This window comes from Zootoca vivipara, chromosome 7 (genome assembly GCF_963506605.1).
Source record: "Zootoca vivipara chromosome 7, rZooViv1.1, whole genome shotgun sequence".
NCBI lineage: Eukaryota > Metazoa > Chordata > Lepidosauria > Squamata > Lacertidae > Zootoca > Zootoca vivipara.
Window position 1 is genome coordinate 50,431,499 of NC_083282.1, and position 223,531 is coordinate 50,655,029.

At 43.1% G+C, this 223,531-nt stretch overlaps 11 protein-coding genes and 1 long non-coding RNA gene across 27 annotated transcripts; 6 read left to right on the forward strand and 6 right to left on the reverse strand.

The window, feature by feature from the left end:
• Window positions 1–11,983: 11,983 nt before the first annotated feature.
• On the reverse strand, window positions 11,984–17,966 carry SRSF3 (serine and arginine rich splicing factor 3). Its single transcript, XM_035123491.2, has 6 exons — window positions 17,771–17,966; window positions 16,857–17,064; window positions 16,023–16,157; window positions 13,947–13,985; window positions 13,070–13,156; window positions 11,984–12,846 (listed from the first exon to the last, which is right to left on the reverse strand). The coding sequence occupies exons 2-6, from the start codon at window positions 17,060–17,062 to the stop codon at window positions 12,819–12,821; spliced, it is 495 nt and encodes a 164-aa protein (XP_034979382.1). The 5' UTR covers window positions 17,063–17,064; window positions 17,771–17,966; the 3' UTR covers window positions 11,984–12,818.
• Window positions 17,967–24,918: 6,952 nt separating this feature from the next.
• On the forward strand, window positions 24,919–27,914 carry LOC118089101 (parathyroid hormone 4-like). Its single transcript, XM_035123516.2, has 2 exons — window positions 24,919–25,007; window positions 27,219–27,914. Exons 1-2 carry the CDS (start codon window positions 24,919–24,921, stop codon window positions 27,607–27,609), a joined length of 480 nt encoding a protein of 159 aa, XP_034979407.1. The 3' UTR covers window positions 27,610–27,914.
• A 3,736-nt stretch (window positions 27,915–31,650) lies between these two features.
• On the forward strand, window positions 31,651–52,964 carry STK38 (serine/threonine kinase 38). Its single transcript, XM_035122006.2, has 14 exons — window positions 31,651–31,840; window positions 34,060–34,195; window positions 36,356–36,407; window positions 36,758–36,880; window positions 38,830–38,913; window positions 41,208–41,331; window positions 42,165–42,319; window positions 43,343–43,445; window positions 44,189–44,250; window positions 45,209–45,326; window positions 45,569–45,692; window positions 46,886–46,981; window positions 47,173–47,267; window positions 48,069–52,964. The coding sequence occupies exons 2-14, from the start codon at window positions 34,065–34,067 to the stop codon at window positions 48,197–48,199; spliced, it is 1,398 nt and encodes a 465-aa protein (XP_034977897.1). The 5' UTR covers window positions 31,651–31,840; window positions 34,060–34,064; the 3' UTR covers window positions 48,200–52,964.
• A 1,204-nt stretch (window positions 52,965–54,168) lies between these two features.
• KCTD20 (potassium channel tetramerization domain containing 20) lies at window positions 54,169–70,772 on the reverse strand. Of its 4 annotated transcripts, none has more exons than XM_060277025.1 (8): window positions 69,448–70,772; window positions 63,862–65,235; window positions 62,335–62,605; window positions 60,987–61,089; window positions 59,829–59,949; window positions 59,256–59,453; window positions 57,947–58,057; window positions 54,169–56,568 (listed from the first exon to the last, which is right to left on the reverse strand). In XM_060277025.1, exons 2-8 carry the CDS (start codon window positions 64,094–64,096, stop codon window positions 56,276–56,278), a joined length of 1,332 nt encoding a protein of 443 aa, XP_060133008.1. In that variant the 5' UTR covers window positions 64,097–65,235; window positions 69,448–70,772; the 3' UTR covers window positions 54,169–56,275. The 4 variants fall into 4 exon arrangements, with proteins under 4 accessions (XP_060133008.1, XP_060133010.1, XP_034977895.1 ...); XM_060277027.1 differs by having other exon boundaries at window positions 63,862–64,064; window positions 64,904–70,772; XM_035122004.2 differs by having other exon boundaries at window positions 63,862–64,064; window positions 69,448–70,771.
• A 1,856-nt stretch (window positions 70,773–72,628) lies between these two features.
• ETV7 (ETS variant transcription factor 7) lies at window positions 72,629–85,920 on the forward strand. 2 transcript variants are annotated; one of them, XR_004693040.2, is made up of 9 exons: window positions 72,629–73,378; window positions 76,210–76,333; window positions 77,596–77,760; window positions 78,306–78,428; window positions 79,395–79,628; window positions 80,507–80,649; window positions 81,647–81,747; window positions 82,181–84,219; window positions 85,268–85,920. XR_004693040.2 is itself a non-coding variant. In XM_035122578.2 (8 exons), the coding sequence occupies exons 1-8, from the start codon at window positions 73,373–73,375 to the stop codon at window positions 82,296–82,298; spliced, it is 1,014 nt and encodes a 337-aa protein (XP_034978469.1). In that variant the 5' UTR covers window positions 72,629–73,372; the 3' UTR covers window positions 82,299–85,920. The 2 variants fall into 2 exon arrangements, 1 of the variants encoding a protein (XP_034978469.1); XM_035122578.2 differs by having other exon boundaries at window positions 82,181–85,920.
• NFYA (nuclear transcription factor Y subunit alpha) lies at window positions 83,317–103,157 on the reverse strand. 9 transcript variants are annotated; one of them, XM_035122574.2, is made up of 10 exons: window positions 103,016–103,157; window positions 98,987–99,105; window positions 97,920–98,003; window positions 95,435–95,581; window positions 93,992–94,123; window positions 93,723–93,828; window positions 91,987–92,153; window positions 91,564–91,737; window positions 90,434–90,538; window positions 83,317–87,823 (listed from the first exon to the last, which is right to left on the reverse strand). In XM_035122574.2, exons 2-10 carry the CDS (start codon window positions 99,059–99,061, stop codon window positions 87,812–87,814), a joined length of 1,002 nt encoding a protein of 333 aa, XP_034978465.1. In that variant the 5' UTR covers window positions 99,062–99,105; window positions 103,016–103,157; the 3' UTR covers window positions 83,317–87,811. The 9 variants fall into 9 exon arrangements, with proteins under 9 accessions (XP_034978465.1, XP_034978463.1, XP_034978464.1 ...); XM_035122572.2 differs by having other exon boundaries at window positions 83,317–89,159; window positions 97,923–98,003; window positions 103,016–103,156; XM_035122573.2 differs by having other exon boundaries at window positions 83,317–89,159; window positions 91,987–92,135; window positions 103,016–103,156.
• A 50-nt stretch (window positions 103,158–103,207) lies between these two features.
• OARD1 (O-acyl-ADP-ribose deacylase 1) lies at window positions 103,208–111,120 on the forward strand. 2 transcript variants are annotated; one of them, XM_035124076.2, is made up of 5 exons: window positions 103,208–103,951; window positions 107,519–107,663; window positions 108,039–108,097; window positions 109,392–109,504; window positions 110,994–111,120. In XM_035124076.2, exons 1-5 carry the CDS (start codon window positions 103,931–103,933, stop codon window positions 111,094–111,096), a joined length of 441 nt encoding a protein of 146 aa, XP_034979967.1. In that variant the 5' UTR covers window positions 103,208–103,930; the 3' UTR covers window positions 111,097–111,120. The 2 variants fall into 2 exon arrangements, with proteins under 2 accessions (XP_034979967.1, XP_060133013.1); XM_060277030.1 differs by lacking the exon at window positions 103,208–103,951 and adding an exon at window positions 107,161–107,416.
• On the reverse strand, window positions 110,195–123,897 carry APOBEC2 (apolipoprotein B mRNA editing enzyme catalytic subunit 2). The gene is made up of 3 exons (XM_035122689.2): window positions 123,526–123,897; window positions 115,442–115,989; window positions 110,195–113,911 (listed from the first exon to the last, which is right to left on the reverse strand). Exons 1-2 carry the CDS (start codon window positions 123,678–123,680, stop codon window positions 115,449–115,451), a joined length of 696 nt encoding a protein of 231 aa, XP_034978580.1. The 5' UTR covers window positions 123,681–123,897; the 3' UTR covers window positions 110,195–113,911; window positions 115,442–115,448.
• A 10,898-nt stretch (window positions 123,898–134,795) lies between these two features.
• TSPO2 (translocator protein 2) lies at window positions 134,796–141,535 on the reverse strand. Its single transcript, XM_035122687.2, has 4 exons — window positions 141,254–141,535; window positions 139,490–139,712; window positions 138,209–138,347; window positions 134,796–136,519 (listed from the first exon to the last, which is right to left on the reverse strand). The coding sequence occupies exons 2-4, from the start codon at window positions 139,660–139,662 to the stop codon at window positions 136,340–136,342; spliced, it is 492 nt and encodes a 163-aa protein (XP_034978578.1). The 5' UTR covers window positions 139,663–139,712; window positions 141,254–141,535; the 3' UTR covers window positions 134,796–136,339.
• A 10,975-nt stretch (window positions 141,536–152,510) lies between these two features.
• BAK1 (BCL2 antagonist/killer 1) lies at window positions 152,511–186,666 on the reverse strand. 3 transcript variants are annotated; one of them, XR_009557914.1, is made up of 7 exons: window positions 186,527–186,666; window positions 175,824–175,938; window positions 159,858–159,993; window positions 159,617–159,760; window positions 156,288–156,468; window positions 154,507–154,899; window positions 152,511–154,476 (listed from the first exon to the last, which is right to left on the reverse strand). XR_009557914.1 is itself a non-coding variant. In XM_035122954.2 (6 exons), the coding sequence occupies exons 2-6, from the start codon at window positions 175,903–175,905 to the stop codon at window positions 154,795–154,797; spliced, it is 648 nt and encodes a 215-aa protein (XP_034978845.1). In that variant the 5' UTR covers window positions 175,906–175,938; window positions 186,527–186,666; the 3' UTR covers window positions 152,511–154,794. The 3 variants fall into 3 exon arrangements, 2 of the variants coding, with proteins under 2 accessions (XP_034978845.1, XP_060133014.1); XM_035122954.2 differs by having other exon boundaries at window positions 152,511–154,899; XM_060277031.1 differs by lacking the exons at window positions 152,511–154,476; window positions 154,507–154,899; window positions 156,288–156,468 and adding an exon at window positions 156,477–158,545.
• On the forward strand, window positions 182,426–182,943 carry LOC132592441 (uncharacterized). The gene is made up of 2 exons (XR_009557915.1): window positions 182,426–182,523; window positions 182,883–182,943. It is a non-coding gene; the product is annotated as an uncharacterized LOC132592441 (long non-coding RNA).
• Window positions 186,667–189,854: 3,188 nt separating the features above from the next.
• Window positions 189,855–202,922, forward strand: LOC118088836 (uncharacterized). The gene is made up of 6 exons (XM_060277519.1): window positions 189,855–190,641; window positions 192,002–192,114; window positions 193,738–193,835; window positions 197,601–197,722; window positions 201,273–201,369; window positions 202,804–202,922. The coding sequence occupies exons 1-6, from the start codon at window positions 190,166–190,168 to the stop codon at window positions 202,813–202,815; spliced, it is 918 nt and encodes a 305-aa protein (XP_060133502.1). The 5' UTR covers window positions 189,855–190,165; the 3' UTR covers window positions 202,816–202,922.
• The last annotated feature ends 20,609 nt before the right edge of the window (window positions 202,923–223,531 follow it).

The following is a 223,531-nucleotide window of genomic DNA, read 5'->3' on the forward strand; positions in this document are numbered from 1 at the left end:
CTCACTGAAGTCACCAAGACGCAGTGATGAGATAAATGTGTACTTCCTGCTCATGAAATTAGTCTCAGGAAATTACCACTCCTTACGAAATGGTATTGACTTGGGAAAGTAGCAGTAAAACTGTGTCTTTAGACAGGATTTACCAGCTGGTTCCAGATTTGATCTGGATATCATTCAACCAGTTAAAATCATGTGTCAATTGCCAACAGTGTGATCCATCCACAGGAAGCCAGCAACTATTTTGTGGGTCTTAACCTGCCATATATGAGTTTCACTAGCTGAAAACCCTCTTTATTTTGAAGGTTTCACTACCCCGACCTGAAATGCCCAAGAGAGTATCCTGTATCTTTTTCCGAAGAGGGAGAGAAAGGCTTCCTGCTAGCGAATCTAATGTTTCACACCTAGTCTGCCAAATCCATGCATAATGTGATACTGTCAACAGTGGAGCTTGGGCTCTTAAGGCTGCAAATCCTATGCACATTTATCTATGTTCCAGCCCCATTGTGCTCTGTGGGGCTTACCTCCAAGTAAACACGCAGAGGATTGTGGCACAATTCTCTGGTGGAATTTGTTATCTCTACTGACAAGCATCTTTTCTGAAAGCAAGGAAACGTGAACACCCTTAATGGAACTCATGCTTCAGCAAGAGCCTAAATGAACCTAGTGTTCGGCTGAATGGTGCTTACATCCGAGGGAAAAATGTTTCCCAGTCAGCCCTTTGAAGTGCCTCTATTAAGTGATTTTATACTAATAGGATTTTCCCATGAAAGAAAGACAAGAATGACAAAGCAATGAATGCTTGATTAACTCTGCCCCTCTAACTAATTTGGATCATGTTAATTGACTCCCTCCCTGCTTGGCCATATTCAGCCATTGTCTGCTCCATTTATGAAGGCAGCTTGATGAGACCCAAAATGCAGCAGTGTGTAAACAGAATTCTGCCAAACATTCTCCGATGAGACATTCTCCGAAGCAAGTTTTCTTGGCTCCTGGTGACATTGCTGGACCCAGGCAGTCTGCTTTATGCATCCGCTGAATTGCTCATTTCATTCTGACCTCCCCCTCTTTCTCCCCATTCATTTTCACCCAAACTTGTTTCTGGGCTCATTCACAGTCATTAACGTAATTGCTCCGGGAACTTTTTCTTCTTCTTCTTCTTCTTCTCCCTGTTTGTGGCTGGCAGAGATTTTTGGCTCGCAGAAAAGAAATTTCATTGTTCCTGCATTCAAAAGACAGCAGGGACTACCTGGGCTTTTCTTTCAACATTTTTTCTTTCTTTTTTTGTTGAGTCACCCCAATTGCTGAAGTTTAATCACAGCTAAGCATATTGGCTGCACCTGTTCCATTCACAGCTGAATGCTGGGCGCCAGAGGCTGCGGCCACGTGGCTGGGGGGTTCCCTTTCTCCCTCCACATCACCAGCAAGTGGCAAGCTTGTGAAAACCGACCACAAGCTAGGTGACCACAAAATTACAGCCACAGTTGCTGAATGACTCCTAGGCTGCAATCCTGTCCTCACCCGGGAGTAAGTCCCCTTGAACTCAGTAGTGCTTACTTCTGATTAGACATGTATAGGCTTGTAAACTGCAGCTTGTTTCAGCTGCCACATCAAGCCAGAAAATCCCATGAGAACTGCCATAAATCACACAACAAACACTTTTACGGTGCACAAATTACTGTTTTAAAATCTTGTATGGAAAAACAAGGTAGAAACAGGTCCCCGAAAAATTAAAATGAAAGGCAACCTGACTCATGAAGAATCTGAGAACAAGGAGCACCAAAACCAGCAATTTTAAAATTAATGTAATTGTAATAATGACAAACTATAAACCAATTCCAGAAGATGCTGCTTCCCCATCAGGGTTACAGTCTTTCAACCATTGCAAATGGAGTTGGACTTTCAGGTTTCTCTTCATCACTTAGCCTTAGCCAAGGGGCAATTTTGTATTCACGTAATGAATCCTGCTAGCAGAAGCCTGTGCAGGACTTCCACTAGGGCAATGAGTCCCCCCCTTCCCCTGTCCCTGTCCCCCAAATCAGTGTGTGGAAGTAGAAGAGGGGGAATTGTTCCTTCTGGGAAGCTGAAATGCTCGCACTGACAAAACTACTACCATAGCAAAGGAAAGGTAAAAGGTAATGGACCCCTGGATGATTAAGTCCTGTAAAAGGCGACCATGGGGTGCGGTGCTCATCTTGCTTCAGGCCAAGGGAGCCACCCTTTACCTTCCCGCCTCAGTGGAACCTATTTATCTACTTGTACTGGTGTGCTTTCAAACTGCTAGGTTGACAGAAGCTGGGACAGAGCAATGGGAGCTCACTCCGTCACACGGATTTGAACTGCCAACCTTCCGATCAGCAAGCCCAAGAGGCTCAGTGATTTAGACCACCGTGCTACCATAGCACTTTGTTGACAGGGGCTCTATGCCTTAATACAGGGATGGCCCTCCAGATGTTGGATTCCCAACTCCCATAAATCCTAACCAACATGGCCAATAGTTAGGGATGCTGGGAGTTTTGGTTCAGCAACATCAGGAGGGCTATGGCCAGTCATGCAGATATTAAAAGGCGCAGAGAAAAAGCTGACCATCCTTGAAGCTCAAATTAAATGTGTGTGTGTGTGTGTTTGATTATGACTTACCGGCTGTGTTAATCTAAACCTTTGGAGGTATCAGGTTTAAATGAAATGCATGCAATAGGAGCACATCAGTGTAGCATACACCCCAGCACCCAGTAAGCCGCTGTGACCAGATTGCAGAGCTCTTCATGGGTAAAAACCACTCACATCTGTTCCAATTTGGACACCACGTTAGCAGTAGTTTCAGATATACTTTCCAATTTGTATGAGGATCGGATCCTTAAAGTATTTAGGGCAATCACCTGCACACTCAGTCCTCACCCATCAGAGGGCAGCTGGCCAAGCACGTAAGAAATGCGTGTGCCAATGGGCTATGGTACCTTCAGTGGGTGAATAGTTCTACCAGAAAACCGTTGAATAAGATTGTTGTAAGATTGTTGAAATGGCCCTGTCTGAATTCACCATACTGTACTGGATAATTTCTGGCTAGTCGCCAATTTTTCTTGGGGGCAAGTATGCAATGGTGTCTCCCTGCCAAAGGTTTGTGGAGGATCAAGATAAATTTCAATCTGATTTCTGGCCTGGCTTTGGTACTGAAATGGATTTGGTGGTTCCCAACTTTTTTTGCCCTCAAACCACTTTAATATTGCTTGACTGACTACTTAATGATTTTTTCTGCCTGATGTAGCAATTATAATGTGCTGTGCTAGATGCTATATGATTTTTAATTTTAATTTTACCAACACTGCATAGACCACCTGAATGAAGCTCACAGGTTACTGCTGTTTGGTTACTGCTCTAGACAAACCACACTAGGAACTAGACCCAGGGAGTTTGTCCCTAGTGGTCTGCTGGACCTGTCAAGAGCTTTCAGTATTATCCACCACAATATGATTCTCATGGACCTGCCTGGGATAGACTCTGCTTGCTTGCAGTGGTTCCAGTCCTTAATTGAAACACACAGTTCTGAAAGATGGTGCTGAGGACAACTGCTCATTTTTTTTCTTCCATGCTGTTTAACATCTATATGGAACTTATCAAGATCTGAAGATTTAGAGTTCACTGCCATCAGTTTGCAGCTGCTGCTCAGCTCACATTTCTTCTTTCCATCTTAATCAAGGAAAAGCCACGGAGATTCTGAATCACTGCCTGGAATCAGCAATGTTGAGCAAGGGTTAACAAAGCGAATGGGGGTTAAGAAACTAAAGATTAATCCAGACAAGTCGGAAGTGTTCCTGTTGATAAAATAACCAATCTTGGATGAAGGAGCACTCTCCTTAAAGTTCACAGATTCCGCATGCTCCTAGATGCTTTGGTGGCCGATGTATCCATGAACAAATTTGCCTAGCTGAATCTGGTGCTCCAGCTATGTTCCAGCTACATGGGGCTACCACTGAAAAATGTTCAAAAACTTGTACACAACGTTGCTGTGAGACTTCAGATTGGAGCCTGTTATCAGGAGCATGCCGTGCCTTTGTTTTTACCTTCACTGTAGTTTGATTCCAGGTCCGGTTCTAAACACTGATCATCTACAGCAGGCATCCCCAAACTTCGGCCCTCCAGATGTTTTGGACTACAATTCCCATCATCCCTGACCTCTGGTCCTGTTAGCTAGGGATCATGGGAGTTGTAGGCCAAAACATCTGGAGTGCCGCAGTTTGGGGATGCCTGATCTACAGCAGTGTTTTCCAACCAGAGGCCATATTGCCCTCTGCCCCCGCCGGGATATTTCAAGGGGGGGTGGCCACAGGTGAAAATCACATAAAGGGGGGGCACAGCACAAGGTTAGGAAACCACAGAAGGAAGTGAGAAGTGAAGGGGGAGAAATCTTTTTTTTCAATAATAATAATAATCAAATATCCTGATTGGTTGGCTATCCACTTGGCCAATCACAAGCGGGTAAGGGGGTGGGCCCTGGCACTCCTTTTTGCCATGTGTGTTTTCCTGGAGCAGTCCTGGTTTCTTTCTGGTGGGAGAGGGCAATTGCTGAGGCTCCTGTTTTGACTAGTAGAGCCAGCAATCTAGAACCCCCAGGTCAGGTAAGTGCGGTGGTGGGGTGGCAATGGGCAGGGCTTGGAGAGCTGGAGCTGCTTGTTGCTGCTGCCAGTGCTGGGCCCAGTGGCAGCCAGGGCCTGACTCCGCAAGGTGCAGGGTGCAATCTACCCCAGCGCCGAGCAGAGCAGGGTTGTCTGGTGCTGCTGACTTGCATCTAGTAAATAACTAAGAAAGCTGCACTGAGTTCAGTGGGCCTCACTCCCAGGGCTCCTTCAGATGGCAAGATCTTTTTGCACCAGTTCAGTGAAGACCACTTGCTTTCTAAATTTCTCCCATATACCATATACGGAACTCCCTGTGCACCTTTTGGACTGTATCTATAAGTTTCCCCCTCTGTGTCAAATAAGTGTTCTTTAGGAGGTTCTGGACTCTCCTTCCTTGGAGGTTTCTGAGCAGAGATTGGATGGCCATCTGTCATGGATATTTTAGTTGAGTTTCCTACATTGCAGGGGGTTGGACTAGATGACCCTTGGAGGTCCCTTCCAGCTCCATGATTCTATGTTTTTATGCTTCAGCAATATTTCATTATGTTCCTGTCATTTTGTGTAATTGTATTTTGTATAAATTATAAGAAATATAAATAAAGCACACTCTATTTACAAACAAAATATTTAAATAGCTACCTTTCTACTGGTAGGGCGGGGGCGGGGCGGGGCGGGAATGGCGTAGCCAGGATTTGGGGGGGGCAGAACTTCAAATTTGTATTGATGTTTACTTATTGGGGGGGAGTTGCCCCCTTGCCTACACCCATTGGGGGGCACAGGTAGGAAACAGGGTCGGAAGGGGGCCACGGTCAGAAAAAGTTTGGGAAACACAGATCTACAGAGCCCTGAACAGCTTAGGATCTGGTTATGTGCCGAGCTGCCTCCTGCCATACAAACTTGATCTACTAACTGAGCTCCATGTCTTGCTGATAGCAAGGGGCTCGGCCAAAGAGGACAGAAGAGAGAGGGACAGAGGGAAGAAAAATAATAATCTTGCCAAGGCAAACATCAACTCACAAAAACTGAAACATCTATTACTATGCACAGTCATATGCATAGTAAGTTGCCAACCACTCCATCCCTCTGTGCTTGGCTTCCAAAGTCAGAGAAAAGGAACCGATTAAGGCCTTCCAATATAAAGTTCCAAAATGCAAGACACTAAAGTTAGGATAGAAAAATCTCATTCTGCAGTTTGTAAGTCTTAAGTTGGGAGTGCAGGAGGGGTTATGCAGACTTAATTAAATTGCTCTGGGTACAAAACGTGTTGCTGCAAGGACTAATCTTCCCCATTCTCTCCTTTTTCCATCCAAGCTGAAGAACTTGAAAGCTTGCTCAGTGAGGAAAATGGCTTAAGGAAAAAGCCACGTCTCTATCTTTAAAGAAAAAAAAAATCCCTCTATCTCTGGACCACTGGCCTAGTTTAACCAATCCAGAACAGCTGTTCTGTGATGTTTCAAGCACCTCTCAAATACACAGGACGGAATTCCCCCCTTTGATGGGTGTATCAAATGTAAATAAGAAATCTCTCCGAGTTCACACCTCTTATTTTTGTACCTTCTTGGGTTGTTGTAAAGTATTAATGGCTCAGCTTCCTTGGTGGGGAACCTGTCTCTCTCCAGATGTTGCCAGACTCCAGCTTCCACCAGTCCCAGCAAGGATGATGGGAGTTACAGTTCAACATCTGGAGGGCCCAAAGTTCCCTGCCCATGTGGAACGCCATGCCCCAAAGCGTTCAAAGATGGCCCATTGTACCTACAATGGGTAGATCAAATTAAAAGATACTCTTGCCCCTCCTCTGAGTATTTGGATAAAAACTGAGATGATGTCATCCTTTCTGCCTATCCAGGTATCTGCTATTGAATATCATGGGTGATCCTTCCCCTTTAAGAGTTCTGTCTAGAGCCGGTTACTTTGGGAGCAATGTGTTTTGTTTTTTTAAATAGTACCCAAATTCTTCACTGTGTTTTGTTTTGTTTTAATCTGAATGTATATCCCAAGGAATTATCCCATGTGTGCTATAGCTCTTTGCACTACATGCTTTAACCAAGTGCAGGAAACGGTAAAACAGGCTGAATTTGCCCAGTGATAATTGGAGATTTAACAGGTAATTGCACCATCTCTAAAGGAAAAATAACACCCAGTTCTTGGGAATTCCTCTCTCACTTATGAATGAAGGATTTAGAGGTGGTGAAATTAGCAAACTGGAGTACTGCAGCTGACTATGCCTAGGGGATGCTGGACATTTTCCATAAACGGACCAACCTGACTACCTATCAGAGGTATATTTATTTTATAAATATGTGTCTGCATTGGTTAGTTGCAGCTGTTCCTAGGAGACCAGGTTACATAGAGGCATTTAATCCCAGCTGTTGTTTGCTGATCACCACAAACATGAAGAAACTACCACAGATGTGTCTTACGTGACCAGAACAAGCCTGCAATTTTCCTTCTCTGTTAACTCTAACTTCCAGGATCATGTTATGCCTAAGGCAGTGTCAGCAGCAAAGCTTATATGTAAGAATGTAGCTGTTTTAGATTGTCTTTAGTCTGAAGTTAATGGAAAAACTATGCTGTCTGCTTCCTATGATGCACCCAGACTCCCCAGGTGGCAGAAAGGAAATTTCGTGTCTAAATTAGGAACTGTGGCACATTAATAGATCTGCAAGCGAGTGAACAGTAACTGAATGGCTGTCCGAGACACGCAACATCTTTCAGCACCTACGAGGGACCCAACAGGGTCCACTACTATATTGATGCCTGGTTAAAGCGGGCACTATTCCAAACAGCTGTTTCTGGAAGCCAATCATCGTTGTAAATCCCCACAGTAATTAAAAAAGCAATCTTCACTGCCATTTTAATTTGCCACAAAGCCCTGCACCAATGCTATGTGCAAGGTAGAACCGCCGTTCAAGTTCAATGTTGAACTGCCATTCAAGTTCATAATCTTGCACCCCACCCCCACCAAATATAAACAGGCATGTCAGCCTCTCTCCCATGATTTCATGCCATGTTAAGGATTTCAAGGAGCAGGTAGTATGAATATAGCACACAGACTCGATGCCTTTTGAAGGTGTTTTAATCGTAATGAATTAAACCAAAAATTAACTTGCAACTATCCATATCCCATATACCCTATTTAAATGAAACAAGGTGCTCACCAAGATTTTGTCTTTTTAAGTCAGCAACTGCAGTTTTCAGGCTTCTAGGAGTGCTCCTAGGTGCTTTGAAATAAGTGAAAATCAGGATATACCATACGTTTCTTAAATAACTCAACAGGGAGCTGTGAAGATGTGGGTGGAGTATCACTTCCAGTTTTGTCCAGGCACCTGCGATGCTCCTCAGACGGCCATCTCCCATCTCCAATGACAGCCAGGTGTTCCAGTTCAGAATGCCAGGACTCTTAACTTTCTTTTGCAGTCATAAATATGACCATTACCTTGCTAGAATATGTGTGGGAAGTGTTTAAGCCCAAATGATTTTGGAGTAGCAACACCACCACAGATAAAGAGTTCTTTTGTCAAAATTATGAAGAATGTGTTAATATTTGAGGTTAGTTAAAACTAGCAGCTGTTAGCATTACAACTGGATGCCTCAAGCAACTACTCCTAACAATTGTCTGTTACTGTATCTAAGATGATGGCAGCTACTATATTATATTGCATTAGAACAGGGTCCCCAAACTAAGGCCCGGGGGCCAGATGCGGCCCAATTGCTTTCTAAATCCGGCCCCCGGGCGGTCCAGGAATCAGCATGTTTTTACATGAGTAGAATGTGTCCTTTTATTTAAAATGCATTTCTGGGTTATTTGTGGGGCCTGCCTGGTGTTTTTACATGAGCAGAATGTGTCCTTTTATTTAAAATGCATCTCTGGGTTATTTGTGGGGCATAGGAATTTGTTCATATTTTTTTTCAAAATATAGTCCGGCCCCCGCACAAGGTCTGAGGGACAGTGGACCGGCCCCCTGCTGAAAAAGTTTGCTCACCCCTGGGTCCCAACAGCAAAGTTGCAGTAACTAGGCAGACATGCAATTTCATTTGCCGAGTGCCTCCAGCAGTGCCTGGATAAGGAGATAAAAATTCTTAAAAGGACATCACTAGATGGCCTTAAAAGAGGTTTCTCAACATATTTGACTCACCTCTGTCATAGATGAATCATTTCTTCTTGTCACAAGGGGCTTAATCTTGGGAGATTTCTGGTCTGCGACCATAATAAATCCATTCATTCATTCAATCTTGGGAGTATTCCTTCTCTATTCAGCACTAAAGCACAGCTACCAGTAGTTAAAAAAAAAAGTATCCTGCTAACAACTGTCCACTTCAGACTGCATTCAGCATAGAAAGTATCCTGTTTGTAACAGGAGACTGCTTTTTATGCTGTGGGTAAAATCAGGGCAGTCTCGAGCAGTTCGGCCGCCCTGGCGCTGAGGGGCGGAGATTGCTCCGGCGCCCCTGCAGGGCGCAGCATGGTTTCCACGCGGCTTTGCCGTGCGGCGCCCTGGCTCGCCGCGCCACCGGGGGTCTACCTAGAGCCGGTCCTGGGTAAAATACACTGTGCCACTCCACCCCTACATGAGAGCTGACTGGGTTCCACAAATTATCACTTTAGCTTGCTAGCCAAATCTCATTTTTTCCTTGATTCCTCTACAATGTATCTAGAGGAAAAGGAGTTGTTATCTTGTTTCACTTGTACTGAAGACATGGATAAGGCAGAAGAAATGCCTGTTTTTTCATATTCAAACCACAAGCACAAGCAAGCAACTCCAAAATTTCTTGGGATTCTTCTAGGTAGAAGGCAAGGGACACTTACATAGGTTTCCCACATCCAATGCCAAGTGTATCCCGCACAACTATAAACAAGCTTATACTGTATCCTTATCTTACCAAAATATTAACACTGAAAACAAATACATTAAGTCATGCTTTTATTTAACAGATTTTAATATTGCATATAGTTCACATGTGCTTATTGTCTTTCCTGGCAATCTGATGAAAGATTCTGGTATTGAAAGTGTGTAAATGCATACCCAACAAAAGCTGATCTAATTAAATATATTAGTGTTATGGTCCCAGTTCCTGTCCACCTAGCAGTTCAAAAGCACATCTAAGTGCAAGTAGATAAATAGGGACCGCTCTGGCGGGAAGGTAAACGGCATTTCCGTGCGCTGCTCTGGATTGCCAGAAGCAGCTTTGTCATGCTGGCCATATGACCCGGAAGCTGTCTGCGGACAAACGCCGGCTCCCTCGGCCTATAGAGCAAGCTGAGCGCCGCAACCCCAGAGTCGGACATGACTGGACCTGATGGTCAGGGGCCCCTTTACCTTTACCGATTTGATACTAGGCCACAAAGAATTAGTTGACTAGGTTCAATTAGCATGTAGCATATAAAAGAATGTAACTCCACTGTGGTTTATCAGAAGCCACAGGAAGCAGAATTGTTCCATGCAAGGTCCAGGACTTCTTAGGAACTAGAGCCTTAGAAACTCAAAAGCCTTTTTCTTAAGGCCTATCTCCCCTTCACACAAATTCCTGAATCTACTTACACTGCCCTCTAGGATTTCTTATCTTCATTGCAACCTACTATTATCTCCTTCCCAGTGATTCTTCCTTCCCACAGTATGACATTTTAATCCCATTCTCACAAAAAGTGTGATATTGTTGACACTTTGTTCTGTGATCATTTGGAATGTTTGCCACCAGAATCTCAACCGCCATTGGAGGCTTGAGTTGTAAAGTGCAGTACAGATGCAGTAAAGTGCAGATGGTCGTTTGTTCAGTCAATATTCATCCAGTCACATGGTTTATGGTCTTCTTGCTCTTGATTGTAGTGAATCAATGATTATCAAGCATGAAGGGAACCAAGGGAAACAGCACTGGAAGCTCTGTTGAGTGTCCAGTCAGCTTATAGGTTCCTGCTTGTGTAACACGACTCTTACCTGCAACCACATATCCTCCCCAAATCCACCTCCCACCCCCGTGTTGGAAGAACCTCAGTAGAGACTCATGGGGTACTGGTGAGGGAAGAGTTCCATTCTCAAGTGTATATCCTTAGTTCTGCACTGAATACAACCCTCCATATTTACACACCAAGGTTATTTCTCTGATGAATTAGTGAATTTGAGATCTCAGATTTTGCCATTTAAACTTTACAGTACTACCTTGTTCTCTCTAACAAAAACCATTAACTGTTCTGGAAACCTATCTACAAAGAAAATGTAATTTGACCAATGTCAAGAGAAACAGGCTACCTAATTATGCAGATTCTGCCTGCATTCTGTCAGATGACCAGAAATTGGTCCCCTTACTGGCTAAAGGTTTTAGTGCATTTGTGGATGAACTCAATAATCAATTCACCCTGAAGCTAGAACTTCAGATAGCAATATTCAAGTTGTGCCTACAGGTCTGTCAATTTTTTGAATATGCATATATTACTTTGCAATCACAGCTAAAAAAAATCAAATAACCTTAAAAACCATGTCATTAGCTTCCTACTCACAGTATTAACTCAGTATCAAAACTCACCATTTTTAGATGTCCAATATAGCAATTTAATTTTCAAAAAAAATTATTCCCACTAAATGCATTCCACCTCACGTTACACCTAAAAGGAGGTTTAAAGTGCCAGCCTATGTACCTAATCACCAGTAAAGCTTTTTATAATGGGTTTTCTGTTTAAGCACATTGCTTGTAATAAATCACATCATTATGAAGTTAACATCATTGTCTCCTCCACATATGTAAGAGTAAGGCAAGCCAGAAATATCTAAAAGGTATGGATGACCATGTAATTTTCGTTAAAAGGCTAGATAATGAAATTAAACCAAATGTTTTCAAGTAGTATGGATTTAATCTAAAATTCACAAGACCAATTATTTTCTGGGCACAAGACCAATGGATAAACGTTGCATGCAACATTTGTTTTAATGCAGAGCATTTAAAGCTTTGTCGGCATTACAAAGCTTAATTTTTATGCTTAACTTGAATCCCTGCATAGCAAGTTCACTTTTGGTATACAAGTTTGAGTGCTTCATTACTAAAATGAATGCTCATTGGAGTGTAGCATGCTAAGTCAATCATTATTGTAACTTGTTGTGAATGTGTTGTAGTAAGTAGCCATCTTTTAGCATATAGATGATGACCGAGACCATTGCCTCTAGGTATTTGAAGAGGTATCTTAAAAGGAGCTATGTGTGGTCTGTTACTTATGTATGAGCGTTCTCTGAATAGCTCTTTATCCAAACATTAACACAGTGAAATTTGATTATGGCTTCAAATTGTTCACAATAACAGATTTGAATTAAACTGTACACAAGTCCATCTGAATGTTATATTTGCATGAAAGTATGTCAAAATACGAAAGTTAAATACTTAGAACGATTTGTAACCAAAATTTTAATCCAAAGATCTCAAAGAGTTTACAGTGACATGACAACTTATGCACAATAAGAAAATTTCGCATCTACAATGTACCCTTATGCACCCAAATCCTTTAAGCTAGTCATCTGTTCTTTTGGTCTGCTCTATAATGAACAGATTAGGCAGTTCATATTTCAGCAGCAAGTACTGATCCACACAAAGATACAAAACTTAATCTACACTTTTACATGGTAGAAGGTAGTTCTGACTAAACTGGTATAAATCAGAACTTTTAAAACAGTATCAAAAACATATAGCTCCTACAAGGCTTTCATAACCCTTTTGCTTACTATTGGTTTTATCCTGTCCATTAACCCTGCTCTCACCCTGCATAGATTGCCCATTTGTGATTGTAGCAAATGCTCAGGATTAAAAGGTCATGTGTGTCGTGTACTTCCTTTCAAGTTTAGATCCTGCAGATATTCCAGAACACAATTATTTATATGAAGAACATTTGCCACTTGCATGGCTTTTGAGGTTTTATTTGGCAAGTCTATGCAAGGTTATTAGCTAAACATTAATGCAAATCAAAGTTATGCTTAAGGGTACACTGTAAAGCAACAAGTTATTACAATTCATATGACCTGCTCAGAACCATATACAGATTCACAACTGTTACATTTGTCACCTGTTACAAGAGACAAGAAAAACAAAATTTGACAGCTAAAACATTTTAAAAATGCACCAAGCTTATGAAGTCTTAAAAGAAAACAATGTTCTGTACATACTCCTTTCACATACTCCTTTCTTCAGATCTAATAGGACTTCCTGTACACTGCTGTTCCTGAAGTTCTATTTCCTGTCATTTGACCTGGAACGGCTAGATAGAATATACATCGAGATTCTCAGTCAAACAATGGAAGTAGTTCAGTATCATTATTTAAACACTGCCTTGAGTTCATACATCTGAAATTTCAACTAGACAAATACACATATTATAAGGCTTTTAATTAGTGCACTAGTGAAAATGACATTTCTCTAGTAAATATGCTACAGAATTAAATGTCTGTATTCAAACATTAAGGTTACGGAAGGGTTCTTACCTACGAGATCTGGAAAATGAACGGGAAGGCTTGTGATTTCTCTCCCTTGACAGTGATCTCTCTCTCCTTCTATCTCTAGAAAGGGACCTATAAAAGGAACAATCAGGATTTCAAGAGAATATATTTTTCATGCAATTCTTGAAAAACAGCATACTCAAATCTCTCTCCTTGAATAACCTTTTTCTTGTAGCTTTTACTTTCTATTTGAGTACTACATGGTACCAGTGCATTAACTAGTACAGTGCTTGTAAACATGCTTGAAAGTCTTAGTTTATGAAGCACTTTTTAGAATATGTAATTCATCATTGATACTGGATTCAAAACAAAATGTATCTTAGTTTATCATAGCATTTGATGCCAGAAAAAACTTTTAAAATTGTTTAAAGCTGAATTCAAACCATACTTTTAATAAACACATTTGGCATGCATTTTAACACAGCACACTGACAACTGTCCTAGCCAAGTACACTTTCAAAGAAGTCGGAGATTTATGGCACTTCAAGTACATAATTGAAACTGTCCTTTGGGCTATGAAATGTCCCACCTGTTTAAGGGGGTGGGGAGTCCCTTATTCTATAAGCACTATCTAGACCAGGGGTCAGCAAACTTTTTCAGCAGGGGGCCGGGTCCACTGTCCCTCAGACCTTGTGGGGGGCTGGACTATACTTTTTTGGGGGGGGATGAAGCAATTCCTATGCCCCCCAAATAACCCAGAGGTGCATTTTAAATAAAAGGACACATTCTACTCATGTAAAAACACGCTGATTCTTGACCATCTACAGGACAATTTAGACTGCAATTGGGCCGGATCCAGCCCCCTGGCCTCAGTTTGCCTACTCATGATCCAGACAACCCAAAAGCAGCACCAATAGTTTACCTGCTGCGGCTACGGGAGAAGCTTCTCCTTCGTGGAGATCTACAATCAAAAATAGAAAAGTGAGTATTTTCATCAATTCAACATTAGTGGGGCGAGGCAATTCCCAACTTGTCAAGTCACTGTTGGGCCCAGTGAGCGTGCCAAATAACATGGCACTCATCGTCCAGAAAAATGGAAAGATTCAGGCATTAAAAACTCAGTGTGATCAGCACGCTTCCAACCATGAGTTTGCTTTAACTAACACCATGTCATAAGCAAACCTGTCCAATGCAGCACTTCCATCTGAACTAAATCCACTGCCTAGAACACTATACTCATGTCCCACAAGTAGTCCCAAAATTGGTATAAACCAGTATTTTGGAACCCATGCAAGGTAAAAGTCCGCAACAGGACACAAGGTACCAAGTGAAAGACTAATGCACACTGTGACAAAGCCATTAAACACCATTAGAACTGCATATTTGTGAATGTAAAAATTAAAACTGTCATAGTGTGTTTAGTCTAAAGAACCTTAGTTTGCCCAGTTTATCCCAAAAGTAATTGTTTTAAGTTCCGAAAACTGTTAGTAAAACAGTTTAAAGGTGAAAGGAGTTGGCAGATCTTTGCAAGGAAGAACTAAGTTAGCAATTAAATGTAGTTTGCCATCTCGCATGCAAATATACTGCAGTTTAGTTTCTTATATTAAGTTTCCTTAACACCCTTAAAAGTTTTATTCAAGCAACATATGTATGTTACCACGAAATTATGCACAGCCAGCCTTTGATTGAGAAAAAGTAATTACTTATAAGCCGCTTACTCCTTATTTTTACCAGCAGTAAACTGTATAAGCAGGAAAAACTTACTAGTTTTTGGTTTCAACAAGCTAGAAATGGTGAGGTGAGGCTGCCGGACTGACTGCCAAGAAGAATTTGCTGAAAAGGTTTTGCCAGATGTTGCGTTGTATTTAGTTGGTTGGCGAAGGGGGTGTTGTGGATTTTTCCTGCTTTTTTGTTAGCCGAAGGCTGCTGCTGTAGTTGTTGTGAAGACATTTGGTAAATAAACAGCTGAGCTGATTGGCCGGGAATGTGTGGGCGGTCGAGGTGGCTGCTGCCGATTTGGTTAAGGTTGGAGAGAAGGCTGAGAGAAAACAGCATGCTCGGGAACCAAAGGGCGGTGCAACCTGACGACTGGCCATGCCTGGGTCATGTGAAACGACACCAGCCAAGCTGAATGGGGCGCGCTGGTCACATGACGCTGAAAGGGCTAGTTGACTGGCTAATGCAGACTCAGAGGGTGGTGAGAAGAGACATGATGGTGACTCTGTAACGGGTTCATTTTTATTAATAGATGGACCAAAAAAAGCATAAAAAAATGAAAAACAAGCCATCAGTACAACCATCTATTAGCTAACAAATACTCCTATTGTGTTCTACAGTGAAAGGGAACAGATTTCACTCTCTTATCTTGTATGGACTTTATTTACCTGAAACAGGCTAAAATCAGCCATTGCAGAAATAAAGACCTTAAGTATGACTAATAAACACCCAACCAATCTGTCAGGGTCAGAGAATGCATTACTTGTAAAAACCTGCTTTATTTTGAAATTTATTCCTGCATAACTCAAAAGTTGGTTATACTTCAATAGATTTACTATTGTCAGATTTAGCTAAGCAACTGTTCATTGCTTCAGCATTTTAAAAACAGTTGCCTGCCTGGCATCATTGTGCTAAAGTGGAAAAATCTCGAGTGGGTGAAAAAGCCAAGCTGTTGTATGCAATGTTTACAACAATGGTGTAAAGAAAAGAAAGAAAAAAAAACCAAGTTGGAGTACTGGGAAGAAAAAGAAAGTGACTAGAAGATGAACAGACTTCAGAAGGAAAGATGATAATCCGTGTTAGAGGGCACTATCAACTGGTATAGACACCTAAGGATAAAAGTCAGTGTTCAACACAATGTATCCCTCTAACACACACATGTTCAATGCTTTAAAATTCTGTGTCTGGCTAGGTATAGACAAACAAGTTTTTATAAAAAAGTCTATTATGCCAAATGGTAATACTGCCAACATTACTATACAAGTTCTTTGCTCCTAAATACCTGCGGCGAGGTGGAGGGCTTCTCCTGCGATAGTCATCTCGAGGACGTCTACCCCATGAGGGAGGGGGTCCACGGTTCCGACTACGTTTTTCACCATTGGAGAGTTCCACCCTGACACGACACCCACAAAGTGTTCTAAGAGAAAAAGGGAAGAGTCGTTATATCTAACAGCCCAATTAAACTAAGCCAGACACTTCAACTAGTACCCCTGTATTTCCCTAGTTATTTATTCTTCAACACAAAAACCATACAAAATCAGTCTAACTTTGTTTTGCTTAACTGAAAATTAGACTGGGGACCAGTATTTCACTCCTAAGAAGTAGCCAGCACTTAAAATTGTTTTGATCATATAGAACGCATATTCAGCTACAGGCTTCTTATAGATGTCAAAATAAAAATGTTTTTAAATCAACCATTAAGAGCCTGCAATGTTGAGCGTATTTCCATTTAAAAAATAATAATTAAATGTTTGAAACAGGGCACTCAGAATCGCAAGAGCTCACAACCAGTTTCCAAAACGTGTAGCTGTGCAAAATCTAGCAGCTCAGGAATAATATGCAACATGTTTAAACTGTACTCAAAATAAACTTTTCTTGCACAATCAAATGGTTTACATTTCACACAAATCTAACAGACTGTTAGTATGAATTACTCCCCAGCCCCCAACAGAAAATCAGTTCTATTTCTCTTAGATCTCCAGGTACAGAAGCCAGGCTATTTGTGACCAAGAAAATAATAAATCTAATGACAATTTCTTTTCAATCAAAGCAGCATATTACATTAATAGATCAGAGTATACACACAAGCTCAACCCAAATGTAAGTGAATCTTTACCTCCCATCTAGTTCTCTGACTGCATCAGCAGCATCACGTGGGTCTTCAAATTCAACAAAAGCAAAACCAGGGGGATTCCTAGCAACCCACACACTGCGTAGTGGTCCATAGTAGCCAAAAGCTCGTTCCAATTCAGTTTTGTTGCCATTGTTCCCAAGGTTACCTACATAAACCTTGCAGTCCAGTGGACACGAATCACGATGCATCTCTGAAAAATATGCAAAGAAAAACTGGTTTGCCTTCTGCTCATAATATTTATTAAATAGTGAGGGAACCTTTTGGATAAAAAGATATTTATAACAGGCTCACGATTTTGAAAATACAGTGCGGATGACTTGACTTACAACGCGGAACTTAGAAATATAATCCATTGTTCCAAAGTACTAATAATCTTATGTTGAAGACCCATACTCCATGCCCTTGAAACACATGAGTGAAGTCAAAATTAAGAGATCGCGATATAAGAAAGGAGTTGTCGATCCTTTCCCCCATTTGAGGGCGTCCAGGGGTTGACAACTCGTCTTGGAAGGGCGTGTTGTGTTCAGATCCCCAAAGCAGGCCTCTTTCAAGGGATCCTGTGGTGATTTGAACTGGGCCTCAGGCTCGCTCACGAGGAGACGAAAGGGGCTTCTTACGCCTTGGGTAACTGGCGCGCCTACTACTGAGCGGTTTCCCGCCCATAACGGCGGCCTCCGGTCCTCACAATTCTCCCTCAATTCGACTCGAGCCTGCGCATATAAAACCCACCACGCCGCCCCTCACACTCAAGCAGTCCGCCTCCCTTTTCATCTCCTCCCCGGGACCAACATCCCGGCGGGAGACCTGACGTTAATTCAACCACACAAAATGGCGGCGGCTCTTTGTCCGCTGCCGCAACCGCGAGGCCTTCCATCCCGACCAAGCCCCTCCCTCACCGGCTGCCGGGCCAGGAGTGTGACGGACTCTCGCGAGTAACCGCTACACGGTTTTATGATATATATTTTTTGTCCGGTCGCCTCCGCCGTCTTCCTCGCTTCTCGCCCCTCAGCAACCAAGCTTGATCGCTGCGTCGCCCGTTTTCCCGCCAAGACTCGATTCCGCCGCCGCTCCCACTTCGTCGCACTGGACAAAATGGCGGAAGGCGGCTACACACCCCGAGTTTATATACGTCCTGCCCATCTAGCACGTGATCTGGATTCTCACCAATCACACGTCGCTTCTCCGGTGATCGACGGTTCTTTGCACCCTACCCCCTTTCTCAGAGAGACTGCTCCGCCTCAAGGAGCAGATCCTTCCTGACGCTTCTTGTTCGCTTAGTAGTGCCTTGCTCCTATTGCCCAGTAGGCCGGGCCAGTGTCACCGTGGCAACCAGAGAATAGGTGGGGCGCGGGGGGGGGGACAAGAATGGATGGGGCGCGGCGGACAGTGCCTTACGGAGGCTTAGGAAGAGGCCGGGCTTATGGTGGAAACGTGTGGGGCAGGAGGTGTCCCGGTATTTTCCTAAAAGCCGGTGGGGTTTCGCTCAACTGCTCTATGTCCACTTCGATGCAACCGCTTTTCAAATTTCCCGGATGAGCTCAAAGGGTTTCCCTCTTTTAGAGGCGCGGCATTTCTCGCTTCAGCTTTAGCCTGAACCCGCACTGGATTGGGGGGACGGGGACCCACATCGCCATTAATCCTTAAAAGGGAATTTAAGGCGGCCGCAGTTCTGATTCTTTTCTCCTAACGATTTACAAAGTGGGGCTTGTTTCCGAAGAGCTATGTTTTCCCTTTGCAGAGGAATGTTGCCCATCCCAGGTGCTGTACGAAAGGGGCTATAATTTTGCCAACTGTGCTGTGACTTTGTTCCTAGAGGGGTTGGTAGATAGGGACCCCCGTTCCCACACCTGATCTGGCTTCAGCTGGCCTCGGAATAGGAAGGACAAGGAATCTGATGCTGTCAGAGAGAGTGGTACCTCCATTCTGTGTTCGGTTAGATGGGATGCAGGCCTCTAAAGGCAAGTGTGGGATGGTTATTGCCCCTGCTGTGACAGATGAGGCAGACCGTTGGCTGGCAAGTTGTGCAGAGAGGTGATGAGAGCAAAGTGTTTTGGGATGCTACTTGCCAACTCCTAGGGGCCGAGGTCCCTTTGCCCCCCCCCCAGAGAATATTTCGGGGGGCACCACCCTAAACAAAGTTGATGGCCGTTGCCATTCAAATAGTGTGGGTGTGCCCCATCATGTGATTATGTGGGGAAGGGCTTACCTAGGTCCCCAAATATTTTATTCAAGTTGGCACCCCTGTAATCTGACAGTTTTTGGCCAGGTATGCAAAAGATGAGTGAGGCCATTTTTCCTTAGTGCGGGTCAAAATCCCATCACCTGCTTCCCAACCCTGAGTCCTGTGTATGGCACCATTATGGGATAGTCCTAGCAATTTGTGATAGTGTGTACCGTAGCTGTGGTTCCCCTTTTCATGTGTCCTCCTAATCCCTCTCGGTTGCTTGGCAGAAAGAAAAAAATATTCCCTGAGCATCTTAAACAGGGTCCTTTCTGCAGGCTTATTGCCATGTGGTGAAAGAAATATCCTCTTTTCATTTGAGTGCTCTGTTGTGTGACCTCTCCTTCCTCCTCTTTGGGACTTATACTTCTAAAAGTACACTTTTGTGAATCCTTACATTTGGAAGATTGCATCGTATGTGTGACCCTATCGGTCTGCCACCTAGTGGCAAGCAAAGAAACCTGTTTGCTTTTCTGGAGATAAAAGCCGGTTTCTTACCTGTTTCCCCAGAGTTTTCTATCTGAATAATCCATAGCTCCTCTGCTATTTAGTCACCCACACAGGACTGCTTTATGTTGTAGAGTGGTCTGAAGTTATTCTAGGTTAAAACCCCAGGAGGCCACAAGGCCTATAAAGATATCATGGATATGGAGGCAACTAGTTCCCCCCGTCCCCGCCCCCCGCATGAATGGTATGTAAAAAGCTGGACATGTCATGTGCTCTTAATATAATTTTATGAGTTAGGTGGGGTAGGTTGTATGCCTGACCTTCCTTCTAATTCCTGGAATAGCCAGGTTAGCTTCCTGGTGAGGTAATGGCCCTCTAAGTATGTGCCATTAGGTAACAAAGGAAGTGGTTCTGTGCCAGATAACAAATAGTGGGTTGGTCCCCACTCGACTCACTGGTAGTTAGAAAGACAAAAGCAAGAATTGAGAGTTGTGGTGTAAGCTAGAAGCTGGAAGACAGAGCTATGCCTGATTTCTGTCTCAAGCTCAGGTGGTGTATACTGTATGTGTAAATAAACCATTGATCCTAAAGACACCATAGTCTCTGCTGTTCCTCATTCCAAGGAAACTGAAACTTGGGTAAGCACCTGGTCATTGAAATGTACATCAAATGCAAAACATTTTGGCAGAGAAAGGGAGGCATTTTATTTATTTGAAAGAAAAGCATCAACAATTTAGAGATACATACAATTTCAAAAATAAGAAAACATTGATTACGTATATTATATCAAACCACAATATCCTGCTACAAGTTCCCTTACATTGCCAGAAGCCAAAGCTCATGTTCTTTGAAACAAAATAAAAAATAAAAAATTCCTTCCAGTAGCACCTTAGAGACCAGGCATCCCCAAACTGTGGCCCTCCAGATGTTTTGGCCTACAAGTCCCATGATCCCTAGCTAACAGGACCAGTGGTCAGGGATGAGGGGAATTGTAGTCCAAAACATCTGGAGGGCCGAAGTTTGGGGGTGCCTGTTAGAGACCAACTAAGTTTGTCATTGGTATGAGCTTTCGTACCAATGACAAAGTTAGTTGGTCTCTAAGGTGCTACTGGAAGGATTTTTTTTATTTTTTTTTGACTATGTTAGACCAGCATGGCTACCTACCTGTAACTAGAACTCATGTCCTTTGGTAACTATTTAATAAAGTTGACTTGCATAGCATAGAAATTCTCTAATTATTTTGATATGCCAACACATAATGGGCCAGTTTCTCCATCAAAGCCACACAAGTTCCAGAGCTGCTGCCGCCGGTCAAACTTCAAGTTTGCTTTCAAAATCCTCCACAGCTTTTCTGTGGTGAATTTAGCCACACTTAATATAATCACATCTTTATGGAGTCTTCAAATAGAAAAATGGAGGGCAGGTTTAGGATTTAGAATGGATTTTTTGTTCTGCAATATGATCCACTTCATTAGACACTTTTATCCAATCCTGGGATATTCTTGAACTCAGTACTGGAAGCCAGCTTGTAACTATCTGGTAACTATTGTTCAGTGAAGGCCAGCACAGTTTGAAGCTTCCATAACTGTGGGAGTTAAAAATGCTGCTGGATGCAACACCCATTCTCTAAAAGTAGAGCTGCTGAAATATTTCCTATGATGCAACTTCCCAAGGGTAGTGGAATTGAGTAGCCATGGCAGCACACTTTGTCTATGATAGAATGCTTTAAGTTGTCATTCAATGAGCATCTTTCAATTTCTCTGGCTGACATTCACTTGCTCAGACAAATGGAATCATAGTTCTTATGATAATGGTAGTTGCCCCTCAATTACATAAAGATCAGATGTTTTAGACTTGGCTATGGCTAGTGCTTATTAGCCTGGAAACACGTAACTAGGAAGCGCTGCTGTGACAGAAACATCATTTATGTTAACTTTTTGGGTGTCCTGGAAACTAAAAAGAGATCACAAGATTTTAGCAACCAATTTAGCAACCTCTATTTAAATCTTTAATTGGTTACAAGTTTTGACCTTTTCAATAAATGGCTCTTACGCCAGGAACAGAGTTGTTACAAAGCTAGAAGCCTGTAGTGATTAGCTGATGAACACAATGACTCAAAATAAACAATTCTAGCCGCAGATGGTACAAGGCAGAACCAGTTAGGTCTGTACATTGCTACTACTTTTTGTTATTGACATCATGAAAACAATCCTACATTTAACTGTAGCTGCAATGAGGCACAAACAGCTATACCAATATGACTGCATAGAAAAGATATATGACATTCAGTGGTGTCCATGTGCTAGCAAAATGGGCTTTCACTCATGCATTCCTGCCCTCTCACCCTCACCTTTCAGCTCCTGCACACTCCCAGAATCTGTGTTGGACACTTTGGGAATCATTTGAGTAGATGGGCAGTGGGCAGGCACAGAGGAAATCCTGTTGTGTCAGCAGAAGTCCAGGTTGTGAGGTACTGGCTCTGTTCAGGCTTGCTTAGCTGCTGGTATTATATTATTTGCTCTGCATTTCTATTGTCTTATTTTATTTGTGCCGTAATTCTTGAAAGGTGCCTTGGAAATCCAAATCTGAGAGGCAATACTGCAAGTGGCTGTTGATGGTGTCCACTCTCTGCTGACTGGCCAAAATGGAAGTGAACTTGCCCCAGCTGCAGGTGGCTGTGCGATGCATATGCTGTTGCCTTCACCACTGGACTATAGAGGCAGGAAGCAGCCAGCAGAGGAGGGACAGGCCTCAGATACACCCAGAGAAACTCACCTTTACCATAGAGAAGAGACTGACGTGGGTCTAAAAGCTTCAGAAGCATGAACTTGCTCTGAAAGGGTACTGTACTGGGAAAAGAAGCAGACTCATTTACCTGGCAGTGGAGTGGAGGTTGGGGCAAGGGGACAGGAACCAAGGGAAAATAGAGCTGTGATTTATTTATCTGTGAAGAGAACCCTGTGATGGGAGGAATGCAGAACTTCCTTGGCAAGGAATAAAGATCTCACCAATAGTTCTTGGTGAAAGAGGGGTTTGGGGAACTAGACCAGGCACCCCCAAACTTGGCCCTCCATGTTTTTTGGGACTACAACTCCCATCATCCCTAGCTAACAGGACCAATGGTCAGGGATGATGGGAATTGTAGTCCCAAAACATCTGGAGGGCCGAGTTTGGGGGCCCCTGCACTTGACAAACCACTATAAAGAAGGAAAACTGAGAGTGTCAAATAAACGATAGATGAAGGCAACAGAATTCTTTTTTTATGTGCAAGGCTGAAAGGCACATATGTAAGATCAGTACTGATAAAATAAAATAAAATCCTTCCAGTAGCACCTTAGAGACCAACTAAGTTTGTCATAGGTATGAGCTTTCGTGTGCATGCACACTTCTTCAGATACACTTCTGTTTCAGTGTATCTGAAAGAAGGGTGTATGCACACGAAAGCTCATACCTATGACAAACTTAGTTGGTCTCTAAGGTGCTACTGGAAGGAATTTTTTTGTTTTGACTACATCAGACCAACACGGCTACCTACCTGTAATCGGTTCTGATGTTCAGAATAGCAGGTTCCTGCCTTATATCAAAGCTGAAAGAAGAACAGGCCTGCCGAGATAACACCGCTGGGATAGTATTCAGGTGAGCCCTCGCAGCCCTGCATCTTCTGACTCTAGCTATGCCCCATCTCCACACATTTCTGATCTGTGGATGGGAAGCGACATCTGCTTATGCAGCATCTGAGGAAAGTATTGTATGTATAATAGCAAGGCCCCATCCTGTTGCACCACCGTGATGTCCTGAGTCAGGTTGCAAGTTACTGTTGGTGACACTGGAGACTTTGCTGGGAGGAGCCTAAGTATTTGTTTGCCTTTGAGGCCACCATGGTTCAACCAAGACTGATAAACATTACCAACCTTAAATTTGGGGTGGGCTGTGTGAAGCATGTCTTTAATTTCTACTGAGCAGGAAGTTTTATTTATGCTTCTCCATTTTTAGTTGTATACATATATTAATATCCCACTTCATATTTCCAGGCTGAGCCCAGACACTGAAGGCATATTGTGACCATGCGCAATTGTAAATCCTGGTCCAATTCAAAATCTGACAATAACATGTCAAGAAGAGGAAGATTCCTCCTTGCCTTGTTCATATGCTCAGTTCTTCACTTCTCCGGCTGCCTTCTAGAAAAATCAAGCTGATTCTTACCTTAAACATGTGGTGCTGATTCAGAAATTATATCAAAAGTTATCCAGCAAAAAATGGTTGGAATAAGTCCCCCAGTGATAAAGAGTTTCACATTCTTCAGCCTTGCTATTGATCCCAACCTCCATAGCATGATTTTACGATCCTATGAAAATGACAGGATGAGAGATATTTCAAAAGCAGGAGGTCCTGGTGCCTTAATCACTAGCCAAATAGTAAACTTTATTGTCCAAGGTTGATTATCTCTGGGAGAAGCACATCTTTCATTTATACAAGGAGGAAAAGATCTTAGTCATAGAATATGATGCGCAGCTCACACCTATTGTTAAGTGTAGCCACAGAGCAACTATAAAAGAAGCTAGGAAGGCGCACACTGTCATTGCAGGAGGAGGTTCACTAGAGATCTGCTAGCAACAAGTAAGACTCCACAAATCAACTTTACCATACTCCAATACAAGGAGAAATAGTAAGTACTCTACATTACACTGCTATTTTTAACCTGTTGGGCTTAAAACTCTATATACACTTACCAGAATATAAGCCCCATTGAACTTATTTCTGAGTAGACATGTATAGGGTTGCACTGTTAAATATTTTCTTACAACTAATATTTAATGAAGATATTGCCTGTTCTATGTAGCTATACAAATATATCCCAAATATATTATTGACAAAATCTGTCAATAGGCGATTATAGTACTGGAAAAATTGAACCAATGGCTTGTGCCATTCAGGATGTATTTTGTGTACAGTATTCACATATTTCTTGAAAACCAGTTCTGGTTCAGATCAGAATATTTGTTTTGTTCGCCCCAAAAGCAAACAATTTTATATACATATTATGCTATTGATTTTCATAGGCAATACTAACCTGAGTGAAGATTGCAGTAATATATTTATGACAGGAATATTTGGAATATATATTTAAAAGATGGTTTTCTATTGTTCAAATTTTGTATCCTAATATACAAATTATTTGGTTTTTGTTGTCATAGTAAATATGAAAAGGCAAAGAATAATATTTCTTTAAAAATTATATATTTCAGGCCAATACTTCCTATCTGCCACTATGATTTAATTTTACTATCGATTATTTAAGTGGAATATGTTATAGTTGCAAGTTGCATTTCAATGTCCATCTTATTTCTTCTTGTTTAACAGTTTACAAGACAGAAGATGCTTTTGTCCCAAAGATATCTACAGATGGTGACATTTTTGTCCATTTTTTTTCTTGTTTGGTTTGCAACATGTCAAGAAACAAAAACGTAAGAATATTTTTTAGTTAAATTTTTGATAAGCTTTATTTTAATATGATGGGTTTTTTTTTGTTTTTTTTTACTGTGTTGACTTTTGGATGTAAAACGTTAACATTGCAGTAATGCTTTACAATATGTATTTTTCTGAAGGAGATCACCGTGCAAACAAATGTTTAGCATCATTTGTAATTTTTAAAATGATTTTTCTTTAAAATGTGATAAATTTGAAAGATACTTTTAAAAACAAGTATCCTGTACTGAAAGTCACAAGATAGCTCAGGGAAAGGGCAAAGTCTTCCTGTTGTTAGAGCTTTCCAAGATGGTTTCAAAAACCATAAAGAGATATTCTGTTCATTCCTAGATAGTGATGATAAGGGCGAGAAAGCTACCTCTTTTAACATGTCAAAGCACAAATCCATAGCAAAATCAGAAACAATGAAGACAGCTACAAACTGTATGTTATTCACATGTCTGTCCTGTTCACATATATTAGCCTGGTTTAGATATAATGGGAAACCAGTTGCTCACCACATGAGTGAGCCCACATGAACCTCAGGCTCACATGGTCTGCTGGTCATAAGGTTAGTACCTCTTTCTACAATCTCTTCAGCCTGGGCATAAAGAGGAACTGCGGCTTGTTTAAAAATGGAAGCTTCCAATCTCCTTGTGGCCACGGGAGAGAGATGCATAGAAACTCGAGACTCGTACTCTTTCATGGAGTAGGAAATCATGGTTTCCCATTATGTCGGAAACAGGCCAAAGTATGTGGAAGTCTTGGCATGAAAATGGGTGCATGGATCAGGAAATATGACTCCCCCCCCTTTTTTACCTCCCTGCACTCCATCAGTCCAGGCACTTTTCTCCTAGCCGAGTTTATGGAGCAGGGAGTACACCACAACTTTATTGCAAAGGTGGAGCACAATGAACAAATGAACAAATGTGACTGCCATCATCATGTCTAGCATAGGACACAGGAGCATATTTATAATGAATCAAGCCATTGGTCCATCCAGCGAAGCATTCTCTATATACTGACTGGCAGCCCTAACCACTCTCCAAGGTTTTAGGCAGGAGAGGTGAGGTAGTGGGGAGGTCAGCATGGTACAAATGCACTGGCAGAGCCAATCAGAGGCATTTGGTGGTGTGTTTGCACCGCACTGACCTCTATGCCACTCTACCCCTCAAACACAGATGTTGGAAGGTCAGGTGCCACCCTCATCCATGCTGTCCACAACTGGATAGGAGTCTTTCCCAGTCCTACCTGCAGATGCTGTTTAACCTTGAATGTTTTGCCTGCAAATCATGTGCTCTACCACTGACTTATGATCCTTTCCCAAGTATGGCCCTCAGTGGGCTCTCTTTGGTCAGTGGTACTATAATGAACAGACAAGTTCTGTGAATAACAACTAGCTATGCCACCTTAGTTTTATCCTGCAAAAAAGTCACTGGATAGAAACTATAATGCAATAACCTGAAACAGCCATGTGAACAGTGACAATGCTGATATGCTTGTACAGTAATCTGTCTTTTCATATATTAGTTTAAAGTTGGTTGTGCACCTATCAGTGATTAACCTTTACTGAATTTTAGGTTTCCCAGTTTGAAACAACTCCAAGTTGTTCAACACTGAAAAGCCATCTAATATTTGCTAGAGGGTAGCCATGAAAAGATTTCTTAGCAAGGGACAGGAAAGTAAGAAACATCCGTGCAAATTCAGACTGGAAAACATTCAGATTCCATTGAATTCAGTGGAACATATTCCAAAACAAGCATGCATAGAATTGTAGCCTTACAGTCCAATCCTATATATGCCTACTTAGAAGTAAGCCCTACTGAGTTCAATGGAACTTATTCTGAGATAGTGTTTATAGGATTCCAGCCCTAAAGAATTTAGAATAAAGGCAGATGAGGAGCTGTGGGACAATGACTTGCATGGCTTTGGGGACTGTCAACTTTGCATTGATCAGTCCAATTCTACAAAGAAAATAAGAAATGCAGATGTCAAACGTCTGAAGTGGTCAGCACTGGTTCAGACCCAGGAATACCATACACTAATTTTGCAAGCAGTTAGATGGCACCAGATAGTTCAACAAGGTTGGACACAATCCCTTTGTGATCTTGGTTTCCTCATCTTTAACTAATATATTTGAAATGTTTTCTTGCTTTGTTGTGAATGTGTTTCTGCTTCTCAAGCACAGTACTGGCTTTTTCACATTTCAGTAAGAGAGGAGTGGCAGAATTCCAGTTCTTGCATAATAAAGGAAATCTCCGTGAAGAGTTAAACCGACTGATTTGGCTCCACCAAGCCATGGGAGGAGTGCACACAGCCGTGGGCAGGGACATCCCGCAAGCACACATTGTATGGACCTCACCAAAGAACCAAGACCTCTCCGATCTCTCTGATGGAACTGGCAGAGAAGAGTCTCTAGAAATGATGAAGCAACTGCTGCTGGGATTGCTGGAGAAGGAAGAGCCTTTTGCTGTCCTCAGGAAAACAAATGTGTTGCAATATCTAAAGAATGTAAAAGGTAATCAGGACCTGCAAGATCTTTCTGACATATTTCAAGGTGGAGATCAAGATGGCAAAAGAAATCCCAGCACCCAGACATAGATTTTCTGACTGAACCTATTGCAGTCCATCTGCTACTTGAGATATATACACTGAGGGAGATCAAAAGAAAAGGTGATTAACAAAGAAAATGTGCATTTGTGCCATTTACTACTCCTTCGCATTGTTGAAAGGCAGCTTCACTAAGGGCCAGAACATTCCCCCCTTATTCCGATTATTATACAGGAATGTGCAGGGCTTAAAAGTTTCCTTTCTAGATAGCACAAATATTTTATAACTCTTAGCAATATTGCCATGGGCTATATATTATTATTGCTACTTCACTCCTTTGCATTTGTTGAACAATATTATTGAGGTATCTGTGTATTTGTGCATGCAGGTTCTGCTGGGGTATGTGGAAAGTATTCACTCTTTGTCCCTTATACGCATTTCTTGCTTCCACCCAGGGGCGTAGCCAGGATCAAAATTAGGGGGGGCAAGGGGCAAGGGGCGGGGCCAAGGCACGGGAGGGGAGGGGCCACAGTGGGGCAAGGAAAGCCATGGTCGTTCAGGGGCGAGGGGGCGCCAGGATCAGCCCGAAATCGGGCTGCTCCGACCCCCTCCTCCACCTCTGCGACCGGCAGGGGTGAGGGGGCGCCAGGATCAGCCTGAAATCAGGCTGCTCCGACCCCCTCCTTCCCCTCCTCAACCGGCAGGGGCGAGGGGGCGCCAGGATCACCCCAAAATCGGGCTGCTCTGACCCCCTCCCCCCCTCGAACGGCAGGGGTGAGGGGGCGCCAGAGGGGGCGCAAAGTGTTTGGCTGGCTTTCCCTCTACCCGCCCCACAGCCAGCAAGGGAGAAGGGAGACGTCCCTTCTAGCTGGCTGGCTGTGGGGCGGGTGGAGGGAAAGCCCCAGAGCTGCGCAAATATACATATTTTTAAATGTAAAAACATTCTGCTGCAACTCTGAAGATGTGGATAGATCTTTATTTCGGCTATAAGCCCACAGAAATAAACATAAAAATACTGAAGTTGTGGAATTGGAAGCAACTGGTTGCAAGTAACTGGTTAGCTGCGTGAACAAAATATTTTAGATACTACATACCTCTGGAAGAAGTATGCTGAGGGTTCCCACTTTCCAGAGGGATGAAAAGGTTTTGTCAGAAGAGGTTCAAAGTCTATTGGACTCAGTCCGGAGGGCCTCAGACTCTTAATCTCAGGGTCATGGGTTCAAGCCCCACATTGGGCAAAATATTCCTGCATTGCAGGGGGTTAGATTAGATGACCCTCGCGGTCTCTTTCAACTCTACAATTCTATGATAGATAAGAGGTGCAGATTGCATTAAAAGTGGGTTAAATACAGCTCCCTGAGGAGTCTCTAGTCTAAACACAACCCTGCATCCAGGTTTCTCCTAATCCTAGGAAAGTGGGTAATTATAGGGGTCAACTTTCACTTAAAGAGACAGTGCTGTTAAGTCACTCTACCTGAATACAATACAGAAACCATATTACACAGATGGTGAATGTAACAATTTAAAATGGGCTCATACTGATGCACAATATGAAGCTCTGTTGTACACCACTGACATTCAGTGTATAATCAACGATTGGCCATGAGCAGGTCGCAGACTGGTTAGATTTTGGTTGTCTAAGCACCAGATACTAAACCACCTTGCAGATTTTGTTTGGGGGGACTCTGCCTGAGCGTCTTATTACTTAATGTGGGACAAGTTTGTTTTTTCTAGCTTGCTTGTTTTTTTCTTTTGCAAATACATTTGTATTTTATATCTCAATTTTCCCCTGGAAAATCTCTGACGGCTATCATAAGTAGAGGCTGGATCTGGCCTTCACATCCCATTTTTGTCATGAGCAAGGAGACTGGTTTCTTAGTTTCTAATGCCATATTTCAGATCTAAACTAGTTTGGGGAAACATATACAAAATTCTGAATGCAAAATTCTAAATACAATTATTAGCAAATAAGCCCCGTTGAACACAGTGTGACTTATTCCCAAGTCAAAAAGTGCAGGGCTGAGATGTTATACAAAGCCACCTTTGTACATTCCAAAGGAGTAATAAATGGCAAGAACACATTTTGCCCTTCATATTTAATAATAATATGTTAAACAATATGTACAAATGCTAAAATACATATGTAGTATTGCTATAGCTTTGTTAATCGGTTCACTGAAAACATTCAAGGTTTCAGTTACTTTAAATATAACGCTTAAGCTGTATTAATCCTTTGATAATGATGAAATGTTGATAGATCATATTTTACAGTGATCCATTTTAAACAAACTGTCCATCCTCAGTGTTATGGAACACATTAAGATATATGTTTTTTGCATGGAATTTATCAAAATGGTGTATATCATTAATGCTGGAAATCTAAATAAAATAAAGCAAGATTATATTTTGCTAATAGCTTACGCATTTTTGAAGAAAATGGAAAAGTTTTTAAATGCCATTAAAATGAAAAAACACTGGATAGCTATGTTGGCAGCAACAGGGACTTCCACAGCTATGTACAATTTGCTGTCACTGTTCATCTGAGTTATAATATCAACCTGTAAGTGGATTTAAAAGTAGAATTGGAATTTTCATCTGAGGCTATATACAGTACATATTAGCAGCTTAAAACACAGCAAATTTGTTCTCCGCATTCCCCTTCAAGTCACATTTACACATTTACACCCAAGAAGCGGCAGGGGTGTCTTCACGCTATGCATATTACAGTACCTGTTTGGTTTCCCATGCCTTCAGCTTCCTGCAACTGCTATTCTTGAAGCCTCAAATACACACCTCAGCTGAACCATAAAGTGATGGTTGCTTGTTTCAAAATTTAGTCTTTAGAGCATCAACTTCCTCAATTCATGGATATTAACGAGTAGGGACCAGAGGTTCTTCATAGGGTTAGTAGACACAGAGTAGGGCTTATGATATGTATCAAGTCTTCTATTACAGTAGTTGCATAAATCCATTGTCTAGAGTTCTTCCCTCAAGTGCCTGTCTCAGAAGATAGATCATCAGGACAAAAAGAGAGCTGAAGTAAACTATTGCCCTTTGTTCTTCTGGAAATGGGTTTTAAAGAACTGCATGTTTTTTAAAAATTCAACAGAGGTGGCCAAGCTAGCCTCTTGCAGGAAAAACCAAGTCTTTGGGCACTTTACGTACAGTTTTGTTTTGGCATAGGCGTCTGACAAAGTAGGCTAAAGTCCACAAGAGTGCATGCCGGATAAACCTGGCATATGGCGTTTTTACAGTGCCACAATACAAGCAATTAAAGCAAACGTTTTTGGTGCGATCTGATAAAACTAGTGAGCATCACTATTTCCCCATTTGTGCAGTTCCAATGTCTGGAAAAGCAGAGAAAAGCCAAATGCAAGAACTGTACTGTGCAATGATCAGGAACAAGGCAGGTTCCTGTCTCTTGAAAAGACAGCATAAGAACTCTCGGATCTTTTGAAATTACTGTAATACTGTACAATCTTTATGTGGATTTGGGATTGTGGAAAAACACCCTGAGGAACCAACGAGCCTTCCTGACTTGCTTTCCATATATGAAAGCGTCGATTCATCCCTAACTGGGAGCTCTGTGGGTGGAGTGTCCTTGAACAGATATTTTCCTTCTAAATAAACGTGCGTGAGCCCAGGCTCGACGGTGACAGTCCAGAACACCCGCGCAGTGCGATTCTAAGCGCGGAATCCAAAGTACTTCTGAGCAAAACTGTTAAAAAACCGCAACCCTCCCCTTAACTTGGGAGCAAACGCCCTCGTGCCGCGTTGACTTCCGCGTAAGCAAGCGGAGGGCGAGTCGGAGGAGGAGGCCGCTTTGCGCCGCCCGGGAAACAGTTGCCAACTTCCTCATACGCCGAAGGAGCAGCTCGCAGCAGCCACGAACTTCGCGGCCCGCTCGCCGAGGCGCTAGAGCGGCAGGCGGCGCATGCGCAGCGCCGGAGGCTAGGCAAAAGTGCGGCGGCCCCGCCTCCTCGGGCTGCGGGCGGGGAACGGGTCCATCAGGCGAGCCTCGCCCCTTGAAGAGGGCGGCGCCGCGGCCGGGAGAGAGAAAGAGCTCTTCTGCGCATGCGGGCTGTGCCAGAGTTTCCAGTCGGCGCTTGTCCGGTCGCGGGCTCCAGCTTTCCTTTGGGGTTGGGGGGGACTGAGCGGGGAGCAAGGGGCGGGGCTCGGCCTCTGGGAACTGTTTCTCCCAGTCTCTCTGCGGTGTTTGTCGGCTGGGAAGGCATTGGACGGCGGGGGCTCCTCGGCGCCGCTCCCAGAAGGGGGTCTGGTGGTAAGCGTCTCTTCCTCCGGTTTTTGCTCTTAATCTCCCCCCAAAAAAAGTTATTTCCCCCCCCCCCTCAGGCTGAGCTGCCTCCCAGGGCGCCATCCTGTCCCGCCCCCTCTTGCCAGGTAGGTACTTTTGTACGTAGCATCCACAGAGGGGAGGGGAGACGCCTCAAGTTGCCCCGTCCTCCTCCTCCTCCTCCTCCTCCTCCTCCTCCTCCTCCTCCTCCTCCTCCTTCCTCCTCTTGAGTCTCCTGCCTCCCCCCCCCAAAAAAACCATCTTCTTCTTGACCACATAGATTCCTGCCTGCTAGGTTTTTAGCGTGACGCCTGACTCTGCCTTTCCTTCCTCTGTTTACACCTGCTCGCCTCTTCCCCCTCGCAAACTTCTGTGGAAAATGGACCTCGTGCTCGTTTTTCCTTCTTCATCTTCTCCTTGTCGTTTCTGCTGGCGAGTGAGGCTTTTGCTGACTTACTTGAGGAGAGGGAATTGCTCCCGGGTAAATGTGACTAGGAGTGTAGCAGCTCCTTATAGTTAAGTCTCCTGGGATTCTAGTCATTGTATAAGCCCTACATGTAAAAAGCACATTTCTTGCCCCTTCCTGCCCCCCAAGCGCTGGGAACTGTATTTTGTTAAGGGTACTGGGAATTTGCAGCTTTAGGAGGGGTAAGTTGCTGTTGCCAGGATTCTTTGGGGGGAAATGTGCGTTGAATGCATAGGGGAAGACTTCGCTTTGAATTCTAGTAGGCCCCACCTGTGTTGTACATTTAAAGCTGTACCGTGCCACTTAAAAACATCCGTGGATCTCCCCCAAAAGCATTCTGGCAATTGTGGTTTGTTAAGCATGGTCAGAGTTGTTAGAATACCCCTATTCCCTGCACAAAGCTACAATTCCCAGAGATCCTGAGAACTGTAGCTCCTTGAGAGGAACAGGGGTCTTCCTAACAACCCTTAACACCCATAACAAATTTTGTGGGAAGCCAGGGCTGTGTCATGCGGCATGATCCTGTAACTGGCATGATAGGCTAGGTACACTGCAGATGGGCCATAGTGACACTCTGGTCCTTGGGGATGATGATAATTTTTTAAATGGGAAATTTCAACTGGCAAAAAGGAGTTGCAGTTGCCTAGTATCACGAAGAGAGATAATTTATATTATGTACAGCTTTTCTTGGAAGGGAGTGCACCATAAAATGATTGCATTCAAAGAGCCATGCGAGCAAAATACTCACTTTAATTAGTTTAAAGAATTATTTTATATAACCTTTGGTTAGTTTGGTGAGAAGTTCTGATGAAATTGGGAAGGTTTTAAAAGCAGTTGCAATTGTTAACAACTAAAGCAAGCGTGCAAGAGCTAATTGGTTCTAGGTCAGCTAGTTACACTGTGAAGAAAATAGGAACAGAAACTTTTGTTTCTCCTGTCATACAAGGAAAAATACTGCTTGGAGGTAAGCCCCATTGAAATCACTGGGACTTATCTCCAAGTAAATTTGAGCTGAAAATTCCTGATTAGAATCTTAGTTGGAAGGATTAAAAACCATCTAGTCCACTTCTACTTAGGTATATTATCAGCTACTGTAGTTATCTGTGATAACTAGGTGGCAATCCATTTTGTGCTTAGAAACCTCCAACAGTTCTTTGCCTTGTGTTGCAGCCTGTTCCACTGTCCAGCAGTTCATATGGTCAGGACAATCCTTCTTTCCAAAGTGTAATCAATATTCCCTTTCCCTGACTCTACAGCAACAGAAACAAATTTGCTCAGTCTTTGTGGACAGCCCTGCAGATATTGTCTCTTACTCAATAGAAGCAAGTTCCAAGGAAATAAATGTGGCTTGTGCTGTGTTTGTAAATACTTTTACATGGAAATACGTACTATGATTGGTTTAAGACATGTTGGTAGAATTTTAATTGACGAGATGAAAGTAATAAGAGACTTAACATTTTTAATGCAACCTGAAAATGTCATTCAGAGACATAATAGTTATCATATTTCTTTCCTCCTTGTTCATAAATTATGTAGAAAAACAGGAAGTCTGACTTGTACAATTATTTTGCAACATTGTGGCATTTTACATTTGTAGCTTCCAGTTTGGGCATATTGTGTTTTGCAAAGCTTTTGTTCATTTTAAAACTGGCTCCTTTATTTAAATTTAAGCCATCATGTAGTGTAGTTTTCTTGCTTCAAGGTTTAGGATCACATATATTTTCTAATTTTTCTCTTCCAGGAACCATGGCGATGACTGGCCCAGCACCTTGTTCATCTATGAGCAACCACACCAAGGAGCGAGTTACAATGACAAAGGTGACATTAGAAAACTTCTACAGTAATCTGATTGCGCAGCATGAGGAACGAGAAATGAGGTAAATATCCCAGCTGCATGAAAACGGAAGTAATGCTATTTTCCTTATACTGTATCAAGATTTAAGAAACAATGGATGCCACAAATACACTGATCATCTTATCCTGCTAGAAGTTTTGATAACACTTTTAAGTCCTCAAAAAGCCTTTAATAAAATACTTCAGATCATATATTTCAGTGCCCATGCTATCCTCTTGTTGTGCATTTCAAGAAAGGCATATGTTGCAGATGCTTGATGAAAACTAGTAGCAGCATTTTCCTGGACTGAAAGTTGTTTTTCTCTCTCTAGTGTTAGGTTTTATTTTTATTTCAGTGTGTCCAGTATAAACAGTTTTTATTGCGAAATGCGCTTGGCTCTACTGTGTACTATAATCAAAAGCAGCCTCTCAAAACACATTTTACTCCCTCCTGGATTTCATTCCCTTCTAAGTATTGTATTTTATATTTATCTGTAAAATATATTAACTACTTCCTGCTACAAGTAGTGGTCAAATGTGCTCAGTAATATATATATATTAATATATATATATATATTAATGCATAAAAACATTGTTCCAATTTAGCTTTCCCTTATTTGAAATATTTAACAAACACCCCTCTCTTCATTCTGTTGAATGCCAGTTGGAACATAGGTCCTTGAAGGTGAAGCCACCGCTGAAAAACGCACCTCTCTAGTGGTTACCCGTTTCCCTTCACTTGGTGGGGAAACTACACCAGCGTCTCTCTAGATGTTGTAGTTGAAAGCTTATTAGCTTATCAATGAGAAGATCAGTTATAGAAATAGTTTTTCACTGCTGCCAGTCTTTTCCTATGACATCCAGCCATGTGAAATCTTTGTTAGGATATGCTGCCAGTTCACATGGAATAACATTCCTGCATTGCAGTGGGTTGTACTAGATGACCCTTGGGTTCCCTTCCAACTCTACAATTCTATAGTTCTAACCGTGAGGTACATTTGATTGTGTGTGCTTGACTGGTACCCTGGAACAGTGTTTCCTTTCCCCCACCCCGGATTCTATTGGGGGACCACTTCAGGTTTGCTGATGATCTTGAGGGGGGGGGGGGTGCTTCATGTTTTCCCCCTCTGTTGTATAATTTGTAATGTGCTGTGCTAGATGCTGTCTTTTTATTGGTTTTTTATTTCTTGTATTTTTTTGTATTACAATTTGCATTCTATGGAATTCAAATTATAATACAGTAAAATATAATAAAAGAAGCAGCAATACAATACAGTTTAAAATCAACATACAGTAATAATTTAACGTGGACATGCTGAAGACCACCTGCATGAAGCTCACAGGAACCCTTGCCTCAGAATTCTATTGTAAGGAGTTTCAGTTCTTTTGAAATACATTGTCTTTGAGCAATTTCCTTGAAAGGCCTTACTAAAATGCATCAGATCTACTCCCTTCTATATCCTCCTTAAATTTATCCAGCTTTTTATTTGCACATACAGAATAACTAAAGGTTTATTAAGCTGACAGGTTGGTTGGAATTGAAGAGACTGATCATTTTCATAGAAATGGAAGTAGTTTATAGTCTAAGAAGCTCTCTATAGTGTTTAAAATGTCATTTTATATGTTTAATGAAATTCCTATGCTTATTTTCTTCTATAATTCTGTGAGGTTAATGCAGAAATGAAGTCTTTCCCACTTTTTACGTTCTACTGCTCCACCCAGTGACAAATGCAGTTGTGTTGTGCACTATGGATTGGGTATTAGATTGGCTGCGATGATGTGGCCTCTGTTTTTGCCAGCTATCTCCTGTGAGCCCTTTCCCACCACAGACGCACCTTGACCTGGCAGTAAGGTATTTGATGGTTGATCTAAATCAGGTCTTGATACCTTCCAGAAGTTGCTCACCCTGCAATCAGTTTGTACGTCCTTTTTATTATAAATGATTAAACTCTGCTCTTGTTTTGTGCCCCTTTTCTTTACAAAAGACTTAATTTGTATGATGCAAATGCACGATAAGAGCAAATTTCCTGTTCATTTTGCAGAAGTTGAAGCAGAAGCAGGGTGTTTATCTTGATTGCTGTGTGCATTAAGAAATGAAGCCTTGGAATTCAGTGTTCCAATTCCTGGCAGCTCTATTCTGTGCTGAAGTTGTATGCATGAACTTATGGAGACCTCATTCAAAAACTTTATTCTTTTTTTTCCAGACAGAAGAAGCTAGAAAAGGTTATGGAAGAAGAAGGCTTAAAAGATGAAGAGGTATTACATATGCTGAAACTGGCTTTCTTGGTGCTTGTTTCCCATCACCCCTAAATTATTACTATTATTATAAATGATTTAAAGTTATTACCTGCCCTTCATGCTAAGGTCACAGGACGGATTACAACAATTTAAAATACAACATTAAAAATAGTTTAGAAACATACAATTTTGGAATGCAGCCACAAAAAGAAGGGAGAGTCCTAAAAATATGCACCTTAGGTGTCAAAGACCAGAGTAAAGATAACAAGCTTTTGCTGTGAATGATTCTGGTTTAGCTGTTGATTTTTTTATTTTTTTAAAAAATAAGAAATGACATTAACCTTTCCCCTCCATTTTTGAACAACTAGAAAAGAATGAGAAGATCAGCACACGCCCGAAAGGAAACAGAGTTTCTGCGTCTAAAAAGAACAAGACTTGGGTTGGAAGACTTTGAATCTTTAAAAGTAATAGGCCGAGGAGCATTTGGAGAGGTAAGAGTTCAAAATGAAAGACTAATAATAATAAATTATTTATACCCCGCCCATCTGGCTGGGCTTCCCCAGCCACTCTGGGCAGCTTCCAACAAAATATTAAGATACAGTAATCCATCAAACATTAAAACCTTCCCTAAACAGGGATGCCTTCAGATGTCTTCTAAAAGTCTGGTAGTTGTTGTTCTCTTTGACACCTGGTGGGAGGGTGTTCCACAGGGCGGGTACCACTATCGAGAAGGCCCTGGTTCCCTGTAACTTGGCTTCTTGCAGCGAGGGGACCACCAGAAGGCCCTCGGCGCTGGACCTCAGTGTCTGGGTAGAACGATGGGGGTGGAGACGCTCCTTCAGATATACTGGACCGGGGCCGTTTAGGGCTTTAAAGGTCAGCACCAACACTTTGAATTGTGCTTGGAAACGTACTGGGAGCTAATGCAGGTCTTTCAAGACTGGTGTTATGTGGTCTCGGCGGCTGCTCCCAGTCACCAGTCTAGCTGCTGCATTCTGGATTAGTTGTAGTTTCTGGGTCACCTTCAAAGGTAGCCCCACATAGAGCGCATTGCAATAGTCCAAGCGAGAGATAACCAGAGCATGCACCACTCTGGCGACGCAGTCCACAGACAGATAGGGTCTCAGCCTGCGTACCAGATGAAACTGGTAAGCAGCAGCCCTGGACACAGAATTGACCTACGCCTCCATGGACAGTTGCGAATCCAAAGTGACTCCCAGTCCGTGCACCTGGTCCTTCAGGGGCACAGTTACCCCATTCAGGACCTCCACACCCACTTGCCTCCTGTGCCCCCAAAATAGTACTTCTGTCTTGTCAGGATTCAACCTCAATCTGTTAGCCACCATCCATCCTCCAACCGCCTCCAGACACTCACAAAGGACCTTCACTGGTTCTGATTTAAAAGAGAGGTAGAGGTGGGTATAATCCGCATATAGTATAGACAGCCAATGTCTGACCCTCCAACACCACCAAACAGCTGTGGGTTCCTCTTATCACCCAGTTATTAAATGCAAATACACAGAGTTTGCTTTCAGGGCAAGTATCCCATCAATAAAAGTAGTTTCTACACTTCGGAAAAAGATGTTAGTAATTTGAAAATCTTCTTAAGGTAATGGACAATTGGAAATAGTTGATTTGTTAACATTGAACACAGTTGGCCAAATGAAGTGTAGTTATTTACAGAATTCAGGTAATGAATTCAGCAGTATCTTACTGGCTTTCCTGAACATCATCTAATGGCTAACAGTATAATGTTGTTGTTTTCCAAACTTAACTGTCTTAATATCCTGTGTCTACACCTTTTCTAAGTTGCTCTATTCCACTGTAGTGCTATAGTAATAATAATCTGCTTTATTTATACCCATTATCCCAATATTTTGGGTGTACCCTAGGCCTGTCTCAGTTATATGTATTCACCGTATCTCTTATTGTAATTTATTATGAAGGGTAGCATTGTCATGAATGTTAGCCAGGAAGGAAAAATAATAATTGACTCAATGCCAGATAGTGTTATGCTCCATAGCAGTTGAAAACTAGATAGACTACACTGGTAGGTACAGAAGGCTCAATATATTGTCCAGTCATCCCCAAAACAGAGCACTTTCCTCCCCTAATTCTCCTTTCTGTAACTGTTTGTCTTAAAGAGCCAGCCTGGTGTAGTGGTTAAGAGTGGTAGACTCGTAATCTGGGGAACTGGGTCCTTGTCTTCACTCCACCCAGCTGTTGGGTGACCTTGGGCTAGTCACACTTCTTTGAAGTCTCTCAGCCCCACTCACCTCACAGAGTGTTTGTTGTGGGGGAGGAAGGGAAAGGAGAATGTTAGCTGCTTTGAGATTCCTTCGGGTAGTGATAAAGTGGGGTATCAAATCCAAACTCCTCTTCTTAAACAAAATGGCTGAAAGGGGTTTTAATATGTGCATTGTTTTTGCACAACTTCTAGGTGCGGCTTGTTCAGAAGAAAGATACAGGGCATGTGTACGCAATGAAAATACTACGGAAAGCAGATATGCTTGAAAAAGAGCAGGTAAATACTGATTCCTAATGAGAGTGCGCAGATGTCAAAAGTAAGGATGTGCAAGCAATGTGGAGTTCTTCTTTTCTGCTGGAACCATTAGACTCATGATGGGATATCTTAAATTATCATTTTGTGGGAAAATTTGGAATGCATGGAAGGCAGAAGAGAACCTTCCGGGAAAAAGAAACTCTGTAATCACCAAATGGAATGTGATAACTTTGATTTTAAGTTTTTCCAGCTTGTGGATGAGATGTTTTTGAACCTGTAGTTCCAACTCTCCATCTTTATCTAAATTTAATTGAGCATTTAGTATTTATTAGGCAAAAACTGCAGTTGTATGCACAGTTATTAAAGAGTAAGTCTCTTTGAAATTAATGGGGGTTGTTCATAGAAAGCCTCCACGGGATCATGGTGTAAGTCTTGTGTTAGAATTTTGAGCATCAAAAGTTGAATACATGTGTCCTGATCAATTTTCATGTGTGTTCAGGTATGAATATGATGCTATAGAAGGAAAATGAAATTCAGAATTCTTCCCTTAACCATTTCAGCCTTTGACTTAAATTCCACTTGCATGTGTCCCAGTGAAGTGCACTTTTGTCTGTATCCCATGTCTGAATTAATTTTGATGAAGGCAACATGGAGGTTGTCAGAAGGCACTTACCTATTTAGAGGCTTCAGCTGCAAATTAAGAAACCTTTTGCTTGCGCTGATGGATACAGTGTTTTCACACTAGCAATATTTAATTATTTTAGGATTTATAATCATTCTCTCCTTCTAAAATGGAGATACGAAGACAGTTTATAAAATATAAAAACCCACAACTCATTTCAAATGGCATGGCTAAGCATGAACAAGAAAGTAGGTGGGAACTTGGATGAAAAATCATAGCTGCTCTGCTCCTCCCTTGTCCTGCTGCTGCCACACTACCCAGAGCCAATTCTTAATTTGAATTCGCATCGCTAAGGGTTTGTCTCACTCCACAAACCGTGAGTGGTAAGCCAAGAACAAACATGGGCTGAAGCTCATTTGTCTGGAAACTGTGGGCCTGGGTTTGGACATAGCCGTAAGCCAAGCTATGGCTTAGCTCTGAATAGCACAGCAGCAGGACCAGGAGAGAAGCAAAGGGGTCATGATCTTTCCTCTAAATACTCACACACTCCCTCGTTCACACTTAGCCATAATTTGACATACTGTAACTTACAAACCAGGCCAATGCCAGTATCAGTAAAAATGCAAAAAACACCTAAACTGAAAACAAGGGCTTGCTAGAAAAGTTTTCAAACAGGAAACTAGCAGAACAGGATATAAACCTAATCTTTCTGGGCAGAGAGTTAATATACCGGGTGCCATGACACAAAAAGCATTCTTGTATAGTGGGTGGTATAGGCAATAAAAGGATGCATACAAGGGCTTTGCAAGATATCGGAGGGCAGAGAGACTAATGGGAAGAAAAAGTGCTTTTAGACAACTTGTCCTTAGCTATTGTGGGCTTTAACCTAGATACTCAGAAACAGACCAACCATCAGTGCAGCTGATAATAGCAAAGGGGTAACATGTTTCTGAAAGGTAAAGGTAAAGAGACCCCTGACCGTTAGGTCCAGTCACGGACAACTCTGGAGTTGCAGCGCTCATCTCACTTTACTGGCCACAGCTTCCGGGTCATGTGGCCAGCATGACTAAGCCGCTTTTGATGAAACCAGAGCAGCGCACGGAAATGCTGTTTACCTTCCCACTGGAGCGGTACCTATTTATCTACTCGCACTTTGACGTGCTTTTGAACTGCTAGGTTGGCAGGAGCAGGGACTGAGCATCAGGAGCTCACCCCGTTGCGGGGATTCGAACCACTGACCTTCTGATTGGCAAGCCCTAGGCTCTGTGGTTTAGACCACAGCGCCAGCCAGGTCCCTTTTCTGAAATGTAGTGATGGTCAAATCTTTAGCAGCCGCATCCTGCATTAACTGAAAGTTCTGAACATTTTTCAAGGGCAGCCCCAGCTGAGCCCTCTTAACTAAGTGGCTGCTGGTGGTAAGGGGAGGGATTTGCTCATTTTAAAATTTCATTTCCTGTTCCCAGTTGGGATGGGTTTACAGCCCATTGCCTGTACCTTGACTCACTTGACTGGGCAGCACCTGTGCTTCTGGCATGCACCATTCTGCAATCTGAAATGTAACTAATATTAAAAATTAGTTGCCATATGGGGACCTCTTGGGTTATGAGCAACATTTGCAAATATTGTGTAAATATTTCTTTAATTGCAACTTGCTTCTTTTTTTCTTTTTCTTTTTAAATGTATCCATCTCCAGGTTGGCCACATTCGAGCAGAACGTGACATTCTAGTGGAGGCAGACAGTTTGTGGGTTGTCAAAATGTTCTATAGTTTCCAGGATAAGCTGAACCTCTACTTAATTATGGAGTTTCTGCCTGGAGGTAACTATTTTGAACATCTGGGTCATCTCATACTGCTTGATATTATTGTGAATGCTGACTACATGACAAGTTATATGCCCCATTTTGAAATGCACTAATCACTGATTAGCATGTATTGAACAATTCACAATCTAAAGTGATGTACCCACAGTCTATAGTGAAACTATAGGAAAGGCAGTTTTGAGCATGTGAAATCCACTGATAGTGAAGGAGTTCCACTCCAGGTTGACTTTTGCTCTTTATTGTTTATTGGTCAGGGTGTTCATGTGAGTTTTTGAGGGAGAATATTACTGTTTTAACCAAATGACCTACCCACTTTACTGCTCAATAACTTTTCAGAGCTATATCCAGACTTTCATTTTTACTTGTTATTGACAGAAATAAGTTGAGGCTGACTCATGCAGGAATTTGATAAAATTGTGTTTATTTATGTGGAAATTAGAAACATGAACTTGTTAGAAGGAAACTTGGTGAAATTGAGGGCATATTCAAAAGGCCACTCTGCTATTTTAGGCTGCTATATTTATGATGGAATGGGCATCTACTTTTGGCTAATTCAGAATCCTTTACCAGCAGTTGCAAGGAGTAAAGCATGCAGATTTTCCAGGACATAATGTAATTCTGTCTATGATGCTATTTCCTTGCCTGTGTAGGAAAGAAAATAGACTAAGTAGCTATTTAAGAAGTAAATGAAATAGCTCTGAGGAAAAAGAGACTTGGAATAGAAGATGGTGTATCTTGGAATTTAGGCCAAGCTAAAAGGACAACCAGATATGGCATTACAAAGAAACTGAATACAACTTATCTTCATTTCCTGTTCTCTGTACATGCAGGTGATATGATGACATTATTGATGAAAAAAGATACCCTAACAGAAGAAGAAACTCAGTTTTATATAGCAGAGACTGTGCTGGCTATAGATTCAATTCACCAGCTGGGTTTCATTCATCGTGATATCAAGCCAGATAATCTCCTGTTAGACAGTAAGGTATGAATATTTACTGTAAGTTGTTTCAGGGACTATTAAAAATATTTATTATTATTAATTTATGAATCCCCTTTTACAGACGTCTTAAGGTGATTTTCAATCATACAATTAAAAATGGGGTTGAACTAGATGACCCTTGGGGTCTCTTCCAACTCTACAGTTCTATGATTCTATAATAAAGATAGGTTTGAAAACAATATAAATAAACACACAAGGCAGAGATCTCATATTTTATTACTGCTGTGTTAATTTACTTTGGAAACCCCAAGGACAGAAATGGGAGACTAGTGTTAAATAGCTTAGATGCATAAAATGACCTGCTCAGAGACCTTGTTGCCACAGTAATGTGTGGTATGTCATGCATGAGCCAGAAGAAGGTACCTCTATTAAATCCAAAACCCAGGAGACCTCAATAGCATGTGTTTCCCATACCACCAGCCAGACTAGAGAAATAAATTATGGAGTTCTAGTTAGGATTCCTGGCATTCATGCTTTGGGTGTTGAAGAAGAGTCATGACATTTTATTTTGGTTGTTTTTGTTGTTGTCCGCCTGCTTCTTGTACATATTCTCAAAATTTCTTAAGTGAATAGTTCCATTCATGCACAGCATGTATCACCAAGCTCTCTTGGCCACAATTACCCAAGGCTCTGAATGAGTTGGTCAGATAGTCATTTTATCTTGCTAGAAACCTGCTCTTAAAATCAAGGCCAGTTCAGGCTTTAAAGACCATGGTCAAACATTCAGTACCTGAACTCCTTAGATCTAGTTACAGGTACAGTAGGTAGCCGTGTTGGTCTGCCGTAGTCGAAACAAAATAAAAAAAATTCCTTCCAGTAGCACCTTGGAGACTAAGTTTGTGGTCCATGGGGTCACGAAGAGTCAGACACGACTAAACAACAAGAAGTTGCTACTGGAAGGATTTTTTAAATTATAAAATGTTATATAAAATTTGTTAAATAAAAAAAATTAAAAATGAGGTTGCCTTGTATCTCCTTATTTTTTGCTTGTTTCTTGACATGTAGGGCCATGTGAAACTATCCGACTTTGGTCTCTGCACTGGACTTAAGAAAGCACACAGAACAGAGTTCTATAGAAATTTGAGCCACAACCTTCCTAGTGACTTCAGTAAGTTGTGTTGTACCTAAAACTTCTTTTGAGCTTGTTGCTTGGCAGAAGTATTGATAGCCTTGCAGTCTTAAGACAGGAATCAAAATGATAAATGGGACAAAGAGGGGAGAAGAAAACAAGCAAGCTTGATAATCGGTTCTTAAAATTACACGGAGTTCTTATAATGACGAGCTTGAGTATAAACAGTTGCAGGGGAGCCAAATGGCACTGGCAATCTCAGCGGACTTGATGAAATGACTCTGTAGGCTCATCTCTCCCTCTGCTGCAGCTTGATGGAATGACTGCTGCTAAATGATATCTGAGGGAGGCCTCAAAATACTGCTTTTGCAGAAATGCAAAGCAAGATAGATACCGGTATCTACTGAAGATTTTAAATGTAGCCACCAAAGAATAAATTGTCTGTAACTAGAAGGAATAATACACATCCACTTTAATAAATATGGAGCCAATTTGGAAATGTATGCAAATGAATGCTGAACTTTCATCTTGCTGTCGGTCACATATAACTTTTATTTATTTTTACTGTGCTATTCTAGCTCTCTTTCACATACTCACCCTCTCATGTACACATGCACATTTCTGGGTTGTATGGGGTGGGGAGAGGGAGCATAGTGGGATTCAGGGGAATATGTTAAAAGTAGGGAGCTATTGTACAAAAAAGTAAACCTCATCAACACTTCATTGAAACAGAGCCATTAAACGCAAAGCTAATAATATTACTACCTGTCTTCTATCTTTAGCTTTTCAGAACATGAACTCCAAAAGGAAAGCAGAAACTTGGAAAAGAAACAGGCGGCAGCTGGTAGGTATTGCTCTGTCTAGAGATTCTTCCCTCTGTGTAGAGATCATGTCATACTTTGTGTTTAAGACCTTGAAGATCCTGCTGAGAAATCAGTATGTAATGCATACTTGTTTTGTCTCCGCCACTTGTTCTCATCTAGGGAAATAGAACCATAGAGTTGGAAGGGATCTCAAATGTAACCAAAGGCTTAGATCAGGGGTAGGGAAACTTTTTGGCTCCACCAGCCTGATCTTTATCAGGATTTGTTTTGCAGGCCAGATTTGACAGGTGGGATTGCCCAACTGTCAGTCACATGTCATCACTATGGCACACGATTGGTAGGCAAGTTGTGTCTCCCTCCTGTCGAAATTACTTGTGCAGGGTTCCCAAGTGATGTTGGAGGGTTAAACAGGCAGTTGCAGGGAGGCTTAAAAGCCACATGACTGCTTTATACTCCAGATGTCAGGGGTTCAAAGGGGGAGTATGGGGAGGCTTGCAAAGAGTAGCACTGCTTCCTCCAACTTGAGCAAGGTGCACTTGGTTGGGAGCACTCCTTGCTTCATAAAAAGAACAATTGAGAGCTCGATTTAAGCTCCTTTGAAGCCCCACCCTTACTCGCCTCACAACTGACATTTTAATATAATTTTGACTTTCCCAAAACAGCCTGGCAGGCGAAATGGGGAGACCTGGGTGGGGGAAGGGACACGTTTGGCCTGCAGGTCAGAGGTTCCCCATCGTTGGTTTAGATTGCTCAAATCATAATTTCATGGCAGCAAAGGAGGCATAGTAGGGCTTTGTTTATGGCCGGAGTATCACATTGCCCTCCAGCATCCTGAAGTAGAGACACAAATTTGTTTGCAGACTTGTTCATTAATAATGACTGCAGAAGTCATTGTTCCACACATTTTTTTCTGGATATTCCCTGTGCTCATTGATAAGATACAACAGAAAATGTGTAACAGATGATGTTTGATTACAGGCCTTCTCTACAGTGGGAACTCCAGATTATATTGCTCCAGAAGTCTTTATGCAGACAGGCTACAATAAGCTTTGTGACTGGTGGTCACTTGGGGTCATCATGTATGAGATGCTAATCGGTAAGAAAGAACTATTCATGTATCTAAGAATAAAAAATATGATATTGTGGATCATTGCCCCTCACCTAGCTTCTGAATAGTATGTTATATATAATACTGCTTTTCTTCTGCTTGGCTACTTTTATCTGGATTTTTATATGCAATTGTGGTGCTTGACCTTAAAATAAATTTTAGAGGGTAGAAGATGATAGCTGCATGTGGACTTCATTAATCACTAATCAGAACTTTCATAACTTTCTCAGGTTACCCTCCTTTCTGTTCAGAGACTCCTCAAGAAACTTACAAGAAGGTGATGAATTGGAAAGAGACCCTAATATTCCCTCCAGAAGTTCCAATCTCTGAGAGAGCCAAGGATCTTATTCTAAGGTACCAGATCATTATCTGCTGTCATCAGATACAAGATTTCTCAACTTTGTCTGCAAGTTTGGGCTACCACTTTGTGATCTTATACAAAAATAAGTTAGGCTTCCATATTTTAAAAATTATGTAGGTAGCGCACTATCATTCAGGAGTATTACTTTTAAAAGTTGCTTAGGCAAAGCATCTCTGCTCTCTCCTTATTTCATATTGCTTCTTACTTTATTCCTTTTCATAAGCACTTGCAACAGTTGTCTGCCCCAGAGAGCACATAACTTGGGCAAATGCTTTAGCCTAGGTACCCACAAGGAACCCCTCATCAACTGCAGCACCATTGCTACTTCATGGTGGGTTTTCAGGAATGTGGGAACCTCTCCTGTGCTGCCTCCAGCTTCTTTGGCCAGCATAAAGCGACAAATTTATTCCCTTATGTATTGTGTATGTTGCAGAAGAGGATGGTCATTCTCCCTTATGTTGAACCTCCAGCAAATGTCAGGATAGAGCGAGAGAGAATTGTGCGGCTTCTAAACTTCATTGAATCCCAGTTTTAGAGGCAACTTTCCCCTAGTTTCTAATGTTCTGTGCACTGGAAAATATTAAGTGGATGTCTGAACTCTGTGTTGCACAGAAATTCAGGAGAGAGTATTACTGCTTGATATGCCTGGAAGCCGAAGCACATTAAACAGAACAGAAAAAAAGAAACAAAACATTGAAATTATTGCAATTTATTACATTGTGAGATATTGAAACATTGGGAAACATGTATCATAACAAGTGGCATTAAGCAGTCCATATCTCACTGGAAGAGACACGGAATTGTAGTGGTGTGATTAATATGGCATAAAAATGTTCTGGAGCCTCACAACTTCAGTAATGCACAGAGGGCTTAGGAAGGGGAACATGATCCTTATGACCAGATGCCTAGAGGAAAATCAGAGTTATGCAGCTGTTGCACTGCTCCCAGTGTTTTGGGGGACGGGGAAATACTGTGAAGTGGCTTTAAAAACAACGCTCATTAACCCCACACAGATACTAAGGTTTTTTTCTTACAGTATATGGAGACCTGCTCTAGAGACTTCCATTGAAAAAGAATTCCATTTACTTTGAATTGTATTTGTTTTACTGTCAACTGTTCCCTTTCCCACTTAGTAGTTTGTTTCCCCGCTTTTTGAATATTCTATGCTGCCTTTTTTTGTCTGCAGATTTTGCTGTGAATGGGAACACCGAATTGGTGCACCAGGTGTTGAAGAAATCAAAACAAACCCCTTTTTCGAAGCCGTTGACTGGGAGCATATCAGGTACAATGTTTTATTTCTTCTAGGACAACTTAAAGAAAAACTTCTTTAATTTTTTCTAATTCAGTTGCTTAGTGTGCAGTAATTCCCTATGAGCAAGGCAAAGTTTGAACTTCAGAAGCACCTCTGACATAGATTTTGATTTTTCGTACTTACTTGCATTATAAACTCTAATTGAGAATGATTCTTAATAGGGAGAGACCAGCGGCAATATCCATAGAAATCAAAAGTATTGACGATACTTCAAACTTTGATGAATTTCCAGAATCTGATATCCTTAAACCAGCAGGTAAATATTTCCACTTTGGTTTTTATTTCTTTTTTATGTAGAGTTTTAGCTTTAATCTCTCTTTCAAAAGTAGGTATTTCATATAAAATAGTTCATAGTCTACTGCAGGCTCAGTTTTGCATATCCTCATGCTCTCACTTCCATTATGTTTGAGCTTGACCTGCTGAAAGGGTTTTCAGGAAAGGGCTTTGTCTAATTTTAGAAGAACAGTCCAAAATCCAATATAGCCAGGTAAGCCATCACAGTTAACTGCATGTATTCATGGTTAACTCTGTGTTACATTGTGGCCAAAGTGTCTAGTGACCTAATTTTGGGCTTTTTTCTGCTTCTGGTATTGTTAAATCAATTTTCCCCTCTTTATTGATAGTTTTGAAGCATTCTCTGGTAATACAAATCTGGAAAAAACTTACAAAAGTGACATGAAAGTCTCACAGGTTTGTTTTAACCCTGAGCAAAATATTTTAATGAATAAAATTGTCCTTGAGAGGAAGCTTCTCAAAGTAAGTTCTTTCCCTAACTTACTCTGCCACTTTAGCATATGCTAGACATGATGTTCAGGGCTTTCAGTAGCATGGGGAATGATGGCTTGGCTGCAGAGTGCAGAATAGATTTGTAGAGGCTACTCTAAGGTGTCTTTACATTTGGCTGACTGTAATTCTAACTGAAACATTTGCACTTTTGGAATAAACTGAAGGAGTCCAGGGTTTTCCTAAAATGTTCTTAATGCAAAGTTGTATCCTGTTAAACTCCTTAGTTATTATTAATAACTTAATACCTCTATATTCTTTTTTTTAAAATCAGTGACCACAAGCAACCATCCAGAGACAGACTACAAGAACAAAGACTGGGTCTTTATAAATTATACCTACAAGCGATTTGAAGGCCTGACAGCTCGAGGGGCAATACCTTCATACATGAAAGCAGGAAAGTAGTGACTCACAACAAAACTATTCCTGAACCTTCATTCTTTCCTGTCAGCACAAGTTTTTTTTCTCCTATGCTTCATAAACTTTATCTGAGGCCTGTGAACTCTAGAGAAGAGTGCAAAATAACATCATTATGCACAGTGTTTACATTTATGCATTGAAAACTTCCACAAATGGCACTTGTGAGCCTGCCTTTGCAGATTTTATTGCAGAAATAGGTTATTCTGGCTTTAGTTAAAATTCCTAAGACTGTTACTTCAAGGAGGAGAGTGCAAGCTTTTATTTACATTGCAGAGTATAACATAATTGTGGTTGGGGTTTTTTGTATCTTCTGTTTTACAAGCGCTGTGCAAAGGTACAGCACAATTCTAAGGGCTAAGGTATTGTACAGGAAACAGAGCAATAACTAGTATGAAGTAGACCAAATTCTCAGAAGCTTATCCTATAGGAGGGCAAAACCTGTATTGCCTTAATTGTCACAAGTGTGTTGTATACTTAGTTCAAAAGCCTTTTGGATAGCAATTTTTTCAACCCAACAATGGCCTCAAAAGCTGCTGCACTTTACTGTTGGTACTTAAATAGTAATCCTAAAGTATTGAGCTTTTCCCCCCTTCTAAACTTCAGATTTGGGGAACGTTACGCTTTTTTATAAGCATTGTCAAGAGAGGTAAAGATGATTCCTTGTGAGATTTATGTAACTGCATTCTACTTAGTAGTAAGAGAGAAATCACTGTTAATAGCGTTATTAGGATACCATAGTTAATACTGTGAAAGGAGCTCTGCCTTTTTCAGATTCTTTCCCTACTTCTCACCCTTAAGACTTTGGCATAATATACGTTGGAGTTTATCTTTCTGAAGCTTGGACACAGAGAGCCCTGAAGTGCCTTTTGGGATAACCTAGGAGTGCTCTACAGGAAGTAATGGGATCACAGTGACTGGTTGTTCAAAGCATCTACATGGTGCAGTCCACTACTTGGGCTGTTGCCATTAGGTGGCACTGACCTTCTGAGTGTTCTTCAGATTCTCAAGGTGGACCCCTGCCCCCCCCCCAGGCCCTGCATGATACATGAGACTCTCATCATTTGGTGTATCTCATGTAGTTCACCATATTGTTCAGATAACTATCTTTGAAATCATTTGTTGAAGACAATGGTAAGCTCCAGACTGAGGGTGGGGGCAGATAACGGTACAGGAGGAGACCTAGTGCATCTGGAGCCAAAATGAAGACAGGAAAGCCCAGAGGAGGAGACTTAAACATGATGGCTTGGGATGGTCCTTGTACATCAGGATGTGTTACCAGGCGATTTAGTAAAAACATTAAGCTTTCCTTTAGTAAGGTGCTCTGATGCCCCAAGTAGGCTGAAAGAAGTTGAAGTCCTTTGTTCTTGTACAAAGGTAGAGATCAGGATTCAGTTGTAATTTAGGAGGTAGTCGTCAAAGATTATTGTTGTCTCTACCTTTAGAAGATCTGATGAAGCCTGCAATATTTCAATAACAGATGTCTTAGTCATTTTCACTGACTGTGCATAGTTATGCAGTGGTTCAATTGTCCTCTGATGGTTCATCTCTCCTTATCAGATCGGAGTTTTAGCAAATTAATTGGAGGGATTAATGTGCTAAAACATTAAAAACTGTTTTAATAGTGGTTGTTCTCCAATCTGCACTCTTACACATGCCCCTCACCGGTAGGCAGTCTTACATCCTGGTTTGGAACCCCCCCCCCCAAAAAAAATCATACCATGAGTGTTTCCTATCTTTCTTAGTACTCCTATAAATCCTGGTCCTTAACTAGTTTTCTAGATGTGGCAATGCACAGAAGCTTCAGTGAGAAGGTCACTAAGGAAATATTTTGCATTTAGGCTTTATCCACAAAATGTATCTAGAGAGAGGCTATAGCAGGCATCCCCAAACTGCGGCCCTCCAGACGTTTTGGTCTATAACTCCCATGATCCCTAGCTAAGAGAACCAGTGGTCAGGGATTATGGGAATTGTAGTCCAAAACATCTGGAGGGCCGAAGTTTGGGGATGCCTGGGCTATAGGGAAGTAACCCTTATTCCTGCTTTAATATATCCTCTGTGCCTAGTTTGTAATTATTACTGTGCTCCAATGACGTGTCCCACACATGGTGGGGCTAGAGTTTTGCTTACTTGTTAGATAATGATGGGTTTAAAGTTAAATTTCTGGTGCTTGCTGAATGTTGAAAATATGTAGCATACATAACTGGTGCTTTAAAAGCCTTTTTAAAAAAAAAAAAAGCTGTAGAAGGTCTCAGGATAACCTGATTGCCTAGAGAGCTGCCCAGCCAATAACTTGCACAAAAGGGAAGAAAACAAGATTCTCACATGCCTCTTTGATGTTTCCTTTTGCATTATGACCATTTGGCAAAGCATCTCTGTGCCACAGTGTGACAGATGAGTGCAAGCATTGTGTGTCTGTGAGTAAACTGAATTGCAGTACGAGGTGTAATTTTCTGTCTTCTACTGCTGGGAATTTTTGAAAGATTTACTTTGTGTATTGTAGTGAGAATGAATATAGCATATTGTTATAACTGAGGTCGAATCCTTGTTCCTGTAGTCTCTGCAGCAGCCAAGAGCATAGTTGCCAGAGGTCACCCAGTGTGCTTAATTAACACTGCCAGTGCAGTGAATGAAGGCTCCCCACAAATAAGGACATTATGCATCAACAAGTTTATGGAAATGAGAATTAATCATTTGGGAACTTGGGACATCAGTCTGTGAACCATTTTCTTTTGGGGGGGGTAGGTAAAATCAATACTGCCCTCTCATAGCAACATTATAACTTGGATTCCTATGGGTTTTTTTTAAACAACAACACTAAAACAGGAGTATTAACTGAAAAGATCATATCTTGGCTGTTGCAAATAATGTTGGCTTCCTTTTAACAATTTTTTTAGAGAGCTTCCACATGAACTCTGTCACTGCAGTAAATGTCCTCTTTAATCATTTAAGTATTCTGTTGGCACTAATTTAGAGAATTAAGGTTCTCATTTAACCAAGATCTGAAACCTGTATTTAAATCCTGGTTAAACAGGAATCCCAATAAGCCTTAATGACCATTGTAAGTGTCAATGCTTAATGCCAATGCTTAACCACAATTAATGTGGCAGGGAGTGCACAATCCACAGGTGGCTGCCAATCTCTTATCACCCTGCAGCAGCCCATAGTAAATTCTAGAGAAACTGTTGCCTTTCCAGGGTGGCACATTTCTTCTTCGAAAGCAGTTTTAGATCTAAAAGCTAAACAATTACACAGCTTACTCATAATGCAAGTTGGTATCATTTTTTTTCTGTTTCCTGCTCTACTGAGGTATTTAGTAACACTGATGTCTCTGGCACAACAAAAAGCTGCAAAATACTGCATTTTTGGCGTGTCTGGGTACAGGAGAGAATTCCTGGCTGAGACTTAAGATGACCAATGCTGCCAGTTGTGTGTGATTATTAGCAGAGTATTGCACTTAGGTACCGCTTAACCAATGTGCCTGGGTTCCGCCTTATGGCAGATGAAAATTGATTTTGTATCTGCATACAGCTGTAACTACTTGCAGTGTAAAATTTCATATACTTTGTACATGATTCTGGGGTTTTGTGTGAAGACCAATTTTTATGGAAGTGTCTTTGCATTCTGAGCTGTTTAAAATACTTCCTCAATAAATGTAGTTTTGCTAATGTTTTGTGAGTTATTTGAATTGAAAAGCTTATTGTTCGCAACAGATGACACTGAGGTAATCAAAGGGGGTGCCTATGTATTTGCTAAGTGTGTTGATTAGGTGCAATTAGAGTGAATAATGAGCAATAGACATGTTCACTTATTAATCCAGTCGCTGAATTCCACACACACACACCCCAACATCTTGATTGAAAGTTCAAAAAGTACATAATTATATGTACACTAAACATGGTGAGACGTAAGTAAAAGAGAGAAACAGCACCCGTGTAAAAGTGAAAATAAAGGGAGGAGGGGGAATCCAATTCCAGTTGCTGAATTTAAGTTTTGGAAATAGCATAACTTAGGCAAGGGAGGCAGGATAGAAAGGGATACAGAGCACTGGACGATTACTAGGAGGGAAGAAAGTGCCGTAGAAACCCTTTTTGTTACACTTGAGAGCACTTATGAGCATCCTCCTCCTCAACCGTGCATTTTGCAAACTTCTGTTCTAACATGAAATATCTAAATCACGTGTGTTAATAGTTAGTGGTGGCACCAGGTGTTTCCTGTTACACGGGATGTGGCCATATACATTCTTTATACCATGTGTACACACAGGTGGGGGCTAGGGCCAGTACAGGTAGGGTGCACAGTTCTTTAGCATCAAGGAAATGCAACGAAAATGATTTTCCAGACCATGTTCAAGTTGACTAGAAAAACAACCACCAAAGAGATGACACAGGATTAGAAACACAACACAGCAGATAAAAGGCAACTCTTTGAAAACTAAGACACAGGACGTAAAGGAAAAGTATTTAAATTTTTTTATTTAAAAGTATGAGAATGTAAACACTGAATATCGAACAAAATAAAATAAAATAAGAGAAACTTGTCTTTGTGCCTTTTTAATTACAGGTAACGGAAGAGGAAGTATATCACCCCAGAATAGAAATATCCCATTAGTCCAGTATTCCTAGTTGGACAATGCTATATAATACTTGATTTTTTTTTATTTTGCATCAGATATAAACACGTTGTTTCTTTGGGAAAGCAACCTATTATTTGTGAAAAGCGTTTAGTGGCTTACATTGGCTCTCTGAATGTTTAGTTATAATTTGGAGTAAGTGTAATCTTGCAAGTCAGGGTTGACTTCGTTTGCAAGGGGCATTCAAGTTTATTGGGGTTGCCTCACTTTTGAAGTTCTTTGTTTTTGGAATCCTAAGGGTTGCCTCTCATTTTCTGTGCAGTTGTCTTTGCTTTTGCCTATACTAGTGTGTCTGCTGCAGCAAATGTAAAATGTGAAGGGCAGCTATATGCTCCTTGAACATGCAGCAGACGTGGTCATGTTATAGCCATTGTGGACTCAGCATGCATCCCTGAATGTCTAGAAACATGTACAGTATCTGACTTTCAGCACGTTCTTTTGGAAACAGCAATGTAGCTGCAGCAAGCATGGCTACTGTATGTAATTTTGTAATGTTCCCGCAAGGGGACAAAGAGAATAAAGATTACGGTATCTTATCATATGGAATTGTAATCTTCTAAGCAGCTACTCTGAAAATTCCCAGGTTAGAGATTTTATCAAAAATTCTCACCGCCCTCACATGTAAGTAGTTTCTGCAAAGGACAAGCACATCAAACCAGCTGTAAAAGTGGTTCAATTTTCTATTCACCAATAATTTTCATGTTGGAGTTACTTTCAATGTTGACACCCACCTATAAATCACCCTATATTTTTCTAATTAAATATTTCTAAAAAGACCACCTTGCCTTGTGGACAGCACAAGTAGTGTGGTTTGTATGTTTTTGAAAAAAGTTGCTGTAGGCACTTTCGTGAGAGGTTGAATGGCTGTTTAAATAAAATAACTAGATCAGAAATGTTAAAAGCTTCATTGATACAGTTCTAAGGCTGCAACACTATGCACACTTTCCAGAAAGCCCCTTTGAACATAACGGGGCTTACTTTTGAGTAAGCATGTACAGTATAAGATTGTGCTACAAGTCTGCTTTAACATCTTCAACAGTAACAATAGCAGAGTCCATTAATCTTGCTTGGTAAAAAAAAACCCAAACAGTTTAATTGAAAATTAAAAAGACCATTTGTTACATAAATTAGTGACCTTGGGTGATTCTCCCTTCACAGGAAGTATAAACTCGATTTATTCTGACTCTGGAACTATTTCCACTATCTGGCAATATCTATTCACTTAATTCCTCTAAGCAAATCCCAGGTAGATGGCAGTCAGCTACACATTTGTTCTTTTGAGACTCTTAAGATAGAGATATTTGGTGCATTGGTTTTTTTAAAAAAGTATATAATTGCAGGTGCTGATAGTTGCAAAGTCCTCTACATGTTAATTCAGACCAGGATTAGACACAACCTGTTCTAAAATCACACTTAAGTTGCTGAAAATTCAGGACTTCAAGTGTGTATTTGCTTTCTTCTGCAGTAAGATTCTTCAAAAGTAAGATTGTGTCAAAAGTTTTTTCTCTACTTTGCAGAGGATGGGCTAAGCTTTTGAAGCACCTTAATGTAATGGGCAGGTATAACTACAGTGCATAACTCACATAATAGCCAATTCCCATTCTAACTACCGGCATGTTTCCCTGAGCTAACCCATCAAAATCTCCCTGTACACTGAAAGCTAACATACTGGTGAGAAGTGCTAGCTTTCTTCATGTTAGGAACTTTTAACCTTGGGGCATATTTTATTATAAAATCTTAAATCCCACCAAACTTTTTAAAAAAACATTACAAGGTTGGTAATGATCCGAACATCCTGGCACCGAAGAGCAACATCCCCTCTGCCCCTCCCATCAGCAATCCTAAATCACAATTTCTATTGCAGCCATTAAAGCTAAACATCATCCAAAATCAAGACAGGCATTTCCGCTACACACATTGTGAAGTAGTACGGCCCCTGCAGCACTAACACCTTGTGCTGTTGAACATTTGAAGAGGTTCAATACAGTATTATATTTCATGCAGGTGGCAGCAAGATGAGAGTTCTGGAACAGATCCAAGTAAGTAACACAAAATAGAGAAGATTGGCAGGGCTATGCTGATAAAACATCGTAATGTTTATGCAATACATCTGTACTGTGCAAAGCACTCTGCACTTGGCTTTGTTGCCGAATCCAGGAGGATTCAGCACTCACCATAACCTTAAAAATTATTCCTACTAATTTACGAGAGTCATAATAGAGAGCAAGTTACAGGTATAACATGTAGAAACACTTCTTCATTTGTATGGCTGAATATAAAGAACTTTAACCCTTTTTCAGAAGACTTGCAGCACAATCCTATGCAAGTTTAGTTGAAAGAAAAGTCCCGCAGTTTTCAATAGGATTTACTCCTTGGTAAACTTGCCTAAAATCACAACTTTTATGGGATTCACTAATGCAATAACTTGTGTCTGGATCTGTTAGGGTTTTTTTTTTAAAGTATTAGGATGGCAGAGCAACTGTGCCTTGAGTTGAAAACGCAACATTTTGTAGTGGAGACTGGTACAGTGGTGCCTCGCTTAACGAATGCCCTGCTTAACGAAATTTCCGCTTAACGAAAGGATTTTTCGAGCGGAGGTTGCCTCGCTAGACGAATTCATTTTATGAAAAATTCGTCTAGCGAATCGCGGTTTCCCATAGGAATGCATTGAAATTCAATTAATGCGTTCCTATGGGCAAAAAAAAATTCAAAAAAATTCAATGCATTCCTATGGGATTCGCTAGATGAATTTTTCGTTATAAGAAAAGACCCGTGGAACGAATTAAATTCGTCTAGCGAGGCACCACTGTATTTGGTTTCTTGAAAACTGATGACTCAGAGTGAACTTGTTTGGTATGCCTCTGAATCAGTTTTCAATCTCTTCCCAGCAGGTCCTGGAGATTAAGAAGCAATTTAAGGAGTTGGTGGGACAGCTACTGAAAAGGAAACTTAAAAAGCAACAACACTGGACTGCATAGGCTATCCGTTGTGTAGCTGCAGCCAACTGTCGGGAAGCATAGTTATTTATTCTTACTGATAATTGTCCCATGACGGTGAAGTCATTATTGCTATAGAGCTTGGCCTATTTGTAACAAAGCGATGGCTGCTAAGCATTAACACAGAACTGTATGTATATTTACACCGTATTTATTCCAATTCAATAAGAACATTTTATTTCTGTTCTTTGACAGGCTGAGATGTAAACGTTCTCATTGGAGAATACTTGGGAAGCCTCAGCAAATGATGTAATAACACTAGTCCTTTCTACTTATGTAGACTGTATTTAGAGAACAGAGCAATTATGGTAATGCAATAGCTTTTAAGAGATCCAGTTGTATGAAAACTAGCAGCAGGCTGATCTGGATGTTCAGTCCTGAGCCAGCCAGTCAATCAACCAAATCCATTTGAGAAAACACTGCACTTTAGCTACATTATTCTGGAAGCTCATTAGGATCCATTTGAGAAAATGGTGCATTGAGTCTGTCAAGTTCATCCACCTGGGGTGGGTGATGTAGCATAACGTCCTGGTCTTCCGCCACATCTTCCCCCACTGCCACGAGGTTTGTTAGAGATTTGCTTCTAACGCACTGGAAGTCAACATGGCGACTCTTTCCCTCTTCCTTTTCCCATGACATCTGGATGAATGGGCGTTGCACATAATTATAGATAACTTCCGAGCGCCCTCCAGGCCTCCTCTTCACTTTCTCTTTACAGGTGGGGTAACCTGAAACAATTAATTTGGCATTGTTAACCATCTCAGCTCAGCCCCAGCCCCAAGGAAGAGAACCCCCAGGGTTCAGACTAGGACTGTGCTGTTGAAACTGTATACAGGTGACACTCAGAAAATTAGAATATCGTCAAAAAGTGCATTTATTTCAGTAATGCAACTTAAAAAGTGAAACCAATATATGAGATAGATGCATGACATGCAAAGCAAGATATGTCAAGCCTTTATTTGTTGTAATTATTTGTCATTAGGCGGGTCAATTATAAATAGAATGTAATTAATGAAATGTAATAGCAATGTTTATTTTTGTTTACTTTTGTATTATTGTAACTATTTGTTTTATTACTGTGGAATTTCCAAAAGAAAGCATTTGTAAAAATGAAAAATAATAAGTTGCATTACTGAAATGAATGCACTTTTTGACGATATTCTAATTTTCCGAGTTTCACCTGTAGGCTGTATACACAACAGTTTAAAGTGGATTCAAGGCCTCCCATGGGCGCATGTTTTCCATGCCACCCACATGGCATTGTTCTCCTCATCCAAATGGCAGATTGCCCTGATCTGTGTGACAATGCAGTAAGCAAGGGGGGTGGGGTAGGAATACAGTATAAAACTGACTGTTTCCCAATTGTGGACAAACTGACGCACATTGTGTCAGTGTTGTTCTTGTTGTTGTGTGTGTGGCGATGTTTTGCTGGGTGTCATCTATCAACACACCCCCTGGGTGCGACACATACACACACTTAAAAAAAAAGTAACCTGCCTTGTGCAAGTACACATACCTGAAAATGTGTATCTCAGAAATACAATAAAAATTGGCAGTGCACACAGATGAACAAATACTGTGTACGCTATTTGTGCAGTATGGACTTCAGGTTTCCGGAACTCAAGGAGGGTGAAGTAGTACGGTACTAACTGTGAAGGGGGGACAACAAAACATTGTACATCCTCCCCCTAGAGTGGATGGGAAACACTGAGGCAGAGTTCAACTGAAAGCACTCATGTGGGTGAACAAACTTCCCCAAAGCATACATGGAAAAATAGGATCTGAACAACCCATGTGTGCATTAACACTGGTGTGTACACAGCCTTTAGCCCAGGGGTGACTGCCAAATAGCATCTCCAAATGAAACACAGCTAACCCCAGGGCTCTTGCCAGCAGCATCCGATACAGGCAACATTTAGGGCTCCCTCTGCAAAAAAACCCTTAGTCATGAAATTGGTGACCCAAAATCGAAGGGTTGCAGAGCAGCAAAGTTAGTACATGGGTGACTGAGCTGTCTGTTAGTAGACCCAGTAAATGCAGAGTTGCTACAGGAAACTTCTAGCTTCTTTTGAAAAGCTTTTGCTATTCAGAAAGGGCTGTACTTGCCTTCAATGCCAATTCGGATGTTTTTCAGGCCACGTTCTTTCAAAACCGTTTTCGCTACATCCCGATTCTCAATGTACTTGAAGAATCTGTAGAGCTTAGAACTATATAGAACTACAACAAAGAAAATGGTATTTTAAAAAATCTGACAGCTGGAGCAATGGCTAGTTTGACAGGTTATCAGGTTTTTTTTAAAAAAAAAAATTAGTAGAGCACTGGGAGGATGGTTAAAACCTTTGACACTAGCAATTTCACATGTGCTGGGATGTTCACTGGTTCTAAAGTGTTTTTTGCCATTTTTTAATCAACATTTTGTGTAAAACCACTTAGAAGTTGATTTAATTTTTAACAGTATAAGAATCTTGTTAAATAAATATCACAATAATAAATAATAATAATGCTGAAGAAGAAGAGGAGGAGGAGGAGGAGGAGGAGGAGGAGGAGGAGGAGGAGGAGGAGGAGGAGGAGGAGGAGGAGGAGGAGGAAATAATCTGTGATATTGAGCACCATTTGCTAGAAAGGCAGGATACACATTTCTCAAATAATATTGGGGTGCATCCTGACTTCACCTTCCACACATGGAACGTATCCTTCTGCCCATGGAGGGAAGATGGCAGGTCCGCCTCCCACACCAAGCGTATGTTTGGAAGGCACAAGGGGAATTGGTAAAAGTTGCCTTTCCCACCTCAGTCCAATTTAATACATAATAATAAATAAATATTCTGCAAACCATTAAGAATAGCAATGCAAAAATTTGCTTCAGAAAGAACTGCTTCCCCCCCCCCCCCAATGGCAAATTTACTGTTAAGGGTGAGGGTGTGATGAGTTAAGATGTTTGGATCCTGTGCAACATATGAACAAAAACTACAGATTTACTACATGTATAGATTACTAGGTTGGTAGGCATTCAGCCTATAATTTTACATCTAGCCATAGTTCTTAAACACCGTAATCAACTGGACTTTTATGTGTATAGCCAGACACTGAAATGCAAGCATTTTGGGGAATAAGCCTCTGCACAAGGCAAAAATAAAATAAAAAATCCTATCCATTTCTTATTCATTTAACAATTTTATATGATCCTTATAACATTTTTAAAATGTTATATAAGAATTAAATGTATAGAGTATACAGTTTGGATTTTTTTGGTTGGTACAAGTGACCCCCATTGTAACTCTTATCTTCTTTTTTCAGCCTTTGCTAAGACGACACACACAATGTGTACCATGTGGTGGCATAAGTTGGTTTTTGAAATAACTTTCTAGAAATTGTTATTATTTATATTAAATAAATTAAAATTAAGATCCCTTACTTTGTGAGTATTCTTCTCCTATTGGAGGTGGGTAGTCTTCATCCCAGTCCACTATGTCTTCATCCGTTAGCACCACAATGTGACACTCGCGTTCTCCCTTCTTGGCATTGCCCACCATTATAGGCACGATCAGCTCTTCCAGATAGCAGTCAAACTGCTTGTGAGCCCCATCATTGGACAGCTCATGCAATAATGCACCTAACAGGAAATAAGTCACATGTGAGCCCTTTGCATACACCTGGAAGGATGTTAAGAGGAGCGCTGCTGCATCAGGCAAATGGTCCACCGAGCCCAGCATCCTGTTCTCACTGTGGCCAACCAGGGGCCTCTTCTGGAAAACCCGCAAGGACAAGATCACTCTCCCTGCCTGCGGTTTCTAGCAACTGGTATTCAGAAGCATTAATGCCTCCGAGCGCGGAGGCAAAGCATAGCCATCATGGCTAGTAGCCATTGATAGCTTCTTTTAAAGCTCCCTACGTCTCAAATGCCACCCTGACTAGCAGGGTCTGGAGCGGAATGGCCCCGACATGTGCAGCATTTACCTGCCACTCCTTCGAGTTTGGCCGCACTTACTTAAGTCTTGACATTTGATTGTGTTGAAATCAAAGTTGATGCAAAGGTAGTCACATGTGTCTCTGAGATCCGGAATAGAAATCCCATCGGGACAGTTAATGGTTCCAGTTTTGTAATAATCCTGAAAGGAAAGCACAGCTGTGTTCATTATTGCTCTTGTTTATTCCACTTGTATCCTGTTCCTTCTTTCCAAAAGCATGGAGGGATGCACCCAGGGCACCAGGCAGCCTCCCATATCTGGTTATTGACTAGGGAGTTTGACTCATGGAATCGTAAAGATGGAAGGGATCGTGAGGGTCATCTAGTCCAACCCCCTGCAATGCAGGAATCTTTTTGTCCAACATGGGACTTGAACCCACGGCCCTGAGATTAAGAGTCCCATGCTCTACCAACTGAGCTATCCCATTTCTCTGATCTAACACTGAAAATAGATTAATGCACCTTTTAAATCACTGTGTTTTTTTTTAAAGCTCAACATTATGAATTAGCATCATATTCTATCATTACACCAGAGCTGGCACCAAGGGTTGGCCTACTTGGGTCCATGCCCAGAGCCCCATATCCCATCAGAGGATCCACTGATGAGAGTCCCCTGGATCCGCTCCTTCCCTTCGCCATTGCAATCTGCTTATTTACCTGCCTCTCACTCTGGCCTTCGAGCGGATCATCGAGCAAATGAAAAGGTGGAGAGGAGGAGGAGGTGCAGGAGCCGCTGCCTCTTTGCTCATTGGCTGCCTGGCAAATGAGCAGGTAAGAGCAATGACAGTGAGGTGGCAGAGGAGCAGCAACAGCTGCCCATAATGGCTGTGAGGCAGTAGACTCACTGAGGGAGGGGGCCACCACTGGGGGTGTCTTGTCCAAGGACATCCCCAGACCTGGAGCCAGCACTGTGTACATATACCATGAACAAAAAACATTACTAGTTATATAACTTAGATGGAACAAAGCAGAAAGTGTTATTCCCAGTAATACACATTTATCAGTGATAGGCGCTGTCTTAGAAGTGAGAAGTAGGAAGGAAACGAGAAAGAAACAGATCTATAAATAAAGCAGAAGATACATGAAAAGCTCAAAGTTCCTTTGAATGTGAAGGCAGGTATAGGAACTTTGCAAACTGGAGGAAGAACCCTACTTCTGCAGCTCTGGGGGCTTCCTCACCAGCACAGTCCGGAACACCGTGGAGCTGATTCCATCCGCAATCTCATATTCACCCTTCTCGTTCGGCCGAGTGAAGTTATATTCTCGTCCTGGTCCAAACATTCTGAAATGATAATCCATACATGGGTTTAAAATGGCTGTCCCCAAATGCCAGCTGGTGTACTGAAGTAAACAGAGCACACTGAGACTATCTAAATAAAGAGTTATCTAAATCATGGCAAGTGTTTCTTTGAGAATGCAGTAATTATTAAGCCAATTTATTAAGAAGATGGGACGGCATTTTACACAGCTGAGAAAATGGCATGCAGTTCTCAAAAGTTCAGATGTCATAATCTGTGAATGAACTGTGTGCCCACATAATTCCATCTTGCTCCTGCCTTCATGCATCTGACTTCGACACTTATATCCTTAATTCCTAAACCAGGAAATTAGGGTTTACAGGCTGCCTTCAAACCAGGATACAATCAGGATCTGATCACTGGACATGAATTAAAATAATCTAAAAATGTGCTATGAGATAATCTAAATATGTGCTATGTGAAGAGACTATGTCTCTTCATTCACAAAAAGCAGCCACGGGGAGGCTGCGGGTGAGTGGGAAGGAATCCAGATCAGGATGTTGTTATGGGGGGATGGGAGAGCTAATGTCCCACACCAGTGTCTTGCTGAAAATTGCCCCTACAAGCTCTGTGAAAAATAAAACTAAATTGGGACAGGCACCAGTAACTGGGGGCAGAGGAGAGAGAGCTAGAAAAGGTCTCTTTGTGGCTGCTTTTTGTAAATAAAATGAAAATGTATAAAAGCCTCTTGTGGTCTGACTGTAAGACAAGGATCGGGAATCTGTGGTCTTCCAGATATTGCTAGACTACAACTCCCATGGTCCTTTAGCATTTGCCAGGCTGGCTGGGGCAGGCAGAAGTTGTAGTTCAACAACTTCTGGAGAGCTAAAGGTTCCCTATCCTTGCCCTAAGATTGCTCATATCTAGACCGGTGAGTGGCATTCACCACATAATCTTTGGGGTGTCTCATAAGGTCAACGTACCATGAACATCTCCAGTGGAACCTTCATTCTGGTCCTTCACGGTAAACCCGTTTAGTTGGGAGTTATCTGATTTCACTGGAATGCATTAACAAGTTAAATGCAAATAATCTCATGAAGTGGAACACCTTCAAATTCCAATGGGAATGATGAGGACAGAATTCTAATGCTAGGTGGTCTTCCAAAATTACAAAGCATCCTCCTAACCCTATTCAGACTGCAAAGCACACCCTCTCAGCAGCAGTAGCGATACACTTTGTTTCCGTTTAAGTAGTCTGCAAGGTTTAAAAAGGTCATGAAGACACTTACCTTCCTAACATAGTATCAGGATGAGCTGTGAAAATCTGGGGATTTACGACAAATCTAGTGCCATCGACGACAAGAGTCACTTTCTCTGGTGCTTGGACTTGCGTACTGTTGCTCAAGATGCTACAACCGCTCCCAAACTGCTCTTGGCTAGTAGTGTAATACTCAAGGTTTCTTTTACTCCCCACTTGGAAGAAAATGCCTTTGGTGTCTTCAAGAGTGTTAGAACACTGAGGACTTGCTGGGTAGGAAGCATATCTGAACTCTGCATGATCTAAGCACAGCAGATGAAAGCCGCAATTGAGCTAAATGCATTAGATTACAAAAAAGCAACCTGTAACAAAAGTTTAATAACCAAATAGGTGACAATACAATGCTAAGAGAACATGTACCGTTGACTTAGTAGATTACTAAAACACCCTGACACATCTGTAAACAGCAGTCCATGACATACAAATCAGCCATGTAAACACAATCTGATCATGCACATACAGGTATTGGTATGTTCAAGTTAGCACACTCACATTGATTTTAGCAACCACACTCTCCTTGATGATATTTCAATCTATTCTTCCTTCCACCTGTTTTCTGTCCCATTCCCCCTTAGTCAGCATCCATGGCCAGTAAGCGCAGTCTTTATGGGGCTTGTACTTTTTTTAATGTGCAGGGTGAGAGCGTTCCCCCCCCTCCAACTTCTGCAAACCTTAATGTTCCCCCAAACCTTGGGGTCCCTCTAAGCCTGCTGATACCTGCCCCTTGGGCATGGGTGCTGCTGTTTTGGCTACTACTACTACTACTAATAATAATAATAATAATTTATTTATACCCCGCCCATCTGGCCGGGTCTCCCCAGCCACTCTGGGCGGCTTCCAACCGAAGAATAAAACACAATAATCTATTAAACGTTAAAAGCCTCCCTGAACAGGGCTGCCTTCAGATGTCTTCTAAAAGTCTGGTAGTTGTTTTCCTCTTTGACATCTGTTGGGAGGGCGTTCCACAGGGCAGGCGCCACCACCGAGAAGGCCCTCTGCCTAGTTCCCTGCAACTTGGCTTCTCGCAACGAGGGAACCGCCAGAAGGCCCTCGGTGCTGGACCTCAGTGTCCGGGCAGAATGATGGACATTCACAGTTCTTTTTAAAATTTCAAACACCATCTATGTGGGAAAGAGGCTGATCATGGCGAGGGAAGGGTTGGCTTAAAAAAATAAATAAATCCCTCCATCCCATGCAGTGATCCCTATGAAAATTCCATTTCCTCCCTATGCGACAGAGTAACAGCTTGGGTGGTGGTGATTTTAATTAGGGCTGTGGCATGAGAGGAAAGAGCTTCACCCTTTCATGTGTCGTGCTCCAGATCCTAATTCGGTTTCCTCTCCAAAGCTGCTATTTAAAGCAAATAAACAATAACAGCAACAAGATAATGATGCAATGCTCAAAAAATTCATTAAGTATCATGTCCAGTTGATCTGAAAAAGATCAACAAGGCTGGGCTGCGCATTGCACATTCTAAAGCAAACACTCTTGGCTTTACCATGATTTCTGCATAGTGGAGACATGGTCACGGTTTGCCCACACTGTTTCTGGCTGCTTTCTCCTAGATCATGGATTGTAGAAGTCATGTTTTCGGCCAGCTGACAAGGTTCTTGATTGCTTGATCGTTCCATTCCAGTGGCACGATTAATACTCATTTGAGGCATCCGTAATTCAAAGTGACTGCCCATCTGGAGAAAAGTCCTGTAAGGAAGAAATGGTAATGAGGGTTGCATCTGGAAGAAAGCTCTCTACCTGATGTGGCCTAAGGGAAGTGGCCCACACCTATATCCCATCAGCCCCGGCCAGCAGGGCCAATATTCAGGAATGATGGGAGTTGCAGTTCAGTAACATCTTAAGAGCACCAGATTCCCCATCCCTGCTATAAAGTTTACTGAGCTTGCAATCCCTAGTGCCACCAAATTCAGTAGGACTCACTTTTCAGTATACATTTGTAGAATAGGGCTGGTTTGTTAAGGGCTGCTAGGAATTCTATGAGGGGGTAAACTAAAGTGCCCAGACCTCTGAGAGAAAGAATGCGCTTCGAATGTGCTTTAAAGTTATAATGTGTACAGAAAAACCAACAACAGTGTTCCTCTGTCCAATTTTAATATAGGAAACAGCTGTTACCACATGGCTTGGTGCTGGGGGGCAGGGGGAATATCCTAAGGCTTGCTGTGTTAACTGCCAACATGGACCACAATATTACATGAACAATATTTAACACCACTCTGGAAGTCTAATGAAATACCCAATGGCTTTTCCTAGTCTGCATCTAGCGGTTTAATGTTAGCAAGACTTAATCACACAGTTGACATATTATTCAGTTTCTGTATAGATAACCTTAAAACTGTGCCCTAGAAACATAATTTGCACCAAGAGGCAGAGGGGGACTTGAGGTCACCCTCTGAATGCCACTGTGGTCCCCCCCCTTTTAACACAGAGTTACTCACTACGTGGCATATAAAAAGTCTGTGGGCTGCAATGGTTTTTCTTCTTTATCCCTGCATCTCTCACGCCTACAGTCACCCCCTTATCCTTACTTGACATCTGCAGCATCACAGCCAGGGCGGGCTGAAACCAGTAGCAGGAGGAGCTATTTTCGGTCAATGAGCACCAAGCCTTCAGTAGTCAGTGGTGTGTGTGTATGTGTGTGTAAGGAGGACTCAGCTGAGCGTAAGAAATTGTGCCTTTGGAGATGGGGATTGTGAGTGAGAGAAATAGATCAGTGGAGAATGGGTCATTCATTGTAAGCACACAGAATTATGCAAAACAGCATGTTTGCATTAAACAAGACCTCCTTTGACTTCTTGTTTTCCCAGGAAGGTTTGTAGTAACTGAGGCTGTGCTCCATTTACTTGGCATCCAGTGAGTTCTGGGAAGCAAGAGTACATATGTCACAATCCCTTATCTACTTTGTTGTTTCTTGAGAAACACTGTATTTCCCCTCAAACCAACTTTGATCCAAACTGAGAGAAAGAACAATGTAGCTGTCATTGGCAGTATTCCCCAAAGCCTTCCCTCCCATATTTCTTAACAGGGTGAAATAGCACAAACATATATTGTTCAATTCCAAAAGTTTGCCAATGAAGAAACTACAAATTATTAGATCCTTTAGAAACGATGACAACAACAATGCTAATTATGTATATATTTCATTTTTTTTATCTCACTTTTCCTCCAAGGAACTCAGGGCAGCAATAGATGCCCTCCCCTTTTATTCACACAACAACCCTGTGATGCCAGTTAGACAAGAGGCTGCAGACACATCACTGGCTTAGAATGGACCTAAGTTGTTCTTTTTCTCAATTCAGAATGAAGCTGGCTTAGGGGGAAACACATCAAAATACAGTATTTAATAAGAAATGACAGGACAGATACAGAATGGATATGGGTTGTGCCTAACACCATGTTGAAACTGCTTCCCAAATCAGCAGTGAGAGCACACTGGATGCAGAGTAAACAAGAGTGTGTACACAGCCTGAGAGAGCATGATATGTCTAAGGCAGGCATCCCCAAACTGCGGCCCTCCAGATGTTTTGGCCTAAAACTCCCATGATCCCTAGCTAACAGGACCAGTGGTTAGGGATGATGGGGATTGTAGTCCAAAACATCTGGAGGGCCGAGGTTTGGGGATGCCTGGTCTAAGGTCATGCACAGAGCAGGTGAATGGCAAGATCTGAACCTGGATCCAGGATTCTGCATCAACATGTGCAGGAATTTCTGATCAAGACCCAATATTCCTTCCCAGCACAGTCCCTTGTACCCCATCCCTCCAAAAACACAGGAAACAACAGCTGCACTGGGGAGGAGAATTCTGCAGCTTGCACACTGCTCTTGATCCTTGCTATTCTAAGCCGAGATAGCCGATCCTTGCTTTCTAGTATTACTTTTGCACTTACATCTCAAAGTGTTTCTAGTCTTGTCCTGTCATTTCTTTTCCCCTTCCACGATTACCTTGCATGCCTTAATCCCACCTTTCTATGCCCAGGCTTATTATTATTAAAAAAACATTTAACTTTTGTCCCCCTTCTTAATTTACGTAGTTTATCCTTCACAGAGCTATAATCCCCAGCCTCTTTAACAAACTACGGCCCCCAGGAACCTCTGTGCACTGGGTGCGATTTAAATGTATCGTGTGGATCAGTCTATCTGCCATCCATTTCCTCTCTTCCATTCTCTTTCTGTACTTTTCTCTCGCCTCCACCTTCATTCTCTATCCAGTTCCAGCTGCTAAGCATGAGAGAGCCAGAGTAGCATAGCGGCTTGAGTGTCGGACGGGAACCTGGGAGACCAGGGTTCAAATCCCCACTCGACCATGAAGTTCATTGGGTGACCTTGGGACAGTCAACGCCTCTCAACCTAACCTACCTCGCAGGGTTGTTGTGGGGAGGAAGGGGAGAACCTTGTGCGTCACTTTGAGCTCCTTGGAGAAGATGGTGGGATACATGCAATAAAATCATAAGTGTGCGCTTGCAACTGCGCATGTGGGGAGTAGCCACTGCTCCAACCAAAAGGCTAGGGTGTCGTGAGAGAAACTTTGTACGGATAGCTGACTCTTCTTTTACATCTGCACATGCTCTTGTAATCTACTTGGGTTTGGATCCGATTCCAGAGATTGTGTGAACAGTCCCACCCTCTTTCACTCACTGCAGCTCCCTATCCCCTCCCCCCCACTGGCAATTATTTCAAAAGATAATGTGAAAGGTTATCCGGCCCTAAAAATGCCATAATAAACTTAGAAATAAACTACAGCACGGAAGATGTCACCAATTCAGTTACTGTGCGGTGCAAAGCTCATAAACAGCTCGATGCAAAGCAACCCAGCTAGATGGGCGGGGTATAAATAATAAAACAACAACAATCAACATAAATTTTAGATGAAACTATGTGGTTATACTACCCACTCAAGCAGCTAAAATCCTAACAAAACCAGGCAAATCCACCCTAGAACCAGCAGAAGCCAAGAGAAGAACTAGACACAACCAACTGAAATGACTCCATTTGTTTATTTGATGCATACGCCCTCTTTTCCCCAAGGAGTTCAGGGCAGAAAATACATGGTCATGTTTTCAATGTGACTCATGCCCTGTTTCCCCATGTTTTTCCTTGCAACAATCCTAAGAAGGTAGTTTACACCAAAAGCTAGGCCCAAGGTCACCCGGAACTTCATGGCAGAATTGGAGATTTGAACCTCGGTTTCCTGTGACCCAGCTAGTTCAACACCTCAATCACTTTCCACAATACAGTATACGGTAATTTAAATTTCCATAAGTATAGGTATATGTATAAGTATAGGTAATGTGGGGCGGGGATAAAATAGTTCTGTTCTGTTGTTAAAAAGACATTCTAGAAATACACTAGAAAGAAAATAAACGAAAATGTGTCCTGATGGAGATGCAGGATAGAACCAAGATGAGCAGTTCAAGCACATCTTCATCCGAGGTCCATCTCTGAGCCATCTTGCCATCTGGGGTAAAACTGGTGACTGTGCAAGATAGGGCCTTTCCAGCAATTGCTCCCAGGCTCCAGAATTCCTATCTCTGGGGAAATTGTTTGGCTCTGTGGCTGCTTCCAGATGACGTGTTTAGCTGCCACTAGAGGGCGCTGTGTTGCAACCTCTTCTGCCTTCTATTTCCCAGCTTCCCGGGATGTCCACTGGAGGGAGCACTTTTTTGTACAGAAATCCAGGTTTCTACCTGTCCTAGGTGTGTCATCTGGTCAATGTAAGTGGATGGTTACACCCCTACATGTGACTCTGATGTTGTGGGCAAAGTTGAGGGCGATCGGGCAAGCGGTTGTGAAGAAAGGTGTGGAATAACAAACACCGACCTTCTACATTTATATATATATATAGATTTGGAATCAACATGATGCAATTGTAAGAATCCCTGGGATTCCTCGTACGTACCTCAAAAACACATTTAAAAATAAAATAGAATTAAAATAGAAATGTAATTGAAATTAGTAAGATTTTAGAACACAGAAATAAAGAAAATAATCAAACCATTAATTCTAGCATGCAGGGGGCCACCTAAATTATATAATTCGGTATTTGAACAATTGGTATTAGTAGCTGTACAGTGGTATCTCTAGTTACGGACACAATCCGTTCCTTGGTGCTGTTCAGACCCCGAAAAGTCCGTAACTAGAGCGGCGCTTCTGCGCATGCCTGAAAGTGCGCTTCTGCGCATGCACGAAGCGCACAGAACGCTTCTGCGCATGCGCACGGGGGTGAAACCTGGAAGTAAACACTTCCGGGTTTGCCGCGTTCTTAACATGAAAAAACACAACCTGAAGCGGCAGTAACCCGAGGTATGACTGTATTATAAATTGGTATTGTTATAATGAGGCTATTATTGGAATGTAATTGAAAACTAATAAAAATTATTATATATTTAAAAAATAGAAATAAATAATTAAAGGTGCAGCACACAAAACAACCGGAACAGCTATCCTATTTTTTTCCCCATGGGACAGGAATCAGGATAAACAATGTTGGGATTTCTACCTATGGGGACTGCAAAAAAAAAAAAACCTCCACAAAACACCACACTGTAAGCTGTTTATGGATTGTAGAAGACCTATTAACAGATTTCCGTAATGTTTTAACAAAGGATTGTGAGAAACTGTACACAATGCTTGCTGCCGGTTTTACGTTGATCTCTGGCAGCTATCCAGAGGCCTGCACTAAACATGGAGCAGGGACTTTGTTCCAGCACAAAATAAAACAGGATGCTTTCTATATGCCAAAGCAAACAATTTTGGCTTTACAGGGGAACCTTTTATAACTACACACACTGAACTTTTCCAGTTCTTAAAAATGCCAGTTTTGGGACTTAACCACAATTCTTATTTTCACACATCTTAATTATATACAGTAATCTGCATTTAAGACACCAGAAACCTCACACATTTGCTTGTTTTTTCTTTTCATTTTTTAACAAATCTTCTAAGCTTTGGCTATAATCACAAAAGCTCTGAACAATTGAAACACTGATCTAAACAGTATCAAATTCTATTATCGGAATCAGGTTCCCATAGGGACAGATACATTTTGAGAGCAAATTAAATATCGTCTACTTACCTAGATGTCAGAAAACGGTCCCAACTGGTCAAAATCAGGTCAAAATCTTGAAATCTACATTTAATAAAGAACGTGGACAAAACCAAGCAGAATAGCTGACAGTTAAAATTGTTTGTGCTCTTGCAATCGAATTCTCCACCCCCTATCTAAGCCCAGATGGTGAGTCATATACATATTTCACATTAAGAGTCCCTGCAGCCCAGCACATACAGAAAACAAGAGATGGCATGCCTATAGCCGGAGCCTGGAGTTTGCTCAGATGCAAGGAAATAAATAATATGGACATTCCTGGAATGTCTTAAAAACATGTATCAGAGCAAGTCGGTTTTGCGCTCTACTCGAGAACCTATTCGTTGCTGTATTTAACCCCTTCTTGACTCAACATTGTTAAGTTTTAAATATCTTATTTAACCAAGAGAAAATGTTGTTGTTGTTGTTGGTAAATAAATAAATTCATATGCCACCCTCTCTAACTGTAGATCTCATGGCAGTTCACAGCATAAAATTACAATATAAAAAATATAAAATGCACAATAGAAATAAAAACCGAAAGAAACCAATAACCCCCTCTTTCGCAACATATTTACAGTACTGTAAAAGGGCACTGGATGTCAATCAGCCAAAGGCCTGGTTAAAGAGGAATGTTTTTCCCTGGTGTCTCAAGGTATATAATGAAGGTGCCCAGAGAGCTTCCCTGGGGAGAGCATTCCAAACAAGGGAGCCACTGCAAAAAAAGGCCTGTTCTCATGTTGCCACCCTCTTGTGGAGGAGGCACATGAAGAAGGGCCTCAGAGGGTGGTCTCATGGTCCATGTAGCTTCATATGGAGAGAGGAGGTCCTTGAGGTATCCAAACGGAATCAACAACTCACATTCTCAAAAGGGAAGAATCACAGGAATAATCAACATACACATGTAAAGATGTATACAGTAGGTACACATTGAAAAAGTGAGCAAAAAAATGATGCGATTGTTCACCAACTTGAGGGTCATTTTCCATAATAATTACATATCCTGAAATACTTTCCATGCACAAGATCACAAGAATCCCAATCTAATTATCTAATCACATGGGGCAAATTCCCATGCCTCTCTTTCACTGGGCTGGTTCAGACATAACACAACATTTAGCACTGCATAAATAAGCCTAGGTAAGTCTTAGGGCTCAAATGCATCCCCTTCATGCTCTGGCTATGAGGAGATGAGAAGCTTTCACTTGCATTTTAGAAGAACCATAACTTGCCATGTCATCTAAACCTAGACAAACAGTGGTTAATTACAGTGTACTGTATAACCATTGTCGGTAGAACAAGCAGTTTCCAACCATTGTTCATGAAGCCAATACACTATGTTAATCTTGTTGGTTTACGGTTTGGATGACATGCTATATTCCAGTTAATCTAAACCAGGGGTCCCCAAACTACGGCCCCCGGGCCGGATGCGGCCCAATCGGCCTTCCAATCCGGCCCGCGACGACTCCCGCCGCCCGCTGCCGCCGCCCGCTCTCACGGCGCGCGGCGCAGCGACGATCTAAAAAATCGGCAAAAAATCGCCGAAAATCCTTTGTGCGCATGCGTATGGGCCTCTCCCGACCCGGAAGAGGTCATTTCTGGTGCACTTCCGGGTCGGGGGAGGCCCATACGCATGCGCACAAGCGTTTTTTGGCGATTTTTTCCCGCCCATGTGCGTGTGCGCATGCGCACAGGCGCGCACTCCCCCGCCCTCCGGCCCGCTGCGCGCGCACTCCCCTGCCCTCCGGCCCACCGTGCGGTCGGCGCGGCGGGCACCGGCCCGCCGCGCAGAAAGTCTGGGGACCCCTGATCTAAACCATAGGCATTCACCTGCCCAACATAGCTGCCAAGTTATCCCTTTTTTTAAGGGATTTTCCCTTATGCTGAATAGGCTTCCTCGCGAGAAAAGGGAAAACCTGGCAGCTATGCTGCCCAAAGGTACTTTCGAGGTGCTGGCAAATGACAGGCAGAAGGGATATCCATAAGGGCTTCCTACTACACATTCATGTGGGGAAAGAGAGGTGTGCATTCATTATTTCTAGTGAAATTTGTGCCATGGGGAAATTTGTGTTACAAATTGAGTTACATGTGCTTTTAGACTGCTTAAATCAATTAAAAGGGTAACTAATCCACAAATTGCTATAATTCCATACCAGTTGCTGGAAACTACAGGAGGGGAGAGCGCTCTCGCACTCGGGTCCTGCTTGTGGGCTTTCCAAGGGTACCTGGCTGGGCATGGTGAGAACTAGATCAGGCACCCCCAAACTGCGGCTCTCCAGATGTTTTGGCCTACAACTCCCATGATCCCTAGCTAAGAGGACCAGTGGTCAGGGATGATGGGAATTGTAGTCCAAAACATCTGGAGGGCCGAAGTTTGGGGATGTCTGAACTAGGTGGACCCCCCTGGCCTGATCCAGCAGGGTCTTATGTTTGCTCATAATCAAGCCATATTAAGCTAAATGGGGCTTACTCCTAGGGAAATAGGCAAAGATTGCTGCCTACATATTTACCTCAGATTAAGCCCCTTTGAACTCAATGTATTTAACTTTTTAGTGTAACTGAGGAGTTGGAAACAGCTGACTTCTAAGACATGGTCACAACCAGGGATTAAGAGTTACACAAATCTGGCTGTTAAAGATTGCCTTGTGTACTTACCTGAGTTTTGAAATTAACATTTTAAATCTTCCCTAGTAGGTACAGCGCTCTCCTTTAGGTTTCATAGGATCAAAGAATCGTAGAGTTAGATATCCCCCCTCAAAATAATATTCATGACAGTTTGGGGTATATATTGTGAAAACCTGGGGACCATTTTCATAGAACCCTAGAGTTGGAAGGTACAGTCAAGTGCTGGCTTGACATATAAGCTAAACAAGCTATAGTTTAGAGTGGGGCCCCCAAAAAAAATTAAAGGAAAAAAAACTGGATGTAGATTTCCAAAATATAAGATAAAAAACAAATAAAATAAAACCTACCTTCAGCAACAGTGTTGTGTAGGCTCCTATGATGTAAGTAATGGGACCCACCTGCTCCCTAAAATATCACTGTTTGCTCATTTCTATATATATATATATATATATAGGGTGCCTACATTCTGCATAGACTGGTTGCATGGTAACATGTGTCAATGGCTTTAGATACCTATTAGGTCCATAAATTACCATATACCATATATTCAACACAAAAAACAGCGGCAATTTGTTGTTGACAAAGGACAGCTGGACATATAAAGGGCCCCATTCCCTTCAGTAGTTTAGGGCCTCATCAAACCTAAATCCGGCCCTGAAGGTACCCCAAGAGTTATTTAGTCCAACCCCCTACAATGCAGGAATCTCAACTAAGGCATCCAAGACCGATGGCCACCCAACTTCTGGTTATACTGTACAGGTTTCGTCCATTGCACAGTGAAACTGATTGATCTGCCTTCTCCAACTAACAACATCGTGGCAGAAGCTCTGCTGAGTTTGGGGGGGGGGTGCATAAGCGTTAATCCGTCCCTCGGAACGCTATGCTATGTTAGCCTTTAAGGCGCCACGGGACTTTTCCTTCCAGGAAAGCAATGCTCCTAACTGTTTGTCCTTAAGCGCACTTCTTTTAGAAACCCGGCTGCTCCCTGCCAGCCTCTTCCTCGCCGCTCACTGGGCAAAACGAGGCGGGACCAGCTGGCGCACCAGCGGCTGTGGGTGCTCTGCGGACTGAACTCCAGCAACCTTCGGATCCGGCTTCTTTCGTTTTCGTTTCCCGGAAGGGTAGTGCAGTAATCGGAGACCGCGTTCTCCTGCTTTTGCTTGCCAGGGAGGGAGGGAGAGAGAGAGGGAGAGGGTGGCTAGGATCGGGGGGGGGGGCCAGAAGACTTGCTTTGCACCCAGAGCGCCCCAGCCCCCAGAGCAGCGGCTGCACCTTCCACTTCCCACCTGTAATGCAGGTAAGAGATGCTGGGAGCCTGTGGGACACCCGCTCTACACTCATCGGACCACCTGTCTGTCTCACCGGACCCCCTGTACCTCCCCACCCCCATTTTCAGTCCTCTGCGCCCAGTCTCCCGCGCCAACTCCGTTTTCTTTCTCTCCTCTCCCTCTTAACACGCATCCCAAGTTCATCGCACACGTGGTCCCCATCCCTCTTCGCGTCCCGAGCGTCAGGTTGTACCTGAGACCCTCCCACTTTCCAAGTTCCTCGTGGACAGTTCCAGCTCCCCAAGTCCTCAGATAAAGTTTTCTGAGTTGTTTCTGTTAATTTGCTTATTTCAGGCTGGAGAAACTCTGGAATTCCCCCACCCCTCCCTTCCCAGTTCATTTCACAAGAGGGAAGGAAAATAAGCTAACGTTCTAGAAGGAGAAGCATTTTGGAGGAGAAAACTGGAGGGCCAGGGAGGGGTATAATTAAATTTTAAAAAGCAAAAATGTATGTTGAAACTTAAACAATTTCTTTTTTTCCTTGGCTGAGCCGCTAAAGCTTTTCGATTGTTTTCACAAGTGACAAAGACAATTTTGGGCTGGAATACACTGTATGTCATTTGTGAATGTTGTGACTAGGCTGGAAGAGGAAGAGACCATTTTTTAAACCCAGCATTTATTTTTAGGCAGTGAAGGTTGTACATTTGAATTTCATATACTGTATAGGGAAAGCAAAGAGAAACTCGAGATTGTTCTTGAGGATGTATTGCCAGAGATGGAGAAATAAAGTGTTAGCTGGACAGTCTGATTAATATTATGTAGCAGGGGGGGGGGAGTGTTTGTTTTTGGTTAATCATTGCTGTTGCCATGCCTGCACAATGATTAATTTAGACCATTATTTAATTCATCCTCTACTTTTCTCTATTTGTAAAAATGGGTGGGCATCTTTCAGTTTTATTTTCACTACGTGTTTGAATCTGAAACACTTTTTAAACTGTTGTGTAAAGAGTGCCTTAAGTGTTTTGTGGCACCTTCAAGACTTATCACATGTATTCTGTTTTTTAAACGCCAAATTAGATGGATAATAGACTTCAGTTCACAAAAGCTTGTTCAATAATCAATGTATAAACAATACATAATAAGGTGCTGCTGTTTTTTTGGGGGGGGGAGAGAGAAGGAAGATAACAACCAATTAATACAACTTTTTGCTAATTAAAACAGCTAACAAGCCAGTCTATGTGTGTTCAGGCCATTTTTAAAGACACATAGACTTGTCTATTTACTTTGGAACAGACTTCTTAGTGTCAGTGAGAATACACAAGTATTTGAGGATTTGAGACTTAAGTTTCAAATACTGATATAGTAAAGACTTCATAAATCCATAGAGACATAGGTTAATTAGCAGAAATATGGCTTAAAAGTAGCTATAGCATCTGACATATCAGCCTCAGGTTAGCTTTTAGGTAAAGGTAAAGGGGCCCCCTGACCATCAGGTCCAGTCGTGGACGACTCTGGGGTTGCGGCGCTCATCTCGCTCTATAGGCTGAGGGAGCCGGCGTTTGTCTGCAGACAGCTTCCAGGTCATGTGGCCAGCATGACAAAGCTGCTTCTGGCGAACCAGAGCACCGCACGGAAACGCTGTTTACCTTCCCGCCAGAGCGGTCCCTATTTATCTACTTGCACTTTGATGTGCTTTCGAACTGCTAGGTGGGCAGGAGCTGGGACCGAGCAACGGGAGCTCACCCCATTTCAGGGATTCAAACCGCCGACCTTCTGATCAGCAAGCCCTAGACTCTGTGGTTTAACCCACAGCGCCACCTGAGTCCCTCAGTGCCACCTGGGTCCCTTTTACTAGCCTTACCAGATTGCAGCTTTACAATTCTATATGTCTAGTTACAGGTAGGTAGCCGTGTTACAGGTAGGTACAGGTAGGTAGTTACAGGTAGGTAGCCGTCTGACGTAGTTGAAACAAAATAAAAAAATTCCTTCCAGCAGCACCTTAAAGACCAACTAAGTTTTTATTTTGGTATGAGCTTTCGTGTGCATGCAGATTTGCACAAAACTGGGTTTAAAAAACTGTGTGCCATGTGATATGAGAATGGCGGCAGATTATAATACTATGACCATTGCTATTCATAAAGCTCTGCTATCCATTTTTATCTCACCCTCCCTCTGAGGGGATCAAGGTAGTATTTGTGGGGTTATCTCATTTTATCTGCACAACAAATCAAGGATGTGGAGTAGGCTTGGAGACAGTAAGCAGCTCAAGATCACCCAGTGAGCTGCATGGCTTAAGTCAGAGGTTGGCAATGTGCGGCCCATGGGCCAGATGCGGCCCACAAAGACTGTTTTACCAGCTCATGAGCCGCCCCTGAACTGAGCCACCCGCTCGGCAAGTCCCCCATGCGCTGTGCTAAACCAGCGCAGCATGGTGTGGGGACTTGCTGAGCGGTGCCGGAAATCGCATCTGCGTATGCCCAGATGCCAGAAATCGCTTCTGTGCAGGCACAATTTTTGGCGTCTGAGCATGCACAGAAGTGATTTCCGGCGCTGCAGACATGCGCAGGTGTGATTTCTGGTGTTGCGCTGCGCTGCGCCGGCCCGGCCAATGGATGATCTCCGTGGGAGTGATCTGGCCCATGGCTGGTAAGCCGTGCCAACCCCTGGCTCAAGTGCATGGCCCTGTCCATCATCCAACAAATGTCCTTCTACACTGCTCTCATCGTCAAGCTGCCATCGAAACAGGTTCAACTTGCTTCTGTATAGCACAGAGTGATATAAATCTTGCAGCGGGGCATGACTCAAACATAGGGAATCCAGTTTGTTCTCCCGATCTTCGGTATGTTTCTCCTTTCTAAAGGGTGAAGTGGCAACTAGTTCTTCAGGTCCCGTGGCAACATCTGCTTTGCCCCTGCAATTCCAGCCCACATCTGTTCCATCCTTACTCTACGAGGGACAAATCTGCACATTACCAGGCTGCCTCAGTGAGTAGAAGGGTCATGATGTAAGGGACCAGTGATCAATACAATTTTTTTTAAAAAAAAAGCAAGACCTGCAACAAAATGTTGCAGTGTGAGGTGCTTCTGTTTGGATACTCCATTTCTTTACCTCTCTCACCCGCTCTTCTGTCCCCCCATAACAGACAGACCACATTCATTGGCCAATGAGTGTGATCTCCTTTTGGGGGGAAGGGCACCCCGCACAGGATTTCCCCTGCAAAGTTTGTACTTCTGCAAATCTTGAGTTCCCCCAAGCCTCCTGATACAGTATCTCCCTTTTACAGATGGATAGTTTCATTTTTGGCTGCATAAGCAATGACACTCGCTTCTGATCATCACTTCTCATATGTACAAATATTTTTATGGAGCAGACCTGGGTCAGGTGATGCACTGGTCAAGCACACCTACTGCCTGCCACATTATTAAAGCACTCCTAGTGTAAATGAAGACAGATATAAGATTTTAAGAGTGGAGGGGTTGGTCTGAAAGCATTCTCAACATATTCTGTGCAAAGGCAACTTTTCTTCTGCTGGAGTGAAAAAAAAACAGTTCTGGAATTTTGCAGCTTTTCAATTTGAAGCAGGAAAAAGTTGGGGGCGGGGGGAGTGAGGAGTAGATGGACAAGAATGATGGCTGAACCAGCATTCAGTGGCTTCAAACCCAGCTTTTCTTTATACACGACATCTGTCTTCTTCACCTATTAAGGCAAAATGATCTTAAGAATATCTTGTGATGTAAATGAGAGAGAAAGCAGAAGGGGAGCTATGGTTAAATGGGATATACACTCTAACCAACGTTTCATTCAATTTTAGAGATCCAGGAAATAGAAAGCCTATTTAAGTGCATGTCTGAAGCCAGCCTGGCTCAGGGTTGTGTATTTTGATTCCAGGCATGGCCAAACTTGGCCCTCCAGATGTTTTGGGACTACAGTTCCCATCATCCCTGGCCACTGGTCCTGTTAGCTAGGGATGATGGGAGTTGTAGTCCCAAAAACATCTGGAGCGCCAAGTTTGGCCATGCCTGCTTGTACTATGAGAATGCAGAATTGATTATTTGATGCACAATTCAGCATTATAAGGACCTCACCCTTAGTTTTCTAAAAAGCTATTTCCTAGTCCACATGGCTGTGAATATAGACATGAAAATGTATAAGAACTACGTGGGAAAATCTCAGAAGCTGGTTGGTGGGGGGGAGGGGAGCATTGCCTTGTTATTTTAATGTAAATATCAGTCTCCTTTGGTTGCAGGAATCCAGCCCTCTCTGTGGAGCAAAGATGATGTGAGTCACTGGCTGAGATGGGCTGAAAAAGAATATTCACTCAGGGAAACAGAGGAAAGCAAGTTTGAAATGAACGGGAAAGCTCTGTGTATTCTCACCAAGGAAGATTTCAGATTGCGGGCTCCTAACTCAGGTTAGAGATGTTTCCCCTAATAACTCAAGGGAAATGAAGGAATTCTTACAGGGAAAGAGAATTAGAAAGACTTGGCTGTAGGTATAACACTAAAGGGAACATGTGGAAATAATGTGCAAAGCCTCTGCACTCAAAAGATGACAACATCAAAGGGCAGGAGTAAAATCATTTTGAGTAGGTCAAATATTTTGTTGAGTTTAACGGTGGGTCTCAGTTTCTCAGGTACTCAGAAACTGGGCTGTCTCGCAAAGCAAGATGGAATTTCCTGACTGACAAGGGTGTCTTTTGAGTCACCAAAAGTGGACTCTCCTTCCTTGGAGGATTTTAAGCAGGTTGGATGGTCATCTGTCAGGGATGCTTAGTTGAGATTCCTGCATTGCAGGGGGTTGGACTAGATGACCCTTGGGGTCCCTTCCAACTCTACGATTCTATGAAAATGGTGCTTAGGTTTTCACAACATATACCCCCAAACTGTCATTAATGTTATTTTGGGGGGGGGATATACATAGCGTGGGATTGATCTTTCTCTATTTATTTTCCCACAGGAGATGTTTTGTATGAATTGCTCCAATACATTAAGACAAAGAGGCGAGCCCTTATTTCTAGCCCTTTCTTTAACTCTGCCCTTCGGGATGCAGAACACACACGGGCCCAGAGTGCTCCAGAAGGTGAGTGCTATGGAGTTGTGGATTCATCTTGGTAAATTACCCTTGGCTGGTACTCCAGCAGCCATGGATTTAAATCTTGGAGTCTCACATACTAGGAGGCAGAAACTAGACTCTAAAGGTAGGAGGGGACAAGGCTTAAGAGAACCTGATCAGCAAAGTGAAGGTTCAAGTACAACCCCTGCTAAAAGGTAAAGGGACCCCTGACCATTAGGTCCAGTCATGACCGACTGGGGTTGCGGCGCTCATCTCGCTCTATTGGCCGAGGGAGCCAGCATACCGCTTCCAGGTCATGTGGCCAGCATGATAAAGCTGCTTCTGGCGAACCAGAGCAGCGCACGGAAATGCCGTTTACCTTCCCGCTTGGAGCGGTACCTATTTATCTACTTGCACTTTGACGTGCTTTCGAACTGCTAGGTTGGCAGGAGCTGGGACCGAGCAACGGGAGCTCACCCCGTCACAGGGATTAAAACCGCCGATCTTCTGATCAGCAAGCCCTAGGCTCTGTGGTTTAACCCACAGCACCACCTGCATCCCTACAACCCCTGATAGCTCCAGTTAAAATGGTCTGAGCCAGTGGGACACAGCACAAAAGGAAAAGGAGATGGGGAGGAAGGAGGAAAACCAGAAAACTTAGACACCAGTTCTTAAGAGTTCAAAAGCTTAACTCTCTAACCATAGGACTGATAGCCTGGCAGGGAGTTCCACAGAAGGGTTCAAGCAATGCCAGGATATTGGATCCAAATAAAATAAACTGCTTCCTTCAGTTTTCTTCTCTTCTGAGATAATATTTGGGATTCTTCCCATATGTGCCAAAGTCCATGCTAAATACATAGTGCTAGGAAAGAAATTTAGCCAGTTAGTCTGTCATAGTTGCTTTGGGTCCTGGGCTTACTTCCTGTTATAAGTTCATTTCATAGTATTCAAGTGACTGAGAATATACTGAGAATACACCTGGTCTCCTCACAGGTGTGAGATGCAAGTTAGATGGTCTTTCAGCTGATGGCCATTCACACCCAACAGAAAGGTTGATCATCCCTACAAGTCATCCAAGCCATGCAGAGCCGAATAGATCTCCCACCAAGATCTTCTACAGCCCTGGGTGCATCAGTCTCTCTGATCATAATTTGGGGATCAATTACAGAGGAGATATTATTTGCTCGTTTCCTGGGACACCAGCTCCAGTCAGTGGTAAAATTGCAGGTAAGCATGAATTTTCTGTGTTCCTTAGCTCTGTTGTAATAAATCAGATTATATTTGTAATTTCTGTGGAACCTTTTCTACAAACTCAAAGCGCTTTATTTGATTTATTTTTAAAATTATAGAGTCTGTTTCAAACAAAATGTTTCCCAAAGAGGTTTACAAAAATATACGCAAATAAAACACAAGACAGTTTTGAAATATGGGGAGTAGGCAGCACTTTCAAAGGGAAATATGGGAGGGGTATTCAAGGAAGAATAGGCTGGTGGAAGGGAAGGCTTCATCCTCTTCCCTTGTCCTGTTTTCAAGCTCACTGTGAATATCTCCTCAGGGCCAGGCTCTCAAACTGGAAGGCTAAGCAAAGGGAAACACAGCCAGGCGACATTTTCAGAGGATAATTAGTGGGAGAGGTCAAGCACACATCCTACCGGCTTTCTGTTTCTCTGCTATAGCTGAAGAAGTGTGCATCCACATGAAAGCTCATACCAATAACAAACTTAGTTGGTCTCTAAGGTGCTACTGGAAGGAATTTTTTTTATTTTGTTTCCCCTATAAAAGCTTTCTTTGCTCCTGGATTACCTCAGCAAACACTGCTATGGGAACCTGTGTTTTGCTGAGGTAACATTTAGTTCCTCTCTTAGCTGCAGGCCACACGGGGTAAATGCTGAACTTTTCACCTTCTGAAAGGAAGAGAGGTCTGCTGTCGGGCACAAAATTGCAGTGTGGTAGCCCTGCTCTTCCTCACATCGTTGGTCACTTATTTGTGGTAGCTTGAAAATGCACCCTCTCCTAAATGAGTATACAGAATTGCCCAGTAAAGATGCTAACTTGTGTCATCCTAGCTGATTGAACCACAACCCTCTTTTTCTGCAATACTACAGACTGCAGGTTACTTTGGGATTACGTCTACCAGCTCCTCTGTGACAGCCGATACGAAGCATTTATCAAATGGGAAGATAAAGAGGCCAAGATATTTCGTGTTGTTGACCCCAATGGACTAGCCAGGCTCTGGGGTAATCACAAGGTACCCAGTAAGCTTCTCATGTGGAATTACGTAGATGCAGATTTTTATTTTAATCAAAGTTGTTTGGGCCGTCCCTAGTCCTGGTGAAATAACTGAACAGAAGGGATACTTCCAGGTTTAAAAACCCAACTAATAAAAATAATGCACAGTATAAATGTTATTATTGAAGCTGCCTTTAGGGTGCATTGTGTGAGCAGGCATATGGAGATATCAGATCTGCTGGTTGGTAAGAGCTCCTAGCTGACAGATCCATACCCAAGTACCGGTAAGTACCCCTAGAGTACTTACTCATGATGGGATCCCTTGATTTAGGTACAGTGATCAGGCCATTTTTTTTACTGGAAAAGTTGGAAGATTGTCATAGATTTAAAAAGTGGGTAAATTTATTTTACCCTGCCTTGGCGTTTCCACATTGCCATCAACAGCTATTATTCTTGAAATAAAGTCCACTGTCTAAAGATCTCAGCAGGTGTCCTGTTCAAGCAATAAACATAGTTTACCAGTTTATTTTATTCTAAATTCTTAGCTACAATCTAAGAGGGATTGCAAGAGGGAGCTTGGTGGGAGAGCACTAAAATTCTAACCGCAATCTGTTTTAACTCTTGCTAAAAGGACACTCAGGTTGCAGGAATGGGAAAGAGCTGCTCCTGATATGATGATGAGCCACAGCCAATTGGAATAGACATCACTGGGCTAAATGTACTACTGATGTACACTAAGGCAGCTGGTTTTTTTTTAAAAAAAATCTTATTAACTCACACTTTCAAATGAAGTTGCTCGAACCATTCGCTGCTCAACTCTGTTTAAAACAGTATCCGTTGCAATTTGTTAAGTTTGGAATTGAGCGTTCAAGCATCTAGTCCAGTGACCACTGAAGTACGATTCGGCAGGAAGATCCTATGGTGCTTTTTAGCTAACCGAGCCTCAACCATTCCTATTGCAGTCAAAGGAAACTGACTGCCAGGTGAATGAAGCCCATGATCTTTTGAATTTACAGAACCGTAGGAACATGACGTATGAGAAAATGTCAAGAGCTTTGAGACATTACTATAAACTCAACATCATCAAAAAGGAACCTGGGCAGAAACTCTTGTTCCGGTAAGAAAATAAGAGTTCAACCTGTAAAGTGAGCTCACTGGGGAGTTACTGCGAGAGAACTGCACGTTAGCAGTTCACCCAAAGGACCTTCACCCAAAGGATTAGCCCCTTAGTCAGCATGAAAAAATCAGCTATGGGCCCAGACCTACAGTGTGCTTCCAATCCAAACTGGGGACCCATACTTGTTTTGTGCAGTTTTCAGAAGACTGCTGGTGTTGGTCCTTAAACTGGATTGGAAGCATGTTCTGGATCTGGTCCCTAACCACTGATTTTTCTACAAAATAGCCAAGTTAAGCTCGTTTCCTAGGACACTTGAATGTGTCGTTTGGCCCAATGACTGTACCTTAAAGAGTGGGGTTGGAAGTGGGCCTGAGAACCAAATGGGAATATGGATTAGCTCAAAGTGTGCATGTTTGTTTCTTTAAAATTCCAGATTCCTGAAAACTCCTGGAGAGAGAAAACCTGACAAGTCTAGCGTATTTGAGCAGCTGGACAATGAAGAGCAGGAAGGAGAGGACTGGAAAGAAGATGTGCTGGAAATCTCACCATAGAACATTTGCCAAGCCACAGAAGTACTCAGAGGCTGCGTTGTGCAATGGAAAAGCTTTAAATGACTGGATGATGTGAAATAATGTTTCCAATCAGTTTTTAATCTGCTGCTGAACTGTAAGCAAATTCTGTGCTTATATAGCAGTCAGCATTTCTGTTTGAAAATGGCAGTGCTCAGAATCACATATCTATAGCCACTGCCCAGCTTGTTGCTGGGTGATTTGTAAGCCACTTTTTCACAGACCAGCCTCTTAAGATCTATAGATCCGTAACCCCATAATTCTGTTATTTTTTTGATAGTGTGTGTGTGTGTGAATGCACTCTCTAAGTTCCAAGTTCAAGTTTATTACAGCCATAGGCCCATATCTACGTAACAATACAGCATTCATCATACAACTAACAAAAGACTTCGATGAGTTTAAAGAAGCAAACAAATTAATTAAAATTAAGATTAATTCAATTAAAACAACCAAATTCAATAAAATCCAAATCATCCAAACCATAATTCAGCTTCTACCAAATAAAATTGTAAATGCACAGCACAGTTCTAGGTTCTTTTAATAAGTGTTAATATTGGTAGACCATCAATAATCATAGAGAAGTCAGTTTTCCTTTTTATAGAACAAGACTTTAGTCAGAAATCTAGCGACCATAAGGGATCTGGACGGGTCCTCATCATTCAATAGGTATACCAATTGGGTTTCCTGGGTTTCATCCGATATGTATTATAATATATATATTATTTCACAAATTGTTTTCTTCTTTAGCTTTGACATTGCTATTCCAATTTTCTGTTTGCTTTTTTACAAATGGGAAGTGGAGTCCGAGAGATAAAATAAAGGTACTCTTTTAGCATAAGCACAACTTTCCTCCCAGCCGCACAAGTATAGAACACCATCCTTCCATTACTGTGCTATGGTAGGAAGAATCAAGTCAGTCTCCCAGACACATTAATAGCAAACGCTGAGCCTTTTGCTTGCAATTCTTTTTCTTTGAAGTGCTTTCTTTTTGAAAGAAAGAGCGAGAGAAAGAAAAAGCTGCTTTTCTCTTATGACTATCAAACATTTAATTTCCAAACTAGGTGGCTTTCATTTCAGTTGCTGATAATAACTATATTGAACTCCGATCTGGCTCTGGTTGCATGCTACTATTCCTGCAAAACAATTGATGACCCTGGATAAGAATGCACATTCATGGCTGCATTGAAAGATGCATGCAGCCAGTTCAGTAAGGTCTAGACGAGCTCTGCAGTGTGGATGCAGGTGCTTACCTGAAGCAGTGATGGCATTAATTTTAGCCTCTGGACCTATTGGTCTTGCAGCCCTGCCTCCTCTTGTATATTGCTTCATTTTCTTCAAATTCTGGCAAGGCCTTCCTGCTCATTCTGCCCAGCTGGGTCCTGAACATACACCTCAAAGGAACTGATCTGAATGTACATTACTTCCATGCATGCGATCTCGCTTCTCTCTTTGATTTATTCAGGTGAAGGGAGTGGCACCCCAAACCCCCCACACGAAGGGGGGGCAGCGACCCAAAGTCTAGGCAAAATTCTAGGGAGGAGTAGGATCCTAATACGGCTAACTACTCCACACTGGTTATGTGGGGGTGACTGTACCCTTGTTAGTTACATTAGTGGCTTGCGTCCAGTGCAAAATAAATGAAATGTGACACAGTGGTTGGGGCAACTCAAGTCAGATGGAAGTGTACAAATAGTATGTTGTTATTATTATTACTAGGGAAGAAGGGAGCCCAGAAAGAGCTGCTGATTTCTTATTTTGTTTTGCCCTGTGTAGGACTTTAGGAAGATGCCACAGATCTAGTGCTACCACTCTTCTAATGTTTGTTTTGGGATTAATACCTCAGACCGCAGAACCTCACATGCTGCAGCAGGATCTCTGCATACCTATTAAGCAGAATGGCATGGTATGTTAAATAGAGGGTGGAGAATGGGAATGAAGCTTAAAAGGGAACCAGAATCTGGATGGATTTGAAAAGTGCAGGGCTGGGTTTAGAGATGAAAGCTCATTTTGGATTTGAATTCTAGTGATTCTTATCTGAATTAAATACAGCCTTGTGCTAAAGTGTGCACTTAAAGAGCTCTGTTGCAGCAGAAGAATTGTTGCACTGATACCTAATGAGGATATTATCTTTTGTGTTTTCAAAACATGGCACTATAAAATAAAACGAACAGGAAGCATGAATCAAAAGATTTGTTGAGAGTGTGAATAACACATTTTAAGCATGCAAGCTGATTCACCATTCATAGATAGTGGAATTTTGTTGTGGCAATGTTCCAGTTTTACAGATGGGAATCTGAAGCTGAAAGGCAAGGACTTATGAGAGCTAATGAGCAAAAACTCCTGAGTCCCAAGTTTGACTCAGTGGACTGCACTAGCTTGCTCAACAATGAAGTAGAGTTAACAGCAAATAAAAAAATACATTGCTATATGCACTTTCATAATCAGTTGTTGTTCAATCACCATACCAAACTGCACTTGGTACCTCTAGTTACAGACACTTCAGGTTACAGACTCCACTAACCCAGAAATAGTACCTCAGGTTAAGAACTTTGCTTTAGGATAATAACAGAAACGAATTAAGTTCTCAACCAGAGGTACCACTGTAATTACTATTACCGGTATTTACTACTGTTATGCAGCAAAGCATTTGAAGCTGCTGTCTACTTGACAATGATGGGGAACACACAGGAAACAATAGAGGGGTAAACCTTGTCAACATTGAATGCTTCTGCATGTGTCAACTTGCACATCACATAGTCCTTAAAACAGATGACCTGTTTCCACAGCAGAGGCATTCTATACAGTTACACACACTATAAGACTACAGAATTATGTGGACTCTTCAGAAATGAGAGTTTATCCAATTAAAAGATATTACCTTGGATTTTCACTTTAACTGATGTAACTATGACTTCTCATACATTTATTTCTTCTGCCAACTATTCCCTCAGGAACAGTTAAAGGGGATGGAAGATAAGGAAATAGAAGTCCAACAGAGCAAAACCACAAAGTTTGTGTGGCACCAAGCTGCAAGAGAGGCAAGCTCTTGGACAATCTTTCAAACTCCGAATTCCAAAAATGTCTCTTGTAAACCTTTTTTATTCTATAATCTATATTCCATTATAGTTTGTGAAATTGCAAACCACATGAATGAGAGGTCACGCCACAATATTTTATAAAATGGATATACACCCATATATCAGACCCTAGTTGTTATACGTCACAGTAGTTTAAGTACATGATTAGATGACAAATTCATCTACTAGGCTCTTGCATTAGATAGTTCTCCATACCTGTTTTATATATCCTATCCATCAATGCTAGGCTTTAATATATTTGTGTGTTATAAACGAGGAGGGATAGGTATCAGAACAGCTACTGATGGATCAGAAAATAAAACAAAGCAGCAGGAATTCGTCACCCTGATTCAACTTGTGCCTCAAGCTGACACCTAATGCCTGAGACCGATGCGATGTAGCTCTTTCTGAATTGTTCCACTCCAGGCTACTGGTGTGGGCTTTAAAATTTTAATGCTTCTCTCTACACCCCAAATCCCTTTGCTCATGAGGAAACAAACTTCAGTTTCCCAGCATGCTATTTTGAAGAGAGAGAAAAGGAGGTGCAATCAGATGGTACACGCCCACAATGCAAGCCAGTTGCTCCTATAACTTTGCTGGAATCCATTAGCTGCAGTCAAAGTCTTATGCTCAATGCAAACTATCGCATGTAAAAAACAAATGAGTGATTACAAATAATGATAAATAGTAATCAGACTCGAAGTCAACAGCATATTTTATAAACATTTTATTGGCTGAATAGTGTACACAGTACTTACAGTTGTATCTATTAAAGACAAAATACACTTCAAAATGCAGCATAAAAAATTATAAACTTTTGAACTATGTACAAACTTTGCCTTACAGTTTCACAAATATCAATACTCCAGTCCCCATTCACAACCCAAGAAATTGATTTTTTTTTACATGCAAAATATTTGAAGATGTTTAGCCTTGGGGGTTTCTACGCCAACCCTTAAGTATCAAACCGCTTTAAATGGGCTCAATGTTCCAGTGTTTTATAGGTCAATAGAAGAATTTACATTTTTTTTCAAACCCACTCCAGCTTTATCCCTTAAGTCTACCCCCAATTAAGTATTTCATCATAGCCTGATTTTAAATTTCCAATTAAGAGTTTGCACTTGGCATTACTTCTGCTTTTAGTTTATTATCCAGGAACAGAACATTTTATTAACAAATATTTTGAAATAAGTTTGACCTACACACATGAAGTCTAAGCCATTGGTATAAGAGATCCTATCAGGACATTTTACACCATTACAGAAAAACCTAACTATAGACCAAAAATTAAAAAGGTGTCTGCACCATCTACATATAGGTATCAAAGAGCATTTTTTGTTTTTGTTTTTAGGTTGAAAAAGGTATCAATGGCTTGGTCTTTTAAAGATGCAAATGTCATATTATGATTTTACACAAAGAATTAGGAGAACCTTGATTCCCTTAACATCCCAGTCTGCAGTGATAAAACTGATAACTGAAAAGGGAAACACATGGAGAAACATCTTTAATTCAGACTATACAGTATTTCCTCCTCACCATGTCTATCAGTATCTCAGAACGTACCAATGCTTTATATTTACAACTGAAAAACAGTATTAAAAAAAGTATTCACTGTTCCTTCACTAAGACTGGATATTTTATTGTAAAACCAGTGAAAATAAACCCTAGATGACATGGAAATAGCCTGTTGAAGAAAACCACAATGGTAATCAAAGGCACCCAGGATGCTGGCAAATGCAGAGAAGCAAACAAAAAGGCTACTGGAGATTAAAAACAAAAAGGTTTAGAAACATGCAACCTGCACAAAGGCTTAAAAGGGTAAGTGCAGTTGATACAAAAAAAGCGCACACATTTGCTTACAATAACTTATGTTAGAGCACTGGGAACACCATGTACAGCATGGTGATAAATAGCTTAAACTCTGCTCCACATCTCACTTTACGTTGTTTTCACCAAACTCATTCTAGCGTTTGACATCACACTTGCGTATCAGTTGTCTTAACATTTCATTGGCTGGAATTAAGTTAGCCAATCTGAAAGCTGCACTGTTCTACTCCACCGGATAAGCAATCTCTGCTGATTTACTAGTACCAATTATTTTCTCTCAATTCCACTCTCCTGAATTATTATCTTTTTATGTCATGAAAAAGGGGCCTTGTGAAGGTGCCCATATCCAAGCTATTTCAAATCAAGTGAAGAATGATTTCTACTTTTTTTAACTAGGGCGAGCCACCTCCAAACATCATGACACCTGTTCAGATGCCATGAGATCCCTCTTAAAAACTTAACAGTCAACTTCCAGGCACCTTCTTTTTTTATGCAGCCCCTCAGTCTTGCTACTGTAGTTCGTCTCCCATCTTTCAGAGACGAGCCTCCTCCAATCCTCCTTCACTCTCAATCTCGGTAAGCAATGCAGGCTTAATCATAAGCCTGTGAATATAAAAGAACATAACATAGTTCTAGCTGGACCTCATGGCATTGCCCAAAGTAAGTAGCAATAAGGGAAGAAAATAAATCTTGGGAGAAGTGAAAAAGGTAGCAGGTGATGCTTGGCAGAAAGAAACTCCATTTCTTGTTTTGTCACTTCTCGTAATGATTAACAATCCAATAATGATAAACATAATGATAAACAATCAAAAGGAGGAAAAAGTCCCTCAGAACAGAAAACGAAGGTTACAGAATTAAGTGCCATTTTACAGAGATTATTAAATAAAAAGCTTGAGAGGACTGTTCATGTTAATTCTCATGGACAATGCAATCTGAGCTGCAGGAGGATGTTAACAACATAGGGTTTGGTTAGGGCAAAGTATCTCTCACATCCTGACTAATGCTCACAACACCGTATTTAGTGCTCTGATATTGGAGAAACAACTGCACCAACGACAGCGGCAGTATGCGCATTTCATAAGATGTGCATTTCTCAGCCTGCAGGAATAGCATGTCAGTGAACTTTAACTGACACACATTACTAGTTCTGACACCGAGATCTATCCCCACCCCCACCCCCTTCCCCCTACTACCAGTGATTGTTCCCTGGGCCACTATACAATTTCTCTGCTATCCACTGGAACATGCATGCATTACCCCAAGTCTTCTAACTTCCCAATACTTTGTGATAATGGATTAATTCTCTCACAAATAGTTGGCGACAGTTTACGTAGGACAGTATGCTGAGGAAAAACTTTCAGTGTCGTGTCAAGAGTTCTATTACAGAAAATGCTTCTGCAGTGGAAAGATGCGTTACAAAATCTGAGGTTGTGGGGAGCAGAGGGGACCAAGAAGGCTACATTGAGGGAAAAAATGCACGACAGCTCTGGCTGCTTCAAATATTATCATTCCTGTGTGGTTCAAGAGCCATGGTTTCCAAATGGTGTAACTAGCCCTATTTCAACCTGCTAGTTATTGCTGAGGCAGTGGCAGTTTCAAGCTGTGCCACACTTATTGTCAAGGATGTTAAAGCTCTGTTGATTCTGACTTTTCAACTCCCTGGTCTGAACTGGGTGGGTCCATAGGTGTCTCCATGTGCTGAGTCCACTGCAGTTAAAAGTCTAAGACAAACCACTCACTGAGAGTGTGGCATTTGTTCTTAAAACGAGAACAGGCTGTGCATATGGCAAATTTTCCCATTCAGAAGTTTGTTTGATAGGTAGGATAGGGAACAGTTCCAGAGACACAAGATATTAGTCCAGACGCTCTGTTCTGTAGCTGGCTGTTAGGATACTCTAATCATCTGTGTCATTGCTTCTTCGTTTGCCTGGCTAGGATCCTATACAGATGAGGAGGGGGGAAAGAACAGTTTTGTAACCTGCAGCCTCTTCATAATAGCATTTAAATACAAACAACAGCAGCCTGCCCTTTAAGGTAGACACCCAACTGTTTAGTGCTGTGGCTATAGCACTGAACTAGATGTGGAGGAAAGTATGGGTTTATTTGTGTTATTTCTTTACCCGCTCTTCACCATAAGGTGAAGGTGGGTTACAGCAACTTAATCATGCAATTAAAACAAGTAAAACAGTTTAGGTTAAAAGGCCTCTTTCAAGTCATCATTCTCTGCACTTATGAGGGTGTCAGAACTACCAAAGGAGTCTCTTTGAAAGAAGAAGTACCTAGTAAGAGTTTTGTGCTAGTTTATATTTTGAAACATGTCAGTCAGACAGCTCCTAATATACGTTGGCCTATCTGAAGCAAAAGGAATCAGAATATTTCAAATCAACCATGATGCAGCCCATGTAGCTAATAAGCAGCAGTCAGACTGCTTCCCCACCTACCGTGAAAAGTAAAAGCAATTCTATAAAACAAACCAGATTAGCTTGTCATCTTTAAAACTGGGGTTGAATCTTATCAGCGACAGCTTCAAGCCACAGTTTTGTGGGTCACAAGCTTGTCTGTATGATTATGCAACTAGTATTGTACAAGAGCATTATTAAGTTATTTTAAAGAGTATATTAGAAATTAAGAGTATTTTGTGTGTGCCAGATTAAGTGGTATGCACCAGTGCCCACAGTTATATGTCCCAGAAAGTATAGCCTCCAAAACTTGAAATGCTGAACCATCCCAGATCAATTCTAGTCTTTACCATAAGAGGAGTATTTTCTAAAGTGGATCACATCTCCACAGAGGGCAAAATCCAACATTGCATGAACTGATTTCCATTTGTTCAGCAGGCCTTCACCACCCTCTCTTCTCTCTACAAAATCTGTTTGATGGTCCCACAGATCTCTAGAGCAGACTGTGAAGGTGTACAGAGGGGATGAGAGGGCAGCAAAGCCCTGCTTACTGCATGAACAGAAGTCTGTTCTGCTTTTGCATGGGCAGCATTGAATACCCCCCAAAGTTACTTGTAACTTAACAGGGTTGGGAGATCTCATTGAAAGCCTCAGTGGGAACCAGGAAGAACCACAAGCACTTTGAAACTAGGTCTGCAAGCTTAGCAAAGTTATTAGAGATGTTACACAGAGGTTTACTTGGAACTGGCTGCAAATAAATTGGGAGCATATGTATCCAAACTCTGGTTAAAACAAAGAGGAAAGTTTTGCTCACCTGCATGTGGTGGGGGCTATCCTTTTCTTTCGGTGAAAAAAACCGTCCACCTTCCCCCCGCTTCCTTGCCATAGCATGACGGTGTCGGGACTCATGCAGGTATTTCTGCACAGAAAATCACAAAGTTGTAAGGATGTAAGTGATCCCATATGTGCATGTGTGTGACTAGATCATCCACTTTGTATCACAAGCAGAAAGCAGGCGCAAAATGCAAAAGAACCAGTCCAAATCTATAACATGGAAATGCAGTGAGACACAAAAGCCCCAATCCAGCTCATTGAAAGTAATAGAACTTTAGTTGTTGCTAACCTGTTCTGTTAGTTTCAGCTGGATTTTGCCACAACAAAGATTTGATGACTTGAGGTCAAAGAGCAGACAATGCCCCGCCTATTCTTTGCCCCCAAATGAAACCAAGAGGGGAAATAATTTATCTTAGTTTTAAAATAGTCCTGGTTGTGGCAGCCAGTGCCATGCCCCAATGCCTCAAGTTGATGGGGCTATCAGAAGAAGAAGAAGAAGAAGAAGAAGAGTTTGGATTTGATATCCCGCTTTATCACTACCCGAAGGAGTCTCAAAGCGGCTAACAATCTCCTTTCCCCTCCTCCCCCACAACAGACACCCTGTGAGGGGGGGGGGGGACTGAGAGACTTCAGAGAAGTGACTAGCCCAAGGTCACCCAGCAGCTGCATGTGAAGGAGCGGAGACGCGAACCCGGTTCCCCAGATTACGAGTCTACCACTCTTAACCACTACACCATACTAGCTCTCATCAGGGAACCATCAGCTGCAGCAAGTGTAAAGTTGTTCTCCAAATTGACTAGATGTAGTCCTCCTTAATAGCCCTTTAAATCGTGAGCTGCCAAACATTTTCCAAATCAATAATTTATACTATGCCTAAATGAACCCAGGTCTAATTCTGCTTCAGTGCTATAAGGAAGAAAGCTTCTGGTGGCCAAGTCCAGAAAGCATGTTCTTTGAGCCCAGTATGATTAAAATATTTAAAGTCTACTGTAACTAAGCAGAGGAAAAGGAGAGGAATATCTATACAGTAATAGAAACATAGGCAATTTTAAGGGCACAAAGTAAACGTTAATCTCTCTGCCTCTTATGAACGTTAGATCATAGCCTTACCCTCCTCTCTTTTGGAATTTTCCCTTCGGCTTCCAGCTTAGCTCTTGCTTGCCTCCTCTTCAAAATCCGATGGTACTGTTTCGCATTCACATACAACGGCTCCTCTTCAAGCATCTCAGCTCCAGGCAAAGGTATTCTCTGGATGGCTGGCACTGATCCAGCCCCAGGTACCATCTGCATCAAGGGAAGGGAAGAGATTAGTTAAAATGAATGCACCTCTCCGCACCATATTCAATTCAATGTAGTCCTGAATATACATTACAGAAAGCAAAAGATCAAATATAACTTCCTAAAATATATAAACCCCTGCTCCCATTATGAGCAAAGTAAAAGGCTGCCAAGTGGAATAAGTAATTTTTTCTACAGATTCAGTGCATTAAATTCAGCAAAGAAATGGGGTAATTAGAAAAAGGCAATACGCACCATGACCATTCCCCCTGAATTAACCACATTTCCAGCAACAGGCAGCGTCACAGTTACAGTTCCTTGTCCACTGCTGGTTGTGTTGGTGTTGGCGCCAGTCTGAACTATTTGTGCTCCAGCCAAACTGGCTGCTGGGATGGTGATCATGCCTGTAACTGGGACTGTAACTTTAAGGAACAAAAACAGAAACATACACAAACACAAAGATGAAGGGAACATAATTAGTCCCACTTCAGATTTTATTCACTTTGCCCTGAAATTTACCTGTGGATTTGAAAAAATAATGAGATTTTTTCAGAGATATTAAAGATTAATCCACATCTAAGCAAAGCATGTGCTCCTCATACAGCACAAAAATTGAGACTTCTGCCTTTGCCCCCCCCCAATAAGTGTGTGTGTGTGTGAAGAATGAGATGGAGTATGAAGGGTTTAACTTCCCCTTGGTAAATAACTGAACTATCATCACCACTGCAAGAGGCAGCAGCGTCTAGATTGGATGGCTTTAAAAGGCGATTGCATGCTCATTCATGAAGGATAGGCATATACGGTAAGGACTATCAGCCGTAACTGAGAAATAGGACTTTTCTACACAGCTGCAAATAAAACATTTCAAATGTGTTGTAAAATGCAATATACAAATATGACACTAGATGGCAAAAGTGAGCTATGCAAAATTCAATGTATTTTTCAAAATAAATAAATAAAAATAAAAAGCATTTTCACAGTGTTTTTTGTATGTGTGTAGAATCCACCATGATTCTCTAAGTTTAGCAATAGCACCTCACTGACTAATGCAACCAACAAGAAGAAATGATTCCTGCCTTCACACCCTGCTTCTGGCACAGATCATTAAGATTAGTTGACAATGCACATGAAATGAAGTGAAACTAGGATCATTCACATTCAGTTTGCACTGTCATTTATTTCTGGACTGTAACTGAAAATCCACATGATTCTGAATTTGAAGACTCAAATGTTTAGGGTCTTTCAGGGTTTTTTTTAAAAAAATATTTTGATGCTGTAAGACTGTATAAGTAACTTATATAAGTAGTAAATTATTTCATACTATTGAATATTACTTTCATCACAGAATGTCTGCTACTTTGATAGTTTTTAATTTTATTTTTCAGTGTGTGAAGTATACACAATGCTGCCCAAAGAGTACATCTAAGTTCCTTAACTTATCCTTGCTGTAACTAGTTGTATTACCTAAAGTGGTTTTTTTTAAGAAAACTCTTTCATCTGTGTCATCAAATTCTGTGAAAAAGAGGTCTATTGTTGTGTAAGTGTAAATTTATAAGGAGAAGCATATGAGGTTGCATATTTGTGCTCAGGCACACACTTTTTAATACAATCCCTGGGCTCTTCCTGGAATCTCTGAATGATCAATTTTCATTCAGGGAAAAAAAACTATTTTGGTATTTCAGGAGACTGGGACTTTTGAGTTTCATTTCAGAAACCACACAATAGACACCATAGGGTAAACATCCCACACTCCTTCGTAATTGCATACTCCTTCCTGAGTATACAAATGTTGTAACTATGAACATAGAATTGTATGTTCTTGGCACCATGATCCTAACAAGACAGGGTTAAAAACGTTAATCAATTTTAATGGCATCACCTTGGTGCCTAAAGGCTATAAAAAAGCAAACAGTATGTATCTTGCTCTGGCAACCGTCCATTTTTTTTTTAAAGAAAGTGACATAGTATACTGTGGCATGTAGAATTCCTACCTTGTTGAAGAATTGTTCCATCAGCATTAACGGGTTGATAGACAATTGTCTGTCCCTCTGCCGTCTGGGCTACTTGTTGTCCCTGAACTGCAATTTGTGGCTGTGTCTGCAAATTAAAAACATCCCATGAGATGAAACACTAAGCAATGCAAAACTACAATGCCTTGGGACTTCCTAACTTCACGTTGCAATTCAGCTGTGCCAAGATCAGCATTCTTGTTCTTTTTATTTCCCTCAGTGCCCCCTGCAACCTTCCTCTTTTATGTTACCTGTGTCTGGCCAGCAGTAACTGCTGTCTGTGGCTGCTGGATGATGATTTGCTGAGTCTGGCCCTGCTGACCCTGAACTTGCACTGCTTGACCACCCTGAATCTGAATCTGACCAGGCTGGACCAACTGAATCTGTGAAAGGAAGAATCAGCAGGACAGAATAATCAGATATATCTCATAAATCTAAACTTAATATTGACAGTATATATTAGGTTAAGACAATCAAAACATGTAAAACCAAATCCGGTACTGCTACCTTTAAAATGGAGGCAGAAATTACCTCTACTCAATGGTAAAGCAAAGATGGGAGATTCGTCTGTGCTACTTACTATATCCCATCAGGACTTTAACAATGGGACTATTAAACAGCAAAGCTAGAACAATACTTTAAAATCCTAGGAGCCACTTATCACATTTCAATTATTAACAACAAAATCTTTCCCTTTCAGTCCTAAGCAAACAAGACCATGCATATGATACAAGACAGTTTTGTAGATAAAGCAACCAGCTTGAAAGAAAAGTGGCAACTTCTTTGTCTTCCTCTAATATAGAACTGAAAAACTGGGACCCTAGTGGTGGGAACAACCCAAAGAAAATCTACAGCTGAATCAAGAGAGGAAGGCTTAAAAAACAAAACAAAAACCTTCCATTCTCCTAGGAGTGAAACTCTACAAGGGCAAGTAGCTGCGGTTCTCTCCACTAATACTTTCTTAGGCTATTGCTGTCTTTGCTGTTAGACCATAAACTGGGTTATTTAGTTTCCAGGCAGGTGGAAAATCTTTTACATATACTTGAAAAGTTTTTCTTCTCTATAATTCAGTTTTCACATTCATTTTTAACATAGGAAGGTTCTACCAGTAAAGGTCCTTCCCATCATTTCAGCACGACAAGACAAATATTTCTTCTGAATGCACCTCTACATGGCAAGAAACTAAAATTTATGAAATCCATTAATTTCTGCAAAGCAAGGTACACTGGAGATGTTACTATGAAGGGCTGCAATTCAGGAGCAATGTTCACAATGCAAAACCTGCTAAAAATTGCTGTGACCTTACACAAATACTACTGTATGAAACACAGCTAAAATTATGTTAAGGAGTGAAGGTCTCTTCCAAAGCCAATTTCCTGTAATATATTTCTATTATATATCATATTTTTGTAGGAAGTATTTCTTCATACAACACATAATTCCCATATTGTATTTGCCCCCAGGTGGTTCTTAAAAGGAATTAAACTAATGCATCAAGAATACCAATAGCTGCTAGCTAAGACAATGAAGAATAGAGCCTGTGTGATCAGCAGCATCATATATCTGATCACCAGATGATGAGGTCAAACAGCAAGTGATGACTGCTCTCGTTAAAGTGCTTAGTGAGTTTCCTTGTGGTATCCAGCAAGCCACTGCTGGCTTTTATTACAGCTCATAGATTTGGGCATACTGACCTGCTGAAGTCCTTGTGATCCTGAAACTGGAACTTGCATAATGGTCTGACCTTGACTCCCAGGTACAGCCTGTACCATGATTGGCTGACCGGTTGATGTGATCAGCTGGCCTCCACTCACTTGTACCATCAGTGGCTGGCCCTGGACCTAAAGAAATGGACAATTTCTATGAAATAGAAGTCCAATAAGCCTCTTGCATCATGCATGATCATCTACCGTTCAAGCATAGTGCAGAAGGCCCCAAACACAGCAGTAATGAAGTTTCGTTCATGCATCACCTCAGGCTCAAACTACCAGCACTGATGACTTTAAAATGTTTGGTTCAAGGAATTTCTCAAATGCACAATTACATCAAATCTAAGAGAAAGAAATAATTCACCACCAATGGCTATGCTGATAAAAAATAAAGCAAATGGCCTATATAGCCAGAGACCTGAAACTCTGTAAGGAACTCAAGTTTGCATATCTCACTAACTCATTAAACAATATCATATCCCTCAGCACATCAAATGTATTGTAGCACAAGGCAGCCTTTGTCAACCTGGTGTTCAACGGATGCTGTAGACTACAACTCCCACCAGCCCAATGATGCGAGTTGTAGGTCAAAACAGCTTGAAGGCACCACATTTATGAAAGCTGACATTAGCTTTCACAGGCCGGATCTCACTTCACTGTTTTTGGCAGTAGCTCCACATTGTTTGTAACATGTAGTTCTGCCCTCAGACATTTTGGAAAAATGGAAGACCAAGAGTGTTTTAACCTCTGCCCCTGTCTTATGTAGCAGTTTGCAACATGAAGCAACCAGAGCTCTGGGGAGAGACAAACACTACCTAATCACTGAGGTATCCAGGCAACTCACATAGTGTAAATAATTATTAATAAACTGGATATGATATGATTTCTAAGTAATATTTTATATAATTTAATATAAATGAACCCCAAGAGGTTTAAATAAAATATCCAGAGCAAAATATTACTACTTACCGTAAAAATAAATAACTAGATCGCTTAATAAACCTATCAACAGAACAGGGCAGTAAACTTTAGAATCCAGGGGAAGCCTGCATAAAAGTGTGTTTTCAATAAGTATGTAAAAAGAACTACTGGTACTTTCCAGCTCATGGACTGCAGGTGGGTAGATGTCTCAACCAGAAGACCAGCCTTTTAGATGTCATAAGGTGGCATTCCTCTGATTGTGTTATAACCAGGAAGATCTTAACAAACTGATCATGGGTATGTAAAGGGGGAGGAGATCTGCTAGGCATCCTGGTCCAAGGTTGTTTGAGGTTGTATATACCAAAAGCAATACATGAACTCAGTAGTGAATAGGCAAACAGTTCCAAGTAGTCCCTTGAAATTATGAGAACGGAGTATGACACATATAGTAGTCTTAATTTGTCTTTAGGAGCTTTGATTACTACGTGTGCTACGGTACCTTGAAACCTCAATTGTTAGCTTGTGCTGTGAGGGAAAAGCCATGGACCATTATCCTGACATAAGAAATATTATTACAAATGAATGGGCTTTGGACTATAGTTCATGTAGAGTTACATTTCATTTAGGAAATGAAAGAGTAGTCGAAAACAGAAGAAAAGAAAGCTAAAGTGAGATGTATTTTGACAAACATATCTGCTGTAGAAATCAACAAAAGTCAACTCTACCTTTCTCAAATTCTACGGTCTTAGAATGACAGGTTGGAGAGCAGAAGAGAAACAAAATATATAATCCAGGCGAAGTCAAGCAAATGCAAGCAAGCCATTTTAATTAGTTCACCACTCAGAATAATAAATTACTGAATTCTAATTCAAATGCTCTAACAAGCAAAAAAACCCAAGTCAATTCAAGCCAAATTAGAAACAAACAATACTGTACCATTCAAGAAAAGAAATAAAAACATCCACAGCTATCCTGGCATATTTAACCAAATGAGATGATGTTCACAATGACATTAATAGTTTCACAGAGCACAAACCAGGGTTTGAAATATACCTCCAATGGATGTCAATTGTTTTTGTTTCATATTTTTTTAAAAATCTAGTTTACAGATTTTCTGATTAGAACAGAAACGATCCATTATCTATACTGGTCAGGCAAGATTTTTTTATTTTTTATTTTAAAAAGTGTGTCTTCTTCAAACAACGGGGTGGGTGAGAGGAATCTGTCACTCGCTCAACATGTATAATTTCATCTGGATTTTCCTTCCCAAAGAGAGGCTATAAGAAAGGGTTACTCATCTCTGTATTTGTGAAGTAGAAGTTTCATGGATCTGGATTTGCTGCATGCATTTTTATCTGCAAGGTCAGTTCCAACCATGTTAACTTTCATGTTATCTACAGTTAGCATAAGCCATAACCGGTTACAGAGCAAGTAAACTGCCACTATTTTTCTGTTCCTATTTCAAGCCCCAGTGCCAACACAGCATCAAACATGAGGTGATGGGGCGATTCATGCAGTGCTCACACAAACACAACAGATAGGACACCACTACCTGGAGGGTCTGGACTTGCTGGCCTGAGGCAGATGCCACCTGGGCCTCAGTCTGCAACTGGACAGCAGTGACACCGCCCTGCTGCTGGGAACAGGAACAGGAAGAGCTTAAAACTTTGCAGGAGGAAAGGAAGAGTTCAAGACAAGAAACAGCCTTACTGTAGGGAGAAGGACAAGGAGTCCTGTGAAGGGGAGCTATCTGGTTCACCTCCAGTGTTTGGACCGAGACACAGGCTGAAAAAAGAACAACACTGTACTGCTGCTGCCCCCAGGATAAATATAAAAGCTCTTCAAAGTTCCTTATAATGAGCTGCAGGTTTCATGAGGAGCTCAAAAATAAAAAAAATAGCCCACCGAAGGTCTTTATACTCTCAAGAATAATTCTGAATACTTTCTTGCCACATGGAGCCTAAATCAGTGCAGCCTTAACACTGTGGTGTCAGGACTTTTCTCAGAAAAAAGCACATACACATAAGAAAATGGTAGCAAGGTAAGACAAAGGGAAATAAAAGAGTCTACTATATTTTCCAATTCATACTAAAACAGCACCTATTCCCTTAACTACATATTGCTACACTGTTTTTTATAGCTTAGAGTTGGGTTGAAGGACATCTTAATACAGTACTACACAAACAGGATCGTAACATCTTTACAAAAATGACCAAAACACCTACCTACTACGAAAAAATAAAAGTCACCAAAGATTTCATTGAGTGATGCTGCTGTCACTTAAGACTGCATAAGTCACTAACTATTCATTTTCCCGTAGACTATAACAAAATTTCATAAAAGTAACAGCTTACACACTGTTGGAGCAAACTAGAAGAACTTTGGGGACTGGATGGGAACAATCTGGAAAAATACAAGTTTGAAAGACAAAATGTCCTGCAATTATTTATTGTGCTGCATATTCTTAATATTTAAAACAGGTATGGAGTTTTGGAAAAACACACACACCTCTGAATAAAGTAATAATTAGCAGTGAAGAATCTATTCTTGTTGGCCTCTAAAGCAAAATTTAAGAACCAAATGCATGAGTTAGCCACCCCAAGTAAATTTACACACCTGTTGCTGAATTTGTCCAGCCTGCACCACAATCTGTTCTGTTGAACTATTGCTGTTTGCTGTGTACTGCTCCATTGTTTTTGTAGTGCCAATCCTCTATTCAGTCCTCAATTGGAAACCTAAAAAGCAGAGAAGATTTCAAACAATGATCAAGATCTGAATACACTTATGATAACTACAAATGTGTTAGGATACCTGAGCAGAGTCCTCCTTTCCTTCAAATAATTCCATTATTAAATAAACTTCAGCACAATACATTTGAGATAACTCTTGTGCAGCCAATACAAATAGTGAATGTGGCTATGGAAGGGCATTTCAGAAAGACAAGCTTTCATCTTTCTTAAATGGTTAAGTTTCATTTTTGTTTTCTATACAGTTTGGCTTAAAGTTTTCACTTAAAAGCACCTTAGGCACAAAAGATTTTAGATTCTGCATACCCAGATTGTTGCCTGGACATTTCATATAATCTGCATACTACAAGATCCTGTCATTCTGTATTTTTGTGCTGTTTGTGTATATTAGATACTCTGTTCTTCTTTTATGCTGCTTTTGAGATAATCTGTATGTATTGTGTATCCCTAATTATTAGGATTGTATTTATATACAGTGGGACCTCAGTTTACAAACACAATTGATTCTGGAAGTCTGTACTTAACCTGAAGCGTACTTAACCTGAAGCGAACTTTCCCATTGAAAGTAATGGAAAGTGGATTAATCCGTTCCAGACGGGTCCGCCGAGTATGTACTTAAACTGAAAATACTCAAACCGAGGCGTACTTAAACCGAGGTATGACTGTAATTAATTTGATGTTTATGCTCTACAGATACTGTATTATGCTACATTTGTGTTGTATGTTGCAAACAATCCTGTGGTCTTCTGATGAAGGGTGGCACAATTTTTTAAAAAGACAAATAAACAAATTTAATTGATTTACAAGGCTCTTTACAACTTGGAACAAGGATACCTTAAGAACCCCAACACGTTATATTCCTGAGCAGTCACTGAGGTCTTTGAGAGATTCACTGTTAATGCCTTTCCCACTAACAGTTCAGATACACATCTTTATCTACCAAGAGCTGTGTTTTCAATAGGTTGAACCAATTCTGTGGTGCTTCCTCCCAGATGGGATCAGACAGGACCCCTCCCTATTGAACACCTGGTGTTTGGTTAATACGTTTTCTGTAGGCAATTTGAGTTTTCTGATCTTATAGTACACTGTGTAGAAACTGCAGTATTAAGCAGCATTTACAATTTAAAACACCAAACACTGTTTCCATGGCCTTAACCCAACAACCTCCTATCCAACAATTTCCCATCTGAAAATTCAGATAGAGCCACCATCAGACCAGGCAACAAACTGCATTCTAAACTATTTCAAAGTAATAAGGTTTATAACACACTCTGTAATTTTCTCTCCAAAATGCCCTGTTGCAAATATTTAAAATGCTTGCAACAAGAATAAATTGCACCCAAGCTGATGTGACAGAGAATTCAAAGTGATGTTTCAGGCAATAGGGATCGGGGTGGGGATGGAATGCATGCTCTCCTAGCCCTGTTCCATCCAGTGCTACTCAACTCTGGAAGCTGCACCACCAGCAGTGCTTTTCTGTCCTACAGGTAACATCACAATCACAAGACTACATAGCAGAAATCTATGCTGCAGCTCTTCCCAAAATTGGGGCGAGACTGATCTGGGAAGGAGTCTATTGCAGATTCTGCTCATGTGTTGTGGGTCTCCTGAAGATACATTAGCAGTGGGTAAAGAGTACCCTTCAGGGGGTTCCATGCTGCACAACCAATGTCAGAATGGACTTACTGCTTCTGCTTCTATGGTAACCTGGAAGCAACTCCAACTATGGAGTCTCCTTCCCTGACTTCCATGCCATGCTGAATATCTGCATGCTGATCTACCTACTTCTTCTTTTCCCCTCAGCATTACTGCTGTCTGGAACCCAAGCAGGGCTAGGAGAAAACCACTGTCAAAGGCAGGCAATCAAACCCAGCTGTTAACCTACTGGAAACTGAAAGCTGGAGATAAATTTACTTTAAGCTTAAGCTCACACTCACCAATTGGGAGCAGATACCTAGACTGAGCAACCTCCAGCAGAGCCAAGCTGCAAAGTAAACTGTGAACAAGCAACAGCAGGATCAGAAAGGTGTGATAGTATTATTTGGGTGGCACTTCAGTTTTTCTGAAGTGTTCACATCACCTCAGGATTAATCTTGGAGTTGGCTAAGGAAGCAATCCAAACACCTGTATAGCAGGCTTAAGGCAGCAGCCTAGCCTCTGCCGCATCCACAGCCCTACTGCTCATGCTGGTGAGCCACCTAGTTCAGCCCTGCCCCTGTTTGATGTATTTCCACAATTTCCAGCAGTAGCTTTGGCCTGTCAACTGTTTGGGTGGGTGCACTGACGTACTCCCTTGCTGAAAACAGAGCTCCTTGGAGGGACACTTCCACCTCATCCAGATGATCTCCAGCATAGCTGATAATGAGCAAGGGTGCCCTGCCCATGCATTCATTTGGACAAAATTTGGAGAGCAGGACCCCAAAAGATGGCATATATTTTAAACCATGTAACTAAGTTGATACAATACAGGCATCCCCAAACTGCGGCCCTCCAGATGTTTTAGCCTACAACTCCCATGATCCCTAGCTAACAGGACCAGTGGTCGGGGAAGATGGGAATTGTAGTCCAAAACATCTGGAGGGCCGAAGTTTGGGGATGCCTGATACAATATATATGCCAACTGTCTTTCAGCTGAGAGGTCAAAGAAGGGGCCTTAGATGTTGCTGTTACTGCCAAGTCTTCACCTCTTTCTTTGTTTCCAGCAGAAGAATGTTGCAGATTTCTAACCTTATGAAGATAGATTGGCAACTACCTACTGCAACAACTCAGGGTGGATTACATTTTAAATTTCAATCCTTGCATTCTCTAAAAGATCAACACAAAGCTCAATAAACATGGCCACCAAGAAAAGCTTGATAACATTACTGCACTAAATCTTGAAAACAAAAAAGCAAGAAAAATATAAGGTGGTAATGTTCCATGTAGGCATAAGAAACTCCATAGATTTATACTAGATTTCATTTTTACATCATTCATAGGATAATGAAATCATTACCATAAAACCCAATGGAAAAATAATTGAACTGCAAACATGAAATTCAGGCGGATGACAGAACACTCCATTGTAATGCAAACATGTCAGCTAAGATGAAGTTTAATGCAGAAGTTTTGTTTTTTTGCTGTAGGAAGGACATCACAAAACCACCTCACCTCATCAAATTCACAAAAAAGAGACTAAATTTCTAATATGAGAGAAGAATACATGCTATAAAAAGATACTGAAATCTAGCATGACAAATAAGGGAGAGATGCCTGCCTTTGTGTAGCGAAAGGCCCTATCACTTGCAGTACTGGGTCTCAGCGGAGAGGACTTTTTTATGACAAAGGCCAGAGCTGGGCCCCAAAACAGGCAGGAAGGGTTCGCAAGGGACCCTGAGCCCTTTGGTCTTAGGTTGCCGTGATCAGCGTCCAAGCTAAACTGACCTCGTTGGGCAGTGGTAGGCAGCCACACGCAGGGTGACGAGTCCCACACTGGGTACAGCCGTGTCAGCTTGGAGGGAGAACCGGAGGCCGCTTTCCCCCTTCCAGGAAAGCCACCCCCCATAACGCGACTTCCCCTGGGTTCCCCACACTTTCCTCCTCAGCAACCTCACCCCCAACCCAGCGAGGGCCACAAAAGGGCATCCCAGAGGTTTCTCCGGCGGCCCCGGGAGCACCGCGCCAAGGGCGGAACGGCACGGACTATCCCTCCTCGTCGTCTCCCCATTGGGGTGACCCTCCCGGCTACCCCATCCCGCCTCAGCGCACGATCCGGGCGCCCAACGGGCCACGTCCACTCGCTGCCCCAGCGCTCGCCCAGCCTTAGCCCGCGCGCGGCCTTCTGACTGGCCACTCGGCCCCGCCAATCCCGGCTCTTGGGCCGGCGCTCGGGGGCTCCATATTGGCTGCTCGCACTCACCGTGCCTTGCTCCCCCGGTTCGGGTCCCGCTCTGATTGGCTCCGCCACCGGTCCCCGAAACCCAATCAGCGCCTCCACTCAGCCGCCGCGCAAAATGGCGCCCAACCCCCGACGCTCAACAAAGAGAAGACGAGGGTGGCCTCCGCGCAGGCGCCGCAAGAAGAGCTCCTCCCGCCGAAGCTTGCGCTGCTTTGAAACTGCGCGCACGCGCTGTTGGAACAGTCGTGCGCTCCCTCGTTAAGTCGCCTCGTTGCCTTCTACTTTTAGAAAGCTTCTTTACGCATGTGCAGGGCAGGATAATTTGTGTCTGTGTTTCCTATGGTAATTTGTGCTCTGAGGCGGCACCATAGAGTTCTCTGCCTAGAAAGGCATACGTGTAGGTAGCTGCCATTTTGTATCTTGCGTTTACGGGAAACGGGGGGGGGGCTTCCCCTCCGCCGGCCAAAACAGAGTGGAGAGCGACGTTACACGTTTGCCCTTACACGTTGTCGGTGGCGGACAGCGCCGCTTTTCCTCGGGGGTGTTAGTAGCTTCAGCTTTTGAAACAGGCGAAGGCGCCTTCCGTTGTGGAGACGCCTAATAGCTCAGCAGCCGTTAGGGCAGGTAGTGGGAACGGGTGTCAAGGGGGCGTTCCCCGCTTTTATTTCTCATTTACCTCAGAAGGCTGTAGGCAGAATAATTATACCGAAACTCTTGGGAGGCTATCTGTAACGTGTTAAAAAGAGCCCCCTAAAGTAAAGCCGGGGGGGGGCTTATTTGATAACACACACACACACCCGCCACAGGGTTTTCCGTGCCTGGATTCGTATTTATTGGGGCTGCTGTTGCCTGTCATTCCAGTTCGTTTTTCCCATAGGAATTTCCATTTATTCCCAGTCTTTACACCTGAAGAAATCCTGGAAAGCCCTCGATGCTATGGCTGCAAAAGGAGAGCGAGTGCGTAGTGGAGTCTTTTCCCCTCCATCTTATAATTCAGCAATTCTGTCTTGCTGGTGTTGGTGTTTAGTTCTCGTAGCAGGAAAGCGGGGCGTCTTAATTGTAATTTTGTGCAATCCTATAGTTGTGATGTAAGGGGGCGAAAGTTTAGGTATTTGGTTTTGATGGTCTATTAAGCAAATGTATTCTCAAGACTCACAATTTGCTTGGTACGCTAAACCTGATAATGAGTCCAGTACTGTACTGGACTCGGTTGTTTCCCTTAACACAGCCTTGCATCGAAAGCGCCGCGAAAAGGTTCACTGGTGCAATATTGGAGCCGTAAAGTTTTGGATCCTGTCTGACTGTGACTGCCACCTAATGGGCTCGTCAGGAAACTGTTCACTCAATTGGCAGTTTTAAATTTAATATAAATAGGCATGTGTTGAACAAGTCCTGTAGTAGTCATTACTGTTGTCTTTCATAGGTGGTGATGAAAGAATTCTATTCATTTTCTTGTAAGCTTTAGGTTACAGTACAGTAAATGATAGAATACGTTCAGATCGACACACACACCTATTCACAATCTGACAGTTGATTATTATTTTGGAAATGGTTCTCTGTCAGTCAGTCATGTTCACCTGTTCTATCCTTGTTGATCCTACACCAAATGCCTTTAATAGAATAAAACACCAAGTATAAAATGGCTGGCATTTTTGCAAGTTAGTTTAAAAATGCTACTAATTCTCATGATGTTTCCCTCTAGCTCTCTCCTCTTAAAAAAACAAAGCAAAACAAAAAGCTTGCCTGATAGCCATGTTTGTTTTCAGTCATTTGGCTGAAATTTTCCATTTGGCCTTGCTGCAAATATATCTGCCAGGTTTTCATAATCCACATTTTATAATGTAGTAAACTTAGAAGATTCAGACTCTTTGGGATAGGTATTCGAGTTTTGAATCAGTGGGATCCTAGCTTCCAACTGTGCTTTGGGCGTTTTCCATTTTGGCCTGTATAAGAAATTAATTCTCCCTGATTGTCAGACTTTGATAGCACTCAAAAGAAAGCTGTCCAATTCATGTTCTTTTCTGAGGCTGCAATTTTAAGCAAATCCCTTTGAGAACAGAGTGGCTTCTGTGTAAACATAATGAAGGTCCGTCTCATAGACATGCATCTTAGTATGAACAGAAGTTCATGCTTCTTTTGTTGTGAGTTTAGCTTTGTCATTCTTGTAGCTTCCTGTGTGCAGTAGGTCATTAGTTGGAAATTGTCTGAGACTCCCAGCAGGAAATACTGTGTGTGGTGATTTTAAAAAGCTTTCATACTGTTTGTGATGAATGTTGACATTGGTTATAGAGTGGAACCTCGGTTTACGCCTATCTCCGTTTACGAAAACCTCCATTTACGAACGCCACGGACCCGGAAGTGTTTACATCCGGGTTGCGTGGCGTCGGATGAGCAGACGTGATCTGCGCAGCTCACACATGCGCAGAAGCGATCTGTTCTGCGCATGCGTGCGCAGAAGTGCTCTATCCGTCTTTCGCGCATGCGCAGAAGCGTGCCTTCGGCGAGCGAATGCCTCCGCGGAACGGATTGCATTTGCAAAGTGAGGTACCACTGTATTGCAGACATCAGGCAGCCAGAGGAAGACTGGCTATTGCTTGCTAGTCCTGAAGTTCTTGTACTGATTTTGTGTTAGGTAGTACTGTTTCTAAATGGAATCACATAGTTAAAACAATTAGTGGCTCAGGGGCGTACCCAGGATCAAAACTAGGGGGAGCAAGTCGTTCAGGGGCGGGGCCAAGGCACGGGAGGGGAGGGGCCACAAAGTGGGAACGTGGGCGGGGCTACGGGATAGAAGTTTCATCCTGGGCACCGCCCCAGGGGAGAGAGCGCGTGTGCGGCCAGGGGAGTCACAATAGGGGGGCCCCGGGCTCCACTTTGTGGGGGGCAGCGCGGCGCCCCCTCGCCACCTCCACTGACGGCTGCCCCGCCTGAGTAGGAGAAGGAGAGAGGGAGGGCTGGCCGAGCAACCGAGAAGCTGCGTGCTCGAGTTTCCTCCGCTTCCCACAGACTCGGCGGGGGCGCGAGCTGAGGTCCGCCCTCCTTTTCCTCCATCCCTCCCCGGGGGCAAGGCCTGGCTCTGCGGCTTAGAGCCCCTCCGCCTCCTGCTGTGAAGCCCCCTCCCCTTTCTTATCAACACTTTACCATAAAGTTCCAGGATTGGTTAAAGATTGTGCTGCAAACAGATTTCAGAATTCTTTAGTCCTAGCACATGCCTAAGTATAATGAAGACAAGAATGCATTGATGTGGATACTGGCAGCACAACACAATGCATGTTTACTTGGAAGTAAGTTCCACTGCCTTAATGGGGGATTTACTCCTAGGTGAATGTGCATCGTTCTGAGATGGTAATATTTGGAAATTCATCAAAACAAGCCTTAATTATTGTGTTGGGACTTACTTGGAGTAAAAATGCACAGGATCAAAGGAAGGTGTCAGTGACTTAGATCAGCGTTTCTCAACCGCTGTTCCGCGGCACACTAGTGTGCCGCGAGACGCTGGCTGGTGTGCCGCCATGTGCGGCGACGAGAAGGGCGATTTGCAGCTCGGCCAGGCGGCAAGCCACGTCCCGGTACACATGGCTGTTGCGAAAGTTGCCGTCCAGGGCGCTCTGCACGTCCGCCTCCCCCCAGATCTCCAGCAGAGCCCGAGTCTCCAGGTCCGACCACAGGATCAATGGCAGGCAGGCGGGGGCCAGCCGCCCGCCTGCCTCGCCGCAGCCCCTCCTCCTGCTGCTCCCCCTCTCAGCGTCCCCGGCAAGGCGGCAGTTGCGGCGGCCGAGATCCCATCCCTTCTCTCGCCGGCGGCGCCTCACGCGCCCCGCTCTCCACTTCTAGTCCACCAACCGAAACTTTCCACACGCAACGAACGGGGCCGGCGGCGGCGGCGGCCTGACGGGCCTGGCTTTCCTCAGCCTCGTCTGCGGCTGTCGCTCCCTCGCCTCAGGCGGTGGGAGCTCGGTGGTGGTGGCGGCAGCGGAGGAGGCTGCGCTTCGAGGCCCATCGCCTTGCGGAGGCCGGAGGCCGCGGGGCTCGGGGAAGAAGCGGCGGCTGCCGAGAAGAAGGCGGGCGCCGAGGCCGAGCAGCACCGGCGCGGCCTCTTTCCCCTTTCCGCTCGCTCCCCGGCGGGCTCAAGCCGGCCCGGCGTCAGCAGCGCGCATTGCGCTCCAGCTGCCCCCTCCCCTTCGTGTGCGCGCACACTCACATCCATCCACACACACGCCAGTCGCCCAGGTTCACACACAAAGCAGCGAGGGTGTCTGTCGCACAACTTGGTGATGGTGGGAAGAGGGGGGCAGGAAGGCGAGAACAAAATAGGCAACGGTCTCCTCCCGAGGAAAAGGCGTCGCGTACCTATAGGGCGGCACAGAGTTGGTGTGCCTCGTGATTTTTTTCATGGAACAAGTGTGCCGTGGCCCAAAAAAGGTTGAGAAACACTGACTTAGATGGTGGCACTCTTTGTGATACTGAATGTTGCCTGGTGTTCTGACTCAAATGCCTTCTTTTTTTCTTTTTTTCTATCCTCAGATCATGTACATAAAGGGAGACCTTTTTATGTGTCCTGGAACAGACTCCCTTGCTCACTGCATCAGTGAGGATTGTCACATGAGTGCTGGCATAGCTGCCATTTTTAAGAAGAAGTTTGGTGGTGTTCAAGAGCTCTTGAACCAGAGTAAGTAGTAAAGGAAAATTAATGCCTTATGTATAAAAAATAGAACCTAGGTTCTTAATACAGTCGTACCTTGGAAGTTGAATGGAATCCATTCTGGAAGTCCGTTCAACCTCCAAAACGTTCAGAAACCAAAGCGCAGCTTCTGATTGGCTGCAGGAAGCCAAATCAAATTATATATTGCCTACTTTTTATGCCCTTTATGAATAAATGTGTTGAGGTGTGTGTGTTTGTATGTATGTATGTATGTATGTATGTATGTATGTATGTATATGTATGCAAGCACACATTGGGGAGTAGGGTGCCAAACTGGGTCTTTGACCTAGGTGAAAAAAATCCTAGTTTTGGCTCTGATAAAGATGTTCTAATTTGTTTTAGAAAAGAAGACTGGAGATGTGGCTGTTCTGCAGAGAGACAATCGATATGTGTACTATCTGGTAAGAGCAGGGCACATGATAGGAGTTTGGGTACACAAACTGATTTTAGCAGAGAGATATCTGTCTGTATTAGTATTTTTGCTTCTTCATTTGTGAGCGAAAGATAAAAACACCCTTATCTTAAAGATAATCTTGCTGTGATGCAACTTCAGCAACAGCTTTCACTTACATAGGCCTTTCATTAAAAGTTCAAGTGCAAACTGTTGCAGAAATTGAAGTTGTTTGAGTGGTATGTTATTTAGTAAATTTCAGAATAGTCTGTACCATCCAATATTCAGATGATCACAAACAATACCTTTGCTTGAAATCTTATTTGAAAACACACAGTGACTCAAGAAGTGGATGTATTCACATTCCTATTATATCTGTCTGGAGCTAAGTTGGGAACTGTGTTAAATGCAATTTAGCATGGTATATTTCTTCCCTTTTAATATATCTCTTTACATATTTACATAGACAATTAGATATCTTCTCTTTTTGCTGTTATACTATGCTCCATTAAGAAGTTCCTGGCTGTGTGAAATTTGTTTGTTTATTCAGTTGAATCATATTCTCCAAAAACACTCAGGAGCTGAAATATTTGCTTCCTTGTTTGTAAATTGCATTTGTAATTTGAAGTATGTCTGCCTTTTTCTGTCACATTCTTTCAAAACAGCTATTTACAAATACGTATCAGCAGGAGTAGTATGGTTAAAATTTTGTAACAAAAAAAAGTGTTTTCAAAATATAACTTTGCAGGAGCCTTTAAAAATAAATAAAACAAACATAAATAAGAATATTTACCTGCAGAATCTCAGTGTTTTTAACATCACAGGGACCAGGTTTTAATTTGTGTGTGGCAGCTATAATGCCATTTACACGTCCCACTGACACTGGTGCAAATTGCAAGTACTTAGTCTTGGGACTGCAACTGAAGGCCCAGATTTTAGCAAATTTTAACATGTCTCAGTTTGCTAGTCCAAGTAGCCAAATTAATGATCTAGATTCATGTGATCTATCTTTGGTTAGTATCAACAGTATTGGCTAAAAGTACCTAATATGTAAAAGAATTTAATATAATGCCTCAGCAACACAATCCTTTAAGTATCTACTTAGAATTATATCCCACTGACATCACTAGTCTCAGGTTGTACAAGATTTCAGCCTAAGACTGCAATCCTAAATATGCTTACTAGACAGTGGGTCCTATTGAATTCAATGCAACTTATTCTGAGAAGGCATGTGTAACATGGGATGTAAAGATGCCTAATCAAAAGTATGGCTAGTCTGCATTTAACCTTGCACTTGCTTTCAGATTACAAAGAACAAATACTTTCATAAACCTACCTATGGCAATTTACAGAAGAGTCTGGAAGCTATGAAACTCCACTGCATGAATAATGGCGTAACTTGTATTTCTATGCCCAAGTAAGCAAATTTGATACTGGAAAATTACCGCCACATATTTGGGAATATTCATATGATACATATATCTTAAATAGTAATTTTTTTATTATTTTTGGAAAATTTCAAATGCTTTAAAATGTATTTTTGACTGTGGAACTGAAATGCATGATGAAAAGCAAATTTCCATAGTAAGTCCCAAAGACCTAGGAAACAGATAGGTCTAGTTATTCCTAACTTTTAGACATGGAAAGAATTTTGTCCTGTATAAAAGGTAGCTACTTGAAACATCTAAATAAAACTATTAGGGGGTTGCTAGAATTCATTATTCTATATATATTTACAGATGGCATATGTGTGAAAGAGATGACATTTTCTACTTCGTTTAAGTTTACAGTCTAGAAATTATGGAGGAGAAAATGAAGATATTTGAGGCCAATGTATAACACTGTGTTTTGGAGCAGATTTATGCTTTTTGAGAAAACTCTGCTCGGACCACCTCTGAGGTGATAAAAATATTGTGGAAAACAAAAGCAATTGTCAGAACTAAAGCCTGGAGTATTATATAGATGATATGCTGAGAAATCTAGACATTAGTAATATTTAGATGATCCAATAATATGTCTGTTTTAGCTTGCTAACTTTCTTGCATTTGAGTACATACTTTGCTGGAGTTTTGAGGGCAACTAGTTATTTATTTTATTTTTTGTTGCATGTGTAAATGGATGTACATCTTGTTCTGATGTTTCATTCAAATCTTGATTTGGTTATTGTTCAGCGGACTTTGTGTTCTCTTTGCATGCCTGTTCCCTCCCTCTCTTTTTAGTTTATGCTGACGTCTAATCTGGATGTAAGTACTTCCAGTCCTGCCAATCTAGCAGTTCGAAAGTACGTCAAAGTGCAAGTAGATAAATAGGTACCGCTACAGCGGGAAGGTAAACGGTGTTTCCGTGTGCTGCTCTGGTTCGCCAGAAGCGGCTTTGTCATGCTGGCCACATGACCTGGAAGCTGTACGCCGGCTCCCTCCACCAATAACACGAGATGAGCGCCGCAACCCCAGAGTCGGTCATGACTAGACCTAATGGTCAGGGGTCCCTTTACCTTTATCTTACTTCCAATTCAGATTTGGTTTGCAGTAATCATAATTTGCCTGATATGGATGTTATGGCATACAATCATTACAGTAAAGCAGGAAGCAAGAGGAAGTCAAAATATGCAGAAAGAGGAGGAAATGCAACTGCACATAGCATAGCCCATTCATGATGCCTTGACCATTATTTCTTCATGACCTCAGAACTGGGCACCAATTCATGACTGACAGACCTGGTGTATTCATTTTGTGATGCTATTTGTATGTGAGACTAGTAATAATTCTAACTGGCTTTGCTTGGGAGAAATTACGAGTATTATGATTAAACTTGATGCTACAGAATAGCAATTTTTAGGATATTTCTCAAGGGTGAATTGGCAAGAATGAATGTGTGGAAATACTTGGGCATTCTTTATCTTCCAGGATTGGGTGTGGACTTGACCGCCTGGATTGGAATAAAGTTTCAACCATGCTTGAAGAAGTATTTGAGGATACAGATGTTAGCATTACAGTTTATTCTCTGTAATTATTAGGGCAGTTTCTCTGTTAATACTGTTGTGACTGATTTGGAAGACGATGATGGTATGATCTTGTTTCAGTTTTCTTTACTCTTGCAGACATTTCTCACCATTACTAGTGTCCAAGTATGGACAGTGTTTTGTAGAAATTTACAATTGGATGTATCTAGCCAGCAGATGAGTGTGCTTTACTCAGCAGACAAACTTACAAATTAAAAACAAAGAAAAATAAAGGATTTGCATAGCTGTGTTTTGGTTAGTGTAGCACTTTCTGCTATGCAATCATGTGTTTCAGAATAATGTGAAAACTATGGGACCTCAATGGTTAACTGTTGCAGGTCTTATATGCTCTGTTTAAAGTACTGTAATTAGATTTTCCTATTCTGTGTAAATAAAATACCTTTTCCAAGAGAGTGAACTGTTTAATTTTTGAAGTAGTGTTGTATCTCTTTGTGCACATGCAAGGTCTGATATGTACATCTACTTCAGGGCCGGATTTAGGTTTGATGAGGCCCTAAGTTACTGAAGGTAATGGGGCTCTTTATATGCCCAGCTGTCCTTTGTCAACAACAAATTGTTGCTGGTTTTTGTGTTGAATATATGCTATATGGTAATTTATGGACCTAATAGATATCTAAAGCCATTTGCACATAACAAAATATGTATTTTATCAAAGTAATTGTTGAACTGAAATACAATTAAGAAGTTTATCTTATATTTTGGAAATGTACACCCATGGTGGGTTTTTTTCCTTTAAATTTTTTGGGGGGCCCAAGAGAGTGGGGCCCTAAGCTATAGCTTATTTAGCTTATACGTAAATCCAGCACTGATCTACTTCTGTTGTTGAAATTATTGGGGTATCCTGCATATGTATGAGGTCTGTGTGTATTGGCATACTGTACATGTGGAATTCTGGATCAGTTCCATTTAGTCCATTTGTTTCATAAACCAGATATTGCTGAGCAGCAAAGGAACACATCAATATTAAATAACATGATTAAGCAACTATTAAAAATACCTCTTATATATCTGACATGGGATTTTTCTAAGCCTTGCCCAAAACTACTTCTGCAGCTCTTGTTCTTGCCATACATGGTCAGAGCTTTCAAGGTTGCTTCTTGCAGAAAAATGAAAGCTCCTATAACATACAGTAATACCTCGGGTTACGAACGCGATCCGTTCCGGATCGCAGTTCGTAACCCGAATAGTTCGCAAACCGAGCGCTATGGGCGCCGCCATTTTGCGCATGCGCAAAGCGCGCATTCGCGCGCGCACGGCTTATGCGCGCGCGCGGCGAAAACACTTCCGGGTTTGCGCAGGTCGTAACCCGAACTGTTCGCAAACCGAGGTGGTCGTAACCCGAGGTACGACTGTATATTAAAATAAGCGTTTCCCTTAGATCTTTATGTGCAATAAATATAAGAAGATAGGTATTATCCAATTAGCATATTTCATTAAATTAACTGAATAGTGTGTCCCTGAAAGGATATAGGTACCAAAAAGAAATTGTGCAAAAATAAAGAAAGGCTCTGGGAGCAAATTTTTCATTTCCCCATATGTTTAATGTGGAGAATCTGTCACTACTGTGGTCCTTCTGTTGAAATCATCAATATCCCTTTTATGCGATCTTCACATATTTGTATCACAGAGCATTTTGCAGTACATTGATCTTGGAAGGGAACTTGTAAATCTTTATTAATTGCTTTATTAACTAAGATGTCTATGCCAGTGTTCCCGAACTATTTTTCTCATGGACCACATGAAAATCTCAGAGGGTCTTGGTGAGCCACTTAATATTTTTTCTGCCTGTTGTAGCACACTGTGCTAGATGCAGTATGCTTTTTAATTGTATTTTTACTGACACATCATGGACCATCTGAATGAAGCTTGCAGAGCACTGGTTCCACAGTTTGGGAACCCCTGGTCTATGCTATTACACATATCTCATCATATTGTAATACATTCTGTGATCTAGAGAACCCCTTTAGGCAGATGCAAAGGATTATGTAGGTCTACCAGAATTTTGGCACAGGATTATGTAGGTCTACCAGAATTTCTCCTATGAGCTGTTCCTTGCTTTGCTTCAGAGGTACACCAGCTGTTTCCCCAAACTGGAGCTGGTATGGAAGAATGACCATGCTGAAAAGAAGGATTAAAGCTGCCACACATGTTTCTGGATTGGGACCATTGTTTCTTACCTTTTGGGCGGCAATCCTATATCACTTTACTTGAAAGTAAATTCCATTGAATGTAATGGGATTTTCTGCTGGGTAGACATGTAAGGAAGCTGACTGTTCAAACAAGTGAATCTGCAGAGCGTATAGCAAGATTTGGGCATAATTCTAAGTGAATTCTAAATGAATTGTCAGATAGTGGTTGAATAGCAGGACCTACGTATACTTACGGTATTTTATGTTCTCTTAAAGAAGTTCTGAAATGATAAAAGAGCACCACATTTGCTAAACTTATTTAATTTGCATTATTGTTTTGGTAAGCTCTTTGGTGTGGTTTGACTTGTTTGTCAAAAGTTTTCAGTGATGAAAAAGCTTTGCACTGCAGATTGTTAACTTCATTCCATATCATTATGCTTTTTCTTCCCATGTGAGCAGCAGCACTGCAGGTTTATGTATTTCAAACAACCAAATGCCTACATGCAGCATAATAAATGTATTTTTAGTCAGCAAGGCGACATGTCAACCAGAGACTTGTGGTGTTGTTTTTCTTTTTCAAAGCAGCTCTGGAGGACCGAAGGGGGAGTCCCAGATGTCAAAGTATATCATGTTTGTCTCTCCATAGGGTTGGCAGACTTCACACATGCTGGCCCTGGGGAGAGAAAGGGAGACTTGAGTTGCTTTTCTCAAATGTATGGGGCTTTATTGCTCAAAATAACCAATGCCTCACCAGTTTGTTCCTCTTGCATAATGGACAAAATGATATAAAATAGCTCTCCTTTAGCTTGGGGTTGGGTGTTTGCCGGATGTTTTTCTTCACCCCTTGCCAAGTTCCTAGAATAAATTCTATGTGGCACATCTTGCATTTTAGAATAAGGTTTTGTCTTAGAATGAGGTGCCTAAGATTCCTGTTGACATTTTATATGGAAGCTGGTATAGGACTTTGATTGTATACTGATGAGGTTCCAGATGAGGTTTGATGTAATGTCATGTGTCTGTTTTATTAGCATTTGTTTTCCATAATATTTTAATCTGTTTCCTTTTTTCAATGCCTGTTTTAAATAAATGGGATTCAAAGTAATGAATCTGAACAGCAGGGAAAATGTCTTTTGAAGTATGCCTCTAGAACTTGTTTGTTGTATATTTGATGTATAATATAATAAGATTACCTGTTCCGACAGAGCAGCAGATACAGCCCAGGGGATGGGGCCATAGCTTAATGGTAGAGCACATGGTTTGCATGCAGCAGGTCCCAGGGCTCCTCTGAAAAACCTATTTATTGAGCATTCATTCTGATTTGATGGCACAAAGCTAACATGGAGCTTAGGCTATGTTTGTTCTCTTTTGTACATTAGATCTGCTTTGCTTCTGGGGTGGTTATACGACAGTGAGCATTCATCCTGAACTGCTTATAGGTGTTTATATATCTTCCCATTGCTCATTCATTCATCCAAGATTTTTCAGTGCATTTCCAACCGCAAAAAGTCTTTTTTATGTGCATTTGTCACATTTGGGTGACACAGTGTATTAATCCACTTTAATTGCACAAACCTAAATTTTCAGTATGTGCTTGAATCCCTTCTGCAAAATAGTGATGGTCTGGAGGCATGCCCAGTTATAATTCCTGGCATTTCTAGGTAGAGTTGGGAAAGGCTCTTATTTGAAATCTTGGAGAGCCACCACTGCAAGTCATTGTAGGCCAAGGTCCTCTGGGCCTCCATATATTGTTAGATTCCAGTTCCCATAAGCTCGGGGTGTTGGCTAGGCTGGCTGGTGTTGGGAGTGCAACAACACCTGGAGAGTCACGGGTTGATATGGTTTGAATAGGTCTAAGCCAACTTTCTGTTCAGATGCTACACTGAGGACACCTGCAAACCTGCTGCCATGTGGCAGGACAGTTGGTCTTCCACATATGCACAGGAGCTGCGTAGGGCCTCTGCCATACAGAAATGGTTTTGATAGGCATCTAGACCTCTCATGTAGCTTATGAAATGGACTTCAGTATGGCTCTTCTGAAATGGGGAAAATTTAAAAAATGTATCCAGCTCTTTGCTTTATCTTATTAACATTGGAGAGAACAAAATGTATTTTTTTCATGAGTTAGATGGTCTGAGAAACTACTCTAAAAAGGAGAAAGCTTTTCGAAATTAGTTTTCAGAATTCATTACGATACTATACTTACTTGAACCTCAGTGCAAAACTTCAGCAAGCTTTTCTTCATAATATAGGAAGTTCTCTTGAATGTCCTCCCAGGGTGTAAATGCCTTAGGTTCCTCACCTTCCTCCTGCTCTACAAAATTCTTCCATACATACTCAAAGTCTTGAGGCTTCATGATTCTCATTTTACAGCCAGCTGCCTTCATTTTCTTCAGAGCAGCTTGGATGTCAGGCTCTTCCCACATGAAGAGACGGCCCGTTATGATGGAGAGCTTCAGGTTCTTGTTCTTCTTCAGTGCCTTAGTTATCTGCTCAGCGCAGCCGACACAGGGGCTAGAAGAGACGTACCAGGTAACGTTGTAGCGTAGGCCAGATTCACATGTGGGCAAGATGGTATTGAAGAAGGCATCTTCAGCATGGGCTGCTGCATGTTCATCCTCCAGATAGCCCCGTAAGGTTTTTGACTCCTTGCCTTGAATCTCTATGATGTAGCACAGGAAGGTCTTGTTCCGGCCTGAACTGTATTCTACATTCTTGAACTGGAAATTGAAAAAGAAGGCTGGAAGCCGTTCCCTGTATAAAAGAGTGAAAGAAAGCCTCAGTGTTACACACCTAATAACACACAACCTCCTTAATCCATTGATTTCAGTGTTATTGGTGGTGTTAAGGTAATTTTGTAACCATGCTATTCCCTTCTAAGGCCTGAGACATAGAAGAATTGGGCAGTGACTAGATTTCCTGAAGATATTTAATTCCATGTTCAAGTAATTTGGAGGTGTATGGTAGAAGTTGGTGAAAAAGCTTTGGTATAACCACAAGGGAGTTGCTATTGGAATTGGGGAAAAGTTGGCAGAAATAAGTCGTCAGATGTTTCCAGCTTAGAGGGCGGGTTGTTTTTGCATCAGCTGTTTTTCAAGTAATCTGTTGCTGATATACCCAAGCTACCATAATTTCTCCTTTTGTGGTTTTAAAATTATTTGAAAGTAAGTATCTACAAACTAATGGTGATATATTCACCTGCCTGCTCTATGTTTCTATATTCATTTAAATCTACTGGTTGTTAAGATTTTTCGTTTCTTCCTTTACTTTTCTAGCTCCTTTCTTGTATCCAAGATGCCTCATCTTGAATTACTCTTGGTGTAATGCACGCACGTTAGCACTTAATCCCAGATTTCTACCTCTAAGAAAGAACCTTCTCTGACCTTTCTGCAGCAAGCTTAAGTTCAGACTCTGCTTGACTCATAGATGGGTCAAGATTTGGGATCTTCCATGATAGTTGCACTCTTCATTGCCTTGTAGAAGCTAGTCATTCTATTGTGTGGGATTCAGCTAGCAAGTCCCGCTAGCAGAAGCCAGCACGGGCTCCTGCTAGCACAACAGGGCTTCCTCCCCTCTTCTCCACCCGCATGTCCCCTTTGAGTGTGTGAGAGAACCCTCTGAACAGTGCATGGGAAGCAAAGAGGAGAATGTTCTGTCTGACAAGCTGGAAAGCTTGCACTGACAGAACTCTTGCCATAGCACTACATTGAATTTCTCCCACTGAAGTAGGAGAAGCATATCCAACCAGCTCTCTGTATATCCATTCTTCTGTGTGGGGCTTCAGCATTTCACTTTGCTCTTTTAACAGAGTATTAAGTTATATGATCTAACTACGTGCATCCATTTCTCTCTCTCAAAGCCCCATCTTGTAAAACTGGGCTCCACTGTATTTCCTACCAGGTGAATTCATCTTCATATTTCTGTCTACCGTGTTTCTCCTAAAATAAGACGGTCCTCAAAAATAAGCCATGTCAGGCTTTTCATTAGTAGAATAAATATAAGACATCCCCCGAAAATAAGGCGGGGGGGGGAGCAGGTCTGGCAAGGAAAGGAAGGCATTTAAGCGCCTTTGGAAGAGCCGGCAAGAGGCAACAGCGCGCTTGCTGGCGATCTTCTTTTCATGCCACTCGCAGTGGCCGTCTCCAGCGCCGCCGCTGTGCTTTGGGCCTTGGCGCGTGCCCACAGCCACCTCCGTAGCCCCTGGGATTACCGTCGCTGCAGCCGCGCTCCTGGGCGCTCTCGGCACTTCCCCCGCGGCCGCCTCACTGTGTTTTGCGGGGGTGGGAGCCGCTTTGGGGAGCGCAGCGCAGCGCGAAGAGCCTGGTGAGAGGCAGCTGCGGCTGCAGGTGAAGCCCGGGATCTGCGTGGGCGACTGGGGACGAGCGCCCTGAGCGCTGCGGCGGTGGCGAAGAGGCGCCCGATCAGCTGAGAAGTGGGCTGATCGGGCGCCTCTTCGCTACCGCCGCAGCGCTCAGGGCGCTCGTCCCCAGTCGCCCACGCAGATCGCGGGCTTCACCTGCAGCTGCAGCTGCCTCTCACCAGGCTCTTCGCGCTGCGCTGCGCTCCCCAAAGCGGCTCCCGTGCAGCCGCCTCTTGCCGGTTCCTCCGCCGCCGCTTCTCTCACAGCCGCCTCTGCGGCTGCTTCCTGCTCCCCGGCTCTCAACGGGTCCCGTGCGGTGCGCTGCTGCCGGCTCTCAACGGGTTGGGGCTCGGCGCAGCATGCTGTTGCCAGCTCCCGCTCGAAAAAAATAAGACATCCCCCGAAAATAAGCCGTGGTGTTTTTTTGGAGGAAAAATAAATATAAGACGTGTCTTATTTTAGGAGAAACACGGTATGTACCAGATGTAAGAGGCTCTTGGCCTTCAGAGGCTCAAACTAAATCAATTTCTCTTTAAAGTGCCATAGTTTGGTTTGTTAGTTTACAACATCTTTTCTGGAATTGCTCAGGTTCACTGGCTTCAAAGGAAGGATAATTGAACATGCAAAATGAATGGCAAATTTTTAGGTAGCATTAGGGTATACTAGACGTTGCAAGCTGATACAGTCGGCTGCAACTCTTATCATCCCTGATCACTACTCATGATGGCTGGGAGTGATTAAAGTTGTAGTCCACAATATTGGAGAGTGCTAGATTGGCTACCCCCTAGACTTTCTAGGATTTTAAGTGCCCGGTACACCCATGAAAACTGTTTGCTCGTTGTGGATGCCAGTATAGCTGCACTGTTTGACATAGTGCTTATGTCTATAGTGTCTGCTATGTTCTGCTTAATTGCAAATAAGTGGAGAGTGCATATTCCAGTGTGTGTGTATTCTAAACTCGGTGCTGGAAAATACCTGAAACAGATCTTGCCTCAAGGCTTTGAAGCCTCTGTCCTTAGCACTCACAAATTGTAGCAGATTGCTTGTGCCCCCTGCAGCTCTGAAATGCTTAGTTATTCATCACTGAAAGGGCAAGGGGAAAAGAAACCACATGTCCCATAAATCAGCCACAGACGTGCACGTCTGTGACATAGTTGCCTTTCAAGCTATCTTGTGTGCTGTTCAACTTGCCCCTAACAATAGCTGTTCTCTTCTAATCTAACAGCGATTCAGAATGCTCAAGGGACTTCTACAACACATTAAAATTCATAGTTCATTGAGGCTAGAAGGGACATAATAGCTGTGTGACTGACTTACTTCCCCAATTTGTTGCGTGAGGTTAATTATTTCTTTATTGCACATTTCTGTTCATTTAAAGAGGACTGAGCATATTATATATGTGAGTGTTGGGAAATACATATATCCATGTTTTACCAGTGAAGAAAATGAGCTATATAAATCTTACTGCCTTGGATGACTCCTTGAAACTAGAAGCTAGACATTTGGATATTTAGAGCTCTGTTGTAAACGTAGTTAGATCCCCTCTGTGTTACCTTGTCCCCTTACAGGAGTACTTTTAAAGTTATTCCCATGCAAGGAATACTTGTGGAAAATATTGGAACTGAAATTCCAAGTTGATTTATGAGGTAGTGCTGGTGAATTTATTTTCCTTAAGATACCTCCTTAAAAAAATCTCATTGCTTTGCGGTTCTAATATTCAAATGTTGTGTATTCCTTCTAAATAGTGAGTCTGGAAGCACTCTCTTAGATTATGGTGATGTGCAACAACCCACTGTTTCTTGTCTATCAGGCCCCATTATTTTGTTTATATACCAGTAGTTTTCTAGCTTAACTCCATTTGTCAAATTGTCTAGGAAACTAGGAATGTATGAGCCAGTATGATGTAAGAGTGTCAGATTATGACTTGGGGAGATCTAGGTTCAAATCATTACTGTACTCGCTGTGAAGCGCACAATTTATTAGCTTAACCTTTTTCATAGGCTTGTTGTAAGAACAAAGTTCTGTGTGTATGGAACTGATCGAACACTATGAAGAGCCAAACAACATGCTGCTTGCTGTCTTGAGGGACTTTGGAGCCACAGTATCAGGTATCCTCATGATCATGACAGCAGTCTGCCATTGCCAAAGAGAAGGGAGCAGGATTTGCACTTTGTGTTATTCCATCCTTTGGTCTGAAGCTATTTGTCTGATGGTTTAATTTCCACTGCAGAAGGATGCAGTGCAAATTAATGTATCTGTAGGAGTCTCATGAAATGTACATGGCAGCTTTAGGAAGAGTTAGAACACTATAGAAAGGGATAGGAGGATATTCTTAATTATAAAGATTGGTCAGATTCTCAGTGCAGGTTCCACAGCTGCTACACCTGTTGGGGACAGCATCAAAAAAACCCTGGCAAGACACTGTGAAGCTTTTCTAATCTACAAATGGCAATTGAAATGCTTGAACTACCATGGGATAATTAGGCAGAAATGCTGCTATGTTTGGTGTTTTTAATCCCCTCATTAGCTAGATATCTGGCTTCATCAGGCTGAAGCTTATAAATAAATAGAAAATTTGGTCTGAGATTCCTCTTTGCAGCTGCAGGGGTTATGTTGTTTTAGAGCACAAGATATTTAAAGAATAATAATTCTGAAGAAAAATGCCCTGCTTGTTTGGCTGCAGATATTCAAAGCTTTGATGAGACCACTGAATCATAGTGTATCCTCTTATATTTGGTGCATGCAGAGTAAGCATGTGCTTGGGTACCAGCAAAGAAGGGGCACAAAAAAACAGATTTTATTTTTGAAGAATTTGACATTTGACTTTTTTTAAAAAAAAGGTAGGCATCATGGGAAAAATCAGACATTTATTAGACTTTCCTGCATCCACTCCACACTCTTCCCCCATTTTTCTGTTTTATTATTTATTCTTTATCACCACCTAAACCAGGGGGCATAACAAAGATCTAAATAATGCAAGGAAATAAGATCCCATCATATGTTGCAATAAATCTGTTTTATTTTTGATATTTTTTGAGTTCTATGTATTTGATTATTATTTTTCTTACAGACACACACACACATGGGTGGGGAGATATGGTTTAGTGTTCTTACGTTGAAATACATAAAACCCAGCCAGATGGGTGGGGTATAAATAATAAATTATTATTATTATACATATGGGGGGCACTAATTTTTTCAGTGCATAGGGTCTCTAACAGTTTTAATCCAGCCCTGCTTGTATTGACCAACCTTACCCATGGAAAGCCATTAATTGAACTTAGAACTGGTTTCAAATTTCAGCTCACTATGAACTCCTTTGATCTTAGGCAGATAATACCTTTTTACCTTCTGCTTCTCATTTGACAGAGATGAGAAGAACTTTGGAAGTACCAATTGCAGTTCATATGATTATGTATCCGGTGTATGTTTTCTCTGCGAGCCTGTTTTGTTTCAAATCAATATTTAGTTCATTTTTAAAAAAAAACAGTTGAAATTGAGCCTACTAAAGCCTAAAAACCAGCAACAAGAAATTCTTTGGAAAGAATGCTTAAATATTGTAATACTAAGTGGCAGTACTGTATCAATATCTGAGCCTGTGAACACAAATGTCTCTCTGAAACACTGGGCATGCTGGATCTATATAAGATACTAGTTTAAATTATACTGGCAGAATGCCTCACCTCATGCAAAGGCATGAATTCTACCTAGCAAAAGCATTACAATAAGTTACAAACAATGAGCATCTTCAGAGCAGAATATGAAGGTTTTAGTATTCGGCTTAATGGCTTTGTATACATGACCTTGCTCCAGTGAACTCCTACTGCTAGTGTTCGAACTGAAGTCGTGTATATGTGATGTTGGCACAATCCACATCCAACCTGTAGCTTCCTGAGGAATGCTGCTGTTTGATGTCTTCATTCAAACCAGCTTCCATCTGTCAATTTTAGAAATGTAAGCCACATTACCTTGGTTAAACTGAGATCTTTACATTTTAGACAGCCGTTATGCATGTGCAGATGACAGCACCTGAGCAGCTTCATGAATAGGGTTGGGTGGGTTGCAGGCATGGGGAAGCCAAGCAGGCAGTGGGCATCAGGTGAAGACATCCCTGCCCATCTCTGGTATGTACATCAATGAGCAAGTGCAATTTGAAACACAGCAGGGCAAAGCAGCCTTGCTGCCTTTTAAGCCACTAATGTATAAATTGCCAGAGTTCCTTGTTGTTTAGTCAAGACCTACTACCTGATCCTTTTAATTGAAGATACCACTTAATGCTGAATAGGCGTCTAACTGGTTTGCATAAAAATCAGATCAGTTGTTCAAGTATTAAAATATAAGCATTCAAAATTAAAATACACAATAAAACAATATAATTAAAACATTAAAATAAAAACATCCATAATTGAAATGCACAATGAAACAAGCCCATATGGCATAGCTGCCAAGTTATCCCTTTTTTTAAGGGATTTTCCCTTATGCTGAATAGGCTTTCTCGCGAGAAAAGGGAAAACTTGGCAGCTATGCCATATGGTCGCGAGGTCAAAGGAATGCCTCTGTAAACAGGTGTGTCTTTAATATATGCACCATGATCATTTATGGCACAATCCAGTGCATGTCTGCTCAGAAGTTACCGTAGCTCCAATGGGACTGCCAGGTAAGAGTGTAAAGTAGGATTACAGCCTGGGACACCTAATCCCAAATAATTCAGCAATTAGTGGTGTCAAAAGTTTATATTTACAGTTTCTCTTGCTGCTATTTCTGGTAGAGACCAAGGAATGAATAGCATTTAGTCCTTAAACCATAGCTCCACCCAGAAGTGGCTTAACTCCATAGAATAGAATGAGATGATAATACAGTACTCATCAAGAGAGTATAAGTGTATGAAACTCGCAACCAGGAGCCACCTAGACTCTGGATGATAACAAAGCATTGTCTTCTTGGGGATTAGCACCTTGCCCTATTCATCTGCATTTACGTAGTTGGGTGGGCCTCATTCTTTTTCTCTACAACACCAGTACAGAGCATAGCGAAAAACAGTGTTGCGAACTCAAATAGCCAGCTAAGCTATGATTACTGCAAATTCAGATCCTTGCTTTAAAGTTTATGACCACTTTTGATTTGTTTCGGGAACTGAATATCGGGGCATAGAGATCATGGTAAGAGGATAAAGGTGTATAATATTGATGAATTCCTCACTACATATTGTAGTTGAAGTCTTAAGTATCACACTTACATGGTACTGTGATAAATATTATTAATGCTTAAAGACAGCGGCTCAAAAGATTTTTCTAGATGAATCAATCTCTATGATTAAAGATTTTCTGATTGCATTATATGCCTGCTGTGTTGTATAAAAACCCGTTAGATCTCTCAGATGACTTAGCGTTCACCTCTGGTCTTTTCAAACAATTTGATTTTATCTGCCTAGATACGAACCAAAAATTGCAGCTATAACTCTCCGTTTCAGAGTTGGAATAGATGCAAAGTCCCTCTAGTCCTACTCAGAAAGTTTCCTCTTTTTTCATTTTAATGAGGCTGCATATGTGGAAAAGGTTAACCAAATGCATGACATTCTTGCTGGCTCGTGGGAGGCTACACAGCCAGCAACCTCTTGCAATATGATTAAGCCCACAGGTGAGCATTTTCCCCACTGAGGGAGAATAACAGTTTCAGTGCCATAAATGATAATCATAAAATAAATACTTGCTGTGAGTTCATCCTGTTTGAATAACATTGCACCACAAAGCTTAGAAATAATATGGGTCCTCGTTCAGAGCAGTAAAACCTTGAACCTGAGGCACACCCTTTTTTAAAAAACAACAACAAAACCCTGCAAACATTGCGGTGGCCAACTTCTGCAAAAAAATCTTCTCTTTGTCTTCTGTGTTTTTGCTGCCATTGAGTATGGGATAAAACAGACCTCTTACCCTGTTACAATTTCGAAGGGTGGCAGCTCCTCCAGCTCCGGTGGCTTTTCGGCCTCCTCTGCATTCTCTGCGTTCTCTGCATTCTCTGCATTTTCAGCCTTTTCAGCCTTTTCACCGTTCTGGGAGGCTTGCGGCTGCTCCTGCTTCTCAGCCATCCTGTTGCAATGGATGTCCAAAGGCTACAGCAGGGGCCAAGAGCTGTGCTCAGGCTTCAGATGCAGAAATGTGACAGGAGGTGGTGGTGGGGAGAGCTGGAAGTTCCAGCCCTAGACAGTTGTCAGGAGCTATATATGGAATGGCAGTAATGACAGGGTTGGGTGCAGGCTAGGATGACTCCAGCACTCCTCGGATGTCACCTCTTCACTTTCACTCTGGCTGTGGCCTATCCCTTGCCTCCCTTTTATATTTAACTATGAAGTGACGAGTTCAGTGTGGGCGGATGATGGATGGAAAATCCTGGATGCAGAAGTAACCTATTTATCCCCAGCCATGACGGAAAACTGGCTTCAAGCAAGGCTGGCCACTGACCAATGTCCCTGGACAGTACGCCCTCCTCCTGTCCTCGAGGGACCACCCTTCCAGACTAGACGAAGGAGGAAGGCACAATGCCATTGTTAGCATTTTTAAAAAATGCACCAGTTGTTGAGCCAAAGGTTGATGAGGCCTTTTGTTGAAACCTTTACATACATATGAAAATTGTATCCTTTAAAACAGTGTTTCCCAACCTTGTGCCTCCAGCTGTTTTGGGACTACAATTCCCATCATTCCTGACCACTGGTTTTGCTAGCTAGGGATGATGGGAATTGTAGTCTCAAAACATCTGGAGGCACAAGGTTGGGAAACACTGCTTTAAAATGCCTGTTTCCATAGGGCAGGGATGCGTTATTGGGCTACAACTCCCATTAGCCCAAGGCAGCATGGCCAGTAGTGAGGAATGATGGGAGACGTGACCCTACAGATGCTGTTGGTCTATAAGTTAGCTACCTCTGCCCTAGGGAATATACTGAAAAACAGACTGAAAGTTGTTTGGAATCAGCACCACACACTGAAAGTATGTTGGGGGAGATATTCTGCTAGCGCAAAATAATCTGAAAGATTGAAGTTGTTCTTGAACCTGAGAGTAAACCCATTGTACAGGGTCTGCCTTTTGTTGATTCCAATACACTGGAATATGATAGCATTAGTTAATAAGGAATATATAGGAGAAGTATTATGTCTTTTAGGTGGCTGCTTTTTCTTCTCCACAGTCAGTCTATCTGGAGATGTTTTGCTCAGGTGGAATTGCAGTGAGGGGACTAGGAGCAATACTGCCGTGGTGCAATTTGATATTTAAAAAAATGAATGCAGATTGGGGCAAAGGGAAATGATACTGATGATGATGAGTTGAGAATAGGAGCTTGCTTGAGGCAGGTAATAAGCAGCTGGTTTTGAACAAGTATAAAAATGGCTAATTTTTTTGAACCCAGTGGATTTGGGTCCGGATCAGGAGGAAGTGAAGTGAAATGTGCAGATTTTGCCTATTGGAGCTCAGTAAGCTGTATATGCATTCGGGGGGGGGGAGGAATATAGCTTGCCTACAAGCTAGTTTGACCTGCAAAAGTTTGGGATGTCTTCATTGCTCTGCCCTGAGCTATCCAAAACTTCCTGAGGATGGAGATTGCATTGAATACCTTTCATGTAGGACTTAGACTATAAAGATTGAAAAATTCCAATGTACATTTTTATATTAACGCATTAATAATGCAAGAAAGTATTTGAAATAAGTGCATGCTGGATTTTATTTAACAGTTAACTGTATCTGTTTTGCTCTCTTACATTTTTATTTCTCCCTACTCCCCAGTATATTTTGTTGGGAACCACATAGCAGCTCCCCAGTGCCCAAAACCCTTTTGAACTCTCCAGTGTTTGACTAATGTGCTTCAACAAATCAAGTTTTCCTGCACAGTATACAGTAAGTGTTTGAGAATATGTATTCCTCACATTCACAATTCACAATTTATGAACATAGTATGAAAAGTGGAGCTATGAACAGGGAGCAGCCTTGCAGTAGCAGAAAGCATTTCTGCTCTTGCAAGGCTAGGCATTCTGTCTTCACTGATCTGCCCCTATCTACTGCAGCCACTTCTCTCCCTGCTCCAAGCTGCTCCTGCGAGGTGGGGGACCCTCCAGAACAATATGTATCATGATGCAGAGTGTTGCAGAAGATCGGAGGATTAGTGAAAATTGGGTGCATGCACAGAAGTGCTTTCTACTTGCACAAACAGCCAAAGGCACTATTGGACATATGATATAGAACCCAGCATCTTTAGTGATTTTTGTTGCTTTAAAGAGTTGAGCTGCTTCTTTAAGAACAACAAAATTCCATTAATACCTGCGGTATATGAGATTTCCTCCCATTCCTTTTAACTGTTTTTAAAAAGACCACTTACATAGAAGCTTACACACTTACACACCTATTGGTCTGTGGCATAACCAGCAGTGATTTCATTGGGCCTCTGGTAGCAAGCAGACGTTGTACACATGACAACTGCCTCTTGGACTGGGTTTTATTATAAAAATGAGACAGAGACAACAGGGGCTATAAGGCAAGCTATGATCAGTTTTTTCAATGGTATGGAATACTTTCCATAGGAAGCGGGTTGTTTTTCTCCCCTCCCTGGTTACTATGCACCCCAGACCAATCACTGTCACCTTTGACATTTTAGGGAGGAATTGTGGGGATGGGAATCCTGAGCTGATGAGTGATAACTCTTCCATACCCCTTCTCGTGTCCCTCTGACCCACTTTATTTTTGGAAGCTCTTGACTGCTGGATTAATCGGGGTCCCATCATTCTTGCCGCTTTAACTTTCACTGGAGCCAGCCAAGTTGCACGAATCAATGCTGAGCTTTAATCTAATCTTTGGAATGTGGTGCTGGGATTGTGGCTCCATCTCTTTCCCAGCTGCTGCTGAACTCCTTCTAGGGCAGTGCTCTCCCTCCGTGCAGGCAGACACCGCACAGGCTGTGTGCAGACCTGAGGGAAGACAACAGAGATTGAGCAGTGCACAGAGAACACAGTGGTGGTATGCTTTGAATTTGGTGTAGCAAAGAAAGCCTCATTGTGTTTGGTTCATTTATTTGAGTATGGTGCGCATCGGTGACGAACTGAAAAAAACTGCAAAATACAAGGATGCCTCTGCAGAACCTTTATCATTCCATGAAGGCAGTCCAGGCAATGGGCATATGGCATGTAGTTAACAGGAGGCTATGCTATGGACATGTTTCAAACTGGATTCATCCTCATGGAGATTTTACTTCATAAACACGAACACAACACTATAGATCAGAGCATTGGAGGAATCTCTAAAGTTATTTAGTTCAACCCCCTACAGGGAATCCACTACTACTGTATCCCTGAAATGTTGCCCTGTAGCCTTTGCTCAGAAACCTCTAATGAATGAGGCATTGCATTGTTAATCCAACTAATTTACATTTCAATGCTATTAAAGAAAACAAACGAACAGATTTTTTAAAAGTCTCTATCCATTTCTGAAACAACGATTTTTTAAATAAATTTAAGCCTTATGTTTCAATATTTACCAGTAGTTGCTTATCCTGACAAAATACTGCTTTACTTTACTGTATTATACAAAGGTTGTGTCCGCACTCCCATTTGCGGTGCAATCACTGCGTTTCCAGTGCTGGGTTTGTAATCCGTGTTCACATGAAGTTCTCCAAATGCACATGTATCCTGTAAAATGCTGCTGTTTGATGCATTGTCAGCTTCTCACAGATTGGAGTCCTTGAGCCAGGCATGTCAAACCTGCGGCCCTCCAGATGTTTTGGACTACAATTCCCATCTTCCCCAACCACTGGTCCTGCTAGCTAGGGATCATGGGAGTTGTAGGCCAAAACATCTGGAGGGCCGCAGGTTTGACATGCCTGCCGGGCGGGCGACATTGCTGCCTCCTCCGTGTGTTCAGAAACAGAAACTAATCTGACCAGTGCTCTTTTTTTCTGGGGGGTACGCAGGGGTATGCATACTCCTAAACATTTTGTGAGTCCAAGTTTGGCCTCATTGAGGGGCAGTATTTCAATATGAGTAGGAAAATGAGAGTACCCCTAAACATTTTTTAAAGGAAAAAAGCCCTGAGTCTGACACTACTGAAGTAGAGCTGGTGTAACAATTGTAATGCACTGTGCTAGATGCTGTATGTTTTAAAATTGTGTTTGTACTGTATTGCTTCTTTCATGTATTGTATTGTATTGTATTGTATTGTATTGTATTGCAATTTGCATTCCACAGGATTCAGATTGTAACAGAGTAAAATGCAACTTGGGAAATAAAAAGCAATACAGATACAATTGGAGGTTGATATGAATATTGAATGCAGACATGCTGCAGACCACCTGAATGAAGCTCAGTTTGGGAACCCCTGCTGTACAACCTGTTGATCGCAGTTTGCAATTAATCTTAACTGTGTCTGCTGTAGATAAGGCTACTTTAAAAATCACTGTCTTATTAGTGTCATGCAGCAGTCCAAACTCTCCCCAGCTCTGCCCGCTGGCAGGGTGTCTAAAAACCACAAGTACTAGTCTAATATTCTCCGATGGTCTGTTTATAAAAGTTGCCCTTTTGTCAATGTGTGTGTTTATATCCTCTGCTCAGCTGGGTCTACCCCCAGGATATTTTCTAATTATAAAGGTGCCTATAGAGGACAGCGCCTTGCAATCCAGGCTCAGGAAATATTTATTTGGCCAGAAGCAAAGATGAAATAAGACACTGTCTGTATTGGACAGGGTTGGGATGTGCTCTTTAGAATAAAAAGGACAGCTTGTTATCAAAACAAAACGGATCCCTGGATACGTTGTTAGGCAGTGATTCCTCTGCTTACCTCTTGTAACTACTGCAAGACAAATAAACAATAAACAAGCACAGTTAGTAGCAACCAGAGGGTGTCTTCCTTTCCAGCAGCCCACCCACCCAGTCTGCTTATTTTCCAGTGATTTCAGGGACAGATTGTCATGCTTTTATACCTCTGTAGAGATTTGCAACATGCTATAGGACTATATCCAGGACTACCCTGTTTCTCATATTTTAAGACATACCCATAAAATAAGCCATAGCAGGATTTTTAAGCATTCAAGGAATATAAGCCATACCCTGAAAATAAGACATAGTGATAGGCGCAGCAGCAATGCCGGCCACGGCAGGAGGAGGAGGAAAAAAATAAGACATCCCTTGAAAATAAGCCATAGTGTGTTTTTTTGAGGAAAAAATAAATATAAGACATGTCTTATAATATGAGAAACACGGTACAACAATACAGAGAAGCTATCAGGAGAGCAATGCTGGCACTCTTGTCTCAGGTTGACTTGGATTGTCTTAATTTGTAGGCATCAGTTAATTTTTCTGTGGCACATCAAAGCTACCGCTTATAGGCACCCTTGTTAAGATACTCAGAAGGCAAACAAAAGTGTTAATCTAGTGGAATCTACCACTATGTATATTCTTCAACAACCTGATGAGTAGGTATTATTTTACAGAGCAGGGAAACACACACACAACCTGTTAGCCCTTCAAAGAGCTTAGAGAGCCATGACATTGACATTCGCTTATGCTAGTCCATGAAAAATAAGACTGGGAAATAGCAGTTTAAGGAATGCTGCCATTCATCATTCTTTCCATTTCTGCTTGACCTTAGACCACTGTAGCCAAAGGACATTGAATATTGCAAATAAAAGGAGCCCCATGGGGTGTTGTATATCTAAGATGTAACCACCCTGAGATCTATGGGTATAGGGTGGTATATAAATTTAATAAACAACAACAATAATTTTAAACCATTTATATATAAAACTGCATTGGGTAAGTGCACAAATGTGATTTCAACTGTGTGTCTGAGCATCAGGGCCTTGAGATAAGCTATGACTCCAAGCAAATTCTATTCCAGATGTTAGAGCCATGCTCCTCACCCTCCTGGTTCTCCTCACCCTCCTAGTTCTATATAACAATTGTTATTATTGCCTTGTGTCAGGTGAGGAAGCATTGGAGCTTAATGGCAGAGCATATGCTTAGCATTCTAAATATTCTACCAGGTACAATCCCTGAATCTCCAAGTAGGACTGAGAAAGGTCTTTCTTGAAAAAGCTTGGAGAGCTACTGAAAGTCAGTGTAGACAGTATTAAGACATTCTCTTTCTAAATAATAATAATAATAATAAGGCGGCTCAGTGGAATTTCCATTTTGGCATAGTTGTACAGAAATTTATAAATAAGTAAATCTGCTATCTTACAACCATCTCCATAAGCTCTGTGGAAGCCTTCTTGGTTAAAAGGAGGGGGTGTAGAATGCTTAAAAATAAGTAAATGAAACAATTTATTTTACATATATGACAATGATTTGACTCTGTGTAAGATTACATGGTTCTTAAGCAGGAAACCCAAGTGAAGAACTGAAAAAGCTTGAAATAGCATGAAACTGCCTTTAATTTGGGAACAAAGCCAGTTGGATTGTTCAGTCACAAACTCATGTATGCTTGACAGCTTATTAGAACTCTTCAAATTTCAACAAATAAAATGCAGGTCCTTAACATAAGGAGAGCATGCAGCTTCATATACACCCGATACATTATTGAGTGGATCGGGAATTGCATGGGATGACACTGGTGTTGAGGCTGTTTTCATGTAAAAGTATCTTGGCAGGTGATAAACGTGGATGTGGTCTTTCAATAAGATCAGCCAAAGCATTAACTTAGCATGGAGTACATTATCTCCCTGAAGGCTGGGGGAATTGGAAAGATGTCTTTGTTTGTGATGGCGCCAGTGGTATATGAATATCTCAGTTGTATGCCAGCATCAGAAGACTTGTCTAGCTCGACAGAAACAAACTTAATACAGTGCTCATAAGCTTGCATGTAACACAATGTTAAATGATACAGATAATTTATTACCTGTTTCAAAATGCCTCTGATTCTGAATACCAATTGCCGAGGAACCATAGCTGGAGAGTAATTGTGTGCACATCTCCTGATTTTAGGCTTCCCAGAGGCACCACCTGGTTGACCACTCTGGAAAAGAGGATGCTGGACTAGATGAGACTTTGATCTGATCCAGCAGGACTCTTCTTTATGTTGTGTATTTTTAAAATGTCTCCCCTGTTCCCCACTCCAACTATGGTGGTAACTCAGCACAGCTAACAACATAGAAGATCATCAAGGCAATATTAAAAGCAACAAGAGATTCTTATTTCAGCCTCCTAAAAAGACCTGAAGTAGACATGAAGCCACAGGCAGCCGCGCTGTAACCAAAAATACTCTGATCCTTGTGCCTGTAGTACTGAAGTACAGGCCCTGGAGTTACCTGAAGCAGAATTTTGGAAATTGAGTGGAGTATATAGCAGGGCAGGTGCTTAGGATCTGCAGGACTCAAGTGGTTTAGGGCAGGCATAGGGAAACTCCGCCCTCCAGATGTTTTGGAACTACAGCTCCCATCATCCCTGCCCACTGGTCCTGCTAGCTAGGGATGGTGGGAGTTGTAGTCCCAAAACATCTGGAGGGCCTATGCCTGGTTTAGGGCTTTAAAGGTGAGAACTAGCAAGCTGAGTTAAGGCCAGAACAGGTGATCAAGGCAGATTGAATGGGACTGCAGTTATATGCTCTGTCCATCCCATTCCCAGGCATTAGCTTGGCCAGCAGCATTTTGAACCAATTTACATTTCTGAACACTTTTCAAAGGCAGCCCTGTGTAATGTTCATTGCACTAGTCCAGTTTTGATGTTCTTGGTGCATGAATAACCATGGCGAAGTCCATCTAGAAATAGTGCTGGATCAAGAAACCCTCTGAAGCTGTGAACTTCCAGCATAAGGGAGCGTTCAACCCCATCCAGCACAGTCTGTACCTCAAGCCCTGGACTAACTGATCTACCAGCAAATAGTACTTCTGTGATCTGGATTAAGTTTCACTTTATTCCCCATATCCATTACCTTACTGCCGTTCAGCATTGCTTCAAGATTACCATTCCCTCCCTAGAATCTGTAAAAATGAGAGAGATACAGTACTTGATTATGGTTATAGCTATCTATTCATGATACAGGTCAGAGTGGTGTTTGAATGCTGATGTTGCAAACTAAATTTGTTTCATATAATTTACCCCTTAAATTCTTACCAACAGATAAGAAAAACTCCAAAATCTGTATTAGGGCAATGCCTTATTACACAGGTCAACAAGAACATAAATAGTGTGCAACCATGCATGTTCTCCAGAACTCTTCTGTAGGCTAAATGGTAATCAGAGTGGGGCCAGAGCAGGGTAACACATCTTGTCTGGCACCAAACCCATGGAGTTTGCATCTGGTCAGAGACTTCTGATGCAGGGGCAGCCCACCCATGAGGCAAGGTGAGATGACTGCCTCAGGTGGCAGGATCCACAGGGGCAGCAGATCCAGCCTCCAAGGAATGCATTGCCTGTTGTTGTTGTTGTTGTTGTTGTTGTTGTTGTTGTTGTTGTTGTTGTTGTTGTTGTTGTTGTTGTTGGAGCAACAGCTGCAGCACACTTCTTGGAGGCCAGATCTGCTGACAGCACCACCACATACACCCCCACATCTACAGTGACCTCTTGGCAAATAGGAGGCACTGGTCGTCTCCTCTCACCCTTGTCCCCCATGCAGATCATTATTCCTCACTTGATCCTTCCCTGGTGGTGGGGTTGGACACCATTTTGTGGTTCTCCTCAGGTGCCAATATGTCCTGGGCCAGCACTTAAGATGGAATTGGAGAGGGTGGAACAGGGAGTCGAATGAAGCTTCTTTTAGGTGTCATGTTCCAAACAAATATTGGTACAACCTTATATCTATATAGCACCTAAAAAGAGTCACATTTGAATGTCTGCTACCTCCCCTACATTTGGCTTTAGAACTGTGACCAGAGGCAGACCCCAGGCCTTAACACCAGCCAAAATAGTTTTTCCCCCCCTTCCCCTGCTGCTCTGCTTACCATCCAGCTTGATGAAAGGTTATGGAGCACTTAAAAACTTGCACGCTGTTTTGTGATGCTTTGGCTAGCCTAATAAAGGTACTGTATTGCCCTGATAAGGATTCTGTAGCAGAAGCAACATAGCATTTGTGTGCCTTATCTTATATCAGAAAAGTAATCACTAGGTGGCGCTCTGGCTCTCTAAATAATCATTGTGCACCAGGACTGGGCAGATTACATGAAGTAGGTATTTTCCCCTTCCCAAGTAAAATGTAAATTTACATATTTGTGTCACCTTTGCCAAACTATAACTGTAAGCACTGTGTTGTCAGTCATTCTTGGGAAAGATTTCAAACCCAAATGTTTTATTTAATTTACAATATTTATGACCTGCGCAAGGCAGTATACAGACTAAATTCAAATTATCAGGTGCTCAGAACAGATGGGGTGGTTCAGCTTGTGAATTTGTCTGAGGTAGCTGGGTGGCCACTCTTGAAGATGGACCATTGTTGGATCGTTAGTCTGACCCAATAGTGGCAATGCTTTTATTCTTATGGTAGAGTGTGTTGCAATGTGAGCTTCTGAGATAGGATGCATGGAAGGTGAGATCTTGCTATTTTGGCAGATCTTCTTTAGCAATGTGTTTCTATTATTTTGATAAAGTTAAATCACATACACCTTTGTCGATTGTTTGATTCTCTTAAAGAATGAGTGCAAAGTTCACGATGCTCTGTCATTCTCTGAGCCATCATGCTCTCTAGTTGACTCACACCTTTGTTTAAAAACAAACTTGGACGGATGGCCATGAATCACCACCGAAAAGCTAAAGAAAACAGGCTCACTTCACCAAGCACGTATCCTGCTGCACAAAACTGTTTACATAATTTGCATCCAGTTCAAACTGGGCTGGAAATGTTCCCAGTCAGAGGCATAATTAGTGTCCCTTGCACCCCTGGCAAGGAACTGTATTCTCCCCCCCCAAAAAAAAAATCTGAGAAGCAGGAGAGGTAGCCTGGACATCAGGAGGGATGTGCCTCCTTGGGGCTGGATGGGGCACCCACACTGCTCTCTATCAGGAAGCTGCTCTGAGGACCCCTTTCTGTTCCTTCCAACAGCAGCAGCAGCTTTTCCTGCTAGAGATCTTGGCAGATTCCTCCTGTGGGCAAAGCAGGGGCTGGAGTGCTGAGCCAGGGTGTGTGTACTCTCAAGGTGTCGTGGGAGGACTCGTGCCCAATAAGTGATGGGGGGGCAGGCCAGTGACCCTGGCGGGATCCTGTTTCACCAACCCCCTATTTCCTCTGTTCTTGAGTGTCAAGAAGGGAAACACGGAGTTGGCCTTTGACCATCAGTCATGATTTCATGACTGGGACCCAGGTGGCGCTGTGGTTAAACCACTGAGCCTAGGGCTTGCTGATCAGAAGGTCGGCGGTTCGAATCCCTATGACGGGGTGAGCTCCCGTTGCTCGGTCCCAGCTCCTGCCAACCTAGCAGTTCTAAAGCATGTCAAAATGCAAGTAAGTAAATAGGAACCGCTACAGCGGGAAGGTAAACGGCGTTTCCATGTGCTGCTCTGGTTTGCCAGAAGCGGCTTTGTCATGCTGGCCACATGACCTGGAAGCTGTACGCCGGCTCCCTTGGCCAATAATGCAAGATGAGCGCGCAACCCCAGAGTCGGTCACGACTGGACCTAATGGTCAGGGGTCCCTTTACCTTTTACATGATTTCATAGCAATATTAATAGTATTGTAATATAAAATGCAGATCATTGCACTGATTACAAAAACCTACTTACTTCTAGATTCTGGAATAAGGCAGGTTTTTTAAAATTAGGACTCCAGAATCCTGTCTCTCCCAGAAGCTTTCCAGAGCACTATTCAAGATCCCATGGAGGAGTCTCCATCGCAGAGCTGATGCATTGAACTTGCCAGTCAATGTAATTCCTGTGATCACTTGTGAAACAGTGTCAGAGAAGAGCTGTCGCTCTGTGGTTGTGCACACGAGAAGGTCCATGGTTCAATCCACAGAATCTCCAGGTAGGTCTGAAACTGTGGAGAGCTGCTAAATCAACATCTATGAGTGCTGATCTAGATGGATCAGTGGTCTGACTAGGTATGAGGCAAATTCGTATGTTCTTATCCCACATGGTGACCCTCAAAAGGCATTTCATGGCAGTTTCCAGTTTAAAACACAAACTCTATATGTGGGTGGGTGAAGGAGTTGATGTTTATGCATTGACCTCCAGACGTCCTAAAAACCAGCCTGCCTGCTCTGCTTAAAGACTGTGTTGCCCATTAGGGAAAAAATCCAAAAGCCACAGTAGGGCAATACCTTTATTAGGACAAAGCAAAATTCACAAAGTCATGAGCAAGCTTATGTTCCCCAGAAAGGGGTTTTTTTTTCAGCCGGAACTTGCCGGAACTCAGTTCCGGCACCTCTCAGGTGGGCGTCATTGCCATTATAAGGGAACAAAGGAGGCATTCATGGTCAGTTCTGCACCTCTTCTACCGTAGAAAAATACACTGCCCATAAATACTTAATCAGGATGGGTCTTCAACAAAACAATGCAAAGGGGAGAAAAAGCAGAATATGATGTCAAAGCCCCAAAGTCTGCAGTTTGTAGCAGTGTTAAGAGGGTATTGGGCAAACTTCATTAGGTAAGCCTCTGCTGGATGCTAAACAGATTTCAGGTTGCACCAAGGGCTAGTGGGAGAAAGAAGCAATAATAGCAGCTCCCCACTTAACCCCCCCCAAACTTATTAAATCTATTTCCAAAGGGCTGGCCATGTTAATCTCAAGCAGCAAAAGCAAATGTACTATAACTTTTGGGGACTCAAACCCATTTCCAGCAATTGCTCGGTTCTGTCCCCAGCACCAAAACTGAATTCCTTTACTTTAAACAAATGAAAACACTGCTTGTGAAATACCTCATCATGGTCTATTCATGTGTAACCATCTGCCCATGTAATAACTGACTTGTAAAAACAGAGCAAACCTTCCTGTCGGGTAAAAATAATGCCTCTTCTATTCCCAGCATCTGAGCCTTTTCATACATTCACCCAGCTATGCCACTGAGTATCCACCTAACAGAGTGCCTGAGGCTATTCCCAACAACAACAGTGTTTAAACACCCACACTTTACATGTTTAGGTGTATAAAGACTTGCACCTCAGTCCTATACACACTTTCCTGGGTGTAGCCCTACTCAACTCAATAAGCTTACTCGCAAATAGACATATGTAGGATTGCACTGCTTGCTTATATGCCATTGGAATGAAGCCAACAAAAAAAATGCAGGTCCTTGCCCCAATGTGCTTACAATCTAAATTATGGCACTTGGGGAAAAGAATGAAGAGGGGAGGAAATGGGAGAGGGAAAGTTAATGTATGCACCTAAAAAGCAAGAATGTGTGAAGCAACCCTCATTAGCACAACACATATAGGGGTATTCAACTCTTAATGAGTCTAGTGCGCCTCCAGATTTTTTCTGAAGTAGTCTTCTAACTACAATTCAGTGAAACAAAACAAAGCTAATGCAAAGTTTTAAGAAAGGCTTATCTATATAAATGTTACCTGACAACATCGTCTCACTAGGATACTAAGGCTTCAATCCATTCGTTTAAGACTTCTCTGAGTAAACATGTATAAAATAGTGCCTTGAATGAGGATGGGAACTGTGGTTTTCGAACTCAGAATGTATAACAGTCTTATTAATATGTGCCATTGCATTTCGTAAAGGATTCCCCATCTCCCAACCCTTAAATGCTAAATGCTTTTGTGCCAGTTAAATTAACTTCCTTCCATAGTACTGGATGTCAGGGTCAAAGGGTTTCGCCAAATATGTCCATTTTCCCAGTTCTTTCCTTATTCTTTCTTCTTTCCCGTTTCAGGATTGTCTTTCCAGATACGGTAGGTAAGAGAAGCAGCTAAGGTCAGCCAGGCAAGGTAAGGCAGCATCAGCAGTGTTGCTGTTTTGTTAATAGGGTACCAGGAATACATAGTGCCCAGCACTAACCCATAAAGACCCACAATATCGATCAGGGCCTGGAAAAGAGAAATAGCAGTGTTTAAATGATTGACACACTGGAAAGAATGCAAAAACCACAATCTCTTCTTTTACCATAGGGGTGAGAATGATCCTATACAAAGCAAGTGGCTGAGCACTCCAGGACTGCCCTATCTGCTCCCATATGGGGTGGTTCAGCTTGTGAACCACTCTCAGGCTTTTCACGCCAGAGCTTTTTGTCAGTGGAAGCATTGCTCCATTGGCAACTGGAACAAGTTGCTGGTCCCCTCATTTCCCTGCCTCTCTTGCAAAGATCTTTGCTCTTTGCACAATGTTCTTCTGCAGGAATCGGGACTAGTGGTAGTTATGGTACGGGGTGGAGCCAGCTCATAGTGGTGGAGCAAGGTTTTCCCAGGTGTCAACTATAGAATCCTTTCACCAGATACTATGCTTTTGTGCCAGTACACAGCAGAGCATAGGATGGGGCTGGGTGGGCCATATTCCCTTTAGCAGAGCAGGATAAGAATTATTACCCTTATTACCAAATTTTCCAGGTTGTAATGTCACTTCCATCTGTGCTTAGAAATGTTGGCATTCTTCCTCAGTTCCCTAGAGGCTGGAATTTAGCCATCTGAACACTCCAGGCTCTCCTTTTCTTCATCCCTAATGCAGCGTCAAGTGTCTAAATGTGCTAATGCCGAACAACTCCTATCATACATATTCTCTTATTAACACGTCGGCATTTTACAGTTTAATAAGGCACATATGAATAATGAGCGCACTGAAGCCCTGGCCTTTGCTCGCTGATTAGGTCAAGGTGTGGTGCTGAGAGCTGCTTATCTCAAGACACACCGTTCTCAACTGAAAAATATGGATCACCCCGATCATAACGGTGCTAGCTTCACACCCTTCTCGAGGCAGCCAGCTGCTTTAATTTAGAAGGCAGTAAACAGAACTGCAAGGGGCTGATATCATTGGCGGGAGCCAGCTGCAAAGTGGATACAAGCCATGCAAGCCTTTTGCCCCAGTTCATCAAATTCTCCTTGCTCTTGTAACTAAATGCCAGCTACAAACATTAAGGAGGACCTCGCTTGAAGACTCATGTATTGTGTGCCCAGGGAACTTTAATTGCCACTAAAACACATTAATGTATCTGCCTGCTTTGTTCTGTAGCAGGTTGTTTTGCCCTCTTTTTCTGCTTTACCCTTTGGGAACATGGGCAGAAAATCAAGGGCTTGGGGCCAGAGAGAGCAAAGAACAAAGCTGTAAAGGAAGTAGTTTCAGTTTGTTTGTTACATTTATATCCTGTTTTTCCTACAGGGAACTTTGCCCCTATTTTCTCTCCACAACAACCCTGTGAGGTAGCTTAAGATGAGAGCTTATGACTGGCCCAAGTTCACCCAGTGAGCTTCATGGCAGAGTGGGTCTCTCCACAGTTCTGTTCCAGCATTTGAAGCCCAGTGTCCCACTGGCTCAACAACTGAAAGCCTCAATCTGGACCTTCTTAGTTTTGACATTTCTAGCAGAAACTCAGTATATTTCCAGGCCCAGAAATAGTGTGTGCGTTTAAATAAACATGCCTGCTAGAGGATTTTTTTAAAAGAGTCTGCACATTCCACTGAACAATTGTAGCCCAGCAGTTTCCTAGTCAGCCTCACTGGAGGTCCCAAAAAGGTAACTGCAATACAGGCAACATAATGGTACAGCAAATGATCGGGAGACATTACCAGCTTTAGCTTGTGAGCTCCAAAGAATATAGGAGTCCATGCCCAGTTCAGTGCAAGCTGAGCTCCATAGAGGCCCAGTGGGACAACTGCTCTACTGTTGAAGCCATCAAGGTCCTTCCACACCAAATATGAAGCATACCTGCAGAAAAGGAAACCAGACAATGCTTTGCTTTTGAATGCCACATTATCAGTTTTGCTTCAATAGGATTACTACTTTGAGCAACCCTTCCTGTGTAAGCCTTAACACCAGCAAAATACAGCTTAGATGATGGCTTAGTACCTTTGAAGCTTTTTCAGTAGAAATCTCAAAGATCTATGGTGCCGCTGCACTAGCACTTAGCTTATAAATATAGCTAGAATTTTACTACAGAAAGCCTGCAACTTACATGGGGGTTACGTTCTGGGGATCGTGCCTAAAGTCAAAATTTTGTATACAGTAGTCAAAACCCATTGGGTTCAATGGCGGGTGGGATTGCCGATGTCATTTCCCCAGGGACCCAGCCCCCTTTCCACCCCTTTTTAGTTTTTTGCTACATGTGTAAAGCTAAATGTGCACAATACAAATGTGTGTAAGTTGTGGGCTTACTCTATTTCCCAGAGCTAGTTTAATGTTGCATCATTTTTGGTTATCACTACCAATCTAGCAGGAGTTCTGAGACCTCAAGGAATCTGCATTAAAGAAGTAGTGCAAGAACGGTCTGATATATTAAGTGCAATTCTACATCTGTCTACTCAGAAGTAAGGCCCACTGAGTTCAATGGTACTTTGGACTGTCTCTTAAGAAAGTGTGTTTAGGATTGCAACCTAAGAGTCACAACTTCTGTCCTCCTGGATGGAGACAGTAGACTGGAACATCCTCATAAAAGGCAGCATCCTGACACTACTTCATCCATTGCAGGGGACTCTAGGGTAGCCATTCCCAACATGAAATGCAAGAAGGGAGATGGAAGCAAGGAGCCATTGGGTCAAGATTAATTGCAACAGGTAGCACCCAACTAAAACCCATTGAAATGAATGTACCTGAGTTAGTTGTGTCTATTCCATGGATCTATTTTGAGTGTGACTAACTGGATAAAACCCATCCCGAAGAGGAAAGCAGCCAACTAGTTGCTACAAAGGCTACCATGGGAGCAGCAGAGGAAAATGGAATTGCTGTCAGTCTGATCCCATGTATTTTTTCTTGGACCTAAGTTCCACTGAATTCAGTTGGGCTTGGTTTCTAGCATGTGCTTAGGACTGGAGCCTTGAGTGAAGATGAAGGGGCTGCCAAGGAAGCCTTACCCCATGCTTGTATACAGTGTAGTCCAAGCAACTGGGAACATTTTATTGGGTGGCCGCCACGACGGTTTCTTCAGATCTTCAAACCACGTGGGCACTTCCTTCCGAGTGAAGAACCAGCCCAGGAATCCACCAAGATGGGGCAAGGCTGTGAAGCCAAGAGCGTGGACCCACATCCTCAGCCAGACAGTTCTAGCAAATACGGATTGCCCCTGTGCCTTTGAAACTGAAAATTGGTAATTGTACACCATTAATTATTTTCACATTGGAAGGTACTTACTCTCAAGATGTGTTTCCTTCTGTAGGTTAAAGCAGATAAAGCAAAGATATTTTTTCTTTGGTTGGTTAAAATGGACAGATGCAGATGCTCCTTTTTCAGTGATATTTCCTTCGAGGATGCTGTTATTAGCATTTTAAAGTTAGAGTAAGCCATTTTACTATATCAAGAATGCTGTTAAGGCCATGGCAATCTAATTTGGCAAATTTATCTCTCCTTGGCAGTCAGCTGCTGTTCTTCAGGTAGGCCACTTATGACCCATTAGAAGCTTCATGTTCAGAACTAGCATATATGTCTTGCGTATGGGATACTGGAGACAAAGAATAGGGGATGCTCATCATCTGCTGTAGGAGACAAGACGATGTAGTAGATACAGTGAGAGGGGAAAGTGTGACTACAGCATCCCTGCCAGACAGCCACTCAAGCTTTATTTAAGGCAAAGCAATTCTCATGCTTTATTTTTTCATTTGGCAAACCCTTACCTACATAATTACACTTCACAACTGTGTACCAGACAGCAGATTATCTAGTAAGCAGTTGGGGATAATGATCAGAAAACAGATCTAGTGTGCTTCCCCATTCCCTGAAGTATGTCTCATTCATTTCAAGTAGTTTTAGGATTATAACTAAAGACTTTTTAGTCCCATTGAGAGCCTGGTGTTAAATTAGAGTTTGCTGTGGAACAGATTTCTTATCAAACAGAAAATTCTGATACTGTTTGCCTTTATAGGAGATCAGGAAAAAATTATTTCACAGGCCCTGCAGCCTGAATGCTCTGTTAAAGATGGAATAGGTGGAATAAACAAGTTGTTTTTGATCGCTTCATTTAATTCCATTGGGGATTTCCCCTAGGCAAGATGTTTTTTTCTTGACTGAAGTATTTCCTCTTTTCAGTTTTGTTTTGTTTTTAAATTACTTCCAGCTCCACAGACAACAGGAATCTTGATTCCCGTTCTGAAGTTCTAATATGCATTCATATTCTCAATCTGTTACACTATGATGAACAGATGAAGAGAATAGGTAACACTGTAGGGAGGATCATTGTACATTTCTAGAATTGTTATTTTTTAAAAAAAAAACTTTCAGCAACAGCAAGAGAGCCCTGCTGCTGCAGCCTGGGAAAACGCTTTGCACATAAGGCATACAAGCTTTCGCGGACTAGAGTCGCGCAGGAAAACTCTCCCGCCACACAATCCAAGGGCGTTCGGTTGGTCACGCTTCAGGGTGACACAGGGGTCTTTGTTGTTAACGTTTCTAGAAAGACGGAGAGGTGGCTTGGCTTGACCTTCCGCCTCGGCGCAGCCCAGCGTGGCTTAATTGGCTGCATGCTGTGTGTGTTGTGGAGAGAGCCATTGCTCCCGTTTTGCTTCTTTGAGAAGCATTCCGTTGTCCAAGCGGAAGGAACGTTCCGTTTAGCAAAAGAACGCGACCACCCTGGCAAAATTGCGCGGCTCGGGCTCCCCCCACGCGCCGCCTTTTGTTTCCCTTACCTTCCCGGAGCGGAACTTCCCCGTCTTGCCAGGGCGGACGAGAGGAGCGAGCCAATGGGCTTCAGTCTCTCTCGAGCTCTGGCTGTGCCCAAACAGCGGGAGATGAGAGAGAGAGCCGGGGCGAGGCGCCGCGTTTGCGAAGAGCTTGTGTGGGTCGGGTTACACAACAGGGACTGCGGCGTGCAAGTACGATAAGGAGAGGAGGAGATCTCTCTCGCTCGGTTTGTGTAACAGGCTGCAGAGGGCGGGGTAGTACAGCAGCGCCCCTTCTCCAAGGCCAGTCACCCGTCAGAGTTGGGCTGAACGGCTTGCGGAGCCAGGCCAGGCTGAGGAAGCGCGTTGGCATCTGACGAGCTGCTTCTCCTTTTAAAAAATATCGCATCTGCCATAATCAACTCGTCGAAGGGCTTTGGGCTGGCCACGGCTCGGTCCTCACCCACCCACTTCCACACCCAGAATATGGTGGTGATAGTAGTGTCCTACCTTACAGGGTTGTTGTAAAACCTTGGTTAAGGAGATTCTTAAGAAGAGGGTGAGGTGGTGAGCCAGCTCCCAGGCTGTACACCAGGAATAGAGAACCTCAGGCTCCATTATAACCCCCCTGGCCTCTCCCCAGACCATCTCCTGCACCACACACCTCACCAGCCCTTCTTTGCACCCTCGGTTTTTGACTGACTGGAATATGTCCTCGAACTCTGATAATGCTTATTGCTCATCTAGATGGAGGATAGAACCTAGCGTCCTGTACAACGGTAACATTTACATTGTTGCTCTGCTCACATTTGCCTCTGGCCCTTCCCACCAGTGGCATGTGGAAGGTTTCACTGGAGGAAATGCGACCCTCGGGTTCCCCACCCTCCTGCTGTACACCAAAGAGAGCTGCTAGCCTAACCTTGTACCACTGTAAACTGCCTCCACTCATCTCTCATCCCTCTGGGTTAGCTGCTGGGCATTCGGTGGTCCTCAAAGGGCCAAATTCTTGTTGCAAAGCTTACCAGCCCAAGATAATGTCTACAAATCTCTTTGAATGCTCTGGTCTTCCCCAGTTCCCTTCAAACTCCATGCACCCCTTCCCATGCATTTGAAACAGGCCTTTTGAGTATTGAAACCCTTGGTGCATAAGCATCTGAGCTGTTGGGTTTGCTGTTTAATTACTGATGCTCTTTGCTGTGCAACCTTCATTAACCATATGCACTTGGGAGCACCTCTCTGCCAAAGTTAGCATAAGCCACTTGAATAAATAACAGCAACATTACAGATGCATGCTAAATGCAAATAAAAGCTAGACATCCATTTCCATTAGCGGCTTGCCTGCAACACACAGAGCATTAAAGACTCATTCGCTTTGGCTATGGATAGTTATCTAATTTTTTATGCCTTGAAACAAGGCTGATGTGTCCAGATGGAATTTAATATTATTGCTGTTGCACATAATTAGTGTTATGTTTTATTGCACTCGAATGGTGCTATAGAATTTTTTTTTGGTGGGAGACATTTGTGCTAAGGAGCAGATGTGAGCTGGTGTGATTGTGCAGAGCTTTCTGTAAGTGCCGTTAACTTTCTGCATGCAGCTGTCCCTTCAAAGTAGCAAGTGAAATGCATTAATCCAAGAATGGGCATCTGGATGTCAGTACAATGTCTGTTGCGGCAAAGAGCTTGAGCAAGCAAACTGTATAACTAAGAAGTATTGCTACAATCTGCGAGATCAGCTTTGGGCAGGACACCTTCAACAAGCCTCCTCCTTGAGTCTTATCTTCTCGCTGTCATTATTGCCACCTGCTGTAAGAGATAGTGTGCCGTTCTGCTGAGTGTTTTAGGTATGGGAACTGGAAGCTGGAATTAGATGTGGACGAGCATTTGCTTCAACAACACAGGGAACAGAGATATTTTATGTTCTTCAGCATAGATAGTCACTGACCATGGACTATTTATCCCAAAGCAGTTTTCTTCATAGGGCCTTTGGGAATAGCTCACTGGTGTTTTTAACTTCTTCTTGAGACGGAAGAGCAAAGGCTCTTGAGATCTTTGCAGTGGAGTACTTAACATTTTTCCTTGTTTGACAAAAAGCAAGGAAGAACTGATGTGAAGATTGGATGACAAATAACAGTTCTACTACATCCAAAATTTGTCTGCGGTTTTGGCCTAGGGGAAATCTGGAGCCCCAAGTACTACTTAGACCAGCTATTGACCCAGACATTAATTACATGTGTTTTTATTGAATGTATTTACTCCAAGAGATCAGGGAAGGTGAAAATAAAAGGCAGATAGAACCAACACAGAAGGAATGTAGGACAACATTGCTGGTTCAGTCCCGATTCTCCTTGCAAGGTACTGTGTCCCAAGTGTGTTGGTGGGAATCTGCATTTGTTATGGCTATTCTTGTGTCGTGTCGTAGGAAGGAGCACATGTGATCCATTGTTTGGTATAGATGGTTCTCCAAGTACTGAGGATGAATTTGAAAAACAACAACAGGGATACCTGATATTTGCATATTCTTCTGTGAACCCACCTGAAGTTATCTGCTTGGGTAGACCAGTCTCAACCAGATCCCCACATGCTCCAGTCACGAAAATTTGCCCCAGAGCCAAGATTGCAGTGTCTGTGACAGCAGACACTTTCATAATGGAATTACTTTGGTAATGGAAATCACACTGTAGGGCTGTAATCTTAATGCTTCTTTCTGCCTGACTGTTAAGACAGTGTGCAACTGGGTATCTGGGGAAGCAGTTGCTACTGTAAAAGGTAAAAGTAAAGGGACCCCTGACCATTAGGTCCAGTTGCGGATGACTCTGGGGTTGCAGCGCTCATCTCGCTCTATAGGCCAAGGGAGCCAGCGTTTGTCCGCAGACAGCTTCCAGGTCATGTGGCCAGCATGACTATGCCACTTCTGGCAAACCAGAGCAGCACACAGAAACGCTGTTTACCTTCCTGCCGGAGCGGTACCTATTTATCTACTTGCACTTGACATGCTTTCGAACTGCTAGGTTGGCAGGAGCTTGGGACTGATCAACGGGAGCTCACCCCGTCGGGGGATTTGAACCGCCAACCTTCTGATTGGCAAGCCCTAGGCTCTGTGGTTTAGACCGCAGCGCCACCCGCGTCACTAGTTGCTACTGTATTAAATGCAAACTGGAAAGAGCAAACTGTGAAGTTAATGAGAAACCCAGTTTATTTACTAAGGCTATAGGAGAATGTTGTGATGAAGGAAGGATGCACTCCTTTTTGTTAGCCCGTTTCGGTTGTCAGATAAGTGTTTGCTATATATGTGCATCATTGGTGTTATTTGGATATACAGTGGTACCTCGACTTACGAATGATTCGACTTGCGAATGTTTCGAGTTACGAACAGAGTTCCGTCCGCCATTTTGGATGCGGTTTAGATAGGGTTTTTTCGACTTATGAATTTTTAGATAGGATTTTTTCGACTTACGAATTTTTTTAAAAATTCCCCATTGGCTTTGACTTACGATTTTTTCGACTTATGAAGGTCCATTCGGAGCAGATTAAATTCATAAGTCGAGGTACCCCTGTAATAGATAATGGCAACCTGGTCCCCATGCCATTAGATAAATCTGATTCTCAGTATGCAAACTGGGCCAGACCCAAAGGGAACAGGCTGCATCTACAATAGTACAAGGTGTGCTGATCTCCAGTTCTAAAGAGGCGCACATTTCCAGGATCTAAGTTTGGCTTTGCAAGACAAAGGTTTCAAAGACCTCCAGAACAAAATGATCTCCTTGTGCCATGGGTCATGTAGCAAGCACAGCAGGAGTTGGACTTTCAGCCTGTCATAAAATATATCCATATCTCAGGGGTACCTGATTAGAGCTGATTTAAGTATGATGCTGATTTAAGTATGATGCTGGACAGCAGTAAATCACAAGCACCAGGGCACTGTGCCACCTTCCTTGCATATACAAGAAGGATGAAGACCTTGTGGCCCTCCAGACATTATTGAACTCCATCTCCCTTCAACCCAGCACCAACAGTGGTCAGGGACAATGGAAGAAGGAGTGCAACAACATTGAGAGGGCTCCACCTTCCCAATTCCAAGGGGAAACAGGAAGATGACATGGGGGTGCTGAGACCAGAGGCTGGTTGAGGCGGGTACTTCTGCTTCAAAGGATATGACTACTCTGGATGGGGAAGCAGGTCTCCCTTAGTTACTATGTCATATTAGGGCAAAAACATACTATATACTGAGATCAGGGGCTGCCACTGTGTAGAAATACCCTCAGACACTGGGGCATATAGGATTAGAAAAGTCTGAGGCACATTTTTTCTATCCTGAGCTCACTGGCTTCCCCCATCCTGTTTTGTTTTTTGTTTTGGTTATGAATGTATTGGTAATTTTGGTACCTATTTCTATTTTTAAAAAATCTCAAAGCAGCCAATAGAACATTACAATATATCAAAATAAAACATGGCTATGAAAGACAAGTACTGTACATGCCTTCCCCTTGGGTCTCTTTCTCCCCCAGGACAGCTGCTTGTAAAGAATGTCCTGGGGGATTAGGTGAAAGAGGCTCATATTAAATTGGTGTTAGGCCCATTATGGAGTTATTAGGCAGAAGTGAAGTCTGCTTCAGGACTTACATTCCTTCACTCGAATGCTACCTTTATTTAAAGGACCAAATGTGAAAACTTGATTAGGTCTTAACCTTGGCTGTTGTGGAGTTGATAACTACAATTGAGAAGTTCAGTTAACTACCGTTATAAAGCTCTCTCTTTTTGTGGGGAGGGGATTGTTAGACAGCAGCTGCCCTTTTTATGAGGGCCATTTATCTTTTGTTAAGTTTAACCTTCCACTAAACAAAGAGGGAGAGAGAATCCTGCAGGAGCAAGTGCAGCTGGTAGCATTCTTGGTGTGTATCTTTTTATGGGCGTCTGCTGAACCTGCTATGAGACAGGAAAGTTAAGAATAGACTATGATCTCACTTAAGTTACAGTAGCACATTGCTCCTCATCTGCCAATGTTAATGCATGCTCAGTAGAGATGGACCTGGGGGTTACCAGTGCACTCTTGTTTCTCTGTGGGTTAACCTGGTTCCTCAAGTGAAGCGGGCATCCTTGGTATCCACAGCGTTAGAATTGTTGAAATAACCATTATTGTCCCATTTCACTGGGATGCTTGTGAGAGCCTCTTGCAGACACCACCTTATCAGGAGGTCCATTCCACCCAGTGTAGGAATCAGGCCTTTGGTGTTCTACCAAATCCAAATCCAAATCCAAACTCTTCTACCCTTTGACAATCCCTTCCCCTGAATGTTAGGCAGGTGCCATATCTTCTCCCTTGCCAGCACCTGCGAAAGACCTTCCTCTTTCAACAAGCCTTCTAAGTTGAGCTCTTTCCTAGTCTGCTTCTGTACTGGAATTGTTTTTTTTTTTAAGGAGGGGAATAAATTGAACAAACAAATAAACAAACAAAACCTCTGTAGGCAGAATGAAAGGGCTTTCATGCGACGAAAGGGCCAGGACATGAGTGACAGCTGTTCCTCTGGCACTGCTTGGCTGCAGTTGCATCTCATTGGCATGCCAGGGAGCCAGGAACACTTAGAAGGGAGAGATAGTCAAGGGCAATATGCAAAGTGATGTGAGCGGACTCCTGCGCATGCAGCAGCACTTCCTTGCCCCACCAAAACTGCACAAAACCTGCTCCACAGGGCTGGGCGCCCCTCTGGAGCAGAATGGGGGTGGGCACAGGTGATTCAGGGCAAAGCCAGCTAAAACAACAAATGCATCAGAATAAGGGAGGCAACAGTGCCAGGACCTGTTCGGCCAGCAGGTGGTAACCATGACGACTGGATATGGGGTTAAATGAATGTACAATTTTCTGTTTGGATGCATTTTGTTACCTTTTACTAGAAAGGTTTGACCCCTCGAAAGCAACATGATGTGTGGCAAACCTAGTGGGCCAATGGTCAATTTCACTTGCTCCTATATGTCTCTTTGTTCAGATTCCAGCTCTGCCCGGGGCTGCCGTGTTTGGACCTCTTTCATTCAGCCTCAGTTCTTCCTTCATAGAATCGGAAAAGCAACAACCTGCTTTGTAAGGTCAGTGAGATATGGTCATGCTATCTAGCTATCCTCAGCCATTCAGGATAAGGCAGGTGGTATATTAAAATATAGGGTTGCACTGAGGTCTAAACCACTGAGCCTCTTGGGCTTGCTGATCAGAAGGTCAGCAGTTCAAATCCTGCAACAGGGTGATCTTCCATTGCTCTGTCCCAGGTCAAAGGACACCAGTGCAAGTAGATAAATAGGTACCACTGCAGCGGGAAGGTAAACGGCATTTCCATGAGCTCTGGTTTCTGTCACAGTGTTCCGTTGCACCAGAAGCGGTTTAGCCATGCTGGCCACATGAGCCAGAAAGCTGTCTGTGGACAAATGCTGGCTCCCTCGGCCTGAAAGCAAGATGAGCACCACACCCCATAGTCGCCTTTGACTGGACTTAACTGTCCAGTTGGACAGTTGGTGAGGATGGAGCAGGCAGGGAAAAGTGTCAAGGGTGCCGAACAATAGATGCCCACAACTGCAGAGGGAGAGGCAATGAAGGTCTTTACATCCAGTTGGATGGCTAGTTGATGTCTGGAATGACATGGAGATGCATTTTTGGGGGGTTCCAGAATCCTCCATGAGCTCTTTGAGCAGCTGCAGCTGCTGTTAGAGGCAAAGAGCATTAGTGGGAATGACTGGCACAAGCTGGCATCCAGACTTGGCATCTGTGGCATGGAAATCAGGTGACTTTTAGTTTTAGGACCCATTTCAGTGATGTTATTTGATATTGTTGTGCTTGTTATTATTATAGCTTGTGTATTTTTATCCAGACTATAAGCCACCTTGGATATTTTACAGGAAGGTGGGGTATAAATTGTGTCAGTAACTTACCTACCTTGGAATGGCAGTAGATTCCACATGCACACAAAAATAGCTGGGTAATGCAGAACAATAGTGCCTTGCCAGGACCTGTTGGTCCAGTGTGCAAGAAAAACATACAAATATTAGTTTGAAATTGACCAGCCCTTGTGTTTTTATCACATTTGGATAGACTGTTCACAAGGATGGCCATGGCAGCTTCCAGTCAAAACTCCTACAAATGCAATCCTATGTATATCTACTCAGAACTACCCTGTTTCTCCTATTTTAAGATGTAGTCATAAAATAAGCCATAGAAGGATTTTTAAGCATTCAAGGAATATAAGCCATACCCCGAAAATAAGACACAGTGATAGGCACAGCAGCAATGCCAGCCGCTGCAGGAGGAGGAAAAAAATAAGACACCCCCTGAAAATAAGCCATAGTGTGCTTTTTTGAGGAAAAATAAATATAAGACAGTGTCTTATTTTCGGAGAAACACGGTATGTCTCATTAATTTCAATGGAGCTTACTCCCAGGCAAGTGTGCTTAGAATTAATCGTAACCTAAACCTGCCTTTTTTGCCTGGGATTTTGTCAGCAAGTAGGCAATGCTGCTTTTATGGCTATTTAAGACTGTCTTTATTCATTGCTTTTAGCTTCCAATTTCCTTTGATCGTCTTTGTTTATCAGATTGACAGCGTGGGAAATGCAGGAGGTGAGGTGAAGCTCCGTGCTTCCGTCTTTCATCCTACACTGCAGGTAATGTTCTTAATACCCAGGTTGTTTCCTGACAGCCTATTTATTTTGCATTCATCCTTATTTGTTTGCAGAGAGGTCATATGATATCACATCAAACAACTGTTATCTTACTTATTCCAGTGCCCTTTTTCCTGTCACTTTATCTACTCTAAGGAGCCTGATTTTTTGTGAGGTGGAGAGCTATGCAGAGTGAAGAATCCACTTCCACTGCATAATAAGCCAAGCCTTGGCTTGGTGTGAACAGCAGGGTCTTGGAAAAGAGATCACACTCTTATTGCTGCTGTGCCACACTGAGCTAAGCCATACTGTACTTGACTTAGAATGTTGTCCAAACCCTCTCACAAACCATAAACTGTAAACTATAGGGGAAACCTTGGTTATAGCTTGCAGTTAAGTCTGGAGAAAGCTAAACCGCATATTAGGCCAAACTGAGCAATAGCAAAGCTATCAGGGAGGAGAAAAACACCTACGATCGTGTTCATAATTTTCATTTAGCGTTTGTGCACTAGGCCATTGCATCACATCTGCTGTGACTCAGATGTCCGCAAGATGGCTTCTATAAACTGTACAACTTCATGCGGTACGTGGGATGGCACAGCTTTGGAAGCATAAATCCACTTTTTAAAATACATAAAATATCAAAACAAAGCCACTTCCTAAATAGCTCTCCACAGCAACAAACAAAAACAGAAACACATTAGGGAAGCACCTTGTATTTCGAGCTCATGTCCATACACTTAAATAACATAAACTTAAAACCATCTGTATTTCCATATAACTTTTATTTTGACATATATATTACAGAAACTACCATTTAACATTTACTTAGTGCCACTAGTGTGCCAGGCACTTCACAATTCAGAAGTACATAGAAGGCATAGCTTTCCAGTAAAACAACCCAGTGCATTCCCCATGAATACCCCATGCAACAAATGCTTGAGTGCTCATTTGGGGAGTGTGATAAGAGGCACCTTCGCTGTATCTCCAAAGGCAGTAGCACCACTATGCTCCCATAGAGGGGTCAGATCTTGATGGAGGTAGAAAGGCACAATTGTTTTTTGCTTAGTGCATGATGTGATACACACAAGAAACCTTATATACCCAGATCCAATGGAAGTGGCCCCCTTTCTTGGCCTTTTGAGACCGGAACAACAATCCCTGCTAGATGTCTGTGTTGTATTAAACACCACAGAGGGATATCTTTCCAAATCCCAAAGCTGTTTATACAGCAGGAGATGTTGCTGAAGACTGATTTCCTCCAATAAACACACTCAATTCAGGATCTGCATTTAGAGCTGCAATTCTCCAAACTCCTGGCCATGCACACGCACACCACATTGCCATTAAGCAATGTGATTTGAAGAGGACAGCCCCTTTCCCTACTTGTATTTATTTCCCCGGAAGAAGTTCTTTCTTCTTCCTCCAGCGATTCACATGTCCAGCAGTGATTCACTTTTCGAGCGACTGCCTTGCAGGTAAGGAGGCAAGATAATGAAAAGCAATTCTGCTGGATGCACTGATATCCTGGGTACCTCTGGATTATTAGCTTCATTCCCTTTGAATCCCTGAGGGCAAGGGGGTTGTTAAAGCTGGGTGTGATGCACGGAAAATAATAAGCAGCTTCTTAAATAGAATACAGAACAAAGGGAGGAGATTCATAGCTACATTATGGCTTCAAGTATGTATGTAAAAACCTAACTGTCATCCCCAAAGATTTCCTCAGTGGCTCATGTAGTTTAGACTGCTGAGCAGTCTACTTGGAGAAGCATTGCATTTACCTATTTCATGGCTATAAACCAGGCACCCCCAAACTTCGGCCCTCCAGATGTTTTGGACTACTATTCCCATCTTCCCTGACCACTGGTCCTGTTAGCTAGGCATCATGGGAGTTGTAGGCCAAAACATCTGGAGGGCCGCAGTTTGGGGATGCCTGCCACAAGAGTCACCAGGAGTGTTTCCTATGCTCTAGAGGGGCAACCAATTCTATGGCACAGATGGAGACTTTAAGCTGGAAACCCTTGAAGAAATGAGTTGGACAGAGCATTAGTTAAAGCCTTTAATATATAGTGGTGGTGGGGAGGAAATTCATTGCTAGGTACGAGACAGTCAAATGCTACTGACCAGCCCCCAGAAACTCTGTTCGTTTAGGACCTAAGAGGCACCTGCTGCATCAGAGCAGTGGCCCATTTAGTCAGTGGCTCAAACAGATGCCTCTGGGAAGCTGCAGCAGCACGCATCCCTCATGTGGTTCCCTGGTTGTCTACTGTCCCTGAAACTGGAGGTAGAACTTATCCATTGATAGCCTTATTCTTCATGAATTTGTCTAATCCTCTTTTGAAGCCACACATTCTTCAAATGCTTAAACAGCATTTCTCAAACCAAGATGCTGGTGAAGCCCGAGCTCTGCCTCTACCCAGAACTCTATGCTCTGAAATTTAAAATGCTTTAACCAGCATAAATTAGGCAAACTTACACGAATACTGATTTTGCAGAATTTAGACTGCACTCCAAATCCCATTTACTGGGGAGTGAGACCCACTGAATTCAATAGGATTTACTTCAGAGTAGGCATGGTTAATATTGTCCTGTTAGTCTGGTTTTTCCTAATCATGGAGTGAAAAAGCTATGGAGGTCACTGGTGCCCCACTGCTAGTCAATAGGTATCTTGGTTAGCCACCTCTGAGATTTCAGCAGCATTGGCCATCATTTCAGATGTATCTTCACAGTCAAAAGAGCTTAGATTCTTGCTTATTTTGTAGAAGAATCAGTGCTGAGATTCTCAAGAAATTAAATTCTGCATCCAGTACCCTAGCCTGTGTTTCTGCAGCTTCGTCGTTTACATACGCCATACCTGCATTCACTGAAATGTCATATATATATATATATATATATATATATATATATATATATATATGAGAGTTACTTATACAACAGTTGCTAGCCTGGTCCCAAATGACAGAAGATATGACATGACATGTTTAAATTTGAAGCAACTTAGAATGGTGCAACCATTTGATCTACGCATAATTCTCCATCAGTAGAAACAAAAATTCATAAAGCAATACAAAGATTTATTGGAGCAATTCCAGTTCCCAACATATTCCTTTTTCCCCACAATTTTATTTGGCTCTTCTTTGGCAGAAATGGCTATTTGTTGAAAATATATTGCTGCCACAAATCTCTGTACGCGGGTTCTCGTTGCTAGAACTTTTACCATCTCTGTATCTTCATGGACACTTTGGCTGGTGAAATCCACAGTGGTTGACAGCCACTGTGTGGATCAGCTAGTACCAGGGCCTGCCTACCTCCAGGATTTGCTTTTTTACTCAAATTGTTTGCCATCCAGCCCTTGAGTTGAGTGGCAGGATGTGTACGTATGTAGCAGGGATGAGCAACCTTCTTCTTTTTTCCCTGCCAAGGGCCACACTTCCTTGGGGGAAATCTCTGAGCCAATGGTGGGTGGTGCCAAAGATCAAAGTGTTTGGCATAAACTAAACAAATAAAAACCACCCTGCTTCAATTTTCACCATGAGTAGTACCTTAGATTCCCAATCTTTTGTAGAACTACTTAGAAGTAAGCTACCATAGGCTTGATAGATTAGATCCACATAACTGTACAATGGATTTTTTTTGGGGGGGGGTACAACTGCTGTTCTGGAGAGTAAGTAAAAAGATTCTTTTCCCACTTTAGTATGATAAACAAACACACACAGCAGAAGCCTACTGATTTGTTCTCAGACAAATCCCAGTTTTAGCATAGCCAGTGGTAAGGAATGATGAGATGTGTGCAGCTCGTCGCCAGACTATAGGTTCACTGGAAACAAAATGGGACTTCAAAGAAGTAAGAGTGCATTGGACAGGGATGAAGTTCAGCCTGCGTCAAGACATAACCATGCCATATCTTAAGGCCATGACAAAGTTAAATTATTGTTTGCCAAATCAAACATTTTAAACAAAGCAAATATTGCTGGCATGCACATTCAGAAGAAATCTAGGCAGTGTGACTTTTTTTAAAAAAACAAACAATGCATACATTGCTTCTAAGTATTTGTCTTAAGAGCTCTTGGTAACCAAGAAAGAGACGAAAGACGCTACAAAGTAAGCTTTTGCCTTATAGCTTTGTAAAGGGAGGAACTGCAAAGCAAGAAAAGGGAACCTTTTGTGCTCAAAATCTTGGCTTCACTGCAGTCAATGCAGTTTTATCCTAGTTTAAAAGCTATACAAAACAAGAGTTAAGTAATCAATGTGGACAGGTTAATGGTGTGTGTGTGTGTGTGTGTGTGTGTGTGTGTGTTTACAGCTAAGCAGGACTTTGCAGCTAAGGACTTTGAAAACCAGAACTCCTTCAAATGCTGAGTTCCAGCTCTGCACATTTACTAGGAGTCAAGGACAGCTCTAATCATGCACTTCCAAATCCCACCAATTTCAGTGGGAGACATAAGCACATGCTCAACTTTCACACTAAAACCTGTAGGAAATGCAGCCTGATCTTCTGCATATTTACTCTGATCGGATTGCATTTATTAGGGCAAAGTTTGAGAACCTGTGGCCCTTTTACAGCTCCCATCATCCCTGATTACTGCCCATGCTGAATGGGGCTGATGGGAGTTTGTGTCCAGTAACACCTGGAGGTCCACAAGTCCCCCATCCCTATCTTACATTAGGGGTACCAATTCATGTGTTGACTTTTTGACGTCATTTGCATCAAAGGGAATTGAAGCTTTGGGCTAGTGATTGTCAAAGGGGTAAAGAATTATAATGGAATCAAACAAAAAAAAATTCCTTCTCCAATTCCTTCAACAATTTTTGCCCCTCTCCCAAACTGCATATACAGACTACCTGGTCAAGGTGGACAGCAATAATGCTGGCATGCAAGGAACCAAGAGATATCTGTTGCATGAAAAGAAGTGTATTCATAACTTCTGCAGTGGCTGGCGCTCTCCACTGACAGAGAAGGATCACTGCAACTAAGTTAAAAGTAAGTGAGGACATGAGAGTGATCAACTAATGAGCACTGAGCTCTATGCCTGATCAAGGAAATAATCTGGTGGATGACAAATAGGTCTGCATATACAGTGGAACCTTGGTTTTCTAGTGTCTTGGAAGCCGAACATTTCGGTTTTCAAACGCCAAAAACCCAGAAGTAATTGCTTCCATTTTCGAATGCGCCTTGGAAGTCGCAACAGCTTCCGTTGTGTGTTTTTCAATTTTCTCAGTAGATTTTGCTGACTGCCCATTGCTCCTTGGTTTTTGAATGTTTCGGAAGTCAAACGGTCTTCCGGAATGGATTATGTTCGAAAACCGAGGTTCCACTGTAATGAAATATTTTAGACATTGTCTCACCCGGCTACCCCTTCTGGGATAGGCTTTGTCTAGGTGTACATCTACAAATCTTAGAAGGTGCTACTCATGCTGATACACGATCTCCCAATCAGCCACATGATTATTTCAGCACTAGAAAAGCACAAGGCAGTGGAAGAATTGACAGCTGTACTGAGCAAATAACAGTGCTGTGCATGTTGCTTGTCCTTCTGCTTTCTTTAGGAATGGAATTGCAAAAGCTGAGAGTATGCTGGCCCTGAGAACGTTCTGGAAAAGGACTTGTCCCTCTTAAGAGATTTCAGGGAGGAAAACAACATCCCTTGCTTTTCCTCTAGCAACACTGTGAATGTAATCAACCTGTTGTTTTCTCACTCCACTAAATCCTCTCCCATACTCAGTTCCACCTTTTTAAATACTATGCTGCGGATTTCTTGTGTTTGAAATCTCCATGTGGATGGTTAATAATCTGGTGCCATATTGGAAGGTGATAAAGAACCATCTGGCTTCCTCTGGTTGTTTCCTGAATCCTCCTTGACAAGTGTCGCCTCCCAGGAGCGAGTCAATGGCTGGGATGCAAATGGCCAGTGACACTCTCCTTCCCTGTCACGGGTTGAAGAAGCGCCGCATCACAAAGTGGCCCAGCAAAATCACGGCGGCCACTGTCACCACGTACTTCCAGTAAACGTTGCTCAAGTCCAGTGCTGCCGCCTAGAGGAGGAAAAAAAAATACTGTTACCTGCAGAAATGTTGGGAGGACCCATTCCAGGGTAACCATGGCAGTTTCTTGGCATGTATTTCCCCCCTCCCTGAAAGAAACGTTGGATGCCAGGAAGGTGCACCAACAGCTTATGGAGGAGGCAAGCCTGAGGTTGCACAGGTGCATCAACAGTGTTGATCTGGCACAAACCCCAAGGCCCTGCACAGCCCCAATCTCTCCCCCAACACCTTCTCAGTACCGTGTTTCTCACATTTTAAGACGTGCCTATAAAATAAGCCATGGCACGATTTTCTGGAGGCAATAAAATATAAGGCATCCCCCCAAAATAAGACATGCTGGGGTACCGTATTGTTAGTGGTGGGAGCAGGTTTGCATGGTGCTTCTGCAGCGCGCGCCTCGCCGAGTGCTGCTGTCTCTCCCGGGTCCCGCTCAGTCGGGACTCCGCGCGGTGCACGCTGCTGTCTTTGCCGGGTCCCGCTGAGTCGGGGCTCGGCGCAGCACGTGCTGCTGTCTTTGCCGGGTCCAGCGGGAGGCCCCGCCATCCCCACACGGCGCGGCGTCCCTGTGGGTGCTGCCTCAGGAGCAGCGAAGCCACGGCGACCCTCCCGCCCCGCAGGCACCCCGACGCTCCCAGCGCAGCCATGGCGCGGCGACCCAGATCTGGTCCCGCAAGCGCTTCCGGGTCGCCGCGCCTCGGGTTTCTAAGGAAACGCAATCCGGAAGTGGAGTTTGACCAATCCGCTCTAGGCTCCGATGGGGCAGCAGCCTCTATGCTTGAGCCATAGAGAGAGTGCCGGCTTGAAGCTCTGGTGCTGGTTTGTTGGCTCTGCTTTTGAATCCGACCGCACCCAGCACTGCGGAGCTTGGTTTGCGTGCAAAAAGCAACAGCGCCGAAGGAGATGCGAAGGTAGGAGCCTGGGAGGGGGAGAAAGCCACCCCAAGATAGGCACCCCGTTCTGGTTTAGCGCGATTTATTGCAATGACAGCTCAAGGCAGCACAAACGCTGCCCTGTGAGTTTTAAGAGTAGTGGCCGGGCAAAGCAGCGCGCGCCGCACCAAGCCCGACCCAGCAAAACTCTCTGAAAGCTTAATACCGGTAAAAAATTAAAAAGCTTAACAAAAAAATAAGACATCCCCTGAAAATAAGCCGTGGTGTGTTTTTTTGCAGGAAAAATAAATATAAGACATGTCTTAAAATGTGAGAAACACGGTAGACAGCAATGACTCCACTGTTGGGGGGCAGCAGCCTGGCATTGCCCTACTGTGCCCACTCCTGTCCACCCCAGATCAGCGCCAGCATACTTTCATAGTAAAAGAAATGTGTGTGTGTTTTAAAAAACCAACCCACTCATCTTTGACAGCTCCCTGCTTCACTTACCCATCCTCCTTGCTGGGCAATCCACTGGGCAATGCGGTTTCTAAGCACAAAGTCAGCCATGTAGCGGGCGATCCTGCTTAGGAAGCCGGTCAACCCCTGCTGGTACACATGGATTGCCATCCTGTAGCCGAAGCCCAGCAGTGCTATCACACGACCCCAGTTGATGCCGCTCTCAAACAAACTGCGGAAGAGACCATTTCATTATTATTGTTCTATTGTTAGAAAATTCAGGCTACGTTTTATGGCCAGCCCTTTGCTACCCTCTACTGAGGCACAGCTTGTTCGCAGTCTGCTGCTGTAGCATTAAAAGCAACTTTCTGACCAGCCCCCTCACCATTCAACAGCATGCTAGAATCTTCCCCTGAGCCAGTGCTAAGGCACAAGGCATATTTAAAAAGACTTATATTGCTGAGGGGGGAAAGGGCTGTGTATATCCCTTCAGTAACTCGGATCTTGTTCAAGCTGTTCCTCCCAAGAATCCAAATGTACACAGATTACTAAAATGTAGATACTTTCTATTCAGGTACTTTTCTACAGGTGAGAAGTGTGTGTCCCGGAAGGCCTTCTTAAGGGCTGCAACTCCTCTGGAAGTGAGACTTCATTCATTCATTCTGTTTCTAAACTACTCTTCATCACAAAGGGATCCCAGGGCTGTGTATAGCAAATGATAAATACAACAACACAGCAAATATATATGGGGGGCAGGGGTGGGGCGGAACATAAAAACATCTATCTTTACAGTTAAGAATCACGATGAAGAACAATTCTCAGCTCACTCCTCCCCAAACACCTAACTTGACTACGAAAATGTATGACCAATCCACAGCCGGGAGGCCACAGTAGAGAAGGCCCTACCCCAAGTCACCATGTTAGGTAGGACCAGGAATACGGCCTCCTCCACAGATTGTAAGACTTGAGGTGGGAGATACTGGGAGAGGTGCTCCTTCTATAACATGCAATAGAAAGAGGTAGAAGCACCCCGAGACAGTAGAATGGACTGTCATTTCAGACTGCAGGTGGTGATGACTTTTTAAATATATATAATATTCATACAAATATGCTAATATTCCTACAAATAAAAATGAAGAAACACGCAAATATAGTACTCCCTACCTGTGGCTTCAAATAGTACCTGTCTCCCCTAAATTCTGCTTGAATGCACAGGCCAAGCCTGTACTGCCTTAGCTGTTTTAATTCTGAATTTTAGATTGTTGTAACCTGCCCTGGGACCTGCTGGTAAAGGGTAAGTAATAATTACAAAAATAAGAATATAATGAGATCTGCTTCCCAAAGTCATGTTGGAACAGGGTTAAGGCTCAGTCATGTAATCATCTAAACAGAAATCAAATGTTCTTCTGTTTGTACAGCTGCAACACCACATTATGTTCATACCCCGAAGTGCAAGCACTGGTCTGTGGCAATGACAAGCATAAAAAGTGATGGGCTGTGGTAAATCCTATCCTATCCTCAGTTGCAACCCATGGCACCATTTACCTACACTGGAGGTGCCCATAATCTACAGTTGAATAACCCAGCAAATAAATCTGACCCGGTGTTCAAGTGCCAGCAACATGGTCGAAGGAAAACAGTGTTCACTCTAGAAGCAAAGCAGCACAGACTTGGATGCCTTTGGCATCCAAAAAGAAAAGGGGGAAAAATAAGACTTGTGAAAGCTGAGAATTGCTATCCACATAAACAGCAAGACACATCCCATATTATGCCTGCTCTGGCACTTAAATCTTCAGGATAGCTCTGCTTTGGGTACCACAGTCTTTAGGGGAAAGAAGTAGGGCCTTTTCTGAGGTGGCACCATCTACAGAACTATGTCACCTCTTTTTGCAGGATGCTCAGAGACATTTGCCCAGTCAACTTGGCTAATATTTCACTGAATTTTACATGCATTTTGAACTTGATTGTTAGCTGCTCAGAGAACCCCTTTGGCTGACTGGCAGAATAATAAAAATCCGCAACAGGATTATAGTTATTTTTGTGATGGTTATTATTATTATTATTATTATTAATCAGAATTATAGGAGGAAATGAGACTTAAACATGGAAGCATGTCTCATTAGGTTGCACAACCTTGAAGATTTGTGTGCCATTGTAAAAAGTTCAGCAGCCATAGTATGAAATGGAGAGAGTTCACACACACATCATCACTGAAAGAGAGGGAAGAGAAAGCACTGTAGGTTAATTTACCTGGTTGCAGTACACTGACCACCTCAAGGTGGCAAAGGGGTGAGAGCAACGCTGCTTGGCTTCCCAAGGAGGGGAGAGCAGGAAGAGAGGACACAAGAGACAGTTAAACAACATTCACAGGGAACGAGTATGGGCGCACCCGTCTATAGGCATGTATGCGCTGTGTGTCAGGGAGCAGAAAGAGAATTATGAGGGAGATACCTGACCCAAATCCTTCTTTTGGCAATTGACCACCATGGACAAGCTCAGGGCCGCAACAAAGCCCCTCCTATAGTAATTTTCCTACCTGCCTGCTGGTTTAGAAAAAAATTGGCAAGAGGGAATGGGTTGATCCCTTCACTTTGCAACATGGCATGGGGAGGGTCCAGATGTTTGGCTCACTACTTTGAGCAGAGCTTCTGCAAAATCTTCTACCTTGCCCACGCAAGTGGCGTGAACATGCAATTAAAGTTGTGTGGGTCAGAAAATGACAGTCAAGATGGAATCTTTGTAGTGGCAGCATTTTTTCCATAATAAGGACCAAAAAATGGGTATGAAGTCCCTTCCTAAAAACTGCAGTTACGTATCTAGGCCACACTTGCTCCCCTGTTTTAACCACCCACTTTTCTGTAATGACTTTTGTGAAATATGCTACTATTTGGAATTCTTAGTAACTTTTCAGCTGCAAGAATATCATAAGACCTGGAGGACAATAGTCTGATATTTATAAAGGAAACAAATATGTTTTTAAAGTTGCTGTCCTCTAACACCAATTGTTGTCATCATCATTATTATTCTTTTTCCAGAGAATGTGAATGTGATGATCCAAATCTCTATACGTCTTGTGTATGTTTAATTTTTGTTCAGTTATATTGTTGTCATTTCTTCATTGTAGGTTATTGATGCATACATTTTTATTTAACTAAATAAATAGATTTTTTTTAAAAAAGAAACAATCTCCATTAAAACCAAAACAACATCAATAAAATCAAAGAAAACTACATTGAAGCAAGAAGCCCAAAATTGTCTCAGTCTTCTCCCTCTTCTTATGAGGGAACCTAAGAGAGCAACATCTGAGAACTGTTCATATCAGAAAATCGAGCCAGCCTCTTACTTTTTGGAGAGGGAAAAGTAGAGGCTGGATGACCTACCTGGAGGCTATTTTGACGAAGTACTCATAGGCATTGTCCCTGGAGGGCTTCAGTGACTTCAGCATCTCAGAGAACTCGCTGTCATACCGTGCATTGATGTCATCCCCTATGTTGGCCAGGCGCCTGCCCACTTGGTTGTTGATGCTGCCCAAGAGACAAATGACCACGTTAGAAATGCCTGTGGAGGCAGACTGGCATGCGGCTTGCATTTGGGGTATAGGTTTCAAAAATGTGCTCTTACCTGTCAGGCTCCGGCTCTATCACAGCTATTTCTGGATCTATTGGCACATCCCGCCCAGTCTGCTCTTGCTCCTGCCGGTATCGGTAGAAAACATAGCTCTGGAAGACCTCTTCTGTCTGCTGTGCCACCTGGTCTTCTGCAAAAGGGCAACGAGGAGGATAAGAAAACAGGCACCTCCATCTAGAGCAGAACATGTGGTCTTCCAGATACTCCAGCTCCCAGGAAATGCAGCCTGATCTTCTGCATATTAACTCTGATCGGATTGCATTTATTAGGGCAAAGTTAGAGTGCCTGTGGCCCTCCTACCTGACCACTGGCCGCACTGGCTGGGGCTGATGGGAGATGGAGTCCAACAATGTCTGGAGGGGCACGGAGTCCCCATCCTTGCTACATATGGGAGCTGAACTCAACTGCCTTCTCCCACATGAACCTGGCCACCAACTGAGATCTGCTTCCGAGACCCTTCTCTGGGTTTCCCCCTTTGAAGGCTAAGCAAGTAGCAATGGGAGACAGGGCCTTTTCTGTGGTGGCATCCACCCAAGCTCCTTCCCTAAAATTCAACAGCACTTCATTTTCTATCTTTTAGGTACCAGCCCAAGCCCATCCTGTTCTCTTGTGCTTTTAATGACTTTAATAAACAGTATTTGAGGTCCTTTTTTAAATATAAAAAAACTTCCTGCAATTTAATAATTGCTTCATCTGCATTGTAATATGCTAGTCTTCATATTTGTCCATTCTGTGAAGGACTGAACTAGACATGCCATTCAATTGCCCCAGTGGGAATTTCCATTGAAATGCAAATAGCAGGTATGAAGAAGTGATTTTTGCAGTGCTGGTAGGGAGAGAAAGAGGTTTAGAACAACAGCAACACTCTTTAACCCCAAGGGTCCAAGGTGCTCAGACTTCCTTGTGGCTGCTTATTTATATAACAAAAAACTCGCACACTAAGTTGCATCTAGTTACAGGTAGGTAGCCGTGTTGGTCTGGATCGAAGTAAAATAAAAAAATTCCTTCAGTAGCACCTTAAAGACCAACTAAGTTTTTATTTTGGTATGAGCTTTCGTGTGCATGCACACTTCTTAAGTTGCATCTAGTTGGCCCCAAGGCTAAGAACTACTTTGAGGCATCAGATTCCTGATCAGCTGCACCTGCTGAATTTTCTGCCTCTGCATAACTACTTAAAGGTCGCGCATATAAAAGCTAAATTTATCACTGGAGAACAGTGGCAGAGGTTGACTCACATCAGTTTTGAGGAATCCTGAAACTCAGGCTTGTATCAGTTTAGCAAATTTGCACTTGGATTTAATTACTCTAATCTCTTTCGGTTTTATGGAACTGGGCTGTTTCCAGCTAAGCACCGCCTGGCTCAATGTAGATTCACCCCTGGCAGAGATTCACTTTTGTTTTCATTACAGGTAACAAGGAAAGACGGGAAACCGACAAGGTGTGGCATTCTGGAATTCCGTCTACACTACAGATACAAATGGAGCAGGGAGGCGGGGAAGATACAGTTGTGTTTTTTTTAAAAAAATAAGGAAGGCTAACTGTTCTCTGACACTCCATCTCAAAGCTAGGTGTGGCTGTACAGACTTGCAAAAATCCAACCTTTCTAAGGTCTACTGCCTGAATTGTCACAGTTGTGAAGAGGGTTGAAGCTGAAAACGCAGTGGCTGAGGACTGAACAACCAAGTAATAGAAACACGGAGAACGCCAATTTATTGATGGCACATCCATGAAGCTCTATAAGGAATGAGGAACCTATACCGGTAGCTCTTCAGATGTTGGTGAACTACAACTCCCATCAACCCTGCCCATTGGCTATGCTGGCTGAGTTCCATGTGAGTTGTGAGTCCACTGACATTTATAGGAAGATCCTTGCGACAGCTCCCTCTTTGCTGTGCATCAGAGCCCAAGCTAGACATTCAGCAGAGAGGGAGTCTGGAAACTGCTCTGTCTTTACTCAATTCTCATCTCAGCATTGGGCTTTCTTTAAAGTTGCAAAAATCCTGTGAAAGGCCCTAGGGACATGTCATCCCGGAGAAGGTGGGGGTGGGAGGAAGGAGTCAACTATTTACCCTGCACTCACCCTCACCCTCCAGCTCCTAGTAGCAGGCAAGCAGGAGCCTTGGAATCCCAGCTTGTGGGGCGCAAACAGCTGGCAGAGGAGTGAAGCTAAGTGGGAAGGCAGGGAGAGAGGTGCTTAACCCTTCCCCGCTGCTGGAAATTCTGTCTTCTGCCAGCTGTTTTTTCAGATGTTCAATGGAGATCCGGGTCTACTGCCAAATGATTAGGTTAGGCTATTGTTAAGAGTTAAAAGGGGTCCTTCTCTGGGAGGGAGTCAGGACCTCCAGCAGAGCACAATTGAAAGCCCTTACCGGCTAGTAAAATGACAGAAACCAGACCAGAATTCTAGTGAAAAGCAAAGCAGCTAGTTAAGCCTGATCTTTATTAAAAACTTTTGCAACAGGGTGTTCCCCCCCCCACACACACAGGAAGGGGGGGAGACCCAGAACAAAGGTATGCAAGCTCTTATATAGAAATTTTAAATTCCCCACCCTGGAGTCCAAGACTGTCCCCAGATACATCTTTGTTTTTATCCTGCCTGGCAGGTTACCTGTTAATGGTCATTTGACTGGATTACCTGGGGAGCCTGGCCAGTCTTTTGTAATGAAAAATACTTAGTTCCTGAGCCAGGTCACAGGCTCACACTCTATTCATATCTTAAATGTGCCCTTAAGACAGGATTTGTGAGGAAAGAGACAATGGGGTGGTTTCTCACTTTGACCTTGCAGTGAAATATTTGAGGTCAATTTGTTTAGGACTTTTTTTTCTGTGAAGTTTCAGACATGTGGTTTATATATACAGTTATGAACATTTATCTTTTATATATACAGTGGTACCTCGACTTACGAAGAAGATCCGTTCCGCGGCCGTCTTCGTAAGTCAAGGTTTTCGGATGTTGAAGCATGCAGTCGCACATGTGCGAAGTGCAATTTCGCGCTGCTCTGCGCATTAGCTGACCGCATGCGCTGCTCTGCGCAGGCACAGAACGCACACGTCGGGTGAAAATACTTCCGGGGTTGTCGACTTCGGAAGTCGAAACCTTCAGAAGTCAAAGCGTTCGGATGTTGAGGTATGACTGTATATGATCTGAAAATTATTATACCACTATGCACCTAGACTGCAGACACAACTAGCGAGATTAGACAAGGCGCATTCCATGGATTCTGGACAAGTACAGTCTAGTGCAGTGTCTGCTCGGCGAGGGTTTTGCCATCTCCACTCAGTTTGACTTTCCGTATTGGAAAACACGAGTGTGCACACCTCTGTTCAGTTAGTCAAATGGACAGCTTTTAGACTAGTCACATTAGCATCCCCAGCTTTAACTAGGAAGTTCAGAACGGAAAAAGGTTCCATCCCCTCTTTCAGCAAGAGCAAGCATTTCCTTTTACACTGGGACAAAGGCAGGGAGCTACCCTCTTTGTGCCTGGGCTGTGGTGAACGGAGGAGGAGACACCATCGGCCCTGTTTGCTTGCCTGATGTCCTGAGAGAGGGATAGGGAATACAGGGCTGAAAGCTAAGGTTAAAGACAGTGACTGGGTTGAGTGAGATGGTCTTAGGCCAGTCAACCACCAAATATTCTATATTTAGTGACTTTGCTCCCTTCTGTAGTCTTGATGATTGATTTATTGAACCTATATTCTATACTAGGTAGTATTAATATGCAGGGATCTTTAGGTCCCAAAGTAAAATATAAATAAGCAACAACAAACCACTTTTTTGTACTTTGTGAACACATTTTTTAAAGATTATCAGTTCCAACAGTAGAATAGGTACCACACCATGAAGTTAGAACCAGCATGTAGCATAGTACAGGCATGTCCAACTGGTCAATTGCGACCCTGGTCGATTGCGTGATACTTATCGATCTCACAAAAAATAAAAATAAAAATAAAAAAAGCTCAACAACTTAGGTCAGGTGTAGGCAACCTAAAGCCCATGGGCCACAAGCAGCCCATGGGGGGCGTTTAACTGGCCCACAAATCACCCCTGAACCAAACTGCCCACTTGGCAAGTCCCCGCACACTGCAATAAACTGGTGCAGCGCTGTGCGGGGACTCACTTCCGCGGTGCCAGAAATTGCGTCTGTGCATGCTCAGATGCTGAAAATCACGTCTACGCTGCCCTATTTTTTTAATACTGTAGCGGGAGTAGATCACAGTCTCTTGGGAGTTGGACATGTCTGGCACAGTAGATATAGCACTGACCTGAGGGAACCCCAGTTGAAATCTCAGCTCAACCATGAAGTTCACTAGATGACCTTATGCCAGCCACTCTCAGACTCACCTACCTCACAAGGTTGTTGTGAGGATGTGGGGAGAGGGACCATGTGCTCCATCTTGAGGACATCACAGGAAGGCCACCATAAAAATGGAGTATCCTTACTGAGGTGTGTGAACCTCATAGGCCATTTAGCCCATGCACATTGAAGGCAGCAATCCTAGGCATGTTTCCCTGGGAGTAAGCTTTGGTGAATATGGGACTTACTTCCTAGTAAGCATGCATCAGAGCTTGCTAAAAGACTTCTTAATACAGAAGAGCTGTGCCTTCCTTTGCCTTCCTCTCATGACCCTCTGATGGGGGCAAGAGCCATTTGGGTCCAGAAGCAAGTTTCCTGCACAGATTGCTCTTCTAAATCCGCCATCTATTAAATGGAGGTAAAACTATACAGTGCTCCTGAAATCTTGCACACATTGCTGAACACTTTGGCACTGTTGGCTCCAGCCTGGCCAAGTAGAAGTTTATAATAGGCTGCAAATCAGGTGAAAAGTTAACTCCTTGCTATATGCAGTGTTATCAAATCTTTCCCCAGCACAACTTAAAACATGACCACAAAAAGCTCTTTAGGTGGCTGCAAATGATTATATTTACCACTTGGAAACTTTACAGGAGTGCACATGCGATCACAAAAGGAAACCTGGTCATTTGTAACAAGGAATGAGAAGAGTATTTTTTTACCACCAAATTTGCAAACTTCAGGGAAGCAGCAATGACATAGAAAGTGAAATGTCATGTGACTGGATGCTACATTTCCCAAACTGTTATCTGCAAACCATGTTCAAGTTTCCAAGAAGTTAAACAGTCATTTGCATCAGTTAATCAATAACTGCATTATAGTACGAAGATGCAAAGTGCCATGGAATTCTTAAGCATAACTTTCATTTAAAGAGCCCACTAATGCCCTTTTCCCCTCCCCTTGGCCTTTCAAGGGTCTACTCTTTCATGAGATGGAGGGAGCAGGGTGGGGTGGAAAGTGCTTCATCAAAGAGTACATTCAGTAGGTTAGGCAGTTTAAAGTAAAGTAAACCATGACTTACTGTGCATACAATGTATCCAATTTACTCCTCACTGCTAGCATTGTGAGGAAACAAACCCTGATTCCTGGCTTAGCATTATACTGGAACTCAGAACTGTGGTTAACAATGATCTGTGGCCCAGGTTTGCTCTTGGCTTACCAACAGTGGTTTGTGGGGAATGAAACAAAGCAAGACCCATTTTGGACTTGATGCTAAGCCAAGGATTGTGGCTTGATTCATTCCAACATTAATGGGGCGGAGGGAAGTTGAGTGAAATTTATTCCTTTATGGCAGACATCCCCAAACTGTGGCCCTCCAGATGTTTCGGCCTACAACTCCCATGATCCCTAGTTAACAGGACCAGTGGTCAGGGATGATGGGAATTGTAGTCCAAAACATCTGGAGGGCCGAAGTTTGGGGATGCCTGCTTTATGGTATGCCACGGCTTATTATGGTTTACAGTAGCACGCAAAAGCAGCCATAGTATATCCTGCTCTATACTTTCCATGCTGTTGGTGACCCAAGGCACAGATTTCACCAGAATATCTATGTGAATTAGGGCTGGGGGACATCTGGTTTTCAACAACATGATGTATCACCAGCTAAACTTCGTGATATACGGATAAATCACAATGTCTGAAATAAGGATGGAGCTATGTAGAGGCAATGGCTGGCTTCACGGTTTCCCCCACGTTGTGATTTTTGCATAGTACACACAAATCATGATTCACAATATATTGCAAGGTCAAAAATATGATATGAACTTGAAACTGGTTTTGGATGATGTACTGATATATTGCCCAGCCCTAATGTGAATAAGATAAGATTGCCCATGGCTGGCAAACCATGATGGGTGCCACCTCACTGTCAGGAGGCTACCTACTCACAAGTAGGACCTCAGCAGAGACACATGCTCGACTGGCATGTTCCCTCCCTCCTGGTCGATTGTTCGGGAGCAGTCTCCAGCCCGAACATCACAGCGACTGATGCCAGAAGACATCAGCACACTTCATGGATCCACAGAGGTTGCGCAGTTGCGTAACAGAACTCAGTAGCACAGCATTTTGCTAATCTACTTTATTTACACATAAACACATGCGGAGCACTGCAACATGGCTCCCTCTCTCTCTAGCATCAGACAGCAAAAAGAAAGAACAAAGAACAACAGTCCCACTTCAGGAACACAGTAAGACAAACATCCTGTCTACGTCACTACCTGCAACTGGATTGGCTTTGGGCCTTACCATCTTGCACTTCTGACTAGTCTTGGCATCATAGCCCTTCTGACTATCGGGAAGTTTCATACTTGGCTTTGATGGGACTCGAACCCTAGCCACATTCCTCTCTGAGGAATCAGTGTTGGCACACACGGCCTCTGGACGTGGTCCAGCTTTTTTCTCCAAGGAAACAGTGTCTACCCTTACAGCCTTTGAGCTTGGTTTCCTGTCCCTTGAGGACAAACCCTGCACCCCTTTCAAAACTCTGGGTTTCAAGACCTGTGTCGAGCCACTAACCACAGCGAAACCTGCAACAGCTGTGTTAGCAAACTCCTGAGCATACCTGGTGGGCTTTTCACCCTTTGTAGCTCCTCCTGAGCTGCGCATCTGGCGCGTTTCCTCCACTGTATCAGTGGAACTCACCTCAGTGCACCTGCTGTTTATAACAGCAACAGACTTATTATCTAAGTCACCAGCAATGGGGTGGCCTAGGAAAACACAGATTTCCTTCCCATTCTTCACAGCACTCAACATCCCTTGTGAGTAAAATCAGCTCGGTGTGAGGCCTTAGTACTCTGTACATGCCTGCATACCACAGGAAGAATTTATGCTCCCGGCCTCGTGACATCCCAACCCACATGTCAGACCCAATCACTGGCATCCTGACTTTTTCCAGGTTTATCTTGTCACTGTCCCTATCCAGGGAAAAACCTTGCAAACTATGTTTGCTGCACGTATTGCTCTGTGACTTTGGAACCCACATGTCAGATCCAATCATTGGCATCTTGACTTTTTCTGGGTTAGCCTTGTCACTACCATCATCACCATCTCCATTACCACCTCCCCCTTTTGGTTTGTCCTGAACACTGGTACACCTGACCATGTGTCTCTTCCGAGGTCCTACTTGTGAGTAGGCAGCCTCCTGACACTCACTCCCATCAGGATAATGGTCAAGCGGCCCGCCGGGCCAGACTAGATAAGGCAATGCTGATCCTTGCAGAGGGCAATGCCAACACTTAAAACGGCAGGGCCCCTTTTAAGGAATAGTGATACCATGACGTCCTAAGAGAGACATCTGTTTATACAAACGTTAACACTGCATTTGAAAGCAGGCATTGTCAATAAATCAAACAATAAAAGCCTTGCACCAGACCAGTCCTGGGTGGCGTCTTGTGAAAATGAAACCCAACAGCTGACTCATATCAGGGTACAATTTGGTTGCAAATATTCTAACCACCCACAAGTTGTAAACAATGAGAATGAAAAATACTCATTGTATCTGAAGGAGTGTGCATGCACACGGAAGCTCATACCAATGACAAACTTAGTTGGTCTCTAAGGTGCTACTGGAAGGAATTTTTTGTTTGTTTGTTTTGACTCATTTCTTCAAATATTTTTCTTTTTTCCTTTTCCTTTTCCTTTTTAAGAATTCCACGGCCAAATGAATGCACACTTTTCAAAAGGGGAAAAAGCAGCTGAGTGCAGGGGGTATGTGTGGAAGCATGAAGCACTTGGACCACAGAGGGGTTGAGTCTAAACCCTTTCACCCCTTGGCACAGTCCTGATAAAAATTCTGCTGAATATTTGCTACAGAGAAGGGAGATTCTAGCAACACCCAATTTCCTATGTCAGGGGTTCCCAACAAAATTTTCTCGAGGACCCCTCATCGAGCCGCTATTGTGACAAGGACCCCCATTAATTCCTAATCCTAAAATTAAAAAGTGAGAGCCAAATTAAGAGTCTTTTTAGTTACAACAGAGTACTCCATCAGTATACAGTTAGTTTTAATTTTCAGTTCTAGACCACATTTTACCAGCTTCTTTACAAGAATATCATGGGGCACCTTGTCAAAGGCCTTGCTGAAATCAAGATAGGCTATATCCACAGCATTCCCTTCATCTACCAGGCTTGTAATTCTGTCAAAAACACAGGATTTAGCCTGCACTGGTCTTGTTTTGAAATGCAAGTATTGAAATAATGTACAGTTCCAATTTAACCACTGGCTTGTTTAGTTCCCAAATCTTTCAATACTGCTCTTGGCTCAAACACCATCAAAAAAATAAATACATCAACATGTACTTGAAATGCATACTGTATTTGGACAGCAAATAACATTTAAAATGTGCATTTTGAGAGAAAGGCCCTTTAAAAAAATTCATGTTTAAATGTGAATTTTCCTGCAGACTTTTAGAGAAAAATCTGCAGGCTAATATGGATGGACTCATGACTTGAACATATACAGAACTGATATTAATGAGAAATATACTTATTTACTTGTCCCTGTTATAGGGAGTAAGGCAATATAGGAAAGAGGTGTGAAAGGCCCCCTAATTTCATTAAATTACCAAGTTTTAACTTGTACTGTTCAGATACTAAACTAAAGCAGTAGCCGTAGAATAAAGGACCCTCACAATCAGCTATCCCAATCCAACTCATGCTTAAGGCCCATTGAAATCAATGAGGTATAAATCTGTCGCAACTCACTTGGCCAAGAATGCACGCGGCGGCGGTCTCAGCGGCTCAGGAGCCCTTCGGGCAGCGCGAACACGCTGGCTGCCCTCAGGAGCTCGGTGGCGCCGCAGCGCACGCCAATAATGCCTCGCCGGAAGTCCAACAAGAAGCTGGAATGATTCTCCCGCCGCAGCTGGACTCCGCCCCCTGAGCCCTATTGGCTGGCAGAGGGGTATGATGCGGCGACGGGGAGGGGCTGGTGCAGGGGGCTGACTACGCCCCCCTGCAGACGCGGGAGCCCCAGGCAGCGGGCGCAGGCAGCGGGCGCCGGCGGCCGGCGGCCGGGCGGGCGGTGGGCGGGTGGACTCGCGGGGGAAGGGTTCGGCTCCCACGCAGCAGCGGCTGCGGTTTGGGTGGCTTTCTGCTTGTTTGGGGGCTGATTTGGCGGCGCTAGCACGTTCGTCGAGTTTAGGAGCTCCGCGCTGCCATCTTGCCTCGCCAGAGTCCCAGTCTTGCGGACCCCTCTCGCATAGCTCGCGGACCCCTGGGGGTCCGCGGACCACCAGTTGGGAAACACTGTCCTATGTGAAGCAAAATCCAGAGGAAGAACTTACCTGCAAAGTTACCTTGCAGGTGTTCCTGATAATGCCCCTTTTCAAGCCAAGCTCTCTAGGGATGCCAAACCTTGCCAATACTAGAGTCACTTACAAAACAAAACAAAACACTGATAACCTTTAAGGTTCCCAGAAGGATACCTGTTTATACAAAGGATGACAAGCTATTACATTGTGGGATGTGACCACACACCAAAATTTAACTGTTGCAAAAGGTATACCTACAAAGGAGTTGATCTCTCACCTTAAGCGAACAGTGGTTTCAAGCCCAGCACTGCACATTCCAAGCAGCCGCTGGGGCTGGTGCACACACTACCCTCAAGGTAAGGCTGAGCCACACATCAAGCTGCTTACAAATGTTACACAACTCCGACATGGAACTGGTGGTCAACAAAAGAGGTTTAAAGACTCTCTCTAGGCAAATCTTTTTTAAAAATGTAGTATAAACACCGACAACTGGGAAACACTGGGATGCAACTTTTATGCATCAAGGATGAAGAACCTCTGTTCCGCTGGCCAAAGGTGGCCCACCACATTTCCTGCAAACCACACCCACCATGTGATGTCAGGCAGAGTCATGGCTGCAGAAAGCAGGACTGAACTTCTACCTCCGCATCAGCTGATGGAATACCTTCCTCCCAAAGTGCCAACTTTGACAGGTGGATGGGATCACCCACCTGTCAATCACCTGACATCAATATGATGTCAGATGAATGAAAGGTAGGTGGTTCCGCCCACCTGTTAAAGTTAGCTTGCCAGGAAGGGAGAGATAAAGATCTGGTCAATTGGTTCAAAAAGGTTCATCACCCCTGCTATGAATGGTAGATACAGAGGAGAGAAAACACAGGTGTGCCTTGGAGATGCCTGAAACTCCTCTCTCTTTTGCTATACACAACGACATTCCTGTAAGGAGTTAGGAGCCAGGTTTATGTTAAGAAATGCACTCTCTTCTTCTGCTCCATCCATCTGCTAGAAACTTTTTAGTTTTATCTACTGGTGTATTTCAGTTGAAACCAGGCTGTTTGCCTTTGCACAAATCTAGCTGAACTGTAACTGTTGACTCACTAACACTGATGAGTCAACTGAGCACTGAACAACAACAAATTTCATACACGGGGAAAGCAAACATCAGAGGACATAACCTGAAAAACGCCTAGGAACAAAGGATTTCAAGGAAGAGGTGGCAGCCTTCGAGTGACCAGAAGGGGCCAAATGTGCTTTGGGCTTGGCTGAGTAGATGAAATCATGCCTAGTTCACACAAGAAGGCAGAAACCTTGCTTTGTAAACACCGGCTTTATAAACAGGACGTGGTCAAAATATAAAAGGTTTGGGGCAACCTATGATGCGAAGTTAGCAAAACCTTTGAAACGGAAAATATTTCTATTTTCAAATCATCACGAACTTTTCCTGTTTTGCTGCTCCATTTTCATTTTGTTTAAAATAAGCTTTAAAAAGAAAGACACAATGCCTCAGGATGCTTTCCTGCACACATGCTATGCTGAAATGAATGAGAGCAGCCCATGGGCACACTTGTTATGCAGTGCCACTCTTTTCCTGTTAGACTGCACTCTTTCGGAGCACAATCCTGTACTGAAGTTCCATATACTGTAACAAACAGCCTTTTCCAATCTGGTGCCCACCAGATTTTGCTGCTTCCAGCATCCCAGCTATTGGCCAGGCTGGCTGAGGCTGGTGGGAGACATAGTCCATAACATCTAGTGGGCACCAGGATGGGAAAGGTTGGGCTATAGGATTTGGAAGAGCACCACCACCATGCCAACAGAACTTCAGACATGCTACGGCCATGACAGATACACCCATGGAAGGGCTGGAATGGGGCAGAGCCATGGGGAGAACATGGGCGACACAGGAAGTAGTGTCATGATTAAAACACACCTTGCACCTCTAAACATTACTCCAGTAAGTTGGCAACCTTAATAAGCAGAAGCATTAGGGCCAACTTGTGTATTTGTCAACCTGGTTTATACTTATGATATCTATATCTATATATATAAATGTAAAGGGTGCATTTGTGTGACACTGAACAGTTCTCAGAAACCACATGACCGATTACGTTCAAATTTGGACACAACGTCCCAAGCGAATGTCCGAAGGTTGTTATAAAGTTTGCTAAGACAGATGTCAAACCTCTGGCAAGTAAAACACCAAAAGCCCCATGTTTCAAAACACTCCACTCAGACGAAAGTGCATGCTGGGAAAAGAGCTAGGTTGCAAACCAGCAGCCTCTAGCGGTGGCTACACTGGTACTACACCTAAAAAAGTTCCCTCTCAACAGCACCTCAGCTCCCGTTTACATACTAGGCCGAAGCCTTTACAGACTAGGCTGAATGGAGGTACTGACTCGCCTGGGTAGGGGTTTGGGGGAGGGTGGGGGGAGAAGGGGGTGTGATATGTCATGGGTCAGAACCGGGAGGGGGGAAATCACAGCATAGCTGCCAAGTTATCCCTTTTTTTACAGGGATTTTCCCTTATGCTGAATAGGCTTCCTCGCGAGAAAAGCGAAAACTTGGCAGCTATGAATCACAGGGATATGGCGGGCGGTGGGGGGAGGAGGGGGGAAATCACAGGGATAAGGTGGGGGGAGGGGCGGGCTACGTCATGGATTGGAACAGGGTGGGGGAAATCACAGGGATGAGCCACAACAATGTGTGGCAGAGCCAGCTAGTATTCATATATAATGCTGTTTAAAACATGCATCAAATCTGCTTATTCTATCCTTTTATTTTTAAAAGGTACAAGTAACTTGTGCTTTTGTAGGGTACTTTTTATTACTACGAACTGGATTTGTGCACTGCCTCCACTGGAACCTCTAGGCTGCCTACAAACATAATCTCAAATACAAAATTCAAAGTGCATCATTACATCTCCTCTAGTTCACAATTCTCAGCCATGCCCTGGTCAATGGTGTGACTTTATACCAGCCCTGAACATGGCACATGTATGACATGGAGGCCACAGAGAAAAATTTAATTATAGCCATTCCCACACTGAGGACCACTCCTCCCGCATCACCACAACACATCAGAAGATATGATGCAATTTGAGCAGTCAGTCATAAAAGCAGCACTCTATAAACTGGATTGGAAAGCAAAGTACCTGTCCTGAGGCTACATCTCTCTCTAGACTCACATTGCACACACTTAAAGCTCGCTCCAGTGTTGAGACACAAGGAGAAATGGCATTCTGCACACACTAAAAGAGGAATTTGCAGATAATAGCCCACACACACACACACACACACACACACACACACCCCAAAGAGCAGCAGTATATAATGCAAGAGCCATAGAAAAGTGAGCCTGTCGAGGGTGGTGAAGTGGTTAGCATGCTGCAATTTGGCTTATGCACAGTTGCCCAGGAGTAAACTCTGTTGAACTCAGCCACGATGCAACTTGTAGAAAAACAAACCATTGAGCTTAACACAAGCCAGCTTTCATTTTTAATTAGACGTGCCAACTATCTTGCAAATAAGTATTGACCTTTGAACTGCTAGCGGGAAGCAGGAGCCCCAGCCAAGGAAATAAGTGCCTGGCTTCCACCTGATTGTTTCCTTCATTCTCTCTGACTTCCACTTTGCTAAATCTGTCACAAACTCTCTTGTAGTATTAGAACTCAGGGACATTCAACAATGCTGAACGTTGGAAGATCCAGGGCAGACAAAATAAAGTGTGGATACTGCTGTGATACAAATTATACAATGTAATCCTGTCTAAAAAGATTTTTAAAAGCCAAAGCAAAGCAACATAGAATTGTACATCGGAAACTACTGACAAAGCTACAACGACTCATTTACAAGTCCAACAGTAGAACAGGTTAAAATGTGCATGAAGGTTCACCATTGAGGCAAGTTTTTGCAACTGAACTTTCCTTCCCCTGCCTGCACCACAGCTCTGGGAGGTTCCACAAACACACCTTCCAAGTGCTGACCTTCTGTAAATTACTTTGTTCATCAAGAGGGTGCCCAACTCAAATACAGTCGTACCTTGGCTCCCAAACACTTTGCGAGTCAAATGCTTTGGCTCCCGGAACGACACAAACCCAGAAGTGAGTTTTCCGGTTTGCGAACGTTCTTTGGAACCCGAATGTCCGACGTGGGTTCCGTGGCTTCCAATTGGCTGCAGGATAACTATGGGATTATGAAACAGTGTGCTGTTGACCACTATCTTAGACACATTTACTAGACACTGAATGCAGTGGCGCTTACTTCTAAGTAAACGTAGGAAAGGGCCGTAGCTCAGTGACAGAGGATCTCCTTTGCACACAGAAGGCACCGGGTTCATTTCCAGGCATCTCCAGGTAGGGATGAGATAGTCTCCACCCTGAAATCCTGTAAATAACCTTGCAGTCAGAGTAGATAAGACTGAGCAAGCTCCTGTGTAAAAGTTTCCAAAATTCATAGGAAGCAGTAACTTTACTGGGCCAACTCAAATATTACCAAGTAGTAAGCAAGCTCTCAGGTTCGTCGGCACTCTTAATCAGGCTAGAGACCATAAACAACATTTTAAAGGGTAGGGGAGAGAAGCTGGCTGATGTTGGACAACAGAATCTGTATTTATATTGCAGTCTATGGACAGAAAGTGGGAGAAGGTAGGAGATGCTTACTCACAATTTTGTAACAGTTTGGCTTTCTTTTTTAATGAGTCAACCAGTCTCTCCCTTCATATGCTATGAACAAAATTGTACTATACCACAACTACCCCTCTGGAAATTATTCTGAGGAAATGACTGATGTTGCAGAGAAGGATCACACTTCTGAATGAGGAGATAAGGATTATCTCCCAGTCTTAATTGTGTGGGTTAATTGTCATGGCGTAATAGTGAGTATTGGACTAGGAACTGGGAGACCAGGACTCAAATCCCCACTCAGCTGTGAGGCTCACTGGGTAATTTTGGACCAGTCGCTGTCTCTTAGCCTAAGGGCTGTTGTAAGAACAAAATAGGGAAGGGAGAACCATGAACACCACCACTTTATTAGTATATAAATGTAATAAACAAACAAACAACGGTAATAATGACATCATCAACTGGGGGGGGACTTTTTCAGTTATGTACTTTCCATATTTTTTAAGTCTCTCTCTCTCCCTCTCTCGTTTTATTTATTTATAATTATTTCCCAACACAGTGACTATGTAATGATTTTTAGAATGGCCACTAAGAAAGACTGCTCAAAACACATCCAGCATTTTGAATTAAGTTCAGTCTTGGCACTTTTAATTTATATTGCACTGATTCCTTTATAACAGGCACATTGGAAATTTTGGAGTAGAAATAGATGACAGCCGCAGCTTGCACATTCCACTGAATGTACTGAATCAGGGATGGGGAAACTGTGGCCCTCTAGACATAGTTGGACTCCAACTCCCATCAGTTACTACCAGCATGGCTACTGGTCAGAGGTGATGGGAGTTGTAGTCCAGAAACATCCAGAGGATCACAGGTCCCCATGCCTGCATTACACACCTTCACCCAGTCCATTCAAATAATGTAGGGAATCTAGCCCTCTGTTTTAAAAATCTGCAGCAAGTTCTGTTTTGTTGTACTTAATGTTGGATTATTTTTATTTTTAATAGCTTTATGTTTTACTTTGCATCTCAATTGTGGTTATTTAACTATATGTTATGGGATGGCATACAAGTGCCATAAATAAACAGTCGCATACTGACTTGAGTGTAGCGTTAAGTATTTAGATAATTGTTATAAATCTGTGGTTTCCTCTGCACTGTTGTTACATGGTTAAAACGAAACAGGCCTCTCTTGTATCTAAGGAAAGGTTGCCTGTGAACTCCACACACATACCAAAGGGAAATAAAATATTTTATCCCCCATAATATTAGAATCTGGAGACACCCAATGAAGCTGAATTATGGGGGAGTCAAGAAAAACAAAAACCAGAAGTACAGAGCAGAGCTAAAGTTTAGACTTCACTGCCACAAGACGTGCTGATGGCCAGCATCTTAGATGGCTTTGAACTTGAATTAGACAAATCTAAGGAAAGCTAGTCAGGATGGCCATAAAGCTACCTTTCGTGATGAGAGGGGACCCAGTTGCTGGGGAACAACAGCAGAGGGCTCTGGTTTCATGTACTGCTTTTGGGCTTTCCAGCGGCATCTGATTGGCTGTTGTGGGAAGCAGAATGCTGGACTTCAGATAACCCTTTGGGCTGATCCAGCAAGACTGGTATTATGTTCTTATAAGGTCAAGACAGATCTTAAGATCAGCAAAGAAAAGCAATGGTTGAGGATATAATTCCACTCATCATTTTACAGTAATCAAAGCAAAAGATCCAGATAGTCACATCTCTTACCTGAGGCAACTTCCAGGGATGATCCGTCTCTCTCTGTCCTCCTCCTGTCTGCTGGGTCACTGCTATTCCTCCTCGAAGCCATGCTGGAGCGCAGCTTTGGGAGAGCAGCGTTAATCTGCAAAAATTCAAGGGTCAGAGAAACCGATTTGTTAGTGTGAGACTCAAAAGTTTGGACCTGGATGCTAGAAAGAATCCTTGGGTAATGTGACTCGCTGTGTGATTGCAGCAGCTTTCTCTTCCCTGAAGAGCCTGTTAGCTCCACCTCTCAGTAATCTGACTCTCATTTCAGTCTCGTCACTCCCACTTCTTAGAAAACATTCTGTCTCTCCAGTCCAAGTCTGGCAATACTCCCTTATTGGCGGATAAAACTTGAGGTCCCACTAACATTCTTGTAAAACATCTCATATACACTCAGGATGATTTTACACATGCGAGAAACAGCATCTTTATAAGATTCAACTTTAATTGTGAAATACCTAGCTGCTGATGGCAGCAATTGCTGGGACAATAGCAAACAGATTGAGGACGTTGGGCTTATTTCAATCATAGGTGTTTGTCTTCAAATAAGCGATTAGAATCCACTTGCTATTCAAAGTCTGCAGCAACAAGACTTTCAAAAAGCAGATCAGGAACCCAAGATTACTATGGACACCTGCAATTTGAAAATGCAGGGATGCTGGATTTCTTTTTAATGCAGGTATCCAAAGGAGAACGACAAAATAGTTCTATGTTGAAACAGCATGGCATGAAGAAAACATGCTTTAGCAGAAGATCTAAATGGATGCAACGAAGTCAAAAACTACAGTTGCAATACAGGAATTTAAAAACAGGTGGTTAACTGCCAACATTTTAGAACAAGCATTCATGCAGAGAAAACTACCATAAAGTCCACAAGCATCATGTCTAGATAGCGCAGTTGGTTAGGGTGTGGTGCTGATAACACCAAAGTTGCAGGTTTGATCCCTGTACGGGACAGCTTCATATTCCTGCATTGCAGCAGGGGGTTGAACTAGATGATCCTCGGAATCCCTTCCAACTCTACAATTCTATGATAGAGGACTAAAATTTCAAACTTCAAGGCACTGGAGAGAAACATTGTCACCTATTGCTGTTAAAGACACAAAGGCTGGAGCAGGGGTGAGGAAAATGTATCCCTCCAGATTTGCTCCACTCCAATTCCTATTAGCATGGCCAATGGGCAGGGATGATGGGAGTTGTAGTTCAACAACATCAGGAGGGCCAAAGGCTCATTGTTGCTGGTTTAGTGTTGGACTAGGACTGAGGAACATGCAACAGTTGGCTGTAAACAGGTCCACTTTCCACAAGATGTGCTCCCCTCATGGAAGCCATTTCGGTTGAGGAAGCTGTGTCAATCTTATCTGAATGCTACAGTTGACAACTGAATCTTGCTATGTGCACAGGCATCAAAATAGACACATGATGGATATGCAACTTCCACATAGGAAATGTCAGTTTGTGTGAAATAGACACAAACCAAATGAAAGTGGTGATGGTCATTAATGTCTAGTTGTCTTCAGTTTGGTTTGACATACTGAGATCAACCTTTGACCAGCCTAAGTCTGGGATCAAGTAGCTCCACAGTGAATCATTTTTCGTGTGCAGGCACCAAGCAGCAGTACTAATAAACCTTTGGGGGGGTGGAGCACACTTAATGGCTAATTGTGCCTATCTACAGGATAAAGGGGAAAGTGTTAACTCCATTGTATGTTTTGAAAAGCTCACAATGGTCAGTAGTGGTGGTGGATGCCATAAAATAAGGGAAATGATCTCTTGTATAAGACGAGTTAAGATTGCCAGAAGCACGAGCATTTTTTTTCAGGGATACTGGTAGGCACTGTAGGCAAAATTACTGCAAAATGTGTTTGTGCTGAAAAGTCATGCTATATCTGCTACCTTCACTTTCTGGCAGAGTTTTCATCGATGGCAGGCAGAAATCAACAGAGGAGAGGAGAAATTATGGGTAATGCTTGACCTGTTGAATTTCATGCACTAATTTCATGTACTAATTCCACTTCTAGCAAACAATACCGAAGCACAGAATCAGTGTTTGGCTATGATAGAATTAAGACTGCTGTGTCTTTAAGAGCTCTGCAGCAGGGAGAAATTAAAAGAGATGTGCAGATTTCCCTATGATATTGCTGAGTGGCTGTTTCCTGGAAAATACCTCTCTTCCTCTTTCACCCATTCCCGCAGCTTAAATAAATAACTTGGAAGAGAGAGACAGGAAACACTGAAGGTAATGAAAGAAGCAGGTCAAAGAATAGAGTGGTGAAAGCTTAATTTCAATCAACAATCTAACGCCATTACTTTCATTCTGACAGGATCTCTATGCAAATATATTTTAAGCTGGAAAGAGAACAACCTGGTGGATTATAGACCTCTTAGCTTGATTTTAAAACAGGAGAAGCTGTGAAACAAATCACCAAGCAAACAATTTGCAGAGGAAAATGGAGAGTAATCAGCATGGACTTGGATGTGATTAAATGATGGCACACCAAACTCCTGCTGCAGCAACACGCAAAAGACATAACGAACTTCCGAAAGGTTTGTTTTTTTTGTTATTATTATTCCCACCTGCCCTTCACCAGCAGGTCCCAGGACATGATACTGTACAGTATTTTAAAAATCAGTGTTTAAAAGTCAAAACTAATAACAGTCACAGGAGAAGGACAGGTCCTGAAAATACAGTGGTACCTCGACTAACGAATAACCCTACTTACGAAAAATTCCACTTAAGAATGATACAAATTGGGGTGCGCTTACGAATTTCTTCGACATCTGAAGGCTGGATTGGGCCCCGCCGCTGCCAATAGCGGCCTCCCGCCGCCCATGGCGCTTGGCCCATGGCTGGATCGGGCCCTGCCGCTGCCAATAGCGGCCTCACGCCGCCTCTATCGCTCGGCCCACGGACGGATCGGACTCCGCCGCCGCTAAGAGCGGCCTCACGCCGCCTCTGGCGCTCGGCCCACGGCCGGATCGGGCCCCGCCGCCACTCCCGCCGGCTCCAACGCTCGGCCCATGGCCGGATCGGGCCCCGCCACCACCAACGCTCGGCCCACGGCCGGATCGGGCCACGCTGCCGCTAACAGCGGCCTCACGCCGCCTCTGGCGCTCGGCCCATGGCCGGATCGGGTTCCACTGTACATAATTCAGGTGTCAAAGGCTGGAGCAAACAGGTATGTTTTCAGCATACACCAGAAACTGTAAGGAGGTGTAAAATGCATCTCTGTGCTGACGGAATTCCACAAGCTAGGAGCTGCCACAGAGAATGTCCTAGCCTAGGCCACCACCTTCAAACTTCTGAGGGCAGGGGAGCTATCAAGAGGACCAAGAAAGAGGGCAAGCAGTCTTTCAGTATTGGGGGGTGGGGGGTGAGACTCAAGCACTCAGACAGCACAAGTTCTAATGTTAACCAGCTGGGAATGGGTTAATCCAGGGAACACCCATGATTTTTGTTTCCACAGAGGAAATCGAAAGAGTCAATTGCCAGAAACTAGAAGCTGGCAGAATGGATATGGATGCAGCAGCAATGCCAGGACATTGCAGACATGCTGATCTTATCAGAAAGTGTGTGCCATGCAGGCACTCTGCCTACTCGATCCCAACTATAAAACAGACCTTTGCCCTATCTATGTTTCCAGTTCCCACAGTATATATTTATTACATGCACACATACAGAGGCACGGCTTTGCAAACTCTTCCTTCTGCATCCAAACCCCTTAGGCAAAATTTTCTTTTGTCAAAATATGTAAGCTCTCTCTTACATAAGTGATCCATTTTTTTTTAAAAAAAAAGCAATATGGAAACTAGATGCAAATTTGGAGTGCATTTGGAATCTAACAAACCTTGTAATAACCATTATTATTATTATTATTATTATTATTAAAGAGAACGGATCTCTAAAATAATTTAACACAGATCAATCAGTGTTAGCACCTTAAATTGGACCTGAAAACAAACCGGCAACCTGTACAGCTGTTTTAAAATGAGGCACAATAATAGTTTACCTGTCCCATTCCAACTCACCTGCAGCAAAGCCTAAGCATATGCAACTGAAAAAAGCTGCATATTGCTTCTCTGTTTACCCTTGCCCACACTTCTCTTCCAGTCCTCTGCTATTTCCTGTGTGTCAAATTTTAGCTTGTAAGCTGCTCAGGGCAGGGACCTAACCTTCTATGCTCCGAGAAGCAACATGCACAACGATAGCATAATAGTGGTAATATATGAAGCTGCTATGTGATGTTGATAATAACCCAGAGCAGATATGAGTTCCAGCAGCTCAGGGTGATTCATTTTTCCAATATGCATCTAGCACTGGGGTAGGCAACCGAAGGCCCGGGGGCCGGATGTGGCCCAGTTGCCTTCTCAATCCGGCCAGACGGTCCAGGAATCAGCGTGTTTTTACATGAGTAGAATGTGTGCTTTTATTTAAAATGCATCTCTGGGTTATTTGTGGGGCATAGGAATTTGTTCATTTTTTTCTTCCCAAAATATAGTCTGGCCCACCACATGGTCTGAGGGACAGTGGACCGACCCACGGCTGAAAAAGGTTGCTGACCCGTTCTAGCACCTTCACTATACAGCTTTTATGATATGCTAAAGATGTACCTCTTTGCCCTGGCCTTTGATACCCAAGATATGTGTTTTGGGGAATCATCCTATTCCTGTGACTTGCTTCAATTGCTTTCAATACTGAATTTTAGATTGCTGCAATCTGCCCTGAAGCCTGCTGATGAAGGCCAAGTAATACATTTAGTAATAATAATGTATTTCAGCTACAGTGATAAGTAGGGATACACATAGAAGAGAACATGAACCCTCTCACTGATTTTCATGGCCACTTCTGCTAGGTGCTCTTACCTTTGACTAAATGAAAAAACACCCTGCACCACTAAAAAGAGGGCTGGGAAACTGTTAAAACATGCCAGCTTCAGAGTTATGAAGAAACATTACACTGGCATCCTAGAAGGTGATGTAACAGTGGGCACCTTCTGTGCCAATTTTTAAGCAACCGCTGAAAACCTTTCTATTCCACCAGGCCTATGCAGGCAATTAAGAGTACATCCCTCACAATGGTGTTTGTTTTTTAATTTCTTTTTGCTTTTAGCTTGTTTTTAACTTTTTATGGTTTGGTTTTCTGTTTCTATATTGTTGTAAATGGCTGTGGTATATATTTTAGGCTACATTGGCATATAAATATTTTAATAAATAAATTGATAAACTATTTCAGAACCTTGCAATAACCTCCCCGCCCCGACCCAGTCCTGGTAACAAAATGCATCATTCCATTGTAACAGTTTCCAGTGAGGCAGACATGTCAGTCTGTTGTAGCAAACACAACAATGAGGCCTTGTCGCTTCATCATGCATAAATCTTCGGTTGGCAGGTACTTGGGTATACAAAGAAGAAAGTAAACAGAGAGATAAAGTGGTAATGAAACGCAAAAAAAGCATGTGACAATTATATTAAAGCTTAAATGCAAGTTACATGAAAAAGGCACACATCAAGGATTCATTGAGCACACTCATCTTCCAACTTGATATACAGTATGCTATGTCATCACCGCCCTTCTGCATTCTACATGGACAAATAGGTCAGTCTCTACACATAAGAGTAAAGGTAAAGGGTAAAGGGACCCCCAACCATTAGGTCCAGTCATGACCGACTCTGGGGTTGCGGTGCTCATCTCGCATTATTGGCCAAGGGAGCCGGTTTACAGCTTCCAGGTCATGTGGCCAGCATGACAAAGCCGCTTCTGGTGAACCAGAGCAGCACACGGAAATGCCGTTTACCTTCCCGCCAGAGGTGCTTTCAAACTGCTAGGTTGGCAGGAGCTGGGACCGAACAACAGGAACTCACCCCGTCACGGGGAATTGAACCGCCGCCTTCTGATCGGCAAGCCCTAGGCTCTGTGGCCCACAGCGCCACCCGTGTCCCAACACATAAGAGTACCCTGGCACAAATCTTACATTCCGCAAGAAGTAGAATACAGTGGTACCTCGGTTTAAGAACAGTCCTGTTTAAGAAAGATTCGGTTTACAAACTCCGCAAAACTGGAAATAGTGTCCTGGTTTGAGAGCTTTACTTTGGTCTAAGAACAGAATCCGAACAGTGGAAGGGCACTGGCGGTGGGAGGCCTCATTAAGGAAAGTGCACCTCGGTTTAAGAATAGTTTCGGTTTAAGAACGGACTTCCGGAATGGATTAAGTTTGTAAACCAAGGTACCACTGTATTTCAAATGCTCAGGGCATTCTGCTGCTGCCCTGAGAAGTAGTTGTTTTTAAACAAGGAGAGACTCCGTCAAGAAACTGACTACAAATTATCGAGAAGTTCCGTTCTATTATATTTTGCTTTAATAGGGATTGGGGCTTTGTGTCCCACTATGAGTAACAATGATTGCATTATTACTGCTGATGTGAATTATCACTACGCTTATTTGGCATACATTTACTCTGAAGTGGAATTGTCATAGATAGTACTGTTTGCATTTCATTGCCATTTGATCTCACTGTTTACATTCTTTTCACAACATCTTCTAGCCCATGAAAGTTTTTGGCATAATACACTATAGTACCGTGATAACTCTTCTCTGTTTCATGCAAATACACGTGACTGAGATTCTTGTAAAATCAAAACAGAAACTGCAGAGATGAGGCCTATAATGTTCAGTCCTATATAGGTCTAAGACCCAGGTGGCACTGTGGTTAAACCACTGAGCCTAGGGCTTGCTGATCAGAAGGTCGGCGGTTCGAATCCCTGTGACGGGGTGAGCTCCCGTTGCTTGGTCCCAGCTCCTGCCAACCTAGCAGTTCGAAAGCACGTCAAAGTGCAAGTAGATAAATAGGTATCGCTCCAGCGGGAAGGCAAACGGCGTTTCCATGTGCTGCTCTGGTTTGCCAGAAGCGGCTTTGTCATGCTGGCCACATGACCTGGAAGCTATACGCCGGCTCCCTCGGCCAATAATGCGAGATGAGCGCGCAACCCCAGAGTCGGGCACGACTGGACCTAATGGTCAGGGGTCCCTTTACCTTTATATAGGTCTACTCAGAAGTGAACCCCATTGAGTTCCTGGGAAATTCACTCTAAATAACATTAACAAGGGGGGGGGGACATCAGAAGTGATCGCTATCAAATTGCGCTATGTGTTACCGTATATTCTGGCGTATAAGAAGACCCCCAACTTTTCCAGTTAAAATATAGAGTTTGGGATATACTCGCTGTATAAGAAATACGACCCGGCATATAAGACGACCCCTGACTTTCGAGAAGATTTTCCTGGGTTAAAAAGTAGTCTTATAAGCAGGAATATACAGTATTTTTCCATCAAAAATGATGGGCTTGGCATCTGTACACACTGTGAGAGATACATGCTGAAGTTTAGGGGGGGAAATGTAACTTACCAAAGTTCATCAAGCAACATTTGAGGAATGTCAACCCTCTCCATCCCACCAGTGCCCTAATTCCTAGAGGACACCCCAGTTACCACATGGGAAGATTAAGACTGCATAAATACCATACATTTAAAACACATTACCCCACAGAAGAATTCTGGGAACTGTAGTTTACCCCTTCACAGAACCACAATATCCAGCAACCTTAATAAACTACATTTCCCAGGATTCTTTAAATGTGCTTTAAATGGATGGTGTGTATGCAGCCTAAGGCATCAGTAACATGTGTGTGTGTGTGTGTGCGTGTGTGTGTGTGTTATTTGCTACTATGTAATTACAATGTATCTATACATTGTACTGTATCTATAAACATTTAAAAACCCTTTAGAAAAAATGCAAGCCTCTATACAGTTAAGAGTCATATAAAAGTACCCTTAATGAACTATGTATAAAACTGCATTTTAGTTTTGAACTAATATATTTTAAACAAATATATTAGATTAAAATATATATCCCATTTTCTTATATCCCAACTTCTCTTGGAATTTCTGCTCATTTGAACGGTCAATTTCTTATTTGATTTTTCCAACAACTTCAGTGTTCCCCCAATTCAAATAGGATTTCTCCCACTACCTTTTTCTGTGCAGAAAGCTAAGACTACTTTATACCAGTTAGTTAACACAGCATCTTTATCTGACACTATCACTCAAAATGCCTACCAGAACAGAATGCCCTTCTCAAGTGCAAATTGTGTGTTAAACTGTAAGAATAATAATAATGTTATCATTTGTACCCCACCCATGTGACTGGGTCGCCCCAGCCACTCTGGGAGGCTGTGTTTTGTAGTTCCTAAAAAATCTCAGGTTGCGTCCGCTGCGGGTTGCGTTTTTCCAGGTTGCGAACATGGCGGACCCAGAAGTGTGTGTTCTGCCACGCGCGCATGCGCTCTATGCGCCCGAGGCACCACTGTATGCACATTCCAAAGAAGTCACCTTGTTACCTTCTACCGTAGGCAGCAAGTACCACTGAAACCAAAACGACCAATTATAAACACATTTATTACTTATGAACCACTTCACGAACTGTTCCGTAATCAGTGCTTTTTTCCTTTAAAAAATGTTTAGGGCTACTCTCATTTTGACTCAAGAAAATCACCATTTTATAGTTCAAATCGGGGGAAAGAAACACAGTAAATGGACAAAAGTACAAAGATTCACAAATTGTGTCCCCCTAGAAAAAAAGCACTGTCCGTAATCAATATGCATAGGAGCCAGTTGCAGAAGGGGCTGAATGTGCAACTTTTTCAAGTTCTTGGTCAGGGGAGTCAGCCATTTAAAACATGAAAAGGACAACCTTGGGCACCTTTCCCTTCACTTTATTACTACATATCCGCACAATAAAAGTGCCACCACAAGCATTAAGGTCAGACTGAGCTGTGGGTCATGCCCCACCAGCTGCGGATCAATGGGGCGGAAAAACACCGGAGAAAGCTTAATCCACCTCACAATTCAAACTCCCCAGTTGTAGCCATGGAGCAAGACAAGCATTTGTTCCTCTTCCTGCATGTTGACCGTTCTGTGCAATCACGTAGCTGCCACGGAAGCACGTTAAGATAATGGCATTAGAAAAATGGGGAGGATGCACCCTCTCCTAGATCCTGCATCCTCAGGATCATACCCTGGCACTTGGTGGTTACAAGTGTCAGACCTGGAATGCCAGGGCTCAAATCTCCACTGGGTCATTAGGCTACTCTGGAATAACTTGAGGTGCTGTGGTTTGCCAGCAGGGCCGGATTTAAGTTTGATGAGGCCCTTAGCTACTGGACGCAGGAGGCGCTGTGGGTTAAAGCACAGAGCCTAGGGCTTGCCGATCAGAAGGTCGGCAGTTCAAATCCCTGTGACAGGGTGAGCTCCTGTTGCTCGGTCCCTGCTCCTGCCAACCTAACAGTTCGAAAGCACATCAAAGTGCAAGTAGATAAATAGGTACTGCTCTGGTGGGAAGGTAAACGGTGTTTCTGTGTGCTGCTTTGGTTCGCCAGAAGCGGCTTTGTCATGCTGGCCACATGACCCGGAAGCTGTACACTGGCTCCTTCGGCCAGTAAAGCGAGATGAGCGCTGCAACCCCAGAGTCGTCCATGACTGGACCTAATGGTCAGGGGTCCGTTTCCCTTTAAGCTACTGAAGGTAATGGGGCCCTTTATATGTCCAGCTATCCTTTGTCGACTACAAATTATCACTGTTTTTTGTGTTGAATATATGCTACATGGTAATTTATGGACCTAATAGCTATCTAAAGCCATTTGCACATATCAAAATATGTATTTTATCAAAGTAATTGTTGAACTGAAATACAATTAAGAAGTATATTAATAGTGAAATAATAATTAAGCTCTAACTTAAAGTGATTGGGGGCCCATTACTTACATCATAGGAGCCTACATAACACGACACACTGTTGCTGTATGGTTTTATTTTGTTTTTTAATTTTATATTTTGGGAATGTACATCCAGGTTTTTTTTTCCTTTTAACTTTTTTGGGGGGCCCCCCCAAGAGAGCTTGTTTAGCTTATACGTAAATCCGGCACTGTTTGCCAGCCACAAACTCAAAATAGTATTAGTAATAGTAATAGTAATAATAATAATAATAATAATAATAATAATAACAACAACAATAATAATAGCCCACATGCACGCGCTGAAGAGCCGGGGTGGATGAACACACACACACACCCGGCCGCGAGAGAGATCGTATTCCGGATGTTTAAACCTTGCCAGATCTCGAGTAGCCGCGTCTAGGAAAAAAAGAAAAAAGCCTGGAGGAGAAGCCAGCTCCACTTCCCTGCAGTTGCTGCAGCAGCTCCCCGAGGCGCTGCTGACTCCGCATTTTCCGCTCAGCTCCACGCGCGCACGCGCCCCGCTAGCCGGCCGCAGCTGAGCCCGCCGGTCGCTTCCTCGCATCGGCGTGACGCGCCCAGCAGCGCGGCTCCCGAGAGGCGACCTCGCCCGGGAGCGCGACCGGTGTCCATTTCCCCTCGCGGCCCCTCGCCACCACGAAGCCAGGGGACCGGGCGGCGGCCTCGTCCCTCGCTCTCCCACCTCTCGGGAACATTTGGAGAATGATATCCTTCCGCTGGGCTGAGGCGCGGCGAATAAACGCCTCCGCCTCCGAGGAGGAGCAGGCGCCCAGCGCCAGCAGCACCCGCTGGACCCTTTTGCCGCCACGACCCCGCTCCGTCCATCCTGCAGCCACCGATATATCCCCCGCCGCCGCCCCGGACTTGCTTCCACTCACCCGCCTTCCCGGCGCGCCCCTTCCCTCCGGCGAGCTGTTCCTGGGGTTGCGCGCCAAGCGAGGGATGCGGCGCAGCTGCTAGCGCATCCTTCTCTGGCCGCCTTCCTGCTTCTCGGCCGCTTCCTCCGCTGCGAGGAGGGGCGAGGCGAAAGGAGAGAAGGGGAGAGGAAGGCGGCAGGCAGCTGGCAAACCATAGACGCAAAGCGGCCGATACGCAGCTCCCTCTAGAGGGTTGCAGCCTGGTGGTAGCCGCGAGATGTAATATGTACTGTATTTATTAAAATTAAAAAATCCCTTCAGTAGCACCTTAAAGACCAACTAAGTTTTTATTTTGGTATGAGCTTTCGTGTGCATGCACACTTCTTCAGATAGAGAGAGAAAGGTCCGGAAAGAGTTTATTCCCACCCACCCCTTCCGCCAGATTTCAAACCACCTCTGCAAAGGTTGATGTGAAATATTTGTTGTAGGTGTCTCAGATGTTAGGCACAGGGAGTTGCAATTTGATCTGACACAGGATTCCAACATTTGATATTTGACATCCTCATCCTCGTCATGCCGTTTAGCATTCATTGATTCATTGCATTTATATACCCCACTTTTCCTTCAAACAGCTCAAGCTTGCACACGTGAGTCTCTCCCTCCTTTAATCCCCACAACAACCCTGTGAGGTATCTGAAGAAGTGTGCATGCACACAAAAGCTCATACCAAAATAAAAACTTAGTTGGTCTTTAAGGTGCTACTGAAGGAATTTTTTTATTTTACTTCGACCCAGACCAACACGGCTACCTACCTGTAACCTGTGAGGTACCGTAGGTTAGGCTGAGAGGGAGTGACTGGCCTAAGGTCACCCAGTGAGCTTCATGGATGCCCTGTGATTTGGACCCTATGTACACTCACCACCTGAGTTTGCTACTAGAGGTGTTGAGTGTGTTAGTTGTCCCTAGAAATACCAGATAACGGCAAACACCAAATTTCAGTCATACGTAGTCTTTGTGGTGCCACAGGATTTTTGGACGTGAAGACAAATTTCTTGTGGCATAATAGGGTAGGAGTGCTGAAAATAATGCCAATACAGTGGTACCTCGGTTCTCAAACTTAACCCTTTCCGGAAGTCTGTTCCAAAACCAAAGCGCTCTTTCCCATAGAAAGTAGTGCAAAATGGATTAATCCGTTCCAGACTTTTAAAAAAGAACAAAAAACCCCTAAACAGCAATTTAACATGAATTTTACTATCTAATGAGACCACTGAGCCATAAAACGAAAGCAAGAAGCAATGTACTGTACTATAAAATAAAACAGTATTGTATATCAGGCATGTTCAACTTCAAGTAGGCTGCTTCCCCCAAGGGGGCAGGGATGGGTGCAGGGTGGGCGGGCGCACAGCTCTCTTTCTCCCCACAAGCCAGCCCTTTCTCCCCCCCCCAGGGCCGTCTCTAGGCCTGGGCTGGGTGGTGCAATGCGAGGGGCGCTGCTGCGCCCACCAGATAGCTGATGTCTAAGCCCTATGGCTCCACTGTCACCTCCTCTCTTTCGGCCTGCGGGAATCCCCTCAGCCGCTGCCCACCGAGCCGCTGACCCCTGCGCCTCCACATCTGGTGCTTGCCACCCCACTACCACCACTCCTGGGGCACAGGCGGCGGCGTGGCAACCGCCTCCTGCTCCTCGGGCCGCTGGGAGCACAGCAAGAGAGCGCAGGCGAAGGCAGCGGTGGACCGGTCAACCGGCCGGGGAACAAGCAGCACACTGCGGGACCCGGAATTCACCGTTCACGCTTGTTTCCTCCGGTGCGGATGGCGGCCAGGGAGGTGGCGGGAGCTGGGGAGCTGCCCGTGCCTTGGCTGAGGCCGAGAGGGGTTGGCAGCGTGACCTGAGCTGGCAGTGGGACACCGCACAGCAGGTGAGGGGGCGGCGGGAAGCCTGGGCTGGTGGCGCTGGGGACCCTGAGTCAGAGCGAGAGAGAGCAGCTTGGGGAAAGGAAGGGGGCGTTGGAGGGACCTTTGCAGCATGGCGCTGGATTTGCTTAAGACGGCCCTGCCCCCCCCCCCCCCCGCAGCACTCTGTCTCCTCAAACCAGCTGGACTGCGGAGCTCTCCTCAGAACACTACAATTACAATGGGGGGACACAAATTAGAGCACAACAGTAAAAATGGAAGCTCAGGACTCAAAACGGAGCATGTTCGACTTCCGAGGCAAAGTTCACAAACCAGAACACCTACTTCTGGGTTTGCAACGTTTGAATTCCAAGTTGTTCATGAAATAAGCTGCTAAAAAACCGAGGTACCACTGTATAAAGGTAAAGGGACCCCTGACCATTAGGTCTAGTCGTGACCGACTGGGGTTGTGGCACTCATCTCGCATTATTGGCAGAGGGAGCCGGCGTATAGCTTCCAGGTCATGTGGCCAGCATGACAAAGCCACTTCTGGCGAAACGCTGTTTACCTTCCCACTATAGCGGTACCTATTTATCTAATTGCACTTGGAAGCTCACCCCGTCGCAGGGATTGGAACCTCTGACCTTCTGATCGGTAAGCCCTAGGCTCTGTGGTTTAACCCACAGCGCCACCTGTGTCCCTACCACGGTATAGGTGAATCTAAAAAGCCCAGGACACAAATTTTCACAGCCCTCTAGCAGCTATGGTGGCTAATTTAACAGTAGTAATATATTTAGCATAGCATTAACTCTGGAAGTGGTACTCGATTCTAACCAAACAGCCTCCTAGAGCAAAATATAGAGGTTAAGAAGAACTATTTTTCATCTGCGGTACGTAAGCAGAAGGTTCTGGGTTCAATCCCTGACATTTCCTAATAGGGTTGGGAGACACTCCTCTCTGAAATTCTGGAGAATTGCTGCCTGTCAGTGTAGACAATACTGAGCCAGATGGACCAATAGTCTGACTTTTTATAGGGCAGTTTTCTATGTTCTATACACCTTTTCCCAGAAAACTCAATTATAAATTTTTCCTGTCCTAGCTGAAAGTGTGAGTCGTGTTATTGTTTTGCATAGGAGCTACAAAATTAAATTCTGTTTTAACCGTGTTTGAACACTGGAAATAGATCAAAGCATGGTGATATTTGCAAAATACGGACACGCTCAGCATAATTTAACAGGCATAGGCAGCATAGCATATGTATTCACAATCAGAGCAAGCCAGTGCCAGTAAGAACAGACAATATTAGGCTAGATGGACAAATAGCCTCATCTGGTATAAGGCAGGTTCCTCTGTTTCTATTGAACCACCTTTCCCTTATTGTAGCATTGTTCAAATGTTACTGGTTTGCTCTTAGAGTTATAACTTGGGCCCAGTGCCCTGAGAATTATTACAGATAATAATGATATTTGGAGCTGTGGACCTGCACAGATAACCCCAAAGAACTCTTATACCATTCCTGGCCATCTTTTAATCTGTTGATTTGTTGTTGTTAGCTGAGCCAGGAGAGCAAAAGGCGAACTCCGGATTGCAAAACCACTGGGTGATCTCTCTTGTGGCTCCACCCCCTCCAAGAGTTCTAGAATCCTCAGAAGATTCTGAGCAGTTGGTTTTTCAGTTTGAAGCTCTGATTCCAATCTGTTGAGAGGAGCAGCCACCTTTGGATGCCAGAGCAGCTTCCAAAGTTAGCCTGCAGAAGACCCAAAACTGATGGATACTCTCACAGCCTCCTCTGTTTCCAGCAGGCCCTGGGTGCTCCAGTTCTTCAGAAACCTCTTTGGGAGCAGCAGGCATGTCACGCAAGAGGGGCAAAGACCCAAGGCGAAAGATGAAGATAACGCCAAGAGTGAACTCCTGGACTCTCCTCTGCCCGATAATGGGCTTGAAGCAACCTTGCCAGGCAAAGAGCCTGATGCCACCAAGACTTCCCCCAGTGAGATCTGTGGGGAGTTGATGGGCAGCTGCCCTGAAGAGCTATCGTTGCTGAAGGAAATAAGTCTGGGAGACACCACCCCTATGAATGAGAACAAACTGCCTGCTTCATTTCACTCGACCAGGATGGAGATGGGAGACTCAGGTGGCTTTTCTGACCCCATGATAAGTGGCTTGGCCAAGGACCCATGTGAGAAAGTTCCTGTCACGGGAGAGAAGGAAGAAGAATCTGATGACAGGGAGACGGTGGGAAAGTGAGTGTCACCAATGTTGAGGCCAAGTCTCGGCGCACAGAACAGTGTTTAATACTCTCAGGGTGGCATTCAGCTAAGTTTTTCTCGAGAGTAGACCCATTGAAATTAATGAACATGACTAAAATCTGCTTTGAGTAAAACTCGGTTATTTCTAATAGGATTAACATCCATTCATACAGGAATGTGTGAAAATAGATGGGCAAATATTGCAAAGTCCTTCACAAAAACCACTTGTGTTAATTGGCATCTGGCTGTATTACATGGGTACTAATTAGGAATGGAATTGCTCATTGACTGTTCCGGCTGTTCTTGGCTTCAAAAGGCCGAACACTTAATTTTCTGCTAAACTTTCCATGAGGTTGATTATCACACACTGAGTTGAGATATGTGGGGCTTTGCCTTGCTAACTGAAGTTCACTGGATGAGATGTTAACCATGAAAACGCATGTGGAAGGAAGAGTTACTACAGTTGGCAGCCAACCAGAATTTCACAAGCCTGACTGGCTGCCAACAGCAGAGGATGCAAAGTCAGAAAAAATGCAGCAGAACTTGATTTAGCACATCTGTGTGTCTGCAGGCACAATAATATGAATGCATGTGCACTCTGCTGTTAGATGGAGATCTGCTTTTGCTGCCTTGCAGATGAGCTCAACACTCTTCTCCTCAGCTGAGTGATTGCCTGCTACCTTCTTCCAGGTTGCCCAAATCCTGTTACAAAAAAACCCCACTTTGCACATGCTCTGCCTCCAACACATTTTACCCTGAAGTTGTTTTTCGAGGGAAAACCCCTTTCATCATCTTAAGAGGAAAATGGAGATCTGAACATGCTCAGAAGCACTCGGCTGGAGGTGTCTGGATTTTTGAGAACAAAAATTGCAATCCTAGAGTTACATTTAAAACTTCTCATCTGTGTATAATGTTAACAGTTAATAATTCAATTTTAAGTACAGTAGAAGTATTTGCATAAGCAGTGCTACCATGAATAATTCTTAATGTAAGATTTCCATGTGAAGAGGTTTCCATAATCTGTTATTATAAACCACAGATTATCATGGAGACTAACTACCTGGGTCTTTTCGATACAGACTGAAGGCTTTGTTCATGCAGTCAACTAAAGGGCTTGACTTAGAGACAGGCCTCATCCCAGGAAATTCTCTTTTAAAATTTTAATCCCCATCAACATCATTGCTTTTATTCACTACGGTAAATCCACCTGTCTGTGGCAATGTAGCAGTTATCACTGCTGATAAATATGTGGAGTTTGGGTGTAGATATTAGGGTGGGAAGAGGAAAAGTGATGAATGAACCACCAATGTGGGGGTCCCCTTCTTCTATGCAATAATTGTGTGTTTGACTTTAGGGATGAATTTCCCCAGGTCCTATGTGCAGATGATGGAGTTGCCATGTCTGCTGGATCCATGACTGATGCTAAAGGCTGTAGCGCTGAAGAGGAAAGAGAGCATCTACTGAAAGGTGAGGGCTGGAAGAAGATTCCCACTCACCCATATGGCAGCTGCTGTCCAATAGTACCTTCACCCCCCACCCCCTGAAGCTGCTATGACTTGATTGTTTTCATCCTATTCGATACCAGATGTCTGAGGTTTGAGACGTGTATTTCAAGCAAGCAGGAGGCAAACCTTACCATCAGGAGCACCCAGTATTATAACAAAATAAAAATAATTCCTTCCAGTAGCACCTTAGAGACCAACTAAATTTGTCATTGGTATGAGCTTTTGTGTGCATGCACACTTCTTCAGATACCATGCATGCACATGAAAGCTCATACCAATGACAAACTTAGCTGGTCTCTAAGGTGCAACTGGAAGGAATTATTTTTATTTTGTTTCGACTACGTCAGACGAACACGGCTACCCACCTGTAACTAGAACCCAGTATTATGTCAGATGGCCCATTAAAGATGGCTCAGAACTACAGCTGCAGTTCTTATTAGGTGATTCCATTGAATTCTATTGTGCACAGGCTGCAGTCACACCAGCAGAAGCTGGTCCCATGCCAGATCCCACAGTGAAAGCAGCAAGGTGACTAAGTGGGCCAAACATTGCAGGTGTCCAGATAGCTCTGAGAAGATTTCACTGACAAAGGTTGGGAACAGGCTGAAGCCTTTTTTGCAGGCATAGGCAAACTTGGCCCTCCAGATGTTTTGGGACTACAACTCCCATGATCCCTAGCTAACAGGACCAGTGGTCAGGGATGATGGGAATTGTAGTCCCAAAACATCTGGAGGGGCGAGTTTGCCTATGCCTGGTTTTATGTCTCCAGACTCCCTCCCCCAGGCTCTCCTCACTTGTGGGGAAATTCAATCAATCAATCATTCTATATGTATGGCGCCTTTCCTAAGTTAAAACAATTCCCAAGGTGGCTTACAACATATCAAAAGTTAAATAACTACAAGCATAACAAAAGTAATCAAAAAGATCTGAAATAAAGATACAAAAAATTAACTTCAACAACAGTAAGAATCCCCCACAACAACCCCCCCCACCCCGTGTAATGTATCTTATCTTACACCACTGATCTGGAGAGGTACTGTGGGAGGCATTGTCTTCTCAGACTCAGGGGAAGGTGGCTGTGAGGATTTGGGCCCTGACCCTACAGGCAGTGTGGTGTAGTGGTTAAGAGCGGTAGATTCATAATCTGGTGAACCAGGTTCGCGTCTCCGCTCCTCCACATGCAGCTGTTGGGTGACCTTGGGCTAGTCACACTTCTTTGAAGTCTCAGCCCCACTCACCTCACAGAGTGTTTGTTGTGGGGGAGGAAGGGAAAGGAGAATGTTAGTCGCTTTGTGACTCCTTCGGGTAGTGATAAAGCGGGATATCAAATCCAAACTCCTCTTCTTCTTCTTTAGTAGACTAAGAGATTCTTTTGGAGACTCCTGTCTCACAGCCTCAAGCATAGTGGTCTCCTGATCTGCAGTAGCCAGTTCAGAGCCCTGCTCCTTGTCCCAACTCCTTAGCTGGTGCCTGTGCAGCCTCAAGCTCTGTGGCTGAATTGCTGCTGGATTTAGAGGTCATTACAGCCCACCCTGGTATATGGAGAGACTTCATGAGTTGGTGACGTGGCTTTTCTTTTAAACAGAAGATGTACAAGAAGAACCTCCAAAAGCAGACCTCTCTCCATGGAACAGACTCCTCAATATGTACAAGCAGCGCCGGTGGCTTCCTGCTTCTAAAGTGGTAAATATGCAACAGGGAGTTGTTGTTGGGTTTTCCCCCTCCTCTGCAAGTGGCATTTTTCTAACATAAGCAAGGATAAATATGTGATTTCCATCAGAAGAGTAAAGGTAACAAAATTACAGTGAGCTGCCCTCTAGAATTCCCCCCTGATCACCCCCCCAACACAATGTAAATTTGCTTTGCTTAAAAATCAAAAGATAGGTGGGATTTGAGAGTATCTATGCTAGCTGCCAGTGCCACATGTTTATTTATTTGTTTGTTTGTTTGTTTAAATGTAACACCCCACCTTTTCATCTATCAGCCCACAAGCTGGCTCACAATAGCTATTAACACCCAGTGAAAATATTAAGGATGAAAAAGGAACAACACAGCAGTAAGAATCAGTAGAACTAGTAGAAAGCAGGACAATAATCAGCAAAATGGCAAGCAACAATACTTGACTTGCAAATAGAAAATATCAAGGAGTCTTGATATTACAAGTGGTAGCTCCTCCATCAAGAAACTGTCACCGGATAGGGACAGTTGTCATGCCTGTGATCTTGTGGTGCTCAGTAAATGTTAAATTATAAAAGCAGACATCTTAGAGATACTTAAGAAACCCTTGAAATAGGGTATGGCAAAATAATTCAGGGCCAGCAGTCATAGCCCTTCAGCTATAGCCCACTTCATTAGCTGCATTAAGTACTATTATTTGTTGGCGGATATATACCTGGGTGTGGGGCGCGCGCAGATTAACAGTGGAATTAAAAGACTATGAAATGCAAGAGATGTACAGCATGTGACATTTCTATGCAGAGCTCAAATGTATGGATGTAATCCCAGTGACCTCATTTTAGCAGTGCTAATTTAACACCCATATTGGAAGGGAGACCTTGATTCAGACTGAGTCCTAAACAAATACAATCAAATGCACTAATTAGCTCAGCATTAATTGAAATTCTGGTTTCACACTGGAGACTTGTTTTAAAGTTATTGTTGTTGTTGACATATCAGCAGCCAAGTGTCCTAAAAACTAAGATCTAACATCAGCATCTGACTTCCTTGGGTAGCTGCGTGCTAAACTCTGTCTTCCTTGGGCCCCCTCAAGAGCAGTGCTCTGGTAACTGCAATTCGGTTGCCATCAGTGGCAGGTTTAGGAGCGTGACCAGTTTGCCCACACTGGGCACTGAACTGAGAGGGCACTGGAGGGGGTGCCCCAACAGAGATTTAGAACAGAAGGTGAGAGCCCTGGGGTCATGTGCCAAATTTTGGTGTCGCACTGGGTGCCACTGAAATTTGAAAGCCCAAAGTCCGCCACTTGTGAAATGCCTTACAGTATTTTACTTTTCCCACAATGCCCTGAACACGTTTCAGTCCAACCAAGAAAAAATCAAGAGTGGAAACTATTTCTCATTGCTACCATCACCATGCTTGGAAAATCTATTCTGTCAGTTTCTGCCTGTGAGTCAGCAGTTACATGCCTGCATCACATGACAATAAACCTAAATAGCACTTTTTAGCATTCAAATAGCTTTGTATACATTATCTCAGTCAGCTTACAATAACTCTGAAAAGTAGGGCAACCTTTTTGCCCTCGTATTGTGGGTGTGGAGGGCAAGATCTGAAAGACAGTAGCATGCCTAAGGCTACCTCAGAGCTGAGATGAAGACGGGGGATTTCCCAACTGCCTGTTTTCTTAACCACTGTACCCGCACAACGCCTCTGCCCATAAAAACTGCAAGTAGCTCCAGCTATAGCAATGGCTTTTGCACATGTTTCTCTTTCAATCCTTACTACACAGATAAGCAAGCGCTTGTGCAAAGGGCTTAATCGTGCCTATTTATAGTAACGTGTTTCGTGTTTTGCAGCCACATGGAAATGGCTTCATAAGCATCTTTTCACACCATATACATTGCCCTCAACACCGTTAGTGCCTAATGATTGGAAGTGCTTACATAGCTGGGTATTGCAGCAGAATTAAGTAGTGGTCAGTTACCATAATTAGTCATAATTTTAACTATTCTGGTGCTTGGTGAATTGGCTTCCCAATCAGAGGGAAAGGGGAAGTTTCATATAACAGCCCACAAGACTTAGCACAAGCCTAACCAGGTCTACTCAGAGGAACTGGGCATGGAGGAAAGGGTTAATTTCCTTCATGTGTATGAGATAAGCAAGCAGGTGCAAGGTCAGCAAAGTGGGTTGTTATGGCTGTGACCCAGTGAAGTGAGCATAGCTGCCAAGTTATCCCTTTTTTAAAGGGATTTTCTTTTATGCTGAATAGGCTTCCTCGCGAGAAAAGGGAAAACTTGGCAGCTATGGAAGTGAGCACGGCATGTCATCTCATTAGTCAGTCAGTGAGTCTGAGTCTGTGTTATGTCTTGAAGCTGGAGCAACAGAGATACTTTGTCCTTGTCTGTATCTGTATCGCCACCAAGTGTCCATGACTGTATTACGGTACTGAAGTCTAATCATCTACAGCAGGGGTGGCCAACTTCCATGAGACCGCGATCTACTCACAGAGTTAAAAACTGGGAGTGATCTACCCCCCTTTTGGGTGGTTCAGGTCAAAGTTGTTGAGCTTTTATTAGGAAGGAGGAAGGCCCATGTTTGGGGGGGGGGGTTCATGTAAAAGCTGTTGAGCTTCTTTAGGGAAGAGGAAAGCAACATTGAACTTTTTTTTAGGAAGGAAAGCCCTGTTTTGGGTGGTTCAGGTCATTTTAGGGGCGCAGGGCAAAGATGTTGAGCTTTTTTAGGGGAGCCAAAGTTTTTTAGCTTCTTTGGGGGGAGCCAGTGATCTACCGGTGATCTACCAAAGACGTCCAGTGATCTACCGGTAGATCATGATCTACCTGTTGGACATGCCTATTCTACAGCAGTAAACTATTTTTTGCACCATAACATGCCCCAGTGGAGTGAATGGAACTAGGGACAACTTCCAGTACATGGGTATCTTGCCTCAGATTTCCCACAGGTAAACCATCACACACCTGGCCTTCTGGTGATGGAGTTGTTGAATCTTACTGGAAGTGGGAGGGACAAGGTGAAGGGGGGAGACGGTGTTATGTCAGCACATTGGTGGAGCCAATCTGCTACTCCCACCAGTGCACCCACACAGGGTGTGTGTCTGCTCTTTTTAGCTTGTTTTATATTTTCTGGCTGTTTACTTCCCCCTCCCCTCCTGGGTTGAACACATGAAGGATATATTGGTGGCCATTCTTCTGGCATAGCAGTGGTACATCTTCTTCCTCAGCATAATAGGTGCATAGGGTTGCTGTGTTAGGCTGCAATCCTAAACACACAGTACTTACTAAACATAAATACTAAACACAGTGGTCTTCCACAGAAACGTACAGAACAGTCCTAAGGATGTTTATTCAGAAATAATTCTCACCAATTTCGATGGCGCTTCTTCCCAAATCAGTGTGCAAAGGATTTCCTTCTTATGCAGCCATGTCTTTCTGTCAGATGCTTGTTTCTTTCTGTTTTAATCTTGTAAGTTTTTTGTCATTTCATTTTTGCAACAGTCCATAGCTAATATCAATAAAATTGAACTGCACTCATGGAGTCCCAATAGAATCAGACTTCAAACATCCATAATTGGATGTTCAAAATCAAATTTTCAAAAGCAAAATTACGTTCTTGGTTCACTTGTAAAATAATGTAATATAGGTATTTACGCAATTTCAGAAACCTTGCTATAACTGGATATTTAAAACTAAATTCCATTTTATCTGGCCACATCTTCTGAATATGTTTTTTTAAAAAAAATATGTACACCTTCTTCAGGATATTCCAGTACAACCAGTTGTTGAAGATGACTCTACATTGGATCTAATGGTATATGGAATTGCCACGCCCAGACCTCATGTCTCCCTATCAAATCCCTCTGCAGTTGCCAGTGCTTGTGGGTAAGTTTTTTGTGGTGCTCTTCATCCCCCAAGTTCTGAAACATTGAGTAGTCGGTCCCCAAATACCAAAATTTGTGCAATGTGATCTTGAAATGTAGAATGTAACAGGTGAGAATGAGCGACAAAAGATTGTGGGGTGCCTCTGGCCCCTAAGCAGAGGTTCCAGCTAGAACAATGATGGACCACCAGATTTCTACTCTAAAGAGTGTTCTTCAGCTCTCCACTAAGTCAACTGGAGTTGATAAATGAAAATGAATCGTCAGGTGGAGTGCTGGGAACAACTTTGGATAGCACCACATGTGACCACTAGATGTCAATGTTCAATTTAGAATAAATTCACCTGGCTAAAGTGTGTATCCCATAGTGGCTGTAAAGGCATTAAAATGCATTACAGTGCTTGGATTAAAAGAAAACACCCTGGTTTAAGGGGCAATAATTTGGAATGGAGAATTTATAGTGAGTTACCCTGATACAGAGTCTTTAATTTACTGATGTATTTAAAAATACTCTTTCTTAATAAGCTGTAAGAATTATAATTATATAAGATTGATATATATGATAATATGACAACAACACTAAACAGGGTTGTGTAATGAACTCTATTCATTATTTTCATTGCCATGATCCTACACTTCGTCGACGGGAAACTCCCCACCGGAGTAGAAATCATATATCTGAGCAGGCTGAAAGCAAAAAGTAAGGTTACCGTAACTTCTGTCATAGAGCTTCAGTATGCTGATGACAATGTAGTGTGCACACGCTCAGAGGATGACCTCCAAACCATCCTAAATATCTTTGCAGACACTTACGAGAAGTTTGGCCTATCACTCAACATCCAAAAAACCAAAGTGCTGCACCAACAAGTACAAGCCCCTCTGCAGCGCCACAAATCCAACTCAGTTGTGTAACGTTGGAAAATGTTGATTACTTCTCCTACCTAGGCAGTTACCTTTCCACAAGGGCCAACATTGATGCCGAAATCCAGCATCGCCTGAGCTCTGCGAGTGCTGCTTTCTCCTGATTGAAGTGCAGAATGTTTGAGGACCGGGACATTTGCAGGGAAACCAAAATGCTTGTTGACAAAGCTATTGTACTACCAACCTTACTAAACGCTTGTGAAACATGGACCACTTATAAATGCCATCTCCAGCTCCTTGAAAGATTCCATCAACGGTGTCTCTGAAAATTTTTACACATCACTTTGGGAAGACAGGTGAACTAATATCAGTGTACTGGAAGAAGCAAAGATCACCAGGGTTGAAGCAATGATTCTTCAACATCAACTTTGTTGGACTGGTCATGTTGTGCGGATGCCTGATGATTGTCTTCCAAAGCAACTACTCTATTCCGAACTTAAAAGTGGAAAGCGTAATGCTGGTGGTCAACAAAAGAGGTTTAAGGACTGTCTCAAGGCAAATCTTAAAAAATGTAGTATAAACACTGACAACTGGGAAACACTGGCCTGCGAGTGCTCCAGTTGGAGAACAGCCTTTACCAAAGGTGTCATGGGCTTTGAAGACACTCGAACTCAGGACGCAAGGGAGAAACGTGCTAAGAGGAAGGCATGCTTGGCAAATCCACACCGTGATCAACCCCCGCCTGGAAACCAATGTCCCCACTGTGGAAGGACGTGTGGATCCAGAATTGGCCTCCACAATCACAGAGCCATTGTTAAAACTGTGTTTATGGAAGACAATCTTACTCGGCTACAAGTGATCGCCAAAGAATAATAATAATAATAATATATGAGTGTACATTTTAAATCTGCAATTTGTTGATGTTGAATATATAAGTGTAACTGTGTATGAATGTGAAAAGAAATCTTAGTAAAAACCAACCCTGGTGGTGGCAAATCTTTTTGGCAAACATGCCATAGATCAAGTCCAAAGTCTTAGAGAGTGCCACCCTAGTAATGTACACATTCTATATTCATCATCCTATCCCTTCGTGTGAGTCTGCTGAGCTGGGGAACAGGGAGCAGATGGCTGTGTAGCAGGGGGTGGGGAGCAAGAATGTGGCTCATAATTAATATGCTATAGCCATAAACCTCTATTATTTGTGCTGCTTATAACACCTGTGCCAAAGGCTGGCTATCCATGATATATTATAGAACCACAGAGAAAGTAAAGGACTTAATAGGACATCCTCATGCCTTCCTAAATTTATTTTCTTACACAGAATATGCATAGTTATTGCTGAGGATCCCGTTGACCTATTCAAAAGCACTACTTCTGTAAGAATTCCACTCCCCCCAATAATATAAATTAAAACTATCCCATATAGGTATCACCACCCTCCTCTTACCCATAGCAATGACTTACCATTGTGTAAATCTTTAAAAACTATTTCCTTTTAAGTATAACATTGATCTACACCAGTGGTAGAATTCAAAAATGCTCTGTTTCTGTTAAAAAGCAAACAAGTGATCCTCTCACAAACTTGGGGTCTACCTTTTGTGCAACTATATAATATGGTTGTGATCATTGGATAAATACCGGTAGTGGTATAGAAATTTAAGAACCACAACAACTGATCACTGATCACCTGGATGAACTTTAATCTGCCTTTAATTGTCCTCTAGAAGTGCTACAGATGTGATGAACAGATGATTACCTTGAACTCTCATTACATCTCTGTTTTAATGAGCATTGAAGTACCTACTGATAAGGTACTGTGCTGGATCCTTTTGAGGGCAATGCATAATAGTATAACAGTTGTCCTTTAGAGAGCAGTGCAGTAAATTCATTTGAAAGCTGCACATGAAGTTTAATCTCTTATAAACTTCTTGTTGTTATTAAAATAAAGCCAGTGATAGCTGGAGCCCTGAAACTGACTTTTGCTTGGTATACTTTGTAGAAGCTATTTTATTTATAGCATTCAGATTTTAGAGAAAGGAACAAGAATGGCTATTCAGATTCTGACATTGACCCAAGCTATGACTTTAAGGCAGTCACATTTGTTTATTTAGAATCATAGAATCATAGAGTTGGAAGAGACCACAAGGGCCATCCAGTCCAACCCCCTGCCAAGCAGGAAACACCATCAAAGCATTCTTGACATATGGCTGTCAAGCCTCTGCTTAAAGACCTCCAAAGAAGGAGACTCCACCACACTTCTTGACTCTTATTTAAATAAGAGCATTTATAAACAACTTAATATTTTTAAAAATCCCTGAGTGGTGTACAACATAAAAAACTAAACAATATATGAAAACAAAAATACAACACAAAACCAATAAAATGGTAATATAAAAATGTGTAAAAGCAGGATTTTTGGAGATTCAGGCAAATAGAAACAGGATCCAATCTTAAGGGTCCAGGAAAACCTAGGCAGGAAGATGCCTTTATGAGACATTTAAAGCAACTGATGGTTGCAATATCAACTTTGGGGTCACTGCCACTGGCAATTCTGTAGCTTGTAGAATTTCCCCAGCTCTCTCTACTTTAGGCCTAACTGGTAAAATGAGAACAGTCAAGATTTTACTAGATTCCATCAGTGCTAGCAACGCTTCTGATCTAATTTTGTCTTTCCCTGCCCCCATGCAATCTAGGCTTCCTGAGAATGAAGATGGAGAAGTGGCTGATGACTGTGAGACGGCACTCAGAGGCCCAGGAAGAAATGATGCTGGAATTCTGGAGCACCCTAAGGTGTTGTAGATGCTAATATAGTCGGGGAGGGAATGGAGGCTCATAGCACTTTCCAACTTTCCCAACGTTTTGTCTTTAAAGTGTTGTAGAATTGTCTTTTGTGCTGAAACAGCAAAAGAGAGGGCTCCACCCTTCTAGTTCTCTAGTGAGAATGACAGGATCACGATACTCTCAAGCGAACCAGGAATCACATCCATTTCCCTCCTGACAGAGGCTCTGAGCTTTTAACTGCTACACAATGGGCAGAAATTCAACAGTTGCAGCTTCTGAGCACTACTTCATTGCCATGCCAGCAAGGATTGGCACCTGTTGAATTTCTGCATGTAATACGGCTGTTGCAGACAAATAACATTTGTTGAGGAAGTGAAAAGTCAACAACCCCAACCTCATTAACCTACATTCATTATGTGAATGTAGACAACTTTACTTGCAGATGGTAAATTGAATTCCTGAAAGGGTCATGCCTTGATCTTCATGGATGCTGAATTCCCTGGGGTTTTCTTTCAAGCAGCAATCAGGACAATGGACTGAGTTCCTTGAGTTTTTTTCTTGGCTATTAATCAATGGAGCATCATCTTACATGTCTGCATTAGCAGGGAGAAGAGGTGGGGGTAAGATAAAGGACCAGTGTGGAACACTGTGTAGAAATCCCAAGTTTAAATCACTGCTAGGCTATAAAACTGTCTGGCTGAACATGGTCTGGCATTAGCACAGTGTTTCTCAACCAGTGTGCCTCCAGATGTTTTGGGACTACAACTCCCATCATTCCTGACCACTGGTCTTGCTAGCTAGGGATGGTGGGAGTTGTAGTCCCAAAACATCTGGAGGCACACTGGTTGAGAAACACTGCATTAGCACATGGTATCCTCAGGCATCTGGCCAGCTACTGAAGCTCACCCTCTTTTTGTCTGGTGCTCTGATCAACACCAGGTGGCTGGGCTTGAGAGCCACCATTTAAATTTCCCACAATGCCCCACAGCAATTGGGTGTATTTTGAAAATCAAAATGGCAGCTTCCAGCCGCACAGCACTGATTGAAGTACTGCTACTGCTGCCCACCATGGCTGTTCTTTCCAGAGCTCATCAACATTGAAGGAGACCTACCACTGACAGAGGAAGGGACCACCAAGCATAGCTGCCAAGTTATCCCTTTTTTAAAGGGAAATTCCCTTATGCTGAATAGGCTTCCTCGTGAGAAAAGGGAAAACTTGGCAGCTATGCCACCAAGGAGTCCTTTACCAAGGGGCCTTTCAAACTTAGAGCTGGCTCTGCTTTTGACAAGTATTCTCAAATATTCTTCAGGATGACTGTGAGCCCACAACACCACTTTGAAGGAGAGAGCAGAATTGAAATGTAGGATATCAGTGACAATGGAACTCCAGAATGATCATTGGTATACCTTTGTAACATTTATCTTTCTTTCCACCCTTGTTAGAATGTGCACTGAGGAAACACTGTCGGAGTCACTTTGAGCCTACCAACTGCACCCTTCTCCACTTTGCTTGCTGGGAGGAAGATGGTCTACTAAGGATTGTTATTTATTACCCACCAGGACTGTTTCAAATTTCTCTTTCTTTCTTTCTTTCTTTCTTTCTTTCTTTCTTTCTTTCTTTCTGTATAGCTGTTGCCCACTTTCCCCTGTGCTCCCCTTACAAATCCACCAGATGTGTTCGTAGTATATATTTCAGGTTGATGAACTGCTCTTCCACCTCCTCATTAAAGTTTTCCTGTGAATTCATATCTTTTTTGTGTGCTTTTAATGTCACACATGAAAAAGCGAGACATCTCTTGAGGCTTCATGAAACACAGAAGGCTCATTCAGACTTGTGCTTGTCTCGCCACTTTCCCCTTGGAAAACCCAATGCTAACTGCTGAATCAGAACAAATGTCAATTGGGTTGTCCGTGGACTGATGTTTACTCCCATACAGTGTTAAAGACCTGGTTTTCCCAGGGAAATCAGTGGGGCAAACAGAAAACCACCTGGACCTGTGCTTTCTAGGCACAGGACAAGCTGAAGGGTGAACTATGTATGGGAACTCAACATAGATATTGACCTCAACATCCAACAAAATCTGAGTTTTTAGACCTATGCATTCTCTTGCTCACTGTTTCTTCAAGGTGTAAAACATCAAATGACGTAAGCTGCTGTTGACTATTAGTGATAGATACTGACAAACATAAAGCATTCAAATAAATATGAGGAATGGCTTAGGGAGCTGGGTATGTTTAGCCTGGAGAAGAGAAAGTTAAGGGGCGATATGATAGCCATGTTCAAATATATAAAAGGATGCCATATAGAGGAGGGAGAAAGGTTGTTTTCTGCTGCTCCAGAGAAGCGGAAACGGAACAATGGATTCAAACTACAAGACAGAAGATTCCACCTAAACATTAGGAAGAACTTCCTGACAGTGAGAGCTGTTTGGCAGTGGAATTTGCTACCAAGAAGTGTGGTGGAGTCTCCTTCTTTGGAGGTCTTTAAGCAGAGGCTTGACAGGCATGTGTCAATAATGCTTTGGTGGTGTTTCCTGCTTGGCAGGGGGTTGGACTGGATGGCCCTTGTGGTCTCTTCCAACTCTATGATTCTATGAAATGATTGGAAACAAATATTAAGATCAAATATTGGAATATATAAAATACCTATGCCAAGTTGAATATCTACCAAATATTTGGCATTCACCTGTGCAGAGAAAAACTTCAGCCTCTTGTAAGAGGTGAACTGTAGGCCAGGCCTTGGCATTTTTAACCACAGGCTGTGAGAATTGAGCCGGAATAGTTCTGGCAGCCCAAGGCCCCTGCTAATCTGGGAATTCTATGAGAGGAAGCCCACACCCTGCAAACCTGCCAGACGACAAAGCCTTCTTCATACATGTTGACTCCCAGGGGATTGCAATGTAGAGTAGTTACTATTTTTGTACAGGTTTTATTGATTACTTTTCAGGATCTGCAGTTGTTTTGCCCTTAGCTTTGCAGTGTAAGTATGGCTGGCATCCAGAATACGGCTAATGTGTCTATTTCACAAAAGCACATACCGGTAATTTGTGGGCTAATCATCTTAGGTGCCATCACTTGTCTCCAAGATATATGCAGAAGCCTCTGACTACTACTGCTACCTATTTTGATTATTGTGCCTCAGAAGACTCTCCTCAATATTGTACATGGTTTCTTCAGTTAGACACCAGGATCAATAAGAATTTAAGGAATTCTGGAATATTCTTTTCTATATTTGTTATATGTGGGGTATTAGGGAAGGGAAGGTAAAGATAAAGGACCCCTAGATGGTTAAGTTCAGTCAAATTTGACTATGGGGCGCAGTGCTTATCTCCGCTTTCAGGCCAAGGGAGCTAGTGTTTGTCCGCAGACAGGTTTACGGGTCATGACTAAACTGAATAGTACCTCTGCTGGGGGACCCGTCATGCTCCTCCTTGGGTAGTTTGTCTACCTTTGGTCTCTACCCTGCACTCAGCTCTCTCCTGTGCCTCCTAGAAACCATCAGCATGCAACAGCAGCCACACCCTGGGAACAGTTTCGACTGGCTAGCTAAACCAGGTGAGGGTATCAGATGAGTCTCAAACAGTTAGGGACTTCCCCTACACGCAAAGAAGGCTCCGGCAGATTGTGCAGATGAGAACAATAATGGGTCTAACATAGGTGTAAGGGTGACTCCCTACAGGGAGCTAGCCCCCATCATCCTAACGTCCACCTCGCCTAGCACAGGGAGCAGCAGTGGGTCTGAAGCAGCCAGGGGGGAGGGGAAAGACTCGGAGGGAGAGAGAAATCAGCGTGAGGAACAATGGAAAAGCTCGGGGGCGGAGAGATGGAGGCAAAGGCTCAGGGATGCTGGAGACCCCTGCCACCACCACCCCGCTCAGGGAGGAGACTGGGGGCATCGCTCCTTCCGGCGCAAGAGTTAAGGAGAGCACTGCAACGCAGGTCAAGGGGGAGGCGTTTTGGGGTGCCCCAACTACTTTGCTGGCGTAAGAACAGACGTACGCCATTGCCAGATTCTGATTTGGAATGAGAGGTCATGTTTAAAGCTGTCTCTGCACTGTAAATATCTTGCACAATAAAGGTCTTTAAAGACAAACTGGACTCAAGTGGAGTTACTCTAGAGTAGCCACGACGACCCTCTGACAATAAGGTTGCCATATGTCCAGAATTTCCCGGACATAGCCAGGATTTGGCCATTGAAAACTGTCTGGGTGGAAATTGCTTAAATGTCAGAAGTGTAGAAAAAAATCTCAACAACTTTGCCAAAATGTCTGGATTTTCACTTTTTGAAATAAGGCAACCCTAGAGTCAAGAAGGTGATTTCTGCACAAGCTGTAGGGAAGTAAGGGGCAGGTGGGGCTTGTCAACCTGGGAAAGTAGTCCATCTAGGAGAAAGAAAACTCTGATCCTACACCTCTGCTGCCTTGTGGGACATCCTACACAAATCTGGAGTGGAGTCCCTAAGATGGTTGGATGGAGTCTTGTATGCCTGGTATGCCTCCTTCTGGCAATATGCAGCCAAGCTGGTGCCAAATGTATTGCTCTGCTTTCCTTTGAACTATGTCAGTGAGGCTGGGGTGGGGTGGGGGTCTTGTCATCCGGGCAGCCCAGGACCTCCATACACACTGTCCAGGCTTGTGCCCCAAGGAGGTCACTTCAGTGCTGCTAACACAGTGGTTGGACTTTACCCCCAGAAGCACACTCCATTTTCTCTTGAGATAGACGGATGCCACCAAAATCTCTCAGCCTGAAATATTCTATTTCTGTTTCCATTTAAGCTATAGGTGAGTCAGTGTCTACTATTTTGAGTGGAGCAGGAACCCTATGATTATCACCAATATGGTGAAACCAAGGAGACGCCTTACAATACTTCATAGTTTAAAAATTATGTATTGTAATGAGTTTACTTGGTTTCAGCATAGGTGGTTCCTGCTCCTCTCAGAATAGTGAAGAACTGGCTCTCATCGTCATCAACCTCCCAATATTCTGGCAATCATTAGACTTTAGTCACTGAAACCACTGGTGTTTCTTCTTGGCACTGCACGAAATGACTGTAATTAGGTCAAGAAAGTTCATCACACAGAGTATTACTTTTGTGAAGAGATGCAATTCTTGCAATCCTCATTCCCCAAATACTAAAACCATGTGAGATCCAGACAGGGCCAGATTTAGGTTTGATGAGGCCCTAAGCTACTGAAGGTAATGGGGCCCTTTCTATGTCCAGCTGTCACTGTTTTTTGTGTTGAATATATGCTATATGGTAATTTATGGACCTAATAGTTATCTAAAGCCATTTGCACATAACAAATAGGAGCCTACACAACACAAAACATTTCCTGTATGTAGGTTTTATTTTTATTTATTTTTATCTTATACTTTGGAAATGTACATCCAGGGTTTTTTTCCCTTTAAAATTTTTGGGGCCCTCAAGAGAGTGGGGCCCTAAGCTATAGCTTGTTTAGCTTGTACATAAATCTGGCACTAGATCCAGATGTGGAATCAGGAGCAATTCATTCAGCTCTTCTGTCTTGTTCAAAGCTACATTTGCGGTGCTTGAGATATTTCCCAAATTGGTGGTGAAGCAGTTGCCTGCCTGATTCACCACAAGTATGGCTCACCATGCTGATTCACCATGTCCGTACCATGTCATTGCAAGCCTTTAGAAAGTGAACTGAGCAAAGGAATGTTGCAAGCCCTAATTTGTGGTTATGTTGAAGCAAGCAGATGAATGCTTCACCATGAATTTGGTGATCAGTGTGAGCACAGTACTCTAGCTGGTAGTGAGGTGGAATGGTCCTAGGGAGCCATATATTTACTGGCCAAATATATGTATGGGGAACCACAATGCCAGTCTCAAATACATTTCCTTGGGGGAGAGACTGGATTCCCAAGTTCTTTTTAGATATGATAGAACTATTGACATGTGACTCGTACCCATTATTTTAGCAGCGTGCGAATTTCTTCTGATCCTGTCCCTAACATGAGATGTTAATGAAATTATTGGAAGCTCTCATAAGATGGTTTTAACTGGCTGAGAACACATTTCTGTTCATAATGGACATTTTTTTTAAATTCTTCCTTTGCTCTAGGACTTTGTGATCATGATATAGCTTTCAGCCTTGCTTTTAATCTCTCCGTCCTTGACCGGTACATCATAAACTGATGGAAGCACTAACTATCATTTAACATGATCCAGAGAAAAGGTTTAAAATTTAATCTGAGGAAAAGGTGCCAGGTTCTTTGGTGATTCATGGGTACATTTCTCATATTGTGTTCGGAACAAACCATAAAACAGACTTAAGAAATGAGCTACAAAATGGATTAGCTGCTCTTCAGGAACAGCTTAGGTGAACTATAATGTAAATAGGCAAGCTGTCAGTTTTGTTCTAGTAGCTGAAAGGTGATAATGACCTTTTTGTGCTGCTTGTTGCTGTTGGAGCAACCTCTTTATCAGAAGCAGTAGACAATTTAACTTTCGCTTCCCCTCAAAGAACCCTGGGAATGGTGGTTCTCCCAGAGGTGGATTAGGGATCTTTGCTAGAGAAATCACACTGATAAAACCATAATTTCCATGGTTCCTTGGTAGAAGCCATTACACTTGCCATTTTCCAGACTGCTTTAACTTTGTAGTACAGATGTGACTGTAGACACAATCAACAGAATTCAAGAAAACGAGTTGCCAGTTCTTGATTTTCTCTAAGCATCTGTTATGTACTAAGCTTGAATCCGAGAACAATAGGCAGGTAGGATTCCAGAATGCAACAACCTGATTGGCCTGCAGGAGCAGCCCAATCAGACCCAGGAGGAAGTTAATCAGCCTATTAGGCCGGTAGAAACCTAGGATGCAACAACTGATTGGCCTGAAGTGGCAGCCCAATCAGGCTCCAGGAGGGAAGTAGAATCAACCAATCAGATGGGACTCATTGTGTAAATAATGTGTAAAGCCTGAGGTTTGGGGGGAAATTAACTCACTGTTTTACGAGCTGCAATAAAGAGCATGAAATCACTACGTGACTCTGAGTAAATTTCAGCATCTGTTCATACCTAAGGCTGCATCCAAAGGACATCATTCCCCAGCAACTGCAGTCCTTAAAATGTAGGGTTTTAGAGTTGATAGTCTGCACCAGGCATAGGCAAACTCAGCCCTCCAGAATGTTTGGGGACTACAACTCCCATCATCCCTAGCTAACAGGACCATTGGTCAGGGATGATGGGAGTTGTAGTCCCAAAACATCTGGAGGGCAGAGTTTGCCTATGCCTGGTTTGCACAGTGTCAGTTGTACTGATCCTGTTGGACTTAACCAGTCAGCTAGGGTGGGGCAGGGTTCATCCCTGCCACATGTGGCTTGTGGGATTCAGGTGCACTGATTCAGTCTTCATTGTGCCTGATTCAGCCAAATGAAGTACTGTCTGGAAGCACCTTAAAACCTCAGTGCCACTTTCTGCTACGTACTTAGATTTAAGGAATCTTCAGAGCTGTTTCACACATTCTGATAAGCAATGAAAAGCACTATTTCACAGAATTGTGTGCAAAAGGGAACTTGCATGTCTCTCTCTCCCTTGGTAAGTTTCAAATACATTGGGAATCATTCACTTTGCCATGCCTTCTCCCTTTCCATGTGTCTTAGAGATCTGTGGAAATTTTGCAAGCACTGAGGTGCCTCAAATCCAGAATTAAATTTTAAACAGTGTGCAGTCTACATTCTAAGAGTTACAAGAAAACCATGGATTACTTACTATCTGTGGGTACTGTAATCTGTTTCCTAGATCCCCATTGAGTGCATCTCACAGAAGTGGCTCCAAAAAACTTAGAGTGGTCACAGTTCATTCTGATGTATCCTTTCCATACATGTGTGTTTGTTGTGTGGGTTTACTTCATGTTGTGATCCTGAGAGTACCAAACATGTTGGAATCAGAAACATTTAGGTCAGGCATCCCCAAACTGCGGCCCTCCAGATGTTTTGGCCTACAACTCCCATGATCCCTAGCTAACAGGACCATTGGTTGGGGAAGATGGGAATTGTAGTCCCAAACATCTGGAGGGCTGAAGTTTGGGGATGCCTGATTTAGGTGGTTTAGTGTTGCCCATCTGCAACTGATGTCAGGTTTCCAAGGGGCTCAGCCCCAAGTAATATACTAAACAATGGTTTACATTACAGGAAGCAGCTGCAATTGCTGTAATGAACTGAATCCCACAGCAGGATATCTGTTGAATGCTCTCAGGATTCATGCTTGTGGCTTTTTTGCAGTGCGATGCTAGCCTTCCCAGGGTCTTCATAGTCCCATTTGACATATATATGGAAATCTCTTTGAACATTCTAATCAAATTGCATTTCAGTGATGATTGAAGAATCATACCAAGTACTTTTAAATCTCTGGGATTAAAGGTGCCGTATGAAATATATGTTACCTTCAAGGCATTTTGTTAAAAGGAAGTGTCATGATCCTGTAAACAAAATTCACCAAATGCTCATTTTTATAGGCGATAAGCTGCGAAGTGCTACTCATTCTTCAGTTCTCTCTTATAGTTTACAGCTTTGTCAGAACTTTCTGATTGATTTACTGACAAGCAAGCAAGCAAGCGGAGTTTGAAGGCTTCATCATAATGTATAATTCCACTCAGGCAATTATGGAGGCTAAATGAGTCAGCGGATCTGCAGGAGTGGCATTGTCCAGTTACTCAAATGGGCTTTGTCAACAACAGGCTTTTATAGTAGGGTCAAATTTCAGACCAAACCTAGTTGACTCACCAGGAGGAAGTATTTCCAATAGTCAGAAAAATAGGTGGGTTTGCAATCTCAACTGTTCAGGTACATATACCTGTAATTCAAATCCAAAGGCAGGCTGCTGTACATCATATCATTTCATGCTTCCACTTTCAGAGAAATGGGCAATTCTAGGTATCCCTTCTTCCTTTGGGGAGTGCTGGAAATGTAAAGGGTCTTTGTACTTACAGATGTATCACTTGAGTTGGTTTTAGAAGTATGCAGATGCAAGGACACAGACAACACCCGATTCATAGTAACATCAGCATCGTGGCATTCTAAAGCTAACCTCTCCCATTTAACTCTATTAGCAAAGTTGCAAATTAACCTCAAACTACTGCTATTCAGCCCACCCTACCCCTTTCATATATATTGGACTCAAGTAAAACTAGTTTTCCATCCCCAACCCGAACAGGCGGAGGTTGCACACAGTCAAACATTTGGAATAGCAAATGCCCATCACTGTTGACTAAGCATTGGATGGGCTCTCAAAGGTCTTTTGGTCCAGCAGTGGCGAAGGAAGCCTCTCTGGCACCTGGGATGGTGCTAACCGCCCATGGGGTGGGGCGAACCACCCATAAGGAGGGACAGGATGAGGCCCGCTGCACCCATTCCCACCCCCTCCATTTTTGCTTGCCTGCCTCCTCCAGGCGGGAGTGTGGGGTAAGGGCATGCCGCCCCCCACGACTCCCGACCCAAGGGGCAGGGCAATCGTGCCCAGCCGGGGGATGCAATCCGGCACGGCTGCAATTGGGCCTGGCCAGGATTTTGTCACCCCCCTCAGGGATGGCACCCAGGGCATGCCACCCCCACTGCCCCCACCTTGCTCCACCTCTGTGGTCCAGCCACTTGCTAATGTAGGAAATCCACTATTGCAGCATCCTTGATATTTGGCCCCCCAGCCTCTGCTTTAAGACCTCCAGTGAAGGAGGACCCAACACCTTCTGAGGCTGTTCCATTGCTGAACAGCTCATACTGTCATGAACTTCTTGATGTAGGAGAAACCTAGAAAGGTAGCCTTTTTGTGTCACAAAATAGTGTGGTTATCTTGCACTAAATTATGCCAAGCAGTTGTCCAGATTCATAAAACTACCCCAATTACAACTTCCCAGAGCATGCACATGGATAAATATGGCCGAAACGTGCATTTATTATGTGTGCATAAGTTTCATAGTAAATTGTACATCACATTTTCCAGGCCAGAACTTCATAACAGCAGCTCCCAATCCACATTACGGATGTTCTCTATTTCCTTATATGTAAATAACCTCTTTTGATCTAGCCATTTTCTAAAGAGCGGAATGTGATGGTGCCGTGATTCAGCAGAACAAGTGATGAAGGAATAGCGTCCCCCAAATAAAAGCAGTCTGTCTGTTGTTTTGCCCGGAGGGAAGGAAATTGCTTTCCTGTGGGAGCCAAGTGGAGATACGGTTCCTTGATTACTTAGTAGCTAGGGAGGTTGCATTTTCCAGACCCTTGTCCAGCTAGTAGTAACATCAGCAGAAAAAACAAACCCTTAATCTCCAAGGTCTCTCTTCTTTTGAAGTATATGTAGTGCATGAATGAAGCTTACTAGGGCTTCCAGCTGTGAAAAAGATGGTTTTATTCACATCTTCTAGTAGAGGTTATAATAGGGGTGGAAAAATTTTTTCAGGGCCACGTTCCCTTCTGATCAACTTTCTGAGGGCCAAGAGGCAAAAGTGGATGGATGCAGATTTTTATACCAACATCAAAATTGGGATGCTCATTTTTTAGGTGTGTTGCTCTGTTGTGAGCCAGCTGATTCACGTCAGAGTGTGTGGCCCCAAACCAGTGTCTTTTGGTCCTGAGCTCTTGTGGGAACCAGCTCATTCATGCAAGAGTGTGAGACCAAAAAATGAGCACCTTTTGGTCCTGCGCTCTGTTGCAGGCCAACTGACTCAAATGCCATTGTGCTGGACCAAAACCTGGGACATACCAGAATGCAATCAGAAGCTGAGATGGCTTCTGTAATTCCGGGATGTCCTGCTTGAATCAAGATAGTTGAACGGTATGAATTCTATCTTTGTACATTAGGCTAGTTTCTATACACACCCATCTCTGTCCTCCATCCAGACAAGCAATGGGTATTGTCAGAGGTCCAGGGCACCTTCCAGGCAGCCAAAAGACTTCCGGTGTGAAACAGTGGCAGGGAGTGGTCATAGCTGCCAAGTACCCCGTTCTCTCCCCGGGAACCCCCCCCCGTTTTTACTTACCTTTTCCTGGTGGTCCCCCTATCACTTCGTTTCCCGTTTTTCTCCGTTATTTTCTCCTGCCGGCGGCCATTTTTTTCCTTTCTGATTTGCCCTTCTATGGGCACCAAAAATGGCCGCCACCGGCTTCAAAAGTCGCATCTACGCATGTCCAGAAGTGCATAGACGCTACTTCCGGTGTCGGCGGCGGCCATTTTTGGTGCCCATAGATGGGCAGAGCGACACCGGAAGTTGCATCGACGCACTTCCTGACATGCGTAGAAGCGACTTTCGAAGCCGGCGATGGCCATTTTTGGTGCTCATAGAAGGGCAAAGTGACACCGGAAGTTACGTCGACGCATCTTCCGGTGTCATATGGCTGCCGGTCCCAGATTCTGCAGTCCGGGACTTGGAAGGTAAGGGTATTTCCTGGGAAGAGTTCCAAGGGCTAGAGAAAGAAGCTTGGAGGGCCACAGCCTGGGGTTATATCACTGGGAAGGATATTGGTAATAATATAAATACTGAACATGGGGTGGTTAGTGATCCCATTACATTTCACACAAGAACTTCCTTCCCACTTTCTTTTCTACCACTGTTACTGTTTCTTTTATCCCTTCACTCCTATTACGAGTGGCCAGGACAACTACCAACAGAACTACAGCATTAAAAGCAAAAGTAGAGCCACCTTAAAGAATCAAATGTACATAATCATTCTACAAATGGCGTCACTCCTGTTATGCCCCCAAAGCTGGCAGGAACAAAGCGGTCTTAAGCTGCTGCCTGAATGATTGTGCTGTGGGGGACAATCCGATATACAATATATGAAAGGGGTACGGGGGCTGAACAACAGCAGTTTGAGGTTATTTCGCAAAGTCGCTAACAGAGTTTCAGGGCGGAGGTTGGCATTATACCACCTCTGTAAGGGAGCCTGTATTGAAAGTTGCAATCTTATAATTGCATATTAGGAGATGGAGTTATAATTTATTTTGGAAATGCATATGAAACCAGTGAAGCGGGCCACATAATACCCATTCCACATTTCTAAGAACTCGATCAATGAGTGTGGTAGCACCTGCACTTTGCAATTCTCTGCCTACCGAGATCAATAGTACTGTTTTTGGCCCCTGCTGATAACATTCTTGTTTAGACAAGTCTACCCAGATGTTGAAAAAGTCGAGGTCATTTTAATCTGCTTTAGTATTTAAAATTTTCTAAAAGTAAGGTTGCGATTTTTTCCTCGGTTTTATTGTTTTGTCTTTTTGCAAACCGCTTTGAGGTTGTTTTGCTTTTTTTTTTTTACAATCAAGAGGCGTATAAATTTTATGAATTAAAGAAATAAAACCACAACACCCTGCTACTTAACGTTATTCCTCCAATAGTGATGGTGTTTAGCCATGATATACTGTACTGTATATGGAGCTGGTGAGACCTTTGCCCTACAATCAATTCATCTTTCAAGGAAGTAGGAAGCACAAGGAAACTATTAAGGGTGTATGTTTCTGATTAAATGAAGGCAAGAGACTTGAATGTTTAGTGTGGTCCTGACCAAGCTAGGCATTCGGAGTCTAGTTGCTGAAACTTCTATGCCAGACGAAGCTGGTTAGGATTTCCAATCACTACCGGATAATGCCTCCCTGGCCAGCCTCCCTTTCCATCCGGCTGCGGCCTCCGTCCCACTGCTGGTCGGTCCAGTGGCTGCTAATGGCAGCTGTTAATTGTTCTTCTGTTCCGTGCTATATTTAATTCCTCACTAATTTTTACCCTGCTTAATCGTATTAAAAAGACAGAATTTCCCGAGGGGAAGGTTATTGCCTCAACTATGGAAATTTACCTGCAAGTCACACAGAGCTATGCCAAGAGGGGATTGAATGTATTTTAAAACCAGAACTCAAAGTGACTTCATTTCTGAATTTGTTTAACTCTTTATTAAAAAAAGAAAAGGAGGATTTGGTACCATATCCACCCTGCCCCCCACCCCCCGCCACTGACAACCGTTGTCTAATTTCTAAAAAGCCACACAGTTAGGATTAATTTTATCCAGAAGACAGACTCTAATCCCAAATGTGTTTGCATGTGGCTGTTTGCTCAATGACATGAGAAATACACTCCTTACATGCTCAGAGTTTCTTTTGCCTTATTTCTTCACAGGTTCTGGGATTATTGTGCCTGGGGCTCACAGCTACTTTTCTGAGGGCCAAACTATATGTATGTAGGTACATCTTTCCCCTTTAATTAATTACTGCTGGGATGTGTGTGCACGCGCTCGCGTTCACACACACACACACACACACACAATTGTTATCAAGATTGTGGCATGAGGAGAGGGAGGTTTATCCCATTCTTTCCCACCCACAATCGAAAACCAGAGCCCCGCACCCACCAAGCAGCCTTGAGGTTAGAAAACAGTTTATGAATTTATGACTTTAATAAGTCCTTCTGAAAATTCAGCAGCATTTGACTGTGAATTTCTCCCAATAGACAGATATTTGTAAGCAATTTGTCCTAAAATATACATTTTGGGAGAGCAGTACTTCCTACAGCATTTGTGTCTGCTATTGTGCTTTTTATACACATTTTAGCATGTTCGTTTTTGTACGCATTACTGGCCTAGAAAACTGCATTGCAAATTTCGATGGATGACTGTGTTTTGGTTTGCATCTTGTTTTGGAAAGAGTGAATTGGGTAAATTTGCCTTTAAATGCGGAATGAACTGAATTTCTCCCCCCTCCCTGCTCTCAGCCCACCATTTACTGGACTTGTGGCTGTCAATAGTAGTCGGGTTCCCTTGCATGTGCCCTGCATTCGTAGCAACATGCACATATTATATTGTCCGTGGGAGACAATGCGCTGCTCTTGCTGCCGCCCAATGGAATCAAGTTGCCAACGGCTATGCTACGCTTGCAAGTGGGCTAGGCTGCCAACCGTTGATAAGGATTGTTCTCCATTGAAGAGTGAGCAGATATAAATTCAGGCCAGCCAGAGTGGAAGACTGGGGCAGGAAAACCTCTCTGGAATGGGAGGTTCCTGCACAACATCCTTTTGTCTGGTAACCTCCTCAATAGCTGCCCTGTTTCCTAAAGATTAGCGAGTGGTTGCAATGAAAGTTAGGTCAAGTGCAGCCATCTGTTGGCCTTGCTGAAAAGAAAGAACTTAAGTAAAAAATACCAGGCCTTGATAGTGGCGTAGCAAGGTCAGGTGGTACCCGGTGCGGAAAATTTCTTGTCAACCCCCCCCCCCACATTGAAATTATTAAAAGAAGGAAAAAGAAAAGAATAGAATAGAATAGATACTTTATTGTCATTGTATACCATAGTACAAGGAAATTGAATGCCATCACATAAAACAAAACAAAAATACAATTACAGCCACTCACACACACACATACACACCCTTCACAACTCCCCAGGATCATATTATTTAGTTGCAGCATTTAAGATGGTTATAGCTCTTGAATAGAAACTGTTATTTAATCTATTCGTTCTTGATTTAATTATTTTGTATCTCTTGCCCGAAGGCAACGGTGCAAAAAGACTATATCCAGGATAAGATGGATCCTGTAAAATATTATTTGGTTTTTTAAGGCAACGGGAATTGTATAGTTCTTCCAGAGATGGGAGAGGATGACTGATAATCTTTTGGGCTGTGGTTACGACCTTCTGGACTGGAGCGCTTTCCTATCCATGACTGTGCAGCTGGAAAACCAAGCACAGATACAGTATGTAAGAATGCTCTCTATGGAGCCTCGGTAGAAGGACACCAGCAGTCTCTCACTCAGCTTGTTCTTTTTTTAAAAGTCTGAGGAAATATATTCTCTGCTGGGCCTTCTTCACCAGAGCAGTGGTATTTGTGCTCCAGGTCATACTCTGCTCGATGGTAACACCCAAGAACTTAAATACAGCCACCCTCTCCACCCGGTTCCCCGCCAATATACAGGGGCTGAATGTCCGCCTTTTCCTTCCTGTAGTCCACCACCAGTTCCTTGGTCTTGGCAGTATTAAGGACCAGATTATTATCTCCACACCAACCAAAAATACGTCTCACTCGAGTACAAACTGCAGAGACAGACTTTGGCAGAAAGAAACAGCCCCTGCCCTTCCTTATCCACACACTCTCCACTACACAGCGTCAAGTTCAGCCATGTTTCGATGCATTTGTTGACTGAACTAAAAAGTTTCAATACATATTATGTTGACTTGTCGAGGTTAACTAATTGTCAGACGAAGCTATTCAACTCGTTTTAAATATCCCCCCCCAAAAGTGTCGCGAGCTCCCCCACTTTTTTTATTTTAAAAACACATATTTTTGCTATTTTGTCACCCCCTCAGAGATGACACCCGGGGTGACCCACACCCACCACACACCCCTTCCTACCCCACCGGGCCTTGATAACGCACAAGGCTGCCCCTCTGTATCTCTGTGTGCTTTGTGCCCGATTCTCTCACTGCCTAACAGGAATGGCCTGTCCTGTTTTGCCACCTGAGACGAAAAAGGAAGTGCTGCCTCCTGGTCCCATACCCCTTCTGCCATGGCAGGGCTCCATCTCTCACTAAACTCCATCTCTCACTAAACTCAGCGGCAGCCAGGGCACTCCTCCAAGTGTTGCCAATTGGCTTACCTCGGGATGGGGGGCTGACCAGCAACGTAGCAGGCAGGAATGCTCCAGGTCTCACTGAACTGAAGGGAGCTGGGGTGCCCCGCAAATTGTTGGTACTTGCTTGGCTTCACCTCCTGGGGGCAGGGAAAACAAGCAGCAGTGTGGCGCACTAGAACCCCCTCTCTCAGTGGTGGAAGAAGTGGGGCAGGTGGGCAGAGTGCCGCTTCTTGCACTTCCGCTGCCTGAGGCGGGTGCTTAACCTGACACAATGGGCAGGCCAGCTCTGCTATGGTACCTGCCTATCAGCATGTGGGTAAAATGTCTACAGCCACCTCTCCCTTAGGCCGGTGATTTAAAAACGGTCTAGTTTCATTGAATGCTTGGCACATTGACTTCTCTGTTACAGAACCTCTGAGTGCTGAAGAGGGCACCAACCCCACATGCCAACCCCAACCCTCCTTATGCAGGACCTTGGGGGATTTGGATTAGCAAAGGGGCCCCCATGACAGTTCAAACTTCAGGGCCCCTGAAATGTAGGTCCGCCACTGACAGTAGGTGGTACCAGAACCAATGGAAGGCAGGGCAACTCAATTTGAGTTTTGTTGCATGTTCTACAAGGACAACACCAAGACTGATGTTATAGGGACACCCCACGGACTGGCCATAAGAAAGAAAGGAGGCAGGTCAGTGGGGGCTGGCTGAGGACAAACTAAGATTGGGGAGGCAGCGCCCCATGGTTTTAATGGAACAGCTTTCATTGCAGTTATGAGTGCCTGAGAGTTAAGCCCCATAATCTCTGCTGACTTTACAAGGAATTCTGTAGCGCGTGTCAAACTGGTGGCAAAATCCATTGGGCAGATAGTCCTCTCTCTCTGTTTTCAAGGACTTGCTGCCCTCTCCCTCTCCGATGAACTGCCTTCATCTCTGCATGAGAACCTTCTCCTTTGCATCTCTTCCTATGCAACACAATATCCCCTGTAACCTGCAGGTTTTTTATTGCCATTCCAAACTTTATTTGGGAAATGTCACGAAGTGCGGATCTCACCTGGTGGCTGTTTCCCTTCTCTTTTTTTTGTCCGATGAGAGATTATCACGCTGCACAACTTCTAGGGGGAGGGTGTGTACGGCATGAGAGATGCTACAGAGAACTCATCCTTCTGAGACTGCATTGTACTTCTGGGTTAACAGCTGAGGGCATTGGGGTGGGAGAAGATTTGTCTCACAGGCCAAGAATTCCTCCTTTTATATTTTCTCTCCCTGGAGAATTCCTTCTCTCCCTGACTTGGCTGTGAAAACAAAGCGTCCAGTGTCTCCTCTGCTCCTTCTAACACAAAGGCAGTTAGAGTCATTTTCGCTTCCACATTGCCAGCTACTTCTTCCTGAAATGCTTGCTGGGCAGTGGCTGGCTTACTGATGGCCAGATAACATTGCAGTGCAGAAATACTTGGCTGCACACACTCACACTCACACGACTGGCTAGGCTGTTTCTGTGGTTGCAGTTGTGGCACCCATGGGTGCAGCAGCTGCATCCTCAACGACTTCCCTGGTGCCCATGAAGTCTCTGACTGCCACCAACCCTCCTCTCAGTGCACCCTTTCATTAGGAGGTGGCAAGGCTGGTTCCATTTCCCCCACTTGAAAAGTTTGTCAAGTTGAAGGCGGAAGTTGGAAGAACTTCCAATTCCAGGAGCTTTTACAAGGCTCACATCAGCAGCTGAACAGGAAAGCAGAGCAACTGGGGGTAGGAGGGAAAGAGAAATGATCTGAGAGGATGGGAGGCAGGGGAGGGACACAGAGTAGCTGGGGGGCAGAGAGACAGGGGGAGAAATCAAATCCCCAGCGTGAACTGGAAAGAAAGACTTCTTTTTGAAAAGGTGGAGAACTGTTAGAATAGACAATGCTGAGCTCAGCTAGTTGTATTAAAGGTATAATTCAGTATAACACAGCACCCACATGCAGGTACAGTACTGATATTAAAAGGTAAAGACACCCCTGACCATTAGGTCCAGTCATGACCGACTCTGGGGTTGCGGCGCTCATCTCGCTTTATTGGCCGAGGGAGCCAGCGTACAGCTTCCGGGTCATGTGGCCAGCATGACTAAGCTGCTTCTGGCGAACGCCGTTTACCTTCCCGCTGTAGCGGTACCTATTTATCTACTTGCACTTTGACGTGCTTTCGAACTGCCAGGTTGGCAGGAGCTGGGACCGAGCAACGGGAGCTCACCCCGTCACTGGGATTTGAACCGCCGACCTTCTGATCAGCAAGCCCTAGGCTCTGTGGTTTAACCCACAGTGCCACCCGCATTATTATTATTATGGCCTTCAAAAAGCCCATCTTGTATTTCTAGGACTCATCTTCTAAGAATGAACAGCTTCTCTGGGGTGTTTTTTTTGTTTTTTGTTTTGCCCTCTCCTACGCCTTTCTCAAGCATGTTTTGCAATGTTGTTTGATGCTCATTCATGAGAAATCTGGGGTAGGTCTGTTCCACTCACATGGTTAGAACAATTTGCACCCCATTTTCTTTTCCACCTGTAGTTTGTTCCACCCCCAATAAACTGCTCTCTTTTGTCATTACCTCTGTTAACATCCGCCCACACTTCTACCCTAGTTGTTATTTGGAATCTAACCCAGTTTCCAGCGACTGTGAAAGGGACCCTTGCTTTGATGTGGTCCTGCATGACAGCCATGGTGGGCATCATTCCTTCCTATGTGACATCATCATATCAGAGGGAGGGCATCTGTGACTGAGCATATTGGTGGTCTGTGAAGTTGAGGAAGGACATCTGTTTAAATGCAATGGTGTGAAAAACATGCCGAAACCAAATCTGATCCAAGGAAGGGTGTGCACGCTCTAGGAGTGGGTGGAGAGGCTCTGGTGCCAGAGGAAACTCCAATGTGCAGGGATGGGGAATCCGCAGCTTGAAAAGCTTCCCGTCGATGAACTGCAGCATGGAAAAAGAAGGCAAGCTAGCCAACGAGAGAGACTGTGCCATGGAGACAGATGACTCTGCTGCCTTAACCACACTGAGTCACACTCAGAAGCCTCTTGCAATCACTTCCTTTTCAAAGTTTTCATGGATCCTCTGGTTAATATACACTGAGAAAGGGCGCACATTTATAGTTAGATCCTTTTTCCTTGAATGGTGGGACCGGAGGCGGAGATAGCAGATTGCATGGGAAGAGCACATGGGAGCAGAAAGGCAGTGCAACGATGACTAACTTGAGGAATCACCTCATAGCTCAACTAGAACCAGGGCCTTTTCAACACTGGCTCCAACCTGGTGGAACGCTCTGTCTCATGAGACCAGGGCCCTGCGGGACCTGATTTCTTTCGGCAGGGCCTGCAAGACAGAGTTGTTCCGCCTGGCCTTTGGCCTGGAACCGACTTGATCCCCTCTCCCACTTTCCCTTTTTCCTTCCGTATGAGGCTGCATTTTAATTTTAATGCTGTATTTAATTTTGTTTTTAAGTTGTATCTTAATCAATTGTTTTATTTTTGGTGTTAGTCGCCCTGAGCCTGGTCTTGGCTGGGGAGGGCAGGGTATAAATTATTATTATTATTATTGTTATTATTATTGCAACACCCTTCCATGCACCACTTTTCCGAGATGATGCCATGCCTCAGCCTCCCCCTCCCTCAAGTTCTCTTTGGGTCACCAAGCCTTTCTGCAAATGTGGTGCATGTTGTTTTCAAGAGACCAAGAAGGCATATCATGCTGTAGCTTCTCCTTCCTCTCCTTCCTCTGACATTGGTTCTTCTGTAATCTCCATATACTCTCATTAATAATCCATTGACTCAAGGATTCACTAAGGTCTCCCCACGCCCCCAAACTGGTCTTATTATTGGGTTTTATAACCCCAAACAGGTATTTTAAAACAAATTAGCCCAGCAGTTTAAGCAGGGCTGTCTTAAGCATATCTGGCGCCCTGGCGCCGTGGTGCGACGATCCCTCCGGTGCCCCCCACCCTGTTTCTCAGCGTGGCTGTCTGGCCATAGGGCCGGCCCTGAGTTTAAGTTATCCTGAAGCTATAGCTCTTAGTCTTTTTATTTTCTGGCTGGTAAACTTCCAAGATTCAATGGGCTAACCGGAGGTGATGTGGATTAAATGGCAAGGAAAGTGGTCCTGGTTAATAAGTAGCTCCTCTGTATTAGAACTCCCTCCACAAATTCATAACTGCGTCCTCAAAGGTCTCTTTGTAAATGGCCATTATGTTATGCATTCCAAGGGGCATGGATTTAAAACTTCATTGCAGGCATAGTGCAAATGACCAAAGGCAAAGAGCACCGAGTCATGGTTGAAATATCGTGGGATTTCTTGTCCATGTTAATGAGAGTTGCTAATTCAGCATAAGAAACCTGAATCAATGATTTCTGAAGCAAAATGAGGAATCAAATTCCAGAGGGGATAATCTGCTGCTGCTGCTGCAGCAGCAGAAACAGCAGAAAGTCTTGTGGCATCTTCAATGCTTACAGATTGATTGTGGCATCACCTTCTGTGGACTAGATGCCATGTTGGCAGACAGATGAAGTGTTATTCTGTTGGAGGACACACACACGATGGTGGGGAGGCACAAAATATTGGCACCAAAAAACACGAAATACAAGAAATCTGTCTCATGTCTAAGCAAAGCTCAAATATGCACAAGCTAAGCACAGTGACAATCAATGCAGTGGTAGTTGATAACACTGTGTTCCTAGCTTAGAAGTGCTAATTCAGGAGAGAGCAATCTTTTTTTCAGACCAAGGGCCATCTTTCCTTCTGGGCAAGCTTTCAAGGGCCACATGCAAAAGGGGCAAAAGAGGGCTGAGCAACTGATGTAAAATCTGCCTTTGTGCAAGAGGCACAACCCCTCTTGACCCACTATCTAGAACAGGGCGGTTCAACTTTTCCTACCAAGTGGGTAGGCTTCCAGCAGCTGGTATTTGGAAACATCACTGCCCCATGGCTCTGCCTTGTGCATGCAAAGCTTGTGAGATAAAATGTCGGAGTTGGCTGTGGTGTACGAAATGGAAACATGTATACTCACTCCATCAGGGTTCCCCCCCCCCCGCCCCAGATCCTTAAAAACCTTCAGGCCTGGACCATAAATTTGCATAAAAATTCACATGCAAATTTAGGGTGACTTTAGGAGGAAAGCCACCATGTCAGCAACATTTTTAAAAGTAGAATAAAAAAGGGGATAAGGGGCAAAGGCCCTGAAGTCCTTGTGAAAAGGTTAGGACATAAACGTGACAGCTCTTGAGTAGCTGGGGAGAAGAGAGTGTTCAGTGCAGCTCTTAAAAGTGAGACCCAGTTTCAAGAGCAGCGCCGCAGCTAAAAAAGCAGTGAGTTAATTTCTGACTGATTATTCTCCATCTGGGATAAAAGTTTCTAAATTTGCCCTGCTCTAAAAAGGCAGCATTTCCTGACAGACCTGAATTTGCAGTTCCCCTGCAAAAACAGCATTACATGGTCTCCTAGCTCTGCCATATGTGTTGGTGATCCCTGAATTATATCGAAGTCTAAAAATTGTTTGCATTCTGGAAAAGAACAGAAGGAAATAGATTTCTATTTTTAAGCGTATTTGTTATTACAACAGAGGCAATAGGTAAATTTAAAAGACAGCACATGGAAAAGCAGAACCATCTGCTGAATACATTGTGCCTTCCACATCCACCTGGTGCTGATTTTAATGCCTGGAACCACTAATTTTAAGGCCTGGAATCTGCTCAGAGGTTCGATGACCGAGGCTGGATGACCATCTGTGATTCCTGCATGGTAGGGGGTTGGACTAGATGATTCTTGAGATACTTTCCAACACACCAACTCAATGATTCTATGATGTGTGCAGTCTCCTTCAAAAGATCGACTGTTAATCAACACTGTGGACTATACAAATCAGCAATTCACAGGGCTGACGGTCTGACCCAATCTTGCAATTACTGCTCCTGTGTACTGCTGAGAGGTAATTCCTTATTTTTTAATAAGCTTCCTATGTAGCGATTTTTAGATAGGTTCAATGTTATGCTCAGGGCATCCTTATACAGTGGTACCTCGGTTTATGAACACAATTGGTTCCGGAAGTCTGTTCATAAACTGAAGCTTTCATAAACTGAAGCGAACTTTCCCATTGAAAGTAATGGAAAGTGAATTAATCCGTTCCAGATGGGTCCACGGCATTCGTAAACCGAAAATTAATAAACCGAGGTGTTCGTAAACCGAGGTTCCACTGTACCTCCAAAATTCCAGACACAGGAATAACCATAGGCAACAGTTTTCTAATTGGCTATAACAAGTGGACTTGCAACAAAATGTTGCAGTGCCTCCTCCCTCCTAAAATGAGTAATCCTTTTCAGGCAGGAAGGAAGCCAGTCAGCCAGCCATTCCCTCCCCACCCTACCCCCCTTTCCCCTTTTCTTTTTCTAGATCACTCTAAATACTATGTCTACTGAGCATATCCAGTCCTCATTGGGCTGTTTTAAGTTTTGTTGCCACCTGGGATTTTTGTAGAGCCCCTACCCTTCTGCAAAACTTTTTTCTACAATCCCTACGTTGAATGGCAATGGCCATCAACTTTTTTGGAGGGGACGGACGGACAGACCTCTAAAATATTTTATTGGGGCA

What these genes read in the sequence shown, in the direction of transcription:
- NFYA (XM_035122570.2), bottom strand. Translation starts at nt 99,061, where the DNA reads ATGGAGCAGTACACAGCAAACAGCAATAGTTCAACAGAACAGATTGTG. An exon ending in TTACTGCTGGCCAGACACAG is followed by an intron (nt 93,829 to 93,991) that starts GTAACATAAAAG and finishes TTTAATTTGCAG; the next exon opens with ACACAGCCACAAATTGCAGT. An exon ending in AAATTCCAAAAGAGAGGAGG is followed by an intron (nt 90,539 to 91,563) that starts GTAAGGCTATGA and finishes TTTTCTGTGCAG; the next exon opens with AAATACCTGCATGAGTCCCG.
- APOBEC2 (XM_035122689.2), bottom strand. Translation starts at nt 123,680, where the DNA reads ATGGCTGAGAAGCAGGAGCAGCCGCAAGCCTCCCAGAACGGTGAAAAG. An exon ending in CCCTTCGAAATTGTAACAGG is followed by an intron (nt 115,990 to 123,525) that starts GTAAGAGGTCTG and finishes TCTTTTATACAG; the next exon opens with GGAACGGCTTCCAGCCTTCT.
- KCTD20 (XM_060277025.1), bottom strand. Translation starts at nt 64,096, where the DNA reads ATGCAACCCTCATTACCATTTCTTCCTTACAGGACTTTTCTCCAGATG. An exon ending in CGGTGTTCCGGACTGTGCTG is followed by an intron (nt 59,950 to 60,986) that starts GTGAGGAAGCCC and finishes CTTTCCTTTCAG; the next exon opens with GATTATTACAAAACTGGAAC. An exon ending in AATCAAATGTCAAGACTTAA is followed by an intron (nt 59,454 to 59,828) that starts GTAAGTGCGGCC and finishes ATTTCCTGTTAG; the next exon opens with GTGCATTATTGCATGAGCTG.
- ETV7 (XM_035122578.2), top strand. An exon ending in CACATTACCAGGCTGCCTCA is followed by an intron (nt 76,334 to 77,595) that starts GTGAGTAGAAGG and finishes CTTTGGTTGCAG; the next exon opens with GAATCCAGCCCTCTCTGTGG. An exon ending in AGTCAGTGGTAAAATTGCAG is followed by an intron (nt 79,629 to 80,506) that starts GTAAGCATGAAT and finishes GCAATACTACAG; the next exon opens with ACTGCAGGTTACTTTGGGAT.
- BAK1 (XM_035122954.2), bottom strand. Translation starts at nt 175,905, where the DNA reads ATGGCTTCGAGGAGGAATAGCAGTGACCCAGCAGACAGGAGGAGGACA. An exon ending in TTCGTCAAAATAGCCTCCAG is followed by an intron (nt 156,469 to 159,616) that starts GTAGGTCATCCA and finishes TCTCTTCCGCAG; the next exon opens with TTTGTTTGAGAGCGGCATCA. An exon ending in TTGCCCAGCAAGGAGGATGG is followed by an intron (nt 154,900 to 156,287) that starts GTAAGTGAAGCA and finishes TTCCTCCTCTAG; the next exon opens with GCGGCAGCACTGGACTTGAG.
- OARD1 (XM_060277030.1), top strand. Translation starts at nt 107,387, where the DNA reads ATGGAACAAGTGTGCCGTGGCCCAAAAAAG. An exon ending in TCAAGAGCTCTTGAACCAGA is followed by an intron (nt 107,664 to 108,038) that starts GTAAGTAGTAAA and finishes AATTTGTTTTAG; the next exon opens with AAAAGAAGACTGGAGATGTG. An exon ending in ACTTGTATTTCTATGCCCAA is followed by an intron (nt 109,505 to 110,993) that starts GTAAGCAAATTT and finishes TTTATCTTCCAG; the next exon opens with GATTGGGTGTGGACTTGACC.
- LOC118088836 (XM_060277519.1), top strand. Translation starts at nt 190,166, where the DNA reads ATGGATACTCTCACAGCCTCCTCTGTTTCCAGCAGGCCCTGGGTGCTC. An exon ending in GACAGGGAGACGGTGGGAAA is followed by an intron (nt 190,642 to 192,001) that starts GTGAGTGTCACC and finishes GTTTGACTTTAG; the next exon opens with GGATGAATTTCCCCAGGTCC. An exon ending in AAGAGAGCATCTACTGAAAG is followed by an intron (nt 192,115 to 193,737) that starts GTGAGGGCTGGA and finishes TCTTTTAAACAG; the next exon opens with AAGATGTACAAGAAGAACCT.
- TSPO2 (XM_035122687.2), bottom strand. Translation starts at nt 139,662, where the DNA reads ATGTGGGTCCACGCTCTTGGCTTCACAGCCTTGCCCCATCTTGGTGGA. An exon ending in ACACTGTATACAAGCATGGG is followed by an intron (nt 138,348 to 139,489) that starts GTAAGGCTTCCT and finishes CCTTTTCTGCAG; the next exon opens with GTATGCTTCATATTTGGTGT. An exon ending in GAGCTCACAAGCTAAAGCTG is followed by an intron (nt 136,520 to 138,208) that starts GTAATGTCTCCC and finishes TCTCTTTTCCAG; the next exon opens with GCCCTGATCGATATTGTGGG.
- LOC118089101 (XM_035123516.2), top strand. Translation starts at nt 24,919, where the DNA reads ATGCTTTTGTCCCAAAGATATCTACAGATGGTGACATTTTTGTCCATT. An exon ending in ACATGTCAAGAAACAAAAAC is followed by an intron (nt 25,008 to 27,218) that starts GTAAGAATATTT and finishes TTCACATTTCAG; the next exon opens with TAAGAGAGGAGTGGCAGAAT.
- STK38 (XM_035122006.2), top strand. Translation starts at nt 34,065, where the DNA reads ATGGCGATGACTGGCCCAGCACCTTGTTCATCTATGAGCAACCACACC. An exon ending in CAACCTTCCTAGTGACTTCA is followed by an intron (nt 43,446 to 44,188) that starts GTAAGTTGTGTT and finishes TTCTATCTTTAG; the next exon opens with CTTTTCAGAACATGAACTCC. An exon ending in GCCAAGGATCTTATTCTAAG is followed by an intron (nt 45,693 to 46,885) that starts GTACCAGATCAT and finishes TTTTGTCTGCAG; the next exon opens with ATTTTGCTGTGAATGGGAAC.
- SRSF3 (XM_035123491.2), bottom strand. Translation starts at nt 17,062, where the DNA reads ATGCATCGTGATTCGTGTCCACTGGACTGCAAGGTTTATGTAGGTAAC. An exon ending in GTCAGAGAACTAGATGGGAG is followed by an intron (nt 16,158 to 16,856) that starts GTAAAGATTCAC and finishes TTTTTCTCTTAG; the next exon opens with AACACTTTGTGGGTGTCGTG. An exon ending in TCATTTTCCAGATCTCGTAG is followed by an intron (nt 12,847 to 13,069) that starts GTAAGAACCCTT and finishes TATTCTATCTAG; the next exon opens with CCGTTCCAGGTCAAATGACA.